The following is a 288,358-nucleotide window of genomic DNA, read 5'->3' as shown; positions in this document are numbered from 1 at the left end:
GTCAGCTGAAGGACCACGGCCAGATAAATAAGAAAAGGGCAAAGCTTGACCTTGAAAGACGTTGAGGCCTTGTCCAAAGAAGGGTAATGAAGCTGTAAAGGGTCTGGAGCACAAGTCTTATGAGAAATGGCTGAAGGAACTGGGATTTTTCAGTCTGGAGAAGAGGAAGTTCAGGGCGGACCTTGACAGTCTCTACAACTGCATGAATGCTGTCATAACAAGGTGGAGGTCAGCTCCTTCTTCCAGGTAACAGTCATAGGAGGAAAGATAATGTCCCAAAATTGTGCCAGAGTGGTTCAGGTTGGATATTAGGAAAAAAATATTGTCTGAAAGATTAGTAATGCATTGGAATAGGCTGCCCAGGATGGCAGTGGAATCACTGTACCTTGGAGGTATTCAAGAACCCTGTAGATGTTGCAATGAGGAATGGGTCTAGTGGGCATCATGCTAATGGGACTAGATGATCTTATAGGTTTTTTCCAGCCTTAATGATTCTATGATTCTATGACCTACCACTCTCATGGTATGAAGTAATTATCAGGCCTGAGGCACACTTATTTATCTCGGTATCAAACAATAAATATTGTACTGCATAGGCAAAACTGTCTGTATCCTGTCACTTTCTTTCCACAGGCTGTCATAATCAGGGCATATCAAGCAGAGCACACATGTGCTTCGATGACCAATGGTATCCACAGGCTACGTAAATATTCAGCATGTCCTCCTTCTCATGCATGTTCTGTTCAGTTTCAGTAGGAGGACCAAAGTGAAAAAGCTCCTTCAGTGTGTTTTGTACTCTGAGGAAAAACAAAAAAAATTGCTGTGCTTTAGGGCCCATGAAAAAAAGAAGACAAATATTGGAACTTTATCATTTTAGGTAGAAGGGGAGAGTGCACAGATGCTGAGGCTACACTGTAAAAATCTGACCACCTCAGAAATTTCCCCAGTGTGCCAGATTAAAGGAATGGAATGACTGTCAACTCAACTTCTGTCACCGCACCATGGAGGTGGCACTTCTCACACAACCACTGTGACATGCAGCACTGAGGCTGACATCCCAACACAAGCTACAACACAGGCACTGTTCCCTCACCTGAGGAATGTCTGACATCAGCACTGCTGAATCAAATCCCAAATATGTCTAGAGTTTATGAGACAGTCAGGGCTTTGTCACACCAAGAGTTACTTCAGTGCTACACCTGAAACTAGCCTGTTTGTAGAAGTTATTCCTCCAAACAATTGCAGAACTGTGACAGTCAATAGGGAACGGGGGTCCATTTTCATTTGATAAAATCAGTAACGTTTTAGTTGACACCTCTTTTAAGATGAGTTTTACTTATGGCCCATATAGTCTGAATCACCTCATAATTTATAAAATTTTTAACCGTGAAGTGAATAGATATCGACTGTTTTCTATATATTTCAAGACCTCTCAGGTTATATTCATAATTTTTTTAATCAGTGTTTCTTATTGCTCTTGGTTGCATCACTGTGAGAGGAAGATACTTCCTTCCTTTTCACAACTGCGCTTTAAATATTTGACCTTTAGTTAGTGCACCTGTACTTGTCCCTTTATTTTGCCCTTCTGAAATCCCAGTAACTCAGGAATGAGCACAACTGCTTAGAATGCCTGCTGACATAAACTAATGTTGATTTCAGAGTAACTATGATTTCTTATACTGATGAATCTGAAGGCCTCATTTTTCATTAGTGGTCAAAATCTAATAGAAACTGGGGGGAAAAAAACGCTAATTTCACTGAAAATTGCACTGAAAGTGAAACCTCACAGGGAAATTCAATGTGTTGCACGATATCTACAAATGTGTATGGTTTCTGATTTAATCACACGTTAAGTCTTGTCTGATCTGCTGACCGACATCACTTCCAGATTCTTCTCTCTATTAAATTAGATCTGTACTCTTAAATAGGAAGAATGCTGGAAATACGCTCCCTCTGTTATTAAAAGATGCACAAGTAGAAAACCAGCCTCACGGCCTCTCTTGGCAAATACTCACTGTCTTCTTGTTGAAATTAGAGATTACATAGGATTCCAGTCAAAATCACCATGGGAACCTCTCATTATTTGTGTCTGTGGCAATTTTGGGGAGGGGGCATAGCCCTCAATGCATGCCTGAGTATTACAAAATCTTAAGCACTGTAAAATTCTTTTTTATTAGGTTAGAATATAAAGGTCAAATCTGAGTTTAAATTAAATGATAAATTTCATCTTCATTATAACTTTCTGGAACTGCATGAAAAAGAATAAATGTAGGAGGAAGACTTTTAAGGGAAAGAAATCTAACTGAAGCATAGCAAAGTACTTTCGCCGTATAAGAGCGATTGGATTTCATTGTATAGAAGTTATGGATTATATTTTATTATACCGTTTAACTTATTAGACTCCTTTTCTGACAAGATGATGAAAATTCGTGACATCCAAAACTATGAAATACAATCTAGTATTTATATATTGAGTATATTTTGTTAAATTAATATAAACAACAAATGATAATATTCCAAGCTGTTATGAAGACACTATATTTAATGTAAATACATTTTTTCTGCCAAATTGTTTCTTATAAATGTATCATTTATCACACATATGGAGGCAATTTAACTTTACAAACTTTAACAGCCAAAAAAATGTTCCACAGTTGTAGCAAAGCTGCTGGAGTGGAAAAGTCAGTCTGAAGCACGAGATATTTTATTTTTAACACAGAATCTGGGCCTGTTTCTCTTCTATCTTGTGACTTAGTCATTTATATGCATTTTAAATGTATGTAAAATATTAACAAATTGAGAGAATTATTTCCAGTTCACCACACTGGACTGGCTGCGCTATGCACATGTGATACTTTGTACAGGTGAAGCTGGTATAGCTACAAATTGTTGCCTTCCAACATGTATTGTTTCCTAAACCCACCACTTTTATATAGACTGATTAGGTATTACATTTGCTTACTCTCTTAAGATACCTTTTTCTTTACTGTATGTTTTATACATGTGCTGGTGGAAGCATTTAGAAATTGTGTGAAGAAATGCCTTTACAGTTTTCGCATACTGGATATGCACAGACTACATGTGAAAACTAGCTGCTGACTGTATTTCATGCTCGCATTGCTCAACATTATCTATTTGTATCTATATGTCTATCCATTTATTAAGAGTTTGTTTTTGGTTGGAGAAATGTAACAGGCTGTTCATTATATAAAATATTTCGATATTCCCACTACTGAATACAATAATTACAGTGAAAATTTGAAGGTTTTCAAAATATGTCAGAAATTTCTTTCCAAGTCATTTGCCTGTCAGATAATAGCTGAGTGCAGCCTATCCTGGTCCTCCCTTTTGATTACTGCTAGTAGTACACACGTTGTCAGAGATTTTGATCTGCAGAGAAGAGAGTCCTTGTGTACTGCCACATAAGCATGGTTTTCAGCAGGATGGAATATTCTGATTCCTGAAAACACATTGAATTTAGGACTTGCACAAAAGGTCAATCCTCCTGCAAAAGAAAAGAGCCTGGTCTTGGTGGGGACCTTTGAGTGCCATCCTGGCAGTAAAACAAAGTAGCACAATGTGCACTTTTACTTGCTTCTTAACATCACTGGGTAGTTGGTTGGTTGTCTGGTTCCCCACTTTCTTTTTCCCATGATTTCATTTTTTTTTTTTTTTCTTTAATTCATTTCACTGAAATAGCTACTTTTAAATTAGTCACATCACTTCAGTTTTATTTTTTCATTCTGCAGACTAAAATGAGCAGCTGCTGCACTATGTACCTAAACATGTTCTTCTCATGACTTAGTTTCTCCATGTTTACAACACTTCGTTTCCCAGTGAGGTGGGTGATGTTCTATGCCTGGCAGTGTTCAAGAGGCAACTGGACAATGCACTCTCTAATGTGTTTTAACTTATGTTTAACTTCTGGTTAGCCCTCATAAGGTCAGTAAGTTGGACTTCATGATCTTTGTAGGTCCCTTCCAACCGAAATGTTCTACTCTGTTGACCAAAAATGGTCTTGACCATTTATACTTCATCTGCATCCCGTGTCAGTCATGATCCACAGTCTCGGAGAATCAGATTCTGCCTACATTTAATAAATAAATACATAAAATAAAATAAAAGGGGCTCCCTCAGAACACTATTAGAGTAGAATATTTATTCTATAAACAGATGAGATTTGAGCATAGGAAGGATGGTTTTATGGCTTAAAATTTTTGATGGGCTCTAATAGCTGATAGTATGAAATGACTGAAGTGCTTGTCTGTTGGCTATTAGATACAATCAGGCCTTTAGAGTGTCCAGCTGTGCATATAAATGGGGCTTTAATTTTGTTATTGATGAGGCTGGGGCGAGAGCAATGTGTCTACACTAAAAGAGGGATTCTGAATGTGTTTCTGAGTTTCTCTGCAGTTAGAGTAGCAGCATTTAATGAGATCAGAGATTTGTGCCTGGCTTTGACCGTGAACTGAAAACCACAGGCATTCATTCTGCTACGGCACATACAGATACAGAGTTCAGAAGCCATCTGCACTGGGGGAGGTAAAAAACAGATATCTAAGCCAGAGCTGCAGAACTGGATAACAACAGAGAAAAACTACTCAGCTATTTAGAACTACTGCTTATGCATTGCTCAGACATAGCTTATTATTCACGCCTCTTAACCAGGTGCAGAACAAAGTCCTTAAAGTACTTAAATCTAAGTTATACTTTCTGTACTTGTACTTCTTGGGCCATGCATGCTATCTGTGGTTTTCTCTCCTTCTGCAAGCAGGTAGGTTGCTGCAGGTCCTGGAGTCAGGACCATCTGGCCTAAATCTCCTCATGCCAGGTGCTTACACAGGCCAGTGACAAGGATCACAATGTGCCCAAGTTGATTGCTCAAACAAGAAAGAACTGTGGTCTGCTGAATGCAACATCCAAAGCTAAGTGAAAGAGCTGGCACCAAGATTTTATGGCAACATCCGTGATTCTAAATTAATTTTTACACTTTAATAAGTGATTATTGAGCATAAGATTAAGGACTGTGGATGGTTGTGCCCCTTCTGGATTTGACTGACCATAACCATTCTTCAAAGGATTTGGCTTTGCATCTCCTCTGGGTTCTATCTGATGCTCTTGCATCCCAGAGATAAAGGGTTTTTATTTATATTCCCAATATAGTGGAAGCAGGGCAGCTCCAGACCCAGCCATTAGGGTTTGGTGCCCTGACTCCTCTATAGTTTTAACCATGTTGCTTTTAGAGATGTGAGTTAAGCTGAGCTGGGAACCATACTCAGCATTTAAACTCTGCACTAAAGCCACGCTATCTCACTATCTACTCTTTCAGATTTCCTGAGTAATCTGGAATGTATTATATCTATATATAATTTTTTACAAATTTCTTCTAAAACATTTTGATGTAGTTATGATTACCACAGAATTACAAAGCTGTTGGAGAAGCTGCTATTGGTCCCTGTCCTTAGGGAGTCCTGCAGGCCACTCTGCTCATAGACCTTTGTACTTTTTGTGAATGTTCAAAGGCGTACACCAACTGAGTCTGGGAGACAACATCTAACCCAGTTGCTGATATAAAACTTCCATGTAGCTGAGACTGGGAGGATATGGTAGAGTCTATTTGTTTTAAGTCTTGATGTTGCATTTTTCTCACGGGATGATGATGAAGTTGTCTATATCTAATGGGAGTGATATTCTAGGATCCCATGAAACTGGTGAGGTACTATTTCTGTATTCATCCTCACAGATAAAGATATCAACCCTGCTGGATTCCGAACACAAACAGTATGTCTGGGACACTGTTCTGGCAGGTGGCTGCCAACCACGTGCTCAAACACTTAACTCTGCAGGCAGTTGCTAATGAAAGCAGTAGCAGTAGCTTCTGGTACTAAATGCATTCTGAGTCCTACATTTTAGAAAACTGTGAAATAAGGTGTTATTTCTCCACACTGGCTCTATTCTATTTCTTCATCCCCACATGTGCATAATTCAGTCGCAGAGAAGATACAAGCAACTGTTACTCATAATGTAGTAGACCATCCTGAACATGAGGGTTTCTCTGTGCTTGCAGAGGTTTTGAACCAGGAAGGAGGCATTTCTTACTTTTTCTTTCTTTTTTCTTTCTCTTCAGAGGAATAGGGAAAGATTAAAACTGGGTAAGGAAGCAGCTGGCATGAAGATTCCCTCCATGGAAGATAGAAGAGCCAGGAACAAACTGCCCACCAGCGACTGAGCACTAGTGAGAAGAGCTTTTTGGCAAGAAGCCTTTGCAGAAGGAAATTGAAATTAAAAAGCTTTTTGGTCTGTCTCATTTGAAGTAGAACTTTCCTGTTCAACTCATGCAGATGCAAAAGTGTCTACAGTGCTCAGAGAATGGAATCAAATCATTTTTAGTACCATCAGATAATGGAAGATACTGTACATTTTATGATTTCTGAAGTCTTACTGACTACTGATTAATCAGACTAAGATTCTAAAATTGATAACTACTACTAATTTAGACTGCTTGTTTCTTTCAGAGAGTAATCTTTGCCCCTGCAGTCTTTTGCATGGTCTTGCAAGCATAGAGAGTCTTCCTGTATGTTTGCCTACCTCTCTGCAGCCTTTTGCTTATTTCTGCTGAACTTTATTTGGACTTGAGGAGGAAAATCAGTTCCTCTCTTGTATTTTCCTGTATCCTATGTCATTATCAGAAAACCCTAAAGATGTGGAATGGATTTGGTTGGGCGGAACTTAAAGCCCATCCAATTCCAACCCCCTGCCATGGGCAGTGCCACCCACTCAGGCTACCCAGGGCCCCATCCAACCTGGCCTTGAGTGCCTCCAGGGCTGGGGCACCCACAGCTTCTCTGGGCAGCCTGTGCCAGTGCCTCACACCCCTCTGGGAGCAGGGAGCAGGATATTTTCCTAACAACTAATCTAAGTTTTCCCCTTTTATTTTAAAGCCATTCCCACTTATCCTATCACTGTCAGGCCAAAAAAAGTAAGTCCCCCTCCTGTTTGTAAGCTCCCTCAGAGTATTTGAAGGCCTAAATAAGGTCTCCCTAGAGCCTTCTCCAAGCTGAACAAATCCAGCTCCCTCAACCTTTTCTTCACAGTAGACGTGCTCCAGACCTCTGAACACATTTGTGGTCTTCTTCTGGGCCCACCCCAACAGCTCCACATCTTTCTTGTGCTGGAAACACCAGGTCTGGATGCAGTACTCCAGATGCGGCCTCAGAAGGGCCGAGTAAGGGGGGAATCAATCAAAGAATCATAGAATTACCCAGGTTGGAAAAGACCTTGAAGATCATCAAGTCCAACCGCAGCCTAACCATAGTACCCTAACTAACAACCCTTCTGCTAAATCATATCCCTGAGCACCACATCCAAATGGCTCTTAAACACATCCAGGAATGGTGATTCAACCACCTCCCTGGGGAGCCTAATAATCCCCTTCTTCTCCCTGATAGCCGTTCCCAAGATGCATCCCAAGATACAGTTGGGTCTTTAAATAACCAGTCCCTGTAGCTACAGTGTTTTGTTTTCATTGTCATCATCATGCCATATTTTGCTTCAAACTTCCCTGAAAATGAATTCTGGCACTAATAACCTAGAAACATTTTAGCAAGAACTGAATATTCTCTGCATTTTAACTAAGGCCATCAGAAATACTGCCAATATTGAATGGAATAATGAAGAAAGAGCTGATTTTAGACAAACAACTGTTATTTTCAGTGTCTTAATTTTGGAAACAATTATCCCAGATGTCTAAATATGAGCTCTTTTGTCAGAACATTGAAGGCAAGTATCAGATCCTGCTATGGCATCATTTATGTTTCTGGCAAGAATCTGTAGAGTTTTTTCCTCAGCTGTTGGTCAGAAGAACATAATCGAAGGTGCTTCCATTTGCAAAAAGTATGCAACTAAGTGAATTTTACTGCTATCTGTTTTTTCCTCTTTGCAGAGACTGTGCAAGACTAAATACAGAAGTCATAAAGAATAAAAAGGGCAGCTGGGGAAATTAAACATAAGAATGTGAATTCCCTGTCATGTACTGAGCTCCTGATGTCAGGAAAGCTGTACAGGAATGCTGCCTTAAGACGTGGTTCCCAGGAAACTGTGCATCGTGCATTTTACTTATTTTAATTTCACCTCTAAATATGTGTATAGATGCAGAAGCATTGATTCTTCTGATAAAACAGCTCCAGCACTGTTTTTAACACTTAATTCAAAGCGTGGACAAATTTCCTCATCAGTGAGAATGAGATTCAGATGAAATAAAGCAGTGAAAGGCCTACATCCTCAGAAGCCATGGGCCGTTTGAAGTGCCTTTGGGTTTTTAACTTTTCCTAAGGGAGAAAATGGGTTCTTTCAAAATGACCTGCTTTCCAAAGGTATCTAAAACAAGTCAAACAGCATTTCAAATCACTGCTCATTTTGAGTGTGAGCTGAATTAGAAGCCATGCTGACAAAGCAGTGAACACCAACAGACAGGGATCTATCAATTACACCAACTTCTCACAGTAATATTAATATGAAGAAGATGAATTCTCAGATAAACTTTGCTGAAATCTTTCAGTGTCCATAAACTATTTTTTTCTGCAAATATATTTAAGCTAACGCTATACCAGATACAAGTTTTTATAGAAAGGAGCATCTACAGATATTTGACAATAATTGATAGAGTTCCAGTATTCATAGCAGGAATTTAACATTGACTACAAAATTAATCATGGGTTGTAAGATCTTGCAAAATCTCTCTCTGGTTCTTGCACCAAAGTAAGTTTTTAAACTCTTAAGCATCACTTTTTTTTTTTACTATGAATTTCTCAGCTTGAGCTAATTGAAATCTAGCAAAGTGACCTAAGGCCTTGAGAAGGAAAGAGTAATGACTGTGCAAGAGAAAGGCAGAGAAAACATTCTGCTGAGAGAGAAGGCTCTTACCATACCTACCTCCTGCCTGAAAGGAGTCTGTGGCAAGGTGGGGATCAGCCTTTTCTCCCAGGTAACAGCTATGGGGTAAGAGAGAATGGCCTTAAGTTGAACCAGTGGAGGTTCAGGTTGGACAGTAGGAAGAATTTCTTAGAAAGAGCAGTGAAGCACCGGCAGAGGCTGCCCAAGGTAGTGGTGGAGTCACCACCCATAGAGATGTTCACCAACCACATAGATGTGGCACTGAGAGATGTGGTTAGCGATCAGTGTTCATGCTAGGTGCAAGGTTGGACTAGATGATCTTAGAAGTCTTCCAACCTTGATGATTCCATAATTCTTATGTAATCACACTGCAGGAGAGCACTGACAGGAGCTTGATACTGCTATTGCACAAATTTAGGTCTTTGGTGATTTTTCAGGTCAAACAGAATATACATCTGCTTCAGGCAGAACTGGAAAGCCATTAACTGGTGAGATCTGGAGATTACTTTTCAGATCTTGGGACCCAGTTCCTCTCAAATGTGGTTTTATTAAATACTACTGCTGTGGTGCTATGAAGTAGATAGCATTCATCTAGGTAACTGCATTTTCATTGTAAAAGTAATGACAGTGATGATATTATAGCTAATTTGAATCAGTAATTATCTTTATCTGCTGACAACTTTCAGAGCTACAATAGAAATTTAATTTCAGTGTTGGGGCTTTGAGGCACAGGATAAATTATTTTACTGAAGGAAGAAGTGTGCAACAGCCCTTCACAAAATCAGCTCCTTGAGATGTTTCACACACACTGGATTCATCTCAGCTCCCCACATTTGCAGTAGACTAAGGCACCAAACTTTGGAAATGTGTAACAGTAATCTGCTTTCCTGAGCTATAATTTCACATTATTTGCCTGCAAGAGAAAAAGTGAAGAAAGTCCTAGCTCTGTGACCTTAGCACTATGCATTCCTCAGCCCTGCTGTGTAAAGCTGATTTTCAAATAGCTGTGTCTGCATTTTCCTATATGAAATATTCAGACCTAGTGGATCTAGATGTGTGAAGCATCTCTTCAAAATATGCCACATTACAGCCTATACTGAGTAGTATATGTTACAATTTTTCATTCAAATAACAGATTTCAGCCTCAAAATTATGAAGGGTTTCTATAAACAGAATGGGGTTTTCTATTTGTGTGAAACAGCCCCATTTTTATCAGAGGAAGATTCATTAAGAGCAATAAGGGAACACTAACAACCTTTATTTTTCACTTCCTATCTTTTCTAACCCGTAATGATGGCTCTTTGCTACGGGAAGACGTAACTGCACAGCACATCTTATTCATTTTGAAGCTGTGCTCAGCCTTTCCATACTGAAGCTGAGCACAGCTATGGACCAGCTGCCCATAAAGTACTAAAAGCTTCCTGTTAGCATTCATCAGTTACACCTGGGCTCTGAAAGGGTATCAGACCTCACCAGAACTTTTCTGATTCACCCTATTTCAATTCTAGAATGTGCTAAGTAACTGTATCATAATCATAGGATTGGGCATGTAGCACCAATAGGCAGCTGCTTTAGTTCGTCAGCACTTCTACTTCACAAACAGTTGGAGATCAAATATTGTTGTCAAGTGATCTTTTTCACAAACAATGCTCACAGTTTTTTTTAATGTGAAAGATGCTTAAAATTGACTTTAATGTGTACTTAACATGATATTTCCTCTTTTCTTTTTGCCTGGAGTAGGGGAATGAGAATAATACAAAGCAATCCTTTGTTGGAAAATGATAGCTTACCATTACATGACTTACAGTACTATAATTGCAAAGATTGCAGCACTGGACATGAGCAAGAATTACTTCACGCAGCTGGGAATTCTCTGTGTTTTGTTCAGCTGGGAGTCCAGAGCAGAATGAGCTATAAAATACGTTTTTAACAGTTCTGAACAAAGTAAGAACATTAAAATTTTGTTGCTAAGGATTAAATGAGATCCGAGGATTTAAAATTTCACATGCAAGTATTTTGTTTGTCCACTTCGGGTGTTATTCAAAACACAGGCTTGGCAGGCTTAGGGATGGTGAAGGTCCTACTCTGGAAGTTGGACATTTGTGCAGGCGTGCGTGTTAAAACTTGGCATTGAAATGGTAGCCTCAGCTGTGCCTTTATCTTGCCTAATAAAAGACAGGTGCAACTGAGTAGTATTCTATTTTTCTTCATCTCCATCACTAAGAATGATGAGTGTTTAAACAAGAGTTTGGAAATAGTCCCTTACAAGCAGAAGAGGGGAAAAATTTCTTCTTACAAGGAGCAGTGAGGCCTTGCAACAGGCTGCCCAGGGGCATGGTGTTCCATCCCTGGAGCTGTTCAAGAAGTATGTAGATGTGGCACTGAAGAACATGGTTCTTGGAGATGATGGGGATGAGCTTGATGGTTGGACTAGATGACCTTAAAGGTCTTCTCCAATCTTAATGATCCTATGTAATTAAAGGACAGGCAGCTCAGCAGAGGAGCCAGGCAGGTACTTCAGCCCTCTCTGTCTGTGCCCTGTATACATGTATAGCAGCACGGGGAGAGCGCACACTTAGGGCTCACAGCCATTCAAAATTGAAGAGTTAATGCCAAAACTTTGCAGCTATACATTTGTGCCCCACTGTGCTGCCTCTAAAGGTGAATGAAAATAATAATATTAATAATAATAAATAAAAATAGATCAAGACTACAACGACTTCAGTATATTTGAACATCGCATCACAACATTTACCCAGCAAAACTTTTGGCAAGAATGTCCCAGCAGAAGAATCCATTTCAGCTCAGCCTTTTCCCAGTACTCCTGCAGTCCCTCCAGATTCACTCCAGGTAGCTTTGTCATGAGCATGATGCTATGCATGAGCTGGCCATGGGGTTAATCCTCAGGGCATACTTCAAAACTCAGTAACACAGAAAGAGCTTGGTGGATCCCTGAGATATGGCTGCTAAATCCTGACATTCTGCACAAATGTTTTACTCCCACTGTTCTCATCTAGAATTCCCTCTCCTCCTGCATTTAATTATTTAAGATGCTTGTTTCTTCTAGAGATTTTACATGCCATTGTAAAACTTGACAGGGAATCGAGCTTCCACATTTAATTGCTTTAAAGGAGGAAGAACTAGAAACACACACAGAAAAAAATCCTTTAACTTTACACAGCTTCAGCTATGGCAGTACATGAGCACACTCTGTTGGATTGTTCTGAAAATGACTGTGCACACAAGATGGTCACATTGTTTAAAAGACTTGAAATATCTGTTCATGGGGAAACTCAAGTGGTCTTCATCAGACAAGTATAAACTAGAATCTGAATACTGCAGGATGCCAGGTTCTGGAAAAAAAAAAAAAAGTACAAGATTCAGAAATGACACAGGTATTACTATTTGCAACAAAGACATCCAAAAAAACCCAGACAGCAATCTTGGTTGTAGCCAAACATCATATTGCTGTGAATGTCAGAGAATTATAAGAGAAGTACCACATTGCTCCAATTTTGAAGTCTCTGCTGGTTTCCACATAATGACAAATGATTTTCACGATGTGTACTCTAAGATGAAGGATAAAAAAGTTTGCTATAACAAACATTTCCTTTGTCCTGAGGACCAAGAACTGTTAAAACGTGTATATAACAGAGGCAGACAATTAAACTAATTCATCCTAATGTCTACTTGATCCTCCCCAATATATGGAAATTAGAACATGGGATATTCAGATACAGAAGGACAGATAATGAAATCCCAGTAGGTCATGTGGTGATTTTACAGGAGTGATGCTCCAAAGGTAATGCCTCATTTTTAATTATATTGGCCAGTGACATCATTGGCAGATGTTGGTGATATGGCAGTAGAAGTTGAACCTTCCTACCAATACTGCACTACATTTTATTGCTGTGTGGCAGATGGCAGCAAAGGGACAGTCTGACAGAAAGGTGTCTGGCGTGGAAGTACATATGAAACAAAGGTGTGCCACTGAATTCCTCCGTGCAGAAAAAATTGTACCCACTGACACTTATCATAGCAGGGGGGGTTGAAACTAGATGGTCACTATGGTCGCTTTCAACCCAGGCCATACTGTGTTTCTGTGACGTGATTCATCAGCAATTGCTGAACATTTATGGAGACCAAATAGTAAGGTGGTGGGTAGTGAGTTTCACCAGTTGTGACAGTGACATGAAGGACAAGCCATGTTCTGAACAGCCATACAGATTGTTACAAGAGCAGTATGCAGGCTCTTGTTCATTGCTATCAAAAATACATAGCTCACAGTGATGACTGTTGAAAAATAGTGTTTTGTAGCTGAGAATCTATCAAACGGTGTTATTGTGCTTTTTTGTATCTGTTGTAGTTTCCATGGTAATAAGTAAGTTGATTGTTGGACTACATGATCTTAGTGGTCTTTTCCAACCTCGGTGATTCTATGATTCTATAAAAAGACAAGGCATTACTTACTGAGTAATCTACATGCAAGTAGTCAAAGTGAGTTCAACCACAACCCACAGGTATCTTGTGAATACTTTTAATGTGTCTAAAGACTGTTTCTCTGAAGTCATTCGGCTTTCTCTGAATTTATACCATTGCAAATGCAAATGTTTTGCTGAATAAAGGTAGGATTTAAGTTCTTAATGACTGAACACATAAAGGCACTGATAGTACAAAAGAGGCCCAGCAATACCCAGAGTGAACTTTAATTAGACATGATATTGCAATACACTGCCTCATGTAATATTCTTGCAGAGCCTTTGATAGTAATGATTTTACTTGAATTAAGAGTAATCCAGTTTAGGAAATATTTCCAGCATGCACTTTTCTTAAGCACTTTAGGCTCAGTAACTATAATAGTAACCACTAATAAATTTCTGAACATGTTTTTCTTTTTGTTTTTAAATTATATTTCAATCAGGATTATTTAATTTGTTTAAGATGAAACTCAATGTATCTCATTAAATTTGAATACCATACTGCATATGACCTTGCCAGCAAGGACTGTAACAAATGTGACCCAGCACAGCTCTGCTACAAGATAGCTATGCTAATTTGCATCTCTGCTGAGATTTCTTATTAACATTTTCTGTATTAGTAATTAGTTCATACATTTTTGTGGACCTGGAGTGTGAGAATCAGTTCCTGTGGGTATGGGCAAAAATAAGACCAGAGTATTCTCCAGCTATGACCTGATCTTAACACAGTGAATAAGAATAAATGTCTATTGGTGGTTTGGTTCAAACTTCATTTATTCTCTTATGCTTTATTTGAGCTCTTAAAAAGTATTTTCTTTTACAGGGTTGTCTGGTACACTCCATCATCAAGGATGATGACATCAAGTTCGTTCATCATCAAGTTCAGATGACATGCAGATGAGATAAACAGAGCAGAGCACGCTGCCCTCTATCGAAGTGAGCTCTAGGGAATGTATATATATATGTACGCATGCGTAACAGGAGATAGTGATACCCAGGGATCTTGTAGGTGCATGCTCATACTCCAGTGAGGGCACTGAGGAAGAAGTAATTAATCTAAACTCCTTTGTTTCCCATGAAAGGTAAAAATTCAACTCAGATTCTCAAGGAGGAGCACAGAAATCAGACTGAAAAGCACATTCTCATCTTGTAATGCCATAGGTATGGATGTCAACATGCTTCTTGGCAAAGATAGCACACAGCAAAGAGACACCCCTCCTCACTTCCAAGGCTCAGGCATAACTGCCTTGGCAGAAAACTGCTCTCAGATTAAAAAGCTGAAAACAGTGTGAGCGACACAAAGAAGACAAAGTGCAAGATAGTTTTGTAACCAGTGTCTGTACTGAGATGCACTTATTATGTAGAAGACAGAGAAGATAAAAGTGGTCTGTAACTTGTTTTGGTTTAGTCCAGAGGAGGTTACTTGTATGCTGGCAGATGGTTAGTGGAATTCATTACTGTGGCTACCACTGCACATGAAAGAGTTATTGCAGTAATTTTATTTATACATTATAAATCAGTACTGAATGTATACCCACTGAATTATCCTCCAACCCACACAAACTCCCAACTCTTTTACTGTCCTCTCAAAAAAATCAGACTAAAGCCTCTGTGAAGTGCATCCTGATAGAGACTGACAGCCCCAGTTCAACAGACAGGGATTTTAACAAGGTGGGAAATGAGCTGTGTTCAGGCCTTCCTGCTTTTACCGAGAATGAGTCTCTTGTTACACAGAAGGGCTTTTAAAGTCTTGTTACAGGGTTACTCCCTTTTAAAACGCTTCCAGTCTGCCTCCTTGTGAAGCTGTCAGAATCAAGGCAAAGGAATATGATGCTGTTGTTCTCCCCTCCTTCAACTTAAAACCATTTCCCCTTGTCCTGCCCTCATCTACCCTTTCAAACAGTTGACTCCCCTCCTGTTTGTAGGTATGCTTTAGGTACTGAAAGGCTGCAATGAGGTCACCCTGCAGCCTTCTCTTCTCCAGGCTGAACAAAACCAATTCCCTCAATCTGTCTCCATAGGAGAGATGCTCCAGCCCTCTGATCATCTTTGTGGCCCTCCTCTTGATCCTCTCCACCATCTCCTTGTCTTTCTTGTATTGAGGGCCCCAGACCTGGACGCACTACTCCAGATGGGGCCTCACAAAGGCAGAGTGGATAAGGCCAATCACCTCCCTGTCCCTTCTGGCCAGCCCTCTTCTGATGGAGCCCATTTGCTTTCCGAGCTGCAAGAGCACACTGCTGGCTCATGTTCAGTTTTTCATCTACCAGGACCCACAGGTCCTTCTCTGCAGGGCTGCTCTCAAAGACTGCTCCTTTCAGTCTGTAAAATGTATTTTAAAATGTGTTTTAAATTGTATTAACCTTCATAAGATATAAATCCATTCAAAAATGTTGAGACAGTTTTATCTTCCCTGATTAAGCAGTTGTCTGCAGCAGCAACCCCACAGTTCGTCATTTGTCTTCCTTTCTGCAATGATGGTGAATGTCTCAGCCAGTACTGACAGACAGCAGTAATTTCAATTCCAATTGGCATTAGGGGAATTAAAGTTTCTGTTATATTCAGTCATTTTTAAATGATACCTACTTCATTATGAGCAGATTCTCTTCCTCCAATCATTACAAAGTAATTATAATTATGAACATTGCTTGCTTCAGATCCACTGCCACAAGCTCATCTTCAAATCATGTGTGCTACATACGCACTAAGGAGGAAATCTGACTAATCTCTATTTCTAACAAAAGCTGATTAATTCTTACTGCTGACAAAGCTGGTGAGAAGCATGATTTTCACACTAAGATAAAATAAAATGATCATAAATACCTAAGAAGAAGGATTAAAGCTAAAACTAATCTGTCTTGGATAAAGAAACATCAGTAATCTCATCTCTTTCCTCGGAGACAGGAAATCTGAAAAGAATATATATATATATATATATATATAAAACAAAAATAAAGATATTTGCCTATTCCCAACCTTGATAAATTATCAGCTGCAATAAGACTTTCAAAAGTCCAGATTTAATTTTCATTTCAACTCATCTGATGGGACAATGATAGAAGCATGCTGCTTTTATAGATAGAACATGGAATCTTTGTGAACAAGTTCTGGAAACAAATCCCCATCTAAGGCACTTTATGTTACTTTGTTACCTAAACTTTGTATTTACTGGTGTAGTGCCTTGAAACTGGGCTTATATAATATTTTATTCAGTTTATGTTTAGACACATTTCTGTGAGATTCTGGTTTGAGTGTACAGCATTCGTAGAAGTTGTTATAGGAAAAAAGGAAGGCATTGAGAGACTTCTAATGCATTTATGGATGAAGATTTAGTGCCTTCCCTTTTGCTTCTTATATTCACAGAGTTTTCAAATACTTCTTTCAAGAGGCTTTGCACAGTTTTCTTCAATCTTCTTTAAAAATCAAGCCCCTTTGAAAAAGCCTTGTGTAGAACACCTACGAAGTAGATCATAAAATTGTGTTTTGTGGCAGAAAACATGGCCTAAATAACCAACTCCTTAATGAAGCCATTCCTGTATTTTACTAAGGTGAGATGTCACTGCTATGCCCACACATTAGGTTTCTGCATCTGGAGTCAAAGGAGAATTGAACCCCAGTCACACATTTTATCAAGAAAGGAGCTGTTGCTTCGATGAAAACAAGACTATTATCATTGCCCAAAGCATTAACTTACATTTACAGGCCATGGAGTAAATGCATGAATAAATGACTTTCTAATCAGTACGTCTGTGAAACTGCCACTAAATGAGGAGCCTGCATACCACATACAATTAGCAGGATGTGCATTTGCAGACAAAATGAAGCATCAGGGGATTGAACATTTTCAATCTAATAATGCATGCACAGATATTTGGAGTTTAAGAATTTATGCTTCTTTTCAGCAATGTCTGAAAAGTTACATTGATACACAACATGAAGGTATTGCTTTAAATCAAATACATCTCTCAGCCTTTGATACTGAACATCCTCTACGTACTCTGATACCGAGACACATACAATTCAGACACCATGGGCCAATTTATTGCACTTTCACTCAGTGCCTGTATCCAGGGTCATTTATGTTCCCTCTGTTAAGAAAAGTCAGAATAAGTAGTGTCCTACAGAGAAAGAACTTTATTATGATCTACGAACATCAGTTATCTCATGACCCTCCCTTTTTTTGCTATAGATAGAGATGCAAGTTAGCTTTAAAATAAATCTTTCTGTAAAGACCATTCTTCTACAGTTTATATCTTGATTTTTTTGATTCATCGGATGATTTTTTTGGGAGTCAGATGGCATTTACTTTCCTAAAGACAAACCAAAGTCTAAATCTATAACATTTAGTATTATTTCCTAGCTTCTCCGGAGCTCAGAAATGCCTCCAATTCTGCAGTTCTGAAGGTATCAGTATTATATGTCTGGACATGCCTAGGACTGCCTCAGTCTTAAAGGGAAATAATTGTCCACATAACTAAAGATAATTTATGAGTTCTGCTTCAGTTCTGAAAGAAAGTAGAATTGTATATTCATACTTAAAGAGAAAGTTCTTAATATGTAACCCAAGAATGGATATGTCTTCTTTGTCCTCACAGGAAAGAAAGCAAATGAAAATGATTTTCATATTCCTCAAAGTCCCTAATTTCTGGAACTACTCCTAGTCTGAATGGTCTAAACTGTCTAACTGATGACCTGAGCCCAGAGTCCAAGCATGCAGATAGTTCTGTGGGGCTGAGGAGGGCTGTGTCAGTGCTCGAGCTGCAGACTGTGCAATCTTCCCTCCTCCATGGCTTTGGCCATAGGTGCTCATGACCATCTCTGGAACAGTGTAGTGTGACTTTGGGTCCAAGCACTGGGAAAGAGCTGGGAGGAACTTCATTCAGACTCCGTGTTCCCGTTTTTTGTGTTCCAAGGGATATGACCTTTAGAACACTTCTGCCCTGCCTGCGTATTGGTTCAGGCCCCTCACCTTCCCTTGCAGAGCTAGACCCATTCGTTCAATTTCCTGACAAGCTCTAAGGGGAATTCAGGTCTACCTCCTCACTATAGAAAATACTTAAAAAAAAAAAAAAAAAAACACCTCAGAATTCACACAAAATTACAACTCAGTTGTATTTTTTAAACTGTTAAGTTACAAACTAATACCAGCATAACACATAAATTAATCATGAGAATATTCAGTACCAATTTCCAGGTCTATTACTGCCAACAACTTAAACCAGAATAAAAGTAATTACCATCTAGATTTCATTTAGTCTTGTTTAGAGGCACTGACCTCCAGGATGTTATCACATCTCAAGTGTTTCTGTTACAAAACAGGAACTATGTGGGCATGTACAAATGCTAATGAGTTCAAACATGAAAAGGTGATAATTAAATCTGATCTCCACTTTCTTTTTATATCCTTCCTAAGACATAAAAAGAACAAAGGCACAGAGCTCTCGATATGCGTTAATGAAGTGTAATAGTGTATGTCAGATAATTTGTAAATTTAGATTCCAGAGTTGTTCTTGTCCCTTTTAATCTTTGTTTATTTGTTTTGAACACCATCACACCTTGTTCTATAATGCTCTTTTGCTTTCATTAAACAAAGAAGTCGCTGAAACTGAAGTTGTGTTATTGTACAGATGGATATAAGAATTCATGTATTTGCTACATTCTGTGAAATCATAGTTTGGGACCTTAAACCAAAATATTCAGAATAACTTGTAAAGCATAAGGCTAAGACTCCAAAAATAGTGGAATAAGTAGAGGACTTTTTGTGATGTTACCAAGAAATTAATTTGAAAAACTTCACCAAAATTAACTTTCTACAGATCCTGCAATCTTTGTATAGTTCTAAAGTGCCAATTTATTTTGGTCTAAAATGCTTTGAACATCTCTAATTTCTATGAAGGTAACTCTAGACATTACTTAATAACTTTCTTTCACCTGTTGCGAAGATGCTTTGAGTGAATATATCTCCTTTTCTACTTGAATTCAGTAAAGTTCTCAGGGAACACAGTTTCCCTAAATAGCTATGGAATCACATCTCTTTTGATCTTCAGAAAGGATGTGTTGAGAACATATGAGATTTATCAGGTAAGTCTGCAAGGCTATTTAATTATTTACTAAAATGAAGTAAAATTTCAGTGAATAAGACTTCTAGCCGTCTTGTTTCTACTTCATGTTATCATGAAATAAGGGGATAGGAGTGAATGACAATTACTAGATTAGAATTAAAGTGCATTTTAACTGTGATTATAGGGAGCCAAATGTGGTAAACCCTAAACACTGACACAGTTGTCAATAAACAGTCACAAAGGAACAAGGCCAATTTTCTGCTGTCCAAAACAAAGAAGGAATTGGATTTCTGATTTGATTATGTTAAAGAACTGGAATTTATGGACAGAATTAACCTATGGGGAAGAGAACTGGTGAAGATCTAGCAGTTCAATAATTTAAGGAACCTAGGAGATGGAGTTGATATTCAGATGAGAAATAACTTTTAAAATCAGTGGCAAAATTACATTTCTGAGTGTAACATAATGAAACAAAACCTGAAATCCAAGTTTAATATAATAGAACTGATTACCAATAAAATATGGCGAAATTAGACACTGATTTTGAAACTCATTCAGCTCATTTCTGTTCTTAACTAACTGCTTGCTTGCAAACAATTTTACCCTTTTCCACCATTTCCCCTTAGAATGCAAATATCTGCAATTCAAGTAAAAATGCCTTTTTAACAACTGACTAAATACATAGGCATAATTTTCCAACAATCAGTTGCAAATAGTCCAAAACATAGCCTTATAACACATAACCTGGTGACATGCTTCAGTTCCACAATATTTCCCTCAGCATAGTGATCTTGAGCACAGAGAATTATGATTTCGGGTGAAGTTCTTCATCAAGAGTGGTGAGGTGCTGGCGCAAGCTGCCCAGAGAGGTTGTGGATGCCCCGTCCCTGGAAGTGTTCAGGACCAGGTTGAATGGAGCCCTGGGCAACATGATCTAGTACCTGATCTGGAGGTTTGTGGTCCTGCCTATGGAAGAGGCTTTGGAACTTGATGATCCTTAGGGTCCCTTCCAACCCAACCCATTATTTGATTCTGTGATTCTATGTAAACCAATAAAACTGTTCATTCATTTTGACATAGGTTTGGTCTATTTTATTGTGTTGACTACCAAAGAAAGTATTCTGGAGCTATAGGATGGTGCTTAATCTACCTATCTGAGGGATCTAATTGTAATAATTAGTGTTAGGGAGGCTGTCCTTACACCTTAAAGGTAGATGCTTCCAGAGGTACTTAGTAACACCTAAACTTAGATGCACAAAGCTAGATGCTGTGACTATCTACCTGAACTCCGAAAGGCCAAGCAAAAAAGAAGACTAATTTTTGCTTATTTTTTAGCATCTATTTTGCTTAAACAGGACACTGATTTATAAACATGACCAGCAGAGGGAAGTATCTCTGTGTTGTTGAAGTGTCTTTTGAATAAGTAAAAGATGGTCTGTGTTCACACTCTAAAAGAAGGTGCTGCACCACTGAAATTGAATTAAGTTCTGGAAACAAACTGAAAGAGCTTTCATATGGTTTGCCTATGCTCTGTAGCGGGGCAGGAGACAGAGCAGTTTGTATATTATTTTAGGTTTGCATGTGCACTCTTTAAAATGCCATGGAATTGTCTTTGTGGTTTGAGTTTGGAAGGGCAAAGCAGTGCTTCTTTTTCTCTCTCTACCAGCACTGCTATGAGGAACAGCTTGAAGACAGTGATCCAATTAAGAAGGCCTTCCAGTTATGCAGGGTTATAAAGATATCAATTCTCCATGATAGATTTTCAGTCATGAACTTGAGATGCAGACAGCTCCTTGACAGGCCAGTAGGAGTCTACAAAACTGTGCTGATGACAGGTGGTGGTGGATGCAAATGACAGCCTGTTCTCAGCTTTCCAGGGAGATCAGAGCAATGGCAAATTTCAGCAACTGAGATAAGAGAGGGTGTTGAAGTTCTATTGCAGATAGGAGGAACTCCTCATGCTGTAAATTTGTCATGCTGTCATTTGTAGGACCTTAAAAACAAAAAACAACAAAACAAAACAAAACAAAACAAAGCAAAAAAAAAACATTGATTTCATTTACTGTTTTTCTCTACCTCATCTTCTAACTCACTGCTTTTGCACCTCCAAACAGAAGTGGAGGTTATTGGGGTTTGTCCGGAGCATTATCACTGACTTGACAAATGTTTTTCTATCCTAGTGGCTCTTTTGAAACCATGATCAGGCTGCCAACAGTAACAACAACACTATCAAAATAAAAGCAGAAAACTAACCAGAAGCCACCAAACAAACAATCAGTCAACTGAAACACTATTAACTACAACTCAATTTTCATTTGAAATAGCTAGTCAGAAGTGTACCATTTATTGAATGGCCAAACTTTATTCCTGCTGAAAATTAGCAAGTATCCTGCTGTCAAGACTCAACTATGCCTACTCTGACTTAATTCTGGCACTGCATGTGATTTCAGGCTGGGAAACATTTGAATGGCTGAAGATTACAGAGGAATACTCTTTGTCTCCATATGTACAGCACTAGTCTATGCCTGTAAGTCATCTGCCAAAGGCAGGCACTAATCAACAAAAGTAAGTGGTGGAGAATTATGGTATGTACCTACACCTTGACTGATCATAAGCTAATTATTTCTCTACTCTTGAAGATATAACAAAGGGCAGTACTATAAACTTTCATTTTTCACATTTGCCTCCCATTGCCAATCTCTTCAGAATCAAAATGTTTACTTCCACAAAAGAATTCCTTTTAAATAAAAGATTTTCCTATTCATTACATGGAGGGTGCACTGGTGACCTTTCCTTATCACCATGTAATTGCACCATTATCTTTCTCTGTGAGACACATACTTCCTTGCATCAAAGTGTAAGAAAGGAATGGAGCCTTACTTTGCATTTAGCTTGGAGGGAAATGATATTTAGCAATCTTGTCCTTACATGAACAATTAACTAATAGTTCTTCGGATACAGTCAAGTTATAAACTATGTTTCTGGAGCCCTAGTAATTCAAAAGGAACCAGCAGCAAAGTGAGGCTTAAATTGTCACTCATCAAATAGATAATGACACTTCAGCAAGACTCTGTCATTTGATCCCTGGTCCCTGTATTAGTTCTATTAAGTACTACTTTGGCCAAGTGTTGGATTTAGCAAACACTGTGTAATTTAAGTCTTCCAAGCTGATTGTACAGGAATGCACACCAACTAATCAGTGCTGAGAGCATGAGAAGAAAAAAGACTTGACCGAGTGTTGGATTTCAGTCACCTATTACTATCGCTAACATAGTCTTTGTTCTGTAACTGAAGAGTATTTACACAGACTGTATCTGAAAACTGGGATGTGATGGCTTATCACTGTTAGATCTAACTGTTCTGTTTCTTTTGATCAAATATGTGCTTTTGAATCTTCGGAGTTGGTTTGCAGCAGTTTCAAATGCTTTGTGACACTTCTGATTTATGGAGACGTTTACTAGGTCACAAGGGAGGTCATGTCTCAGGGAAAAAGACCATCAGAGACGATGATATCCAAAGACTGGAGAATAATAGACAAAAGCTTTTAAAGTGGTCCTATCTGTCTCAGAGAGAAGTCAAGGCATCTTCCTGGGAGTGTCACCTTGTTTGTGATTCTGGAAAAAAATCTCTTTGGAAAGATTTACCTAAGGTGGCATAACCAAACCAGGCCCACAGCAAAATTAGTGCCTCTGTCTGCACAGAGTATTGTACTGAACAGATATAATTCAAGATATAAGAAAAATATAAAATCATAGAATTGCTCAGGTTGGAAAAGACCTTGAAGATCATCAAGTACAACCACAACCTAACAATAGTACCCAACCTCTAACATCTCTTCACTAAAAGCGTATGAAGACCATGTAAGAATATAATAAGTAGCAAAGATTTCTTAGCGTCCGGCTCTTATTGTCTGGAACAAAATTATACTACAAGAACAAATAAAATCTGTACACCGAATGATCTGTCCCTGCTGTGTGCCCGTAAAGCACTTCCTTTGTCACAGACAATGATTTTTCTGATTGTAACAGAGACTGAACAGCCTGGGGCACTCCTGCACTTAAGAATTCTCTTTCCTAGGAAAAAAAAGTTGTCACCTTTGAGTAGTTTAATTATTTTTTCCCCATAAAATTGAGTCATGTAAATTAATATAGCATAAATTCATCCAATATCTGTAACAGAAAATAATTTGCAAATGAAAAAAATTATTTTAAAGCTTCCTTAAAGCCTTTACATCTGATGTGAATCTTCTGCTCATGTATATATGCAATATCTCTTCTAGTTTCTAGAAATAATACCTTCAGTAAAGTGATGTACCGAATGTGGACAGCAGCTTTTATTCTTTTAGCCCGTGCCAAACACATAGGTCATATCCCAGCTGGTTGCTGCAGAGATGAACAATGGAAATTTTCTTCATGACAAGCTCCAAGACAGAGTGCAGCTGGTGTGTGTGGTCATCAGAATGCATAACTTCACACAAATCACCTTATCAGAACAGAAGGCAGAGAAACAGCTTTCATATGAAACAAATCTCATGCTAGGAAAATGACGATTGATATTGAAGACACTTTATCAGTCTCCCTGCTGGGAGGCTTGCTGTGTAATAGCAAGACAGCTCACCAGTGCTATCATTAAATACACCCCCACAGCAATTGTTCCTCACAATTTCAAGTGCTATTTCTGTGCCTGAGATCATCCTTCATTGCATGTTGGTGAGATCTACCTTGGAGAAGCACATTTCTGCCAAAGAGGCATGTCAATTTTGTTTGGAATTGAAAGTAGTGAGGGTGGAGAAGTCAGGAGGCAAAGTTGGTCCGTACCCTGAGCCCAGTGCTGTGCAGGATGTGGATTTCCATCATGAATGGAGACCAGACTAATCCAGCATCACCATGGTAAAGTGTTTGGTTCCAGCATCACCTCCCCTACTGCAGCAGCTGGAGACTAACACAAGTAGTATAACATTATGTTTTCTGCATTCTACACATTCTGGGCAGAAAATGTTGAACAGAAGAATTCAAGTTGTAATTCAGATCTGTTCTGCATTCTGGGAATCAGTCCAGGGATGCAAGCTTTGAAGTCTGTACTTTCACAGCATATAAATAGGAGAAAAAAATTCTCTCATGATAAATTTGAGTTTGTTAATCCAGATTTTTTCCAAGATGTCCACTCATGTTATACATAGCTGTTCATCTCTGATGTTAACTTTGTGCTTTGTTTTTGGTACAAGCCTCTTCTTGTGGCTGTAATAAACATTTTCCATGTAACCTACTTTCACATATACTTGTATCAGAAGGTGATGTGGGGATTTGCAGACCTGGATTTAGTTCTACCTTTGCAAACAGCACACTGGAGATGAGATCACAGGTGTTGGCTAAGCCACTGGAAATGGATATCACGATTTTCTGTCTCAGTCATGCTAGGATGCTTGAGTTGGTGACAGGCATTTCCAGCTAGCAGTATGGAGGAAGTTCATCTTTAATTACACTTCATGCTATTACTGCAGCATGTAGCACTCTGCTTTCTGGAATTTCATTGTACACACAATCATTGCTACCAGTCTTCAGTGCTTTCTAAGCCTAGATCTTACGAATGAAGCCCCATAACTTTGGAGATGTTGGACTACATTAGTCCTTCATATGTCTGATGATGGAAAACACGATGTTGCTGCATGAAGCTGCCCTGTCCTAGGCTGTATAAAGCTGTTGACTCCTTTGTGTTAACACTCATGACAGTGCTGCTGGATGTGGGGAGCTGGATCATAGTGCTAATCCTGCAAGAAAAGTCACTAGGAGAGGAAAGAAAGTTGACCTGGCTGTGCAGCCACTTACTGCTGCCATTGGGGTGGAAAGGGGCACAATCACAAAGCAGAAGAGGGGAGGAAAGAACCCTTTCACTTCCTTTTTAGTCTGTGATTCACTTACATTGGTCATGAGCCTGTGCCCTGAGCCTCAACACATGTCTAACACCCAGCTCTAAAATGAGTTAGCAAGGAGTATTTTGTCTTCAAATCAGAATAGCATAATAGTATGTATTGAATTGCTACTAAAAGCCACTTAACAGCTTTCAGTGCTTTCCTTTTCATCTAAATTCACAAAAATGTTCTTTTTTTCTTTTCTTTTTTTTTTTTTTGAAAGATAGAATTACATAAAGATGGACATGTTGAAGATTTCATTGTAAAAGGAACAAAACTGTAAAATAATTGCTTTACAGAACTTTATTGAAGTGTCACTTAAAGTAAATTAATTTCTTGCCAAGGTGCCAAGATTGTTCTTTGGTTTCAGCCTACATTTATTTCAAGATATACATTTCATTACCATAGATGTATGCCTTTGTTGCAATTAATCACACTTTGCATATACAATATTGTCCAAGCCAATTACTGTTTTGGAGGTATTGTCAAAATGAGTTACTCTTTGATTACTGACTTTTCCAGATGAATTATTCAGTTACCACATTATATTGACAATAATGTTCATTATGGTTAGTGAGATCTTTTATCACTCCCGCTGCCGTCACACACTGCCATAATATCTTACTGCAACCCATCCTATCTTTGGGCAAAGACTGTTACAAGACAAAGACAACAGTTGCAAGGTTTTCCAATTCTGTGGAATCCATTTTTCATATGTTTGAATTTCTTCTTTTGTCAAAGTATACACCACATTTTAAAAGTTACGCTTTCTTCAAGAAGAGTGTAACTTCTGAGACACCATCACACGTGTCTCAGGTTGCAGAGAAACAAGGGGTGGAATGTTTCCATTATGAATGAAAGATTTGTTGACTAAATTAGGCCTTGGCATGAATGTTTATATCTTTTGTAATGCCAGATTTCAGATGTAATGTAAAGCCCATTTAACCTCTGAATAAAGCCAGTAATAAAATTTCATTCCTCTATAATCAATATATGTTTCTTTTGTTCTTACTTTTCATGTGATGTTTGGGAGCACTGTAGACTGGAATATGAGAACAAGCTTAGGGTGTTAATGTGACTTGCTCATCTGGCGTGTATAGGTAATAATTTTTCTTCAGATGGTATCCTCCCTGGTTATGTTACCAATAACAAAACATGGTTATGTTACCAATAACCACTTTCAGGGTGTTGTTTCCTCACTAGACTTTCACCACAAGTAGCATTTTTAAGTTTCAAGGTATCATAGTACTGGGACATTGCTTGAACTTTCTCAGCCATTTGCAAAGCAATAATTTTTAGAGATGTACCAAATCATACCGTAATCCTCGCTTTGTGATAAAATAGTAATTTATCCTTTCTAATAGGCATGAGTAACTTGATGCAGAGATATTTAGGTACCTAAACCCACACTGATATTATTTGAGTTCAGGTGTATATGTACAGTACGTTATCAAAATAATCAGCTGACCCAAATGGCTTCTCAGTATGCAGTTCATGAGTACCAGAACTTGCTACCATGGGCATCAGAATCAGAACTGTCGTCTATCTGTCCAGTGTGGAGGACAACCAGTGGACTTCATGTCTACTCGCCACTCATAGAAAAGATGTCACTCTCATGCAATTATCAAAGTCTGTGCTGATATTTCCTTTGCGCACTTGCTTTCAAATGTTCTCAGCTAGAAGGGGGAGGTTTAAGTTGCATATTAGGAAAGACTTCTTTACAGAAAGTGTTGTTAAGCACTGGAATAGGCTCCCCAGCGAGGTGGTTGAGTCACCATCCCTGGCTGTTTTTAAAAACCGTTTGGATGTGGTGCTCAGGGACATGGCTTAGCAGAGGGTTGTTAGAGTTAGGGTAATATGGTCAGATTGTGGTTGGATTTGATGATTTTGAAGGTCTTTTCCAACCTGAGTGGTTAGAAAACCATAGGAAAACCTATGTTTTAATGATTCTAGTTTGTTTGCAAACACTGTTCAGCAGGAAGTGCTATTTCTGACAGCATTCAAACATGACAGACAAATCTGAGAGTTAATGCAGCAGAAAAAGGACTAATGTGTTGTGTTTTTACCTTAAAAAAATACTTGAAAAATACAAGGTAAACTGCAGTTTGGTATGCTGCACTGGAGAGAGAGCAGTTAACCAATGTCAAGATATGTCCTACAGTTACGACTTGAAAAATAAACTGGAATTATACCCTAAAAGATGTAAATTTTCCAAAAGTCATTTGGCACTGCTTTCTTCCTCTCAAACAAGCTAGAAACCAACTCATGGAGGGATATCATGGAGGACTGGATAAGTAATTAAGTTAAACTGGCATAATTTTATAATTACAAATCATGTCCAACACTTAAGGAAAAATCTTTCAGGTAGTAAATACTTTTACAGTACTCCCACAGTGTTTGCAGAAATAGTATTTTATAACATTCTTGTTATTCCTTCTAATGCCACTTTCTAATGAACACCATACACAAAGTCTGGGTGAATTTAAAGCCAGCACATGGGTTCTCCAGAGACACTTTCTGAAGGAAGGAAAAAACATCTACTGTGGGACTGGAGTGAAAAAGTAAAAGCCTGTTACAGTTTTATAGTGCCAATTCTCAGGACAAAGGCTGTGGACGTGTTACTGTGGCTGAGGAGGTGTACTTGCTTCTAAAAGGCAAGTAAAAGAGGAAATGAATTGCAAGATTTAACATTTCTAAATTATAGTTGATCTAATCCATGTGGTATAGGAATAAAGTTCTCTATCAAGAACAGAAGACTAATACACAGCCTTGAGAAAATACCAAGGCAGAAGCAATGGACAACAGACACCCAGTGGGTGTAGGACTTTGTTCTGACTTACCACATATTCTCTTCTTTATCTTAATGTCACATTCACAATGGTGCAGCACAGGGAGGAGCTGTCTGCTTCGCTCCCGCCAGAAGCACAGCAAGAAGCAGAGCACCAGGATCAGGAGATCAGTGATGGTTTAAGTTAGCATAGAACATGATTTGTTAGTGCAAAAATTTATTATTATTATTATTATAAATTAGCATTTTTTCTTAACACAAAGCAACAGGAAAAACATTTCAAATGTATGCATGTTACATACTAAATTTATTCAAATGGCAGGGCTGTCATGAGCTGCCACTGCAGTATGGATGTTCTCTACCTTCAGAATATGGTTAAAGGTGACTACCTCTCTGTTACAGTTGATTAAATGCAATGGTTTTTATCTTCCTATCTGCTTAAATGTTATCTTCAGAAAAAAGTCCATGAAGAGAAATTCTCCTTTGCCATTAGAGCATGGATATCTCTTGCACATGCATGCTCTTGTCTTCAAGAACAACCACAGATTTTTTTTCATACAAATACATTTCCATGTTTAGGTAAGTCAAGTTTAAAGGCTTCGTAAAATATCTTATGTGAGCTGATCAGATTTGAAGTCAGGAGAGTTGTCTGTGTTTGCTATGTGAAAATGACACTTCCAATCCTGGGGAAAATACATGACAAAAAAACAAGCAGTAGTAAGAAACCTACTAGTGCTTTTTATGTGTGACATAGAAATTTGGTAAGGATCTGCGTATCAGTTTGACAGTTTCTGTATGTGGCTGATGGGGGTCTACACTTAATATTTACTAAAGCCAGAAGGTGGCATCAAAGGCTGTAAAAAGCTGAAGTAGGGAGGCCTGAAAGGCCTCAGGGTAGGAGCTCAGTGTAGAAAACTTTTATTTTAGTTAACAGATTAAAAAGTGTAAATGTGAAGAGTCACCACTCCTTTATTAGTTAGGATCCAGTGTCAAGCAGTGTTAAGCAAACTGGAAATGTGTCCAGAGATAGAATCTAAAGTATCATGTCTCACTCAAAAATGATTCAATGAGTGAATCATAATAAATCACAGAATTGTAGGGGTTGGAAGGGACCTCCAGAAATCCCTGCCAAAGCAGGTTCCCTACACCAGGTCACACAGGTAGGCATTCAGGCAGGTCTTGAATGTCTCCAGAGAAGGAGAGAAGGAGAAGGAGACTCCACAACCTCCCTGGGCAGCCTGTTCCAGTGCTCCGTTACCCTCACCATAAAGAAGTTTTTGCACATATTTGTGCGGAACTTCCTATGTGTAGAGAAAACAGTATGTAAAAATGTTTACTAGAATTCATACAACATTCAGGGTTTAATTTTTTTCTGAAAGTAATGCTCTGCAAAGTAGAAGAAAAAAAAAAATATTACTTTCTTAAAGAATACAAAAGATACAGAAGTTTGCATTTTTAGCAATGTGGTATTCAGGAAACAAGCCTCAAGAGTCCAGGATTTTGTGATCTTAAGTACAGGGTTTCTTAGGGCAGTGTATTTTATCTGCTCTGCCTCATGTGAGTCCTTGTAAAGAGCTGAAATGCATGGATTAGACAGCTGCAGCCTTTTGGGAGGAAGTCAGGGAAGCCATCTGCATTCCACTGACCAGCAGGCATATGGGTAGAGCTCGTCCAGGCAAGTATGCATTTATCTCACATTAGGCACCAAGCTTGCATGTAAGTTATTAAGTATATCATCAGATAATAATATATGGTGAAGCATTCTTTTTGCTTTCAGTGCAAGCATGAAATGATGAGGTAGTGAAATGTAATATTGGTGGTGAAGTCATTCTTTGGAAACCTTTCAAGATAAAATGAAGGAGTGCTTTTGTCAATTTTAGTGTTAAATGTTTGATTTTTGTGATATGGTCTAAGAGAAATACTCAGCACGGAATTTTAGAAAGAGGTCTCTTGGATTATCAGCTTTTTCCAGCTGTACCATAGTATCCTGAAATCTCTTGTCAAGAAAAGCACAACCCAATAACTTTACTGGATAGTTTTTGAATTTTCCTTAGATTTCACAAACACTGTAAAGAACCAGTCTTTTCCTCACTTACACTTATGGCAGAGTATCTAAAAGAGTATTTTTCCTTTGCATACATGAGATTGTGTCTCAGAGATTAGAGCTGCCCAGGGAGGAGGTGGAGTCAGTGAATCTGGAAGTGTTCAAGGAACATTTGGACATTGTGTTGAGGAACATGGTTTAGCGAGAACTATTAGTGATAGGCGGATGACTGGACAGGATGGTCTTGTAGGTCCTTTCCAATCTTGGTGATTCTGTGATTCTGTAACCTATACTACATTTTGAGCCATCCTTCGCAGTTAACAAGGACTCGTATCCTACAGAACCATTTATCCTAACAAGATAAGCATCTGAGATTAGTAAGATAACACTTTGTAGCTGCTCTATCTCTTTGTTAACTTTTGGATCATTGGTTTAGACTAAGAACTTCACCTCTAGACAAATTTAAATCTGAATAACACCTGTAAATAATTGTGGGTTGCTGCTGTTGCTGTTTTGTTTTGCTTTTATAAGGAATTTACATATAAAATCTATTTATTTCTAACATAAAGAACAAAAGCAAAACCGTGTGCCCCGGTGGCGCAGTGGTAGGAATGCCACGTTGCAACACCGGAGGCCCAGGTTCGAATCCCCCTGTGGAGCAAGTAGTAGAAGTGCCGCTCTGCTACACAGGAGGCTCGAATCCCGGGGGTTGGACTCAATGATCTCTAAGGTCCCTTCCAACCCACATGAGACCGTGATACTGTGATACTGTGTGAATTTTGGGGCCTCCAAATTCCTGACACTCTAGAAAGCACTCTCATCACTTAAACAATTTCTCAGAAAGATAGAATTACTCTTTTTGAGATTTATTAACCAACATACATAGGTGACCTTAACAGCAAAACTGAAACAAGCAGGAACTGCAGTTATGTACTGCAACTTTGTATTTCTGGAAAATGTGCAAAATAAATAAATAAATGAATGAATGAATGAATAAATAAATTGAAATTCTTGAAAGCAAACCAAGAGCTGTGGGAAATAAGGGAATAGAGGGGTAAATCAGCAGTTCAAGGGAAGAAAATAAGTGAAAGGATAACAAATGAATATTATTCTCAGCCTGAATATTATATATGAGATCATATCAGATGCAGAAATAGGTCTACGTTTTATTTTCAGTGGTTATGCTTTGAAACAACTACTTTTGACAATACGGGAACCTTTTGTTAGATGGTTCACTTTAGTCCAATATTTGCAATTTTGATCATTTTATCTTCAAAGTGAAATGATGACACCCAGTAACAAAATGATTTGGGTCATCAAGAGCTGTGGATGGAGGATAAAGTTTGGAACACCGCTCACACATCATGCTACTTGTTAAGGGGGAACAAATGAGATGAGGTTTAAGGTATGAATTGTAGTTTACAACAAAGCTGTTGACATATGTCCGCTTGCTTCTTTGAAACTCCTTACCCTCAAATGTGCTGAGATGAAGCTTCTTGGCATCTGTGAAGCACTCTGGCATTTCTCCGGTTTCTACATTAATAGGGTCTAATTCTGTTTAACTGAATTAAATGAAAAGTAGCTGCTTCAAGGTAGATGCAGGGCAGTAACAACATCGGTATAGTTGTAAAAATCAAATGTCTTATCTTTGGACAACCCTTTAAAGAAAATAAACCAACAAATAGAAGAACATCAGTTTAAGTTTTTCATTGCATGGACATACTCCTTGGATTAGGTGTGATCATGCCCATGAAAGTGCGTTTGAGAAAGGTCATTTATCTGCTTGTTACCTGTATGTCAGCTTCCTTGGAGTAAACATGTAAAATACAATTACTGACTGATGAGGCACATGTAAGGAATTGTGGCAAAGATATGTTTCCGTTTGTAACACTGGAAGACTTAGGAAAGACACTTTTAAGCAGACCTTCATAATTGTTAGAAAAATGTAAGTTGGTGTCCTTTCTTTTTTTCCCTGGTATTTTACTATAACAAACATTCCTTTGGTTAAAGAATGTCATTCATGTATAACCTCAGTGACTGCATTCCTTGGCTATCTAATGTTCAATAATTACTGTAAGTACACAGAAGAGGAAACTGCAGATATTTGCACACTCTGAGATTGCTTATCTGGAGTTAAAGTCAGGTCAAAACATACATATTTTCCATGGGATATTTTTCCCTGGCCTGAAGGAAGAAGTGAGGCACCTCATTTCACATGGGTTCCCAGATGGGTTTTGTGATTGAAACAACATTGTGTTTTCAAGCTGATTAACAAAATCCAACACATTTTAAGAGAAAGATTTCATAGCCATATCAGAGCTTACATGAGTATCCTCTTTGTTCATTACATACAAATTCACAGGAGCCTTTGCTTTGGAAATAAGGGCATCCTTCTACCCGATCATGTGCCAAGGGTGTTTTGGAGAGCTGGAAAAAGCAAAGGAAATGTTGGTTGTTTATTTTACCTCTGGCTTAACTGAGGGCAGTGTGCAGCTTTGTATGATCCCATCTGTGGTACCTTGATTACCCAGATGAGAGACCTGAACAAAACATGTTGTCATTGGTGCAGTGAGACTGTTTGCTTAGGGTTTCTCCATGGTTTTGTGTTTGTACGCAGTCTTGAAGCTGGATCACATTCAGTTGCAGCATATTTACATGGTCAAATAAATAAATAAAAGCTGTAAATTTTTTTTGCAGTTAAGATTATTGTATAAAAATAATTGCTTCTCTAACTTCTTGCAATCTGATTTTTAGAATGCTGAGATAAATAATAAATAATCTAGGCAAATCTTATAACACCAAGAATTACATGTACTTTTTTGTTATAAATTTGTGTATAACATGGGGAATTAAAAAAAAAATCTAACGTTATGGTACCATTAAAAATCAATTATGAGAAGTTCTGAACTGACATACTGATGTACTTAATGTATATTAAATTGCACATGAATGATTTGAATTTCTTTTCAGCACCTTCCTTCTCCAGGCATCCCAGCAAATATCAGCTGCTGTTGTGCTTTGCAGGCATTAACTTGTTCTGGTTTTGCACAAAAATCTTGGGCTAAGAAGCCCACTCATCACCCTAAAGAAACATAAATCTTTTTCATGGCCACAGAATTTTCCACAGTAGGCCTCCCCACTGATTAAATATCTGGGAAACTGGGACATACAACACTATGCTTCTTCCTATCTCTGTGCATGGCACAAGCGCAGTGCAATGGAGACAGATTGGGCATGTGGTTTCTTAGATGGCTAAGTGTTTGTTACCCGATGAAAGAAAGCATCTGAATTTGAGCCTATTACTTTATTCTATTGTTCCACCAGAATTAAAAACTGCAGATTTAAGTAGCCAAAAGTTTAATTAATGCTTTCACTCTGTGGGAAATCCTAAGAACTCATGACAACAAGAATATAAGTTTTTCATTCTCCTTATGAAACATTTAATATGAAATACTGTTTTAAAATCTGTACTAAGAAAGAAGGCAGCAGAAATCAAAGAAAGAAATAGTGAGAACCTCTGAAATAAATAAGAGAAATAGTAGAGCTGATAAATTTCCTTATTTCAATGAAATATCATGTTCAGTATTTAAAAGCACCATTGTTCAGTGTAAGTTAATTTAATGTGTTCTGCATAATTTTTGCATTACTACTAAACAAATTCTACTTAGATTCCAGGTGATATAAGAAGGTTGTCATCTATTTTGTTTACCTAGTGCATCCTCAAAGAAACTAAGTCTCATACATAAAGCACAGCACAGTGAAGCAGTGATAATGGTTCTTCTTGCAGAAACTTGTGAATAAAACTGGTACCAACTTTATGGGTAGAAAGTGTTTCATTTTGCCCATGATTGGGGTCAAACTGTTTTTCTCCTTCTCAGAGTGCAGTAAGTAGGTCAGATGTAATCTCAGTTGGAGGGTCTACTTCCATTTTATATGACTATTCTATTCATTTCTATTTCTGTGTTATCTTCCACCATCACAGATAGCCAGTCACATCAGTAAGCCTGAATGAGCCTTTAAGTCAGCGGAAAAAAACATTCCATATCATGGCAGATGCCATGGTCTGCCATAGATGCCAGTTCTGATGTATATTCTTTGCTCTCTGTGACCTAATGTTTGGGACAGGTTTCAGTTAGCTAGAGCAGAATAGACCAGAATAAAGAAAAATTAAACAGATAATTAAACATCACTGGGCTTTTTCCTTCATTTTCTTAATTAGAAATATTATACTTGTATTTACATGAACTATTGCCCATTTCTGCTACTTTTTTTATATTACTATGTAATGCTACTTGATGATTGTACTGTTTAAGAGCCTTTGTTTCTACAATTCAGAATCCAATTTAAAATGCAATGATTACTTAATTGCGTATGTGGAAAGAAAACCTTGACAGTGTGAGAGAATACCTTAAAGCTGTAATAACAAGTGAGCAGATGATACAAATTCAGAATGTTTAATACAAAGCTGTTGAGTATTAAATGTGTCTCCCAGTTGATTGCTCCTGTGCTCGATGCTGCCAGTACTGGAATCAATTGCTCTTATGATGGTAACTGGTTGCACAACCAGTACAAAATGGTTGAAGCGAGAATCTAATTTGGTGTTATAGAAGCCCCTAGAGAAATATCAGCTCCATTATAACAAAGAAGTATAAATCTGTCTTTGTATCTACCATATATTTGTGATTTAGGCGTCTTAAGGCATTTTTCTGTGCTGGCTTCTAGAAACTGTGCTAAAAGAAAAAAGAAAAAAGTTTGCAGAGGGAAATTCTTGGGGAGCAAATGGATCATGGCATACAGTGGGGAAACGGCTGTTTGAGGTTTAATTTTTTTTTTCCTTAGAATACATATATTCATGATCTAGTCCAAGAGAGAAAGTTTCTTTATCTAATGGGCCCTGACTACTCTGAATGGAAAGTTGTCCATTCTTGCTGGAAGTTATTTGTATGCCTTGGTTATTTGTCTACATTCTGGTAAAAGAGCTCCCTTTTGGATAAAGAAACATGTGGCATTTTACACTGTTTATGTGGCTTGCCTGGTCTCTTCAGAGAATGGAACATGTGAGAAAAAGGTTATCATGACAGGGACCAAACATATGGGTCTGTCAGGCAGACCTACGTGAAAAGAGGGAAGACGGAAGGGAGAGCAGAGGTTATGTAGGTAAAGAATACAGCCACATGAGATCTCTACTTTTCAGGTTATTTGAGCAAAAACAGTTAATCTTTCCTCCAAACCCTGCCCGTGGAAGTTTGTCATACGAAATGATTGTTATAACTCTCTTCATATATCTTAATCAGTGAGGTCATAAGCCTCCACAGTCCATAGTCCTACAGTCAAATCAAGGGGTTTTCCATGAATTCCTAGGAAGCTGTATTTTCCTTTCTGTTTCTGCCTCTATTTCAGTATTCTACTGGGCCTGCATGGGAGGAGGTGGGAGAGGGCAGGGGCAGGCCTCAGATACTGAAATTCTGCTTTCAAAGCTTTTCAGAAGTCTAATGAACTGACATGTGAACTATGTTATGTTTGATTTAGGAGAATGCAACATGCAAAACATGAGAAACAGAGGTGAGCTTGAAGCACGCCCAGACATTCTTCAGATTTCTTTCTTTCAACCCACATGCTAAATTAATGAAAATCTACAATCGCACAAATGTCAACTTGGACATTACTTAAAGAAGTTCAGGGAGCTCTGTTTAAAACACGTATTCTGAGAGTGGTTGTATGGAAAGCAGAAAAGCCAGTTTTCTAAGATGTAATCTTAACATGTGTGAACAAAGGAAAACTGTGTGAATGTTTTTTTGTTGTTGTTGCGCTCTCTGGGTAGGTTCCTGAATAGGAATATTTCTTGACACATCCCCAACCCCTTTTTTCCCCCCTTGAAGATTTCTTTGAGGAAAAAGTATGCAAAAAACTGACAGCAAACAAAGGAATCACAGTCTAATTTGATACATATCCTCTCATTTACTGCTTTCACTTTAAACATGCTCCTTGCTTGGAGAAGAGTACTTTTTCATGAGAGATTTATCAGAAGACACAGACTCAATACATGAATTTTGTGATTAAAAGAACTGATGCATTTTGTTTGTGATTGGCTTGCAATTCGGTAGCATAGGTATTTTATAGAACAGGGCTGATTATTTCATTCAGGTTCCTTCTCTCTGTAATGCAATGCAAAGCTTTCTCAATTGCAAACTGTAACTGAGTTGTCAGATGATAATAAAAACATGCAGGTCTATTGGAAGTGTGGAGGAAAAGCCTTTCTCTTCTCAATTGATATGCTCTGAAGTGCAGTTGTAGAAGTCACTCAGGTCTGAACATTCATGCGTGCACACTGAGCTCCAGATCCACAATTAATTCCCATTTTCACCTCCCCCACAGCCTGGGCTGACTGCTGTTTGGGCAGCTCAACATAAGTGCCTTGATACGCTCAGTGCCCTGGGCTGAAGCCACAACTGCTCTGCCAATTGCTTGACTTCCACTGAAACCCTGCCAAAAACTTCGGAGATAGAGGAGAGGAGCTCGGTGCTGGAGCCACCAAGTGTGAGATATTGCTCAGCCCCATGCTCAAAGGCTCCCATCAGCTGACAGCCTCCTGCTCTTCAAAAATGGCAGCCCAAATGCAGGTCCAAAAAGGAGAACCACAAACACAGAGTGGAGCTGATTGAAAGAGCCTTAATGAGTGAGACATGCCTAATTCTGATCAAACCTTCTTTCATATCGCCTCAAAATCATAGAGTCACAGAATCATAGAATAATCAGGGATGGAAAAGACATCCAAGATCACCTTTTCCAAGCATCAACCCATCACCACCATGCCCACTAAGCAAGTTCTTCAGCACTGTATCTACACATTTATTGAAAATAAGAAAATAAGTGATTTTCTCTTTACTTTCTCTAAATTGTTGGCACTTTGTAAAATGAGTTTCCATGCCCAAAGTGTCCAATTTTGTTTGACCCAGAACAGCACTGGGTACATGTCAGAAAGATGGAATTCAGAATCTGAATCACCTGTTCTGACTACTCAGATCTTATGTAGAAGCTCACAAACATATTGAAATTCATCAGTAAAAACCATGAAGTGTTAAAGCAATTATGGCAAACATTTAAATCACTATAGAACATAAAGTCAACATTTATTTTATCCCTTAGCAATTTGAAGTAGTTTCCATTAACTCTGAATCATAAATTTCTTTCCATCTAAACACATTTTCATTTCTGTAACAGTAAAGCTTTTTTTCAGAAGCAAATCCTGGAGCGCAGCAGAAGTGAGTTGTTTGCAGAGAATCTCCATTTCTACTCTGAACTGAGGAAAGTGTAAGAGATATGCTTTAAGAGCTCAGAGTTATATGCCCAGAGTAAAGGCTGAAACTAATATAGAAGAACACATACCCTTACCCTGTTAAATTTCTCTTCAAGCAATCCATAGAAATATCACTTAGAATAAACCACATACAAACCCGTAGCTTTGGGGAAGATTGAGTTCATGCTAATTACAGACCACACTGACTGTCCTCATTTCCATTCTAAAGAGAGACTTATTAACAAAGCAATCAGATTTCAATAAACACAAGAGAGATCCATTTTATGTTTTGTGTCCTTGTTTTTTGGCTGAGGGTCCTGTGGGGCAGTAAAATAAAGCTGATGCAAGATAACACTCCTTCAAACTAACATTCTCATTCAGTCCCTTCTTAGAAACTTATCTGAGTTTCTAAGACAACAAATAGATTAGTTTGCTGTGGGTCACGCTTACAAACTGCGAAGATCATCCACAGCTGTTTGAAGTTAATGTTTTGGTTTTTTTTCCACTGGATATTCACTCAGGCCATGTTACAGATGTCATGGAGTGTCCATGAGGAAAAGTTATTTGAGACAAGGGGAATTTGGCTGGCCTTGCTGTTTCTCATTCTCAAAAGCAAGGACACAAACCTGTCACCATGCAAAATGTGTCCCTCGCTAGTAGCAGAGAGATGAATTATGTCTACTGATTATTAGGAAACATAGGCATGGCTTAGCCTAGGTAAGTGGTCTTCAAGAAGACTAGTTAGTTGAATGGAATCCTAACCCCTAAACTTGTGGAAAATAGGATGCTTGAGAATAGATCTAACTAAGAAAACAACAGTAACAACAGCCTAGTATCTCCAGCCTGATTTCCACTGTCAGCTGTCAACCCCCTCTGCTCATCGAAGCCCAGCTTCTTATGTTTCTGTCCCCTACAATCAGCAAAGCCAGAGTCCGACAGAAATGCCTCTGGCATGGGTTGGGCTGGTATGCAGGACAGCTGCAGCACTGCCCAACTCCAGGCTCGAGTAAGGCATGTGATGCAGAAAAAAATATTTCCATGCATTATGGTGTATAAAGTGTATATGTATAAAGTGGTGAAGCTTTCCTATTTTCTGATGCCTTCCATAAAATAATGTGCCAGATTTACAACATTGCTGTACTCTCCTATTTGTAGTCATTTAAGCTATGACTGTACATAGGTATAGGTGAACTACAAGAGAAGAAATAACTCCTGGTTTATATTTGTGTTCATCTGTAAATACTGTATCAAAGATTTTATGGGGAAAAATAAACAATATGACATTTCTGAGAGCAAAGAACTGTCTAAGATGTTAAGCACTGGCAGCCATGCAGAACTGGCTAGCAGGTGAATGGTAGGAATTTGTGTTATGCTTGTTCTCAAAATCAGTATAAGGACTGTTAAAAAAGACATCCCTTTTCCCAGAACAGGCTTAGTGCTAAGCTAAATTCTAGCATTGCAGGGAAGGGGATAGGTCTCCAGATTTACCAGGATTCCTTCTGCCCTTCCTGTAATTTGCTATTTCCACTTCTTCCTTAATAGTAGGAATAAAAAGTTCTATGGAAATGGCTTTTGTTCTATGTGTGAGACAGGGACCCTCACCCCAACTGTTCTCTCTTGGTTCTTCCAAAATTGTAAGTATGACTCAACCTGTCCTACCCTGGGTATTAAAAAAAAACAAACTGGGAAACACTACTTGGTGTTGAATTTCAGTGAGATATACTTCAGAGGTGAATGAATGCCATCTTGCTTCTGTGTGAAAAGTACTCTTGCCAGGAAACAGCCTTCTGTTCCCAGGTTTCCATTTAGATTTTTCAGGGGCAATGTGCGTAAATGCTACTGCCCTTTACTAGGCAACTTGCTGCAAGCTGGTAGGAACAGGAAAACTTCAGTTGTAACTTATGTTTTTCTTAAACTCTTTTAAACTGGGTGAAGGACTGGAACAGAAGGAAAAGCAGCTCCCTATTGATGATGATAACGATAAACCATTATGGCTGATGAGCTCAGTGTGGAACTGGAGCGAAAGGACCTGGCTGCTCATCAGACTGAAGGTGCAAGGCATTAAAGGGGATTAAGCCAGCACAGTCTCTGCCAGCCTAATCCACTTGGCACCGATGAGCTGTAGGGAGGCCTGTATGCTTTGTGCTTATGGCATTTATAAGGAGGCTTAAAAGAAAAGAACTAGCCAGTTTTGTTGCTATGGAGGCTTTTGTGGTAATTGACTTTTGTTATCCCTTCCATTCCTTTTTTCTTTTTTGTCACCATTGATTAGAAACTGTGCTCCACTTCAGTTTAATGGTCACAAAACATAGGAAGCTTTTATTCCATAGTGAAGAATCAGAGGGCCTTGTGAAGATGCTGAGTATCAGAGGGCTGTTTGTGACACTGCCTTCACTCCAGTTCTAATTCTGTTAGGGCAGGTCCAGTTTGTGTAGGCAAAGGAAATCAGGACTGGAGCTCTGTAAGCTTTTTCAGTATCCAAAAAGCAGCACATTATGAACTGAAAAGTTGCAGGGGTGGTATGCATCCTACAAGGAGGGAGCAGTGAGAGAGGAATGTGTCTTCCACAGTTAATTCATTCCTGATGAAGATGACTTATGTTCTGAATGTTTAGATGGTTCCTGATCCCAGTCATATGTCTCATGCTGGAGCCAAAAATGAAAGCCTGCCTGTGTTTAAAAGGAAAAATAAAACATTATTCTGTATAACCTACGCATGGAGGCAGAGTGTTCTCAGAAAAGGCCATTGGAGTAGCTGAACTTCAGGTGTGCTTACTTACCTAGGGAAGAAACTGTGCACCATTGGCTATTAAGGAAGTGTGGAGAATTTACAATGAAGTCATCTATCAGGATACATCCAGCAGTGTTTCCAGAGAGAAACTTATCTTTTCATCTACAATCAGCAGTGAAAAATATTTAACGTTCCATCTGTTGAATAGTAACTGTAAACAAACTGATTTATTTTTTTAACACCTAATACTAGGTTACTGACTTCTTCACTACGTAAACTAAAAGGGTTCATACTCTTAAATAATTTCAGGAAATATATAGTGTGTGTTGTTAACTTAATCAGGCTGTTGCAAAGAATTGAACCCACAGCATCAGTAGGGACAGGACTGGAGTAACGCATTACTTCCAGAGAGGTAACTTTAAGGGATTAATGTCACAAGAGCACTGACGATCTTTCCTCTTCCCACTTTAACTTTTGATGTTTTCTATCTGAACAGTTTTCTGATTAAGTTTTTAAAGGGTGTAATACAAAACCAGCACATTACATCTTTTGAACAATACGTCTGTTAAAATAAAGCAATAAAGCACTGGCTATATTTATAGGTTAAACCATAGGCGAATTATAAAGACAATGGAAAAAAAAAAAGAAAAAAAAAGAGAGAGAGAGAAAACTAGAAGCAGTGTTTTTAGAAGCAAATCCATTTAAAAGGCTTTCATTTTTCTTAGCTTTTGGTGTAGCCACTGTGAATGTCAAGATAAGAGATCATTAGACCTACATCAACATGTGGCATAAGGGCTGCTCTTCTGTAGCACATCAAGCATGCAATAACCTGACCGAAATTCCCACAGAGGTTAAACAATAGCCTCCTGTTTGTAGCTGCCTCCGGTTCATTTAGTAGAAAATGTATAACCCAAGTTTTATCAGATTCAGCTATAAAGACGAGGTGCTCAATATTTCCTGTGCAAAGTGGAGTTCTTTGATCCATTATCCTGCTAATTACCAATGGGGTTGACCTCTTCCTGGATTTAACTGCTCTTGTCCATTTTCTTCTAGCTCCCTGTATTTGCTTAATTAGACACAACTATGAATGCTCCCACAGTTCAAGCCATCTGAAGCACTTTGGCTTGTTTGTGTGGATCCTTCACCCTCTGAGCGGAGAGTCAGACTCACTCAAGGACAGAATTCAAAGGCTAGTGAAGTGAAGGGGAGAATATAAGTCAAATGACCAGGCCCTAGAATGTAAACAAAACCCAGTATGAGTCCATGGAGTGTGACTGGAGCCAGGCCAATTTGTACCCACAGGAAATTTGGCCCAAAAGTTTACTTTCTAATTTTCAATTCATTCTAGCATCTTTTGTGTAATGGAAGTAAGAAAGACAGAATCTGTTCCTGTACCAGCAGCACATGTGTGACATGCTAAGGAAGAAACACACAGCTTTTTCTGTATAATTTCCAACATAGTTCCATGTATTCCTTGAATTTGCATGTGCATAGCATTTTTCTACCCTACTTTTAAAAACCATGATAGAAACCCTCTTCACCTTTAGCAATATATTTCTGTGCTGTCTTGTGCTACCATTTAGTTTTTTTCCCCACTAATGTCTTTGTCTCCATACTTGCAGTGTAAGCCCATTAGCTGTTATCTTCCCATTGGATATGAAGAATTATTCCTTATTTTTTTTATATATATCCTGTAATATGTTTGACAGTGCTTATCGTGTATTCCTGTGTTCCTCTTTCCCTAGACTAAACAAACATCTCAAAATCATCCTTGTTTCTACCTATCCTGGCAGTGTAGAGGATGAATTTGTAGGACCTTGGGGAAGCTGGGACAGACCAAATCAATTAGGGGAATGTGGAGGCTTTCTCATCAATGGGAAACAGAAAGAGCTGCTCCTCAATTTTGAATCTGTCTGATAAAACCTACAGATGATCTGTCCTAGCTGCAGACCAATAGCTCATCTTTCCTGGTTCTCTCCTAGATCTGCTTAGACACACCGAAGAGGAACATCTTTGAGAATAAGGCACAAGATACATGTTATGGAAGACCTCCCTTCATTAAAGATTACGTTATGTTTTTGTTATTAGGCTTTATTGGTGTTGACAAAATAAAGTGTATTTAATCTGCTTTCAGCTCTGTGTGTGAATTTAGAATATTCTAGAGAAGATCTTTTCTCCAAGCTTGAGATATATCAAAGGCTGAGGGTTAAAAATTGAGTGCCTGAGCATGTTCAAAGTACTCCTCTGGTTCACTTGGTGTACAGTACCTCAAAGTGCAAGCACAGAAAAGTTCATAGTTGGCCTCAGTCAGAATTTGTAGTGATTTTTTTTCCCCTCTGACTAAGGTGCAGAGATTATTTCAAATGCGTTATTCAGTTCATTCTTGTTTTAGGGAATCCTTCTGTTTTGTCACAGCACGTGCTAGCTCTTTCTTTAGAAAATGACACCTCCCATTGTGAGTTTTCCAAAGTGTGAAAAATTTGCTGGAGAATAAAATTATGTGTAAGGTTTCACTGTGTGCCTGACAGACATGTTAAGACATGGAATTCAAGAGATGACTCACTTCCAGTAGCAGCATCTAAAATGCACGTCTCTTTTCATTGATTGACCCCAGAGCTTATAAGACATTCCTTTAGATCTGTCTTGTTCATCTTTTTGTAATTTTCACGTCAGGAATGGAGTACATGTCATCACCCATGTGTTACCAGTAGACAGTCAAATACCAGGCAAATTCCAAAACGGCAGCATAAAGCCATACAGTGCATATGTAGGCATAGCCTCTGCATTTTCCTGTCTGCAGAAGCCTTCCTGTCTTGGGGGATTTGGCATATCAGACATTGCCAACCCTCAGATTTCAGAGAACGTATTTTGTGCTTATCAGCAAACTTAATTAAAGTATGCCATGGCTCATGGAACAGCTACAGATGTCTTACTGTGGCTTAGTAGGTCACAGGCACCCAATGAAATTACTGATCCAGGCAGTGCTTTCCTGTACTAGCCATGAGTTGATGAAAACTAGGTGCCTTTACTTCTTCTGGGGAAAAAATAAATTAAGTAGCTATTTTGCACTTTCAAAGCTCAGTTCACTGAAGTGAGTCATTAATGTTTCAACTGTCTTCAGGAGCAGGATAAATCCTTCTTTTTAATGGATAAAGAAACTAATACTGAGAGTTGAAAGAGCGTGTAACTTGATCCAGGGTACTGCGAGAAACAGTGGCACCACTAAACTGCAGTTAAGGCTTCTGATAGTGTATCTTACACCTGATCAGCAGGCAGCAGAGATTGCCTTCCGTCCCGCCTCTGTGTTGCTCTTCTTTGCAGGAAACAACCATTGGCGTCTACAATGTGCCTCTTCTCTGCTGGCACTGTGGACAGCCTATGAGTAAAGATACCATTTACTTTCTGCATCACCTGACAAGCACACTTGTTTAAATGCCTTCTGAGCCACTCTTCCATGTAGCACCTAGATAGCTTGCACAATATGTACCTGTGCTCTTGCATCAAAACTTGGGGAGGCCCATGCAGCTTCATTTCTGTAATCATCTGTAATATGATGATGAGGTCTGGCATAGTTAGCAGGCAGCCATGCTGTTCTTTATCAGGGGCAATCAGATAATTTTCACCTGGTCATTCAAGTAATGTGCATCCTTCTGGATTAAATTTCTCACTAGCTTTAGTTGAAGATGCTTAACATTTCTATCATTCAAATAGAGGCTGTGCTAATATACTAGAAAACATCTGAATTTCTAGTTTCTCATCAATAAGAATTTACTGCTACAGAATTTCATAGAGAATGATAACAGTAATGACATTTGGGACCGACATCCCTGACGGTACTGTCGGTGTCCCTTCTTTTCATTTACTCTGAACTGTAAGTCTCAAAATAGCACATTGCAAAAAGCACTCATCAGCTTCTCTGTTTAGCTGAGAGCATCTGGGCAGCTGCCTCACTTTTTATTTCCCAGATAACATCTTCAAATCTTCTGTAGAGTTCAGTGGGTGTGCAATGTGAAAACATATCCATGGTATGACTTGGCATGCAGATGAAGGTTTTAAATATAGATCTAGCTGTTATTGCCCTGTGCAAGTAACTGCCTTGGAACTAACTATATTCAGGTACTTTAAAGTTCTGTATTTAGAAAATCTCATTGCTTTATCAAAGGTATAGAAGCAGAAAATAGTGATGGTGTTGGAATGTGCTTGCAGGTCTCCACTGAGGAAGAAGTGCAATGGGCAGCTGTCATAATGCTACTCTGGTAGTTGAGAATATAGAATATAGTCAGTGTTCAGGAGGTAACTTCTTTACCACTTTTTTTCTCCCCAGAAAATATAATGTGAAACTTTAATATTGCAAAAGCTACTACAAGCAATATCCTAATAAAAACAAAAATTGTTTGTTTTTTTTTCCTTCTTACTGGGGAACCTATTTGAAATGCTTGGAAAATATTAACTTTCTAGTTAGTATTCATTTATGCATTTATTTTCCCTAAGCAAGCAAACAAAATGGAGAACATGGAACTCAGTTAAGAAAGAGAAGTCAAAACACACAAAAATAGGGAAGAAAAAGAGGTGTGAATTTAATACCTGTAGGTACCTGACAAGAGAAGTAAAATGAGGTGAGTGTAAAAAGGTTATCCATGTACGTATGAACAGTAAGGTGGCTAGAACAAAAGGAACTCTAATAGCACTGCCTTGATCTTTGTATTTTTAGTTTTCTTTCTGCAGCGGAAAGGGTGAAATTATCAGTAAGACAGGTATGTATGTTTATGTCATCTGAGTAAAGCAACCCCAGACTTCCTTTCTTAGAGCTTTCCTTGTTCCTGGGACAACAAAGTATTAAAACTGATAGATTCTACTTCATCTACATATTATGAATTGCATTCACTTATGAATTTTAACATATGAAGGCTGGTGTTTCAGCTATTGGAATTATTCTACATGATGAATCACATTATCTACATTTGTAAGATCAAGGTGTTTAATGACAGCACTGAGATTAATGAGAAATTACATGAATGACTTACGTTTGCAGTCAGGAAATTCTTTTGTGAAAACCGCAAAAGATTAATAAAAGAAACAGCTGAGAATGATGAGGACAACACTCACACACACAGAGATCAAAACTATAATGCCAGCTTTTTATTTTTTATAATGTTTTCAGAGTATATGCCTGTTTTTTCCTCCATCTGGCTGCTTACTTTCCTCTGTTCAGCAAACACTTCAGATAGTTAGACTTCACATTTCTCCAAAATGCAATGGCTTACTCCAAAATGCAAATGCTCCCCACTTACTTTTATAACACAGTTCGTAAAGCCAGAACTGGAGAAAAATGAGATATTCTGAAGAAGATGGATGCTACAGTTAACACAAATAGTTCATGCAAAATAGAAACTGCAGAGAAGGTAGGTGTTTTAAATTTATTTACTGAATTAGAATCTTCTGTTTCACTCGAGGGCTTCCATGAGTAATATGGGCTGGGTTTTTTTCATTATTATTACTTATTCATTTGGTTTTTAATTTTGCAGTAAAGTGATTGGACCTTACCAGTTTTGATGTCTAATAACTGTACGTTACAGAGGTAAGAAATAAAAGTGATAATGCAATGCTAAAGTCTACTCCATATAAAAAGGAAAAACTTTCTTCCCTAAAGACTTTCTGCAGGACTGCTGAGCTACAGTGTTCTTTTGTTACTGACATCCCTCCTTCAGTTCAGACTTGTCTTAGATGTTACTAGAAAAAGAGCAGACATTTCAGTATGATGCCAAATAGACTCAGTAGCACATGTAGAAAATACTACGGTGAGGTAGCTGCATCTGATCCTCTGTCCCTTTAAGGATTTGTAAGCTGCAAATGCCACACTAAAATAGGAAGAGTTGAAAACTGTATTTAATCTGACAGTGTCAGTCACAGTAGTTATCAAAATAAAATTGCTAACTTTCATATTTTGCGTCTTATTTTAGTAAAGGATCTTGCAGAACAAGCTGAAAAAGTGGCAGTACCAGAGCAATATTTTACTTGGTAAGTTTGGGCTTATTACTTTTACCTGTTTTTTGGAATGTTTACCAAAGATCGATAAAAGGACCAGTGGCCCCACTGCACTGATTGAAGAAAAATTTGCCTAAGGCATTGCTCTGGCTTGAGAGACATTCCTGTTCAGATGAGGTGGACTCCATTATCAGTACTATGTCTCCACTTTGGCTGAGTATGACTAGAAATGCGAACAGAGCTGCCTTTACTGTACAGAGCTCAGATTATTGAACCTATCGTTCTTTTTTGTCTCAGGCGCTGCTCACCAAGTTTATAATAGAGGAAAGAAAAATACCCACTGTGGGTGTCTATTCCACAGAGGGAGGTAAGGTATTTAATGTTGCCTATGTATTAATTTAAAAATGGTTAAACATGGGTTGTATTTTTCGCTTAAACATAGATGCAACCTATGCAAAGATAGGAACATCCATCTTTCTCTGCAATTGTTTGCATAACCATAAAGCCCTCCCTGATTTAACAATGTCTTGTGAGAAAGATAAAGCCCTGGGACACAATGCCTGTGTAGGACAGTGTCTTAAAGACAGCGTGTATGGGATCCATCCAAGTGATTGTGGTAATCTGTATCTTAGACATTTAAGTTCCTGAAGTAGTGAGGGAAGATCTAACTACTGATATAATGTGCATCTACACAAATGCAGGCATCCACTTTAAGAGGATATAAATCCCATCTTCAGTTTCATTTACTGGCTTCTTTTCCTTTGACCACCTAAGAAACTGGTTTGGATGTCACTATTTGCACTGCAAAGATCCACATTTGAAAAACATGTGTTACTGCCTTTAATGTGTTAAAGCACTTACTTTTGCTACTAACACAATAAGGAAGAAAATTTGTTATACCGTAAAAAAACAAAACAAAACAAAAAAAAAAAAAAAAACAACAACCACACTTGTTACTGACAATCAATTAACTGTCTGTAGATTTGCAAGTAATTTAAGAATTTGTTGGCAATGCCAGGGAAAAGCTTTTGGGAACAGATGATAATTTCATTTTGAGATTGGAATGAGGCCACAAAAGTAGTCACTAAAAATAATTCATACCTTTATTGAAAGGTAAAGAATCGATCCCTCAAAGTGCTAATTACCAGCTCTGAGGCTCAACACTTCCTACTGTCTCTTTACTGAGGATGGTTCATGCTGAATCTTTCCCAGAAGAGATTTAACCTAATTGCTTCAAGAACCCATTTAGTCAGACAGAAATTGTCAAGCTACACACAGACCAATTATAGAGTTTAAATGTTGAACTACTAAATCAAATTTGCTTCAATAATTTGGAAATTTTTAATAGGAGTAATATCCTTCTGCCCAGGAAGTTTGTCCTCCCAGTTTATGAGTTTTTTAAATATTTAATCAGAAATCAACAGCATATTGTACTATACTAAACACTGCATTTGAGATCAGAGACAAGAAAGTTTACTTGAGTCTGCAGTTCTGCTTGGTAGGATTTGTACCATATATTTATGGTTAGTACATTTACAAAGGTACAAAAAAGTTCCCCCTCACACACAGATATGCATAACATATTACATTATTATTATTTATTACATTATTATTATTATATTATTACATTAATCTTACAATGTTTTAATTCTGCTCTTTTCAGAACTGTACAACTTGATGCCAAAGCATGTTAAAAATGAGCTATTAGTAAACCAGGCATCAAGAAAGAGAAAAAAGATGAGAATTTTTTTTACTATCACTTTGAGAAAGTAACAGTGGGGAATCTGACCACTGTATCAAAGTATTGAAATACACCCACTAAAGAGCATGGTGGTAAACTTTTTATGTGGATTAAGCTAAGGATACTTCTGAGGAAAATAGGAAGGAAGGAAGGAAGGAAGGAAGGAAGGAAGGAAGGAAGGAAGGAAGGAAGGAAGGAAGGAAGGAAGGAAGGAAGGAAGGGAAGGGAAGGGAAGGGAAGGGAAGGGAAGGGAAGGGAAGGGAAGGGAAGGGAAGGGAAGGGAAGGGAAGGGAAGGGAAGGGAAGGGAAGGGAAGGGAAGGGAAGGGAAGGGAAGGGAAGGGAAGGGAAGGGAAGGGAAGGGAAGGGAAGGGAAGGGAAGGGAAGGGAAGGGAAGGGAAGGGAAGGGAAGGGAAGGGAAGGGAAGGGAAGGGAAGGGAAGGGAAGGGAAGGGAAGGGAAGGGAAGGGAAGGGAAGGGAAGGGAAGGGAAGGGAAGGGAAGGGAAGGGAAGGGAAGGGAAGGGAAGGGAAGGGAAGGGAAGGGAAGGGAAGGGAAGGGAAGGGAAGGGAAGGGAAGGGAAGGGAAGGGAAGGGAAGGGAAGGGAAGGGAAGGGAAGGGAAGGGAAGGGAAGGGAAGGGAAGGGAAGGGAAGGGAAGGGAAGGGAAGGGAAGGGAAGGGAAGGGAAGGGAAGGGAAGGGAAGGGAAGGGAAGGGAAGGGAAGGGAAGGGAAGGGAAGGGAAGGGAAGGGAAGGGAAGGGAAGGGAAGGGAAGGGAGGAAAGAATGAGCAAATGAAAAGAGCTGAAACAGAGATCACACGTGCTGTATAAATTTTATGTATTTATTTCCTCATTATGCTGGCTGAACTGTGGTCAGCCTGTATGCACGGATGTTCTGATGGAGTAAGAGACGACTTATAAATGACCTATGGGCTTGTCTCAGATGTTTGTTCCCCAGTTGTACTTCCCCTTTGAGTACTTGGGCAGGTAGCAAAATCAGTAGAGGTTTCTTCCTCTCACCTACAAAAGCAAACTTCATCTTGGCATTTTCTTACTTGCGAATATTTGACTTTGCAGATTTATTTGCCTATTAATCTAGCAAGAGAAGGAGTAGAGAGAGAAGGGAGGGAATGCTAATGGAAAATCTTGTGGCATTTTAAAAACGAAAACCGACCTTTTCAAGGAAATCCATTATGCAGCATTATAGTGTCTCAGACAGCTCATCACCAGAGTTTAATTCTTTGCATCCTTTTGAATTAGTAGTGCATTTGTCAACTTCTGCATAAATCAAGAGGGAAAAAGAAACATATTTTCCCGCAGTATCTAAAGCTAACAATAGAGGAGCCCTAGGAATCCTGAATCCATTTCACTATTTCACTGTTTGCTATAGATCCTTCTAACCACATCCACATTTTATTCTTCTTTCCACTTTGTCCAGACAGGGTGGAAATTGTTACTATTTCCACATTATTATTTTATTCTGGTCACTTTCAGGTCACTACAGTTGTTCTCATCTCAGTCCTCAACACTATCTGTATTAATCACCTTGCTAAGCCATTTCATCTAAAAGCTAAAGAGAGAATGCCATAAGGCTCCTCACCAGCAGAGAATAACCTTCAGAGCAAGCCTGGCTCACTTTTTTGGTCTTTAAAAAAACAGGTTCACTTGCCCCTTGCAACCTTGGCACATTCAGAACAATGGGGTTTCAACGCTTCTTCAGGTAATCATCAGAAAAATTATATATCATCTTCTCTTGGAAGCCTGAGGGCATTTTCCAGTTCAGCCTCACCTAGGATCTCCATCCCTGCACCCTCTGCCCACTGCTTTAGAAGCTCCTCCAAGGATCAGGCCTGGATCCCCATCATCTTGCCCGAGCCATATTGTAACCGTATAGGCCAGTTCCTAGTCCTGCCTCATCTTGCACCCATACTGCAGGTAGACTGTCTCCTGGATGGAGACTTCATGCATGTGTTGTAGCTTGTCTGTTGTAGCTCTGTGTCTGGCCCTACTACTCTGGATTCTAGCTGGTCTCCCTCAATGGGATTTGGCCCTGGTTCATCACATGCCATGTAGGGGGCTGTTGGAGTGTTTCCAGCTCTGTCTGCTGCACTAAGCCCCAGAGGACTGTACCATGAGAGCAACACAACCCCTATATCAAGTATGCATATAAAGAGTTTTAGTGTCAAAAGCTACACAGGCCTCCTTAAAGATAAAGATATGATTCTATTTTGTCCTTTTGAGTCACCTGAATGACAGGGCCTCTCCTTCAGAGCATGAATAGGATGTAATTACTTAATGACAGCTTCACATCTCCCCCTAAAACCTGTTTGCAAGAGGCTTCTTTCCCTCCCTCCAAAATACACAGCTCGGGACAAATAACACAATTTCTGTTAAAGTTGTTGTTTTATTTTCTACTAAAATATTTCAATTTTCTTCTAATGGGAGGAACTTTAAATCAGGTGTTAATACCATAGCAGCTTGGAACAAGATGGATGAAGTTTTATTTTATTTACACTAAACTCAATTTATAGTTATCATTAAAATATGCACATTTTTATTAGCTAGACATAGAATGTCACAAAGCACATTTCCTATATGGCATCAGGATTTGCTTTACCTGCACATAAATTCAAGAAAGAGACTTTTTATTTCTCAGTGAACAATATCCACAGTTACCTTGTTAGTGCAGTTACAGAGTAAATGGCTTTCCAAATGTTAGTCATCTCTTTTATTTCCATTAAAACAAAAAGGTTTGGAAGCCTAGAAAGTCTCTATTGCTCACACGACACATTATTTAACATAAGTAGTAACTTACAGTTTCTTCTGCCACATAACAGATTTCTAAATAATACAATTCCCAGAATGTGTTATTTTATGAAGAAAAAGTGAATGAGTCACCATTCACATGAGTATCAAAAAGAGTGATGTTCCTTATGCTTGATGTGCATATAGCACATCTGATTTCTTTTAAGAAAATTGGACTAGTTCCTTACATGAGCCATGTCAGAATTAATCTCAAAGAGTACTAAGGAAGTCAGGACTTGTTCTAGATTTATAACTTCATAAGTGAGATGCCACATTTAGGACAAGTAATTCCTCAAGGAGCTAACTACAGTTATTTCTTTCATCTCATTTTGCCAAGAATATTACATACTACTATGACATTGATTAATGATCCTAATGTTGGATTCCATTAATGAAACATTTTAATCAGTATAATTAGCAATGAGCTCAGGTGCAGCAGTTTCTGTTTTCTCTGATAGAATATGCCATATATTTTGAGGAGAGGAAGCATCAAGATAGTCAAAGGTTTACCAACATACCTATAATGTTGTTGCTGGTAGACCCAAGAAAAAAGGACTAATCTGAGGTAGAATATGACACACAACACAAACACAGGTCCTTGACTTGGCACTATGGTTTGTATTAATCCTCCTTAATTTAAGAGACCTTAAATTAAGGTAGGCACCTAAATTAAGTGAATAAACTCAATTTGTGTCTCTCCATACACAAATAACAAAAGAAGGTATTTCAAAAGCCCAAATCAATGCAGTTAAGATCTAAACTGTTTTGTGTAACACAATTGTTCCACTCATTCCCAAAAGGCTCTGACTTCCTGCACAGACACAGAGAAAAAAACATTGCAACAGTGATGACAGGCACCTGTCTTAGGTTACCTGCAGAAATTTGTCTGAAAATAACCTGAATTCATTTTTATCAAAGTTCAACATTCTGAAAACCTAGATTTTAAGTCTAGGTTAGATTCACAGGCTTATGTACAGACAATAGAGAAGAAAGGGCACTTCTGAGAGCAATTAATTCCTAGGATGATTCTTTTAAACAGGTAGGATGAACTGCCCTATGGAAGTACCAGTTCTCTCACATTAAGCAGAAAGAGTTGAGGATCATAGAATTATAGAAAGAATTACCTTGGAAAGGATCTTAAAACTCATCTGGTCTTCTGTGGGCAAGGTTGCCACCCACTAGATGAGGCTGCTCAGGATTCCATCCAACCTGACCTTGAACACCTCCAGGGATGGGGCACCCACAGCTTCTCTACAGAGGTTATGCCTATGCCTTACTACCCTCTGAGTAAATAATTTCTTCCTAACATCCAACCAAAATCTCCCCTTTTTTAGTTTAGAGGTGATCCAGCCCTTTGATCATCTTTGTGGCCTCCTCTTCACCCTCTCCAAAAGCTCCACATCCCTTCTGTACAGAGGGTTCCAGACCCAGACGCAGTAGTCCAGATGGGGCTTCATGAGATCAGAATAGAGGGGAACATTCACTTCCCTCTCCCTGCTGTCCAGATCTCCTGCAATGCAGCTCAATTGCAAAGTTTCAATGGAATAAATCCAAACCAGGTCATGCTAGTTAGAGTCCTCATTCTGCTTGCTCAGAATATGGTGAGTTGGCTCTCTGTGTTCCTCTGTGGTGCTGATTTGCATTGAGACTTCTTAATTTGAGGGACTTAATCTAGGCACCTAAATCAAGAGAATGGACTTAATTTGTGTATTTCCATGAGCAATTAAAAGAGGCAGGCATTTCCAAAACCAGATCAATGCACAGACAAAATTTCCTACACGTTAAGCGACATACATGTAAATTGAACTGCTTCAGGGTTAACATTTCTGAATAAAAATAATAATAATTATTAATTTTATTACAAGCCATCTAATAGAGAAAAGTTACAACATTAAAAGACTTGGAAAGCTACAAATGGTAAATATATAATTGTCTAAAAAACAAGCTTCTTAAGTGCTAAGCTATATTTCCTGAGATTATTCAATATGGTATTTTAAATACAATAAAAAGGCCTGCCATGGCTCTATGACTAGAATCAGTTGGCCCTCAGAAGGTTCTGCTCACTCCCAAATTAGGAACTATGAAAGCTGTCTCACTGCTGATATTGTCAGTGAATGTTTGAGTCTGTGCATATGAAAACTTCAGCATATTTAGGGCTGGCTGCAAGCCAGCATGTGTATGTACATGAGAAAGAACAGAGCTGTAAAGGCACCACAAGGTTATCAGACCTTCTACTTGCTCTTGTGCCTATAAATAGACTGTAACGTTGAGTTACTGTATAATCCCAACTACTACACAGTATTTGAAGGAGAAATTCAGGAGTAATCGTGTAGGCAGGAACGGCCAAACCATTTTGTCAAATTGGTTTGAAGCACTAGAACTCAATCTTTAGAATTATTAATGCTCATTCTGTCATGTAACATAAAAAGAAAAGTCTGCTGGCTTTCTCTGGCTTGTGAATACAAAAGAAAATGTAAGCACTCAGTCTTAGTGATCAGCTACAATAGCTGAAGTCACCCTTGGATCAAAAACTAATTACAACAACGACAAATACAAACTCAGGAACTTTTCATTGTAACTGATATTTCTAAGCCCTCTGCTGGCAGGAATCTTTCTAGAATAGACATTTTCAACTAGACACAAGAACGTGTGGAAGAAACAAAGAGCATAAACAATCACCTAAGATTCAATTAAAAATCTCACACTGTCTGTGCTGCAACTCCTTTTCCAGGAACAGGTCTCTTTCTAGTCTACATAATTTTTTATTATTTCCCTTAGCTACTTTCCCATTTTTTCCACTCCCAGCCCCTTTCATTTTAAAGACACCATAAATTGTTAGCATCTGAGGTGCCCAGCCCTGACTTCTATCCGATCTAAACATAGATCTTTCAGATCTATGTTTAGCAGTCCTTGTTTTGCAGCCTTCAGAGCTCCCATACTTCTTCACAGAGTGCACATCAGTGGGTTTTTCAAAGGACCGTGACCCAGACAAATCTGAATTAGTTATTTCAACTCTTTCCAGCTGTTTCCAAATAAAGTCATTTCTGCCATTACCAAACCCTACATCCTACTGAAATTGTGTCTTGAATATTTCTTTATTTTTCTCATCCTCATCAGGCTCAAGCGGGCTTATCTAAAATGTACAGTGTGAGTTACCTGTTATATCCCTGAGACAGTTCCCTGTACAAGAAGTTCCTTTGTGCTCTTTCTTTCAGAGGTGTTTGACTCCATCAATCTGGCTTGAGGTGGGCTGAGCCCAGAAATGTTTGTCTTGCTCACTTCCTCACTTCATTCAGTTGGTAATGCTTGCAGCTCCTACCTGGCTGGACTTGGTGTGTGGCAGAGCAGCTAAAGCCAACAGTGGTGTGAGTGAAGGATAAAAACAAGGATAATACCATGAGAGCAACATGTGCTTTTTACAATATGAAGAGAAGAATTCTGGCGCTTAAACATGCCCAGTGGCATTTTTATTTAAGTTTTTATGTATTCTGTCTTGCCTCTGCTACTCTAGAAGGCTTCAGGTGCTTTTTGGTTGGTCTCATGTCATGTTTACTAGCCCAGTGGGATGTCTGATACCATATGGCACCTACAGTAGTGCAAGATGCTTATTCTTATGCACTTGATTCCCTCTCATAGTCTCTAATCAATAAGTCTTGGGGAGATGGGATATGGAGTGCAAATATGAAGTGCTAATTAACAGATTTTTTACTGCTGTTACTTTATTTATCTTTAAAGTAGACAAGACTTTATACTGATATTTCCTGACTATACTACCAGCATGACAAGTGCAGCCAGTGTCTAACAAATGGACAGATCAACCCCTGAGAGATGAGTGAGGGTGGTCTGATCAGCCTCAGAGATCATCATTCACTCTGTCTGACTGCTTGTTAAGGCAGAAGTTTATTGCTCAAAGTAAAAGTAGATCAAACTGAGAGACTGAGGGATGTTTATATGTGTGTGCCCTTGGGTGAAAGGAAAACGAAGAAAGAAGTTTAATAATTTATATTCTGAGCTCTACAGTTTACTAATCATGCTAGCTCCAGCTTATGAAATTATTCTAGCAACAGTATGTTCTTTTGCTCAAAATCAATGCAAGAGGAGGAGCTGACCAGCAAACTGGAGTTCACAATCAAATATTCTATTTAGGCCACCAGTAATTTTCTGGGAAAACTCTTTGCTTCTGCTGTGGAGACAAGAGGATCAGCTTTAGCAATCCTGTTTTCAGAAAGCACTGAAATAGTAAGTTTTGCAACATGAGCAAACACACATTGGGACCAACAGGCAACTGTGCAGAAAATAAATAAGTAAATAAATAAAGCCTTTTAGGCTTATATTGGGCATGTTTCAAATGTTCTTCAGGAATTCAGACAGTACAGCCCTGGAATTACTCCAGGACAGTCTATATGACCCCTCCAGCCAAAAAGCAGGATGTCATTGCTTAGCTGGCACATAATGTAAGAGTTTAGCAAGGATTGCTATGATATGCATCTAAGAGCTTTAAACAGCACTTCTGGAATACAGCTCAAACCACATATTTGCACTGAAGCTCAGCAAGATTAGGAAACCTTTGTTTACTCTTCGGTCACTAGTGTTTTTTCAATGAGAAACACAAACACAATAAAATGTATTCAGAATTTAAAGGGGAAAAAATGAAAACCTACCTGAAAAGGAATCTAATTTCATGTGAATTGGGGTCCTCTATATTTACTGCTTATAAAGTCAAATTTCATGTGAAACAGACTTTATTCATTATGTGCTTTGATTCTGTGAATCTTTCAATCATATATTTTACATATATTTTTTGTATATTATATTGTATCCACTATTTCTTTTTGCCTTGGACTTGTTTTTGTTTCGTGTTTTTTTTGTTTTGTTTTGTTTTGTTTTAATGTAAAGAAATATTTTTTTAAAGTTTATGATATAAATACATGTTTTAGCATAGACAGACTGCTTCACCAATACTCCTGTGCCATTTCAAATGAATCTGTTCCCTTCAAAGACTTTAGCTGACATTTTAGTCTTTAGACAGTATCATGAAAGATCTTCTGGTGTTTACCTTGTCCTTCCTTACATACACTATGTGTGCTGGTTGCTTAGAGGCATAATAAGAGGTTTTGATCTGCGCTGTCTCTATTTATGATTGACTACCAGAGATTGCATGACCCCCCTCCCCAGTAATCTCCTTTTTTGAATTAGACAAATATGTATTTAGTCTAGGTTGAGTTAATTCCACCCTAGGGCAGAGAGATGTAGTGCCTGACCACCTGACATCCTTTTTGGTCTTAATTTTTTCCTAGTTCTGTGGTTATTTCCTGATAAGAAGGCTGAAGGGCTCTCCAAAAGATTAGGCACTGAAAAAAAGATGAGAATGAAAGTCTGAACCTGTAAATATATCTAGAAGCTTCAACATCTATGGAAACTATGTTAAAACATATGCAATAAGCTCAGACCGTAAACTGTGCAGATAGATAGACAGCATTTCCTACATTGGCTCAGACCTCTGAGTAGTAAAACTGAAGTTTAAGGTGTATTTTATGATCTACAAAGCTGAGATATGTTTGGTAGCAAGCTACATGAATGATTGTATTTCTATAGAATACTATTAAAGGAGGTACAACCCACTGTGTTTCCTTTTCTGTTGATAAAGAAACAGGAAAGGTTTACTGAAGGACTGATAACCAGATTTGACAGCATTATATAAATAAATATTTATTTATTATAATTATGTATGCATAATTATTTATGCATACTTCAGTCTTCTGCACGTGCTTGAAAGGGTTTTTCCTGAACTCCTTTCACATCCTCTGTTGCCCGTCACGTGAAGAGGTCTGCAGAAAAGGATTTAAGCTTCAGTGCTCTGTAAATAAAATCCTACAGTATAAAGAATGAAATTACTCTAATATGAAAATCTCACCACTGCAGGCATTGATGTCAATTTTCTGCACGGTATTTAAATTATTGTAATTCACTAAGTCAGAAATCATGTGTCAAGTATTCAGAGAAGTTATAATGCAATTTTATTGTACATTTAAAAATACGCTTAAGTAACTTAAGAGTGTCTAAGGCTGCCTCATGCTGAGATCTTTGAGAAATAATTGGTGAGCAATTTATTGTTAAATATTAATGTGAAATTGACGTCTACTTGGTATTTGTCCTCTTTTTCAAAGTATATCCTTAGGACTCAGATTTGATCTTATCTATAGGAGTGCAAAGCAGACATTTCCTTCACAATCACTGGTATCAGAGTGGATCTTATAATAAATTTGACATTACAGTGAGATAAGAAATGTATGCTTTGGGTGGGGTTAATCTGACTTGCCTACAGGTGACTACAGTGAAGGTATCTATCTTCCTAAGTTCTGACTGTAATTATGAAGAACATTCAAAATTAATTAGGACAGTTTTACATTTAACTTAAGGGTTAAATTAAGTGAATTCTAGGAACATATATTGCCCTAACTCTAAAAAGAACAGAAAGTGACTCTCACATGCAGACAAATATGTTCATTTGGATGAATTTTGTTCCTTAACTCACATATTGGGCCACCTAAATAAAGGAGATGATAGAATAGATAAAGAAATAAACAAATCTGAAACAGCAGAAGAGGCCACTCCTGATCTCATTAACAGAGGGGTTAGGGCATGATGGCACATTATGGTTAGATAATATGTGTTTAAGGAGCACAGTTCCTAAGTTTGGATTTGGGAACTGATCAAACAAGAACAGATTGCTTTAGTATGAATAACACGTCATATATGACCAATGTCACAGTATGATAATTTGACCATATACACTGAAGTCTTTCCCCTTTTTCAAATGGAAGCTGTATCACCCTAGATCATGTGTAAGCAGGTTAAAATCACATACTCTTTTTTTTGTTTGTTTTGAAGAATCATATCTGGTTGAAAGTTACCCAGAATTAGAGACCAACCTAAATCTTCTACAGTTCTTTTCTGAATTGCTATCTTTACATATCCAGGCTCTTCCTAAGTCTTTTCCAATAATAGTGAAATAATGGTTGGATCATTGGTTTTATTGCATCTTCCCCCATGGAAAGCGTTTGCAAGTTTGTCTTGCTCAGTTGCTCTTTCTAATGGTCCAAGCCCTGTGCAAAGTAAGCAGATACAGCCTGATGGCAACACTCTCTGGGCATCATGATGATGGTTCATTTGTATCAACCATTCATACCTCACCTTTGAGCTAAGTATTTCAAATAATGCTGCCAATTTTACTTCTCTAAACATACTATTGGAAATACCACAAACAATGCAAATACTAAGGTTATCTCACAAAAAATACTTATTTAGATATCAAAGGGAATTGGCAAGATATCTCTAGAGGCTGTTGTGTAGTCCCCGAGCTTGAATTACTTGCTTATCTACAGATTTACATGCTATAGGAAGAGTAATCTTTATGGCAGGTCAGATACTGGTGGCCTCTGCCCCCTCCATCAATATTTGGTAAGTGTATGTTTGCTAATTGAGCTGATAATAGCAAATAGCTTATTTGCTCCTTAAAGAAAAGAAGTTTTATAGCTCCCTTCTTTTAAAAGTGGGGAAGGTAGCTGTATACATTGTATATTGTGCCATTAAGTAGATCCAGAAACAGACATTCACTACACTTGTGTCTGCAAAAATATTCCCTCTAAAATGAGCTATAACCAAAAATATGAATTATTACTTGTTAATGGTTGGGTCTTTCAGTGATAAATACCTCCTGCATTATTGATAAGGTAAAACCAGTTTGATCCAATTGTAGTTGATGCTCCAGAATAGCTTCTATTTGTCAGTGTGTGCTGATATTAACTGAGTCATTTGAATGTGACTAAAGGCCTGGAGAAATGGTTTGAAACAAATTTACAGAAGTGACTGGAGCTCAACTTGCAAGGTTACAAATACCTAACTGTAATAAGTACACAAGTGAAACAGATACCTGCACATTAACAAAATCTCATCTGTAATATTTTAAGCAGCCTGTGCTCTTATCTTGGCAAAACTCCTTGAACACAATATGAACTTTGTTTGAATTGAAGTTAAGGTTAAGACTTCTCTGAATTCATCCCAGAACTGCAGAATAGTTGAGGCTGGAAGAGACCTCTGGAAGCCATCTGGACCAACACCCTTTTCAAGCAGGGATAATCAGAGCAAGTTTCTCCGGACCATGCCCAGGTAACTTGGACTCAGTGCTTAACTCCTAGACTTGCAAAATTTAGCGTGACAAATGCCACTCCAGGCTATCCACGATTTTAAACACTAGTAATATGAGTAAAATTAACATTGACTGATTTAGGGAAGCCTCTATGAATACAGGAAACGTAATAAGTAGCTGACATCACTAACTCGATATGAAATTGGGAGGGGCTGGGGGGAAAGGGGAATATGATAGTTCTTGTCTTCTTTACAGTCTTAAGACTTAGCCCTTGTTCACTTTCCAGCCTATTGCTGTCTAACAAAAAGGCCAGTAGTTTATAGTCACAGAAAAACGTTTGTGTATTTGGCAGCCATGCTGTTTGAATTATAGTACGAAGGAACTGCCTGTGTGGGATGGCTTTGTTATGACAACTGAAGCTACAAAGATTAGGTAAAATTTCTCTCATAAAGCAGAGAGAGAAGATTACACTGAAGGGCGCTGTAAGTGCTTACACAACAGTTTCTTCAGTCTTTGATATGCAATTTTAATAGTTATCCAAGGTCAACACAGAGACAGTGGGATCATCCTTCAAAAGCATTTGTTTCATTTTATGACACATACCACAGTGCCGTGAATCATTAAAGGCATTCAATTTGGGGATACCTGACAGCTTGTTTGACTGAAGTTCTGAACTTAGTTTAACAATCTTTGTCAAGGAACATGGCTGTATACAATATAAAATATATAGAATGTCATGTTTATATTACTAGTTTGTGCTATATATATATATATATATATATATATATATACATATATATATATATATATATATAGTTGACATAAAATAGTTTTGTTAATAGACAAAAATCAAAATCTTGTCTCAGATAGATTCAAATAATTATAAATATTTTTACTGAAAATAACTGTCAGCTGCAGAATTACTGCACTATTACCAATAATTCAACATACAGATGAACTATTCCTTCCATGACACCAGCAGCTGTCCAAAACACATGAAAAAGATAATATACATCTGGGTATTGTAGGAATTGTATTGAGAAGAATATGCTCATGACGTTAAAATTTCTAAACAACTGAGATCACTCCTCTAGAAAAAAATGGATGGGCTCTCTAAACAAGCTACTTTAAGGCCACGTGAGTCCTTAGTGTGGTACAATCTCTGCCCATCATTCAGCTAAACATGAAACGTTTGAAGAAAATCATTAACTCCTATAACTCATGCTGGAAGAAGACCACCCTGAATGACTTTTCAGGATACATAGCTTCATTCTGGAAGACTCATAATTAGTTCTGCCAAGAAAATTAGCACTTAATTCTCTCACACCTTCTATTCAGCTGAGAACATGGTTAAATTAGATAAATAATCTTAATTCTGGCACCGGTGGAATAATCACAGCTCTCTCAGTAATGATATTTTCTATGGGCTACAGCAACAAAATGCCCATATCGCAAATGACAAAGTACACAAAAGACGCAATGCAAAACAGCTTTACTGTGAAGCCAATACTCATCCTTTCTGAAAGTATAAGGAGAAAGATAAATACACCTCTGTTGCAGTCATTTATAATAGATGTGTTTATAGATGAAACAAAGAAAACCTCCGTTCACAAAAGAAGTCTCTTTTGCAATGATTTGCTGATTAAAAAATGTAGAAAGACAATAAGACATCAGAAGGTTTCTGCAATGGCAGCATTTTCTTTCATTAAGACTTTTATTTTGATTTTTAGTGCTATACCTAAATCACGATGCTGCATGCATCCTTGCAAGACAATATGCTTTTCTAGGACAAGAGCTGTTAAATTACTTCGCTTGGATATGATTTCATACCCACTAAGAAGCTTCAATTCTTTTTCAGAGAATGTGGTATCAGGAATGTTTCCCTACCTGTTACGCAAAGAAAATCTATGAGCACTTGACTGTATTGCAATTTCAGTGATCTGTAATTTTAATATGACAGTATAAATTCAGCCTGATAAATAGCAGAGACAAAATATCTGTCTGGAAGAAAAATAGGAAGGTTAGAAGGAAAACAGAAAAACAAACAAACAAACAAAAACCAACACAAAAAAAGCACTCCAATTATATGTATGAGCATAGAAGATTAGATTGTGTTGACCTTCACCAGGTCAGGGTGCTCTGAGAGCAAGATATCTTACAGGTAATGCCTTATTGACAAATTGATTTCAGTCATAATTAGAAGTGGCATATATATAGCATAACACATACCCAGACCACTATGCACCTATTCCAGTGTATCCACTGAAATGAACTTGGCATTGGTCAATTTCTGCCATTTCCAACTTTTCACCAACTTCATCCACTGGAAATTTGAGAAAGGACTCAAAAAGTCTAAATAATTTTTTGAAAACAGCTGTGTTTCTTATTGTATCTTTGTCGTTGCCTTAATTGCACATCAATGATATGCGTATGAATGCACATTTAAAAGTAACATTATCGATTCTGTAGTCTAAGTACAGAAAGAAAGGCTTCAAAGAGTCCAAACACAAGACATAAACCATAGGTAGGGAACCTTGGTGGAACTACTTATTTACTCTAGCAAATTACCAAGTCTTTTAGTATTACTAATAGGAGATCAAGAAGTTGTATTTTGGCTTTGAAACAAAAAGAGTAAGATTGATCAAAAGGCAGAGAGGAAGGAATTTCAAGGAAAACATGCTACTTGTGAGGAAAGCTATCATGAGAAAGAGACTGAAGAAGGTTGGCTTGAAAAGTAGACTTTCAAAGACCCGAGGCTAAAGAAAAATACTGCTGAAGACATGGAGGGTGGGCAGAATGCCAGTGCTAAGCAGGTGAAAACAATTACTGAGGCAGTGGAGAAATATCATCAGGTACCAAATCAAATGTCCACAAAGAGCTTCAGAAACACAGAAGGAAATTTTTGAGTGGGTTTTGAAGTGTCTATAGGCCGGTACATACCTGAATATGTAATGACCAGCAGTGCTGTGCTTATAAAGAGTGATGGTGAGGAAGAAATGTCAGGAAGAAGAGAGAAGATTCTGAAGTCAACAATCCGCCCCTTGAAATATGTAGCAGGAATGAAACAAGACTGAACGTAATGGCTGCATATACCCAGGAAGAAGACTAGATACAACAAAAGTAGCCATGTGTATCACAATTTCTTATTGAAATAAGAGAAGAAAATTGAGCACAGAAGCAACTGAAATGTAGGTGCTTAAGTTCAGCTATAACAGGACACTGAGATATTCCTCATCTGGCTGACATAATATTTTCAAATTGTTACTTTTCTATAGCAGTCTGATTTATTTTTGTCTTTGTACACTAAATCGCCTTTCAAACTGTGGGTGATGAAAATGTTATTTGTGCCACAGTACGTACAGTAAGCTCATTATACCTAGCTTTTACATACAAAGCAAGAAAATATAAGTTTGTGGGATTTCTCTGAGGCAAGGAATGAGACCCTAGGATGAGAGGTGGGCTTTTGGAATTGAACTGTAGCAAAATTACTTATACCATATGCAAACATCCAAATGCTCCCATCAACCTAATCTTCTGTTTCTATGTTCTATTCTCACTCTCCTAATTTCCCTGGCAAGAGAGTTAATGTACGTTGGTGAGAGATAGTAAATCTTTTTATACTTACAGGTTATGAAACACTGATCCTAGTTACTTGGAAAGCATTTAAAAATGGCCATTTGGATGCCAAATTCAGTCCCATTCCCTAGTATCTACTCATCAAAATGATTTTATTTTAAAAACATATCTAGAATCAATTTTATAAATAAGCATAAAACTCTTGTGCAAAGTGCAGGGATAACAAAAATCAGACTTGGCTACAGTTAAGATGTTAAGATTACATGGTATCAACAGAGGGCAGACTTTGATAACTAAAACTTATGTAGACTATAGACTATAACTAAAACTTATTTTAAGTAAACTTATTTCATGTTGGAACTATTTGGTTGTCAGTTTCAATTAAGGATTATAAATTTATGATCCACCATCAAAACCAGAAAGGATTCAATTTAATAATAGATTTGCACTCATTTTATAACAAGCAAGTTTCTGAAACATAAAGGACTCACTGAATCATCCTCCTGAATCTCAATAGGTAAATTATTTATTAATCACTACTTAAATGAATACTCCATTAAATGAGCATTCCTTCTTCGTATTACAACTTTCTGTACCTGTTTATTCTCATAAATATAGTGTAGTATTCAAATAGATCTGCATACGTTTTGAAAGGATGCCAGCTCGCTTTTCTTTTTCATGAAAATTTAGCATGAAAGTATTTTAAGAAATCAATGGACTTGTTATTGGACCCAATCTTGGTCTATAACACTGATTCAGTGACAACTGGTAGGAAACTGCTCTGGAGTTGCACCCAAATTTAGCCAAGATCTATTCACTTTAATTATGATTTGAAAACAAGCATTGGCATTTGTTTGCAACTCAAACTGTGCATGTGTATTCATATGTGTGTATATTGATTTAGGGAATGGAAAAGGGCAAAAGAATCACAGTGTTTAAACCTGGAATGGAATAAACATGGTGTACACTTATTTTTGAATTATTATTTAATATATTAATGTTGCTTCCAAATTCTACAGAACCACTTTCTATCCATTTACAGAATTAAAGAATCATGTAATAGTTTGGATTGGAAAGGACCTCAAGGATCATCAAGTTCAGTACTGCAGATAGGGTTGCAAACTGCTAGACCAAGTACTAGATCAGGTTGCCCAGGGCCCCATCCAACCTGATATTAGACAACTCCAGCGATGGGGCATCCACAGTCTCTCTGTGGAACCTCTTCCAGCACCTCACCACCCTTTCAGTGAAAAACTTCCCCATTATCCCGTTATCTGATCTAAATCTTCCCTCCTTTAGTTTAAAACTAAAGGGGGATAAGTTTAAGTCTCCCTTGTCTTATCACCACCTATCCATGTAAAAAAGTTGATTTCCTTCACTTTTACAACTTCCCTTTAAGTACTGGAAAGCTGTAACAAGGTTCCCCTGCAGCATTCTTTTCTCCAGACTGAACAAGCCCAGCTCCTTTAGCCTGCCTTCACAGGAGAGGTCTTCCAGCCCTCTGATCATGTTCATGATCAGCCTCTGTGGCCTGCCTCTTCTGATCAGTATCAGAACCCTTTCTTGTTTTCAACATCCCTCACCAAGTTCACTTCCACCTGTGCCTTGGCTTTCCTAATCCCATCTCTGCATACCCAGACAGCATCCCTGTATTCTTCCCCAGGTGATGTGTCCTTGTTTCCGCAGCTGGTACAATCCCTCAGTCTTACCAGCAGGTCCTTGCTAAGCCGTGCCAACTTCCTGCCTCCCCTGCCCACTTTCTTATTCTGAGGGATGGAGAGCTCTTGTGCATCTTTTAAGAGTAGCCAGCTTTGCTCCATTCCTTTGTCTCTAAGGACAGCTTCCCAGATATCATCTAACAATTTATTAAACTGCCTAAAGTTTGCTCTCCTAAAGTTCAGTATCCTGACCCTGCTCTTTGCCAGGCCCACAGTCCTAGAGATCACAAATTCAACCAGGGTACAGTTGCTACAACCCAGGCTGCCTCCAATCTTGACTTTAACAACCTCCTTTGCATTGGTGAGCACAAGGTCCAGCAACACTTCCACTCTGGTCAGTCCATCCAATACCTGAACAAGAAAGTTTTCATCAATGGACTCCAAGAGTCTCCTGGATTGCTCCTCAGTTTTCCCAGCAGGCATCCAAGTGGTTGAAATCTTCTACTTGAATGGCAGTAGATCCCAACCACTGGTGCCCTTTATTTACCCTGATCTTAACCCACAGTCTCTTAGCCTGTTCTTGAGTTTCTCAGAGGGAGCTCCTTGCAAACACTCCTTGAGGACGCGCTTTTAACGGCAGACACCAGAGGTCAGAAATGCTGCGCAGCCTTTATTCAACTACAGCCATGAGCAGCCACATCGAGCAATGAAATCGGATACGAACTGATGTGTTTTGCCCGGCGATATTTATCCGTTTTCTTTCTGGCGAGCAGAGGGGCGGTGCGGACGGGCACCTCATTCTGCTCCGCGGGGCTGCCGTTACCACACGCAGATGTGGGGGAAGCCCAACCCGAGAGCCTGTGTTTAAACAAGCAGCACCGTCCTCTCCCTAACAGGAGGAGCCTGGACTGCCCACAAAGCTCTCCCCGTTCCAGGTGACCCCCTCCTGCCGCTTCCCGCTCCCGCACGGCCCCTTCCCGCAGCAACAACCTGTTTAGCGGGGGGTGAGGAAGGAGGGACCGAACCCGTCGTGGCCCGTGAGATTGACAACCGGCTCCGTTCAATCGCGATAGACGGGCTCTCCCCCCACGGGTGTCTATTGGCCGCGTGGAGGCAGGAGGCGGTTCTCCGGCAGCTGGCGGAGCTCCCTTTGGAGCGCGGCGGGCTGTCCGCATAGAGCGGCGTGTGCGCGGGGTGAGCGCGGTACTGAGTCTATATCGGCGGCAGGAGTGCGGACGCCTCTGCCCTCTTCCACCAGGGGCCATGCAGGCTTTTCTTGCCGTGCCGCGGCGGCTGCCGGCTGGTTTGCTGCTGCTGCTGGCCGGCTGCGTGTGCCTGGGGCTGCCGGCTGGAGCCGCCTCCTCCTTACCGTGGGCACCGGAGGCGGCGGCCCCCCCCGTGGTGGTGGCCAACCGCGGGCTGCGGGTGCCTCTGGGCCGCTCCGCCTGGCTGGACCCCACGCGAGACCTGGTGCTGCAGGTGCAGCCGGGCGACCGGTGCCACCTCACCGTGCTGGACGAGGACCCGCTATGGCAGCGGCCGGGCCGACTGAGCCCCAGGCGCTTCCCCTGCGACTTCGGTCCCCGCGAGGTTCGCTACTCGCACCTGGGCGGCCGCAGCCCCGCGAGGGACCGCGTTCGCCTGCAGCTGCGCTACGACTCGCCCAGCCGAGCCCTGGTGCTGCCGCTGGTGCTGGAGGTGGAGGTGCTCTTCACTCAGCTGGAGATCGTCACCCGCAACCTGCCCCTCGTCGTGGAGCGCCTGCGGGGCACCAGCAGCCCGCTGGATTCCCGCAGCCTGGAGTTCGCCTTCGAACCGAGCCGACAGCGCTGCCGGGTGGGCCTGCTGCCCTCGCTGACCGGCTTGCCCCGCTACGGAGAGATCCTCAACTACCCCACGGCCGTGGCGATGCCGGCGGGAGGGAGCGTGGAGGCGGTGGGGGGCGGCCCGGTGCCCGCCTCCATGTGGGACTGCGAGGAGTTCCTGCGCCTCGGGCTGCGATATCGGCACACGGCGGCCGGCAGCTCCCCAAACCGAGACCTGGTGCCGCTGGTGGCCGAGCTGTGGGAGGCGGCGGGAGGCGGGGCGATGCTCAAGCGCGAGTATTTCCAGGTGCTGGTGCGGATTCGAGGAGGGATGGAGAATGTCGCTCCCAAACCCAGTTTCATGGCCATGCTGATGATGGAGGTGGACCAGTTTGTCCTCACAGCCCTCACGCCTGACATGCTGGCGGCTGAGGATACTGAGTCACCCCCAGACCTGCTGCTGTTCAACATCACCTCGCCCTTCGGCCCGGGCCAGGGGTACATGGTCAGCACGGATGACCGGAGTTTGCCCATCTCTTCCTTCAGCCAGCGCGATGTGAGGGAGCTGCGCATTGCCTACCAGCCCCCCATGGAGGACTCTGATCAGGAACGTCTCTTTGAGCTAGAGCTGGAGGTGCTGGACCCTGAGGGTGCTGCATCAGAGCCCTTTGCCTTTGTGATTGTGGTGAAGCCCATGAATACCCTTGCGCCTGTGGTGACCCGCAACACTGGTCTTGTACTCTATGAGGGGCAGTCTCGGCCTCTTTCAGACCCTGGTCCCAGCCCTAACCTGGTGATCAGTGATGAGGATGACCTTGAGCAGGTGCGGGTGAGTGTTGTGGCAGGACTGAGACATGGCCACCTCACTCTACTGGAGGACACCCCAGCATCTGCCGCTCCTCGTAAACACTTCACTGTGGCTGAGCTGGCAGCAGGCCGGGTCATTTACCAGCATGATGGCAGTGAGTCTCCACTCAGTGACAACTTGGTGCTGAGGCTGGAAGATGGTGGCTCCCGACACCATGTTGAGTTCCTTTTCCCAATTACCCTGGTTCCCACTGATGACCAGCCACCCCTACTCAATGCTAACACAGGGCTGGCTATAGCTGAGGGTGAAACAGTACCCATCACCTCTCGTGCTCTTAGTGCTACTGACATTGACTCACAGGATGCCATCCTGCTCTTTACAGTGGAGTCTGGCCCCAGTGCTGGCCAACTTCTCCTCCGGCAAGCCCAGCCACCTCCTGGCTGGGAAGAGGAGGAAGATGAGGGTTTTTCCTGGAGGAGGGTGTCAGGCGTAGTAGGGAGCTCACTAATCTATGAGAAGCCAGTGAGAGAGTGGCTGCAGCAGGACATTGTGGAAGGGCGTCTCTATTACCACCACTTTGGGCCGCACAGCCCTGGCCCTGGGGTTGTGTTGGACCAGTTTGTCTTTAGGGTCCAAGATGACAATGACCCACCCAACCGCTCTGGACCGCAGACCTTTGTGATCCGGGTGCATCCTGTAGACAGATTAGCCCCGGAGCTGCACAGCAGCAGCAGCCTGCACTTAATAGTTGCAGAACAGCAGGTGACTCCCCTGCGGAGGAAGCACTTGTGTTACACAGACCAGGATTCAGGGGACCGTGAGCTCCGCTACACAGTAACCCAGCCCCCCACTGACACTGACTCTAACCACTCTCCAGAAGAGCATGGAGCCCGCCTTGGATCCCTTGTGCTGACTGAAGATCACTCTGTGGAGGTTACTCACTTCACCCAAGCCCAGATCAATCATCACAAGATCTCCTACCGCCCCCCACAGGAAGAGCTGGGAGTGGCTCCTCATCTAATTCAGTTTCACTACCAAGTGGAAGATGCAGCTGGCAATGCAGCTGAGGGGACTTTCACCATCTACCTGCAACCGGTGGATAACCAGCCTCCTGAAATCACTAATACTGGCTTTACTTTGCCTGAGGGAGGCAGCCATGTCCTTAGCCCAGCTGAGCTGGATGCCAGTGACACAGACACAGAGCTTACTCATCTTCGGTTTATCCTGACCCAGGCTCCTCGTTATGGCCAGCTGCAGCTTTCTGGATACAGTTTGATCTTGGGAGGTGCCTTTGGCTTGGAGGATATCAGACAAGGAAGGGTGGTGTATGTACACAGTGGAGCTGAGACCAGCAGTGATACTTGCAGGCTTGATGTGAGTGATGGGGTTCACATTGTGCCCATCACATTAAAAATGAATGTGCACCCAGTTGATGATGAGGTTCCTACCCTGCGGTTGGCTCCAGGCACTGTTGGTTCTTACCTGGATGTATTGGAGAACGGTGCTGCTGAAATCACTGCTAATGTAATTCAGGGTACAGATGAGGATACAGATGACTTGATGTTGACTTTCATTGTAGAGGATCCACCTCAGCATGGGAATATCCTGGTCCAAGGGGTGCCTGCAGAAAGATTTTCCCAGAGAGATGTGTTGGATGGTGCTGTGGTGTATGCTCATACTAGTGGTGAAATAGGCCTTCTGCCCAAAGAAGATACCTTCAACCTTACCTTGTCTGACCTATCTGAGGAGTGGAACGTCAGGGGCAATGTTGTTCAAGGAGTGTCAGTCTTGGTGACTATTCTCCCTGTTGACAATAAAGCCCCAGAGATTTTAGTGGGGGAGCAGTTCAGAGTAATGGAAGGTGGCAAACGTGTTATTACTCCTGCTCATCTGAGGGCTGAAGATGTGGATACTCCTAGTGATGATATTCTTTGCACCATTGTTTCCCAATCCACATCTGGGTATGTAGAGAACATCTCTCCAGCCCCAGGATCTGAAAAATCCAGAGCAGGTATAGCTATTAGTGCTTTTACCTTGAAAGACCTCCGTCAAGGGCACATTTTTTATGTCCAGAGTATACATAAGGGTGTAGAACCTGTTGAAGACAGATTTGCATTCCGCTGTTCTGATGGTATTAACTTTTCCCAAAGACGTGTTTTCCCTATTATCATTATGCCAACAAATGATGAAGAGCCTGAAATCTTTGTGCGAGAGTTTGTTGTGATGGAAGGCATGAGCCTGGTTATTGATACCCCTATCCTCAATGCAGTTGATGGGGATGTCCCTGCCGATGAGTTAACATTTACAATCACCAGGCTTCCCAGGCATGGCCACATTGTGAACCAGATGGTCAATGGAACTGTCCTAGCGGAGAGCTTCACCTTGGATCAGATAACAGAGAGCTCCAACATACTCTATGAGCATGATGACTCTGAGACAAGGGAGGACAGTTTTGAGGTGAAACTCTCAGATGGTAAACATACTACCATAAAAACAATATTCATTATGGTTATTCCTGTAGATGATGAGACACCTAGAATGGCCATCAATGATGGTTTGGAGATTGAAGTAGGGGAAACTAGGACTATTCATAACAGAATATTGAAAGCTACTGACCTAGATTCTGAAGACAAAACCTTGACATACATTGTAAGATATGGGCCAGGACAAGGTCTCCTACAGAGATTAAAACCTTCAGGTGGAGTTGAGAATATCACTCTGGGGATGAACTTCACTCAAGATGAAGTGGATAGAAATTTAATTCGATACGTGCACTTTGGCCGAGAAGGTGTTCGTGATCTTATCAAATTTGATGTGACGGATGGAATAAACCCTCTCATTGACCGCTACTTTTATGTGACAATAGGTAGTATTGATATAGTCTTCCCAGATGTAATCAGCAAAGGAGTTTCTTTGAAGGAAGGAGGGAGGGTAACTCTTACAACTGATTTGCTTAGCACCAGTGACTTAAATAGTCCAGATGAGAATCTAGTTTTCACTATTACCAGAGCACCCGTCCGTGGTCATCTTGAATGCACAGATCAGCCTGGGGTGCCCATCTCCACTTTTACTCAGCTCCTATTAGCAGGCAATAAAATCTATTACATTCACACTTCAGAAGATGAGGTGAAAATGGACAGCTTTGAGTTTGAAGTGACTGATGGTTATAACCCTGTGTTTCGCACTTTCAGAATTTCTATCAGTGATGTGGACAATAAGAAACCTATTGTCACAATCCATAACCTGGTGGTGAGTGAAAATGAATACAAACTAATAACCCCGTTTGAACTGACTGTAGAAGACAGAGATACACCTGATCCATTACTAAAATTCATCATCACTCAAATACCGGTTCACGGTCAGATCATGTTCAATCACTCCAAACCAGTCACCACCTTCACTAAACAAGATCTCAATGAGAATCTGATCAGCTACAAACACGATGGTACAGAATCAGTTGAGGACAGCTTCTCTTTCACTGTTACAGATGGCACTCACACTGATTTCTATGTCTTCCCTAATACTGTGTTTGAAACGAGGAGACCTCAGACTATGAAGATTCGCATAATGGCGGTGGACAACAGCGTACCTCAAATTGTAACCAACAAAGGTGCTCAGACTCTCCGTATTCTGGCCACTGGCCATGTAGGGTTTCTGATTACTAACAAAGTGCTCAAAGTGGAAGACAGGGACAGTTTACATACTGCTCTGAAGATCAGAATCACTGAGGGTCCTCGCCATGGATTCCTGATCCACCTGGGGAAGGGCAACCATAGCATCAGCCAGTTCACTCAAGGTATTACAGTGCTCTCTGTGTTTTTTAGTTCACCGGAGATCTTTTTTTTCATGTTGAACTGTGTAATAATTAATGTGATAATCTTTTTGACAGCAATTTATTTGTAATGGCTTTATTCTTTTTTTAGTTCTACTTACTGTTTATTGTGTCTGTGATAGCTTTAAACAGGAAAGGGTGTTTACTGGATAAACACTGAATAAAGGATCATCTTTGCTTTGGAGAGCTTACAGTCCAAATAACGTGGAATAAGTCTAATTATATCTAGTTGACTTATTCAATGCCATACATTTGGATAACAGAATTGGTTGCGTGTGGCTCCAGATCTGTAGAGGCCAAGTGCCTTCTTTGAGAATCTTATTTAGAAAATGCTACGGGAGTGGCCTGGCTGTTATTAACTAATGGTCATGTCATGGCTAGGGTGTAAGTTGCTGTACTGTTTGAGTGCATTTAACTGTAAGAACAAAATAATTTCCCAGACATAGGAAGATAATGAGTGCATTTGTTGTCTTAATTACACAAACCTTAGCCACAAAGTGTTTGTGGTAAGTTAAAAGGTAATATAAATGTTTTAAAATTATGTCAGTGGTACTTAATTTTTACATAGAACTAAAATGCCGGGTGGTATAAATAGGATGAAAACTGCATATGCCAAATGTACTGTAATAAAGCCTTACCACAAGGCTATGAAATAACTTTCTTCAATTGAAAGGGAGCATTAACTATTCTCTGGAGAATAATCCATGTTACTTTGTGATGAATTAATGAAATGAGGCTTTTTGGAGCCTCCTGCAGCTGTTGTGTGTTTAGAGTGTATAACTGCATGCGGTCATCTGAGCTAAAGGGGCCCAGGCAGCCTGGACTGCGTAGGTAGTAAGGCCAGAGATGAGTCCTTGTAGCTGACAGCGTTTCATTTGACACAGCTCATACTGATGCGTATCCCTGGTTACTGGATTGGCTTTAAGTGGCACTCTTGTCAGATGTACCAAATATACTGCAGACAGGCCTGATGAACTTCTGAATGGCTGATGTGCCTTAAGTTTTACAGTGTTAGTGCAGAGTAGAAGGTAAGGAGGGACTAAACGTATTGAAGCTTTGGGAACAGCTGCAGCTCATACAAGTAAGGCTGTGGTAATGCAGTAGTAGACCTACTGTCAGAGTAGGTGAGAAACAGAAGACAGTAAGAGTGGGGAGTTAAACAGATTGTCACTTTTTCTAATGGGCTTTCTCTTACAGTGAAGAATAAAATTCCTGAGTGTTCCCTAAAAACATTAGGAAGTCCATCCTAATGTTATACCATCTCTTAGTTTTCATGGAATCATAGGCTCAGAGAGTGGCTTGGGTTGAAAGGAACCTTAAAAATCATCTATTTCCAAACTCCCTGTTGTGGGTAGGGACACCTCTCATAAAACCAAGTTGTTCAAAGCCCTGTACAGCCTGGCCTTGAACGCTTCCAGGGCTGGGGTATATCTTTGTGTAAATACACAGACTGTCCAGTTTTCATGTGGTAACACTGATGAAACAAGTTTGTTTTTTTCTGTGCAAGCAGCTTGAGAAGTCCAGTTTTTAAGATCCTCTGTAATCAGAAGAGGGACCAGAGGGTATCTTTGGTAAATGGCTTTCTGCTTTATGCTTGAGAATGCATTGCAGTGATGGCTTTTTCAAGAGCAGTGTGGAGCTTTGTAATACATCAGATACTTCTGCTGCCACTGCAGTAGATAGTCTTCAGCACATGAATGTCATAGCTTTAAATGGGATTGCTAAAAACAGGTGTTAGTGTACTGAAGAACTAACTTCTGGATAACAGGCCTCCAACTTCTGCAAATAGTTGGTGCTTTTTATTCATTTATATTGTATTACTCAAATAATCTGAATGAGAGAGTCAAATGACAGTAACAAATTAAAATACTCTTAAAATAAATTAAGCAGTTCCAAAATTTATTTTATTATTATCTATTACTTCAAGTTATATCTGAAAGCAGTGGTTTCAATTCATTATTACTTCTTTGTTGCTTTATATTTACAATGTAGTGATGAAGAGCAAACTTACAGAATACTTGTTACATGATAACTTATAGTTTCTAGTGTTGTCCTAGAATAAAATGTCTACAAAGAATAATCTGTGTGCATAATTGCTCAGAATTCATCTCTGCAAGTTAGGGCTGGAATCTGTTCATAGCAGATATTCATTAAGATTCGATAATTGATTTAAAAGAGGGGAAAAATCTGTTAACGAATTGCCAACTCTTTCACATTTAAAGAAGTTTAGAGGTATATGGCTAGTTGTTAGCTGATGTTTGGATGATGTTTCAAATGCACACCATATGATGAAGTCTTCAGTGCTGTTTTGAGAGTCTCAGTCCCACATAGGTAGGCTTCTAGTGGCCAGCCTATGAGAATTATATTGTGAAGTACATTTATTTCTTAAAATAATAGATATTAATATATGTAACCTTTATTAACTTCATCAATTCTGCAGGATTTTAAATAGGAAGTTAACGTCCTGATCTAGTGTAGATAATTTCATTTTAATATATGTATATATATGCATATATGTGTGTGTATATATATATATATGTGTGTGTGTGTGTATATATATATTTTGTCTAAGAGAAAGCTGCTGGGTTTCTAGTGAAGGAAGAATTCCAATACTGTATGAACGTTTATTAGGTACTGCAGTTACATAATAATAAATTAGGCTTACAACTAAGTCAGCTTTAATATAGCTAACATAACCTAATCAATTATAGAAGAAATGTGTAAAATTGCTCAACTGACTAAACGTGTATGAAAACGTTAATGAAAAGAAAGCCGGCCATTCCTTTGCAATTCTTTTCACAAAAATGAGGTTTTTTTGGATGACAAGTGGCTTTTTTGATGAGGTAGTCCTGCAAACATTGGCTCAAGTGCTTATCTTTATGTATGTTGGAACCATTGATTTTGATAAGGTTACTCACATGTACAGAGCTAAGTACCTGTGTAAGTGTTTGCAGGATGAAAGATTTATTTGCTGCACTGACATAAAAAGGTATTTGTTTGCATCCTCTTTACAGCCCTGTGAATTTCTGATCTTTAACTTTCTTTCAAACATTTATAGAAGAGATTCTTTAGTGACATATACCTGCTGATAGACTTCTTAAATTGTTTGCCTTAGAAGATGTCTGGCTACTTTTGGAACTGAGGATGTTGAGGAGCTCTAATAAAAGTGCTTTTGGCTTGTTTTGACCAATTCACATGCCATAGCATCGGAATGGAACTTGGATGCTACTTGAGACTTATTTTAATGCAGTTAATTTTGAAAACTTGCTCTTATAATTGGATAAAATAGAAATGACTGCACTGTTTGATGTAGTATCAGACTGACCAACAGAAGTCTTTTTAATAGTTTTATGTGTTGCATGTGTCTTGTTACTTCTCAAGGAAGCCAGAGCACACTATATTAATAAATATTTGGTTACTTCTTGTGTACTTTTAAAACTGAAATTGATTATTAAAAATTCAGTGTTGATGTTTTGTGTTGCTGAAGTTTTGTCTGCTTGTCTGTCTACTTAAGTTATGTTGGGTTCTTAAAACAGTTAATCATTGTGTGTTTAAGCACTATTTGTGACAGAACATTTATATAGGTTTTATGCCATATCACTTGAAAACAGGTTGGTATGAAGGATGTTGAAATTGAAGAGGGCATTTTTAGGGAAATAAAGAGGTTAAGTTCTCTGTGCTACAGAGATATCCTACTCTGGGGTTAGGCTGCATGTCAAAAGTAATCCAGTTCTAGAAGCAGAGGTGAGTTGTGTGGACTAAAATTTAACACAGAAAATACCATAGGTTTTGTTCCTTTTTCAGTCACAGGTTTCCCAATGCCTCCGAAGTTATTTAGAGCAGAATGCTTTTTATCTCCTTTCAAGCATCTGTATGGTAGATATCTGCATTTGAAGCAATTTCCTAATTATCAGGCATGACTGAAATAGAAACAAAACCTAGGGTATTTTCTTCCATGAAGCAGGCTACGGAACTTCTTAGGTTGAGGAATGGTGATGGAATGTGTATCTATCTGGACTTCTGCAAAAATGAACCACAAATAAACTTTCTGATTGTCGTCCTTACATACTTAAATTTCCTTTTGATTCTTGTTCTAATACATCTTGAATGAAAGAGAGGACTGGGGATAAGGAAATATAGTGAGAGCAAATGAATCCTATCTGTAAAGCTTCAATTCTGTTTAATGCTGAAGGTTCTTATCTCTACTGGAGAACTTTGACTTCTTTCTACTGAAACTAGGATATTCAATACAAGTCATATTTTTCTGTTTTCAAAACAAAACACAAGTTTCCTGTCTGTAGTATTTAAAGTGCTTTTTTTTTCCTGATTCTTTCCAGCTGATATTGATGATATGAAGATATGCTATGTTTTACGAGCGGGTGACAATGCCACCAGTGATATTTTTCACTTCATAGTTGAAGACAGTGGTGAGTACTTGTAAAATGTGTGATTTTGTTGTTCTGGAAAGAGATGGAATGTAACTATATTTGGGGAGTTTAAGAACATGGAACGTAATTGAGGGAAGTTCATTTTTTTCTCTTGAAATGTGTTTTTTTGTTTTTATTTTCCCATGTTGTGTGAAATATTGATGGTGACTATAAAGAGAGGATTGGAAGAAATCATAATCGTGTCTAATGGAAAAAGTCCGCTCACTAACGGGAGTGATGTTATCTAAGTCTACTCAGATATTTGGGCTTTATTTAGTTTTTCCTTTGTATTCCCTGTCCACGATCTTCACACATAAATTGCCATAAAACTTTTATGTTGAGAGACCTCGCGGATTTTGATTCAGCACTATGTTTACATATCTCTTTAAAGGTTCCAGCTTTCATCTACTCATAATGGAGGATTGTCTCTAATGTATGTGTTGTTTTGTGTTCTGCTTCTACTTCCTTAACATAACAGAATTCTTAGTGGCTTTGTCAAAGATCTTCATCAGGTGATGAATTCTAATGACTTATAGAGTCATTAGACTCTCATAGAGCTGTGGAAGATGCAAAAGGAAAGACTGAGAGCACTTTGAGAATACTGGCATGCTTTAATTTTGGGAAACAAATATATAGGGTGTTTGTTTGCTTGTTTTAAAGACAAAAGGAAAAAGAAATGGCTTGAGGAGTGAAGTAAACGCATTACCATGCTATTTTTTTCCTTACAATGTTGGTATGGTAGATACTTCTAAATGAAGAAATTCCTGTGCATAGTAACAGTTGGCTAGATTATGTTCCTTTAATACCTTTATTTAATATGTGATACATAGTTCTATGAATAATTAGCAAAGAATATTATTAGCTGATTTCATAATATACTTCTTAGAAAACATACTTCACACCAGATTTAGCACATGTATTCATATGCTCTTTCAGTGGACTGTCTGATTAACATCCATTCTTAAATTTGAGTTGATCCTTGGGAATCCAACATTCTTTTCATGGTATTTTAACATTTTCTCTTGGCAAATATGTGTTTAAAGCGAATTGCACTTAGTATGTTCTAGCTCTAGACAATAGTTTTTCTCTTATTGGACATAAAGTTTTCCACTTGCAACTTATAACAGACTTTCAATTGTAACTATTTTATTTATTTATTTATTTTAGAATCTGTAACAGAGGTGAAATATCTAATAATTTTTCTATCTGTATTTCTGCTATCTTCGGAAAGACACCAAAGGAGGTGTTTTGCAGCTCAGATATATTGTGGCAAATTTTCAGTGCTATCAAGATTATTGATAGTGTTTGATTTTAAGATAGATCAAAGAAACTATGCATGAGATCTGAGTGAAAGACTGAGCACAGACTACCAATATATGCAGTTTAAAAGGCATGCTTCAGATTTCTATCTTCTGTATCAGCAATTTTGCAGTAGTAACAACTTTGTGATGGCCACCATGCAGCACCTGACACTGTGAACAAAATAAGTAAGACTTTACTCAAACTGAATCGTGCCAAGTTCTGTAAGTTATCTTGTGTCCCAGGTATTTTATGTCTTCCAATCCCTTTGTGCCTTAGCAGCAGGAAGCTAGAATGCCAATCCCTGCTTTCTTCAAATAGTTTGAGTTATAAACTTGATTTTACTACAGACCTCTAGCACCTGTAAAATACTGTTTTATGTGTCTTGGAGTATTTATTCATAGTCTGTGAACTGGAAATAAGACAAAAACAGCATGTCTTTTTCTAGTTCCACCACCTGATAGCTGATCCACCCCACACAATGCACAAGAGGACGAAAGGAAAAACTTGTCAATTGCCTTTAAGTGACAGTCTGACTGAAACTCTGTTACCTCTGTTACCTCACGTAATTGCTTGGAGGAATGGCAAGTAGATGGAGTCATCAGACTTCTCCACTTTGAACTGTGTTGTGAATCTGGAATTTTGTTCATCTTTTTAAATATGACCAGCAACAGCAGAATAGGTGAGTAAGGAAGGGGACAAGAACAAAGTCTTTGCTCTCCTCAGTCAAGCTGAGGAACAAATCACTACTTAGGATTTAAAAACATGAGATGTGGTGCTAGGGGAAACTTGTCTACCTATGGGCTAAAAGACAAAACTGCAGTTCAGACAAATGGAGAATAGCACAGGAATTACGACTATTAAATGGCAACTATTCAAGCAAAAACAGGCTCAAAATGAAGAGAAAGGAAGGTAAAAGAAGAATAAAGTAGAGAAGGCCCTTAGGACTGTTGTTTACAAGCAAAGAGCCTTGTGTTATTCAAACCGAAGTCAGAGGTTTTGTCAGAAAGTACTTGTTGAGGTTTTAAGCTCTGTGAGATTCTTATCATGCATCAGTTACCTACATATGTATGGCTGTAGTTCCTTCTGGCCTTAAGCGACTTGCTTCATAAGGGTAATTAAAAAGTGAAATAAATTGAACGCAGTACAGCACGTATCAGCACTAATATTTTCTAAAGATAGAAGATCTAATTCTTCATGTTTGGGGGTTTAGCCTCTTTCCATTTCTGTTCTACTTAGCACAAGAAGATAGACAATTTCAAACAAGGTGAAATTAGTTGAAGGGGTTTAAGACAATTTTTGGCCAGATTCTACTGATGCTGTGGAATAAAACAGATGTATTCTCAAGCTGGCACTAAAATTGTAGCTCAGACCCAAGAACCCAGACTTTGACATTCTTGATATGGTATTGTCAGCGGCAGATGTTCCTTTGCCCAAAGGCAGCTAGCTAGCAGTGAATATTGAGACTGGAGTAACAGTACTAGTGCAGCATGAATGGTAGCTGCTGAGCAGTACTTCTCTGTAAATGACTATCAACAGCATTGTAGTCCCCATTTTCTTCTTAAAACAAGAGAAAATCCTTCCTAAAAGGAAGTTGTTGGTGTAGGTGTGGTGTGTAAGGTGTAGGTGTTGTAGATAACTCTGAATTATTCTAGTGCAGACCACATGAGGTCCATTCTTCAGTTAATGGACTTCTATTCTATGGACATCTATTCTAAATAGTGATCCACACCAAAATATTTTTAAAATTCTAACAGAATATTATATATTAATATATATATTATCCTTCTCTATATTATATATGTAATATATAGAATATTTTTTAAATTGTATTTTTAAAATTCCCTACAATTCTGTGCTTCTGTGAAATATATGACCTGCACTTTCTTAGCTAGTGCTCTCATCACAGTAGTCCGACTTAATTGTTCCACTTCCTACCCTGTCTGTTTTCAGAAGGTTGAGACATTGTGAAATAGGACTGCAGCACCCAGGGGAGGAAGTCTTGTTATAAGCTTCAGTATCTTTTGTTGCAAGAGGCTGGTGCTGTACTAACAATATTTTGCATTACAGAGTCAGTTACTTAAAAATTTCTTGCTTTGATGAAAGAATTGAGATGGCTCTGATTTCAGACCACAGCATTTAAAAACAGCACAACCGTACAAGGGGAAAACTCATTTTCAATTCAGCCTTAATTTGAACTGTAATCTGACCCTCCCTTACCTAACTCCCTTTTCTCAATGATCAGCAGAGTCCTCCAAGCTGTTTCTTTAGGACTGCTAAGTGGCATCTTGCAGTACAGTGCCTCAAGGGTAGACTGGTTTCAAAGGGGAGGTAATGAAAGAGTTTCTTGCCTGGTTTAGGAATGTGAGGATCACTTAGGAAGGAAAGAAACAGGATTTTATTATTTTTTTCCAGGCTCTCTTGAGTGGCTTTTCTGTCTTTGAGCCAAAGCATTGCAAAGCCAAGACTCATTGAAATTGGTGGTTTACACCATTAACTAAATCACATTTAAACTTTTAATTGTAGATCCCCAAATGCCTTAACACAGAACTGCATTTTCTTGTACTAACATTTGGTTAAACCTCTGTTTAAGCAAGAATCTTTCAAAAACAATTCCCTTAAGTTAGTCCTTAAATCACCTTCTGGGAAATCTTCATGTGCTTTTCTCATTAACTGTTACACTGTTAATTAAAGAAGTATTGCTCTACTGCTTAGAGAAAGCTTCCATTTTTTGATTAAAAAATAGACATAAATTCATCTGTTATCCTTTGTGTCACTAAGTAAAAAGGTCATATTTTAAGGAATTTCACCATTTTGGAACGCATTATTTATATGAGAGAAAAAAAAATGATGCTCCTGAGGATGATTATAGAAATTAAACAGTTGTCAGTGGGCTTTTTTTTTTTTCAAAGCTACAATGCCAATGTACTTTCCAGGATCCTCTATAATAACAGTGTTCAAACTCTATAGACCCAATATATGACAGCTCTGAAAGAAGCAGACTGGTAAAATAACACTGGGAATTACTTGCTGCATCCTTGCTTGACCTCACATGGGACATTTGGGCACATTCATCTTGGCAGGAAATATCAACTGCATTTATCTTTGGCTTAAAAATGGGGACATGTTATGTTGGCGGTACGTTCAATCATTTGCCAAGTACTGTATTGGGTTCTGATCTGCTGCCAGATTTACTACTGCTGCTGTTTTGATACTTGAGGTTGGTGCCCAGACAGTTTTTCATGTCACACTTGTTACTGTAAGTTTTAGCTAGGGGTTTAAATAACAGCTTGACACTACAATATTAAAAAAGCAGCAACAGCAAACAAACATAAAAAGAAGTCCTCACCTTTTATAAATAAAAGATTAATTCACTGAGATTATTATAACTTTGGCTACAGAGCAAAACCAGTATTTAAATGGGTCAGTTAAAATATATAGAAGTAGCGATGTGATAATTGCATTGAAAATGTAGAAATGCAGCTGAAATAATTTGCTTCTTTGTTTTTTGTGAGGGTTGCTGTTGGTTTAGATTGGAGTTTTGAACAGGCAGGTTGTTTTTGTTCCAGTTCTCTTTGAGTCAGGGCTAATAGTCTTGTCTTCCATGTAGAATGAATATCCCAGCTGCAGGATTGTTTGGGTAGAAGGGAAATCTCTCCACACCACCACCTGTCAATAGGCATTCTTAATAATTCTCAGCTGAGATCTCTTTCTGAATAATTGTACTTTTAATGAACGAAATATTTGCAAGAAAATTGATGTGCTTTGCTCTTGGAACTAAATCCTGCTTCTTGAATAATGCCATTGAGTTAATACGGCCTGCTCAGGTGAGAGGCAGGGAAGGTGAAGCTTAAGATTAGTCTTATAAGTACTTAGCAGGCTTTTCACCCAAGAACAATCCATAATTTAGCTTTTATATTATTATGATATATAATAAGGCTCTGCTACCTACAAAAGCGGCACAGCAATGAGCAGTAAAATTAGGTCAAAATGTGAGAATTAAATGGATTAAGGATACACATTAGGCTTTAGTGAAAGAAATGAGAACTCTCACGAATAACAGTGATTGCTAGTGACATGAGAACCTGCTGAAAGACACTAATTCCTAAAGTTAGCTATAATGAGCCTGTGAAATAATACTGGTGTTGGCTGCAAATATTTTTGATTGGGACAGATTGAAGAGGTCTGGAGAATAATTTTATTTTCCTTTATTTTTTGCTTTTAATTAAAGTTAATACATACAATTTCACAAAAAGATTTTATTTTTCCATTAGAAATTTAGTATGTATTATTGGGATCCTAATTAAAAAGTAACATAAAATCCTCTATTTTTCATTAAGTTTTGATATTAGCTGATCATGGAGATGTGAGGATGGAGGAGCGCTGTGGTGTGGTTATGGTGACAGTACCATGATGACATTTGGAGGTGGATTGTCAGAGGGGCTACAGGAGATGTAGTGCCCTGGCACTGGACCTAGTACAGACCCCAAGGGATACCACTAGCTACAGGCTTCTAACTAGATTCAGTGCCCCTGATCACAACACTCTGAGCCCTGCCATTCAGCCAGATCTTATTTCTACTCTTTTCAGCATTGTGTGGAGACAGGACAAGGAGAAACGGCCAGAAACTGGAGCATTGAAAGTTCTGCACAAATGTGCACAAGAACTTCTTTACGGTGAGGGTGACAGAGCACTGGAACAGGCTGCCCAGGGGGGTTGTGGAATCTCCTTCTCTGGAGATATTCAAGACCCACCTGGACACCTACCTGTGTGACGTGGTGTAGGGAAGCTCCTTTGGCAGGGGGGTTGGACTCAGTCTCTGGAGGTTCCTTCCAACTCCTATGATTCTGTGATTCTTGCTATTGTAAGAAACATTTTACATCAATATTTTTGGTAGATTTTATTGCCTGCTCAGTACGTTAAATCAACAGCTTATTTGTGTTACATTATATAATTAACATAGTCTGCCAAATCTCCACCATGTGCTTGCAGGTATTGGAAATCTGCTGAAACTGAAACTTCTACTGATTTCTTAATCATTGAATTGGATTAAAAGCCTTCTTCAGCAAAAGGGATCCAATCCATGTATGTAGCTTTTCTGCTACTGTACAGGTGGGATGAAGAACAATGAGTTCAGATGTGCTAATTTAGTATTGCCCCAATGGCATGACATAGCTAATTTAAGACAGTGAACTTTCTTCAGAGTTTTTCTATGAAGTTAGAAGAATCTTCTCACTCTTTAGAAGCACAGTAATGTTGGAGATATCTCTTCTGACCTGGTCTTGCAAAATAGAACATATAAAAGACTGCACAGGTTATGGGTCTGTAAGGAATCAGTTACAAGAATTTGTGTGTTCTTTTTGCCTTGCCAAATCTGAAAATATATGGAATGCTCTTACTAACTGACCTTTTTATGAAAAAAAAAGGAAGACATTCATTGTATTTCATTGACTTAAACTATTTGAATGCTGTTCATATTTACCCTGCAGTTATATTACTTGCTCTAATTGCCACTGACAAATTTAAACTCCAGCAGTAATAAAAGCAGAGGGAAAATCTTTCTAGAGTAAATTAATGAGTTAATTTAACTTGTGTTGGTTTTTGTTTGGGTTTGGCCTAGATAAGATTTTCTTAATGGAGTATATTGTGGCTTATTTATTTTTTTTCCTTGAGTCTTCTTTTGTTAATCTTTCTTCTAAAGATTTAACTAATTAGTTTTTGATTTTAAGAGTAGAAAGAATTTCATTTAGCAGCAGGTCCTTCAGAAGATCTTTAAAACATAGAAAAAAATTTCCCCTCTTTCTGAAAAAGGATTTCAGCTTGTTTAAGTTCAAGTCATTAGTAAAACATTAATGCATTCAACTTGATACAGTATTTCCCTGAATGTTTGCCAGGATTCCAATCTCAGTTACTTTTACCTGAAGTACTGGCATAGCACTTCTGTCACTGCTACATAACGTGCATTTTCCTCAAGACTTTAGGAATGCTCTTACCACACACCTTGCTGCCTCTATACAGCTTTGTTGTTAGGGTGGAACATAATAATTAGAGAGGGAATTGTTAAGGATAACTTTGAAGAAACATTTGAAACCTGATTCAAAACCTACTGCCTCCAGTGCGACTCTTTGTGCCTGGAGGTTTGTGGTTTGATCCTGCATTAGTAAGTCAGTAAAACTTTCTTTTTCTTCTTACAACTGTGATCTTTAATAGCAGGTTATAGAAGATGAGATTCTCATAACTAATAGCAGGCTACAACTCTATGGCCCTCAACTATTTTGTGCCTGAATTTTTTTTTTATTTCTGGGATAGACCATAACCTACTGGATTTCTTATTCCAGTATCCCAACCTTAGGCAGTGCTTTTGAGCTCAAGAGCCTTAGACACAGTAATTAGTTATAAATAAATAAATAAATCACTGGCATACTCTCTGTATTAAGAATTGCCTGGACTTTGCTGAATTCCTTTGCTGTCTACACTGTGTAATCTCAGTATTGGCATTTAGGTTGACATTTTGCAGAAGGGGACACATGCCTTCAGAGAACTGAGAATTTTGTAGATGGAGGTATAAGATTCCAATGAAGAGAAAACTAATAATTAGCTGGTCTCAGACTTCTTCAGGGATAGATGATGCAATATCTTACACTTCATATCAAAATGACAGAGCTTTTCCATTGAGCACATTCAGTGGGATTGTGTTCTGGATTCATGCTGATATTGTGTGGATCTGTAGTGGCCCTGCACTTGGCTTTGATGAACCTCACGAGGTTCTCCTGGGCCCACTGTTCAAGCCTGTTTAAATCTCTCTGGATGGCTTCAGAGTGTGATTAGATTTAGATGTGGCACAAGAGCAATTGCTTTGAATCCAGTTTCCTCCATGTAATCTTTTCATATAATCTTAAAACTGGTCTCAATTCAATCATGTGATTAGCTTTCAGCACTGACAAGATTTGTAGGTTTGTTGGTAAAGGGGACATTTTTCAACCAAACTGACTGTTCTGGGCTCTAAACTAAACATACAAAAGGACATGAAGATGCTAGTGTCCTGCTTTCATTTCATAAATCACTGCTTACTATATTCATTGCTGGTACTAGAGACCTCCACTCAGTTTTCTCTGTTTTCTGAGGGAGCTTAAATTGGAATTTCATACATGACTGCTTTAGCCTTTAGGCAATAGGAAATGCAAGGTGAATTTAATTGAAGCTGTGTCATTTTATGTGAAATGGTTAAGTGTTCACCATTGAGCTCAGCTCAAGTTTCTTTTCCAAGCTCAATCAAACCAGGTTCTTTTGGGCTGGTGCTCAGCTCCCCTCAGTTGTTTGCTCCATCCAACACAGTGGAAACATCTTTTCCATTTGCTGTTAATCTTTTCTCATGTGAAAGCCAAGCTTGCTGTTTTCTTCGTCTCATATGATTTCCGCTTAGGCCCGTGTGTGGAGAATTGTGTAGTTGTTTTCACTTCTCTGCCCTCTATCTTGATCCAGTCAGACTGTTTTTTTTTAGCTGTGTGTCATTTTAGGATACCCAGTTTTGTGCTTATTTTCAGACAAGCTGCTTCAGGTCGATAGAAAGATCATAAAAGAGCTACATTCAAATAAGTAGCACAGTGCTCATGAATCTGTCCTAAGTCATATGATCTTAACGTGTGGATTTCACAACTAAAACACAACTAACTCAGAGTTTGCTTTTATGATTTATCTTTTCACTGTTGATCTGTTTTGATTTCTTTGTAGTCTTCCCTTGATTTCCACAACCAGAAGAGAATAAACCTATGTTTTCTGTGAATTTCACTTACATTTTTAGTGTGAACGTGTGCAAGATGTTAGCTCATTGGGAGAAATCTTCATTTCAAGCTAGGATGTACTTTTGGAAATACATCTGTATCTTTATTTGACCACCCAAATGTTTGCTTGTTTATTGTCTCATTGATAGATGACATATTATTTTGGTCAAAAATAGCTTCTGTGCAGTTATTTCCTCCAGTAATTCTATTGTGTTGTTGTTTTTTGTTTGTTTGTTTGTTTTTTGCATGGAATTGATGCATAGTGATGCAAAACTATGTGGTAAAACATCTATAAATACTTATAAACACTTAGCACAGTCTCAAGCAGAGAGGCAAACTATTCTGATGTTATTAAGGAAAAGTACCTTAGTAGAAAACAGGCAAAAATATGTGAAGCTACGTGCAACACTAAATTGCTGGATGTGATTGTATGTTAATACAGAATGCAGTTTAAATGATGATCAATGTTTTTGGCTTTGAAATCTGTGAATCAGAAATTTACAGAAAATGTCAACTATTAGTAATTTTGTATGCAACTAGAGTCAGCAGCAAAGCTCACTTGGAGCTCGGTGAGGATAAGTTAGATAGAGAATGTATTACTTATATGACATTCCTATTGGTGCCATTCTTCCAAATCACGTATTTAAGAAATGATCCTTACTCCTCCTCTGTTCATCTTCAACATCATTAAGATAATTAAGAAGTGCTGTCATTACACCATAGAAGAACTTTTAAGGCACGTAATTGATGAGTTTAGAGCATGAAGGAGATTAAGTGAAAGCTGAATTGTGCAGCCCTTAAAATCCGTGGGCTGTTATGTTTATTCATGTAGTCTCTATAAACATTATTTATTTAGTATTACAACATACAGTCTTCTCCCTCTCCCACCCACACACATTCTTGCGAAGTGTATCTTGTTAATCTCAATGTTATCCTAACATTTTCCACCCCAAGGAAGTTTTTACCTATATATATATATATATATATATATATATATATGTATATATATAAGTAATTTGCACTTATAGATTTTGAGTTTATTTTTAAGCTTGTTTTTTAAGCTGCCATGTTAATTTTAAAACAAAACATTTTGCATTTAATAGTTAAAAACTTTCGTTTGCTGGGTTTTATTTATGATGGTTGAAACCACATTGTGTCAACTTTATCAAAACAGTATTATAGATGAATGTAGATGTAATACTTTTTAGAATAGCACTGTTTATTATGTTCTGCTCAGCAAGATCAGGGTTATTTTGTATAATTAGGTGAAATATTGCCGTACTTACATAAATGAAAGTAGAACAAGTCTACCCAGCTTTTGTTTTTAACTTCATTTACAAAGGGATTCCCCATCTACAAAGTGATGGAATTTATCCAGTGAGTGACCTGCATGATGAGAGCATGGCTTCACTTAAATAGATCAGAATAAGATTTCCCCTTAATCACACTGCTGGCTTCTGTATGGACATGCTGACACGTGGCACCAAGAATGATGACTCTCTGCTGGTATTTAATTGGTGAAACACCCCCATGCACAATTACTTTACCTTTGCTTAACTGTGCTGACTTGAACTGATGGCCTGTAACCTAAATGTTTTATAGTTAACCAACACTCCTTTGAACCCGCTAGTCAAGTTACTATAGAAAGTATACATTTTGATGGTATGCTTTTCTGCTTTACTCCTGTTGTTTTTTGTTGGTTTTTTTTCCCCTCTCATATTAGGCTGAGGTTGCTTTGGTAAGTAGCATGGTTCACTGTTATGTCTTGAACTTTGAATTCTTGACATGCCTGAACTGGCTTTCTACCTGAAGAAAAGCAAGCGCTCCCCTTTCTGGGCTTAGCTTTGTATAAACAGATCTTTACCCTGACCTTTGCTTACAGATATTGTTATCCAGCCATCTAACTACACCTGAAAACAGTGTTCTGTTTCAAGACTGCAGTCAGTTTTAAGATATGTATAAGATGTACTTTTCTCCAACATAGGAAAACTAGTTTTAGTGAAAAAAAAATATATATTTGGTGAGGAGTAAGATGACCAGGGGTTATTTTCACAGAAATACAGAATACTTTTCAGATCAACTTCCAGCTCTCATTGCTCGCAGAACTATAGCTCTAAGGCCCAACCTACCTCTCCACTGCAGTACCGATAAGAGATCATCAAGAAGCTGGTAAACACAAACCTGGAGTTAAGAGTAAAATGAAATACTTGGAGTGAGTGGTTAATGCAAAGTGATGTGCGTGGGTAAATTCAGGCTTTTTTTGCTTGAAGAAACTCTGTGGACTTTTGAAATCCTTCAAGCACTTATTGTGCAACTTAGTAGTCCTTGTATTATTCTCATTAAGATAAAAAATCAGTTCTTTTCCCCTCCATAAATGCAGTCTTTCTGAGAAATCTCCTTCCGGCATTGTTGTTCAACACCATTCTGAAATACAGTGCTGCATATTAAATGACACTGAATAGGATACACAGAAAGAACAAAGCCATGATTAATCGTATATGCTAAAACATTTATTTTACTTCAAACTAGCTAAATATGCTACAGGAATACCAGAAGCCACAGTATGAATTCTGGCATTCATTACTCCAAGGAAAATCTCTCAAGATGTTCTTGATATATGTTCTAAATAACAAGCATTTCTAAAACCCATATTACTGTCACTTCATTGCTAATGTTTGGATGTTAAATAGATCAAGTTAGCACAGGTCCACTAGCATGTACTTATACACACATATCTTAATTTTGCTTTGTAGACTTGTTTTTAATAGGACTTGGCCGAGTTTGGAAGGGATTTATAGTGTGTTTCTAAGCAACTTTGCAGGTATTGTTTTGTTCTGTTTAGTTTTCTTTATGAAAGGTCTTTATATTTAAAGATACGGTATATTTTAGTAGGATATCCATTTATTACATCATAACTAAAAATGATTCTCCTCAATGCATCATCAAATCTTGCTTTCAAATTCAATAAGTATATCAAAAGAATGGAATTCATTTGTTTTAACACAGATGTCCAAAATATATGCATCTAAATCTCATTGTGATTTCAAGATCCTTTTTTAGTTCATCGCCTCCAGTGGCGCAGTGGTAGGAATGCTGCTTGCAACACTGGAGGCCCGAGTTCGAATCCCCCCTGTGGCGCAAGTGGTAGAAGTGCCGCTCTGCTACACAGGAGGCTCGAATCCTGGGGGTTGGACTCGATGATCTCTAAAGTCCCTTCCAACCCACACGAGACTGTGAGACTGTGTGATAAAGCAGGAGTTATTAATATCAGTCTAAGAGAATATCTGATAGATTCGTTGAATTTCAGTCCTGTGATGTTCATGTTGTCATTTCTAATAATTTACTGGAATAAAACTTAGACATCTAAAGATGAAAAAGGCAGTCAATTTTATTAGTAGGTGCATATTGTTAAAGTTTTATTTTGAAACAATTTCTGAAGTATCATCTGAATTTGGATAAAACTATGATATAAAGAGAAGCTACTTAAATGTGTTTAACTATGGAGTATATATAGTTGGATCCATCTGTTTTTAAATATTGGAAGCACTTGCTCAACCTAATATAAGTTGTGATCTCCTCAGTACTTCTCCTTTATAAGATATTTGTGTGTGCATTTTAAACAAGTATCTGGTTACATTCATATCAACGTTACCTTATTCTTTTCAAGAATATCCTAGCTAACATGACAGTATTTGTTTTCTTACCTACTAATAAATTAATTGTAATTTCTAATCTGATTTAGGATCAGTCAGTGCGCTTGGCCATGGGTATAGTGACAAACTAACACACAGTGAGAAACTCTGGAGTGTCAAAAGAACATACATAGAAGACAAAGATGAAAAGGAAGCCTCATGATTTAGGTGATTTTTACTCAGATTAAATTAAGGAAATGTCACACTATTAAAAATTAACCCATTACAAGAGAACTACTGAAGACAACATGGGAGAAGCAAGTCATGTGAATTGCACTGTTGATTTAAAACTATTATAAAACCTGATCTAGTGGGAGGTGTCCCTGCCTTTGGCAGGAGGTTGGAACTAGATGATCTTGAAGATTCCTTCCTACTCAGACCATTCCCTAACTAACCTGACTGCTGAGAAGTCAGTACTGAGAATAGTTTTTTAAAAAGGTGGTGGTATTTAAAAAAAACAACACTGAGACTGTTATCTTTTTCTTCACTGTAACTCTGACAAGCTACTTTTGTTTTCAGTGGCTATTCCTTGTATCCAAACAGTTGAGAAAGACTAGAGAGATAATTGTTGGTGGAGTGAAATACCAAGAAGTGATGATTCAGATAAAATAAAATGCTTAGAGACCCAAGTACAGTTTTTATCTACTCTACACAATCCTTTAATACACCAAGTGATTAGGGAAAATAGGGAGTTGAGCACTGAGGATTATAAAATACTGCACACATCTTTTAAAATATTAAGCCACATTTTTCTAAGTACTGGTGTTTGTACAGAGTGCCCTAATAATATATGCTCATGCACATGTATGTAGAAGAAGTGCAATTAAGCAAATAACTCTGAAGTCAAGTAAACAAAGACTTTTAAATTTGGTAATTCCAGGCTGTTGGTACAAATAAATAATACAATTAGAAAAGAATCCAGTACTTTCTCAGCCTTTTTCTAACTCTAAGTAGAGAAAGGATGGCTCTGAGGTGAAGTTCTTAAAATGTGTTTTATTCCTAATCCTTCACACTTTTTTAACGTGTGTTCAAGCCATAGATTCATAGCATAATGACTAAATGTCATCCCTTGCATTAGCTGTTTACTTATTAGGTTGAATGTGACACCCATGCATTTAATAGATCACTGAAACAGGATCTTCTTTTGAGACCTGAAAATATGCAGGAAATGCTGAAGAAAGGTCATCAGGTATTGATTCAGTGTTTGATTAGGTAAAGGCTTGTGAAAAACTAGGAACAGGATTGTTCAGAACTTGATTATTTTGTGTTTGTTGCTTCTTTTAGAAGGAAGGAACAGAATAGTGCACATTCTCTGTTTTAAGAGGAAAGTCTTCTGAATTCCTGAATGCTTACATTGTCTCATGGAGGCATTCAGGGCCAGGCTGGATGTGGCTCTGGGCAGCCTGCTGTAGTAGTTGGCAACCTTGCACATGGCAGGAGGTTGAAACTAGGTGAACTTTGAGGTCGTTTTCAACCCAGGCCATTCTGATTGAAACATGCTTTGATAAGAGCATGTAAGTAACTACTGGTAGGATCCTCAACTGTTGTACAATCAGTGACATTCCAGCTCTGGGGATGCAGTCAGAAGTCCATCCTCTTTGGCTTGAGCCCAGGAAAGGGTTTCAAGAGAAGCTGGGGAGATCGGTCTGCTAAGCAACGCAATTTAGCTTAACTACCAGCACTAGGCTTTGAAAGTAGCCCAAGTGAGCTGAGGGTCATTGCCAGTCTTAGAGACAGAGCTTAAGCGAATCAAAAGGAATACATGTTACCTAGATTTATGAAAATATATTTTTGAAATAAGTGAATTCAATGAGCAAGGAAAGCAGTTGTTTTCATATGACATCCTTTTCTATTAGTGACTATATTACTGTCATTGGCACTACTACAAAAAATCTAGAGATGTTGCTGGAATAAAATAAGAAACTGCAGCATGTTCGTTCAGACATGCAGTGTCTGTAAAGGTGCCAGCTTATTCTGACATTTTACTATCCCTTTTGCATAAGAAACAAGATGTTGCCTCTGGAGATTGCTTTCTGAAGACATCTCTGTTTAGAGACGGTTCATGCAGGTGCATGTCTGATTTCCTGTTTATATTTGTGCCTAGTGGTGCAGTTTTTTAAATCTAATACTGCACAGTAAATTCCTGAACTTTACATTGTCATACACAGCAGTGATGAGGTATATCTAATTTCCCAGGTAATGTGGCAATTAACAGCCTTATAGCTTGATGATTTTGATAAATGCAGTATATTAGAATACATTACACCAATGTTGCAGTCAGTCAAGTTATTTTTACATGGAAAATGTAAGCTTTCTCTACCTCTAGATAAGGTGATATGGTAAGATGACTTTTAAAGCTATTTTGAACATTCCTGATGACTTTGAGTCATTACGGACTCTGTATGTAAATGTTACCAGGCTAACTGTAAGGCACAGTAATAAATATAAAGTCATTCTGGGCTAAGGATGTTTAACACTGTAGCCATAGCAGTGTGAAATTTAGCTTGGTAAGCAAATGTAGTTTGGAGTTGTAGAAATGTCTGTTCATGCTGAGTTCTTCGTTGACACTGCCACATTTTTAAGTAGACTAAAGCTAGGTTCCACGTATCTGTATGTGCTGCAATTACTTATTTGGATTGCAGTGCACTGTACCAATGCATCATACCAATACTTGGAAACTGTTGATGGATAGGGTTGCTCTCTCTTTTCTCATTCTGTTGAATGAAAAGAGGTGGATAAAACACCATTCTTCTGAGAGCTCCAAGAGACTGATTGAGACATGAGTAATGCAGAGGAACCCTTGCAAAGGCAAGGATCTGGACGCTATTTGGTTAGATTCACCTCTTCTCTGGTTAAAAGCTGATGCTTTTGCCTTTAATCAAATTATCTAAGCTTGCTGACACTCCTTGTCACAATTTTGCCCCCAAGTGCTTCTTGTAGACAGTGGGAGGATTCCTGGAGTAATGACCACATTTAAAAAAGAAAAAACACATTTTGACTGTCATGTACTGAAGAAACAGGTGTGGTGGCTTAATACGTTATTAATTCCCTCTCTGCCAGAGGTAGCTGCCTTTTTACAGAGTCAGCAGACTGGAATGTATATGTTAGTTCTGGAACAGTTTATGCTAAGATGCTTAACGTGTAAAATGTGAATGGGGTTATAAATGCAAGGGAATGTCCTCCACTTCACTAACTCTGCTTGAGGGCTGCCAGTAATGTAGGGAGGAGCTGGTCAGCTGTGAGGAGGGCAGAGCCTTAAAGCTGCTACCACAAGATCTGCTGGAGCTTGCCTGTCAGACAGTTGTGCCTTAAGATTTGTATCAGAGAGTACAGTATGGTGCAATGCATTAATAACCTTTATTTACTGCTCATTTCAAGTATACGTTAGTGTGTCTAGCACGTCCAAGTTAGTACCTGCTGCCTAGAAAGTAATCCTGATTGCACGTATTTAAAAGACCAAATTGACAGCCTAATTGTCATTGAATCCACCATGCTCTTAATTGCCCTATTTCTGCATTTTTCATTGCAATTATGGGAGTTTGCATGTTGGTACAATACACATCATGAATAACATGTTATGAAAAACAATCCTGTGATTTAATAGAAATACACAGAGAAACTCACTTTTTTTTAACCTGATTTAAAAAATACATGGTGGTGAAAAACTAAAATGAGTTCGGGTTCACTCACAAATGTATTGTTATCAAGTCCACAGAATCTTTGGATTGTGTGGGCTTGATGTAGATGCAGTCAGACTTTCTTACTTTAAATAAATATTGCTTTAAAAGCTAATAGTGTGAACATTACAGTGCTAGAAGTTCTTCCTATTACAGAAATATGTGTATTAGATCTCTAGTATTATATTAAAAAGAATACTGATGTACATTTATATTTTACATACTATTGTTAAGCAATCATGGAACGCTTAGTTGAGTGAGAGTAAAGTTTTAAGAACCATGATTGCAGGTAAAATGATGAAGTGGAAATCCAATACCAGGTATCAGGCAACATAAAATAAGAAAGTAGTGAGAGAGATTTGGAGAAAAAGACATAAATGTGGATACAATTGTACATGAGAAAAATCTTTTAATTTTGGAGAATTGTAGAAAGGGAGCAAACAGAAATAAGAATATTAATAGAGAAATAAAGAAAGACTGAGAGGAATGCATCATGCATCCAGAGGCCACTTGGAAAAAAAAAAAAAAATGGGTTTTAAGACTGTTGTGAAATTAATTGAAGTAATTGAAAGAATTACCCCTGGAGCAACGTGAAATTGCAGCGCTTTCTGTGGCCCTGCGGGAAAACGGGTAATGATTTAGGAAGTCTACAAAATTACAGTAATCAAATTGGGAAGTGAATCCAATGTGAGGATTTCTAAATAACTTGCCTTTTTATGCTGTTCTTTCTTTTCCAACTGGAGCCTTGAGATATATATGTATGTATCTCCACAGTAACTTAAATTGTGTGCTGCAACAGGCATTCTCTTTACCTTAAAAGAAGGACTTAGCTTGAACTACTGGGACGAAAAGTCATTCTTTATGATTTCTTTTTTTATATACTTCTTCTGTTTATGCTTATACAATTTGAGATATTTCTGAGCTCAGGCAGAAATATGTTCCTGACTGTTTCACTTTAAAAGGAAAACTCTTTCTGTGTTGTCTTGGAATCAGACCCATCTGTGTATCTGAGAATATTCTTTGCCTCCTACTTATTCATTAGAAATATATCTGATGTTAAGAAACCAGGAGGCCCTAAGTCCTTTCCATTATGTGGTTGCTTGGTGTATCAAGTAGTCACAGAATTACAGAATTGTAGGGGTTGGAAGGGACCTCTAGAGATCATCGAGTCCAACCCCCCTGCCAAAGCAGGTTCCCTACACCACATTGCACAGGTAGGTGTCCAGGAGGGTCTTGAATATCTCCAGAGAAGGAGTCCTTCACGAGATGAAATTAACAACCTTGCTGAACTGATCTGCTTTCCTCCAGTATTATTCTACACCACAAACATTTCTGCATATCTTAGTGGTACATGATCCTATGAAGACAAAGTAAGTTTTAGCAAGATTTGGGTACACATGCAGGAAATGGAGATGTTGCATGAAACAGTGACTGCAGGAGCCCTAGATGTAGAGCTGAGATTCTAATGTAGATTACAGTATTGATATTCTGCCCAGTCTCATATTGCCTCCATTCTTGACTGTTCCTGCTCAGTCATATACCTTTAAGGTTTGTATGTGTATAGATGAATGGCTGCTTAACCATGTGGCTCCCTGGACTATCCTTTTGTTTGTGCACAACCGAGTGATTACAGTATTAGACATCCCTGCAGCAAAAATTAGTAGTGCATGAAGAAGTAGGTCTAACTGGAGATTTTCTGCCACAAATTGAAGTTTACATTAGTTTGTAAAAGCCATGGCTGAGCATATTGTTATCATTAAAATGTAGGTGTTCTGTACAGAGTTGGTGGATTGAAACGGTGTTTGTGCTTTTTTAATGCTTTGTTGTTTTGCATATGCTATAAGGCCTAAAGATTTGATTGTGCGCTTACAAGGGTACTGCTGATTTCTGTAGCTATTATGAAAGGTTGGGAAAATACTGTCATCATCAATTAGGGTATTCCCAAGCAAGCAAGAAAAATAAAAAATAAATGTGTGCTTCTGCATCTCTTCATGGCAGGAGGAACAAAAGCTGCTGTGATGGTGATGGATGATGATGACACCTGACTATTTAGGTGATGACACCTGACCATTTAGGTGTTACTACTTTTATAGGATTAGAAGAAGCAGTGATAATTCACAGAAACTTACAGTAAAATCCTCTTGTTTCTTTTCTTACATCACATCTATATGAAAAATAAATATCAAGAAAACAAGGAGGGGAAAAAAAATCCCCAAAAGTTTTGCTAGCAAAGGAAATATTGAAATTGAAAGTACTACTCAGAATTTACACAGTGAAGATGTAAGAACGAAAATGTAGAAGTAAAACCTGGGAATAGTTCATCCCAAAGCAAAGCAGGTGGAGCTCTTCACTGTCCATGACAGATATAACAGACTTTCATTTTCATGCTGCTTTTGTTCTGTTACTGAAGCAGTCACTTCTGCTGGGTTCGTCACCTTTATGCTCATGAAGTGCATCTGACACTTTGATGCATAACCTCCTAACTGCGGAGCTGGAACTCTTGGAACCATTCTCCTAATCTCTGTACTGCAGGTGCATGCAAAGTTTCACCAAAAACACCCCTGAGTCATTCAGATGCTTCTGAAAATATTATCTGGTAAGAGAATTTCAGAGAGGAATTCAAGATTAATTATATAAGCAAACTCACAGTTATTTGTGGGCTGAACTAATTGCTTCCACCCTTTGCTGAAACTTGACCTGATGCCCTAGAGACTTGCTTGCCTATCTACATATCATCCTCCCCAGCATGTCTCATAATTCCCTTGTTGTTATTTTTCCATTTTCTGGTTTTCCCAGGCCCCGTAACCTTAACCCTGAATGATACAGAGTTAAGTGTAATTCTGTGTTGTTAGAGCTGCACTTTAAAATATACAAGAGAGAATACAATCCTAAGTGCATCCAGTTCTGTGTCTTCAAACTTCACACCATCAGATTTTTCTCCTGGTGGTGAGAAGTGTCAGCAGACTGGTCTTCTTGGACAGGAGTGAAAGAAGTTACTTAGATGCTTAGCATGTCCTTTGTAGGATAGGATTTTTTCTGTAACCTGATTAAGGAGGTATTTGATTTTTCTTCTTTTTTTAATAGAAAACTGATCTCACTTAAAAAAATTGGAGTAAAAAATACCTTATCCTGCAAATTTCTTTTCAAGTCCCTGAAATGTAGTCACCATTACACAAATAAAAATAGTTTGTCGTAACCCTCTTTTCTCATTTCCCTCTGTCTTCACAAGATCTTTATCTACTGTGCTGTAGGAGAAAATAAGGGATTGGAGTAAGGCACTAGACCAGGATGAGATTGAAATCTCTGTTCAGTCTTTCAGTCACGTCTCAGCTGGCTGCTAATTTTGAGTATACCCTATAGACTTGCTGTCTCCATTCACAATGGTAGAAAAAAGTCTCAATCTCCTCATCATCTTTTTAAATGCTACTGCATCTTTAAACTGTCTTTTGAGTAGGAGATTTATTTCATTGAAATTAAAAATCAGATGTGTTTTAGATACCTATTTTGAGATCCTAACTTTCACACTGTTGACTAAAGATGGAGCTTTAAGGAAATGAAGTAAAATGCTTATGCCACAGGTTTCTGTCTTTGTTCTCACCCTTAGTGGGACATTCTAGTATATCCCAGAATAAAATTACTTGGATTTTAGAATAAAATATAAAATAAGTACATCAGAAGTAGACACAAGAATAAAAGTTGAACTTTGCTTTTCACACACGGGATTACAGAATAGCCCAGTTTGGAAGGGACCTCAAGGATCATGAAGCTCCAACCCCCCACCACAGGCAGGGCCACCAACCTCTCCATTTTATACTAGACCAGGCTGCCCAGGGCCCTATCCAACCTGGCCTTGAACACCTCTAGGGATGGGGCATCCACAGCCTCTCTGGGCAGCCTGTGCCAGCACCTCACCATTCTCATAGTAAAGAACTTCTCCCTGATATCCAACCTAAATCTTCCCTTCTTCAACTTAAAACCATTTCCCCTTGTCCTACTGTTATCTACCCTTTCAAAGAGTTGACTCTCCACCTGTTTATAGGCTTCCTTTAAGTACTGAAAGGCTTTTCTTGTAATTCTTAGGTGACTGACAATAAAGTAATCAAATGGGGGGGGCAAAAAAAGCTCTAATGGAATGATTAACATTTGAGACAATATTCTTCAGCACTCAGGCTGCTATGCTTTACATTCTGATTAGACTATGGACCACATCTTCTGTGTTTATAGGAAAATTACAGTAACTTTAGGATTTATTCATTTTTTATTTTGTTATTTTAATTGAAAATTGCTGGTACTGATGCAGGCTGTAGGAAGTAAAATAAATGAGAACTGATCTGAGGGGCTGCAGTTTGGAAAGCAACCCCTATTTATCTAGCAAGAGAAATAGAGGTGGCTGGGCCAAACAGATGAACCTTACAGAAAGGCTCAGAGATAACCGAAATGGTGCAAGCTCTGTGCAGCAGACCAGTAGATCAGGGCTTCACTGAATGCAGAGGGGAGTACATGTGGCACTGGGCCAGGGAAATCTCACCTTTGTACTCTCACACAGGACTGCCTTGAGGAGCTGTGTTGGGAATACGTGCTTGATTTGCTCAGTGGAACTCTTAAGGGCCATGATTAACACATTTGTGCTGTTTATTACCGGCAGGCCTTTCAGAGGAATTCTCATTCTGTTTGGTATTGAGGAGTGGTTTGGGGAACAGGTATAGGGTTAATAACTGGCAGAGCTCTGAGGTATGCCAAGCACCCATGGTACATGCTTACAGCCTAATACACTGCTTCCCGGTGAGCCACATCAAGTCACTTGATGGGACGTGCTGTATCCCATGGTAAATGGTGGGCTGTAACTCTGAGATCTTACTGGTGAGTATACATTTTAGAAGGGCTCTGTTATTATGGCTCACTCATGGGTTGTATCCTCATGACTACGTAGCATATCAACCTCTTGTTCTTAGATAACAAGACAAATTCAGTCCGTGATTGCAGCTCACCTCTGGGACATGGTGCTGTGAAGCAGAAAGAGTTAGGATACAGCACTGCAGGTGTTCAAGGTACAAGCACAGCCATGGGAATCATGGAATGGGATTGATGTGTATGTGTTTTTTGCTCACTTGGCAAGGCTCACAAGAAGTTGATGCCTTCCCAAATACCTAGGAAGCTCCCAAGGATCTCATAAAGTGAGGCTGGTCTATAAGAGATTGTATTATTTTTGCACACTGATTAATACTTTAATATTATCTCTTTTTCTCCCTATAACTTGTTTTATATGGTGTGTATGTCTGTGGCCACTGGAAAAGGGAATACAAAACCCACAGCACTAAACTGATCTGTGTACAGTCTAGTATGGGATGTTTACTGTCTTTGGAACAGACTTTAGGCAAACAGATAAAAAAGTAGATAATTACCTCTTTTTTAAAAACCTGAGCATTGCCACCTTTATTTCCCAGCATCAGAAATGTATAGTTAATCTTCTAAAGCACAGAAATTACATGAAACCTTTTGTACTTTGCAATAAACATTATACTTAACAATCCTCTTAGGAGCTAGATTAACACTTCTGTTTCCTAGATGCTGTCAATAATATAATCATCAAAATATCTGTTAGTAATCTGACAGATGTTTGTGATTACCACCATTTCACGTGTTCATTGTGATGAACGTAAATTAAACATACAGCCAGCAGTAATTTTAATTCTCTCTTTTCTTTTTCCGCCTGTCCTTTCTGGCATGAAGTACATAAACCTTGAAAGATAATTTTTAACCTAGAAGTTACCCATTCATTAGCAACGTTGAAGGAAAGCAGGATACATTAAGTAGTTATTTCCTGGCCTCAGAGAGGGCTGCCTGTGTGCTTTCAGATCTGTGTCCAATAATTGGTTCTACCTAGGGGGGAAAACAAAGAAGGAAACCACACCAACTGACTGAATGACCACTGAAGGGTGCTTCCAGAGCAATGTTTGGCTTCTGGCAATGCTCCTGTTCATATGACAGCTTGAGATAGCTTTTGTGTTACTCAGGAACGTCTCCTACCTTCAGCCTTTAAAAGGTCGTTGTTGAAAAGCAACAATATTACTGAATCTTAAAAGTCAGTGCTTATGTTGTAGTCTAAAAATGTTAAAGGACTATCAGTGGATGAAACTGTATGTGTGGGAGAGTCAGTTTTCTGAACTTTTTTTTACCTGTAGGTACACCAGCAGTACCTTTCACCTTTAGTTAAAGAAAAATTACTTAAATACTTTTCCTGCAAGTTAAGACTCTTGGGTTGCCTTTAGTTTGGGTCTTGCCTGTGTACAAAATCAGCTAGATCAGCAGGTTATTGCTTTTACCTTGAGCTGGCTGCCTTGGCAGGGGAGTGCATTCCAGCTCCATTTACTGCAGCTCATCAGCTACTAACATAATGCCTTTGTCCTTCTACAGCTTCTTTGTTTTTGACCATTTGCACTTAGCCTAAACTGACTTGAATGGAGTGAACTCAATTATAATGCGAATGGTATGTGAAAGGAGAAAATAACCTTGCAAGTGTAAGGAGTGAAGTTTTTGGAAGGTTTAATATGTGCCTTTCAAAATAAATATTTGACAGATAGTTTTAATGGTGTTATTATGTTGCTTCCCTGAAATTTATAAACTCCATAATAAGAGTATTTGATAAATTATAACCGTTTTGGCTGTTGTTTGTTTCTGGTTGTTTGTGGTTTTTTTTTCTCTTATGTAAATTATTTGTATTTTACTCATCATTTGGCTTGATTAGCACAACTACATTTGGACTCTTTTCACTTCCTCACTCTCCTTGCTGCTATTATTTCTGAATTCCTTCAGCTATAGTGAAAATACAAGGATAAGCATCTTTGGTTAATGCTTCAGACAGTGAACTTCAGAAAAAAAGTACTGAGAATTTTTATTCCATCTCTTCTGTAGTGCATTGTGCCTGCTGAACTGACAGTACAGGAATGAAGAACAGCTGAAACTATGCCCCAGTGCACTCTTTGGGGTGGTCAGCTGGCCAGGGCAGACCAATCCATCTACGTACTTGTACAGAAGAGACAGAACTGAGCCAGGGCTTGTGCCCTAACTAATGAGGTTAATAAGGCCAAGTGCAGGGTGCTGGAAATAATAACCTGTGTGATTGCAGGTATTTGTACAAAGTGGGGAAAGATCTTCTTGATAGCAGCCCTGTGCAGAAGGACTTGGGGATCCTGATGGATGAGAAGCTGAACATGAGCCATCAGTGTGTGCCTGCATCCTGGAAGGCCAGCTGTGTTCTGGGCTGCATTAAAAAAGGGGTGTTGAGCAGGGAGAGGGAGTTGATTGTCCCCCTCTACTCAGCTCATGGAGCACTTGAGGCAGGTCCAGAGGAGGCCACTGAGATGATCAGAGGGCTGGAGCACCTCTCCTATGAGGAAAGGTTGAGGGAACTGGGCTTGTTTCGCTTGGAGAAGAGAAGGGTCTGCAGAGACCTCATTGTAGCCTTCCAATACTTGAAGGGAGCATATAAACAGGACAGGGAACAGCTGTTCACAAGAGTGAATAGTCAGAGGACAAGGGGGAATGCTCTTAAACTGAGACAGGGGAAGTGTAGGTTAGAAATTAGGAGGAAGTTTTTCACACAGAGGGTGGTGACACACTACAACAGGTTGCCCAAGGAGGTTGCGGATGCTCCATCCATGGAAGCATTCAAGGCCAGGCTGATGTGGCTCTGGGCAGCCTGGTCTGGTTGTTGGTGACCCTGCACATAGCAGGGAGGTTGAAACAACATGATTGTTGTGGTCCTTTTCAACCCAGGTTATTCTGTGATTCTACAAATCTGTGTTGGACTGATCTTCACTAGAAGTGGTTTATTGCCTTTCTAGTTAGCCAGCAGATGTCATCACAAGCCTGAGCCTCCTCTACCAGGAACTTTATGGCACCCTTCCCTAATCCCTCACATCCTTGCCAAGTCATGACTGGCAGGAGCTGTACTGAGGGATTTGAGCTAGTTTTTTCTGCCTGGCAGCACAAGGAGGCTAACAAAGTAGTTCAAAGTGTAAGTCATGGGAAGTGCCACTTGCTGAGGCATTTTTACCTTGAAGAACTGGTCCTTGGGATCTGTGATAATATGATGCAATAACGATGCCTGTGCAAATTAGGAAACAGCATCCAGAATTAATTTAATTCTGTCCTTGGTAATAAGAAGTTTATTGCAGATCTTATCAGTGACAGAAAATACTTTCCTGCATTTTTAACTTTAAAAACATGTTCTCCATCCTTATAAAACAAGAAGGAAAAAATACCAGTTTTTAAAATGAACCACCTTTATGAACACAACTCATAATAGCTCAGGTAGGGTAGAACTGTGAGGTAGAATTCTCACATCTAGCTGCCACTTCAGAACAATTCAGTTTTTCCATAGATCCTGCCTGCCATTCTCCATGGAATGTCTGGTTTCCTTAGCCATCTTAAATTGCACTAGATGCCAGTGTTTAAGCATCCAAATCCCACCAATATGATTCTATCCTCTTTCAGATTCTGCAAGCATGCTGAAGCAACTAGCATATATGTGACCTGTTCCATGTTGTGCATCTCAGTTAACACTGAGCCCCTCTGTGACAATCACTGCAGAAACAGCTGTGATGGTTTAAGATAATATTGTCCTTCAGCTGTTCATTACTAAACCTCTACTAAAGGCTGAAATCTCATAGGAGAGAGAGCAGAACTTTGTCTTTCTGTACTTCTGCATAAGGCCATCCGAGTTACCTTAACTTGCTGATGAAAGGGGTTTAAACTAACCTGTTTTATTTGCACTGGTGTGAATGAGAGGTACTCACGTGATCTATTCATTCAAATTGCTATAGATGACAGCATCCAGCAGAGGAGCAGAAATAAGCAGCTAAGATATATTAGCTTCTAATGCCTTCTCACTCATTTACCCTGCCTAGCTGCAGCCTAAAACTAAAGCTAACAGTTTCAGTAGATGCGGTAATACAGCCAATCTCCTTTGTTATGCTCACTCCAATATTTTACAGCACAGCCCCCATCTAAGACTAAGCAGACACCAAAACCTCTGGCTTTCCATTTGCTCATCTCAGCATTCCCAGCTGCCCCTGTATGAGAAATACAAGTATACTGAAGTGTTACTTTAGTGCCCTGAAGCTAAAAGCATAGAGGCAACATTACATATTCTGCAGTTTGCATCACAGCCTTCCAAACAGAAATTGTATTGATTTCCACCAGAGAACTCAGGAACACATTCCAATGTTTTACATATGTCTGCACCTGCTGTGGAAGTTCCACCTGTCTCAAGTAATTTGGGAACTGCCAATAGCATCTAAATTATTTTCCTTTAGATTGTATAGCCTTTTGCTTACTGACATAGTCCATGATAAGTCTTATGCAAGGCAGGGCCCATGGAGAGCTGCCAGATAGATTTTGGCTCAAGAGAGAAAACCCTTCCCGTAGTTTCCTGGCACAACTGTTTGTCTGGCCAGCTTTGCCAGCATAGGGAAGGCAGGCAAGAGCTGCAGAATGAGTGTTGATCTTTTATCTGTGTTCATTTTGTACTCCTCTGCTCTGTATTGCCAATTATTTTCTTTGTAAGAGGGCAAATACTGAAAAGACATCCACTCCACAGCAATGAGATGACTACTTGTGTACTACTGTTGTGGTCCGAGGGAACCTGAAAATGGGCTGTGACCAATGTCTCACTAATTGAGGAAGGAAAGTATCCTGATTAACAGGGAAATATAACTGTGAAGGGGAAGTTATAGATACAAAGAGCACTGCCTGTATAAAGTGCTACCGTAGCACACAAACTTCCAGGTTACATGCAGTAGTATTTTTATATCGTGCTCTTTCTTCCAAACCTTTAGACTGCTTGATATTAAGCCACAGCTAATAATTGTCTCTCTTGTATAAAAAAAAGAAATATTTTGTGTCATAATATCTCCTTCCCCCCCCCTCACCCCCCCCCCCCCCCCTTTTTTTATTTCCCCCAGGATTTAATTTGTATTTTTATTACTAGTGACCAATACTGACATCATAACTGAAGTTTTGCAAAGCTGCCTGAAGTGCCAAGGAAAAGTATTTTCTAAAGACTTTAGAATTTGGTCCTACCTGTATACATATCACCAGCAAATCTCTTTAAAGTGTAGCTTATTGCTATTGAAGCTGTCAGTTTGAGAAATGTGATAAGATTACAAGGTCAATCGTGACAAATGCTTTGCTAAATGAAAACACATGTGATACAATAAGGCATCCAGTGTAAAGTTTTATTGTTGTTTGTTCAGTGTGTAAAACTGCTTCATGACTGTTTTGCAAGGCACACAGTATTTGCACAATGTATTTAGATTTCACTCACCAACCAAATCAAGTCTCCCTTACTTTATGCCTGCAGTTGGATAAGGAGTACACAGATGGTGCTTCTGATAAAAAAATGCAACTGTCAGCACAAGACAAGCTAGGATGGAGAATGGAGAATGCATTTTAGGATCAGCTTCCTGGCCAAGGATTTATGCTATAATCTACTATGTAATAGGGCTGGGTGTTTTGAAGCTTTACATATTACGTGAATTTGAAAACCCATCAAGAGCATTAGAAGGATTTACATCTGAGCACATGTTCAGTCTGGTACTTAGCTGACTTGAAATGAGAATGGAAGAACTGCTAAGTCTCCAGATATATATATTCTGGACTAGGATACAGATCTTGACAACCGTGGATGCCTAACAGCAAGCACATGCAGAAATTTGCAGGACTTCACGTTTAAGGCCAGGTTATCGATAGCTCACTGTAATGTCAGTGTTGTTTTACAATCAGATTTCTTATTGTTGAGAATCAAAGTTAACATTTACATAGTTTTTTGTTGTTCAGTTTAGGAAGCTGGTTGATGAAAAAACTGTCAACTTCGTTTACTTAAGATATGAGCTTATGGAGGTGGCAAAGAAAATGTGTTCCTGATAAAGCACAGAGAAGTGCAGTGGGACAGGGAAGCATGTTGGAACTTGAGCGATAGTGAGGCTATTCTTCTCTATGTTGGTTCATACACTTCCCCCACCCTGTGCCTATAGTATCCAATCACCTTTCAGTGGTACATGAACAAACATGATTAGCTTTTGTCACAAAATGTTCTTTCTTTCATCCTTCCCTTGGGGCAGAATTGTATGTGCAGTGTAGCCTAGTTTGTTTTGGTGGTTTTATTTTGTTTTTTAAATATATGTTATGCATTTGTTGAAGACAAATCAAAGGTGTATGCTCTGACTGAAACTGGAAGATTTGTGATGGTTCTTTGTTCCTGTAAAAGTTAATTTCACAGACTCAGAGCAGCTCCCTAGCGAATGTTTCTTGCACAGGCAGGCTTTGCCTTCAGGAGGAAAAACCCTCTGTTGTGCCTGAGGAGTGCTGCACAGCTAGTTGAACTGAAGCTTTAAGCAGTGTTTCAAGTATTTTTGATCCAGAATAGCGAGGAGCCTCTCTGAGGAATTTTTTTTGTTTGTTTGTCTGTTTGAATTTAAGGCAAATTTTGACGGGATTTCCTAAACAGTGGCTAACAAATAGGCTGCCTGTACCCAGGAAATTCTGTGTTGGTCAGATGAATGGGAGGTTTTGCTATCATATGGCATTCCATCTGGACTAAAGTCTGCATGGTAAGGATGGATCACATACGTCATTGTGACCATGGGAGAAGTGCTAAAAATAAGCATAACAGTTTCTTTAATACTCGTTGATAAAAGCCTTACTCATTGTCATAATGTGTGCCCCGGTGGCGCAGTGGTAGGAATGCCGCTTTGCAACACTGGGGCACGGGTTCGAATCCCCCCTGTGGCGCAAGTGGTAGAAGTGCCGCTCTGCTACACAGATGCTTGAATCCCGGGGGTTGGACTCGATGATCTCTAAGGTCCCTTCCAACCTGCACGAGACTATGATACTATGATGATGATAATCCTTCCTTTCAGCTTCAAACATTAAATGAGCTAAGGTGTTTCTGGAGAAACCTATTCTTGATACTTTAATTCAACCAACCACTATCCAAGCCTTCAGCATTTCAGCTATCATAATAAAAACCAAACATAGTCTGGGCTCACGTTCATTTTTTAAAGCTTGTATTTTAGACGTAATGAAGTGTAGATTCGGTTCTGGCCATACAGAAAACCTGATTTAAAGTTTGCATGGCTTCTGTGGTTAAAGCACCTTGCTCATAGCTGTTCACCACAACATGAACTTCCTAGCACTTTCTTTTGAGATGCCATCTAAGTGTTGTCTCTTCCATCCTCTTAGCATAGCAATCTATCAGTTGAGTTTAAAATGCAGGTATAAGGCAGATAGGTTTTATTACATACTAGATAGGTGTATCTCTGCTGACAATGATGAGAAGCTGGGTTAACATAGAGATTTTAACTCTGACATAAGTGAGATTCCCACTGAATATTTCATAGACAAAAGTTAACTTGCTATTTTTCATCGTGGAGAGCTTAATTTTCTGAGTTGACTGCTGTTGTTTGCCAAGGCTAATATCCATAAAATTAAAAAGAATGAAATTAGGTGATTTCTCATTTATTGAGCATGCAAAATTAAAAAGAATGAAATTAGATGATTTTCTACTCATTGAGCATGCAAGCTCAATGCTCAGATATATGATTTAGCGGAGGGTTGTTAGAGTTAGGGTACTGTGGTTAGGCTGTGGTTGGACTTGATGATCTTTGAGGTCTTTTCCAACCTGACTAGTTCTGTGATTCTATGATTCTATGATATGATCATTATGATGGACCCACTGACAAAATATGTACAGCTTTAAGGTGTTACTTCTTTATAATTTGATCACGTTAAGGCTTTCTGAGGAGTCCTTGATTTCAAGTCCAACTGGTTAATTACATTTCTTGATTCCCAGGTCAACGCACTTTCCATTTTAAGCAATTTGAATTTTCAGCAGATTTAAGTTCATAAGTTTGCAGTACTTGGAGTACCCAGCTCCATGACTGCTTATGTACTTGAAATGCCAAAACCTATTGCAGTACACTGGCTTGCAGCAATGCAAACAAGGTCACTAAGTGTGGTCTTGTAATCTTGACTAATCTCTATTTTCAAGAACAATCTTTAAAAAAGTTTGGGAAAATCTGTGAGAAATTCATTTTTGGGGGTTTTTGGTGGATGTCACTTCTTTCTCCTGGGGTTTGAAAAGATTCTAGGGCTCTGCATATCAACACATTTACGTGAACTACCAATTATATTATCTGTGATGAAAGTCCTTAACTTCTCCTGACCTTGTGATCATTACTTCATGGTCCGAAATGCACAGGTCTGACAGCAGCTATGTCAGCAGGCTCTCCTTGGCATGGACTTGTCCAATGAGTTTCAGATTAATATATTGCCGGACTGGAGAAGAGTTTGAATATTTCTTTCTGAGGTAATGTGAAGAGCCGTCATGTTACTGGAAAGGGGCTTTCTCCTTAATTCCAGTGAAGATAAAGGGACTGTAAACAATCATTCCTGATATTGTTGTTCTTTATAGTGTAATTTAGGATCTTAGAGCATCTTGTGTGATTCTTGACCACAAACACAGTTAAAAAAGATTTTTTTAATTATAGTTTTTTAATCCAGGAGCACTTTTACAATAGCACATTGTCCTTTGCATTGGGATGATGCTTAGTATCATTTTGAATTTGAACGTGATGGGAATAAGATTAATTTCAAGAAGAACTCTGATTAAAGAACACAAGTTTCATACTAACTACTAGACTCGTTTAGGAGTGCTTCATGGTGCTCTGCTATTGTGACACAGAATGCAGTATAAAAAGCTAAAATGTTTCAAAATTGCTTTATCATCTGGGAAATATTAAATATTTTAACATAATTGTACATTAAATACCATTGATATCTGAGCTATGAAAATCAGATTTCTCTCTGAACATTACCTATGTTGTTTACAGTGAATACATTGACGTCTCAGTTACAACAGCTTGTAATGGGACTGTGATATGGAAATATTAAATTAGCTACCTATAGTGTATCTAATGAATAAGAAGATACAAGCCATTTAAATGTGAGGAAATAGTTTACTTCTCATTCACTCAGTGGTTTGGCTGTAGTCGTGTGGAAAAAGCTGTCTTCATGTAATTGTTCTGTAGTTATTAGGGGTTGTATAATCCAAGGTTGATTGATCTTCTTGAACTCTGGATATCTAAAAACTAAATATTCACTAAAGTAAATGTCTAAGGAAAGACAGACAAGATTATTTTTCTCTGGAGTACCATTACTAGAAAATACTCTAATGAAGTAGAGAGGGAAAAAACAAAAAGCTTTTTGGAGTGACTGGCCTTACTAACTAACTATATTTTGTGCTAAATCTGTGGGGAGGTTAATATAAGACAGAAAACATTTCAGAGAATTTCTGATACTTAAAAGTACAAATTAGTTAATTTCAGTATGTATGGAAGGAACCCAAAAAGCACTCTGACCAGTTTCATAAAATCAATCTGTAATTAGTGAATAGACAAAAGGATAAATATCTTACAAAAATCTTGCAACTAAAACAGCTATTAAGATTTTATTACATTCTCTGATCTTAGTGTTAATTACTTTTTTTTTTAATAGTGAGGGCATTGAAAATTAATTCAATATGTTGTGCATGTATAAATCTGCTTCAGTTTTTATTGCTCTTGTTTTCATTCACATACCTATGTATCTGGGCTGATTGCTATCACCTTTTGCATGCAGGTTGTGCAGGTTTTAAAGATGGATTTTATGTGCTTATAATGTTGCTGGATAAGCAGAGAGACTTACTTTACTGTAGACTCCAATTAATGTAAAAACAGTGAAATTGATTCAGGTCTGAATTTTCTACCTTATTTCCTGCAAGAGATTAAGCACTGTCACGTTGTATTAAAACTTCACTACATTCAAAGTGAACTTGAATGAACATGAAATGCTGAGATAGTTTAATGGTGCCAGAGGTTAATGTATACTTTAATTTGTGAGTGTGTGTTACTTCCATGTAATGTAACATGACCAAGAGAAATGAAAAAGAACACCTTGATCATATTCATCTTATGGAGAGAAAGCATTTTCTTCACTGCTTTCGCACTGAGGTCTGTCACACAGTCATACAGATCTATTTATTCTCTAATGCATAAGTAAACAGTGAAAGGATTTTTCACCTAGTATCTGTTGCTGGCTGCATCATTCACAGCTTAGCTAAATGAATAGTGTTAATAAGTGTGCTAGGCTGAAAAAGTCATTTGTGCTATTGATTGCAGGATAAGTCTGTATGTAAGGGCTATTTACCTGAAGCATTGCAGAAGGCAGCAGCTAATACCCAGGTCTTGATTTTTGGATTAGCTTCATATTCTTTATCTTGCCTTCTTTTGGCACCTGAAGGTGCTGAATGGTTTAGTGAATAGTAAAGCATTCAAGAAGTAACTCCCTTCACGCATTTAACAAGCTACTGAAGCCTGAAAAAAACACAAATGTTTCATTTGCTAATATTTATCTAGATTTTGGTTCTTAGCATATTGTTTCAAGTGATACAGTATTAATCAAAGAGGAAGTCCTTTTGTTTTGGTCTTCTACAGAACAAACAAGCCATGCTTGTTTTGTTTTGTGTTTTAATCATACACTCACTTTAGATGTATTCTAGTGGATGCTGTACACAGTACATGCTTGTGTGTTGTGGATGTGGGTTATGTATGTAAAGAATGAATTTAAGGGAATTAATTTTTAAAAGGTTATGGGTTTTTTTTCCCTGTTAAGGCAACAAATAGCGCATTCTAAGTGGCTGGCTGGTAGGCATGACAGTTAAATGCAAGATAATGCCTAATAGATTAGAAAAAGCATCCAACTGCAGCATTTCAGGCAGCTCTGCCCTTCAGTCACATCAGTGTCTTGACAAGTGGGCCAGATAGAAAGGTTCCTTAACAAAAAGCTTGGGTAGATGCAGACCTTTGTTTTACACAGGAAGCATTGTAAGGCTGGAATCTTTAGGACCACTTCAAATGACTGTCACAACTCCTGGCTTGTATTAAGAGCATTTTAGTGTTGTTAAAAGTTATGCAGTCAGTGTCAGCACGTGTGCCTTGGTGACACCCTACTTAAGGTGTAATGCTAGGGGATGAGTGCATAGAATCATTAAGGTTGGAAAAGATCACTACGATCATATAGTCAAATGGTAAAGTTAGTGTCGATAATGTGGAAACACCACTCTTTGGTGTAATGACCAGATTTACACTCTTAAAATTGACCAGCAAGAGATGAGTGCCAAGGGAATTCAGGATCTAAAGCCATCTTTGCTGCCACACGCATCAGTTCTGCTCTCTCTCCATCCCTGTTACTTGCCACTGTGCTGCTGCCTCCCTAGTGCTGGTACAAGCATAGTTACCCCTGTGCTGTGAACTCTTGTTCAGAGAAATCACTGAAATTAAATCAGATCTATTTATTTTTCATTTAGTTCTTCCACACAGTTCATTATATGACCACACAAGTGCTTGCTTCAGCTGTAGGGAGGGAACGCCAAAGGCTGGCACTGAGAACCCACAGAGGAACATGGAGTTCCTGATACCTTTGACAGTGCTTTGTCTATGCTTGCTGAATGCATAGTTGAACCTGTTGATCTTAAATGTAGTGTCAGTCAGTTTAAGTCTCATTATAACACCTAAATATATGCTGCCTCCTTCACTTCCCTGCTCTCAGGCTGCCTGTTTGACGAAGGCAAACATCTACATAGTCATCTCAAAGGTAGAGCTCCAAGAGGTAGGACTTGCGAATCTCTGTACAGATGAAGTCAGCTGCCGTGTAAAACAAGATTTTAAGGTTTAAATGCAGTGTGTGGGATTTTGTGCTAAAATGAGGACAACCAAACATAGATGTCTAAATTCAGGTTTATGAATGTGTGTCTATGCATAAGCACTGAGCGCAGTTTGGAGTGTTCTAGGCAACCTGCCTGACCTCTGTCCAACCCTGCAGAAAAAACAGATCTCCAAGCAATGCTCTGTTATATTTCCAGCCCTGTGCAGATGTCCTGGATCTCAAATGGCCCTGAATACCTATCTTTAGGCAACAGAATCCTAATCTAGTGACTAGACCATCGCTGACTATAATGGATGCTTAGAATAACTATCTTTGGATACAGATGTCCGCAATGTCCAAAGTTAGGTGAAATGAATCCTGGCAAATGCTTTTCAAAAACATGACTGTAATTCAATGCAGTAATGTCTCCCAACATAAAATGTCCGGCAGAGACAGTGGAAGAAAGTTTCCATCTGCTACTGGCAAGAACAGAAAAGGAGTGGCAGTTACTGAAACCAACAGGCCTGCAGCCTGGGTCATTTGTAACAGGGCAACAATTTGTTACAGCTATAAGCTACACATTATCAACTGGCAAAGCTCTCTGCAGTGAGTCTTGTCATCCCAGTAGAGTTCCATGAATACAAAGTCAGGGGAGAGAAAGGACAAATCTATTCCAGAGGTTTTAAACACTTCAGGTCTGTGTTTTACAGACACTGCAGGTCTCTGGAATAACAATTTCTGTACTAATAGGTTCCACTCTATCTGCCTCTCCTGTGGGGACTGACCTGGACTGCAGCAGACTCCCACAACACACCAATAGAAGAAAACCTCTGGAATAGATGTGTAAAAGAAAAAAAAAAGAAAAAAAAAAAAAAAAAAAAAGATGTTGCTGTGGCTGTGGCACTGTGCTCAGATGTATTTACATTTCTGTTGCAGAGATGAAGGGCATCTTAGTGGTGAGCATATGGTATAGAAACCTGTGCTGTTTTTTGGTGGCAGAACAACACAAAAATATTGGCTAGGTCTTCATCTTTATGAACAGTCACCATTCCATTTCCTCCAGCTGAGCTGTGATGATTTACACAGAATTGGATTGATTTTAAATATGGAGTGAATGCAGTGTACTCAGCGAACTGTTTAACTAAGCATTCAGACTTATGACTTCCTACCCAAGTCTGTAAGGACTTACATATGTATATATAATTCTTTTTGAAGATACACACATATATACATGTAACAAACATATTACATATATCTATATATAGATAATCATTCTACAATTTTATACATAAAGCATTTCAATTTTCTTTTTATAAATCTGACAACATAGAAAGCTGGCCTAAGTTCATCAGGTGAGATGCATCTGGCACGTTAAAATAAAGGATACATTGCTGTTGGGAAGAAATCTTGGAGATGTTTTCTCAAAGTGATGTTGATGCTCAAAAAATGGCACATTGCTGGGCTCCCCACTTCAAGAAAGACAAGGAACTTCAAGAGAAGTGCAGAGGAGAGTCACAAAGGTGACTGGCTGTCTGGAGCAGTTCTGTTATGAGGAAAGGCTGTGAGACCTGAGACTGCTTAGCTTAGAGAAGACTGGGAGGGGATCTTACCAGTGCTCATAAATATCTAATGGGTGGGAGTCAAGTTGTTGAGGCCAGGTTTGTTTGATGCCCAAAAACACAATAAGGGGCAGTTGGCACAAACTAGAACACAGGAAGTTCTGTACAAATGTGAAGAAGAACTTCTTTATTTGGAAGATGACAGAGCACTGGAACAAGGCCAGAGAGCACAGGGAGAACAGTTGTGGAGTCTCCTCTGGAGATACTCAAAAGCTGTCTGGACACCTACCTGTGTGACCTACTTTAGGGAGCTTGCTATGGCAGGAGATTAGACTCAATGTTCTCCACAGGTCCCTTCCAACCCCTTCAATTCTGTGATTTTTCATCTCCCGTTAATATTCTGGCAAAAGTTAAGGAATATAAATATTATGCTTACTACAGTGAGAATATTTATAACTTGTTGGAAATATCTTTGTAAGTCTTCTGAGTACTGTAAGCTGTTTGCTTGAACAGATCATTTAGATTTCTTTGGGATATAACGTTTTCACATACTGTTCTCTGTTTGACTTCAGTACTCTTTCTGAGTCTAAACGTAAAATGGTTTGTATTGAGTTGCATAAAATTTTCCTAAGCATTTCTAAGATCAAAAATTGCAGCAAAAGGAAGAACAGTCAAAATAATTCCCTGACGGTATGTCTTCTGCTGCCTCTTACCGCTTTCATGTTCTTATGGTATTAAATGAAGAGAGAATTTAAATATCTTTGTGCAGCTCTTAGAAGATCCATTAAGAATCCATTCCACTAAATACATCCTGGTAGAATTGTGGTTTTATTTTGAAAGTTGACAAGTAGGACCATCAGTGAAGTGAAATTATCTTCAGTGTGACTTCAAACTGTGTCATCCTGGGAAATATAGAAAAAACATAGATTTAAGGTTTTGGTTAGCTCTTAAACATATAATGATTTCACAGGGGGTGGAAGGGACCTCTAGAGATTATCGAGTCCAACCCCCCTGCCAAAGCAGGTTTCCTACACCACGTTGCACAGGTAGGTGTCCAGTCAGGTCCTGAATATCTCTAGAGAAGGAGACTCCACCACCTCCCTGGGCAGCCTGTTCCAGTGCTCCGTCACCCTCACCGTAAAGAAATTCTTCTGCACATTTGTGTGGAACTTCCTATTCTATAGTTTCATCCCATTACTCCTAGTTCTGTCCCCACACACTACTGAAAAGAGACCAACCTCGCCACTATGGCTCCCACACCTCAGGTATTTATAAACCTGGATCAAATCCCCTCTCAGCCTTCTTTTCTCAAGGCTAAACAGACCCAGTTCTCTAAGTCTCTCCTCATAGGGGAGATGCTCCAGGCCCTTCACCATCTTTATGGCCCTCTGCTGGACTCTTTCCAAGAGATCCCTGTCTTTTTTGTACTGGGGAGCCCAGAACTGGACACAGAATTTCCCCTTGATGAAATGAAATAGACCTTCCTGCTTTTGAGATTCTAAATATTAAATAGCTGCCCAGTTGGAAAATAATTCAGAACTCCTGAAAAATTCCTGATATGTCAAATTAGTGTTATTAAAGAAATTTCTTAATCATTTTATCCTTGATTCTTTTTTATGCAGTATACTGTATGAATCTCATTGTTGAGATTCACTCAATATAAAAATTGAGATTCACTCAATTTTTGAGTGGCTGTGTTCTGACTTCACTTAAGAAAAAGGTCAACCACAATCCAAATGGAGCTCGCAGCCTGCATTCCTGCAGGGAGGTTTTCTGCCCTGCTCTCCAATTATTTTAAATAGTTGCTGTTCTTCTACTTATCAATAAGTGTTCCTGACAATCTGAACTGTAAGGAAAACTGATGGTAGAATTTGTCTCACACTAATTCCTGGCACAGATTCTTCATTCTTGTCTGTAGGTTTTGAATAGAAACCTTCAAAATAAACAGAAGAATTACTCTGTACTGTATCTTCATGTAAGCTGTTGCAGTATTTTCCACAAGAAGTGAGGGCGTGCAATGACTGACTAGTGAGAAAATGGTTTCTATAACCATTTTCCCATTTCCTACAAATGAGAAGGAAAGACATGCACACTGCACTGTGGAAAAACACTGAGAGAACTGAAATAAAAATCTGTTCTCCTCATTTATTACTCCTTGACAAAAATAAAGCTTTTCTGTGTAAAGAACAACACAGTCCTTCACTGAGATACTCAGAACATCTTAATGGGCTTAATGGGCTGGTTCAGAAATCAGCAGGACTGCCTAGGCCGAGCATAGCATCAAACTGATAAAGCCTTGATTTTCAGGGGGGTGAGCTCTATGGAATTGCAGTTTATGCCATATAGATGTAGGAGCACAGTTGGATTTAATTTATGGGGCTCTGACAGGATTCATGTATCACAGAATAGAAGGGATTGGAAAGGATCTCTGTGGCTCTTCTCTGAACTCTCTAGCTTTTTAATACACCCCAGGGTACTGTTGGTCTTCTGGCCACAGGGGTATTCTACTGGCTCATGGGCAACCTGCTGTCCACCAGGACGCTAGGCCATTCTCCAAAGAGCTCCTTTACAGCAGATCCACCCCTAAGCTATACTGGTGCATGCAGTTATTCCTCCACGTGTGTAGGACTCTACACTTGCCCCTGTTGAATCTCATAAGGTTTTTCTCCACCCAACTCTTCAGTCTGTCCATGTTCTGTGTTGTATGCCCATATTCATGGGTCTAGGCACCTTTAAGATATCTTGCTTGTTGTAGCTTGAAATATCAGCCAGTAAAAGAACAAGGAGACGACAAATAAAGGACTCTGTAATGTAAGCATACAGTGAAATTTAGAATATAGAAAATGTGTCTGCATAGAACAAGTAGCTTTTGAGACAGTACTTCACCTTTACCTTCTGTGTTCTTTAATAATAAGGACTTTTATCAAACTTAACCTGAAAGTTGCTCATTAACTAGCAAGTAAAAAGAAAGTGCTTTTCCATGCTCATGTTAGACTGTGTTATGTTCACTTTGCTTCAAAAAAACTGCTCAGTAAGTGAACAGAGCAAGAACACTGCAGCAAGGAATCTGTAACATATGTGAATTTAATAGCAGAAGACTAGATTTATGTCCAAAGGATTAGAAATACGGTTAGTCAAAGAGTTTTCAAGGTCAGAATGTGTTCTCTGGGAATTCTTCAGTCAAGATGCTTAAAAGTGAGTTATTCTGACACCAGACTTCAGTGGCTGCTTTTAGGCACTGCTTTTTGAATGGGTGTTTATAGGGCTTTACCATAGGAATTGAGCAAGAAGTTTCTGCTTTATAGTGGAAATTAATGTGTTTGTGACCAAGAACAGCAAAAAGACTGTCACAGTATGGAACAGGAGACAGGGATCTTGGAGATCCCTTTCCTTTTTAGGGCAAAGTTTAGGCTGGATATTAGGAAGAACTTCTTTACAGAAAGGGTAGTTAGGTACTGGAATAGGCTCCCCAGGGAGGTGTTTAAATCGTTATCCCTGGATGTGTTTAAGAGCCGTTTGGATGTGGTGCACAGGGATATGATTTAGTGTATGGTTTTTAGAGTTAGGGTACTGGTTAGGCTGCGATTGGACTTGATGATCTTCAAGGTCTTTTCCAACCTGGGTAAATCTATGATTCTATGATTAGATTCCCCACAGACATAAACAGTGGAATAGAGATCCCAGTTCCTTGCTGGGGTGAAACTAAACAGAGAATACAGGGTGAGTTTGGACTAGAGAAACTGAAAAACAAAGTAAGATGTAATGAGGTTACTTTACTACTGTATCCCTTTCTCTTTAGATATATATAAAAGACCTAAAGAATAACTGGAATAATTAAAGGATAATTGGATTAACAAGAATAGGTGTGGCTACTCCTGTCAATAACTTAATGTGATTATTAGCTGATATAACTGCCTTAACTAGCTCAGAGCGGAGCAAAGGATGAAATAGTATTTTAAAAATAATGGCCAGGTTTTATGTAATGAGATTTTATGTGTTTTATTAACTGGATTTTACGAAGTTCATATTATTTTTCTGTCTTTGAAAAGGCAGGAGGCTGAGGCCAACAAATGATAACCTGGTAGGTACTTATTTGGAAAGATTAGAGAAAGCATCTAATCTACTGTGCATCGGGATGAAGCTGACTGGTAGGCTATTTTGCTTCTTTGAAAGGGTTAATGCAATTTTCCTATCAGGCAGCAAGTTGAGGATCTGATTTAGGAAGGGTGTAGGTATTTGTATGACCTAAGTTATGTGTGCAAATATTATAATGGTTGAAACATTATTGCTTATAACTTTTCAGATTTATGTCTAAACGCTACCATGCTTCCCTTTAGTATGTGTCCATCTATGTGAATTAGGTTGTTTTGCGCAGGGGATCAACAGCGATTTTCTTTCAGCCTGACCAACAAGTCAGTCAGCTGTCATAGACAATCTCACATGTTTACGTTTTTGGAAGTGTCAAAGAGAGGCCCAACAATCAGTGTCATTTTATACACTGTATAATTATCTATGTGAAAATGAATATTTCTTCCATCTTCTCATATTAAATCGATTGACAACCATGCATGTTCAGACCTATAGCACAGAACAAGAAATTCACTCTATATAATTTATGCATCTCTTATGCACTCTCATGAATCAATCCTCCTAAGTCTTTTATTTTTTTCTTTAGTCAAGGAAAGAAGGGAGAGAAGTATCCTTGCCGACTATTCTAGGAAGGGCCCACCTTCCTCAGTGATGAGACTTTCACAGGTAGCTCAAGGGCAATTACTATTAGAAGGATTTCAGTAGCCCTCTGTAATCATCTGTCAGGAGGGTTGCCCAGAATTAATCAATTTAGGATATGCTGTAATATTTGTCATCATCTCTGCCCTGTCTCTGCTTCATCCATGGTTCTTTACACCCCTACCCTTACTGGGCCTTCCCTGGCACAGTGGGCCTCCACACACTTGTGGGTCTCAGTCCACTCCAAGCTGCTGTGTATTGCATGTGGTAGGGGTCTTACTAGCTCACAAGGTCACCATCATATTTCTTGAGGCAAAGAAGATTAATTTTTTTAATTTCCACGTGATCATTTAGGAATAACAAGTTTAATACCAGCCGAAAGGAGGAGGTAGCTCTGATATATCAGCGTATTATTAATCGCTGCCTCCTCAGTTTTGGTGGCTGATGCATGAAGGGTATCCAGTGACATGTCAAGAGTGCCCAGCAGCACTCAACCCAGGGAACTGCTCTTTTTTATGCATCAGTAATGCCATCACCACAGCAGTGACATATGGAAGGCTGAGGTCATATGCCGACAGGAAAGCATGTTGCAGATCCCCTTCAAGGCGGGGTGGAAAACATCGTCTTTAAATCTGAGAAATGTCTGTTGGCACATTAAAATCATTGTGGTCACACCTCTCTGCACTTCTGTACAAAATCTAAGTCAAAAAATGTAAACTTCAGCCCACAGATACCTGTGCCTTTTGCTGCCTGTGTGCAATAGCCAGCATCATCAGTGGGAGATGGAGTTGGAATTGACAAAAACATCTCCTCCCTTGCCATTGGGAAAAAACTCAAGGATTTTAATGTCTGAATATACGTGGGAGAATGGTCATGGAAGTCTTGATCAAGGATTTCCAAAAGACTGAGTGATGCCAAATAAACTTCAACTTGGCACATCAAAAAACACACCTCGGTATTTGAAGGTCAATACATAATTTTCTCAAATAAGCTCTTTAAAGAAATTTTTAAGTAAATATGCTTTTTCACTTATCAAGGCTTTGATGTATTCTGCTACTATATTAAGAAAGAGAATAATATCTAAATCTGTCATCTCCTTTCAAGTTGAATAAAAGGAAAACAGTGTATAAGTTGTTTGTTAAAATTTGTATGTTAAACCATAAAATTATTTTAGTACCAGCATAAATGAAATGCTAAGGCTGTACTTTTCTACTGATTATTTTCATTTAATTTAACTGTCTTATTCATGCTTATGCAGAAAGAAGGAGAAAGAGAGAGATAGGGAGAACATGTTGGAATGAATATGCTATTGAGACTGACTTCTTTTAATTTGACAGTCAATTCCGTCTCCATCCCTCTGGTGTGTTTCAGTTGAGCCCTGCCCACTCTTTTGCTGTACTCACAGTGGTCATACTGTTCTGGAGTTTCGATTCTGTCCTTCAGTTCTGAAGTACTTCCTTTCCTGTATTTGATGTTTGAACATATTTCTTACATCTTGTCTTGAATTTTTTAAAGAATTTTTTTTTTCCCTTTTTTTTTTTTTTCCCACCTTATGGTAAACACTGACTGCAGTATTAGAACCATAGAAATTTGATCTAAAATACATAGGTTGTTCTGAAAGTAATGCCTCCAATTTATTTCTATGGAAACTACAACAAATGCAATGAACACAATAACACTATTTGATAGAGAAAATTATCAGCTACAAAACAGTGTTTTTAAATGTAGTGACCGCTATTAGCTATGCATTTTCATCAGTTATGAGAAAGGGCCTACATGCTGTGCTTGTAAAAATCTGTACTAGTGAGAGTCACCGTCACCACTGCTGAAACACACCACCCACTGCCTTACTGTGCTCAGATCCACTGTTTGGACTCCATAAACCTTCAGCAAGTGTTGATGAATGTCAATGGGTGCCATTTTTTCTGCATGGAGGAATTCAGGAACACACCTCTGCTTCATACACGTGTCCATGTCAGACACCATTTTGTCAGACCACCCCTCTGCTGTCATCTGTCACATGGCAACAAAATGTAATGGGATATTGGTGGGAAGGTTCAACCTCTACTGCTATACCACTAGCATCTAACTCTTATGTTGTGGGCCAACACAACAAAATAAGAGGAATTACTTTTGGAGCAGACCTCTTAATATTGAAATATAACCTAATTGTTGCCATCAGAATTTGCAGTCTGTGTTCTATGATTCTTCTTAAGTGACACTGAAAAACTCATCATGATATAAGCAGAAATTACTAATGTAAACACATTTCCCTGCACAGCAGAACCAATACCTTTGAACATTTCTTTACAAGACATGTTTTAAGGCAGATTTACAGGGCTTTTTCTGTCTTTGTCTCTATCAGTGGTTGGTTTTTATTTTGCATATTTTCAGCTTTTCGCTCTGTCCTTCCAAGGAGGACAGAATCACCTGCCAAAAGTTATAGGGTTGGCACAGCTTTAAAAGGATCAAACATACCACAGAGGAGTTTCTCTGGTCAAATAATATTAAAAGTTAAGTATTCGAGATTAACAGGTGCAATGACTCTGAAATGAATTAAAAGTAAATGTTAAATGAACCCACCTGACATTTGTTCTCCTCCAGTCAGTCGGGCATTTTATTTGTTGCCCTGCCAGAACAGAAGAGAAACCAAAATTCAAGTCAGTTCAATCACCTTGACCTGGAATTAAAGGAATACTTTTCTTATAGGTCAGTTACAGAAGAAAAATCAACTGAAGAAATGGGAAAGCTGTTCCATTTTATTTAGGGTGGGTTTTACGAATGACAGCTACCACTTTAATCCCTCTCACATACGTTTTCTTCTTAAGATTTGAGATTTATGAGACTAGAATGTCACCTGAAATGGAGAGGAATTATCTGCAAAGGCAGCATTCAGTGGAGTTAAAAATCTCAGCTACTCCAAGAGACATTAGTCTCTTGCTAATGCTAATTAGTTTGACACAAATGCCAATTTCAAATTCATCATGACAAATTAAGGGCCTCAGTTTCAGATGGCACCCTGACACCTATCTATTTTCAGCAGAGTAATGACGTTGCAAGCAATGAAGTATTAAGCACATTTGAAGTAGTTTGCAATAGTGGGGTCTAAGTAAAAATGTGATTTAAAAGAAGGGAAACTGAATCTTTTCCCTTAAATATGGAAATCTCTTAAAATAATACATTATTTTATAATATTTTGATTTTAGGTATATTTTTCTTGGCTTCTCTTCTAAGAAACGTCTTTCATTTGTGATGTTGCGGCACTCCTTGCTGTATAGTATCATTGGTACTACTGGTTAGTTTCAAGTCTGACAATGAAGATACCCCATGACTCAAAAATTTAATACTTGATCTTTAATGGCAGTAGTTTTCCTATGAACCAATACGTGTGCAACACTGCTTTAAAGGTACAAACCAGAAGTCCGATATTGGACACTCTGTAAGCAAGCTCAGCCTGTTATTCTGTGACACAATGAAATAAGCCCTGCTTTACTTCATCTGGAGCTTGATTTTTGGGAGAAGTTGTCTGGCGCCACAAAAGGAATTAGTGAGCAGAGATGTGAAGACTATTAAGTTTATTTTAAGAATGCGTTGCCAGAGATCTAATAAATTTACTTATTGCTGCAGGCCATGCACGCATGAAATCTTATTAATCCAGGTGGTGTGGTGTGGTTTTCTTTTCCTTCAGAGGGAGGTGCAGGGTGGGGATCCTGAGGAAGAAAAAAGGTATTCTGCTTTAGGTAATGCAGGCATTGTTTAATGATAGGCATGACAGCTTGAGTGGTGTGTTTGGGTTTTCTCTGTTTCTACTTACAAGGAAGTTTATTTGTGAAGTTTTTTCTGACTATACAGAATGCTGACTAGCTTTATGGTGACACAGGAGTAACTATTAAATAAGAGAATAATTCTTCTAAACCAAATTTATTTTATTGGGGTTATTTTTAGATATTCTAGAGGTGACTTAGAAAGTGTTTGAGTTTGCAGGTTTACCACATCACAGTTTGGGAATCATGGTATATTTGAGCTTTCTCAGAACTCTTGTTTGTGCACCCAAGAAAATCACATCAAAATTGTATCAATGGATTTAGGTATCTTAAAGTTACCCATCTACACTGGTTATTTAAATAATCTCTCTTTACTTTCAATGGAGCGGTCCAGATCTTTCCAAAGGGTGATCTAGCTGATTGCAGAAGATGTACCTGCAGTTCCTTACAGTGCAGTTCTTTCCATTCCTTGTGCCTACATAGCTAGCTTAATTAAACATATCTTTTAAATTATAGAAATATGAATCCTACCCATAAGTGACATGTCTCTTGTCTTCACCTTTTCTAAAGCAGAAGCCAGATTATGTTTCTGTGTTGATACCTGAGCAAAACATTCTGTGTTTTGTCAGTAGTGGTTCTTCACTGGATCTGTGGATATGTGCTTTGTTCAATCTTGCCACAATCTTTTATGGTTGCTTTGAACTTTTTAGGGTCTTCCACTTCCATTAAGGACAATGATTCGATGCCTTTAAACATTTCAAATAGTAACATTTCATTTGTACCTGAGTTCATGAATTTACATACTCACAACTGTAACTGTATAAACAGGAAGCATTCAGCATCTTGCAGAGATGTTTACAGCACAGAATCCCAAACTAGCAGAGGGGGACCCTTTGGATTCCTTTGAAGTCAATTACAAAGGTAACCACTTAACATCTCAGGAGGCTTTTGACCAAAAGTGGTACTCCAGCATTTCTCCTTGATGTTTCAGACTCGCCTTCTCTTTATCTGCTTTGCTTTTTCCATCTTCAAAAGCTTCAGCCTCTCAGTACAACCAGCAGAGTGAAGATATCCTGGCTCTTGATGAACTAATGTATATAGAGCTGATTTAAACTGAAATTAATTTAAAACAATGAAGTGCAGTGGCTGAAGATACGTTTTTTTTCTTCCCCATAGTTTTCCTAAATGAAAATCTCATTGATCTCCTGCAAAAGAACTCTGATAGCCTTATACTGAGAATTCCTCAGATTAACCTGTCATGAATCTCCATCCTTTTAAATGTCCTTAGTCATGCTCAGCTGGATTTCACTAGGAACAAAATTTAATGTGAAGTAGCTAGTCTACACATTTGGGTCTTTTCTCGTACTCCCCTTTTCTTTTTCTGACAAAGCTGTTGTATAGAATTCTTCAAATACTTTTTTCTGCTACTTGACTTCAAGCATTTGCTTAGTCTGAGCCATGGCAAATACAACCAATCTAATTTCTTTCTTGGGGGCAGACATAAAACAGGAGGAAAAAAGAGTTACAGAGGCTACTGAAAGATGGAAACTGTCTGCAGTTCACTGGATACCAGCAATTACACTCCAGGCAAGCCAAGTCCATAAGGCTGGGAAGTGTGTGTTTTCTCATGAGAAGTCAGAGAAAGCATTGTTTTAGTCCCTAATCACTCAGGGCTAGTTTGAGGGGTTGGCTTTGGTTGTTCTGCAAATATATTCAGTTTCTGTGCCAGACGGAGTGCAGAAAGGTGCAGAGTTCAGCTGATTTTGTTAGTGATTGGAGTCTGCTGTGGTACATTTGAGAAAGGCTTATGAAGCATTTAAACAAGTTAGTTGGTAATTGAAAGGTTAACTTACATACCATTGCAGTCAATTCAAAACATTCTAATGGCATATTTTGTGTGCTGGGTTTCCTTATTATTTCACTTCTGCAAATGTATTTTCTGTATGAAAATACAGCACTCCTGGATATGCAATTTCTGACGACCCTTCATAGCAGAAGGAAAAGTGTGCTGCCCCAATGGATTAAATGAAGAAAAATTATTAGCTATTTGTAAGTGGCCTTTCTGAAATTTATCAGACGAAAGGTTCATTTGAGACCTTTGCAGTTGTAACATAGAGCTGTGATGTATTTGGAACTACAACAATGCGGCAGATCAGAGCTGTTGAAGCAATGTGTCTTGATCTGAGCGTATAATGTCTTCTCTATATTTTTTTTTCTACGTTATATTGTAATCAGGGGAAGAATCACCTAAGATTAGATGTTCTTTCTGTAGTCTGGCAAAAAGCACGTTCATACAAACCATGAATCATGTATAGCAAATAGTGTGAGGAAGAAAAAAACTTGCTAATGTTGGAGACAGAGCTTCAGGAACAAATGGGGAGTCATGATGCTGGAGACAAAGAGCAGGAGTTGGAAAGAGCTGCAAGGAGAGGAAGGAAACAGTTTCTTAAAATGCCTTGCTGTTGTTCTAGTTATGTCATATAATGATTCCTGAACTATAGGAAGGCTGTTAATATTTCACTACTGCCCTGGTTCTCTTTTATTAACCTCCAAGTCTGGTCAGGAAAATAGATAAGAAGGAAAAGGAGGAAAGACCAGGATATAAATTTTTTAAAGGTACTCTCCTTTCTTAGTACTTTCTTTACCATTCAGATCAAGATAATGACTGTTTTATACTTTAATTTCTATGTATTCTAACTGATTTTCTTCATCTTGTCTTTTTTTTTTTTTTTTTTTTTTTTTCTTCCTGTTCTCTTTTGTTCTTGTGATTGATGCATGTTCTTTGCCTTGGAAGAATTTATAGAAGGTTTTGTTTTGTTTTTCCATTAAACGATCTCTGGTAATGACTAAAGAGTGTAGCTGTGTTGTACCCTAAAGATCTACATGTACAAGTCAGCTGTGTTTGCTCAGACTCATATCTTGTGGGCACAATGAGTCTGTGTGGCTACACTTATACATGTCAGGCACTCTTTAACTGATTCACTAATGCCTGATTACACTGTGCATACAATGCAGAGAAGCCAATATCTATATCAAAATCCATCAATTTCTTTTTAAGTCAATACTTGAAACCCTTGGTGTAGCTGTATGCTTCTGTTGATGAGTTATGGTGCTGGGGAAACTCCAAGGGGAGCAAAGCCACAGTCAGGCATTCATCATTTAATGCCCTTTTAGGTCACCAGTGCTGAAAAGATGGGATTTAATGTCAGAGAGATTTCTTGTACCATTTTGACAGAGTCCAGTAGTCAGTGGAGAAAACTGGAGCTGAGTCTTTCCTTCTCTCAGCTCTTTGCATCATGATAGAAAGTTCTGACAATTGAATCTATTTCTTATAGAGGTTTTATGTCTTTATAAAGATACCTGCAGGTATCTTTATATACCAGCACAGGTAGAAGGTTGGACTAGATGATCTTATAGGTCCTTTCCAACCTTGTGATTCTATGATTCTGTGTGATTCTATGAAGGATAAATACTTAAGTGTGGATATTCATTTTAATCATTTTCCCTTGAAACTATTGTGCTAACCAAGCCTACTTCCCCCCTTTTCTTTTATACATGTTGTGGAATTGAAACTGAATTTTCCAGGTGACTTGATCTTTCTAGAAATATCCAGCTTGATGACCCTTGCAAAAGTAATTTATTGCTGCTTTCTGACAACTTACCAATCTGCCAACCCATAAAGACCTGTTATAGGCTACATCTTTCTTTGACGCATCATTTTTCAGGCACACCTTTCCAGAGGGAGGTATTCTTCAGTTATTCCTGAAGTCACCAGGTAGCCCATCTTTCCCCAGACACTTATCTTGCAAAGGTTTGACTGTGTCTCAACTCTTCTTATCTCCATTCCTGTGCATGTCTGCCTGCACCATGTCCTTTCTATCTATGTATTACTATTTACTGATTTATCACGTTGCACTCTGGCAAAATTTGAGAAATAGGCTTTCATGCATCTCTCTAGCAATATCCCACAACCGCATCTCATTGACAACAAGTAAAGTTACTTTGGATTTACCTCATTGTAATTTGGCACTCCTTCCTTTTGTTTAGTTTTAAAAGTACTCAGTTAATGGCTTCTCTCTCCAAGATTCTGATGTGTTTGTATTACAGGCACTTGTCTGGAAGAGGAATAAAACCCAAACTGTCACTGATGCATAGTACCATAATTATGTGCCTCGCGGTTAAATGTTTGACTAAACCCAAGGAAAGGGAGGAGGAGGGGGGGGGAACAAAAAAACAGCCTAAAAAGAATGCAAAATTCATTTGCCTATAGAAATATTATTGTTATATGTAGGACAGATAATTTAACAGTGAACCAAATAAAGATAGCATGCACATTTTGTAATTCCTGAAAGCTGTATGGTCTTAGATTATCTTTACAGATCATCTGTTTGGCTGGTACTTGGCTCTACCATACTGTAGAAAAGGCCCAATTTTCATCTAGTTTAGACATAGTTCAGTTCTTCTTACCCAACATTGGATGACTGAAATAAAGATGTCTACAACCCACCTGATCACCACAGGCATCTTTTACAGCTGACAAAAAATGTAGGCATTTCTACAAATTTTGAGACACTGTTATTCTAAAATAGATGTCTGAAATAATAGAGGCCTTAAAAGGTCTCTTTCCTGGCTTTGAAAGCTTAGTATTACTAGTCAAAATGTGGGTAAATTGTTAGGTAATATAAATCCTATTTAAGACAATAAAGATGAAACAAAGGAACCTGTCCACAAGTTCACTGTAGGTTGTAGCCTGTGCCCACAGACATTTGAACTATTCATTCTCTGGACTGTAGAACAGTGATGCCAGCAGCGATGCTGCAGACCCTGGAAGAAGCTTTGCCTTCAGCTGTGAATTCACAGTGACTGACATGCATTGCTATGAAGAAATGAACTTATACAACAGTGTGTTCTTTCTTTTTCCTCCATAGTAATACCTATATGTACTGTTTCATTTCTTTTATATATTAGACCTTTTATACCTCTGTCAAGTTGTTTAGTCTGGCCAGTGTTCAGAGGTGTCACACACAGCTCTTCTCACAAACCACAGTATCTTGCATTTATCCCAAGAAACTGATGGGAACATGCTTTCTGGCACTGTAGTTACTGGATTTATAGTGGTGCTCATTACAGTTTTTGTTATGTGCATTTTTAGCCTTCCCATTGTAGAAGCTGAGATGAAAGAAACAGAAAGAAACAGCAGGAAAGCATGATCCTTTGGTGGCCATTTGCCTATTTTCATTTACAGAGTACTGTTAACTTTATGTTAGAGAGATTACACAACTTTGGTAGTGGGTTTTTTGCGGGTTTTTGGTTTATTTTTTTCCTGGTAGACAGGTTGATAACAAAATACAGAGGCTTATCTGAAGTAGAGTGGAAGTAAACGTAAGGTTTCTTGTTCAAGGGAACAGACTGGAAAAAACTAGAGTGGGAAAATCAGTCTCTGGCACTACCTCCAGTAATTAAACCATGAGTGAACTGAAATACTTAGATACATTTCTCTGCTATCCGGAGGAAGTTATTTTATTCCCTAGCTTTAGCACAGAAGGGTTTAAAAAGATTTCTTGGCATGTTTCTAACTGTCATTACCTGAGCTAATCTTGTTCTGTAGCAGCACCTTGTGGGAAGGAGATCAGACTACAGCCTCACACCAGCCAGCATTCCCAGAAGACAGTTGCTGAGTGAGCATTTATCTTCAGTGAGCAACCCAGGCTGTTTTATTCCTGCAGTGGAAATTAAAGGATTCCCCTGAGTAGTAACAAACACCTCCAATAGAATGAAATATGGAACTTCATTTGTTCTGCTTCTTATCTGTGACACCCAGAATCCCTACACTGACAAGAAATGCCTTTTTACTGTGGGAAATCAGTGAACAGGTGGAGATAAACCATACATGACCAAGTAAAGCTATGCTATATTTTATCAGAAATGTGTAATTTGCTGTATTCCATCTGTTGTTCAAATACTTGTTTTACAGACAGTGAAATGATTCCTAGTTTCTTTGTAGCTCTTATATTTCCGACTGAAAAGAAGTGTTGCACTTTTAACTGGGCCTTAAAGTACCATCTGTTTACAGTTGCTTCTGGATTGCTTCTTTACACTATGATAAACTTCTAGTTTTATTTCTTTTATTTAACTTCTAGCTTTCATTTCACAAGTGCGCATAAACCATCCATGTCTGGTGAGACCTCAGGGAAGTTGCTGTGCAACTACAACAGTACAGATCTTGGAAGAACTGTCTAGGATCGATTTTCTTTGTTACTGTGTTGCACTAAAGCAGTGCTTGTGTAACAGCTGTTGAGAATGTCTTTTGGTCTGTTGAAAGCTTAACTCTCAAAACACATTTCAGCAGATTAATGAGTTTGGAGCACTCATGGTACCATGAGATGGGTCATTACAAGAGAGTTAAAGAGGTTGCCAGTAAGCATTTGGGTCTCTTGAAAGCTCTGTAGGTGACACAGGCAATTGTGCTTGTATGGTTAATCCAGTAATTAGAAGCTTGTAAACTTAGGAGTGCATCAGCACAGCTATAAATTGTGGCATTTATCAGGGATACTTAATATTATTGAAACCGTTTCCTAGCAAGAAGTGAGAGCTCTTCCTAAAATCACACAGGAAAACCAAAATCATTAGATTTGTTGAACTAAGTATTAAATTTTGAAACAGGCAGTATGAGTAAAAGCAATCAGACTGCAGGCATCATCTCCAATCTCTCAAGATTTTAAGGACTTTCCAGCACTTCTGGTACTCTTATCAAGGAAGTTCCACATGACATCTTTTGTAGTGAGTCATTTGGAAATGTGTGTAATCATCTTCAACTTTTGGAATTTCTGAAGAAAGGATCCCAAATACAATTTGATGAATTCTTGTTCTTTTTCCTTTCAAAAAGAAGAAAATCAGCATACCTCAGAATGAGTGGGACTGGTTTGTACACATCTAAAATCAACTCTAGTGTACATGCATCAAATTTGTCATGATTATTTAACTGTTATTTTTTGGTGTTAAGCTTTTGCTACGCTGGAATTTTAATATACAGCTAAGATGGTTTCTTACTCAGGATACAGGTTACAATAACCTAAGAAGGGTTATTTACAAAGAAAATGAGTATTTATATATATATATTTTTTATTTTGCAGGAGGCAATAAGCTGAAGAATCAACATTTTCGTCTAAACTGGGCATGGATTTCCTTAGAAAAGGAATATTATTTAGTAAATGAAGATTCCAAGTATCTTGATGTCATTCTGAAACGGAGAGGTTACCTTGGAGAAACTTCTTTTATAAGTAAGATCTATTTTAGTCTGAACATTTGCTTCTATATATCAATGGCCACATAATTCAGAAAAGTCATCAATACATTTATGTCCTTTTAGAATTGATACTAAGCAGAATATAATAGAAATAATATATTGTTTTATCAAAACAACTGTCTTTTGTTGAGCAAGTTGTATGATTTCTTTATTTACATGATGACATTTTCACATGGTTGTTTGTTTTAGTTTCATGGGGGGGGGTGGGGGGGAAGTGTTTTTGCACCCTTCTGCAATTAATTTTCAATTGAACAGCTCAATCCTTCTTTTGATCTGAAACATTAAAACTTCTGTTGGCTTCAATATCAGAAGAGGACCATACAAGCAGAACTGGTTAATCAGCATGAAACTGAAATTCATCACAGCATATCATTCTGAGTAGTTCTCTGGAATACTACTTCTCCAGAAATAACTTTGCTGTTTGAGTTGTTTTTGAAAATATTACCCATGTCCAGGTCGCTTTTGAGTATCTACTGAGAGGGCAACTCCACAACCTCTTTAGGCAGCCTGCACCATTGCACAGAATCACAAAGTGATTGCCCTGTAAGGAAGTCTAAGGCAGAGTTTCTCCTGACTTACCTCCAGCTAGTGGAAAACAGCAGGCACTGATGACAGCCACTTCCTTTTGGGGTTGAAATTACTGATACCAACTAGGTATTTCTCAGTCAGTGTCATCTGCTCTTTGCTCACAAGATGTCAGAAGAAGTGAGGATAGAAGAGTATTTACCTCTCCTGTTACTAGACATTTTTATTGGAAGTACAAATGGCATATATCCAAATTAAAAAAAGATATATTGGATACATTACATTAAAGCACCTGGGCAGACTCCAGAACAGGCAAATATGTAGAAGGTGAGAATTTTAATTTAAATACATATGTATATATACTTTCTATTAAAAATAGTTTGTAAAAGAAGCACAGAAGAAATATCTGAGAACTTGAAAAGATTTTTCAGTGAATAATCTTCATCCTTTTTGTGTGCGTGTGTCAGAAGTGTCAGAAGAATTCAGAAATAGTTAATGAAATTATTTCCTTTTAAAGAAATTGTTAATGGGATGAAATCCTTTATAAGAAATATATTGCCATTTTTACTGTCCAAGCAGGATACTTAAAAATACTGTAACAATAGAAAGCAACATTTAGAAGTCTAAAGGTGCAAATACATATGTAGTCATAATTTCCAAAGCACTTTTGTGTCTAAAGAAATCTCAATAGTTTCATGGCCTGCAGAGTCTCCCACAAATAGATAGCAAGGCCGATATTTTCACACAGACTTACAAAAAAGTTGAGATGTTGAGGTCTGCTTCTTGTCCAGAACTATTCTAAAAGGACTGAATGTCCTTTTGTGCCACCTTTCATGCACCAATGTATGTTGTTAATATATACAGCAATAAGTATGCCATACATAAACAGCAATTTTAGCAGTACCACACAAGTTAACTAGTACAGCTAGTACAGTACAGAAAATACAGTTGTATCAATAAGAAAGACAACAATAAACATGTATCATTTTCCAGGCCACTGTGGGATTCAAGCAGTAGGCTCATTATCTTCAGCCAATGTTGGCAGTCAACTGAGGCTGATACAGGCGTTGTTAAAAGCTGTTTGCAGTGTCTGGGGAGTGAAAAGGTGGGGAAAAAAAGGAATGCATTATCACATTTCTTTTAGAGAAGGTAAAAGAATAAGAGATGAGTAAAATGGAAAGTTAAGTACATGTTGTTTAAATTAACTACTGTTACTGGCTAACAGCTTGACTTCTGGCCTTTTAAATAAAGAAGTTGTACACAGTTTTCTACCTGTGGATTCAAGTGGAATTTCTGAACTGAGATGACTCAAAATCAAGCAAAAGATCTGACAAGCACTTTGAACAATAAACCTCTACTTGGCTCCCTTCATCCTGCAGGACAGAATTACAGAGCTTAAAGAACACAAAAGATAACAGTAAAGATGCTTACCAGCTTTTCTGGCCTGTAGGCCAAAGGGTCTTAAGGAATATAAATGTTACATCAACTACTGGCACAAGTGGACAAGTTTTGTAGGGAAAAATGATATGTTTGAACACATAAAGCAATTCGATTTGAAGAAATAGACAGAGAAGGGTAAAGTTTTAAATGTTTTCTAAGAACCTGAGGAAAAACTTTAAGATTTGAATGGTACTGTAGAGTTGGAACAGTGGCCAAGTACATGAGCTAGAGATAGTTCTAAAGGCTGAGGGCCTGTCAGACAACCTTAAAGTGGGAGAGAAATCAATGAAAAGCCATTTCTAAGTGCTGTGGATCTGGAGGCTGTCTTGGTGGTGATAGCTGTCCTGAATTTTATCCTGTGACTTTACTATTTCAACTTGACCTGAATTGAAAAGCTTGAGTTTAATGACTGCTGTAACACCAAAAAAAGAAGATAATGATTTTTAAAAGTGCTTACTATAGTGAAAATGACCACAGTGGCTCATATTTTACATCTTCTGTCATCATTGTCCCCCTATTTTACCCTTTTGTGTCTGTTTTCTTCAGCATTCCACATGAAGGTTGGACTTTCCAGGTGTGTTTTTATATTTTTTTTAGAGAAACAAATATCTGGGGGGGATGATTAGGCAACGTGTTATTTAGATATTCTGTAACAGAAGAGAAGAAGGTTAAGGTCTAAAAGGAAAATGTATTGGTCTGTTTTGGACATCCATTGGTGAATTACTGAGAAATGGAGACTTGATAGTGTGCTCAGAGTATTTAGGTTTTCTAGTACTTAGTGTTGGATTGGCTAATTCTGTATAAGCTTCCCTTCATAATATTAACTGAGGTACTTTCACTTCTGTGTGTGACATAAGTACATTTATTGAGCAACAACATGAATTGTCTTGAGCAGCTCTGCTACTCTAGTTGTGAAAATAAGTGTATTTTTCATATTTTTAAAGATGATATAAAGAGGGAAAAATACAAGGGATGTTTTTAATGACTTGAGTTTTTGTTTTTGGCAGGTATTAGCACCAGAGATGGTACTGCCAAGAAAGATAAAGACTTCAGAGGGAAAGCCCAGAAGCAGGTGCAGTTTAATCCTGGCCAAACCTCAGCTACATGGCGAGTACGGATCTTGAGTGATGGTGAACATGAACGTTCTGAGTCCTTTCAAATTGTTCTATCTGAGCCAGTCATGGCAGTTCTGGAATTTCCCTCTGTATCCACAGTGGAGATTATTGATCCAGGAGATGGTAAGAACATCTTACTGACATAATGCTCATATTGCCAATTTGAAAAATGGAAGGCAAATGCTAGGAGTAGCAGTAGATTGCAAAGCTTACCTTCCCTTATAATATTTCTGGAGACAAATATGGGCATCCAGTAGGGGATTGTCCTGTATCACTTTAAGTGTATAATGAAGATGAAATCAAAGGAGTGTCATCAGCAGCTTCAGTTATTCTTGAAGTCACCTTGTGACCCACCTTTCCCCAGACCCTTAGCTTTAGTTCTTTACAAAGATTTGACTGTCTCTTAACTCCTTTTATCTCCAGTCCTGTGCATACATTATGTGCTATCTCCATTCCTGTAATATGTTATAATGAGCTTTTTATTGCATTTTGTTTACTTTTTAGGTATCATAGATTTTCCAGCCTGTTTTCTTAAATCTTTAGCTGTTTCTCTTTTTATTACAATAAAATATCATACTATTAACATTGATATTTTTTGCACTTACAAATATGCCAGAATGCTTCTAGCTATTTTATTTCTGAAGCCAAATATCTACATGAATAAATATGTCTGTCCTCTGCAGAATCAACTGTCTTTATTCCTCAGTCTACGTATACTATTGAAGAAGATGTTGGTGAGTTGTTTATTCCGGTCAGAAGAAGTGGAGATGTGAGCCAGGAACTGATGGTTATCTGTTACACACAACAAGGTAACAGAATCTACAACATATAACAAACAAAACCCCAAAAATGGAAAAGAAAGTGAAAAAAATTGGTCCATCTGTTGAATAAGGAAATTGTTAGGGAGTTTTTCATCTTCAGATTCAACTAGAAATGTATTCTATTCATCTTTACAATTTGTCTTAGAGTCTTAATGAATTTAGCTGAAATGTAATTATGTTCTAATCTTCTGCCTCTTGTTAGGAGGGTAAAAGGATCTATTTTTACCTTTTCTCAAGATCTTTAGCTGAGGTCCCTAATATTTGAAAGTGGTGAGAACTGAAAGCACTGCTGTAGTCCATAATAGCCCTTGCTTCTGTCCTGAAAAAAAGAGTATAAAATAATATTGTTCAGCTGATGACCTTCTCTTTCTTCTACCTACCAACCTCTTATTAATTAAACCAACAGAGTGTAGGACTTCATTTGTTTACATTAAATTGTATCTGGTTATAATTAATTTCTGGTACACTGATATCATTTTTATAACATAATTAGTACACTGATTACACTAAATGAGTAAAGGGGTTAATTTCTAGCCCTTACACATTCACATTTAAGTCTTTGTCTTACGATAGATGAACAGTACTCATGGTAGTATTCCTTCTGCCTGGAAAACTGAAAATGAATATGAGGGTTAATATGCCTATGGTAATAGTAGTTTGTCCAGGGACCTCAAAAATACAGCCTACTTATAGATTTCTGCCCATCCGATCACCTAAAATTAAACAGAAATTAAAATGCAATGAAAATAAAGTTCAGCCTCTGTGAGGGGATCATAATAACCAGGGTATGTGTACTGACTTTTTTCCTTCTATGCCACAGGAACAGCAACCGGTACTGCCCCAACCTCTGTACTTTCTTACTCTGACTACATATCCAGGCCTGAGGATCACAACAGCGTTCTGCGTTTTGACAAAGATGAACGAGAAAAAACATGTCGAGTAGTGATCATAGATGATTCCTTGTATGAAGAGGCTGAGACCTTTGACGTTTTGCTGAGCATGCCCATGGGTGGAAGAATTGGTACAGAATTTGCAAGCACTCGAATTACCATTGTACCTGACAAGGATGATGGTAAGACATAATGTGATAAAGTTAAATTCCCAGTGCAGGACAGAAACTATAAGTAGATTTCCAGTCATATCAGCATGTAGAAGTTGGATTTTCACACTTTTTCCACAGTTAAAAATATGCTTCAATTAGGAGATCTGGAAAAAGTGTCAGAGACTTAGGGTGGTTTTTTTAATATTTTGAATTGGTATTTTATGGTTTGAGAAGATCGCATGTACAAACTGAGAAAAAAATGTCCTTTTCTCTTTGTCGTAGTAACAGGTGTGGTCCAAAATATCACACAGCATGAGCACCTCTATATGTGCAATTCTGAGGCTGCATCCACCAACTCATCAGGCTCACTGATGATTATGCTCTAACGGGCAAGATTAGTAATGAACTAGAAGCCACACACCAGTTGCAGTATTCTTCCTCTTAATACCCTTAATTTATATTCTGCCTAGAATCTCTATGTATACATTGTATGTCTTTCTAAAAAAGTAAATAATCAAAAGACAATTGTGCTGCTTTTGAAATCCCCTCAGGAAAGAAGTGCAAACAGGGTAATGTCCTTTGTTGTTTGAGTGGTCAGTAGTCTTAATGTGTTTCTTTGAAAGAGACATTCATTGTGAATTAGAGGTCTGTGACTGAGGAGGAACAGAAACAGCACTCTACTGATTCATGAGCTGCTGTGGAAAACCTGTGTAAATATTGTTACAGCCTTAAGTCTCTCCTTGCATGTCCCCAGCTTTGGTGTGGCAGCTCTCTAGGAGTAGCAAAAAAGCTCCCTGCAACAATTGCCCGTGTCATTTGTGCATGCAGTTTGAACAGTACAATCTCAACTGTAAATCCTGTGAAAGGAATACCGGGGAGATGTTTTAGCCATGTATCATCAAATGTGAAGATGTCATATTTTCTGAAGCCTGATGTGAGGGATTACCAGGTATATATTGTACTCTCTGAAAGCATGATGCCAAATCATAGAATCATCACAGAATTGCTCAGGCAGGAAGTTAATACCCTTCTAATTGCATCATAAATACTCAGCCTATCTGAACCTTCTCATATGTAATCCTGTAACAAAGGAGACTTTGTTTTCTCTGTGGTCCATGTAAGTAATCAAATGACATGAACACAAGTTGGAAGTAATACTTCATGTAAAGTAACAGATCACTTATCAAATACAGTCTGAAATAGAAATTTCATGTTTATCTTATTTCACTGTTGTAACAAATAGTTTTCTTCTATAGATTTCTATATGGCAATTTGATTTTTCTTTTGTTAATAATTTTAGTGATTGCATTAGGATCACAACTTGTAGATAGCAGATACTAAAATAATGGAAGAATAGCTAATATCTCTAGTAGTTCATTAATTAGCTAATTATCCAGCCTTGAAGTATGTAGAACATGTGCAAGTGTAATTATATATTAAGAAAGGTGACATTGCTGCTGTTGAGTCTTTTTTTTTTTTTTTTTTTTTGTTGTTGGAAGAGGCTTTTCCTCATAGGCTTTTAAGATGGAGACAAAGAAAATTATGTTAAAAGATTAAGTTAATGGAATACGCAACGTAGTCAGTTGTCCATGGAAATCTTGTGTTGCTACAATTTAAAAAAGTAAAAACCAAAAAGCAGTTCTTTAGGAGTCAGAGATTTTAGTAACCATGAAACACTGAGAAAAAAAACATTGAAGGGAAGGATCTATGTAAGTCAGCCACTTCTGGGTGGGCAGAAACATCATATGATGTTAGCCATCTATACCCTCCCTTCAAAATTTAATATCCTATTCATAGAATTAGAGAATCACAAGGTTGGAAAGGACCTACAAGATAATCTACTTTAAACGTCCTCGCATTACTGTAGCTACAGCAGACCACTAAACCATATCTTGTAGCTCCTCATCCAGATGCTTCTTGAACACTGCCAGGGATGGCGACTCCACCACCTCCCTGGGCAGCCATTCTAGTGCCTGAACACTCTCTGAGAGAAAAAGTTCCTTCTTATGTCTAGTCTAAACCTCTTCTGGTACAACTTGCAACCATTTCCTTGAGTCCTGTTTGTTGCTTGGATAAAGAGACCAAACCTTGAAAAATTCCCAAGGGAATCCATTACAGAATCACAGAACTGTAGGGATCTCCCAGACAGAGTCCAGCACAGGGCCACAAAGATTCCTCAATCCCTGCAGCAAAACTTGTAGACAAAAACTTTCCTATTCAAATGTTTTGATTGCCGGCTCACTGATTTGGACTCTCCCTTACTTTTTTTCTGTATTGCATGAAAATTTTAAGCTTGTGATGAGGAGGGGTTTGTCCTCTTCTCCTAAGCAACAAACAGGACCCAATGAAATAGCCACAAGTTGTACCCATGGGTTTAATGCTTCTGGCACTTCAGTGCAGCTTTTACTTCCTTTTGTCCTCTCATTAAGTAAAATCTGTGTGAAGCCTCCTCCTTCCTTAGTCTGTGGCAAATGGCCAAATTGGCAGCAAACCAGGAGAAATAGCGTAAGTCAGCCAATTTATGACACATTATACTCCCAGTTTTCTTTACATATAGTTTCTTATTATCAGCTAAAAGGTGTTCAATTTATAATGACAGCCTTAAAAGTTTTGGAAAGTCTTTGTTTGTTGTCTATCACAGAAATAAATAAATCTTATGTCTCACAGCAGGACATCTTAAAGAGGGAACTAGCCACATTTATGATACATTTCAAGCATCATCTATTGCTGGCAGTTTATTATATGTGTATGTATGCATTCATGCATTCATTATACATATATGAACTACAGATGCTGAATTACTTTAATCTTCACTTAGCTCCTTAACAAGTTGGTATACTGTCTAACCTCAGAACCTAGGCTCCTGTGATAGGTAGGGATAATAACATAGGATCTCCAGGCAGTAGTTCGTCGCATAAATTTCTTGTGGCTCCTTTAGGACAGAGGACTCAGCTGCTGGAGCAGCATATCTTTAAGCCCATACCACTGCAGGTTCTTTAACAATTAGCTTAAACATGTATTATTATAATTTATGTGAAAAATGTTATTTCTTTCTAAGATAAATCATAAGGTTATTTAGGTGGATGATATTACAAGATACTATAAAGTATTCACGGAATGAGTTAATGCAATTTTGTGGTTTCTTGATATGAGTGTAGGTGTGTGAACATGCTTTGAGAGAACAAAATTCAAAATATTCTTATCGTAAAACTTCTGGTTTTGCAAATATATTTACTAAACTCAGACCCATTCTACACACTGCTTTTTCTAAAGCTCCAAAAGTGAACTAAATATTAAAATATGAAAAACATACTTAGAAATGGCCACATATTATAGCTCAATGTAACATAAGTCCAAATATGCTGCTCAGCTTCTCCTTCCATTTTTGATTGTATGAATTCTCATTTGATATCTCATGTACAAATCACAGAATGTGAACTACTTCATGCTTGGCCAACTTGTGATGTACCTTGTGTGTGGTATGTCTAAATACTGCTGCCAAGCCTCCTCATTTATCTTCCTATCTGTTGCAATATTTTCTTCCGAATTTGTTAGTAATATCATTTGCTATGCCTCTTAAAAAAATAATCCAATTCATTTTACAAATAGAACATTTTGAAGAATCTGAATTGTTTTCATGCTTTGTGAGAGGTTCAGACAGTTGAAAAACTCCTTGTTAACATCAGATTGTTACTGTAGTCAATACCGTCACATTCCAGATATCAGCATTTGTAGATGATATCCTGATGGTATGTGCAATTATTTATCTCCTTCTGAGAATGTGTATATATGTGTATATATATCACTGAAAATATTAATCACTGAAAATCGTGTTATCATTAAGCCTATCCTTAATTTTTGTGCCAGCGACCCAAAACTGATTGTAACACCTTGCATACATTCTCTTCTGCTATGTTTCTGTAAAGTAGTTTGTAAGGATATCATTTTAAGAACAAAAACTTCCTTAAAAACAAATATTTTCATTGTTTCATTGATTTTCTGATATGTGTTCATTTCTGATATATTTATTATATTCTGATGTGTGTTTGGATATATATTCTATACATGTTTCAGATAAATGTTGAAGTACAGACCTATTTCTAACACATGAGAAGCATGTTTGTTTTCCTGTTAGATTACTGCCTTCTGCTGTAGTTGATATACATTCCTGACTGTATAAATACAAAGGCAAGACAAAGATTTCACTTTTGTGCCAAGAAAACAGGAACTAAAGCACCTACCCTTTCTTTCTGATCATTGTAACTTCATGCCAGTGAAATCATGGGTCTGAACAAAAACCTCTTTTTGAAAGTCCTCTTATTTCTGAAAGAGGAACCATTAAATTTGCAGTAGTCTCTCTCCAGAGTGATTACTGGATTAAAGGTCTGCTGTAAGTGAGCCCACAGTCATTGAGCAGAGTGTTTTACAGCCATGACCTGAGCAAGACAATGGTTCCCCTGTTAGTAGCTTGGCTTTGCTATTCCTCTGGGGAGCTACTAACAAAGTTTACAGGAAATGAGCTTACAAAACACTTGTAAGGATCTGTTTCCTAGGATGAGTAACCATACAGAATGTGTCATTCATTGAAAATACATGCCTCAAAAAGTGTGAAAGACATGCTCAGGAATACAAGGCTAGCTAATTTTGCATTTAGGCATTTTTATTTTTGACTGTGACTGCATGAACAAATAGTGTATGAGGATTCTTGTTCAGCTAAAACAAACATTAGGGTAACATTAAAATAAACAAAAATGTTTTTGTCTTCGAAATTTTGAAGTAGATGATCTAAGCTCCATACATCATCAATGAATAGAAGGGAGTGCTTCAAAATTTCAGATTTAATCACTGTGGTGGGTAATCCATTCCACTTTTCCTCCTTGTTATGCTGGCAGACCTTTTGGAATTGCCTGACTTTGTCTTTGAAAACTGAGAGCAAGCAGGCTCTCACTTAAGTGCTTAAAATGAGATGGAGTTGAAGCCAGATCAATTCCAGAACTACCCGGACATCAGTATACAATCAAGAGGATTACAAGAATGAGATTAAGCTTGGAAAAACATGCTAATCTTTGAAAATACTTGTTTAAGAAAACACAGATATTAGGCATAGATATTTTTTCTTTTTTCTTTTTTTTTTTTTTCTATTAGTATATTCATCACTATTTGATCTTAGTAGCTTTTCTGTATTTTTAAATCTCTAGAAGATGAATTAGTATTTGTCCATCTTGAGAATTTTAGAAGATCCATGTAGGTCTGAAATAGCCCTGTAAGTAGAAAACTATAATAAAAAATAATAATGATATAAGGCAGAATGTGGTGGGTTTCAGCAGTGACAACAGAAAGGTGAAAGACAAGCCACATTCTGGGTGGCCATTCACCGCTGTCACACCACAAAATTAAGAGCGTCTCAGTCAGCTCATCTGTGTGAATCAGATAATGATGGTCACTATGTTGAAAAATAGTGCTTTATAGCAGATAATTTTCTCTATCAAATAGAATTATTGTGCTTTTTGTGTCTGTTGTAGTTTCCATGGAAATAAATAAGAGGCATTACTTTCAGAATGACCTACATAGAAGAATTTCCAAAAACCATATTGTATTCAACTGAGTATTCAAATTATTTCAGATGAAAGCTTCTCAGTCCCAAATATAAATGCAACCACTGACAACCTAATCTCTGTAGGCAAATAACTTAATATTGATGTATGTGTCTGTCTTTGAATATATACACACAGTTAAATACACATCATGGTGAATAAAAATTTTGAAGTGGACCTGAAAGACTTTTCTGCCAAAGCCAGACATTTGCTCAGTTTGTCTTTCATCCTGCAAAGGCTGATGACCTTGATAATGCTGAAGCTAGTCTGTGAGTCTGCGCTGTCATTCAGTAAATACATAAGGTTCCATCAATTTGTTGCAACCTATGTCTAGTTTACCCAGAAGAGAGGCAGCTGCATTTGTTTTCACTGATGTGAAATATTAAGGGATTTGTTTGGTTGGTTTTTAATCATTTATTTTTTTAGTTGTGAAATACAGGGGAAAAATAAAAATCTTGAGAGAAGAAGATTCTTTTCTCCAAAACTTCTGATTTAACTATTATGCACAATTCCAGAAGACTTAAGAACTGCTGCCTTCTCAGATGAAGGTTTATCTTATTGATAACTGAGTAATGGCTTTATATCATTTATTGTTAGTTTCAATTAAAATTCTATCCTACGCTGTTTGGTTTTCTATAAAAAGAAATAAGCAGTTTTTAACAAAGGAACTCTTTACTATATGCTATACAGTCAGTCAGATTGTCCTCAAGCATTTTGTAAGATCTTCGATTATTTTTTTCCTCTGATTATCCTACAGGTGTCTCCAAAACCTTCCTCAGAAAATACGTTCACAATATTTTGTTTTAATGAGCTTAGCTGTAGTCAGAAGCAGGTTCCTCAATTAGAAGATGCTGATTCTATAGTGGAAATCATAAATACTTCAGTATATTATAATAGTGAAAATTGACTGAGTCACAGAAATGTTAGGCCTAATTTCCCCTTATCATTAAAAACGCTTTGAGTCTACTCCTTTGGGCAACCTGTACTTTTGCTCCTTAGGACCGTAGATTTTCCAGTCACTTGCTTTGAATTTCTCTTTTATGTTGATGAAAGGGAAGAATTCATAATGCCACTGTGTCATGGTTAGACTGCTATGATATTTGTTAACTCAAATTTAGTAGGCCTTATGTTATATGGCATTTACCAGCATGTTTGCGGTATCGTAACATTAATGTTTATAACAAATTGCTACTAAACAACATAAAACACTGGGGAAAGTAGGTGTAATTTCTGCTGTGCAATGGGAAGAGGAAAACTGAGGCAGTAGTTGTGTGCTTACTTCTGTATTTTTGAATAGGAATGTAAGGATAGCAAAGGGGAGTTACATGTAGGATGTAGCTGGTCTATGTTTTCATTCCTGTTTACTTTCTAAAATTGTTATGGGTAGAAAAGTTGAAGAAGGGAGGAAAAAGTGAAGATAAAAAATATGTTAAGTGGGATAAAGCTTAATCTCCTTTGCTTTTTGCTCTTCTTTCTTATAAACTCTGTGACTTAAACAGTAAGATAAAAGACTATTCACATTCCAGACTACATGAAGTAAGATTGATTTTGTTTTAAATGTTAGATACGAGCAAACTAAAAATTAAGTATCTGCCCCTTTGGTTAGATGGAAAACATTTGCAAAGTAGTTCCAGTTATATATCTTGTTCCAGTCTAGTTTCGACTACAGAAATCTGTGAGAACATTCTTATTAATCTTTCATTATCTGTATTCACCTTTGTCTGTTTGCACCAAAGTGAAAAATGCAAGGAATTTTCTGGCTTGTGCACAGGACTCAGCTCAAGCAAGTTTAATGAGATAACATATTTGTTTTTGCATCTACCAACACACAAAATTGGAAACTTAGGAGACAAGGAAGAAAGAACAGTGCTGGTGTAACAATTGCTGTCCCAAAAATGGCCAAATACTTGAAATTAAGCTAAAAATTCCTAAGAAAAAGTCTTAAGCTTAAAACAAATACTTTATTTCAATTATTTAATAGAGTGAAGATATTTCCATTGTCTAACATGGATCTTAGGCTCTCTCATTACCTTCAGCATAAGGTATATACTGACGGGTATGATTACTCTTTCACCAGAACCAGCATTCTACTTTGGAAATGATGAATACTGTGTTGATGAGAGTGCCGGCTATGTTGAGGTACGTGTTTGGAGGACAGGAACTGATCTGTCTAAAGCTGCCTCTGTTACAGTGAGGTCTCGCAAATCTGAATCAAGAACCGCAGAAGGTAAGTTACTGTTTTAGTCTTGTTTCATAATACATCTCAACAACAAATGCTACTACATTTGGTCTTACAAATAAGATGAAATGTACATATCTTAGCAAATCTTTCTTTCTTCTAGAGCAAAATAAACACTTACAGAATTTGCTCTCAAACTAACTGGAATAGGAGCAACTTTAAGGTCCAGAACTGAGAGAAACCCTTTAAATATTTGTATAAAACATTGTCCCACAAAGGCAGTTGATTATTGTCTCAACATCAGACACAGGCTTATAAACCCTGCTAGCATGCACAATTTCCGCCCTTACTCTTTCTGTAGACAATGAGAAAGTACCTAGAATCCCATTTTGTAGGAGGATTGCTACAGCTGTGTGGTCCAGTGGTGCTTTGGTAGAATCTTCATTTGCAGAATCAAATTTGAGTGTACGTTAGTATTTTTTCAAACTGATATTTGAGACAGCCAAATACAGACTTCATAAAAAGAACAGTTATCTTCCATAGTTTCTTATCCTTAGCATAACTGGACAGTAGAGTTCATCTTTTCAACTAATTTCTAGTCAGATAAAACTGTGTAAAACTTGATGCTTAATTGAGTCATGTGGGGAATCTGAGCACTCACCATATTATTTCTCATGAAGAATGAAATTTGTAGTCTAAACAGAATATATGATTGCTTCATACCCTAGTGCCTCAGTTGAGAGGCCTAGGTCTGGGTACAGCAACAAGGACTCTATGTCCATCTGATGACCACAGAATAATAGAATCATAGAATTACTCAGGTTGGAAAAAACCTCAAAGATCATCAAGTCCAAACACAGCCTAACCATAGTACCCTAACTCTAACAACCCTCTGCTAAATCATATCTCTGAGCACCACATCCAAACAGCTCTTAAGCACATCCAGGGACGGTGACTCAACCACCTCCCTGGGGAGCCTATTCCAGTGTTTAACTATCCTTTCTGTATAGAAGTGTTTCCTAATGTCTGACCTAAATTTACCTTGGTGCAACTTGAGGCCATTTTCGCTCATCCTGTTGCCAGATGTTGCCAGATAGAAAAGACCTGCCCCACTCTCACCTTTCACATACTGGAAGAGAGCAATAAGGTCTCCTCTGACAACATTTGACAAAATAAATTGAAATTCCTTTTAAAGGAAGAATAGATTTAACTAAAATTATCTGTTTAGTGTTATATATGTTGGATATTTTTTATTTTTAATTACATGTAATACTATCTATTTATTTATTTTAATCCCTTCTCCACTGGTAGCTGGAGTAGACTATGTAGGTATCAGTCGTAATTTGGATTTTGCCCCTGGAGTCAGTATGCAGACATTTCGTGTGGTAATTCTGGATGACCTTGGACAACCAGTGTTAGAAGGAACTGAGAAGTTTGAGCTTGTGCTAAGAATGCCTATGAATGCTGCCCTTGGAGAACCCAGCAAAGCTACCATCTTCATCAATGACTCAGTCTCTGATTGTGAGTTAATCTCTTTCACATTTTTACAAGAGGTAGATGACTGCAATACACGGACAGCACATGTCCTTTTGGATCATACCAAGCCAGTGAACCTACATCTTTCAGCTGCAGACACTTTGTTATGTCAGTTGCTGTGTAGCTGCATATGTTATATACCTAATGTGATGTAACACAACAAAATTTGAATTAGGGGAGCAAAGATCTGAATTTCTGCAATAATACTTTACACATGCTTTTTATATTTCTGTACAGTGCCTAAGATGCAATTTAAAGAACCTGTATATGTAGTCAATGAAAACGACGGACAGATTTCTGCCATGATATACAGGAGTGGAGATATCCAATACACATCAACTGTGCGATGTTATACAAGGCAAGGTTCAGCTCAGGTAATGATGGACTTTGAAGAACGTCCTAATACTGATAGTTCCATCATCACATTCCTTCCTGGTAAGCTCTTGATCCTATTTTAGAAGTCTTTAGTCTACTACGTTTTGTTTTGTTTTGTTTAATTTTAGTTTTAAATTTCTTCTTGTAAACTAATACCAAAAAGACTGCTCTGCTCCAGGAAATTTTTAAGGAGATCTGAAACCAATGGGAATTTTAAAGACATTAGAATAGAATAATGTACATGAAGATGCACACAATTGAGGAGTATCTTAAAATAAGCTTCCAGTTCTTGAAATCCAAGAACTCTAGAATAAAATAACCTTTAGTATTCCTGACAGTTTCTGTAGTTTCTGTTTTACAGTTTTATTGTGCAAGTATTTGATTCTGAAATACACATTGTGGGTGAATTCACTGAAAAGAAATATAAAGATAAAACAAAAGGAAAAATACATGTAAAGTGGGTATACAAACATAAACTTGTCTAAGAGAAATCCCAAAACAGAAGATTCCATTAAAACAGTTGTAACAAGTACTCATCCTGCATTCACTGTTATTGCTCACTAAATTGTATGTTACCAAGATAGTGTCTTGGCCAGAAGTATCCTGTTCCTTCAGTCTGAAGAAAAGTGTTGTCAAAGAGCAGAGAGCACCTAAGATCTGCATGATATTACCTTCAGAATGATTGCAGGTGAGACTGAGAAGCCTTGCCCTCTTGTGCTTATGGATGACACTTTTCATGAAGAAGATGAAGAATTACGTCTGGTTCTTGGCTCTCCAAGAAGTGATTCATCCTTCGGTGCCTCTATTGGTGAACAAAATGAGACCCTGATAAAGATTCGAGATGATGCAGACAGTAAGAAATTATTTTTTTATTATTATTAGCTTTTGCAAGCTAATGTGCACAAGTGTGCTCTAAATGTATTTTTCCTATAATTACAGAGGCTATTATTAAATTTGGTGAGACCAAATTTAGTGTGAGTGAACCAAAGGACACAAGACAAGCAGCAGTTGTAAAAATCCCAGTGATTCGTCTGGGGGACACATCCAAGGTCTCTGTTGTGAGAGTTCATACAAAGGATGGATCTGCTATTTCTGGAGAGGACTATCACCCTATATCAGAAGGTAAAGTTAGTCAGATGTTTATCACATCCTATGATCTGTGGGATTATTGTTATGCATTATAATTAATTATTATTAACATTGTAGTATAATATTTGAACAACTTAATAATTTCATTAATAGAATACTCTGTACAACCACACCCATTCATAGCTTTTGCTGTTTGGATTCAATATGGACATAATCCAATGTGGTACACAAAAATCAAATTCAGCTGAAATTCCAGGCATCTGTAAAGACATTTACAAAATAATTTTGGCTCTTTTGAAGATATCTATAGCTTGAATAATTGGGAAAAATGTTTGAGTGTCATCATTTGTTGTATTACCATTACTCTGCACAGCATTTAATCATAGATTGTGAAGTTGTTTCTCAAGCAACTCAATAAGTTAATGGTTTATTGCTCTATCTAGGAATTAATATACTTTTCTATTTTTTTGTTCTACTTTCATAATATTTAAAATTTCTTTCTATATCTCTGCAATTCACTGCCCACTGCTCCTTTCTAGTGATGAATGAGGAGAGAAGCTGTGAAACGGAATGAGAAATTTCATAGCTGATAAGCTTCTTTCTATTAGTAGCCCACCCACATGGTTTGTTGAACAACTAATAGCACCATGTATTTTCTGTCTTCTATAGTTAATGATAATACATGATATTAATCTGTGTCTTAACACTCAGCTTTCCATTCTGGAGTGTTTTCATGGTTTGGGAAAAACTATTTTGGTGTCCAGGTCAGCTGCAAGATGGGACTTATTTCTGAACATCAGCAACAACACTGCAACATCTTCAAATTCCACTGAAGGCGAGGCGTTTCTCACTAGTGATATTTGAATAGAAAAATGTTAACAATTAAAAAATTATCACACTGGATGTTACTAACTCCAGCCACTTTGTATCCTGTATTTCAGTCTTGCTCATTCCTCCTGAAAGCCACAGGAATTTTTCACGTCAGCTAACAATGATGCAGAAAGTGCTACTTTATGACTTCCAGTTTTGCTTCACTGGTCTCTCCCTTTCAATCCTTATCATCTATGCCTTATTTCTGCTTTCATCCTCTGCTGTTTATTGTGTTTGTCCCTTTAGAGTAGGGTTGTGTTTCAGTATACTAATTAGAATGTCACTTTCTGTGAGGCTTTTATTTTCCTCTAGTCTTCAATTTCTGTTGGTAATTTCTGTGCCATCAGTACTTCAATACTTAGATCCTTCAAATAAAAAAGCTTGTAGAAATCATGGAATCACAGAATGTTTTATGTTAGAAGGGTTCTCTGCAGCCATCTGGCCCAGTCCCTGACCCATCAGGGACACCCAGAGCAGGGTGTCCAGGGCCACGTCCAGGTGGCTCTGGAAGATCCCCAAGGAGGAGACCCCACAGCCTCTGGGCAGCCTGTGCCAGTGCTCCATCACTGCACAGTACAGAAGGGCTCCTGTGAAGAACCTCCTGTGCCCCATTTTGTGCCCATGACCTCCAGTCCTGGCACTGGGCACTGCTGAAATGAGCCTGACTCGTTGCATCTTCCCTTCAGGTATTTATAAACACGGGCTCAATATGAGCCACCAGTGTGCCCTTGCAATCATGAAGGCAAACCACATTTTGTGATGCATTAAACACACCATAGCCATCTAGTAAAAATAATTGAGTCTCCCACTATATTTTGAATTAGTGCATCCTCACCTTGAATATTGTGTGCAATTCTGGACTCCACAATATGAAAAGGATGTTAAGATATCAGATCCAGAAGTATATCCTATGAGGTAAGGCTGAGGATTCTTGGGTGAAGAGGAGGCCAAGAGGTGACCTCATTTCTCTCTGCATCTTTCTAAGAAAGGGAAGCAGAAGGAGGTGCTGAGCTCTGCTCCCTAGTAACTCCTGGCAAGACGTGTGGGAATGGTAAAAAGCTGTGCCATGGGAGGATCAGACTGAGCATTAGGAAACTTTTCTTTACTGTGAAGGTGGTCAAACATTGGGACAGGCTTCCTACTAGGGTGTTTGGTGACCCACACCTGTCAGTATTCAAGAGGAATTTGTATAATGTCCTCATTAATATGCTTTAACTTTTATTTAAACCTGCAGTGGTCAGGCAGTTGGACATGATGATCTCTAACAAAGCTGTTATTCTATTCTATTCTATTCTATTCTATTCTATTCTATTCTATTCTATTCTATTCTATTCCATTCCGTTCTGTTCTGTTCTACACTGATAAGCTTCTCTCAAGCCTATGGAAAGATCACTTCTCTTGAAATGCACGTACTTCTTCTGTCTTGTTGTGTTTTTAGAAATTGAATTTAAGGAGGGTGAAACACAGCACTTTGTGGAAATTGAAGTTCTCTTTGATGGAGTTAGGGAGATGAGAGAAGCCTTCACTGTTCACCTGAAACCTGATGAGAACATGGTTGCTGAAATACAGGTAACAAAACAATTCCAAGACCTCAACAGCAAAATCTCTAAAAAGATCTTCTTACTTTTTGATTTCACAGCTTTATTCTTCTCTAGAAGTTTGTGCAAGCCATCTTTGCTTGTATTCTTAAAGGACAAATGCAATCCCATCTGACACTGTAGCACATACACCAAACAGTTTGTTGCCATGTTCATGCGGTTCTAGAAACAAGGACAGTCCATGTAAAACAAATTTTCAAGACACATTTCCAGATGCATCCTTTTCTGAATCATCACTAAAGATCTTGGAAACACTGGATGGTAATAAAATGTATACCCTATACTGTAATAAGAACAGCCAGGTGAAATAGATGTTCTGCTGTCAAAGCTATGTTCATTTTTATTTAGCGTTATATTATGCATACTTTAAATATAAATGGTATTTTGTTTTGATTCTGCATATTGTCCAGGGTCTGCTATCTGCAGTGTTCAGAAAATGGAATAATAATAATAACTTTCAGTTTGATAGTCTGCAATATACTTTCCAGTGCCTCAAATTTTTTTCAGTAGCTCATACAGCTGAGGTCTTACAGCTTACCCTGAGAAAGTGTTTCAAAATCTATATATATTCTCAATCAAGGTCTAGCTTGAATTTCTTCATTTGTTTAAAACTTCACAGAGAACTTTTTTACCTTTTTCGTTATCAGACAGCCAAGGCCATTGTTTACATTGAAGAAATGAACAGCATGGCAGATGTCACCTTTCCTTCTGTCCCTCAAGTTGCATCTCTTTTGATATATGATGATACTTCTAGAGCCAAAGACAGAACCAGTCCTGTAGCTGGCTATCCTGTCATCTGTATTACAGTGAGTATCTCTGTGGAAAGATGGAACAACACCAGTATATGGATTTTGTTCAAAGGAGCAGTAGAATTATAGACAATCAATCATTGTTAATCATATTGTTGTGAGTCACACATGAATTTAAGCTAGGACAGTCCTAAGTGCTAATATAATTTATCTGGATAGCAAATGAATTTTCAGGAGAACAATAAACACTTGGTCATCACTAAAAACAAGTTTGATACTAAGAACAATTTTGTTCAATGTCTGTGATTATATCAACTTACTATTTTCTACATTTCATTGTGTTAAAATCACTGGAGATAACCAGTGACTCATTGTTTTTAATGAGTGTCACAGAATGACAAATGACTGCTGTGTTTTGGAGTTTTCTTTTGCGTTGAGGAAGTCCTTCTGCATCTTCAGTTTCTCACACCATTCATTACACAAAGGTCATGAGCTGAATGGTTTTCCTAAGAACAAAACCAAAAGAAATCTTGAAATTTGCAGAATTAGGTCAGAGTATGATATCCAAGTTAAAGTAGCAGGTAGAAGTGTAGTTTGAGCTTCCTTAGCTGTGTTTTAACCCCTCAACTATAATTTAAAATTCAAGTTTTAATTTCATTTAAGCGTAGTTATATCTTCCTTTTAATCCATCCTAATGGCAATAAAAGCATCACAGCCAAAACAAGTTAATTGTTCCTCACTGGAATTATCTGTTCTGCTGAGTTTGCGACTATTGAAAAATTAAATTTCCTTTGCCATAAAGCAAATAAATAGTTACACATCTGCCTTATTCTGCAGGCTTGCAATCCTAAATATGAAGACTTCGATAAGACTGGTTCAATATGTGCTAGTGAAAACATCAATAATACTCTGACACAATATCGATGGCTTGTGAGTGCACCCACTGGTCCTGACGGCGTTACTAGCCCCATGAAGGAGGTTGACTTTGATACCTTCTTCACTTCATCCAAGATGATCACACTTGACTCCATTTACTTTCAAGCTGGCTCTCGTGTCCAGTGTGCAGCTCGTGCTGTCAATTCAGATGGGAATGAGGGTCTTGAACTTATGAGCCCAATTGTAACTATAAGCACATCAGAAGGTAAGTTATCACCTATTACAAAATTCCTTCAAAATCAAATGACATTATAAGGCATTTTCACACTTATTTTTTATAATTTATTATAAAAAATTATTTATTATATTCACACATAATTTCTTTTACTGTATAATCTGTCGAATGAGTAATTTCCAGCCATCAAGCTGAATTACAAATTATTGTATTTTTTGCATGATCTCTGCTGTTTTTGCTGCTGCGTCAAGTCTTCTGTTTTTTGTGAGATCTTACAGTAGATAATTATGTGATTGTTCGTTTGCAGTATCATTTTAATTTCCTTGACCTTTCCATCTAAATATTTTAGTTAAAACCCTTTGTTTCCTGCAAAGTGAGAGCTTTAGGCAGCTTAATAAATGAAATTTCTACTTTAACTATTTTCTTTATTTCACATTGTGACTGCAGGCTAAAGTAACTTCTGATTGCACTGTCAGGAATCTTAAAAAGGACTAAAAAGGACTTTGTCTGAGGGTATTGTCTACAAGATGCAGTGTAGTACTTTTTAAAGACAGACAACCTTCTGTTGGATGAGCTAGTTTGGTTATATAAAACAGTCTGATTATGTTAGACTTATATTGAATTACTTGAATTACACTTGACAAATTAGCAGGGCTAATTAGCCCAGGACCAGCACTGAATTGGCACGAATATATTATTTCCAGTACCTTAACTGTCTTGAGATGTGGAAGTCATCAGTTATGATAATCATATACAACACAGATAGTGGATAGCTGTTATATGCTATCTAAGCAACCTGCAAAAATCCTATTTGCAGCTTCAGAAGCGTTTGACCTCCAGTGAATAGACCAAATTCTCAAAGGTCAGTCAGATTGTGGAGTTAATAAATAAATAAATAAATAGATCTAGCCTCTTTAGCACATCTTACTTGCATTGGAGAAAGAATAAATTATTGTTTTGCAGAAGAGAAATCTTGTGTCCTCAAGCCTGCTGTTTCCAGCTTAGAGCTATTGAGCAAAATGAAGTCCACAAGAACCAATAAATGATCCAGGAGGTGAGCCCTGCCTCCTTTTTTTTGTTGTTGTTTTTGGGTGTTTTTTTTTGTAACCCCTCATAAATGGGCAAATAACAAAATGTGCTAAAGGGAATGTTCAGATTATCCACTTCTGATGGTTTCTTTCTCAGTGGACCCACTCTGTGACTAGGATGCAAGCATTTCTGTGCTGAACAATGTTACTGGAGGTTGCACTTATCTCAGACCATACAAATGAAAACCTAACCTGCTAATTCTAGAACAGGCTGAAATAAGCCTGGAATGGGCTGACAAAGTAACTTACAGATTCTTCAGCCTTGGAAAAACATAGAATCAACAGAAAAAGGCCCTGATCTGATTATAAAACTGGCTCCATTTTGAGCATGGTGTTCCTGAAGAACATTTCCAACTAAAATTAGTTATGACACTATTCTCTAATGGGACAAGTGGCTTATAGAGTCCTATTAAGTCATATATAGGTCCACACCCCAATCCAGTGCCGAAAGCAGCTGAATACTGATAAGTATCCTCCATAAAACTCTGTATGTGTTTAAGGGGAAGGGAATTAAGGCATCTGAGGTCATCTGTAAGGAAGTAGGGTACCTGACGCTTATTTTGCAAGTTGGAATATTCAACTGAAAATGTATAGGCGCAGTCATCACCAGGTTCTGGAAATGTGATTCAATTGATAAAGTTATGATTTCTACGTGACTGTTCTTTTGCATAGATCCCCATTCAAACCTCTGATAAATGTTCTCTATAGCATTTACTTGGCATTTCAAAAAATCCTCCTTGTTTTGGCAGCATATCCAATGGGAAAAGAAGCGTGTCTAAAATTAATGCAAAGAAAAGCGTAGATTATTTCTTCTGGACATAGAGTAAAGTTACTTTGTCTTTTTTCCATTAGGTCTTTGTCAGCCTCGTGTGTCAGGAGTAGTTGGAGCAGAACCATTCTCTGCCAAGCTGCGCTATACAGGACCAGAAGATCCAGCTTATGCCAATCTCATTAAACTGACAGTCACGATGCCACATATCGATGGTATGACAAAAGCAGCTGTGGAGTCTAGAAAAGTTGTACAACTTGCTGTTGTATGAGCTATTTTATCAGTCATGTTATTTAAAACAGTCAAAATGATAGTGTCTTTTAACACGTGGAACCAGAGAAGAATGCCATGAATGTACAAATGCGCTTTGCAGTAAGATGCATAAGATACTGTACAGCTTCACAGTCTTTGATGTGAAGACTGTTCTCTGGTTAATTGCACAGTTGACATAAATTGGGTTAGACCTACACTTAATAAAATTCCTCTGAGTGAATAGTTACAACAAGGAATAATTAATATTTATTTAAAAACATGTGAAGCAATTTAATTGCTACATGCTTCTGAAGACTTAACAAAAATTCCAATTGAAAAATATGTTGCAGATTTAGAAATAGCTAGCATTTCATAGTAAAAAGACATGCACAATGTATCATCATTCTCTGAACTCTAAAGTATGTTCATTACTGTAAGTTCCAAGTACAGAAGCACATCACAATATACTTGGTGTTTGAAAATTTTTTGCTAAGTTAAGCAACTCAGAGCACTGAAATTTAGTGACAGAGATATAATTATTTTAATTTTTTAGGCATGCTGCCTGTTATTTCTACAAGGGAGCTCTCCAATTTTGAGCTGACACTTAGCCCCGATGGAACCAGAGTTGGAAACCATAAATGCTCCAACCTGCTGGATTACACAGAAGTGAAGACCCACCATGGTTTCTTGACTGATGCTACCAAAAATTCAGATGTGATTGGAGAGACCATTCCCTACCAATACAGCCCAGCAATCAGAGGTCTCAATACCTTACGATTCTACCGAAATCTGAATCTGGAAGCCTGTTTATGGGAGTTTGTTAGCTACTATGACATGTCCGAGCTCCTCACAGATTGTGGAGGCACCATTGGGACAGATGGGCAGGTACCAAACTACAACTTGATTTTTTTGCTTTATTCTTTAATTGAAAACTTCCTGTGAAATGTATATCTAAGGACAATAGCATATCTATCTACCCATTACCAGTTTAAAATGTATTCTTTTATTATTATTATTTAACAGAAGACAGACTTCCACTAAGGACAGTATATTTATTAAAGCTATCCCTGTGTCGGTTAAACACTAACAGGCTATACATGAAATCCCTGTCCAACTGAAATTGAGTGGCTTAATTTGTATTAAATTTGCTGTAACTTTAGCTCATTGAAATACTTGAGGACCAACATATCCAGTTTTTAGTAAGCCACTTTAGTCTTTTCTTAGAATGAGATCCTTCTAGAGGATTACTGTTAGCACATGGGTAGTGCTGGACTGTTAGTCATTGTGTATCTTAAAATAAACTTAAAAAGAGCTATGAAGTCTTTCTGCACAGTGGACTGCACTCTATTACCAGCTGCTTGGCACTGCTGATCCTTTGCTCTCAGTATAACAAGACCCAGCAGTGCAGACAGTATAGTGTTCTCACATTACCCAGCAGAAAATGCCGTGGTGGTGAAGCAAAGGGAAGCTGTTAGTGTGGCTGAAGAACAGAGATATGAAAGTGGTTTGGAGATTATAAACAAGGAAACTGGAGAGATCTCCAAATGTCCTTTGGAAAGTGGTTTCTAGAAATCCAGAATAGAACCCTAGAATCACAAGGTTGGAAAGGACCTACAAGATCATCTAGTTTAAACGTCCTCCCATTACCGTAGCTACAGCAAACCACTAAACCATATCTCGTAGCTCTTCATCCATATGCCTCTTCAACACTGCCAGGGACGGCAACTCTACCACCTCCCTGGGCAGCCATTCCAGTGCCTGATCACTCTCTGAGAGAAAAAGTTCCTTCTTATGTCTAGTCTAAACCTCTTCTAGTACAACTCGAGGCCATTACCCATAGTGTGGGAGCAAAAAGAATGCAGCATTTCTTCTGGTGCAATGACAGCAAAGTTAATCCTTAGGTCTTCCTTGTGCAATTACTACACAAGCCTGTCTGATATCACTCAGGATCTGGAAAACAAAAGCTGTAACCAAGAAGATCAATATTTATGACACAGACTTGTCCCTTTAGGGATAATCCAGAAGGGCTGGAAATGCAGTACCTTGTTTTAGAGAAGTCCATGCTCAGCGCACAGCTGTGTGGTAAGCCAGCTTGCTTTCCTGGCTCACTAGCATTACCTTTGAGCCACTGAGAAAAGGATGAGGTTTCTGTGTGAAATGGCCAGAGCTGTTCTGCTTTTTAACAGGTGTTCATCTTACCTAGGAACCATCTGCTTATCCACCCTCTGAATACCTATATGCACAAATTTTTCATCATCTGAGTGCTCTGTTGTTTCTCCTGGTTCCTTGTCTGTTGCAGAGACCAGTTCAAGGTATTTGCCTTGATGCTGGAAGCTCACTGTTGGTGCATCTGCTTGGAGTTGCCCCTCCACAAAGAGCAGATCCTCCTACAGGTACATTCCACTGTAGCCATGAACCTGTCAGAGGGAAGGGGAAGGCATGATAGTGTGGGATGTAAGCCTTTCACATTCTCATGAGATAAAAATGACAGCCATCTTCTCTGTTCCTAGAATAATATCACTGCTTCACCTCATCATTCCTTTTACTATCTCTTTATGCCCTAGAACACATACAACATGCAAGCATATATTCTTATTTCCCAAACTGCACTGTCATAAGTACAAAAAGCTGCCAAGCAGATGTCAGACGATCCTGTCATCTGTTTCTCCCATAGTGAAAAGGAAGATCTGATTTGAATCCTCTTTCTATTTAATACTCCAGTATCCTATAGAGAAAAGGCTGAGCAGTTGGTTTAGACAAATGTCTAAGTAAGTCCTATATGCACATATGGGTGTAAACAGAGCAAAAAATAACAGTCCTTCCTGCATTTTAAAGAACTTGTGTATTTCTTTGTGGAGGACATGCATAAATGATAATTGGGCTTAGGAAGAGAGCCACACTTTAAGCTTCAGAGGTGTTATGTATTTCACATAAGATCTCCCATTTAAAAATAGAGAGGGATGAACATGAACTTCAGAGCCATGAAACTGCAGCTGAAGTCAGCCCTTAGCGTTCTGTAGGGTGTGGCTAAAAGGCTACAGTGGTGAGTGAAATATCAAGCTGAATTACTTCTAGCGGGAAAGCATTTCCCCGCAGCCGGTACGCGCTTCACTGCCCTCCCTGTTCCCCCCCACCTCCATTTAATTCTTCTCCAAGTTCAGTCTTTATCTTCACATGACCCCCCCCAGCTGAGAGGGGAGGCAGTCAGTGCCCTATCTCTGTGGTTGTCACCATTGTTATCTTTTTCTCCTTCGGTGAGCAATTAATAATCCTTCTCTGTGAGAAGGAAGCTGGCAGCTATGGTTTTCACCATGTGTTTTTTTAGCACACAAAGGAAGCTTAATTTCCATTCTATATACTTAACTGATAAAGAAATATTAAATTCTCTTACCATATCCTGCTACCACTATAAGTTTGCTAGCTTGAATTTCCCATCTGGTAGATCTTTAAACTCAAAATTCTGCCTCTCAGTTCTAGTTCTCCAACACTACTATACGATCAAAGGTAGCACTTGTGATTCAGACAGAGATATTCCATAAAAGCAGCTGACAATATCTTGTGCAATGTGGAACCTTGTTTATGTGAGCTCCTCTAATGGGAGGGGAAGAAGATGAACTTCAGGAAGCAAAGTGTGAGGTAGGAGACCTGCAGCTGGTGTCGTTCTTCTGGCAGCACTCCTGGTGTTTGCCACAGGCTGCAGCTGTCTTTGCCAGTTCCCATGAACTCATGAACTGTCATAATACATACAGGGAAGGTTTTAGTTTTCTTTCTTTTCTTTTTCTTTTTTGTCCTTGAGGCCTTCTCCTTGTGACCCATTCTCTTTTGCAATTACTCTGTGCATGAGCAAACCCTGTGTGAGGTAGATGCAGCCCTTCTTTCAGAATATAGCTTGACGCTTTGTTCCTGGGGTCTGCCCATATTCACCATATCTGAAAAATCAAGCATCTGGGTATCTATTATGGATTTAAATTTGCAGCTTAAGGAATGCATATTTATAAATAAAGTCCTGTATCCTGTAAATTGAACTTATTCGTTCAAATTATAGCTGTGTGCTGGTCGAAGTAAAGGTCATTCATCTTTTGAACGCCTTGCCTTCATAGTCTGAAATTCAAGGTCTGTGTCTGGATATATTGAGGATGTAAAAACATGGAGCTCTACTATGTAAGTTGTTTTTATGTATCTTCAGGTAATTATTAGAGATTAGACCTTACTTCATGAGGGTGCTGTGAGAGTAAAGCACTAAAGATTCTAGAGCAATGCCAGATTTCCTTGAAAGGAAATTAAAAAATGAAACAGTGAAAACCAAGCAACTATCCTGTAAGGAAGTATATGTTGAAGGACTGGCCTACTTTTATTTGATAGAGTGCAAACTATCATTTGATCTCATTTCCTGCCATTACAATTATTTGCTGTAAGCAGGCAGTTTGGCATCCAAAGGCTTCTGTGTGTTTCAGGCCAAGTACTTATGTGTGGATTTTGCTTTCACTTGTTCTCAACCACTGCCAGACTTGGCATAAGAACACAAGGAAATTACCATTCAGATTTTATTAGCAACTAGTTAAGCAAGTCTTTGACTGAAAGAAGGTGAAAAACATACACTAAAGTATTGGAACATGCAGATTAATGCCTTGAAGCTGCTGTAATTGAATACAGCTGAAGACTTTGTTTTGCTTTCTGACAAAAACCAGTTTGTTCTGACTTAAATTGAAAATGTTTCTCTTCCAATATGGTCATTTCACATTTATTCTGCATATGGCACTGAGATGCTTGGAAATCCCATATGAACATGAATGTTAAAATCACTAATATAATGCCTCAGTTTATATGAGGCAGCTTGCAGAGTATTACATGGAAACAGTGCAATAAAGGTTCCATCTTCAAAGATTTTAGCTTTACAGAAATCATTTGTAAGGCCAACTTTTCTGCAGTTCTCACTAGAAGCTGTAAAATGCAGATGGACAAAAGTACCTATATTCAGATTTTTATATTCATGTCAGCCACCACAATCAATTTAAGAAAACCTGCAGTTTGACACTTGACACAGAAGCCAACAAGCCATCAATTTTTTTGCTTGTTTTTTCCTCCAGCTGTAAAGCCTATCTATTGCAAAAAGAAATATATATATATATATTCCAAAGTTAATGCACCAGCTGTGTAACAAAGACAGAAGTTAATACATTTCAAGGAGCTGGCACTTCGATGCTGTATTGCATTCTCCTTTCCATTCAGGCTTTTTTACACAAAGCTGCTTTGCGTCTCACCTGTGACCTACCCGGCTGTTTGTCTTCTTGGGGCCAAATCTGAGCTTTGCCATATATTTATTGTGTAAACAGTGAGTTGACAACATTGTTAAGCTTGTGTGACTCAAATTTGCAGACATAGCAAATAAATGCAATAGTAAGTCAGGATTAGGATAAACAGTAGGATAAATATACAGTTCTCATGAAAAGTTTGGTTCATACAGACAACCAATATAAAATATGAAACTGTTATTTCTAATTTATAGTTTTGATCTTGCCAGTACTGGCAGCACATGCCCATGATCACAGATGCACACACACACACACTTACAGCTACTGATCATATCCCAAAGCTATAACATTGTTTTCCAGTGCAAAGTTCTGCTCTTTGGAATGAAAGCCAAATAAATAAAATCCAGTGTAATGCAGGACAGAGTCCCTGCCCCATAATCTTAACTGAAAATGTTTTTGTTGTGAATATTCTCACTTGCTACATGACAGATGCTCAAATTAATTGTGGTTTTTTTTTTACTTAATGAAGTTTGACAGTTTGCATCAGAAAGGGGAACAAAAGCAGAACACCTATAGAAATTCTTAAATGGGAATTGTCTTTGACAATTTATCTTGCAAAGAACATGTATGAATCTATACATCTTACATCAATATTCAGGATAAATTATGTTCTTCTCCCGCACTAAGACATTTTTAGATGAGCTGCTTGAATGATCTACGAGCTATCCGAATGACTTTTGTCAGACAGTGATCATAAGAGCCTGTTCCCTTCTTGGAACAATTTTTGTCCTCTGTCTTCTCAGACACTGTCACAAGATGAGAAACAGTTTTCCCAATTCAGCTGAGATGTAGCTGTAATTTGGATTTCTGTCCTAGTATCACAAGGCTGGCTGAAAGTCACATCCACTTATTATTGTATGAAACTGATGTTGGTGAATAAAAGTTTGCCAATACAACATCTACAATCTTCTGTTCACAAAATGTGTAGATACAGTGCACCTGTTCTGTCTCTCCACAGCAGTTAAGCTGATCCTGCACTTACACAGCTCTGAGTTACCATTTCGGTTTCATCAGTGTCACACTGAGATAAAATATGAACAGCTGGCTACTCTCAATGGGCTTTGCTGGAAAATAAAGACAACCCAATGGAAAGAATGTTTTCTCATATTAAGAGAGTTAGAGAAGTGGAGCTTCTCCATCTGCATGACACATTTCATCATTTCATTTGTTGGGGGGTTCCTCTTACTCTGACAATTTTCTTCTGCAGTTAATTTCCCCCTTTTTAATTTTATTTTTACCCAAAAGGTCCTCTGTATTTTAGATAGATGGGCTTGAGATTTGTCCATTCTGCCCACTGAAGAGTAATTTTCCCCTTCCAGCATTTTCCTTTTTAATAAGAACTGAGATGGCTTTGTAAGCTGTTCGCATAAAAAAAAAAGTATTTATTCAGTAGTTTTGGCTACCAGTATTAGAGGTTTTCTTCCACACCTACTATCCAGTGAGTGCCTCAGGAGGGATTTGAGTGCATAAAAACTAAATGAGCTTGTTTAGAAAAAAAACTTCGTCCTCTCCCTATTTGCAGCAAATCACATGTGAAGACAGTCATGCTGATGGAAGCACAGTTTCATAGGCAGGTGAATAAATTCCCAGATTGGAGCAAGCAACCCTACTGCCCAAACATATATAGGTTTTACTAGAAGAGAAGAGTCTGCTAACTTCTAGGGTGAATTCTTTGGTTTCAGGTTTTTCTGCAAAGCAGCAGCAAGATATGGCAAAGGAGCAGCATTTCAGGGTGACTTTCCCTACGGCTAGATTTCCCACCAGTACAAAAGAGAGCTGTGCTCACTAACGCCATGCTTACACTGAATGGAGGCAAGACAAGCCTAAAATGTGGCTTACAAACCCTATTAATGGATTTCTCTATGTACAATGTGCATGAACAGTGAACGGTACCTAACACTGGATAACCAAGAACAGCTTTGAAAGAAGCCTTTTTTCACTTGTGGCATAAGACTGAACTAGAAGAGCTTTGTGGATCACTGTCCAGGTCACTGCTGTCAGCAGCTTTAACTCAATATAATGTAGTTCCAACCTAGTAAACTTGATCTAAAAATTAATAGGATTTCATGGCCTCGCTATTCTTTCTTGTGAGGGTTAGAAATCCTTCTAATTTCTAGGCTGTATTTGTCATGGCCATCTTATACCCATTTGTTCTCATGTCAGCACCATCTTTCATCATCCTCAGTAGCCCTTCTCTGCTGTTCATCTCCTGATGTGTATAGGTGGAATTCTTATTTCCTCATAGTTTATGCTGAGCTAAGCTAAACAACCCAGCTGTTCTAGTTGCTTTTCATAAAATAGCTTTTCCATTCCTGTGATTATTTTGATTTCTTTTCTACAGTCTACAATGCAAATTAGGCTTTTTCAAGCATGGATGATCAAAGCTGTTCCAGATAAGCTCTCACTAGTGCTCTGAATAATGGCATGCATGCTTCTAATTTCCACTCCATTCCTCAGTTTATCTTAGGCACATATCACATGGAGAGGGTAGGAAGGTCATAGTTATGATGTGATCAACTCACATACCATTTTTTTTTCTCCTCTATTCTTTCTAACCAGTGTCTTTCATTTCAGCCAGAAATCCCTCTCACTAGTTTATATTACCTTATGCTTTATAGTATAAAATTTCAGCTCAGTTCTATTTAGTCCTCAAGGTCATTAAATACTCTGTGTGATAGTCCAGTCCTCCTCACTAAGCGTTATATATACATCTTTTCAAGAGGACAGCAATGCATTAACTCTTCTCGCTTCCCATAAGCAAACTGAATTTTAGATATTTTGCTTTGATGTCCAATTTTTATTGTACAACATGTAGATGTGGGGCAAAAACACAGAGTAAAGGTAACCTAGTTTTGCTGGAGGTCTTTTCAGTAGTGATGCATTTGCTATGTGAGTAAACGTATTTAGTTAGCTCTCTATACCATTCCAGGAAATGGCAAATATTCAGAGTTAGTCCTGAATTAAAGGCATACTAAGCTATGTTGTAGATTTGCATTATAGCTGTATCTTTCTTAATAAAAGTGAGCGTTCGGTGTTGTTATTTGGAATAATTTAACAAATCCATGCCTGAAATAGTTGCTTGAATGTCCATGACAGTATCCCAAAGGTAACATTGCTGCTGTTTGTATAAATTAAATAGGACTGAAGGGTAAAATTGCTGTCCAATTTCAATTTATCATACATACATATGCAGAATAAAACTATTTTTCTGTTTCAGGTAGAACATCTTGATTGCATTTATATCTAAGAAAGAATAATTAATATAAAATCATCTATATGTGTACTGGCTCATGTTATCTGCCAGGCTGCTTTACTGCATGGTACTGTGTGTGTTTCCAGACTCTCTAGTGCCTGCACACATCTTATGAAATGATGCTAACATTATAAGTGGAAGGTGTTTAAGTAACATAGTGTGTAGATCAAGGAGTGTCATGCATAAAATTAAGCTGTTGCAACTATGAATATTTGCCATAATGAACACTTTTACTATTTCAGAGTATTTAGTCAGTTGAAGCAGTAAATTTGGCCTTTTATGCCATTACTAAAAGCTTTGTCCAGCATTTGGAAAAGTAAAGCAGCTGTAAAGGTAGTGGATGTTCAGTCTCTTGACATGCCTCTGGGGAATCTCAGGAACATTCTGGTTTTTACACAGCTTATAAAGTTCTTTGAATGCTTTCTTTAATAGTGAAAAGCACTCTTCAAAGGCCTATAAAGTAACCACTCTGGGGAAACGTTCAGATGCACAAATGCCAGCTAGGCACACAGTATCTGCTGGAAATAAATTTCAACACCACTTATGCTATTGAAATTTTTCCCCTTGGGAGATGATCTCACTGTCTTTCCTTCTTTGCAAGACAATCTGTCATGATCTAAAAGGATCTGTATTGCAAAATTTTAATTAGAGAGATGTGAAGTAAGACACTGCAGAAATGTATTTGTAAATCACATAAGAGCTGTGTTAAGATGTAACAGTTTAATGACACTGTTTTTGCCTTTTTATCAAAATGTATTGAGAGAATTTATAATTCTCTGATAATAATGCTACTGTTTTGTACAATATGTACATAGAGAATCTACTTTTAAATCTGTGTCAAACTGCATATCCTTTTCAGTTCTTTGTGAGTGACAGTATGATTTGTGCAATTGCATGCAGTATACTAGCCAGTATCTGCACAAAGGAGGAAATAATTCCAGAGCTCAGTGAGTACAGCCTTAACAAGGCAGCCTTGCAGTGACCCTTGAGCAAGTTCGGGATCTGCCAGTAGATCTTAGCAGGATTCTAACGCAAGATTATAAGCAAAAGAGTTACTTTTGGGAAAGGACAGAGCAAATGCAGAAGGATACTTTAAAATGTGCTAAAGTCTTCATGTTATTCACATACTTAAAAAGCCCAAACAATACTGGTGAGTCCAAATTTAGAGGTTTGTGTATCAGAATTCATACTCAATTTGAAATGCAAATATAACTTGAGATGCACTGTAAAGTAATTCAGAGGCAATTTTTATTTCAAGTTCTGTTTTCTTTTTCTTGCATTAGAATTGCCTGTGCAGCGCCATCCTTCCTTACCTCTAACCTCAAGAAATCATTTTTCTTTTCACAGGTTCTCAACCTAGTGCAATCGTATGTCACACTGAGGGTCCCCTTGTATGTCTCCTATGTTTTCCACTCTCCGGTGGGTGTAGGAGGTTGGCAGCACTTTGACCTGCAGTCTGAGCTCCGGCTGACTTTTGTGTATGACACTGCCATCCTGTGGAAGGACGGCATCGGGAGCCCACCAGAAGCAGAGCTCCAAGGTGAGGCTCCGGTTTCTTTAAGTCAAAATCATCCTTTTACAGAGAGTGTAATTTGCACTTTAGTATTAGATGCAAGCTGTCTGTTTTTGCCCAGTGCTTGAAATTCCTTGCTGAGTTGCTTATGAAAACTATGTTAAGTTGATAACAATTATTTTCCTGCAAGGAAAGACAACTGCCTCTTCGTGTTTCAAGTACACAAAGTTAACACATAGACTTCTACTCAGAGGCTCAACATTTGCCATGTCTTTGTATTCAGCTATAACCTGTCCTGTACATTAGACTAGTAAATTGTAAAAGTTAAATGTTCTTTATATGTGATAGATACTGCTGATAGATATTTGTGACCGTGATTAGGCAGCAGGTCAAACTTTATCATTAAGATATTTTATCTCTGCAAAAAGTGAATTTATCTGAAAAAACATTCAAATATCTGCCAAAGATTAAAATGCATAGTTGCGCATATATACTGCTTTGTTCTTCATATGCAGATTTACTTAGCAGTGCCCAGAATTAAGCTTCAGATGTTCAGTGTCAACCTGGGGTGGGATACAGGCACCAGCTATAATTACATATGTATACTCACACAATTTCAGCAATCCAGTGTGAAGCTGAAACCTTTCTTTTTTCTTTTTTTTTTTTTCTTTTTTTTCCAAACTGTGTCTAAACTGCAGATGTAATCACTATGCAATTTCTGTCCTCATAGTAAGAGCAGGCAGTGAGGAATGGCAGGGGCAATCTGCAGTTCATGAAGAATGAAGCACATGCCAGGCCCTGTCTAAAGAACAAACCACATGCCACAAATCATATGATGTATTTGTCACCACTTAAAAGCCAGATCTAATCCTTGGTTTCAGCAACGATGTGATCTGTCAGTGCTACCATTTTCATGCCTTTGGTGCTTTACATTTTTATTTGTATGTCTCAAAAGCTGATGGTCAGAGCTATGGAGGTAATGAACATTGGCAGCTCCTTTTGAATGCAGAAGCATAAAACACAATGAACACAGGAGTAGTGGAGGGCAGACACCCAATGTATTCCCGTCTGATTGGGCACCTATTGAGAGTTATTATTCCGATGTATAAATTAATGTATTTGGTACAAGTGATTTGTTCACGTTGGTGAACACGTTAGGTTTCAGGCGCGTTATGGAGGGGCATTCCAATTTTCTTCTTGCCACTAGCAAACAGGACAGTGTTACACCACAGGCTCTCTGTAAGGGAGCACTGTAGGAATGCCCGAACTCTGAAGCTTTGCAGAATACTGGAGGAAATTCAAACAACAGAAATAAACCACTTCTGACATATAAACAAGACCTTGTATCCTGAGATTAGGGAACATTATGTTCATGTTTTGGGATGAATTTGTTCAAGAAATCGCCAGCAATACAAACCCTGTCAGAACCCACTTGCCCTGACTTTGTTATTCCTGAATACAGATGCTGCCTATTCTGTGTATTTTTCTCAGTCTACTAGAATGTCAGTGTGGGTTCATAATAACACATTTAAGACTATGAATTTGAAGGGAAGTTCCCTGTGTGTTTTGAAAAACATTGTGAAACCCTAGTTCTAGTCCCACTATGTAAATTCTTGCTGTAAAAAGACTCTTAAATGAACCTAAAAGATACTAGTAGGTCCCCTCCTTGACAGCTGATGAAACAAGAGGTAATAAAAAAAGTGGAGCTGCTGTTCTGTAGAAGCGTGATTTATTTGTCATCTGCAATTGGAATGGTATTTATGGATTGGCTTCTGCTGACAGGTTCCCTGTACCCAACCAGCATGCGTATTAGTGAAGAGGGACGCCTGGTTGTCAACTTCAAGACTGAAGCACGGTTTCATGGTCTGTTTGTCATGTCCCATCCTGGTAAGTTTAATCTGCAGTTTAGCTGTACTGTAAAAATACAGAGACACCCCTCCCAAATTTCATATTTTTCATTCTTCTTAGCCTTGCTACTGACACCTGATGTTTTTATGTGCTCTGCCTCTCCAGCTAATGATTTATGCTCTTCAGGGCTTTTTATTTGTCATTGATGTGTATTCAGAATTTCAAACTAATGAAATAGTTCCACTTGATGAAAAGGCTGATTTATGATAGGTGAAGATATAGGCCTATCTGTCCACTAGAGATCCATAAAAACATGTTTTTGATCCAAAAGCTAAAGTGGACTATCTGTCTCTATTTAGAGACTAAGAATTAAAGTTTCTTTTCTAATTTGCAGCCTTTTGATGTTAATTAGACTTTTTTTCAAAGAATAAGAAAAGCTTTAGCAGGAGTTTCGTATCACTCTGTTAATAAAACATTCTCACTGCCATTCAGTTAAGTCATTACTGAGGACCTGATCCTGCAACTTAATCTGTTTAAACCCTTCTGCCTTTATTCAGAATAATCACAGGTATAAGACGTTTTCTACAGATATAAGTCTGAACATGAATGTTGGCAATGGAAAAGATTATCCAAGTAAATTAAATCTGCTGAACAATGATGGGAAGGGGAAAAAAGGAGAAAAAAAAAAAAACCAAAACATTTTAAGAAATCTGTTTTAGTTTTAGTTAGTTTTTTAACCTATAACACTCCTTCATAGTGATTCTGCTTTTTCTCAGCAGAAAGTTCAAGGTTTTGTGTGTTGGGCAGAGCTGAAAGAGTTACTCTGCTAAGATAAATTATTTTTTGTTCCCTGGGCTGACATTCCAAGTTAAAAACAGGAGGGATTATAGATCTTTGCCATTCCACTCTCACTGTTTTGCCTTTCAGTTAGATTTAATCTTCATACAGTTCTGGTTGTGTAGCCCAAAAACAACTGCTTAACTGACATTTGAACAAGAATGAAGGGGGCCCAGCTATGTGGACTGTGATTCATTTTGTAAGTTTCAGCTAATAAAGCCCACTGCCCTGTAAAAGTACTAACATTGGCCATGGCATTATGATTTATGAATTACTGGGAATGTTTATCAGGCTCTGAGAGTCTGCACTGAAACACTAAAGGTGACAAATCTGTCTGTTGGCATATTTCTAGCTTCATCTCTGACTTCCATGGTTATGTCAGTTGATCACCCGAGCCTGACATTCAGCCTCAGCCTCATCCGAAGCGAGCCCACGTACAACCAGCCAGTGCAGCAGTGGAGCTTTGTTTCAGATTTTGCGGTAAAACCTCAGCCTTTGTCTGTTCCCTCTTACCACAGCCTGTATGTTATGGTGCTGGTGTAACACCCTTTCTTCTCTCTCTCTCCACAAAGGTTCGAGACTATTCTGGGACCTATACAGTAAAGCTGATAGCTTGTACAACTGCTCCACATCAGGAGTACAGCCTACCGGTGATCTGCAATCCTAGAGAGCCGATCACATTTGATCTGGATATTCGATTCCAGCAGGTAGCACCCCAATGATATTTTCTTCATGTTTCCTTTTCATTTTAATTCTCAGATTGCCTTTGTAATTATAGTACGAGAAATTTAATTTACTAGCTTACAACAAACCAGTCCCAAAATTGGAGTGACAGAACATGCTTTTTTCTTCTATTTAGTTTTACCCAATGTGGAAAGGTTAATGTAGGAGCACAAGTGATTTTTTTTGTCCTTGACACATAGACAATCTTTATTTCTTTTTCTGTGATAGTCAGAAGGGTGTTCATTCACCCTGATTTGTGTGATGGTTACTATTTCTGGTATTGGAAGTGGGACCTTCAGAGTAAGATTGATCCAGTCCTAAGGCAGGACTTCCTCCAATAACTGCAGAGGAGATGTAAATAGCAAACACTGTTAAAATACTCAGCTTTAAGACTTATTTGTGATACTGAGAAAAATCTCAGCCACAGCAAAATGGATCACTAGTCATAAGGGCTAGCATGATCTTTGGAAAAGTGAGGATGAAGTTTTATTACTTTTATTATTTGGAGCCAATACAACCAAGACTGGCACAATGTGGCTGTGGTTTCATGCTCATTAGTAGTATAGATGTATGCTATTAGATCATCTTACAGTGTAAATGCAGTGTGGATCAGCCAGAGATACACAATCAGTTTCCTGTTGAATTAGCCAGAGTATGCAAAAGAATGTATGCAGCCTTTATGCTTTCATTTGGTGTTATGCCAGCTATGGGAGAACAGATGATTCCTGATACAGCATTAAGTTCTGGTGAAACAGAGAGGTGATATTTGATCTGACATAAAACCTGCCTTCTCAGAATTAACCCAGGAAAATGTTCTGGAAAAAAAATGAATGGCTGGAGTTGGGAGGGGAGGATTTTTACTAGTTCAGCACTCTGGCTTTCATCTGGCATTTCTAATCTGATTCTAGGAACTCCAAAGATTTCACAGCAGTGCTGGACCACATCTTGTGTCCAGCCCTCACACAAGCAAGAAAGATGGTGATTATTTGAGGAAAATTTAAAACAGTAACAAAAAATTGTTGCAGAATTGGTAAAGTAGAATAGGGATATTCTTTTTATCTTACCTGGAAGAAGCCTAAGGAGCAAATTTCTCAAGTTGTGAGAATGATTTTGTGAAAATAAAATGGCTGCTATAGGGTTTCTTATATCAGATAAAGCTTTAATAGTGTAGTGTATGCGAGTTTCAGGTACATAGCTTAAAATTAGGGATAAGGTACACAACTGTAACAGTGTCATAATCGCTAAGTAATGTTGCTGGTTAGCCCCAGTCACCAGCAATTTTCAAATCAAAGCCAACTCATTGTTTTGAGATACAGTGAAAAGAATTCAGGAAATGTTGTGGTCCATTGTTGTTTCCTTTGATCATAGATGGAAAGAATATATGGTCTTAAAGTGGGATCCAACAAGACTTTCAGGCATTCTGCACAAATGAATAAACATTAGTGTCCATGTTTTTGAAATAAGAAACAGGAGACAGAGAAGTGAGCATGAAAGTTCACACTACAATGCTAGTTCTTAGACTAAGAATATTGTGATACCTTGCATAGGCCTGCTGAAGTCATTGAGTGCCAGTTTCAAACTGGATCAGATTTGACTGTGAATCAAATTCTGATATAGAACAACAAAAATTGTTTCTCTCAGTTATTGCTCTACTGTCCCAGCCGCTGTATTGAATTATCTTATTGGTATTTTTAGTATGAGACTTTTTATCCTCTTGGAATTATTTTGTTTGTATTTCCTTCACTTAAGTTTTCTTTGTTTAGGAGTGAGGGCCCATTTTAAGATGTAAAAATCAAGTAGAAATGATATTTTTGTGTTCTCTCTGTGAAGATTTCACTTCAGTATTTCCATCTTCACCATCGTTTTTCCTCTTTCTGTGGCCCTAGAAGAGGGAAGCAGGTAGCCTGAAACACTACTGAGCATTTGTATTACCACTACTTCATTCTAGGATGTCCTGCACATGACAGCATCCAAACTGCAATCTTTGCTATATTCCAGTCTCTACAGCATTTCCTTTCTTTAAATGCTCATGACTACCTCTTGACAAAACTACTCCCTTAGTACTTGCCACCCTGAGATGAACCTGTCTCAGGAGCAATCTGCTTCTTGAGGTACCAGGTATCCCATGGAGGTGGATTTGTATATATATAGTGCCAAACCCTCCACAGGCAAAGTTCATGAGTATGACAAATAGGCAGATTGAACTGTTTTTTTCATTCAGCAGACCCTCACAGATTATGTTTTTAAGTGCTCTTTTGTTTAAAATTCCTTAGTTGGACAGCAGAAGTGATTACATTTAAATTACTGTCATAAATTTCTGCTGTAAATCAGCCACTGGCAGCACTGAGTCTTACATGTAAAACTGAAATAAAAATAGTCACTTCAAACACAATGAATAAGAGATGTATTCTCAGCTATATGCATAGTATTTATCCAGGCCATCGCTCTTGCCATTGTAAACTCTGTGGCTGAAGTCAGTGCCTTCAGTTTAGCACATGCCTTTTGTTTCCAGTTCAGTAGACACTTACTTTACCAAGGAAGAGTTTGATGAGGACATGCTCAATTCTCTTTCAGATCCAGAATTGAAAACTGGTTGACTCAGGTAGATATTTGAAGCTGTGGGATCACAAACCAGTAGCTTGAATCCAAGTATTTGGAAGGAAGCATCCCAAAGAGATTGGAAATGATTTTTTAATTACTATAATTTCTGTGACAAGGTTATGGGGATAGGGTTCCTCTCCATGAAGTTTATAAAAATGTTCTAGCTGTTCATTCTTCTTGATAAATCCTGTTGCTCTGACAGTTTTGGCATCCTTTAGGATCTGGGATTTGAAGAAGTAGTATGCATATATTGTGGCAGCAGTTTTTAGTGGTGGTGTTATATCTCATTCCATCAACACCTTTGTCTATGGGCCAGCAAGAATGTTTTCATTTGTATCTTCTTTCCTTCTCTTTCACACACACACACACACACACACATATATATATATATATATATATATATATATAATATATTTTTTTTGAATGCATAAAATGTATCTTTGAGTTCTGGGTTCTCCTCAGAACTTTTGTTATATTCTTTCTTTTTTCTTATGGCCGATATAGGATTTAGCAGAGGGTTTTTAGGGTACTATGGGTAGGCTGTGGTTGGTCTTGATGATCTTCAAGGTCTTTTCCAACCTGGGTAATTCTATGATTTTATGATAGGGGTTGTCTTCTAACTTATGTTGGTATGAAGTACACGGCCCAGTGAGAACCTGCTGCTAATAATAATGTTTTATTGTACTTTTATTACATAAACAAGGAAAAAATCATAGATAACTATGTCAAATATATGAAGTTAAATATTAGCATAAAAGATACTCAGATGTTTTAATTCCTTTTCACATATATTGTCTGAGATATATATACAGATCTCCTGCATCACTTAGTCTTGCAAATGGATGCCAGAGAATAAGAAACAGAGGTGGGACTTCAGTGTAAGGGTAAAAATGGGATAGAGAAAAAAAGCTGAGTCAAAAGGAGACAAGATAATGAGGAAAATGTTTTCCTCACATTACCACACATATAAGTTTCTCTGGGCTCCTTATTGTCTGGTATTTGAAAAAATGTGGTGGGAAGAAACTAGCCCAGAGTCTCATCAATCACAGAAGCAGATAAGCTAGAGGCTGTGTGTGTGTAAAACATATAGCGATATATTTCTAGTGCAAATAAATATGTATAGTTAAGCTGTATTATTGCATGTAGGTATGCGGAGCTGATGAATAGCACATAGGGGAGAAGATCAGTGTTTTGAAAGTGATTAAAGAATGCTTGTTGAAGCACTGATGTGTTTTAGGTCAGTGACCCAGTGGCTGCTGAATTCAGCTTGAATACACAGATGTTCCTTCTCTCCAAAAAGACACTCTGGCTATCGGATGGATCAATGGGTTTTGGACAAGAAAGTGATGTTGCTTTCTCAGAAGGTAAAACTATGCACTCATCATAGACCTTTAATATGTGGTTCACACTTTCAGGATTCTGTCTCAGTCAAAACAAACTAGGAATAAGGATTTAGCTCTCTTTGCATGTGTTCTTTTGCAATTTGCCTTTGCTACTGGCACTTTACATCTGAGCTGTTGAGCTGATGTTACTGATGCCATTTCTCAAATGCTGTGCACTTTGTAAACAGTTCTTGAGTTAAGAACTGAATATAGCCCATAATTCAAAGCAGCTTCTGAACTGGTTCTAATTATAGCAACTGTAAGTGGCTTCCTAGTGCTATTATAATGGTTCAGAGTGTGTGGAAGAGTGCAGTTTGATCACAGCCTTTGGCAGCACCCTCTGGTGAAGGCTGGGTGGCAAGGTGTCTCAAGTAAATTCTTGATGTAACTGTAGGCAGACTGAGAGTCTTCAGCTTGGACTTTTGAGGTGAGCAGAAACTGCACCAAGCTTCTTAACTAGACTTATTTGTTTAGCTTCAGTATTGTGTTAACTGTTCCAGTGTAACAGAATGTGAACTGTGTGCATTCTTTTACAGGTGATGTCATTTATGGTCGAGTGATGGTGGATCCAGTGCAAAATCTGGGTGATTCCTTCTACTGTAGCATTGAGAAGGTTTTCCTGTGTACAGGAGCTGATGGATATGTACCCAAGTATAATCCATCCAACACCGAATATGGATGTCTTGCTGATTCTCCATCTCTTCTGTACAGATTTAAGATTGTGGTAAGATTTCTAGTTCTGGGAGGATACACTTTTATTGAGATAATAATTTTTGCACTTTTTTTTTTTTTTTTTTTTTAATCTGAAACCAACCTGGGAGTAACAAATCTGTATTTTACAAATGTGGTGTTGTTTGTTTTTTTTTTGCCTCCGTGACCTTGTAGGATAAAGCTCAACCAGAGACACAAGCCACAAGCTTTGGAGATGTGCTTTTTAATGCAAAACTTGCAATAGATGATCCTGAAGCAATTTCTTTGGTTAAACAACCAGGCTCTGATGGATTTAAAGTGGACTCAACTCCTCTGTTTCAGGTATGATTTCTATAGCTTAGTACTAAGACACAGAACCAAGGAGAAACACTTGTACAAGAAATGTTTTTAAGTCATGTTGAAGCCAACTGAAAGATTTATTGTGATTTCAGTACAATTAAACAGTGTTATAAGTGCTTACAAATTTCAAGATGTAAAATCTGGAATACTTCTAAGATGATTCCTATAGGGACAATATTGATTTTCTTCTGTTTCATTCCATAATCTAAGGAGAAATTATATCAATGATTGTTATGCATTCCAAGAACTTAAGTTTCTTCTTACACAGCATTGTTTTATTCCTTCCTATCTCTCTTGTCTAAGACACAGAATAAAATAATTGTAAACGTTTATAGAGAACTTCATCAAAATCTAATTGATACAACATTTTCTCTGCAAATCATCTTCACAAGCTTGCATCTAAGGATGGGAAGGCCTTTAAATTGAAGTCTAAAGGTTTAACCCATCAGCTGTTTACTTTAATTCTTTAGATCTGTATGACTCAGCCAGCTGTTTCCTCTTTAGAATTTACCTCCTTAGTATTTGCCAAATGATATGCCAAACTGAAAAGTACAAATTAGAAAAAGTAGTTAATCCTACTCCTGGCCATTCAGTGTTAAGTCCCATCATAAACAATGGAGTATTTAAGAGAACAGCCTACTTAATATAAAAAATGGTTTCATAACCTGACCCTACTGAACTGATACCTTGGTTTTGATTTAAAGAATCTACTCCCAGCAATGCAGTAATTTTTTTGCGTTCATTCTGTCAAAAGAATGAGAATATGAAGAAACAACATAATGATTTTGTCCATTTATAGCACTGTCCAGATTGTGCATGTATGTTTAAAAGCAAAAAATGGTGTTTTTCTAGGTGTCTTTGGGCAGGGAGTGGTATGTCCATACAATCTACACTGTACGATCAAAGGAGAACGCTAACCGCGGAATTGGCAAAAGAAGCGTGGAGCAGCAGTACCACTCACTCTTTAGTGGAAATAGCCCAGTAGCATCCACACAGAGACGTCATAAGAGAGGAGTTGTGGGGGCTCCGGAACTTGCAAAAGACATTGGAGTGGAAAACAACCGAGGGACAAACATACAGCACATAGCACTGGATCGCACCAGCAAGAAACAGATCCCTCAAAGGGAGGTTGTGGTCAATGGTGTTCTCCCCAGAGAACTGAACAGCCAGAGCTCAGGGGTCAGCATAGTCACAATCATTGGTGGAGCTGCTGCCATTTTCCTTGCCATCTGCTTAATTACAATCATCATTTTGCTGCTGAAGCGGAGACTTAATTCTGAGAAGAAGGAAGCCACTAAGAAGTCAGGCAGCAATGAACCAATGATGCTTCCCGATAACTACACCAGTGACAGCTCCGAGGTTTGATTCAAAGACCACAGGATTCAATCCAAAGTCTCCAGGGTGCGTCAAAACAAAATTGAACTGCACTTTTATCACAGCAGATCATGATGACTCGTGAAGAGTAAAAAGTTCACGTGCTTCTAGATTTACTTGAATTTTTTTATCCTGAACTTTTGCTGCCTTTATCAACAGTAGAAGAATCCATACTGAATCTCCCACTTTGCACAAAAGGTTATTGTGACGCCCATATATCATGCACTAATCTTTAGCAGGAGTTCAAGGAACTGCATTGTAAGGGAGAACATTTTGTTTTGTTTTGTTTTTTTGTATTTGCTGACATTTCAACAAAAGTAGTAGAAACTATCCAGAGGTGCTATAGATCCTGTCTGTAATAAGAGAGGAAATCTGTTTCTTTAGAAATACTGAATACTTGAGAGGTGGAATACTTACACTCTTCAGTTAAATTTTGTACTGTTTCTCACAAAGAACTCAGTGTCTGCAGTTGGGCTGAAAGATGATAAAGTGCCTTAGGCATGAATCCTATGTCCTGTAAGACTTTGACTTCATTTAAGCTATACCAGTAATTAGGTTTGGGTTTTTTTCCTTATTTTTAACTCAACTTTTTCAAAAGACAGCTAGATTAGATGGCATAACATTGTAATCAGTTGCATGTCACAAAAGGCAATCTGTACTCTTTTCTGCAAGCTCTTATTCAGCTATTTAATCAGAATTTTTTCCCTATTTTTTTCCTTATTTATATTGATATAAAGCCAAAGAATACAACAAATCCAGAAAGAATTTTGTTTTTGACAGGAACCAGACACATGTCTTCTTAAGTTTATAACGGATCGTGGATGTGTTATAAGGTAAATTGTTTTTCTAAGTGTATATCCACTGCTGGGAAATGCAAGCATTAGTATTTCAGTACCTAGTGTTAGATTCAAAATGCAGAGGACAAAGTTCTGATTGAACTGAGCCTAGGAATCGTGATACTGAATCCAGCATGTGATTGTCAGTTGCCATGGTCGAATGGCAACAAAGTGAGGAAAAAAATACCACATGATTGAATCACGTAGTATTTATTAGTGTATCATTATAGCATATTTTGACAAACATGCTAGGTCATTGCTGGGCTATTTTTTTTTTTTAACAAATGACTACTTCTGAAAGAGAGATTCTGATTTTCTCTCAGCTTTCTCAATGTAGACAATCTGGCAGCATAACGTCTCACTGAAGTTTGGATCAACAGTGTCCCATCACATTTTTTTTTTATCCAGACAGGACCTGTTCTGCCCTAACAATATCCTGCCAAATGCTTGGCCATGGATTCTGTATAATCCTGAAGACTGTCCCATTTGTCACACTAGCATTTCATGTAAATAAATCTTTTCAAGTCAGTGGAGTTCAACTATATAAACTGAACAGAATCTGAAGCAGGCTCTTGAGATTGGTGCTGAAAAACCTGTTCCCTTCCACAGCCTCTAGTGGTGGAAACTGGCAACCCCCAAACTATCCTCAAGCTGCAAATCATCTGGCATTTGGGGGACTGTGCTGTAGAGATCTGAGTTACCAGGATCCAGCCTGAAAGCAGCCTGGCTTCTTCTAGCACAGAGTGTTGCCTCTGAACAAAAATATGCCCCTAAGGCTTTGTATTCTATCTGTGGTGGGCTGTAAACACAGGGAGACCCAACTTAGCGATTCTGCATAGTCGTCCATAAGGCTGAGAAATGTTGAGGTCTGCTCTCCTTGGAATGTCTGTGCTATGATTTGTGGTACGGTGTGAATATTCCAACAGAGGGACTCGCACTGTTATCTCTGGATTTATATTGTTGTGACTTCACTCATTTCGTAAGGCTTCGTCAGTTTTTCACCCAGCAGATCAGGTCAGAATCTGTACCGTCTTTTCTTGGGTTTTCTGAAGACTGTTGTTCAGACTACTTAATTGAAAGATGTTTTCAGCAACCTGAGGGTCAAAGCTCCATTATTAAAGTCATGCAGTCATCTTTTATTTTAATTAACCTGAGTTCTAGCCTGAAATAATTATCCACAAGACGTGCCCAGTGCATTAGACCTTTTCCCTGGTCACCTGACATTAATTTACTCTTGTAATGAAGTTCCTGGTTTTGTGATCCACGTATTATGTGTGCAAGATTGATCAAAGACTTAAGCCACAGATGTGTTTTATGTTTAAAGTTCAGAACTAAGTTACAATTGTAATCTAGGATCAAATTTGCCCTTGTGCCCATAGGTGAAATAACTGATTACAAGAAAGGCAGAATTTGTCTCCTAGAAACCTGCGTATTCAGACTGTGATCCTACAGTGAAATGGGACATGTGTAAATAATAGAACATTTTAATAATTATAAAATGCCCGTTTTGTGTAAGCAGAGAAGATCTTTTAAAATATATGTGTGATAAATACAGAATGAGGGTGTTTATCAGTAGAGCAGTTTTTCTGCTTTCCAGTTTTAACAGACTGAAATATCATTGAAGCTGCTTGCAAGAAAAATCTCTTTTTAAAATAATTATTATTTCTTTTTATGAAACCACATTAAAAAATGATGTGTTCTAAAAGCCAGATATTGAGGCTGGTAGACAATTGGATCACTGCTTTGAATAACATCTGATTACAGCTCTGTGGAAGGTTCTGATTGATGGGGATTATCCAGCAGACATTATTCTAAAAAAGCATTCAACAAACCTGTTGGTAACAAAATAAAACACAAAGCTCACACTGAAAAGCTGGACAAGAATTAGCGAGATTCATGAGTCAAGTATCAAAGTCCTCTGCCTGGGAAAAAATATCCCAGTGTTCCCAGTAAGACCTGCCAGGTTTGTTCCATCCCCAGGAAATTGAATTTCTTACAATTCAGTGAACTCTAAATATGACTGTAGCAGCATGCTTTGTTATTATGGCTTCAAGGTTTGGAATTTCAGCAAGAGGTTTTGGAGGCTTATTAACATTTTTCCTTCTGCTTAACAAGTGACCTTGTTTATACTAACCCGAATAAGTGCCTCGTCCCCAGTTATATGCACAAGTATATTAATATTTATCTATCCATGCAATAAACTGAATATTTTATATATATATTTAATCTATTTCCATATTAGTTATTCAGTCTTCTTTTCCCTGAAGATACGTATTCCACTAGCAGTAATGCCATTTGTTAAACCCTTTATGCAGTAACTGCTGTGTTTAAATTTGTTATCAAGCTGTCAGAAATCCTTCCATGCATATTTATTTGGAGCAATTTCTTATGTATGTCTGTGGCTGTGATATTTGGTATTTCTATCAGGAAAAAAAAAATAAAAATAAAACTACTTCTGTTTTGTTACTAATCTAAAATCTGTGTATAAGTACCACACATTGGAGAGTGGTCAGTAACGCATTGTTATGAAGAGTGAATTTGTTACATCAACTGAAGGCTATAAGCTTATTGCTGCATTTACAGTAAGTGTTCCTGCAGTGATTGCCTTTTGGTCTCAAGGTGCTCAGCAAAGGGGCTGCTTTGTAATCATTGGAGTTGCGCTCATGACTCACAGAGGGATTACTTCTTTCAGCTGCAGAACATCAAAAATGTCCATATCTGTAGATAGCAGCGGTGGGTCTGTAAGTCCTTTGTAGGCTTGGTTGTCATGTTCCTGTGCTCCTCCGTGTCCCCTTCACTACCTATACTATTTTCTTATCATTTATCTCAGGAAATGACCCATTCAGAATTTACCTGCTACTACTGTTGCATTGGTAACTATCTGCTGACTTTCCATAAAAATGAAGAGAACAGCTGGAAGGTTCTGAAACTGTGTCTTGCTTCACTTAATGGCCAGTGCCCAAGCATGCACTGAATTCCTGCTACCCCCTCCTACCTCCTGCTTCTTGCATTTTATCGATACAAGTATTCCTGAGAGTAAATTTCCACATAACGCGTGAAACTGCAGCTGGACCAGTTGAACTTCTCCAGTTAATGCAGTGGAACTGATTGTCTCCAGTGTGTTTTGAGCATTATTTCTAGCAAAAGCTCTAATTCAGTTACCATAGAGGTTACTTGCAATTGACAATATGAAATACAAGAAAAAATATATATAGGTATTTTTGGGGGGATAAGAGGACACGAAAGCTTTCATTTGACATAGCATCAATACTAGGTGTCTATCAGGTGAGTTACCTGCACCTCACATCTGCCTACATGTCCAGCTGAGGGCTGCTTAAAATGATTTTATGAGTCAACAACTCTTCCTGGTGCACATCCTGTGAAGGCATATGATCTAGACATAAATATGTAAGGCACTGAGGGAGAGGAAGGTTGGGGCAGAGCTAAAAGGTGAGCTGGTGATTTTATTTATATTTCCAATGGAACCACCGAGGGAGGTGGAGGAGATATTCTGGTGGAGATATTCTCCTTCTCTGGAGATATACAAGACCTGCCTGGATGCCTACCTGTGTGACATGGTTTAAGGAACCTGCTTTGGCAGCGGGTTGGACTCGGTGGTCTCTAGAGGTCTCTTCCAACCCCTACAAGTCTGTGAACCAAAACAATCCTGGTAAGACCGAAATATAAATTACAGATTCTGTAAAGCTGGATCTCCTGGGGATGCAGCTGAGCTTTTCTTCCACTTCTTGGAAAAGACTTGGATTTCAACATGGAAAGTTTGTTCTGTCGCCCACAGGGACTGTTCAAGTCCAGGAAAATAATGCTAGAATAGCAACTGGCTAATAGTTCACAACACCACATGCCTCTGTGTCTGGGGACAAAACAGTGGTGAAATGTCAGGAGGCTATAGAGGAGGGTGGATAGTGACAGGACAAGGGGCAATGGTTTTAAACTGAGACAGGGGAGGTTTAGGTTGGATATTAGGAGGGAGTTTTTCACTCAGAGGGTGGTGACACACTGGAAGAGGTTGCCCAAGGAGGTTGTGGATGCCCCATCCCTGCAGGCATTCAAGGCCAGGCTGGATGTGGCTCTGGGCAGCCTGGTCTGGTGGTTGGCGACCCTGCACACAGCAGAGGGTTGGAACTGGATGATCATTGTGGTCCTTTTCAACCCAGGCCATTCTATGATTCTATGATTTATAGGAGACATTTTCTTGCCACCTCATAGCATGACACAGCAGTGCCACAGAGTACCTCCACAGTGGCACACTTTGCAGTCTTGCCAGTATCCTGAAATGCTCTCTAAATTTGGCTTAGACCTCATTTGCCCTGATCAGCAGGAATGGCCTGTTCTATTAGGAGGACAGGAAAGATTTGTATCCACCCTCAAAGTGCATCTGTTGAAGAGAAACATTCAACACCAACCACCGACTCACTATGATGCACGGAGATGTGCTCAGTCATGTCATGCCTTAAAAGGCATCAGACCACGTTCACATCACATAAATGCCCCTCAGATGCCAACGTAGGTAAACTTTAATAACCAGGTCAGAAAAAAAAGAAACAACTCCATTGAAGCTGTGTATCATGAGGCACAAACAACAAAAGCGATCAAATAGAAGCTGTGCCCAGAGGGATCACCAACATTGGCTCTCAACAATATTTTCTGTGGTAACAACTGTTTTTTACCAGACTGGCTTCTCCAAAAACATGTGTTTCAGAAGCAGGAATCTCTTCTTGCTTTCCTGTAGCCGTGATAAACATGGGTAACTCAATAGCCATTTTCATTTAATGCCAGGTTTTTTTCTGTACTGCAGCTGCACCCATTTATGACCATCTCAGCTGTGGTGGATTCCCACCCTGCACTGCCATGTGGGGCCATCAACCACAGCTTCTGTCTGAGTGCTCAGTGCATGGCAGCTTAGCTTTTTCCTGTCCCATTTGCCTCTCAGAATGAGGTTTAGGGACAGGTATTTTTCCTCCAGGATATTTCAGCTTCCTCAGGAAAGGCATTTGACATCCGTAATAACTCGATGAATGCTAAGGGTGATGCCGATAATTCAAACCAGCAACTTGCAGCTTTTAGGCACTGCCCATAGTTCCCATCTGGAGCTGTCAGCTGTGGTAATGCGTGTTATCCACATCTCCTCATGAAGTGGCTGAGAACCCAATCCTCCAGCAAAAGGATTGCTTTCAAAACATGACTGCAATAACATACGCGTCAAGAGCGTTTTTTACTACTACATAAATTGTATGTGGGTTTTATTATGTTTTATATATATGCAAATTTATGTATAGGTGTAATAGTGTATTTCATATAATACGTAATATATATTGGCATACAGGTGTATAGCACAGAATTTATTTCTGTGGTTGTATTTTTACATTATGTGCTATGTATTATTTAATTTGTATGTGGTTTTTCAAGACAATATCACAAGGGTGAAGTGCTACAAGCTGGGAAGCAGAATTCCAGGAAGGAGTCCCAGCAGTTAGAGTCAAAGCCAAAAGCTGAGACTGCTCAGGGTTAGGAAGGCTGATTTGATTTGTTCTGCTGGAAGCAAAAAACAGGCAAACTGGGGGCCTTCAGGGCTGCCCTCCAGGTGGTTGCTCTGGTGGTCACAGCTCTGGGGAGCAGCAATCACCATCTCTGCCTCCAGCTTGAGCCTCTCAGTCACGGTCTGATGCAGGATACCAGGGAGCACTGCCCTTCTGCCAGACTGCCTTAGGCTTGAGAACATGCAGTAAATGGCAAGTAAATGAATCGGGGCAAAGAGAAGTTAAATAACCAAAGTGCTCAGAACGCCCACATTTCAGTGTCTCTTCTCTCCATTTTATGCCAATAGCAGTGTCAGGCTGGACAACGCTCCCCAGGGCAAAGTTCCCCTAGAGCTGTTCTGCTGGGCTGCTGCTCTCCTGGCTCCCCTCCCACCACTGCTGTGAGCAATGTAGTTGCTTGTTGGCCTGGAATGGAGGAGAAATGCTGTCTCAGTGAGCATGTGCCCACTGGGGCCAGGGGATGCTGCCAGCATCAGGGCCACGTGAGCCTTTCTCCAGGTCCCCAGACATGTTAAGAGTCTCTTTCATTTGGTGAAGGCATGAATTAAACATCTAGTTGGGGAAAGAGGGAACCTAGCTGCTAAACGAAGAGCTGCCTTCAGAGGTGACTGTGGCGCCCTGCCACAGTCCAGGGATCCCCAACAGGACAACAGAGGAGCGGTTTTATTCCCAAGAGCCCATCAGCTGTCACTCCTCTGTGCAAGTGGCACTCTGGCTGGACAAGGTCCTTTTGGTCCATGAGCCCTCAGCATCCATCAGCCCTCAGACCTAACTTCAGCCCTGCTCCTAGAGAGACCAAATAGGCTCAAGGTGTGGGAAGCATCCTGCCTGGTGAGTCACCAATTTCTGCTGGTGGGTTTTTCTTGCTGCTGTCACATGTTTTGGGTGAAACTGTTGGTTAATGCAGATTTGAGGGGGAAGAAAAGAAATAAACATGTGCTTTTAGGAGGAAATTTTTCACTCAGAGGGTGGTGACGCACTGGAACAGGTTGCCCAAGGAGGCTGTGGATGCCCCATCCCTGGAGGCATTCAAGGCCAGGCTGGATGTGGCTCTGGGCAGCCTGGTCTGGTGGTTGGCGACCCTGCACATAGCAGGGGGTTGAAACTGGATGATCACTGTTGTCCTTTTCAATCTAGGCTGGGAATCATAGAATCTATGATTCTGTGAGTCTATGATTCCAAGAGGGTACCTGTGAGTTAAAAGGTACCTGCTTGTGGGAGCAGCTTCACAAAGGTGGGCTGACTTTTTAGAAAGATCTGCATTTGAGAACAAACAGTTCTGTCATCATCTCTGGTTTATTTCTTTGTTTATCTACTTCTTAATTTTCTGGCAAAGAGTAATTAGTTTTTCCATTTGCTGTTATCACTTCTCAAATGACTGATCTCAAAAGGAAAGCTCTCAGGGGCCTTGTTTGTCATTTTGAATCAGATCTTGGTAAACTGACCAAACAAACAAAAAAAAAGTAGGAAAGAAAAAAGGGGAAAAAAAGAAAAAGAAAAGAAAAAAGGGAGAAAAAAATAAACCCAGCACCAACCACACACAGCTGCATTTTACAGCCTCCATAAAAAGTTTAGGAATGGGAAATGAAATGCATCACGACTGAGCAGGTTTTTATTCAGTCTATTAAAATCAACCCTTACGGCATCGATGTGTTAAAAACAAGAAAAAAGGCCTTCTGTGCTAACAAAACTGTTAACATCGGAGACGTAAGAAATCTGATGTAGGCTGGGCTTAGCTGATTCCTTCTGTTTTCCTCTGCTTTAGTTTATTCCTCTTTCTCCTCCCCATTAGTTCCTTTCTGTATTTATTCCATGGCATTTTTTGCTGCCCGATAATGCAGAAAATGTGCCATCTTCTGTTCTTTTCAGCAATTACACAGTCCCAGAAAAAACATCCTCCAGGGATCTCCTTCAAATGAGCCCACAAGTGTGCAGAGGTACATGCAGGCCCATGCATGTGAATGTAAACCTACGTATGTGCATCTCCTAAACCCCTCTGAGCTACCAGCTTCCCTTTGTTCACAGCTTTAGTTACCTGACAGGACAACAAATATGCTCACCATGGGGTTCCCAAGGGAAACAGAAAGTAGGGCAGCTCGGCCACTGCTGCTGAGGGCAGGAGAGGAGGAGGGAGATGGTGCTTGGTCAGATCTCCCTTCGTGACTGCACTGGATGGAGAGCCACACCTCTATTTTGCCTTCTAATCCTCACTTTTACCCACACACCCATGTCTGTGCCCTTCCTCTTAGAGCTGCTCTCAGTCAGTCTCCCTCCACTCCTCTCTCTGACACAGTGTTAGCGGGACACTCAGCAAACCTGCTAAGAGCAGTGTGATCAGTTATCTACATGCAGCCTTGGGCCTAAGACCTTACCTTCATGTTTCAAGACTTTTAACTGGAGATAATTCTTCATTAGGCAATGTATGGAAGGGCAAGGGAAAATACATGGCCTTGTAATGGTGTTTGTGGGCTTCCCTTGCAAACAGACCAGAGGTGGTCAGGGGGCCTCTCCCAGAGACACCATGAGCTGCAGTGAAGTGGGGGAATGCCACAAACTTCACCTGCATGAGGAGTGTTTTGCTGAGGTAATAACTGCATTATTCTGCAGCTTATACACATGATCTTACTTCCATGTGGTCCTGCACTGTCCTATCTAGAGTATCCAGCCTGTCTGACTCCTTAGTGAGGCTGCTTTCAGTTGCAGATTGGATTATTTATTCTTTAAAAGCGCCTTAAATACAATTAAACCAGCCATTATTTCTACCATATCCCTGACAAGAAGGCAGGAAGGCCAGCAGCAGACTGCAAAGAGGAATAAGTAATGAGAGTAAGATAAATATCCTCAGTGGGTGTATTTTTCCTCTGTGTTCTTTTAACCCCAGTGATATGTGTTATGACAGAGGAGCCAAAGATCTTTTCTGCCTTTTCCCATGTGCCAGAAAAGTGCTAGAATTTTGGCCTTACATCACAGTACCTTAAGGCACTTTTAGGTCTGCTAGAGGCGTAGCAAACCTTCTGCCTTCCATGAAATATGGAGAGCTTTAGGATGATTTAAAGCAATGTTTCCCCCCTCCCTTCTCATCATAAGTGGAATGCAGCTGGAGCAGGGAGTAGGAGCCCCACGTTTTTGAGGCATCTGTGTTCTCAGATAAGCTTCTGACCCACAGGGAGTGGAAAGAGGGGAGGGAGTTGTAGTAAATCAGAACATCCATAAGACATGGAGTCGGGTCAGGCTTCTGACTTCAGTCACCACTTCAGAAAGGACACAGGTGAGACAAGCAGCAAGCCCTAGTCTTGGCAATAAGCTGTAGTGGCCAGCAAAAAGCTTTTCATTGTACCTTTCAGTCTTTCCATCTGCAGTACTGCAGCCAGGCCTGGGGTCCCCAGTACATGAAAGATGTAGAACTCTTGGAACAGGTCCAGAGGAGGGCCACTAAGGTGATCAGAGGGCTGGAGCACCTCTCCTATGGAGAAAGGTTGAGGGCTTGTTTAGCCTGGAAAAGAGAAGGCTCTGCAGAGACCTCATTGTTGGCTTCCAATACTGGAAGGGAGCATATAAACAGGAGGGGGAATGGCTGTCTACAAGGGTAGATAGTGATGGGACAAGGGGGAATGGTTTTAAACTGAGGCAGGGAGGTTTAGGTTAGATATTAGGAGGAAAATTTTCACTCAGAGGGTGGTGATGCACTAGAACAGGTTGCCCAAGGAGGCTGTGGATGCCCCATCCCTGGAGGCATTCAAGGCCAGGCTGGATGTGGCTCTGGGCAGCCTGGTCTGGTGGTTGGCGACACATAGCAAGGGGGTTGAAACGAGATGATCCTTGTGGTCCTTTTCAACCCAGGCCATTCTATGATTCTATGATCTCACCACTGGATGGCACCAGGGCTCTATTTTTTTCAAACTGTTCCAAATCTCTCTCAAAGCTGCTTCATGCAGCAGCAGCAGTACATGGATACTGGGAGATCTATCAGATTCTTCTTGCAGGATTATCTGTCTTAGAGCATGTTTACATCCTGTCTGTGACCAGGTCAGAGGCACTGATGCTGCCACAGTGAGTCAACACTTTCTGTTATCACACTGAAAACACTGAGGCAGATGTTTATAATGTGTGAGTAAATGCTGTTAGGGTTTTTATCCATGGAAAACAAAGCTGGGCATTCTGCCTAAATGTACATCTGCAGTGTGCTTGAAGAAGCCATCAGACTTTCCTGAAGACTCCAGAGAAAGAGGGGGAATTTTAATTTAGTGTTGTAATGTAAAAATCTGTTAAGTTCTTTTAAGAAAGACAGAGGAGTTCATACTGGATTATCTTTAAGGTCCCTTCCAACTCAAGGCATTCTATGATTTTTCTGTAAGTACAATGTGTATCTTACATGATTTGGGCAGGGTATGTCTATCCTAACTGTTGACAGGAGGGCTTTGGTGTTAATCCAACCAGTCACCCTCTGAAGACATCAACATTTGATGAGGGGATTGAGTGCACCCTCAGTAAGTTTGCAGATGACACCGAGTTGGGAGGGAGTGTTGATCTGCCTGAGGGGAGAAGGGCACTACAGAGGGACCTGGATAGACTGGATTGAAAGGCCAAGGTTAACGGCATGAGTTTCAATAGGACCAAGTATCAAGTCATGCATTTTGGTCACAACAGCCCCAGGCAACCGTGCAGGCTTGGGCAGCAGTGGCTGGAAAGTTGCCTGATGGAAAAAGACCTTGGTGTGCTGATGGACAGTCAGCTGAATATGAGCCAGCAGTGTGCACAGGTGGCCAGGAAGGCCAATGGCATCCTTGCTTCTGTCAAGACTAGGGAAGTCATCCTGCCCCCGTACTTGGCATTGGTGAGGCCTCACCTCGAGTACTGTGTTCAGTTTTGGGCACCTCAGTACAAAAAGGACATGGAGGACTTTGGGCCAAAGAATAAACCTACTGCAAGTAATCACAACACTGTGAAAACCTACAAGGTTCAGACAAAGTCACTGAAAGGAGAGCAAGTCCATCTCCCCAGGTGAATGCTGGCTAGTCTCTTCTTGTATATCTCAATCCCAGGCTGTTGTACTGAACTTTGGGTCAGCTGGAGAATCAATAGCGTTCCCAATGAGTAAATATGAGAGGACTTTGCCTTAAGAGAAAAGGCAGGCACAAAAGCTATTTCAGGGTGGCTTTCATGTGTTCTCTCTTACAAGCATGTATAAGGCTTTCAATAGGAGATTTTAATTTATCACTCTCTGTTATGTATATGCATGTAGTAACTACAAACTGCAGTCCCAGGCAAAATGAAGAATCTATGGCACAAGAGAAGCAGTAAAATGATCATTTTATACAAACTCCAAGAAGTACAAATTAAGCAAAAATAATTGTAAGACTAGTTGTATAAATAATTGTGAGACTGTATGTACTTGCTCTTGTGTTAGAGAGTGATAAAATCCCTATTTAATTAATCAGCTTATAGGAGTGAATGACTTCAGTATAATAGTCATACCTCACAAGGAGGACAAAAGCATGCAAAACCAATTAAAAAAGTGAAATCAAAAGGAAGAGCTTTTGCAAAGTCCCCTTTAAAAAGCAATCCATGAAAATGTCTCAGTGAGAGTTCATAATGCAGCAAAGCATAACTGCAGCCACCAAAGCAAAGAGCTATTTGTATAGCTGTATAAACAGACCTCACTCCCCTGACAAACAAGCCAGCCCAGACAATGAAATCTCTGACAGAGACAAGAACCAGGGTGAGATTTTGCTGTGAATTCACAGTCCCTTTGACTTCAGAGGTGGCACATCACTGCTGGCCATGTTACAGGCTTCTGCATGTGATGTCACTTTACCTAGGAGATATCCTTGTGTTTTTCCCAACGAAAAGCCACCCAGCTTGAAGTTGTTGATTTGTTATTATTATTATTATCTCATTTTGTTATTTGTCTGGAACAAAAATAATGATTCATTCATTATGGCCTCAAGTTGCGCCAGGGCAAGTTTAGGTTGGATATTAGGAAGAACTTCTTTACAGAAAGGGTAGTTAAGTACTGGAATAGGCTCCCCAGGGAGGTGGTTGAATCGCCATCCCTGGATGTGTTTAAGAGCCGTTTGGATGTGGTGCTCAGGGATATGATTTAGTGTAGGGTTGTTAGAGTTAGGGTACTGGTTAGGCTGCGGTTGGACTTGATGATCTTCAAGGTCTTTTCCAACCTGGGTAATTCTGTGATTCTATGAGTCTATGATTCACGTTCATTTTGTTCCTGCTTTTGTGACTGAGGTTTTTCAGTGCTTACATTAGTTCTGACCACATGTGGCAGCAATGTTAAATGTTTCTAGGAGGGAGCCATATCCCATCCTGCTTATCTTCTGCTGCTTTTAATTAACTTCTCCCATTATCTTCTCTTCATTTATGTAATGGTGAGAAGTGTTTATTTTGCCAGCCATTTCTTAGCAAACTTCTTCCATAAAAAGACCAAGAGCCCTGTTCCCAAGAGAATTTTTCCACAAAACTTGTATTTTTCCTAAGCAGAGATACTCCTTGGGGTAGAAATCTCTGCCCTTCTTCACCAGTTTGCTGGAGTCTTGTATGACAGAGCTCCCAGAGGAAATTGTGTGATTTTGGCTTGGAACTGAATCAGATTTATCAATGCATCACTACAGTGGAAATGAGAGGGTGGGGCAAGGTGAGGGTCCCTTCACCCTCACAGGACTGTGGCCTGTGAGTCCCCTTAAAAATAAAGGTGTGCTGCCTTAAGGCATCTACTGCTAAAAATTAAAGATACCAGCTTAAATGTGGAATGCTAAAGGGCAGTTTAACTTCAGAACTCGTGGGCAGCCATGTGATCATTTCTGGGATTTCAGCTGCCTGCAGATCAGATGGGCATTTTTCCATTTTTCTGAGTCAACAAAATTGTGTTTGGGAAACAACAATTTCCAGGCTTGCAAGAATGGGAAATGGAGAAAGTTTCAGTTTCAGTCTTTCATCTTTTATCCAAACAGGATCCTGCACAAGCAGTTCTGTTTCAGGCATTTTTTTTCTTCAGTTTTTGAGTATTCCGTAACCTAAGACATAATATGTCATTTGTGCTGTGTGCAAGTGCCTTCAGCCAATGAGCCATTTTACGTGTTTATGTTGAGTCTAATTACCCTTTGAAAAAACTCTCAGTCTTGACTACAGAGGAAAATTGGGCTGACTAGCTTAGTGACATCCGTTTTAATCCCATTTAAGTTAAAGGAGTTGAACTGCCATCATGAACTACAGATGGCACTAAGATGTACACATATACTACAGTTCCTTTTGTGCTGTCTAAACCAGAAGGACAAACCCTCTATTCTTTGTTGGACTACAGAAATACCAGGAGTTAAGTAATAATGTAGAGAAGGAATTTGTTGCATTTGTCTTCATTTAATATTGACTTACAACCATTTCTTTAGCCTTGTTTAATTTTTGGTTTGACTTCGTAGCATTCATGAAAACTTTTCATTCTTCGTGATGTTTAGTTACTGTAAGGTGTACGTACTGAAGGTGGGAAGAGAATGAATGAATAATCAAACATAAAACTGTGGATTAGTCTGGAATGTCTCTCCCCAGGCTATTAATTTGTGCACTATTAACATGTCCATCATTATTGGTTGTACAGTTTTGGAAGTTATTAATAAATAACCAAGATGGGTAATATACTTAGCTGCAATATGCCACTGGCCAATACTTTCACTTTGCAAACCAAGGGTAGATCGACAGTGGGTTTTTCGTATTTCTGTTTTGCAGATGCTGTAGTTTTAACATGGAAAGTCTGGTATTTTTGACGAGCTTTTTTTTGCTGCTAGCCAGTACACAGCAAGAACCTTCGTAAGTAAATATTATTATTTTATTAACTTTTCACTCATAACGAATCCTTTGGAAAAGAAAGTAGGAAGTGCTTATGGTCTTGAAAGAGAAGGGCAACACTGAGCTCTGCTCTGTGTGACAGTGACAGGGCCTGAGGGAATGGCATGGACCTGCATCAGGGGAGGGGCAGCTGGAGGTGAGGGAAAGGGTCTGCACCAGAGGGAGGTGGGCATGGATCAACAGGGAGGAGTTCAAGTAACATTGGAACAATGTTCTCAGAAATATTGTCTGCTTTTTGGGTGGTGCTCTGTGGAGCCAGGGGTCCTTGTGGGCCTCTTCCAACTCGTGATTCTACATGAAGTTACGTGAATTCATAATGTCAGATATATCTTGACATATTGCAGTTGTTTTTTCTCTCCTATCTGTAGGGGTTGATCTTTTGAAGAATCTAATTTATATGACACAGAATTTGGGGATCAATCAGAGAGTATCTGCCTTCTTTAACATATACTCTAACTAGCAAGGGTGGTAAGATGGCTGACTTCCACAGGGCCCTTATAACCTTGACTATTTTTGTGATAGTGGAACTGACAAGTCTGTTCTTTTCTTTAACATTCATGTTGGCTAAACATTATGCTATGCAAAAAAAAAAAAAAGCCTACGTATTGGTCAATCTATTCCTATGTGATTTTAGATTCCTCATCACTGCACCAAATGTGGTTCATTTGGGTGCACAGGAGACAGTAACCATTCAAGTTCATGGAGCAAAGAGCCCAGTTCATGTTACTGCATATTTCAAAGATGAGGTGAAAAATCGGCTTTTATCAGATAGAATCAGCTTCAACCTTAACCAGGGGAACAACTACCAAGAGATAAAAAAAATAATGGTAAGTCTGCCATTATAATGATATAAATGCTTATCCTGGGTACAAATCATAATCTGTGTTAAAAATGGATTGGAACAGAGATAACATTGATTGCTAGAGTGAAATGAGAAAACATCTGCATCAGTAGTGGCAACACTTTTAATCCAATAAGCTAATAAAGTGATGGCTTGTACTCTTCCGTGCCTAATCATCAAGCCTAGGGTACTGTCACATGGTGATGAAAGATCTTTTCATCAGTGTTGATCAGTGATGAAATTAATTTTTTAAACTTTTTTTTTTCCCCCATTCTTCTATAAATCTGTGTCATTCGGGGGGTTAAGTCTTTTTGATTGATTTTTTTTTTTTTTCATTTGAGGGGTTTGTTTTCCCTCCTGGAAGTGCAGCAGTGTAATCCTTCAACTGTTTTCATGGCCTTATCATTTCCTTGGCCATCATATGAAAAGGGGGAATACTTGAAAAATGTGCAGTCTCTCAATCCAAAGAATGTAACGTTTCCACAGATGTTTAAGTTGATTTATTCTGCTTTACATCATTTGCTTCACACACAATTCTTTGACAGAATTTTAACACTTAGTTCAGTAGCACTGATTGGCTCCATTTGGTTGGAAGCAAGACACAGCAATACTCAGTTTTGTTTTGTTTACTTGCAAAGCCATGGGTGCCCAACCTGTTGACTTGCCTAGGCCACAGTGAGTGAAATTGTCTTGATCTATGTGTAATACACTTTATGTATAAGTACATCTGTATTTTAGACATTATCTTCAAACATTTAACTTATGTTACTTCCACACAGAAGAAAGAAGAAGTGTATGTTAAATACATAATTCAGTGAACTTACAGATTCTGAGGAAAAATGAGTAAATGTGGTATAATGTGTGTCTTCTGTAAATCTGCCTTTAACATGCTTGGATTAGCAGACAGACACAAGTTTATTCAGGTGATTACTACTTGTATATTCCCCCACATAGCAGAAACATTAATCAAATACATCCTGCAGAACTAATGAAAAACACATCCCAAATTATTCTATCCTTCTTCTGAGCTTCCTGAGAAGTTGAAAATTACAAAATTTGTCAGCACCACAGGAGTATTATGGATGTTTCTTTGACAGTGAACATGTTAACTTGCTAAATTATTTTATAATATAAGCCCAAGCTTAATAATTGAATAAGAAAAATTACATGTCTTCTTGATAACACATGCCTTCACAGGCACACACATGTAGGTGGGTTGAAATATTATTATCAGCAGTCACTGCTTTTTACTTTCCAAGTGGCACAAGTGTGTGCACCACATAATACATGCAGGTTTCAATTCAACCAACCGTGTGTGGTGGAGGTAAGAGGCAGAGACTGCACTGAGCCCTCCCATCCACAGCATTACGCTGTCACCTACACAGTCTGTGCTCAAGTTATGTGCAATTAACTCTTGAGAAATATCATTAATAATCACATAATATAAAAAGTTTACAATCTTGTGGAACTGCAATAATAGCTGCCCATGGTTCCATGTGGGCTGTGGGCCGTGGGCTAGACATGCCTGTCTAAAGCTAAAAGCTGAGGTGTCAAATCAACTTCATCTTGAGCAGGATGTTTAGAAATGTATTAAACTGCATGAGCTAAAATTCTGACCTCATGTACAAGATTTAAGCAAAGAAACATATCCAAAATCTGGGGCCTCCAGAACAGGAAGGACATGGAGCTCTAGGAACAGGTCCAGAGGAGGGCCACTGAGACGATCAGAGGGCTGGAGCAACTCCTATGGAGAAAGGCTGAGGGCTTGTTTAGCTTGGAGAGGAGAAGGCTCCAGGGAGACCTCATTGTGGCCTTCCAGTACTTGAAGGGAGTGTATATACAGAAGGAGGAATGGCTGAGTATAAGGGTGCATAGTGACAGGACAAGAGGGAATGGTTTTAAACTAAGACAGGGGAGGTTTAGGTTAGATATTAGGAGGAAGTTTTTCATACAGAGGGTGGTGACACACTGAAACATGTTGCCCAAGGATGTTGTGGATGCCCCATCCCTGGAGGCATTCAAGGCCAGGCTGGATGTGGCTCTGGGCAGCCTGGTCTGGTGGTTGGTGACCCTGCGCATGGCAGGGGGCTTGAAACTGGGTGATCATTGTGGTCCTTTTCAACCCAGGCCATTCTGTGATTCTATGGTATGAAAATGATATGGTAGCTAGAATTAAACATGCATGTAGACTGAAGAAAGGTCATTGGGCTTTTGTTATTGCCATTTGACAGAAAAGGGAGGAATAGATATTAGTTCTACTTACAAAGAAATACTCGGTAAGAAAGACAAAGTTGAGTAACTTCTGTTGAATTATGCTTCAGCTGGTTTTGGCCAACCGCTGTGTAACTCCAAGATCACCAGTTTCATGTCTGTTTCTTTCATTATTTTCAGGTCAAGCCAGGAAATCTGCAGCAGGATACATTCAAGAAGAGTAAAAATCCACATATTCTGCTTGTCAGTGAAAGCAGGGAGCTTCATAAGGAGACTGTTCAAAAAATCCGCATTCTCCTGTCGTCCAAGAAGGGCTACATTTTCATTCAGACGGACAAGCCTATATATACACCAAATTCTAAAGGTTAACATACAAATGCTTCACTTCAGATGCTGAATATAGGTGTTACACATGGGCATGATTTAGAAAAGTAATAATGTCTTAATCCTCTCTAATGTATTTCCTTGTCTTTTAACCACAGCTATCTCTGTACATGCAAGCCAGCCCAGATTTAACATTTGTGTCCTGCTGCCAGGGCTTTTGTGGGGTCTGCACTGCATATCAGAGCAAACACATGGAAATGAGAGAGGAGTCAGAAAGTCTTTCTCTTCTTACAATGAGAGCCCCTCCCAAAACTGGTTAACAGTTCGAGTTGGTGATCTTTAACAACCTAAATTTCTATGACTATAGTAATTACTATAAAGAAAAGCCAGAAAATAAGTATGTGAACACCTTTTCTTCTTCCTTTAACCAGTAAGATACAGGATATTCATTCTGGACAATGCTATGAGGCCATCAGAAGACACAGTTACAGTTGCTGTGCTTGTGAGTATACAAATACTTTTATTGGGTGCTTCTTCAGCACAGGCATTATGAAAAGTCTTCCACAAATAGTACAAGAGTAAAACCATGGCTATAGCTCCACTCTTTTCCTCATCGCTCTTCGCATATTGTGAGATATAATTCATTGTTGGTGCATGGAGAGAGAGAAAAGGCATGAAAATTAAGGTCAGAAAATAGCGTATGTCTTCCTTAGGATCAGTACATGAATGTGAGTTTCTTTTTTAATATCTGGCTTATGTTTGCTTGTTTTCACTCTCTCAACAGAATACAAAAGGGATGGTGGTTATGAAGTCAGAACGGAAAATAAAAGCAGTCTTCAGTGACAATTTTGAAATACCTGATGTTGCTGAGTATGTTACTATGCCCTGTGCATTAACACAGTTCAGAAGTCCTAATGCCTCCTTGTTAGTTTTTGTTTAGGCCCTTCATCTTCCTTTTGGTATTACTGCAGTGTGTTTAGAAACCTTTATTTTGCTAAGAAACAATTGAGCAAATGCTTAACTATCTGCCTCAGTCATATGAAGAAAGGTTGGAGAGAACTGTGCTTATCTAGTTTGGGAAAGAGAAGGCTCCAGGGAGACCTCATTGTGGCCTTCCAGTACTTGAAGGGAGTGTATAAACAGGAAGGAGAATGGCTGTTTACAAGGGTGGATAGTAATAGAACAAGGGGGATGGTTTTAAACTGAGGCAGGGGAGGCTTAGGTTACATATTAGGAGGAAGTTTTTCACACAGATGGTGGTGACACACTGGAACAGGTTGCCCAAGGAGGTTGTGGATGCCCCATCCCTGTAGACATTCAAGGCCAGGCTGGATGTGGCTCTGGGCAGCCTGGTCTGGTGGTTGGCGACCCTGCACATAGCAGGGGGTTGAAACTGGATGATCCTTGTTGTCCTTTTCAACCCAGGCCATTCAATGATTCTATGATACAATATGATATGACTACATCCAGGAGAGAACTTCTGTAAGGGTTTAATTTATAAAGTGATTTGAAATGGACTTGAGCTTTTACTTATCATTTAGTGTGGTTTTTAATGTCATTTTGACATCACAGTGAAGATGAGGTAGGTAATATACCTTGAAAAGCCTGTTTCCTTAGGTTTGTCAGAGGCAATGCATGTTACATGCTGTTTGCAAATGTACTATCTTACAGTTTCTCATAGAAGTCTGTTGGAGTGTTACCTAGAAAACTGGGAAGTACTTTTCTAGCTCATACGAGAAATGAGAAATCTGTTGACAAATAGATTTTTAGATTGAATCATAAAAAGGACAAAACTAGCAATAACTGAAATACTTTAGCATCACAACATATCTGAGAAATCTTAATTAATTATTTTCTACTGAATCTGAACTTTAGGCCTGGAAGTTGGAAAATCAAAGCCTGGTTTCAGCAGTATGAAATGTCCAATGCTTCAGCTGAATTTGAAGTTAAAAAATATGGTAAGAGAATACTTAAATGGGATTATACAGAAAACATCATCACTACCAATTTAAAGATATACTGCGGTGATTAAATCTGGCTGTAACAAGATACTAAGGATTCAATTCACAGCATTTCTTTTTCTCATTGCTATGTCTTTTGTACATGCAGAACTTCCATCTTTTGAAGTCAAACTGATCCCACTTCAGCCATACTACTCCATCTGGAGTGAAGACTTCGTATTTGATATCGAGGCCAAGTGAGTGTGTTCAAATTGAGGTCATTTTAGAAGGCAGATAGGTAGATAATGAACTTCGCAACCAGGTTCTGAATTTATTTGAATTTAATTTTGTCCTCTTGTACTCTCTGTTTCTGCTTTATTGCTAAATCTTGGTGTTGGTGTGAAGTGCTACATGGGTCCAAGAGGTGGTGATCAAAATGAAACAGGATTTTCTGAATACTTGACAATTTTAGCAGATGGATGACAGTTTAGAGTTCTCTGTGTTGCTAAGAAAGAATCCCCGGAGTACCCTGTGAAAGCAAACAGGTTTCAGTATCAGTCTCCTTTTGCTTGGCTGAGCAAACTCAGCACCTCTGATCTTGGCAGCATGGAATCATCTTGGTTGGAAAAGGCCTTCAGCATCACCAAGTCCGGCAACCTACCAACTCCCATCACTAAACCAGCTTCATTAGTACCACATCCATATCTCTTAAATACCTCCAGGGATGGAGACTCCACTGCTTCCCAGGGGCAGCCTGTTTCAATGCAAGACCACACTGTCCATGAAGAAATTAATCTTAATATTCTATCTAAGCTTTTCCTGATTTACCTGGCAAAAATCCAACACCCTCCTTACTGCAATTTCCTTTCATCTGGCTCTGCATCATCTTCTCTGAACAACTACTGTTCCTTCAGCCACTCCTCATAACACTTGTTTTCTAGTCCTCTCACCAGCTTCACTGCTATTCACTTGCTCATCTTTATTTCTTTTATACTCTTTATTCTTGTTATTCTCTTTGTTAGTTTTATTCATGATTTGTTGATAATATCAGTGATACCAGATAACTCGAATTTTCTTTATGTGTTACTGAAGCATTCAGTTTTGAGTTTATGAGTTCTTTGTATATACTTCACTATTCATTAATGTTGTAATTATTTAAGAGGCAAAATAACTCAGTACTGTTCTTTTGTTTATTGAAAAGGTCCTAATGATGTTAATAAGGCTTGCTTGACTTTAATCAAAATCCACGTATCAAATCCCTTTTATTCAAGCTTGCTGCTCTGAACTGGCCATGCATGTAATTAACAAAAGATTATTTGATATATTGACTGTTGTTTCCCTTAGTTGCTAGTTGTGACATTTTAAGCAGTTTTCATAAGAATTCCTAGTCAGTCTTCTGAAAAATTTTAGTTTCACTGGTACAGATGAAGGCAGTTGATCAGGTCAATTTGAAAGTGTCACTGTTTAAACAAAAAATAAGCCATTGTAGAACTGAAAAGAAGGATTTCCACAGCAAGAGACAATACTGTGGGGGGTTAGAGTAGGTGATCTCTAGGGGTTTCTCCAGCACAAACAGTTCCATGATTCTATGATGTGAGTGTTGATTGGTTTCATGTGGCACACTGCTGCAGCTCTGCAGAAGGATGCCAAGGATCCTGTATCTGCCAAGATCTCCTTGAGTAAGGAGCCTGCTATGTGCAACAACATACCCTGTTATCTCTCCCCATCATCTGAATGAGAGCTCAGGCATGTTCTGGCCTAATAGCTGGAAGTATTTCACTCACAAAAGGCATTTATGCTATATTGCCTGAATGCATATGAGAGATATGAGGTGGAGGGTGTTTACTCTGCCTAATGCAGATATGGAATCCTCAGCAGATGAGACCTGAGCCTCAAGGTCCTTGGAGGTACTCATGCTTCAGATAGTTCCCTGATACTGCTCAGTTCAGCACAAAGGAATTAGTAGTTCATCCATATCATATACACTGGAAGCCTCCCTTGATCCCTGAGAAGTGGGCTAGTTGTGTCAGGTACCTGTGCCAATAACATTCTCTTTAGTTTGTAAACAATACAGAAACCTACTCAAGTATAAATTTTGTCAGGTGATGACTCCTCTGCATGGGATTCTGACAAGGTGATTTACTACATGCATCCATCTAGTGAAGTCACTGTTTCTTACATGGGCTTGAAGCAGTCTTCATGTTTTCATGAAGTTCCAATAGTTTGGAATTGTTTTTCATTTTCAAGGTATCAGTTACAGTCAGTATGTTTACAAGTATGTCTATTATATTTTAGCATAAAATTATTAATTTTATTTGTGCTTGCTTTTTGTCAGTGTAATGATACATCTCCTCACTTTTCTTCCTTCAAAAGGCACTCTTATGGAAAAGGGATTGAAGGGATTGCATATGTACGATTTGGCATAATTGATGAAACTGAGAACAAAGTCTTTCTTCCAGGCCTGGAACAACAGCTGTCAGTAAGTACTACTAAAGTTCAATGGAATTATTCAGCTTTATCCCAAGTGAGCTGAGTATTGTCAGAAATCATTGAAATATACATCCCTGTAGTACTATAGTCATGAAAAGAACATATTTTTTAAATTCTAATGGAAAAAAATCAGCAAAGGCAGAGACTTTTTTTGCTTCTCTTATAGATTCAAAATGGAAAAGGAAGAATTACTTTAACTACACCACTTCTGGAAGAGAAATTAAAAAAGAGCATTTCCACTCTGGAAGGGTTTCATTTATATGTTGCCGTTACTACTGTAGAGACTGCAAGTGAGTAGATTATGCCTTTGCTAATACATTTTGTAATATTTACATTGAACTTTCTCTAGGATGATAATTCACGTAAGCAACTTTGTCCCATATTAAGCAGCCCTGTGAAGATATCTAACACTTCCTAGGCCATATTAAGTGGCATCAGATGCCTGTATATAGGTAACTGAATTGCTGTTCCCCTTATGACCTTGTCTGAGTGTTTGCCTCAGGAGTACTCTTTACATGCAGAGTTATGAGCTGAACATGGTGCTCTACCTTAATTTGATCCCCAACTAGATGGGCTGTCAGTGGAAAGATGAAACACTTACCACAGCCATAGTGTGATGCAGAGTCCTTATGATTCATGCTAGTTCTCATTAAGCCTTGTCGCATTTTTCATGCCGAGTTACAGTAAGTTATCTTAACAGTTATCCTGTTTTAACATTGATTGTTGACTATTTCAGCTGTTCCACTATAAAACTTCTATTGAAAATGCAATGCCTAGGAGACCATCTATCCCACACACCAGCTGGCTAGGAACTGACATCAAATCCTTACATATCTCTTCTATGGCCTACATAATGTAGACCCAAAATGGTGGCAGGGCTAATTTAAATTCATGTATTCTATGTTGAAGACTTAAAAGGTAAACTAGGCCAGAATGTAGTACAGTACCAGCACATAGGCCAGAATATAGTACAGTACCAGCTGTAGAGAACTTTACTGGCACATTTCCACCTTGTAGTGTTTAAAGCAGAAAATAAGAACTAAGGAAGTTATGTCTCTAAACACGCTTCATTTTAATCAAGCCAAGCTTTTAGAAGTAGTTGGAGGAAATGTAACCGAGCACTTCATGTCTCTCAGTTTCCAAGCTCTCAAGAGCACACAGTTGCTGGTGCCAAAAGGTTGGAGCACTGGACACAGAGATCTGCCATTGGGCTGGCCCATCAGTAGTTGTGTTCCCAGTCCTCCTGTACCCAACTCCCCTTCTCAGTACTGAAGCTCTTTAGGGAGGAATCATGTTACAGTTTTCTTTATATCCAGTGATTAAAGTGCAGTGAACATGGAAAACCATAGATGCTATAGTAATAGGTAAATAAGTAGTTATTACTCTCATGGCAATGGGTACTCTTTGATACCAACAGGTGGAGAGATGAGGGAAGAAGAACTCAGCAATGTAAAGTTTGTGAAATCTCCTTATGTTGTTGATCTGTCTAACACCAAGAAGTACTTTGTGCCTGGAGCCTCCTTCTCTGTTGTGGTATGCAGTATTTAGCCACCTCTGCCTCCATAGAAATAGATTTATATTTGTTTGTAAAACTCTTATCCAATGGGAATTTTGTAGAAGAGACCTTCAGTAAGAGGCCCAACATGGAGCTTCTGTTGGTGTTTCTGGTTTGTCTTGAGCTTGAGCAAGGAAATCAAAGCCAGAAGATGCTGCTTCTGTTTTGGGAGTCATTTGTGCACTGTTGTATTACAAGGTTTTATAAAACCTGTAGCAGTCTATTCCTCACTTCGATATGGAAAGGTTAAAAGAATCACGTTGTATCAGTTTAATCCTGTATCAAATTAAAAATATGAAAACCAAAATACAAAGTATTGACTTTTTTTTTCATTTCATTTAAGTTAGTGAGTTTTAAAAACTGAAATCTTCAGGTTTTCCTTCAAATTTCTTCTACAGGCTGTCAAGGTTAGAAATTTACCTAAAAAAAGGTGAAGAAGAATATCTCTGAGATCTGATGCAGGACAGAGATCTGGGGCAGTTGTTAATAATTATTTGCTGATTTTAATCTTAGCTGTAGTCCAGACTGAGTCAACTGCTATAGTTTTCTCTCAGAGATGAAATCTATAAATGTTTCTGTGTACAGTTTTACATTTCTTTTTAATTTATAAAACTACTTGCTTCTTCTCTGTGGGCATTTTTTAAACCAAAAGTGTCTTTAAAGTGACAAAGATTTTTTTTTTCCAATAGGCCTCTGTCGCTTTGGTTGATGGCTCTCCTGCTGCCTCTCTGCCTGTCACTGCTACTGTGTCCATACCTGGAAAGTCCTCCATGAAGAAGACTGCACTTTCTAATAATGATGGCCTCATCCCCCTCACATTTGACATCCCTGCAGATGCCCAGTCTCTTCAAATAATGGTAAGGAAAACCCAGACACTCGTGTTTAAAAGCATACTGTTAAGAAGATCACTTAAGAAAACTGCAGATGTCTGCAGAGCTGTTCTGTTTTCATTATCACAGAGAATGGAAGGTTAATTCTTGTACCATATTCACAATTTTGTCAAGGTTGTATTAGATATCAGACAGACCAGGGTCCTGAGGGATATCTAGCTGAAATGAATGACAGACTCTTGTACATCAGAGCTTTGAGAGTGTGTATGGATGGTGACCCTTTTTTGTATGGTTCCAACTTGCCTTTTCATGATATGGAAATGTGAATGGGTCCGTAGGGAGTATTAGCCTGAGAAGTGATAGCAAATGATGAAAAGAGGGCATAGAAAAATATCAGGTGCAATACAGACTGGATGCTCAGAGGGTTTGACTATGTGCACATTATAAAAACAGAAAAGAAAAAAAAAAGCTATTGAATTACCACTGTGTGATTTTAAGCTATTTATTCTGATTCAGAAAAGGCCATTCCTGAAAAATATCAATCACTAGTACAGCAAGAGACAAAATAAGGTCAGTAATGAAAAACATTGGTCTTTTGATCCTATGTCCTACTAACATGATCTCCATGGGGTCTCGTCTCATTTCTCAGCATTTTCAGAATAACATGGCAAGATGTGAATTGAGTGGTACTGCGCATGTCTCTTGAGGGACATTTAACTCATTCTGTCCTTTCCTCCCCTGACAGGTAAAGGCTGAAGAGGGAAAAGAAAGATTAGAATCACCTGAAACCAGTATCAGAGCTGAAAGATACCAATCTTCTACCCGCAACTATCTTAGCATCAGCATCCCACATACTGTCGTGGCACCTGGGGATACTTTACAAGTCACCTTAAATGCCATTCGTCAGTCTGGCAGTGGAAAGATTGACTACTTCTATTATATGGTAAACAGAATAGTGGCATATCAGTAATATCTTCTAGAAACTATACTCTCCAGAACATCTAACACAGGCAAAGTGATCAGCATCCCAGTACACCAAACCTACTAAGAGAGGTTGAGGGAAGTTGGCTTGTGCTGTTTGGGGAAGAGGCTGATTGAGTTACTACCTCAAATCATTTGAAGTGTGATTGCTGGCATAACAAACTTTCCTGGTGGTGCCACATAATGTTACCAGGGACAAAGTTTATGCATTGTAGCTTGAAAGAAGTTTACCTCACTGTGAGCAGATCATTTATATAAATTAAGTTTCTACCCCTAGAAACAGAAAACCCAGTTGTGTTCTAGGGGACCTTGAATATCTCTGAAAATGTCTTTTGAGGATATCTATTGCGTATTACATGAATAGTACATGATTCTGAAATTACCACGGATTCATGTTATTTGCAGTTGATGTCAGTTAACAAGCAGGCAACAGTTATATCCAAAAAAAGATGAAGGGACACTGAAGGCATTGACCATTATGGTCCTAAATAACTTCTTGAAACTGGAACAAAAGGTCAGTTCTGTAGATGGAAAAGCCAGGAAACAATAATGCTCAGCCAGGACCAGGCTTACAAAATATTTGTTCTGCTTAAAGAGACAAATGAATTCACAGATACATTCCAGGAGCAAATCTGTTGCATGTGAAATGTGTTTAATTTCCTTTCTTCTCCTCATAATTTCCCTTGGCAGCTTAAATTTCCCAGGCTGATAAACACCGCAGCAAATGTTTCCATTTATTTTTAATAGGACCCGTATATATTGGAATAATTGTATCCCAAGGAGTTAAATTTGAGGTTAGAGAGATTGTTTTAATCACAGGGCTGAGCACAGTGTTGACATTGCTGCTGATGATCTCTTGGAAGAAGTAGAGCTGTGCACGCAGGGGCATTGCCAGAGCTCAGCAATGAGACTCTTTCTCAAACTTTGGTCCTTAAATGAAGACTGTGAGGATTTCAGACAAGGTTATAACATAGCTTTGCTTCTTTCTCAGGCCCACTCCTTGTGCATTTAGGAAAGCTGAGTGTGTTTTATTTGCTGACTACTCATGAAAATAGGAAGCAAATAGTTAAATAGTGCAAGATATGCAAAAATAATTTAAGGGCCAGTCTATGATACTTTACACTGAATAATATTTGGGTGGTGAAACCTCCCATTCCAATCCCTCCACATCATTTGAAATACTCACTACAGTTGGTAGATTAAATACAGCTGATATCCTCGTGAGGGTGATGACCTGTTATTGCAGAACACAGAAGTGAAACTGCCATGTCTGAGCAGTTTTCAAGTTTCAAGTTTTCAAGTTTCCAAGTGGAGGGAGGTAGACTTACATTCAGATTTGGGGCACAGGACCAGTGCAGCAGACTTCTCTCCTAGATGCTCTTTTCTGGTCTCCTCCAGGGTACTGTTGGGGAATTAAAACTGTTAGGTGCCATTACAGAATAAAGTTCAAACAGATATGGTCTCAGAAAATTATATATATGCAGATACATAGTATAATATACATAATATACACAATGCGTCTAATAGATATAACAGATAATGCATATAGATGATAAAATTACACAATGTACTGTGTGTCGTGTGTTCATTACTCTTGATCTCTCTTATGTTTGTTTCTATAGGTTTTAGCAAAGGGACAAGCTGAGCTGTTGGGAAGGGTGTCTTCCTCAAACAAAGTCATAAACCTCAAAATCACTGAGAAGATGGTGCCTGCTTTTCGCTTCTTAGCTTACTACTTCATTGCCAACCAGGGCCATCAAGAGATTGTTGCTGATTCTGTATGGGTAGATGTTATGGATGTCTGTGAAGGAAAGGTAAATTCAGAGCAAGTAGCTTCTAGTTTTGTATTATTACAAAATAATAACAAATATAAAATTTTATCAGCAGAGAGTGCAGATCTGGGGTTGAAATATGAGAGGTATGGTGGACATTTTGTTCCTTATTTTAAAAGGGAATCATCACAATTCTTGCTAAAAGGTGCAGCTAGTAGAGATTCCCAGGAATGAAGTCACAAAAAGTCCTTTTCTATAGGACAGGTTATACCCTGAAGAGATGAAAAGAGCCCAGAGAGACTGCAGATGCCCCATCTTGAGGCATTCAAGATCAGGCCAGATGTGGCTCTGGGCAGCCTAGTCTAGTGGTTGGTGACCTTGTCCATAGCAGGAGGGCTGTAACTGGGTGATCTTTGAGGTTCTTTTGAACCCGGGCCATTTTATGACTCTATGAACATTTTTCACAATAGCATGATACACAATTACTGAAGTGTCAGCCATTCAAAATAACTTTTGTTTCCACTGGAAAATAACAAAAAAGGGACAAAGCCCCTACGCATACTTTTTATTCACATTGGTGCTTATATCCCATAGTAAGATAACATCCAGATACATCTTTAAACTTTCCTCTTAGTGCCCTTGTGAGGGTTATCTGCCAACAGGTAGAATTCGAAGCAGAAACACCGCCAAACAGAATATCCCCCAGCCTCATGCTGCGGACAGACACAGGTGACAGTACTGTCTGCCCAAAGAGTGTCTGCGTTTTATTAACAAATGTGACATTTTCGTTTCAATATTTTCTGTTTAGATTAAAGTGAGAACAGAACATGAGATATACGAACCAACCAACAACATCAAATTACAGATTGAAACGGACCATGTGGGAACTGTTGCCTTAGCTGCGGTTGATAAAGCTGTGTTTATTCTGAACAAGAAAAATAAACTCACATCCAAAAAGGTAAGATAACTTTAGGAAGAATATGTCACGCTTGCTAGCCAGGAAATTTTTTTCCATTACTGATGAGAGGATGAAAATGAGATTAATAGCTATTAAATGCTTAATCCAAACGTTGCTAAACATGAAAATGTTTTTGCTCCTGCAACTTAAGATACATTCAAATGAGAAGTTTGGGAATTCCCAGGTTACAGCAGATAATTTTGTAAATTAAAAAATAAAAAAAGAGCATTAATTGAAATTATTCTACAACCAAAACATCCCTCAGCTTTAGTCTCAGTTTCCAAGTATAGTTTACACTAAGTTTCTGCAAGTTAAAGGCAATGAGAATTTTATTATAATAGTAATAATAAAATTGCAAGTATGTACAATCCATCTATGGTATTTTATTTGGCAGGTATTTAAGGCAATGAATTCATACGATCTTGGATGTTCTGCAGGCGGTGGTGCAGATAGTGCTCAAGTTTTTACTGATGTTGGTCTTGCCTTTTTATCAGACACAATTAAATCCAATGTTCGGGAAGGTAAGTGAAACCTGTCCTTTACCTTAGATGTTTGTACAAATCAATCTACACTTGGTTGATTGCTTAAAAATTAGAAACATTTTATGATGCTGTTGTAAGAGCTGATGTCCCTGTGGATTTTTATTTTCCTGCTCTTCTGCTCGGTGCCGGCAGCTTAGGCAGCCCAAATGTTGGCTGCTGGTCACTTAGAGCAGGGCAACAATTGGCCAGGACTGAAAGAAATGGGTCTTCTGTAAATGAGATGTGTCCTAGTATAGGTCTTACATGATTGACATGAATTGTCTGACTGTTATTGTCATCTCAAAACTGAACTCTCCTATTCTGCCTTCCCAGGGTATACCTGCCTCCAGGCTACCAGAAGGGAGAAGAGATCTTTGGATTTCCGGAAGAAAATGTTAGGAATTGGTATGTCCACTCACTTGGGTGACATGAGAGGACTAGTAGGGATAGATGATATCAAGGTGATATTTCCTTTCAAGAAGTCACCAGAACTTTTGATAACAGTGACTTTCTTCAAGAACAAGGATATAGCCATGAATGTTCATACCATGATATCTAATTCCAGTGTGCCACATTCTCAATCCAAAGAAAAGGTTATACTGGAACATTTAAGATGTAATAGGTTCTATGCTTTGCTCCTCTGTGGACTGATGGAGCACAGGTCTCTTTTTATAGGTAGACTGTTTCAGTGTTAATTAATCTTTACTGCAAATAACAACAGGAATGAACACAGTGAACACCTTTATGCCTCCTGCTGCTTCTACACCTCTAATTCTGGCCCTTAATTATGTTGCAGCTAGCAAATATCAAGATGCTGATCTACGCAAATGCTGTCAAGATGGAATGAAAATAAATCCCATGAGGTTCTCTTGTTCAAAAAGGTTAATGAGAGTAACTGGCTCTCCCAAATGCAAAGAAGCTTTCAAGACCTGTTGTGAAAGTGCCATAGCCCTCAGGAAGGAGGAGGCAGCGAAGACGAGAACTGCAGTGAGCTTGGCGCGAAGTAAAAAATGATATGCTACTGTCTAAAGAAAGCTATCCTTCACAGAGGGGCAAAGGAAAGCTAAGGGTTGTTTAATCACTCATGGCTTTTTCATTAGTGGTGCTATCACTGTAACTCCCAAGTAACTCTAAAAAGCTGTTTTCAGCCAGGGACAGTTTTGTTTCTGTCCTTCTCCCTTTCTTCTCCCCAGTCTCTCTCTTTCTGATCAAACAGAACGTCACCAAAAAATCCCCTTCACATTGAAAATGATCATATTTAGAGTCTTTGCCACTCATTACTTAAGGGGAATTTTTTTCTTGTTTGGCACCATACAATTGTTGGACATGGAATGAAAAAATTGACTTTTCTCAATGACAAAAATCTTTGGTCATTGCTTCTCTCTCTATCTCTCTCTCTTTCCCTCTATTTTAATGCATACAATGAAATCCACATGAACTGTTTAGACTGCTTTTGTCAAAGTGCTGCCTTCTCTTTGACAAAAGCTCTGCAAGGCATTTTATGGTCAGCAACAGAAGTCCTCAGAAGAGAAATCTCACTTTTGTTTTATAGATTTTGATCAGGAAGAAGAAATATTTGAGGAAATGACTCTCAATTTGCGCAGTTATTTTCCTGAAAGCTGGTGGTGGCAATTCAAAGAAGTGAAAAATCCTGGAAACCATAGGTAATGTAATTATCTAACTAAATGAATGCATCCAAGTTTGAACAAAAATATATATGTATAAAGAACAGCTTTATATATTTTCTAGTGCTGAGGATTTCAGAATAATTCCAAGTATTTTGTCTCCAGAACAGAGTGAATATTTTTTACCTTATAATACTCAAAATACTCAAATAACAACATTTACTCATCATACATCCATTCTAACACATTTTATTTTGTGTTTCTTAGTGTAACCAACATTGCTCCAGACTCTATAACTACCTGGGAAGTTCAGGCGATAAGCATATCTCCCCAAAAAGGTGAAAAATATTGTTATTATGTTGGGTTGGTTTTGTGAGGATGAATAGAGAATGTGTGTTTCTTATGTCAGAGATGCAACATCAGTTTGACAGAGTGAGATAACCTGTACTGGAAAACAACCAAGTGTTTGTACCATGATATTTAGTTTCTTTTGTGCTATATTAAAGCTTAACTGGAGGTTAGAGGTAAATACATATTTTTGAAAACAAGGTGAAGGGGACTATGAAGGGTGGTCTGAACAATCAAAACAGCCTTCTTTTCTTTCAAATCTCAAAACAGTCTCATTTGTCTTTCCTGTGGCTACAAAGGCACAAGAAATGTAGTGACAATAATACTACTTTATATCTTAATATTTCTGGGAGTGAGCACTGACCAACTGCACCCAGGGGATGGTCGTGGTGCTTATTTATAAAAGTCTGGGAAATATCATTATGTTTTAAACATGGCCTCTGCAGGAAAGCTGTGCCACATTTAAATTACAAAATCTGCAAATATTTTTTCCAAATTTTGCCTATCAAAAGCCATGGCTGTTATTCCAGACACATAATTTTTGTCAGCTGATCTTAGGTTTGTAATAACTCTGTTTTCTCCTTATCCCAGGATTTTGCATAGCTGAGCCCCACACCTTTGATGTTTTCAAAGACTTTTTTGTGTCCTTGAGATTACCATACTCAGTTAAACGACATGAACAACTGGAAATAAAAGCAGTGATTTACAACTATCTGCCCAATGATCTCCAGGTAATATTAACACAGGCTCTCTGGGTAACCCATGCCAGTGTTGATACTTCTTGATGAAATAGTTTTCCCATTTTACAGGTGTAGCATTATGGTGATTTCGCACTGAAGGCCAAGTAAACTTTACCACATCACTCCCTCACTCTTCCTCAAAGGAAAGGAGTAAGAAAATGTGATAGAAAGGGGATCCAGAATTACAGCAAGGATGAGGAGATTATTTGCCATCATGTACAGAATCAACTCAGTGTATTATTAATATAATAAAAATTAATATATTATAATAAATTTAATATAATTTTTTGCCCATTGCTAACAAGCTAGAGCAATGGGAGCGAAGAGCAAATTATACCTTCTCTACTATACACCCTCTTCTATCTTCTTTCTCCAAGTGACACAGAGGAATGGGGGTTGCAGTCAGTCCAAAACACTTTATCTCTGCTGCTCCTTCATGGTCACTCTGCCGCTGTGTCAGGGTGTCTCTCCCTCCCATAGGATACCATCCTTCCTAAACTGATCCCTTCCTTAAATAAACTCTCCCAGAGCATAGCTATCATGGCTCATGGGTCAGTTTTGAAAGTGGCAGTCCCTTTTGGATCTGGCTCTGATCTGACATAAGGCAGTGATGAACTATGCTCACAGAGGCCACCCCACAGCCACCCTGCTACTTAAACCTTACTATATAAGCCAATACATGCAAAGGAAATTCAGGAGAGCTAAATGAAAAATCCTTTTTGTCTTTCAGAATACATGTATTGCTCTTTCCTTTTTAAACAAAAGTCTCCTTTTAGACCTGTTTCTCACTTCCCATTATCAGTTCAGCACTGGTGGAGCTGGACTGTTTTCCTTTGCAGTGATGCCTTAGCACTGATGGTGGACATTGCCTTGTTCCCATAGGTCACAGTGAAAATGGATGCAGTGAAGGGGCTGTGCACTGCAGAAGCAACAGGGAAGGCAGTGCAGCTGAAACTGGAGGCTAAGGGGAACTCAGCAACACCAGCCTATTTCTCAGTTGTTCCTCTGATTGTGGGAGAAATTCCAATTACCATTTCTGCCTTGGACTCAAATACTGGGCATAGTGATAGTATTAGAAAGAACCTCAAGGTCGTGGTAAGTATAACTAGTTGACAGTGTGCATTTCATTAGTATGTTTTTCTCCATATCAACATCTTTCAGTGCACATCTCTTAATCTTTAAATTTCACCTGCTTCATCAATATGCATAAAACACCCTTTTCTCTCATGAAGTCAAGATTGAATATATTCATCCAGTGTTTTGAGAAGGAAGTAGCCTTTCCTAAACATGAAGTTAGGCTTATTATTTTATATCTAATTAATGGATCTCTAAGAGTAACGATTACAAAGGTAAAACAAACACTTGCAAACAAAGATATTGTGTTGATTAGTTAGCCTTTCTTTTTAAAAATGGTGAAGAGAAATACCATTTTAGACAAAAATGGCTTTTGAAATGTCAACAATGACCTGCACAGACTCACTAGGGCATCCAAATAGCCCACTGAGAGAGATGAAACTTTGCACCATTAATGTCAACATTTCAGACTTGTAGATAAAGATGATGAATGGGATGATGCAAATGTACTGTTGTTACAGACCATAACTTTTCTAGAGACTGACAGTCTCAGACTTCAATGTTACACCAAAGTGTTAAAATTGTCTGTGGAAAATAGCTTTATAAAAGACAGGCTTTTGAAACAGGGACGTGTGGAAATCAGAAGGGAGAAACCTTTGAGTTTTACCAGCATTAGGAACTCAGAAATTGGTGGGTTTCATAGGAAACAGGCTTATGAAAGTGAGTCCACTTGTGAATTTACCTGCACAGCTCACAAAGCTGAGAACAAACTTTGAAGTTTCATTTTTTCCAGGTTTCAGTTAAAATAATTTCTTCTAAGGAAGTGTGTCAGTTATAATAAAATTCAGTAAAAAAAAGATTAGATTTTCAACTGGGACACTTTAATTCTGGTTTCAAGCTTCATTTTTGCCTGGAAATAAATTTCACTCCAAAATAACCTATTTCTGCCATCTGCTGGTCTGAGACAGATGTGAAGATCATGGATTTCATGCAATTTAATTTCAGATGTGAAATTGCAAAAGTTTTTACATTTCTTTCTTCATTTTTACAGGCTGAAGGTGTTTTACAAAGAGAAGAACAGACAATTTGCATTAACAGCAACTGTAAGTTATACTTAAGGGTTAGACATAGATGAAATCTTGAGTAGGCATAGGGATTGTGAAGCCTGCTGTTAATACAGTGAAATACTTCTTAAGTTTAAAAAATACTTCATCCAAAACACAGCAGAAAGACTCGGGAAAAACTAATTTTTGTATAGATGTTCATAACTGATTTGTGTTACGCTTGTGTTTAATGGTAGCATTATTATTAAGTAGGTTTCTACTTTATTAATGCGTATAAGAAAAAGAACAAAGAATTGAAATTAAAAGCAAAAACAATTATTGACTAAAAATTAAATTTAAAGATTATAAATACCTTTTTTCATACACTTCCATTTAACATTTCTAACAGCATTTCTGTTGTAATTTTCATCAACTGTGAGACATTTAATGAAAAGTATGTTCTAAAATTGCACTATAATTTTATGCTTAAAGAGTTTGGATGTTGAACTTTATTTATTTACAGTGAGATCCCATACATTGGACCTCAGCAGACCATCTGATATGATACCAGGCTCTGAGAGTCACATGTTTGTTAGCCTGAAAGGTAAATATTTTCCATCAATACTTTTTCTGGAGGTGAGAATAGACATGCCCCTTTTGCTGTTAATTTCTGAGCACCAAACCTCCATTCATTCCTAGATTTTCTGCCATAATCCAAATGCATGGGTCTTGCATGCCCAGGTTGTAAAAGCAAGGAGCCGCAAGATTCATCCAGCAGCTTACCTCTTTCTGATTGCCCCTTCTCATTTGTATTGGATAGATTAGTTCTGTCTCACTGTGCCCAGACCAAGGGCACTAAGGTCAAAGAACAGAAGAGCTGCCCATCAGCAGTAATCCCACAATGCATGTAGCCCTGTAGAAATTTGCTTTATTGTTTGGGAATAAGTATACCATACTCTAATTCATAAGTTCTAGAAATATCTGTTTTTCTAAAGAGAAGATATGTATAACCTTTCATTAATTTAATCAGATAATCTTTACACACTTATGCTCATGCATACAGAATTTAAAAACATGCAGTAGCAAACACTCATCAAAGTTAAAAGCAAGTTATCCCAGAAACTGTACAATAATGCATCCTTGATGCAAAGGCTATTTGCTTGCATTTCAAATCCCTGTTCTAAAATGCTGAGATGCCTAAAATCATCAAAGGAGAAAATGGTAAATGTAAAGGTAAAGCACGCCAAACATGTTTGACATTATTAAAGCGTGATTATTTTCCCACCCTCCACCTTCCATGTGAGAGGATCAGTTTTGATTTGACAAGACCTTTCCAGTGTGAACCTGAGTCACCAGACTTTGCTCCTCTCTTTGCCTCCTCACTTTCAACAGCCTCAGGACTCTTTATTCCATGTTACCTTACTGTCCCAGCATTCTTCCTCCACCTTCTCCAGGACCTGGCAACTCACCCTTGCACTTCTTCACCCTTATTAAGTCACAAATAGGTGAAAATGGCTTAACAGTGAGAAGTATCAAGCAACTGTACAATCAAGGCATGCTGGAGTTTCAACATGTTGTTAATATCAACTTTATTAATGTTACAGCAGTAAGTCTGAAATGCTATATGTCTTACGGATTATGTCTTTCACAATAGGAAATCCTATGGGTGATTCTGTTGAAAACTGTCTTAGTCTCAATGGAACTGAGAAACTTATTCGAGTGCCCACAGGCTGTGCAGAGCAAACAATGGTGAAAATGGCTCCCACAGTCTATGCTATTGAGTATATGGATGCCAGTGAGCAGTGGAAGAACTTTAATCCTGAACGAAAGGATGAAGCCATTAAGTTGATTGAAAAAGGTACACAAAAAAAAGGGGGAAAAAAAACAACAAAACAACACAGAGACCAACAAAACTGGCTTTGTTATCTCCTCACATTGTGCACTAACTATTGCAACTTGCTGAAGGAGTGAGCATTGTCTTGATACAGTCAAGCAGAAATGCCATTGTCAGCCTGCAGACGTATGTGAGAAACAGAATTGGTGAGGAGGATTTAGGTGGTTAACTGCTTGTGTCTGACATTGCAGAGTATTGACATTCACAGCCCATCCTCTCCCTTGCCTAATTTAGAAGCAGAAAGTGAAATTTAAGTTGGTCGATGTCAACTCAGAACTAATAGACAGCAAAGGGCAGTTGTAGAGTGTGAATCATTTCAAACTAATGCAGATGTGATATAGATATGATACCGATGTTGTCAAGATAATAGCAGCCAAGATCAGAAACCAGAACTCATGATTTTTATAACATAATCTGACATGGGTAGATAATATGTTGTATATTTTTTGTTTGCACACTGTGAGGTCAACAGCTTGACTTAACGGGGATTAAGTTTCCCAACATTCACCATGGAGAAAATGCCTTGTTAACTATGTGTGTGTCGATGCATACCTACAGTTTTCAGGTTGTACTCATGGCTCTATTAAATCAAACAGGACAAAGTACCTTGAAAGCCTTGCCTTTTTTTACCTTGTCAAAGGTCTACTGACCCAGACATTTCATACTTGATGAACACCCCCATGTACCCTATCCACTAATCAATGGTGAACACGTCCATGTTAATAAACATGGTATATGAAAATTATCAAGAAATATGTATATCTTCTAAGCAGTTCTGTGCTGTCTTGTTCATACAGGTTATACAAGACTGCTTGAATTTCAGAAGGATGATGGTTCCTATGGAGCCTTTAAATCAACACCCAGTAGTGTTTGGTAAATGTATTTTTCATAACCAGCTTTGGTTCTTTTATTTTTCCTCCTAAAATGCCACTATTACTGTTTGATGCAAGATTTTTATTTTTTTTTTATTTTGGGGGGTTGGGGGGAGGAGAGCAAGGGAGGAGGGAATGATTTTCAGAATTTAGTGAGCATAGTATTGCCCACATACTTCTGTCATAGAAAGCCACCCTTCTAAGACTGTTCATCTTTAGCCCTTTATGAAAGAGTTATACAGAGCCCGTGGTTATGTTGCATTTGCCACAGAGTGTTCATATTGTCACTGCAATTCTAATGTTGCACAAGAAATCTCCAGTTCCAGTGAGCACACTGTGTTCAAAATTATTCTATGTGGAGACTGAGTATGCTTGACTTCCATTTAATATATTCTTCAATAAATATATGTCAACACAAGTCTTAAATATTTTCTTTTGTGCAGGTTAACGGCATTCATTGTTAAAGTACTCACAAGGTGCAAAGAATACATCAGTGTGGAAGACAGTCACATACTCAACTCGATTTTCTACTTGCTTAGTCAACAGCAGGCAGATGGTTCATTCTATGACCATCATCCAGTACTGGACAGAGAAATGCAGGTGAGTCATTAGTAATAAGAAGAATCAGCTCCACCTTTAAGGCAGGTAAGGAAAAGGAATATACTGACTTGCTGAATACAAAGAATTTATTATTATTATTATTATTTAAAGAAATCTTTAACATAAGAAGTACAAAATCTTTAATATAAAATGAATCTGCTAATAGATCCCTCAAGAGAAACATGGCTGGTATGTCACCACCTTTATCTTTTGATCCCATCTTGAGTGATTTTGCAGTTTACCTGTACTTCAAGAGGAATTAGAGAATCATCTCTGAGATCTTTGTGCTTGGTAAAAATTCATGCTTTTTATTTGCATAGTAGATTGAATACTAATTTATATTTTGTAGAATCATAGAATCACAAAATATTTAAGGTTGGAAAAGACCACTAATATCATCTAGTCCAACCATCAACCTACCACCATGCTCACTAAGCAATGTGTCTCACTGTGAGATCTACATGTTTCTGGGAAACCTCCAAGGACAGTGACTGCACCACCACCCTGGGCAGCCTGTTTCAATACTTTACCACTCTTTCTGAGATGAAATTTTTCCTAATATCCAACCTCAAAGGGGTCTACAGAGTTCTTCTAGTCCAAATCCACCAGGCCTCATTAGATCAGGTTGCTTAAGGACATGTCTTGCTGAGTCCTGAGCACCTCCAAAGATGGAGACCCCACAGCCTCACTGGGTGTTTCAGTATTTAAACACTGCTTTGAAAAAGAAGAATTATAATATTTAATAAGAATTTTCAAGAACGCATGTTAGCCTATACATCTTCTGTAAGTATCCAGAAACACAAAATTGTTACTCTCTTGCATGTAGGGCATAAAAATGCCTCTTTCAAAACCATTGAAAATGCAGTTTATTTGCATGGGCCTTATGAGGGAAAACAACAATTTTGTTAATACTTTTTAAAAACACTTGTGTAGCTGTTACCCTCAAAGCCGGTATAAAAACAGCTGAGAAACTGGCCAACGAGCTTTTAACCTGTGTCTATATTGAGATACTTATCTTGTTTGATATTTACTTCAGAAACTGCTCATAATTGTGCAGAGACTTAAAATCTCTCTATGCAGACAATCTTCTCTAAGCATTTGAGGCTGAGTGAAAGAGGTGGGTCATAATAATCCAATTGTCAAAGAAGGGCATGAGCAAAAGAATGAGAAAGAACAGGAATGAACGTGCACATCTTCGTGGAGCAAGAAAGCTGGAGAAGACACTGTGTTTAGCTAATCAATAAGTAAAACAATAAATGATCTGGTAATGTTTCATATACCCTTTGTAAGAAAAAAGCTCAGGGTTTTAAAGAGCTCTTGTGGTTATAAGCAGTAGGTGAGAAAGCAAAACAGTTTTAGGGAAGTGAAGGCAGGACTGCTCCAATCAAAAACTGGACATTTTAAAAAAGTGAGTTAATTAAATATTTTTTAGCAGATAAAGGATGTGGGGTTCCCAGTCTCTTAATGTTGCCTAATTAAAGTTACCATAGAAGAAAGATATGCTTTTGCTAGTCGAGAGTTATTGAACAAAGTTAAAGAAATTACATGTTTCGTTGTTTAATGATTTCACAGGAGGGTCCTTATCTTTGTGGAAAGTAATTTCCTAAGTTTAATTATAAGCAAGTATATGTGGTTTTACATTTTCATGTTTCATCTTCCAGGGTGGCATTGGGTCAGCAGGAGAAAATTTGGCATTGACAGCCTTTGTAACTATAGCATTGCAGCAGACTCTACAGGTTTACAAAGAATCACCTGATGTGGTAAGATGCCCGACTTTTTATCTTTAAGCTTAAACACTATCGCACAGTGGCATGTTCACCCCACTGCCTTAAAGTACTATGGATGAGATGGTAATATTCTGTTTACCAAGTCTGTGATGGATAAGAAAAGATGCAACAAGCTAATGTACAGCAAGGTATTTTGAACTACACAACCCATCACTGATGTCTTTAATCACAAAACAACAGTTATTAAAAATGTGTAAAAAATAACTACACAGGAGTATTCTGAGTACTTACACCAGCAGAAGCAGTAGGTGTGGATGATATTTTCAGATGAATCAATTCTGTTTTCGCAGGTACAAGCTGTTAGAAGATCAGTGGTTTACATGAATAATGAACTTCCTAGAAATACTGACTGCTATTCTACAGTTGTTGCTGCTTATGCTTTGACGCTTGTTCAGCCCGATAGTTCTCAGTCCCTGAGTGCAAGAGAACAATTGAGGAGCTGTTCTGTTTTTGATGCAGGTACTAGTAACTATTCTTAAAAACTCAACTTGTAATTATAGTGCTTTGAGCACTCTGATATGCTAATAAAGCAAATTCTGATAGATGGAGGGCATTTAATTTTTATAAAAGTGTGATCATATATGTGCAGCGTAATTAATTAAATTAGACAATTATATTTGAATACTAAAATTCTATGTAATTTGTGTAATTGGTATCAATATAAATTAACAGTTTAGCACTGGGAATTTCACAATGTGGTCCTCTCTGTTACTGGAGATGGAACAAAGTCCTGGGATATAGAGATCTATATTTTCTTCTTCTCTTACTGCTTCCAAAAGTTTCACACCCCTAAATTGCTTCCAAAAAGAAAAAGAAAAAAAAAAAACAAAGAAGAATGGAAGGAAGGAAGGAAGGAAGGAAGGAAGGAAGGAAGGAAGGAAGGAAGGAAGGAAGGAAGGAAGGAAGGAAGGAAGGAAGGAAGGAAGGAAGGAAGGAAGGAAGGAAGGAAGGAAGGAAGGAAGGAAGGAAGGAAGGAAGGAAGGAAGGAAGGAAGGAAGGAAGGAAGGAAGGAAGGAAGGAAGGAAGGAAGGAAGGAAGGAAGGAAGGAAGGAAGGAAGGAAGGAAGGAAGGAAGGAAGGAAGGAAGGAAGGAAGGAAGGAAGGAAGGAAGGAAGGAAGGAAGGAAGGAAGGAAGGAAGGAAGGAAGGAAGGAAGGAAGGAAGGAAGGAAGGAAGGAAGGAAGGAAGGAAGGAAGGAAGGAAGGAAGGAAGGAAGGAAGGAAGGAAGGAAGGAAGGAAGGAAGGAAGGAAGGAAGGAAGGAAGGAAGGAAGGAAGGAAGGAAGGAAGGAAGGAAGGAAGGAAGGAAGGAAGGAAGGAAGGAAGGAAGGAAGGAGAGGAGGGAGGGAGGGAGGGAGGGAGGGAGGGAGGGAGGGAGGGAGGGAGGGAGGGAGGGAGGGAGGGAGGGAGGGAGGGAGGGAGGGAGGGAGGGAGGGAGGGAGGGAGGGAGGGAGGGGGGAAGAAAGGAGAAAAAAAAAAAAAAAGTACAAGTGGTTGAAAAATAAGTAATTATTAATGGACCATGGGAACAAGCAGCTCCATGTGGAAGCAGTACAGAATGGATTTGTGAGTAAAAGGGAAGATGTCACTCCCAGCCTGCCCACATTCAGAGCTTCTCACTAGTACATTGTTCCAGCTCTGCATGGATGTTACCTCTTCCCTATTGGAGCATGGCTGGGGTCTGAGTTGAGTCAGTGCATGACAACGAACACCTATGAAGTTACTCATAATTGGACAAATCAATCATTTTTTGATAGTTGTAGTTTAAGTGCAGGGCCATACAGGGATAATTAATACTATTATCTCTGGGGTACCACCAGACACAATGCTACCATTCCATCACGTGGACATCACTGTACAACAGGATCATAAGATTATGATGATTTCATAAGTCAAAATTATAGTGACATGTTTTTCCTTTCCCATCCTCTACTTCCACATTGATTTGTTGCTTTCATGACAACACCTGTGTTTTGTGGTTCCTTGGTATTATGACATGCAATATCTATTGTGTAAAACAGCAGCCATTTTTGGCTAACTGAGTTATTCTTGCAGCAAAGCAGCAGCGCTACTGGGGAAATGGCAACAATGCAATCTCAGTGGAAACCACTGCCTATGCTTTGCTTCAAACACTGCTCTTGGAAGATATGGAGTATGCAACACCTATTGCTACATGGCTGACAGAAAGAAAGAATTTTGGTGGAGGATTTTGCTCTACACAGGTACCTAACCATCAACCTTCATGGGTAGAAAGGGGTAGAAAGAAAATGATAGTTCTATAAGGGCTTTATCATTCAAGAGTGAAAGCATCGTAGCATTTAATCTCAGATCTCTTCAGTTCATGAAGCACCAAAAAATCTGTCCCTTAATAGCCTTATGAGCCTGTAGGAAGATTTATGACAGACAGAGGTCAGGCCTGCAGTGTTTTTTAATGACAAAGGAAGAAGTTGAGAAATAAAATGAACAGTACATGCAGGTGAGAACAGATACGGAACTTCAAAACAGCATAATAGCTGGAACTGAAGAATAGTCTTAGATAACTGATCAACCAGATGTACTGTAGAATTAATCCAGTATAATTTTGGGGCATTTTTTTTTTTGTTTGTTATTGTTGTTCTGTTTTGTTTTTTTCATTTTTGTCTCAACTAGGACACGGTGGTGGCCCTGGAAGCAATGTCAGCATACAGCATAAAGACACTGAGTACTGTTCCCACCAACCTGACTGTAAGAATAGGAACACCTGGAAGGAGAGGGGACTACACTATTACTTTGACTGATACTAATGAAGGGATTCAGAAGATGCTAGAGGTACACAGTTATTCTTTGTTCAATATTTTTTGCTCAAAAATGAGAAGCATTGGACTGCTTGGTATAGCTTTTCTCACGTTAAGCAATCATTTATTTTTCAATACTTTAATATGTAAAAAAGCAACAAAATAATCTTTTTAAAGAAAAAAAAATAAATCAGCATCTGCCTAGAAGCATAATTTATAGGTCCTTCCACCCCCCGTCAAGAACTTTGGTGATGAGAACATCCTCCATCAGTAGAGAGAAACCAGGACAACATTCAAAGTCTTTCTAAGGAGTGAGAAAGAAGAGAGCAGGGGAATATTCTGATATTCACTGTTTTGGGACCTAAAGGAATGTCATATTCTGGCTATAGAGGGAATAATGAACTCAGGAAAAATTTGCCTTCTGGGCCACAGAATGGCAGAACAAGATGTTCCAGCCCAGCACACTGAAAATCCCATTAGATGTGGGGTCTCATAACCCCCTTCCATTACTGTAGATTTCCCATATCTTCTGAGGAGAAAGACAAAGAGACTGTTTTGATCACAGGAAAGCAATAGAACAAATGCTGAGCACACACTAAATCTTTACTATTTTGCTTTTGCTTGCAGTTCGATCTTGGGAGAAAACTTGAAGTGTCTGTAGAAGGCAGAGGAAATGGGACAATGAGTGTAAGCCATAAACTGGAAATTCAGATTCCAGATGGACTTCTTTCATTTCCTTTTTGAACACTGAGGGAAACTACCTCCCATGTCTTCATTCTTTCCATTCCTACCACCAAGTCTCTAAAATTAATGGCAAGCAAACTGCCCTGAAATAATACCTATTTTTTAACATCATGGAATCCATAGAGCTGAAGAAGTGTTGGGAGTTTGAAAGATCCTTTTGTGGTGGGGATGGAGAATTGTATCAGAGAACTCAGGCAATTTGAGGTTTGCAGAGGGACTTCTCCTTCTTTACCCATGGCAGTTCTCTAAGACTAATCAGCATCTCTGAGAGACTTGTGTTTCCCTCTGCACTCCAAGTCTCATCGACATTTGCTAAAGCCCTGGAAGAGAAAATCACATGACATTTAAATGATATTTTTATAAGTTTGACATCTGTGCTTTTGTCTTAGATACTGAAAATGTACTGGTCACCTGAGCTGAAAAACAATCCATGTACTGACCTGATTTTGACAGTGGAAGTGGAAGGGAGGATTAAGTATTCTGGTAAGTGAAAAGTGTTGAAACTCACAGGTAACATGTTTGGATAATAATTATTCAATGCCTTTCCAGCCATGGAGAGTGGGAATAAATGAGTGAAGCAAGGAAAGAGAGAGGTCTCTGAAACCTGCACAGCTATTGTTGCATTCAATTTATTAATATTTTAAATAGTTTAATAACTCTTGCAATGACTGTGGCAGCAGAGAGTACCTAAGTGTTGCATTGCTAATATTGTTAACTCCTCAATGTAACCTGGAGGAGATGGAGATAAACTCCTGTCATTGTGTTCTTGGCTCCCATGCAGGGAGCTCAGTTATTCCACTAACAGACCTATTGAGCAGCCTTAGAGTACACTTTGTGGGGTAGATTTGCTTTAGATATTTTCATATAGTCAAGACTAAGTTTTCATTTCTCTGAAGCATGGGTTCTCTGCCTATGTTTGCATTTGCCTGCATTTTTCTTTACTTTGGTTTGAATAGGAATTTTTTTGTGGCAAGGATTGTACTTTATATGTTAATAGATGGCAGAAACACCATTCTTAGCTAGATCTGCTGACCCTTACTAAAATTACTGCTCAAATTTTAACTCTGAATTGATTAGAAACACTGAGATGGTGTAACACAAACTTTAACAAAATCCCGTAGAGGTAATGTGGCTGTCCATTTTATCTATCACTATTAAAAAATAAAATAATAATAATAAAATAAAGAAAGAAATGAAATTGCAAGAACTTCATTCAAATTTCTAAATGGTTGATTGTGTCTATCACTTCCAGACACTGTATACTCAGAGGAAAATTATGATGATGAAGATTATCTTAATACAGCCTCCAGTGATTCTGAGACCTTGTCTAGAATAGACTGGTTTGATATCCGCAGCAGAAGGAAAAGGGATGTGATCTTGCCCAGTAACACAGAATCTCTGCAGTACAGAATCTGTGTCAGGTAGGTCTGAACTCAGCATCCAAGCTGGTAACCTTCTGTAGTTACACATAAATGGAGAGAATCTGCATCCTTATTTCCACAGCAGGACAGTCAGTTTCCTAGCAATGTACATTTAGATGGTTTACACAGACTTCAAACGCCCATTTCAGGATCTGATCCAACAAACTCACTGGTGATGTTTGGCTCTCTGGGGATATTCAAAGTATCCTGGCTGTCTAATCATTTGAAAGAAGTCTTTTACATGCAAGCCAGGCTATTTTCAGTGGTGTCCAGGGAGAGGTACAATGAAAACCTAGATGACAAGGTCAGATGAGGCACCTGTGTTTTGGATGACCATCAGACTAGCATTTGTAGCTAATTTTACTTCATGACATTTACTGTGGTAGGAAGCTAATAAGCATATTAAAATCCACATAAGAAACCTAAATGGAGCAGAATGTTGGTGGGGTTTGTTTTTGGTTTTGTTTTGAGCCAGGAGAGCTAACCTCTCCAAACAAAGCTTGGAGAACAAGCTGAACAAAGTTCAGTGCAGATGTTCACTGCTGATAGTGAACCTTTATAAAGGTCCACAGGTTCCAATCCACCAAAGATGTCCCTGGTTGATCTCTCTCTGCTGAGTGGCTTGGAGCCTGACACTAATGATCTTGAACAGGTGAGAAACACACTTTTTTGTGGCATTCTTTGGTAACATTTCTATGCAAATCTTTGTAAGTCTTTCCTAGGTATATAGAATAATTAAAGGATAGGCATATTTTCATTATCTGGCTTTGAAAAAAATTATTCATTGAATATATGCAAGAAATGAAAAGCTGCCAGTGAACTGAGCATGGCCTGTAGTTCCTTGTAGTAGAAGTTAGCACAAGGCTTTTTAGAGCGCTTACACATTCTCCTGTCTTTACACATATTGGCGTCCCTGCTGGCATTGCTGTCTTGTGACAAAGCAAAACAGTGTGTTCTTTGATTACAGAAGATAAAAACATCTGTGCATGCTGCCTACAGAGTACAGTGGCAGAGACATGTAGTATGGCACTCTGTGAAGGTAGCCACAGAGTTTTTGCTCTAGAGCCTGCTGGTCTAGTGGATGTTTGCCCAGGTTTGTGGTCACAGGCACTGTTTCCTTTAAGGAGGAAGAAAGAAAGCAGGATAATACAAATGTCTCAGCAAAGCAAACCAGGATATAGAGGATGATAGCAGTGGTGTTACTGTCCTACATTGTTGTTTTGATTTTGTTGTCTTTCTGTAGTTGGTAACGTCTTCAGATCAATATATTCAGCACTTTGAGTACAAGGAAGGGAAAGTTTTGCTGTACTTTGGAGAGGTAAGCAAGCCCGGTGGTTTTATGATCTACTGTTTCAGTTAATATACCAAGTCTTCCTTTTAAACCTACTATTGTTTTTCACACTCCATTGCTTTTCTGTGATTTTCATCATTTATTAGTACTGAAAGTTCAGTTCAAAGAGGGAAGGGGAGGTAAAGGCAGGAGATGTGCACGTTCATCTTCAGCTCTTCTGTGTGATGGAGGTTGTGCCTCACAAGTGAAGTTCAGTGGCAGCTGCAGCTCCTCACAGGGAGTGGAGGGGCAGCAACAGCGATAGGGCCCATGGGAATGGAATGAAGCTGCATCAGGGGAGGGGTGGGGCAGGTTAGTCCAGGAGTTGAACTCAATGATCCTTGAGGGTCCCCTCCAAACAGGAGATCTTCTATGATTCTGTGGTGCACAGAATCATAGAATTTCTCAGTTAAAACATAAAAGGCATCTTCTAATTGAATATGGAATTATCAGGATTAACTCATCCGTGCCATCAGAAGCACACTAGCCAGGCTGGTACAGGCACAAATGAATAAGGAATTAACTGGGGAAAGTTAGCCTACACATCACAACTATTGTTCCTTTCTTGTCCAGATCACAACTGGACCAGAGCCTGACTGTATAATATTTGGGGCGAAGCAAATTAATCCAATGGGCTTGGTTCAGCCAGCAAATGCCATCCTGTATGATTTTTACAGTCCAGGTAAGGGCATATAAAAGTGATACGTAACTGGTCAGAAAGAAAAACCCTTAATAACAAACTGTAGTTTATTAAAAGGTGTTTTTAATGTAGTGTGAAACCACGTGAATTTGTTGAGTATTAAAATGACCTGTTTGCAATTATTTGTATTGGTATCCCAGTTTAAGATCACCATTTGACAGAATTTTGATAACAATATTTGAAAATTAGGTCAGACTTCTACTTTGCTTGAAGCTGAGGAGTCCCTGACAGCTTACAGCAACTAGAGCTTCATCCATACTGACTTTTCTATTTATTGTCTAAGGGTACATAAACCATTGGTGATCCTGTCTCCTCCCTCTGAAACACGCTGTGGTAATTGTTGCCCCACTGCTAAACTATAAAATTAAGATGGAGGTCTTTCAGACAAAACAAAAGATAAGGGGGGAAGAATACAACTTAAGGCCCTTCCATCTGAGCACTGTAAGTCAGATCATTTTGTTTCATTTCCACAGACAGAAAGTGCAGTGTCTTCTACAGTGCTCCCCAGCACAGCGCCATGCTTGCCAAGGTGTGCCACGCCGATGTTTGCCAATGTGCAGAAGGTAAAGAACATCTAGATATACCAGCTGAAAAGAACCATTCCTGGGAGAATTCTTATACTCAGAAAAGACCTATGCATTTATTCTATGCATTTACCCTAATGCATAAGTTAGAACACAAAATATCCACTCGTGTGTGACTAAAAACTTTTGTTTTGAAGATATCCAGGATTATCTTGATAGTTGCATGTGATACCTATAAACATATGCCTATGTTAAAAAATAATAATAATAATTTCCACACTTCTAATGAAGTTGTCAGCTCTTTTGTTTTCTGTTATAATGTTGAGTGGATGAATAATTTTAGACTGCATCTATCCAAGTATCCACAACTATAGAGACAGATAAGTCATTTATTTTCTTCTTTCTAGGTCCTTGCCCAAGACAAAAATCAACTTTCAGTAAAAACTTGAATGAAAACTCACGTTTTAATTTTGTGTGCTACAAACCCATTACAGACTATGGTAAGACATGAAAGATAATTGTCAATGTATTTTAAAAGCAGTTATTTTCAAAAAGTAAGGATAAATTTGGAGCATTATGTGCCTAGACCTCTCCTGAAATGAGAGGAGTTCCTTTATCTGGTCTGGAGACTGAGGAGATGAAATACTAAAGCTGTCATCTAGGGTTGAAGGGGAAAAATAAAGACTTCTGAAAGCTGTAGTTGGATGCTGAAGAAGGAAGAATGTATAACATTGTACTGCAGGGTTCAGAAAAGACCAGTGGTGTGAGTACCACTGACCCCATGATCCATAATTTTAGGGGATTTATGATACAAAGTGCAGTGTTCATAGCATGACAAAGCTTAGCAGCTCCCTTCCACAGAGCTAGGAGAACAGTTTCTCTTTGTTTAATTTGCCTATCTGACTTCTTTTGTGGATGGAAATTGGACGAGCTACTGAAGGAAAACTGATTTAGCAGCTTTGCTGAAGAAAAAGCAAGAACTCAGTCATACACAGTAGCTTATTCCAAAAGATATATAGCCAAATAAAATACAAATTTAGAGGTTATTGATTAGTACCAGACTTGCTGAAAATATAGTAGGTACACAGGATAACTGTCCTGTTGTCTTTTATATTACCATGAATTGTGAAAAGATGGCATACTGGCCTCTGCACTGACATGGGATAAAAGCACAGCTGTTTTTCTGTTTCTGGATGTAACTTCATGTTTCTGTGTACCCTCACACATTTGCTGTCTGTTGTAGTCTATGAAGTGGAGCTCCTCAACAGTACACAGAAGAATGTTTTTGATTATTATGAGGTCAAAATTCAAAGAATCCTTAAATTCAGTAAGTATCAACATGTTTAGTTCCTTTTTTCTGCCTGAAGGAAAAAAACTGATTAAACAGTAGCCAACATGAGCCATTCAGGTGCCTTGTCTCACTGTCAGAAGTACAGTGGGATATGTTAGGCCTGAAAGAAGACTTGATACAGCTACATCACTCTTAGGTTCAGCTCAGCTGTAGGTTGCTTTGGTTCACACTCTGAGGCAATCCCAGAGCACACACATCCCTTCCTTTCAGATTAAACTAATCCAGAAGACACATTACGGCTGCATTTAATCCATGGCTCCAAACTGGGGCTAGTCTAAAGCAAACCCTTCAAAACTTGTACTTTGTGTTTATTAGGTCCTCTGTATATCATTTTAATAACTGTGATAACAAGAAACCTTTTTATTTCTTTTGTTGCAGTGCAAAGATTTGCACAGTTCTCAGACAGTGTCCTTTTCCAGGCCTGCCATTCCAGCTGTGCCCACATGAATGTTACTTTATCAGTAGCATCAGGAACACTGACACTTTTCAAATAATTTCTGAAAAGGCTGTCAGATGATGTCTCAGACTTCAGTCACCAAGCTATCATGTGGTTTTCAGTTTTGAGTTTGACAGCCAGAGACTGTAAACTGTAAAGGTTTCAAAACTTCCCTTCCTTAAGGAGAATAATTACCTTATTCTCTTGATCTTTGCCTACGGGGCAAGTGATGTCAGCCAGCGCTTTAGGGCACACTACCTGTGATCTGTGCCAAATGTCCACTTTGTCAGAAGATCAGGTCCCTACTCCATGCATCCAGAGATATGCCAGTGATAATCAGGTCTTTCCATATGCGGGGAAATCATAATACACTTCACGATCAAAATACTGTCTTTGGGAGATTATAACACCAGGGAGTATTATATATATATATATATATATTATATATATTATATTATATAAAACTGAGGGAAAGTTTCATTAATGCCTCCAGGAAACCCACAGGTTCTGAAGAACTTAAAGCTATGGGCCTCACTTCATTTGTTCTTGCAGCTCATGGGCAAGCCTGGAAAGATTTTGCTTCTTGGTTCTTGAAAGAGATAGGTATCTTTTGAATCTGTTTTGCCAATGACGGTGGCGCAGTGGTAGGAATGCTGCTTGCAACACCGGAGGCCCACGTTCGAATCCCCCTGTGGCGCAAGTGGTAGAAGTGCTGCTCTGCTACACAGGAGGCTCGAATCCCGGGGGTTGGACTCGATGATCTCTAAGGTCCCTTCCAACCCGCACTAGACTGTGATACTGTGATACTGTGAATCTAAAGTTGAACAGAAAAGGTGACTTCTCTCATTCCCACCTCCTTCTTTAAAATGTTTCTTTGTTTGTACTATATGAAACAGGCTACAAGCATCAGATTTTTTCAGTAGGGTTGGTAAAGTCTGGAAAGAGGAACTAAGCCATGATAGTGAAGAAAAAGCAAGGTGCAGTGGCATCCAAATCAACTATATATAGAGAGGGAGATACATTTATATATATCAAAATAATATATATCATCACTTACATATATGTAAATCTTTCTCTCTCTCTCTATATATATATGGAGATAGAAAATTGCATAATTATATAACAACTGTTACATTAATGGCTGATGATCCCTAGAGTGTGAAATCTGCCAGGACATTTGTGAAGCATTTGAAGTGAGAACATCATGAACCTGAGGCAAAATTTGGTAATTTTCTCAAATAATTCTGATTCATCTTAACACTCCGTTACATTCTTTGAACTAAGTAAAAATTTACTATACCATGTAGCACAGGAAAAGCAGTCTTGGATTATATGAGATAATCTACAGTGTTGCATGTTTCTTTGGAAATATTCAAATGTGAAACTGTATACAGAACTGAAGACCAACTTTTATCTGGTCTGTATCTGCCATACTAAAATTAATTCAGGCTTCAACTAGGAAACGGATATGGTTCTTAGTGCTACGTTTCACAGTTTAGCACTCTGTTTCAAATTCTCTGAAATCTTATCAGTGTTAAAATATTCCAAACCAGGTTTTTATTCTGTTCCTAGGATTTCATACTGAATATTAAACTTTTTGTAATTGTAATACAATGCTTCAGACAGCAGAGGCTGCACAAGTTTCTGTTAGCTGTTAGGAAGCCTGTGGTGTCTTACCTGAGACCTAATCTGGTTTGAGGCTGATTTTGTCACCCCAGTTTTGCACCACAGTTTGCAGTATTGTTAGAAAGAATGTAAGAAAATAACATACTGATGTAATCTGCATATATTTTGTTTTCCAAATGGACTTTGTGAACTGGTGTCTAGCAAAAAAACATATATATATATATATAAATATATATATATATATTATATAAATATATATATATAATGTATACTCATATTCTGCATTAACTTGCTAAATAAGTATCTTTCCATATCTTGTGCCATTTCAGTAATGGGCACTGCAGCTTTTAAATGAATGAGCATCTGAGCCAGAATTTAGACCACAATCTTCTAAGATACTTTGATGTGGAGATTAAAAAGCACAAAGAAGCTCTTTCCACAACTGTTAAGGAGGCTAAGACAACCAGAAAAGGAAAAACTGACTTACCAAGAAATGTTAAGGGAAATATGTCCCACCACAGTGTTTATTCCCAAATGAAATAATAGTATAATTTAGCAGTATTATAAAAGACTGAAAAGATTTGTGTCCCATAGGCTATTGTTTTGCTCTTCATTGGGAAAGTTTATGGGTTTTTCTCTTCTCATACCACAGCTTCTGATGAAAGCATTGAAATAGGAGCGCATCGACAGTTCCTGAAGCGCTCCTCCTGCACGCTAGACATGGTAGCTGGCAAACGGTACCTTCTCATGGGGAAAGATGGGCAAACTGTTGACTGCAACAACAAGTAAGTGCAATAGTTCCTGAGCCACAGAGGCTGCTAGCACAGATCATGAATAAAGCTGAACTGGAACAGGCAGCCCAGGGAGGTGGTGGAGTCTCCTTCTTTGGAGATATTCAAGACCCGCCTGGACGCCTACCTCTGTGACGTGGTGTAGGGAGCCTGCTTTGGCAGGGGGGTTGGACTAGATGATCTCTAAAGGTCCCTTCCAACCCACCCCTACAATTCTGTGATTCTGTGTGATTCTGTGACACTCAAAAGTGCTAGAATGCTTCCAGAAAGCAAAGGGAGGACCAGATTTCTACAGGACTGATTCCGCTGGCTTTACTAAAATGCTGAGTATCAGCCTAAAGTCAAAAAGGCACCTGTGGGAAACAGCTGAGCCATTCAAACTATCTGTGTACAGCCTGATTCCCACATTTCTAAGAATCAAAATCTGGCCCTTCTTCCACTGGGTTTGTGCTTTCCTGTTTCTCTCTGTCAACGCTGACAACTCACTGCCTTTACTTTACTCAGGATGCAGTACTTCCTTGACTCGCAAACCTGGGTGGAGAAAATTCCAGAAGACAGGGAGTGCCGCACCACCCGTAACCGGCAAGCCTGTGCTCACCTGCAGGGCTTCCTGAACAAGTCTGACAACATCTGCCTCTTCTGAAAGGTTGCTTTGCTCCGCGCATCCCACCTGTGTTACTGCAACTCAGCTCCTTCCTGATTTTTTCTTGCAAATCCTGTACATCAGAGATGCACCAGAGACACCACAGAGCTGCTTTTGTTGCTGCCTGTTTTTCTTTTAGTGGTGTACTTCCTGAATGGGATATCTTCTTGTAGATCTACATACGGGGGCAACATGATAAAAATTGCAGCTATTCTACTGTTTATTGAGTTTACTGCACCCTATGCTGGTGAAGAGCATAAACTTTTGCTCCCTGACCCATTACTCAATGGTGTAATTATACTGGAGGGGATCAAATGAAAAAGGGTTTTTTTAATAGAACATGTTTCTCTCAGAGCTGGTTGATTCCCTCAGTCATTGTCAATGGACCATGAGATTTGCATGGGTCAGAAAGAAGGCTTAGTATTTATGGGCTTACCAAGTACAGCTTGCTGCTAAAATAAAAGATACTAGCACTCATGCTTCAGCACATAATTTCTGTGAGAGTTCATATGGGGAAACAAATGAACCCACTTGTACTCACAGTAGGATTCCCATACACAGTTTTTAAACTGGAACTGACTCAGCATCAAGGATATACAACTGGTCTGGATGTACCTGACCCCAGAGTCCTGTGTGGGCTGTTAGTACTAGTAGCTCACTGAGGGCACAGAGCTGTTTTTGATCAGGTCACCATCCTCAGATGCTCATACCACTGTCTTTCTGCCAGAAGTTATAGAGTACAAAAATTTGCCACCTGGACTACTTGTGTTATTCTGCAGCCAAAACAAGATGGGCCTGAATCAACAGTATAATTAGTAGGCCCATGCTGATCACATGAATTTGGAGCTAAATGACACTACTGTATAGAAGGAGCAACAATGAGCCTTGTGTGTTTGAGATTCTACACAGCAGCAGCATCCACCAGAGCATCTGCACTGCAAGAGCCTTCAAATTCATATACAGCTAACCTGTTATGTGCCAGTCATGTGAACAGCTCAGCTGTTTTTGAAGGCCATAAACAGCATTACTGCTGGCTAAATGCAGGAGTGCCCCCCCACTCAGCTTCAGGGCATTGCATGGATGGAGGGTGGGGAAGGCCCTTTATATCACCACTTCATGACATCTGGAAGGTAGGATAAGAAACCTCTTGTGGATGAAAATTAGATGCTTAAATTAACACAGAACAATTTGTTTTGCAGAGGTTTGCATCAGATTTCAGATATAAGAAATGTGATTGTAATACATGGACATATATTCTCATCCCTTTATTAAAGAGCTTATAGAAATATCAGTGATGTGGCAAAATCCAGATGAGGTCAGTAAAGCTACTGCTAATTTCCATTTATCTAAGGTCGGAGATGTTCACTGTCAGACTACATGAGGCCCTGGGCAACCTGGTCTGGTACTTGATCTAGCGGATGGCAATCCTACATGTGGCAGAGAGGTTAGAACTAGATGATCTTTGAGGTCCCTTCCAACCCACGCCATTCTACAATTCTGTGATAAAGAATAAGCTGTTCCACTGACATATCAATTATCCAGTAATTCTGTTGATAATTAAGTAATACTAGGCATACTAAGCTTATGCCCAAATCCTTTCTTCTGTTTCATGGGACTTCAATTATGCACCTCTATCTGGCCCTTCTGCTTCATGGAGTAGATTTGTGAGCTCATCAGGAGCTCACAGGTTCTTGCTTAGCAGAAAAATCACTTGCTACACTCAAGCACATGCAGCATGCAGTGAAAGCATCAATAAATTTTCTTATTAGATCTAACAAGCATTTTACATTATTTTCTTCCTTCTCATCTCAAGAAAAGTCTAACATAAAACTGCTCAGTGCCTGAATTTTGCAACTTTCTTTGTTCAAATGCAGAATGTGTGGTTCTTAAACTATGTTTTATTTTTATTTTACTCTACTTTGGTAATCTGGAACCCTTTGTTTCATGGGAAACCCTTTAAATGTTTCAGCCCAAGCAGCTAGTGTAAATCAACCTCTATCCCCCTCTATTTTTATGCCCCAAACCATCGAGCAAATTAATAGGCAGAGGGAAGACAATAGTGGAATTATTCTCTGCTGCCAAACTTGTCAGCGTTTGCAGGTAGCGCAGCTGAAGACCTGCTGGAGACTCAGACAGCACCATGGAGGCCTGCTTGAGGGCTTTAGAAGCGTTCATCTCTCCCTCTGCTGCCACAACCTGTGATGTAAAAGAAATAGAAATGGCATTGCAACACAGGCAGTAGTGGGGAAATCCGCCTTCACAATGAGGAAGAAACAGAAGCACTTGAGTGCCCATAAGAAAGATAAAGGACATTGCAGACTGGGGGGTAAGTATAGCCATGGATCTCACCTTAGCTCTTGCTTCTCGTGTTGCCTCTGCTTCAGCTGCCATCACCCTCTGCATGGCCACAGGAATCCTGACATCTTTGATCTCCACACGAGCCACTTTGATTCCCCACTGCTCCGTGGCACTGTCAAGGATGGCCTTGGAGACAAACACAATACCCAGCAAAAGAACACAGGGGGAGCAGGAAGAGCTCTGTGGGATTTACCATGCCACATCAACAGAAGGAAAGGCAGACTACAGGAAGATGGAACCCTACCAAGGTGCTGGCACACAGTGGTGTGAGCACAGCAGGTACCCCAGCCTTATGAAACTCTTGCTGATCTATGATGTGAGATGCTAGTTGATGGTTGAAGTTTTTCCCTATGTAAGGCTTTTGTAGGGGATTGTCTCTGCCCTCCCCTAAGCGACTCTCCTTTTAGGTAGGCGCTTTTCTCATTTACAAACTGATACTTTAAGAGACTTTAAGAATAGCATTATGTTGACAGTGTACAAACACATTAGTGGCAAATGATACATCACAGTCCTGCAGCATTCAAGATCTACGTTGGCCATCATGACAGGAGGTACAAGAACTCCATTGAGGGTCTGCTTAGGGTGGAGTTTCCCACAAAAAGCAGTCTTCTTTCATACTGCTTGCAGCCAACTTTGGGCAAAGATTGCATGAACCGATTTATTCAACTCATTGCATAATTTCATCATCTTCATTGCTATTTGATAGGAAATAACTCTTCTACAACAACCTAGGGAAATACCTTTCCAGTAATTCTTACTTAGAACAATGAGAAGTTTAAATGAAAGGGCCATATAGGAAGTTTTTTCACTATTAAAGAAAACAAATGAGATTATTTCTGATTTGCTGCTCCCTGGAACTAACTACCATGCTTACCAGTGAACCCAAGATCTACCTGGATACTGTGTGCAATCTCTTCTCGACCAGCCAGGAGCTGAGCCAAGGTCTGCGTGCCCAGTACATTTCTCAGGGTTGTCTGTGCCAAGAGGAAAGTGGCTGAATGCACATTGTTGACATTGGCAACAGCACTGACTGCACTGTGGATCCTGTAGTACACCACCCCATCCACCTGAGTAGTAACAGCATCTTTTGTGAGAATCTGTGTTGGAGAAACATACAGAATTAGAGAAGTATCCAATAAGGCAAAGCCTGACAAGGAATGAGAGTCATAGTCATTCTATTTATTTAGTGAAGAACAGACTCTGATAATTCATGGAAACTAAGAATTCCTTTTGATTTCTTTGGCATTTCCCCCCAGTAAGTAAATCTCATCACCTGCATGAATTTCATCTGCAATGATAAATAATAGTTATCCTGTACCTTCCTTGTAGAAAGGGCCTGAACTGATTTTATACACTGCATGGAGTTTGTTCAAGTAGTACTACTTTCTCCAAACAATGTATTTGTGAGAATCACCAAAAATTAAAGCTGAAGAGAAAAGCAAAGTGCAAAAGTAGTGAGAAGAAATTCTGAAAGGTATTTCAGTATTCAGTAAAGAAATTGTGTCATACTGTGCCATTGCAAGGGGATGTAAAGTGCGTGCACTTCAGCCTGGAGAAAAGAGGGCTGTAGAGTGACCTCATTGCAACCTTTCAGTACTGAAGGGGAGCCTATAAACAGGAGGGGAGTCAACTCTTTGAAAGAGTACATAATGGCAGGACAAGGGAAAATGGTTTTAAGTTGAAAGAGGGAAGATTTAGGTTGGATGTTAGGGGGAAGTTCTTTACAGAGAAAGAGCTGAGGTGTTGGAACAGGCTGCCCAGTGAGGTTGTGGATGCCCCATCCCTGGAGGTGTTCAAGGTCAGGTTGGATGGGGCCATGGGCAGTCTGGTCTCATAAAATGTGGAGGTTGGTGACCCTGCCTGTGGCAAGGGGCTTGGAGCTTGATTATCCTTGAGGTCCCTTCCAACCCAGGCCATTCTATGATTCTGCACCTCAGCAGGCAGCTGGTTACAGCAGATCACTGATGACTTTCTATGGCTGCTCCCCTTCTCAGAGTGCTTGCCTGCAATTAAGTGCTCCACTGAAGCTCTGCTAACATTTGCAGAGGCCTTGCCAAAAGCTGCTAAATCTCATACAGCACAAGTACGTAACCATCATCCTTCCTGCTTTCTGTTTTTGGGGAGCCACCACATGCACCCCTGCAATGTCGCTTCTCCTGTCTCAGCTGTCTCTTATTCAAAGCCCTAATCCCATCTTCTTAATTCTTTAACTAGCTCATCAGCAAGGGGAGTTTTCTAGATGGCTGCTGGAAAATAGTTACCTCTTGTGGAGGAATGTTACACGTAACAGTTCTAAGGTCAACCTTGATAAATGTATCTGTACATGGAAGTATGAGGATCAAACCTGAAATAAAGAAATAATTAGATGAAATATTTGCTTCTGAGAGCCATCTTAGCCTAGTGCCTGTATGAAGCAAGCAGATGGAAACATTTAAACCTCCCATAAACCTCACTAGTGCCTGCAGTGTAAGCTCAACCTTCAGTCATCCAATCTACTGAACAGCAAAGCCACAACAGCTCTTCAACCAGAAGACCTTCAACTAGAAGCCCTTTGCCTTTCTGTTCTGTTCTCTGACGTGGGGATGACATTACTGTCTATTCAGAAAAGCAAAAGTTCTGTAGGCAAAGGACCTGGAGCAGAAAACTTCCTCATTCCCTGTATGCTTTGAAAAAGGATTTCACGGACCTCTGCAATTTTCCTTGGGATTACAGTGCATTCTAATAGAGTAAAACTACATGTATTCACCTGGTCCCTTGGCTTTCTTAGACAGTATACGTCCCAGCCGAAATACAACAGCACGTTCATATTCTCTGACAACCTAGGAAAACATCTTAAAGTTAGAATTTTACAACTAATTCTATTCATGCTCTCTGGCATTAAATATTAAAAATGCATTTTCTCACATCATTGCTGGAAAAACTCAGATTTTGGCCCTGTGAATAAGTCATAAAATAGATCAAATAGTCAAGAAATGCTGCTGATTTAATGAGGCTGACCACAGCTCTTTCAACACCAGTGCTACAAGCAGAGGAGCTGTAGGCAGAGTATACTATCAGAATGTCTACATAACTACTTCAGAACTAACCATGGTATGGTGCTAAGGGCAATCGCTCTGCTAATTCAGACCTAAAAAATTCTTTAAATTAGTCATAATTTAATGTCTTGAAGGGACTGTAGGCTCAGGTTGTGTGGTCAGTCTGTGTGTGGGCTTACTCCTTTGTCCATCAGTATCTGTTATTTGTTGTTTCTGGCAGTGTCAAGTATGAGCTCTTCAAAACAGTTTGTAGATTTATTCTCTCAGGGTTGTTGTAGAGCAGGGAAGCTTAACTGACTATGGAAGTTGATATGATAAGAAGTCAAATGAGAAGCTTTTGTTTATATAGAAAGTCAGTGGAAATACATGAATCTCTTGGTCTCAGACCACAACCGCACTGCAAAGCCTTCTTATTTCCAGAAAGTGAATGGGGAACATTTGAACAGATAGAAAACAGTAACAACAATAATAATGGAGCATTCTTTGGGTGCCCCAGATCCCAGTAGCTTACCTTGATACATGCCCAGACGGAAATAGGAAAGGTTATGAACACCAACAGGAAAGATATGGAAACCAGGATCCATCCGCAGACACCAATTCCTTCCCGCCTGTCGGCTATAAAACAATAAGGAAGAGAAGCAAAATGAATGCAAATCCTGAAAAGAGTTATCAGAGGAATGCAGACCTAACCCACTGCAATCACTATGGAATGCAAGGTCTACAAAGAGCAAGTCCTTCTCCCTCTCAGCACTCACTGAAAGCCAAACACACAACCAAAGATCCAGCCATATACATATTTCTCCTCCATGAAAGGTTAAAAGGTTCAGAAAGAAAATTTTATAGCAGGAAAGAAATAGGAGGAGTGAAAGGCATTGCTAAAGCTGGGGACTTGCAGAAATAGATCAGGTATGGATATGAATCACTGAGAAAGTGTGTTACACCTGGGGTAGGAGATCCAGTTTGTACAATGAAGATATGAAAAAATGAGGGGAACTCCTCCATCTTTAGATGGAGGTTTTGAGGAATACTGATGGACCAGTCCATCCACTGGAAGACAAGCTTCAGGATTAGTGGTTGTCTTAAGTGCACACCCAGGAACTGTGGGTAGCTCTCACTGCACTTAGCTCTTCTCATCTCAATTAAATTAGTTTAGTGCCTGAAGGGAAGGTGGTGGTGAGTTGCTGTTCATGTGCTAGAAGTCAAGGAGGCTCTTTGTAGGTGTAAGTGGACCAAGGAGCTGCTGCTCTTCAGTGAGATCAGAAACTGGAGCTGCAGAGACACTTGCAGCAGAGGCAGAGGGTGAGGAATGGATGCCATGAAACCTGCTGTGAGGGCAGAGCACTGCAGTGCGAACCACATCCTGCTGAATGCAGTTATGTCTTGGACCAGGAGAGCCGCAAGGGAAACAGAAGATGCGGGGATACCAGCTGGGCTTGTCCAAAGGGCTGCCAGGTTTGAGGCTCACATGAGGCTGTTTCCTTTCTGACTTGTGCTGCTCTTAAAAACAAATCCACTCCCATGCTGATGCAAATATGCAACGCGTTTTTTGATGTTACTTCAGTGGTGTAAAGTAACACTGGAAATTTCTGATGTTAAGTAAACTTAACGAACAGACAGAAATGGATAAATAGGAAGACAAACATACATATACTTGCTGAAAAAAACTTGCCACCACATTGAGACAGTGTGAGGTTACCCTTCCCAATTGATAATAATGTATATTCCCTGGTTTCTTAATGAGGTTATCATCAGCCATTCTATAGTCACTGTTAGGAATGATTTGAGGAGTTCCCATGAGTAAATTACCACTCAGACCCTATGGTCATGGGCTTAAAAACAGGACTGTTGAGATTTCATGTGAAAAGCTTTAACCCTTTCACTACCACAGTGCTCCTCACATTACACCAAGAATATGTCAGGCTAAAGCAGGTACACGAAGTGCCCAGTTCACTGTCTTCTGATCAGTGGAAAGAGATCTATGAATGTTGTGGATTGGGTTTCATTCATCATCATCATCTTAATCAAAGTTTACAGAAATTTATTACAAAGGGATGTTCTGTTCACCAGCAGACATTCTGCCCTGTCCCTATTTCACTTAAATGATTAGCATGCAGAAAGGTGCCTGGAAATCTTTTTCTCCAGTGCCAAGCTTTGCCACAAACCCCCCTCACTCAAAAGCTTATTTTGGATGGTAGCATCATCCACCATCACCCACATGAAACCACTGTGAGGATGAATGGGAATGATACACACCTGATAGGACTGACACAATCCAGAGAGTGGGGACTATCTGGGAACAAATGTATTTGAAGGTCAGTATTCAAACAGTTGAGAAGTGATAGGTCATAATATCACTCATCATAACTATGGGTAAAAAGCACCCACCCATCCAAAACTTGACAAAGTATGACTGACTCCTCCAAGAGACCTGTCCTGGTGATGCCGTACCAGCTAAAAGCACAGATTCCAATGAGAAAAGCAGGATATAAAGATACACTTGCTTACTACACAATAGAGACCTAGTCTCCAAACACCATCACAAATGTACTCTGTTTATTCCGACATTTCAAACCATTTAACCACACGATTAATAGGAGTTTCTACAAAAACACATTAGTGGAGAATAAATCCAGTAACCCAACATGCCAGTGACTTAATTTTGCTGCACCTGTGCATTGATTACAATAGCCATGAGTGGCATAAACCTCCTTTGCATCTGCAGTCCTTAAAGGTGCCTCTGCCTTCTGTAACCATTAGGAATGCTCTTTCAACAAGCACCCAAACCAGCCTTGCTGTCCCATTTGTCCCATTGCACCACCCATTCTTATGCCCACACACAATGGAAACAGCACACATTGCCCCAAACAACTTCGGTTTGGTAACATTTCCTTTGCTTGAAGAGAACACTAGATGCTCCTCACACAAGCCCAACCACATTAAGTTCCCTTTTGGGGCTGAAAATCCCAACCATTCCTCATTTACTCACATTTTCCCCTTTCCACCTCATCCCTGCATTTACCAAAAGCTGGAAGTTTTAGTCCTCGGGGTTATTTTCCTAGAAGGTAAATGCTGACGCGCAGTGGCTGCAGTAGGAGGTAATTTGCCTCATCACTTACAATGGCAGATAATGGATTTTCATCTCCAGCCCATAGGGAGATTTACAACAAATGCCTGGTTACATGTTTTCTTCTTGTTTGGCTTTCATAGCGAAAAACAAAACCACACATAAAAAGATGATGCTTACCAATTAGATGTTCTGCATTGCTTTTCTTGGGTGCCTCTCCTGTGGGATCCATCTCATTCCAAGGGAAGTTCTGATCCCCTCACAGCCAGGACAGCAACATACCTTGACACAGCAGAGCACTCATGCGATACACTAAAGAGGGAAGCTCAGGGAGAGAAGGAGAAATCCCCACCTGTATCAGAGTCCTCTGAGAGCCAGTTACCCTGGTGAGGAGGGCATGTTTACAAAAACAAAGACTTGTGGGTCACCGTTGCCTCCGATGTAATTCCATTGTTTTCTGTGACAGCTTTTGGCTGGGGAAATACATGGCTCAGCTGATTTTACACCATACAGTATCCAAACTAGAAATTATTTCAGTGAATCGCTGAAATATTTATCAACGCAGATCAAAAACAAAACAAAACGAGAAGAAATCTAGTGTGTATGCATTGAGTACTGCTCTTCTGCTTTGCTTTTTAGTAGGCAAAGTGCCCATGCTGTGTGGAATATATCTTCAGACATTTCTTGATACTTTACATCACAGTAGGTAGGTTCCTTCCAACTCAAACAATTCTGTGATGCTGTAGTAATTGTAGTACAGCATTCTAGGCTAAGCCATGTTGGAAGACTGCAGCAGCAGAGAGCAGCCTTCTCAAAACTGTTACCTGTGAAGAAAACAAGACATATTTTTTTCATATGTTGTGTATGACTTTGACATATTGCTGCATTAATTCTATGGTTGTTTGTTGTGGGCATCCATCACATCAAGCATCTTGGAAAATCTGGTTCCAGCTTCATTTCACACCAGCTTTTGTCTCCGTCAGTCACCACATCGGTCCCAGATGGGTTATTCAACACTGATTGCTCCCCAGAGAATTCTCTTTCAGCTTCACAAAGACTTCAACCTACCCTTGCTGCATGGATGTTTTAAGTTACAGTGGAAACAATAAGCACAGCTTGCAAAACTGCGATTCGCATGTTTATCTTATTATTCTCCCCAGTGACACAATATCTATATGAAGTCATTTGTTGCACTTCCCCCATGATTTGGCCTCTCGGCTGTAAGATGAAACCTGTTCATAGAATCACAGAATGGTTTGGGTTGGAAGGGACCTTTAAGATCATCCAGTTCCAACCCCTGCTATAGGCAGGGATACCTCCCTCCAGACCAGGTTGCTCAAAGCCACATCCAGCCTGGCCTTGTACATCTTCAGGGAGGGAGCATCTACATCACTGAGTAACCTGTACCAGTGTCTCAAGTCCAAAGCCACTCTTGCACAGCTTACTGACTTGGACACAGCCTTCTCAACCTACTCCTTTCCTGTATCTGAATTCTGGCCCCCCCGCCCCACCCCCACCCAGAACAAGCAATAGCTTATTAGCTTTGAGCTTCTCATTCCTCTGCCTTAGAATATAGAGGAGACTACCAGTAACATCTTGCTACTAGTGGGAACACCACCATATTGCTCCTCCTCATTTTGTATAAAATGTTATCAGCTTTCTAGAACAGAAGATCACAGAATCACACAACTGTAGGGGTTGGAAGGGACCTCTAGAGATCATCGAGGCCAACCCCCTGCAAAGCAGGCTCCCTACAGCAGAAGATGGTGAGATGACAGGAAGGTGTTGACATCGGTTGCTACTTTGCGAGACCGTGAGTAAGACAGAATCATTCAAACGGGTTCCCTCCATCTCAACCAAGAGCAGCAGACAATTGTCACAAAAGTAAGAACGCTCATATCGTGGTGAGTTACATTCCAGGCCCAGACAAGCTCACATCACTTCACTGCAAGTCAGAGGAAGAAGATGACAGAACAATTACTCCGTTTCTCTCATATTTAGTACAGCTGCAATAAAGTACTTCAACCAGTGAAACTTGTATTTGCAAACACTGTCCCAACAGATTCTCTTTGTTGTTCCAAATAAAGATTTTATTTCAAATAACATTTCACTGCACCTAACTTGGTAGTCTCTCAGCATAGCTGAAATACAGCAGTAACCAGCAACTGAACAAACAAACCATAAGCCTTGAGTCCAGCCTTGAGTCACACAGCAACAGTCCTTCCCATAGACAATCTCAGTGTATGATCTGGCATCAGGAGCAGACTTCTCCCTGGCTCTATAAACATGGTGCTCAAGTAAGTATGAAAGAGCTCAGGACGAATCAACCCCTTCAGAAATTCCATGGTTGGGTCACAGGAGTTGGCTTCAAGCTGCAATGCAGAACACTGACTTTATTCCTGAGGAGAAAAATTAATAAAAAACATCAGGAGAGACTTCTTAATGAAATGAAACTTACCTTAATCCTAACCATTGAAAAGTTCTATTTACAATGTCTTATTCAACATGATTCAGTAAAAAAAGAGAGCCCATTCTAGAGAGGAACTGTTTATAGCTTAATTCTTCTTAACTAATTTGTGTACTTGTCTGAGACTGATGATAAGCTTCTATCTGACACGACACCAGCTGTGCATGGAAGACTCTTCCCTTGGTAGAGGACATTTCCCAGTAGGTAGGCTCTACTTAAGAAGTACAGTGTTTCAGGAGAAAAACCTTTCAAATAGTAGAGATTTCACTAGTTCTCACCTGATTTAATTTGGAGCTTCGTGTTCCCTTAGGTACCCTTGAGATGTTTCAAGTTCAAATTGGAAAAAACTCACCACAAACACATAATCCACAACCACTCAAGACATGCTTCCAAAAACTAACACAGGAACTACTTCCATTTTGATAAAACTGTACATAATGGCTGATGTTTGACACCTGATTTTGACTACGAGGTGAACTAAGTTGGCTTAAGTTTTTTATTTGATTGCTTGGTTGTTAGGGAAAGCAGGGCTGAAACCAGCGATCAAACTTAGCACCTCAGTAAGGTTACAGAATGATTACTGATTCTGAACTATGCGTATATTCACATCTGCAGGATGACAGAAAATTACTTCTTGACAGGATACCTACATTTGTATTTTCTCCTTTTCTAACTGGTCTACAAATCATGCAGACCTACCCCAACACTAACCAAGTATCTAGGGCACTACTTACATTTTCTATCTACACGACACTTCATAGAGTACTTCTACTATCACTCTTCAGGAAATCTATTTTATAATTCTATAGATAATTCAGCAGCAAAAGTAGGATTGAACGTTAGGAAGTGTCTTAGTAAAAACCAGTTTATTCATCTACATTTTGAGCAAATAGGTAAATAGTCAGCAAAGCCTTTTTGCCATGACTGTAAACTTTTTATTTAAAAAAATTGCGTTAAAAACCAGTACAGGAATTTCCATTAATGTTCTAAAAAAAGTTTGTTCACATCTTAAAAGAAAATACATTAGCAACATCTCCCAGCAGAATTCATCTTTAAAAAAGTAAAACTTTAGGTGCAGAGCTTTTCTACTGCACCATGTCCTCTATGTTTTAATTTAACCACAGGATTGAATATCATTCACCTCCATTGACGCGACTGAGAGTTTACCTTAAATAGATGATATTCAATGATGTGTTACACATTGCCACAGGTACTAACATTACTAGAGGAGTGCACAACTGAATTTCACTAACAGAGCAAGACCTTTCTATATACTGCATCATAAGCCTTCCTAACCAATATAGTTAATTTAGCTATATGCCTTTAAAGTCAGGTACGTTTTCCAAGGAAAAATACTAAAAATCCCATGGTCCAAATTCTGCTCCCACTTATATTCACAGGATAACTCGTAAGCACCATGAAACTGTGATTTACAGTGAACAAAATAAAACCAGTGGGCCTGTAAATATAAGGGAAAGAAGAACTTGACACATGTCTGTAAACATTCACAAAAGTCTGCAGTCAAAAGTGCCGGATAGGCAACCTATCCGCAGTACAATTATTTCATCCACAGAGAGGTGTGAGGGCAGGGAAAATGTTATGGAGCACTATTGATGGACTTTGGAAAGATGTATTTCCAGCTAGCGAGAACATACTCCGATAAGACATAATCCACTCCTATCCAAATACAGTATCACTTCCTAGTTTTCTCCTGATTTTGACAGTGCACAATTCAGCAGCAAGCCCATGACAATAATTCAAAGTGTAGAAATACTCCCAAGCCCTCCTGATCTAGTCTCTCCTTACCATACTATTGATGCTAACAGGAGATCCTCAGCCATACTGATAGAAGGTCTGAAGAACCATAAATGGATCTTGATCTATGCACACACAGAGGTGTGCATCTCAAGACTGTCTACAGCTTTAATTATCTAATTTCATTCTAGGTCTTATTCTATAGTAACCACATATACCATACAAAACGTAACAGAAGAATAGGTGCTTATACACACAATTAAATATACTTTTCTCCCCATTTGATTTGTAAGCCAATTGCTCTATTTACACAAATATCTGTTTGAATGCTCCTGATCCTGTAAGAAACTAAACATTCCGATTTATAAACAAAAAGAGTGTCAGGGATGCTCAGCAATTTGCAGGAACAGACCCTGAATCAATAAAATGCAATCACAAATTAAGTTTGATGTCTGATACAATTGCCTGGAATCATTTTATCCTCACAGATCCCCCTCCTTCCCCAGTTCAGATCATGCTCCCACTCAAGCAGAGCGCTCTCACTAAAAGTGGAGTCAGCCTTCAAAGTGAATAGGACCAGGCTCTGTCAAGCAACCACTGAAGTCTTTAAAAATGTCTGGTATTTATTGCCATCCACTCTGGGGCAGACTTGTCTGCAATGAAAATGGTGTTCCTGGTGTTGATGGATAGTTAGCAAAACCTTCAGGCTGAGCTGTATAGTTCTCCAGAGCAGAAGCAGAATGTGCCTTCAAGGAAGAGAAGAAGTTAGGAAACAGTACAGATAAAAACAAACAAACAAAAACCTAAATCAAGCAAAATTTCAGCCACAATACCAATCCCACTCAAGCCAAAACAGCAATTACTTAAAGTATCATTTGAAGTATGCAAAGAATGAAGATGAGCAATGCTGCTGTATGCATGTGTTAAACTGCAGTGCAATTATTGCCCAGAGAGTGAGAAAGCAGCTGGATTAACAGGAAAAATGAAAAAGCATTATTGGCATTTATTTTCCAACGTTGGAAGCCACGGCTGATTTGGAAGGCATAGCTTAATCAGGAGCTGTAGCATTTCACTGACTTTAAGCCTTCTACATCTACACTGCTCGAGTATCTAAAAGTTCATTTCAGTGACTGGAACTTGTAAACGAGAAAAACATTGCTCCAAAGCAACCTCTGTATGTAGATTTCCACAGAATAATTCTTTGAGATACAAAAACACAGTTGAGATTAAGTAATTTACTTGTTTTGATACATTTCCCGTGTTATTTAAGAGGTATCTGACAGTGTTTTGCACATTAGACATACGCTCCATCTCAAAAATTCATCTGTCACAGAATATAGAAATCAGTAACTCAAGACACTTTACTGCCTGTACTTTGGATGGAAGAACAAAAGCCCTGCCAGAATTCTTAATCTGTACCTAAGTCCTTTTTAACAAAAGACAAAATAAACATCTCAATTATCAAATACAAACTCTGATGATAGCTTCAGTTAGCCTCTGCATGTTGATGACTACAACAAGCTGTTTCACAAAGGGGAGAGAAGATGAAGCTACACATTACCTAAGGCCACCTCAGGTTTATATTATAGGGAACTATTAAGACAAAGGAACAGCAACGAAGTCTATAGAATTTGCTGGAGAACACAGAGACATACATAAATACAGCAGTTTTCCACAAAAATCTTTCAGTATTAGAATGTCAAACTGGAACTGAGCACAGATTTTGCAGCTACATGATCAGCTCACTAGGTTTAAAACATAGCCTACAAAAATTTTACGTGTTTGCCTTTTCTTTTATCTTCTTATCTATTATTTAGGTTGGATATTAGGAAGAACTTCTATACAGAAAGGGTAGTTATGTACTGGAATAGGCTGCCCCAGGAGGTGGTTGAATCGCCATCCCTGGTTGTGTTTAAGAGCCGTTTGGATATGGTGCTCAGGGATATGATTTAGTGTAGGGTTTTTAGAGTTCGGGTTCTGGTTAGGCTGCGGTTGGACTTGATGATCTTCAAGGTCTTTTCCAACCTGGGTAATTCTATGATTCTTTCACTCCTCATTCTGCATAGTTTTCAAAAAGGGTTTCACTACATCCATGACTTCCAGAAGCACTGTACATTGATTATCACCCCAGACCTTCACTAAGAAATTCATCTGATTTGTTCCTTACCATTATCCTTGTAATCAGTTCTCAAGTGGGTTACAGGAAGCAGAACTGTATTAACAAATGGGCACCTTACCTGTAGCAATGCTGACTGTGCAGCCGCACTGTGCTGCAATTCCTGTAAGGAAGACTGTGCGGCACTTTGGGGAAAGCCAGGGATACCAGGGAGAGATAAAAGACCAGGAAAAACTGCATTTCCTGGTGTCTGCAGTCCAGAAGTCAAGCTGAAAGAAATCAAGATGTGGTTGTTATTAGGAACAATCACATCATATGTTTGTTAACCTATCTTTCGCTCTATATAAACTTGTATCTATACAAATGAGAAAAGCATCTCTTTTTCTAAGCTTCACAAAGGCCAGAATTTGCAAACAGAAGCCTGATCTCTACCTACCTAGAAATTATTCATGGACATACAAACCAAGACTATCTGGAACATAATGTACCTAAGAGGGAACTCAGAAGCTTCTATACCTTGGTTATGCCTACTCTACACACACAAAAACTTTATAGATAAAAGTTAATGTTTAACATTTCCTTAAAACACAGGAACATCTAGGAATGTAGTCTGCTGTTATATGAATGCATCAATGGATGCCAGTGTGGAATCCATTTGTGTACAAGCCAGGAGTTGCCATGTATTCTCATGGGGGAAATGAGATCACTCAGCACCTCACTGGATTAGCCTGTGGTAATTGGGACTACTGAGGACAATCTATTTAGTAAATACCATTTAGTTTCCCAAGACAGGTGGCAATCTGTCCTGTGCAACATGGTGTAGGGAACCTGCTTTGGCAGGGGGGTTGGACTCAATGATCTCTAGAGGTCCCTTCCAACCCCTACAATTTTGTGATTCTGTGATCTACTAGTGAACTAAGTTTACAACTTAAATGTAATTACTAACTAGGTCTGAAAATCACGTCTACGTATAAAGTAAAATCAACGTTTTGCTCAAGAGAAAAAGAAACGGTACTGAGCTCCTTCAGAAACAAAAACATACCCAGCCTGTGCAACAAGTGCAGAGTTGAAGTTTGAGCTAAAGGCCGAGGCAAACCCTGGCAGGACCGGAGCCGGAGATGGGGCTGTGGCAGCTGCCGGCAACGGTGCAACTGCTGCTACTGCAGAGGATGCCTGGAGGCCAGGGAAAGAAGGGAGAGCAGGAGTGACAGAGGGTGTGTTAGAGACAGGAAAACCAGGGAAGGATGGGTTTGATGATCCCAGAGGTCCCTGGGCAACAGAAAAAAGGGAAGGGACGGCACTGGACAAGTTAAGCGAAAAGGGTGGAGCAGAGACTGTTGCTGAGGCGGCAAGTCCTGAGAGTACGGCGGCTGTGGAATTCACATGAGGGGCAGACACAGCTGAAGCAGTAGTAGCCGGAGTAGCTAACAAAGACCCTGGGAGAGTGACAGGTGGCGTGAGTGCTGGATTACCAGTAAAAGCAAAGTTACTGGTTAGAGATGTGAAAGGAGGAAGTCCATTAAATACAGGGGCAATGGGAGCGGTGGAGCCATGTGGGGCGAGGGAAATGGAAGCCAGAGAACTGGGGTTGTTTAAAGGAGCGCTCAAAGAGGAGAGACCTGAGAGTGCTGGATTCAGGGAGCTGGGTAAACTGACTGGCACTGACGTCGCTGAGGTGTATGCACGCCCAAGCGCTGAGAGCCCTACAGTGCCATGAGAAGGGCCAGCTGAGTGAGATGGACCTTTGAAGGCTGAGAGGGTAGGACTCATGGGTTCTGTTTTGATCAGAACTTGTGGGATACTTGTAGCAACTGGGGTTGATGAGAGTTGCTGGTCAGGATTAGTAGGGCTTGTGCCATGCAAGAGGGAGGCTGATGAGCCACAGTTGACTGGCATAACTGACGGTGAAGTGGTTAAAGGTGACTGTGCAGGCAATGCTGGAGGAGTGGAACTAGAGTTGGTCACAGATGGGGATGGAAGACCTGGAAAAATGGCCAGTCCGGGTGTGGAAGAACGCTGTGAGGTGGGGGTGGCTGATGGAGTATAGCATTTGACAGAGGAAGTGGGAGGGTCAGAGCTTTGATTAGCAAGAGCAGATAAAGAAGCAAGTTCACTTGTCATAGCAGAAGGTAAAGCAGATGAATTGATTAATGAAGTGTCATTTGATGTCAGAAATCCCTTTAAAACAGACAAAATAGGGTTAGGCAAGCTAAGTGAACCTGGAATGGTGGTGGCAGGAGAATTAGCAATTGTTGAGGGAACAGGACTAGAAATTCCTTGGACACTGGGTGGCAAGGACAGAGGGAGCCCAGCAAAAACTGATGACAATGGAGTGGGATTACTAGCTGAAGCAACTGAAGAGGCTGCAGAAAAAGGGAGACCAGCAAATGGTGTAGTAGCAGATGCAAAAGCTTCACTAGGTGCAGGTGTAGCACACGGTGTGGAAGAGCCTTGTGGAGCTGGCATAGCAGAGGGTATAGAAGCCAGCCCAGAGAAAACTGCAGGGATGGGAGTAGAGGTTGCACTGTGTACAGATGTGACAGGAACACCAGGTAATGAAAGGGATTTGATGACCGTAGGGGTTGGGGTAGATGGCTGAGATGTATGGGTGGAGGAGGAGACCTGTCCCGGGAAAACGGGAAGGACAGGGGTAGACATGTTCATCCCAGAGATGAGCGGAGTTGCAGGTGCTAATGGATGGCTTATTGCCTTGACAGGTGATGGGGTAGGGACTGGAGTAGCAGCAGGTGTTGAAGGATTAGAACCATGAGGAGTAAAGAGCTGATTCGTTTGTGCAGAAAAAGCTGGAAAGAAACAAAACTGGTAAGAATACTTGAAACTGTCAGAAATGTTTGAAATCAACACAAACACATTTTATACAGCATTTCAAAAAATGAAACACAGGCAATAGTTAACATACAATGTCTGTATATAAACAATCCACACTAGAAACTACAAAAAACAAAACAAAAAGGTACATACAAACACATCACACAAGTTGTACGTTATGTAGGCTACTACTTTTCTTTAAAACACTTTGTGACATCTACCAACTCTTCATAATCTCATGCAAGACAGTTTAGATATTCAAGTATAATCTGTAAGAAAAGTTACGTGACACAGGTAAACACCTGTATCTATTGGCATTGGATCACCTGGGCTCCTCTGCATTCACTCTCACTGAAGGTCAGAATTTCCTTCAGAATCAGTTAATTCAATGTATCATGATTTCAGAGAAGTTTAGTCAACATCTGAAGAAAGCTGATTTCAGGTGCTGGTATTTTTCTTTCTTTCAAAATCAGGTCATTCTCTTCACTGTGTTTCCTTCATACTTTGATTCTAAGAAGGTACACTTTTAAATTAATGTATCACACTACAGTATTAAACTAACAATGTCACTTGACCTTATCAACAAATATTGTTAGAAGCTGGAAGTCGGGCATCTATAACTGAGGCAACCACCTGACATTAGGAATATTAATTTTTATCAACCCTATAAAGCAAGTCAAAGAGACATAAGTCAAACTGGAGGAAAACAAGGAAGCACACTGTCAGGATTTGGGCAAAAACTGAGTGTTATGAAGGCTGGCACATCAAGGGCCTTGGTATCTCTACATCTAGTACCCTGTGGAATACAGATGTAATTAATCATTCTTCTCAGAACAACCCTTCTACTTTTAATTTACTTTAAGAATGGTCAGTTCGACTGGAAGCAAATCACTGATGCAATCATCCAAACTCATCTCCCATAGGCCCAAAATAGGTTGGATTTCTCTCTCACCCAAATTCTATGCATACACTAAACCAAAAATGGAATCTTTAAAATCCTGGATCTAACTTCATGTGATAGACTCCTGTTTTATGCATTTGAAACTCTAACGTGAGAAAGGTTACAAACAAGCCATTTCTAAAATAGCCTTTTTCAAAAACCTAAACCCAGACTGCTCTATTCTGGATTCTGTATTTTCCTTTATCCTGTTTCCAAGCTGAATACTCTCCTAATGATCAGTTTTTAACCCAGCAAAGATAATCACCAGAGAAACGCAGCTGCAACAGAACTCAGAGCTGTTACTGATTTTCTCCAGCTAAGCGACTATTTGACTCCTTAAAACGTATTGATTTAACTGTATAAACTACCTTGTAAAAATACACACAAACTTAAAGGGTATAGATGTATAAAGCGATTCTTTGAAATAGCATCCTTTCTGCTCTACCATCCCCGAGCACAGAGGAGAAAAGACAAAATGTATGTATTGTTTTTTTTTTCTCCAGAAGTTTTTCCAGGAGCTAAACTTATCACAATCATGTTATCTGTTTGGGTATTTCTTAATGTGCCTGACTCAATACATAATAGATTCTCAGTTTGTATTTGTCAAAGCTATCAATGTATTATCAAAGCTCTTGTACTAGTAGCTCATCATGGGATTTATTTGTACTGTTAGTATTACTATCACCTCAGTTACCAAACCTCAGTACACCAAGTACCACACATATACAGACCAACACATGCACAACTCTCTTCTGCAAAAATAACTGAAATTTATAGCACAAGACAAAACTGCAGGTAGACATACCTGAATTTAACAGTTAAGATATTCTAGATATGGATTTCAACAAACTAGGAACAGAAAATATGTCTATTTTGCATTCCTACTCTCCCATTGCAACTAATATATGAAATTAAAATGTGAATGGATTTTGACTTTCAAAGAGAGGTCCAAGGTTTCAACAACTGCAAAAAATACTAATGAAGTGTTTCAGTACGGCACACTGCAAAGCATATTTTGATTTAACGTTTCATATGAACTCTTAAATGTATATATAGATGCTCAAAAAAATAAAACTAATGAGTTAACAAAAAAGACTGGATTATAATATTTCAACAACTGTAAGTGCCAAATGCCTGAAATGAATTTTTATAGGTTCTCAAGGGATTATCTTTCAGCTGCAATTAAATACTTGGATGCTTATGTAAATCATACTAAACAAATACATGATTTACACTTTCTGAACAATTAACAGAGTTACAATCAACATGATAAACCCCCTGCGGATCTGAATTTACCTTGATTTTGGGAAGGCTTTGCCTGGTTGGAAAGGTCTTCATTTTCTAAACAGAGAACAACAGCTGATTATTGTAAAGCAAACAGAACTCCAGCAATGAATAATCCAGTCACAACAAAGAAGGACGAGAAAATATCTTCAACACTTTTAAACCTATACGCGCTTTACCTGATACCCCTTGATTAGTAGTGTATGTTGAAGGAGCTGGTAAGCCTGGAGCTATGACATTAGCCATTGGAACTAAGCCAGCATTGTTGTAAGCACCTAAAAGAAGAAATGCAGTAAAAATCTTAGTTGCCAGAAGAAATTACATCTGAATGACCCAATGTCTTTCCTTAAAAAGAATATTATCAAGATCTTAAGACATCTCTTCACTAAAATGTCAAAGCCATTAATCGTTTGGGTTTTTGACATTATCTGCCTGAGCGACACACATTATGATGCAAGTTTTAGGAAGAGAAGATCCGTAATTATTTTTATGGCAGAACGTAGCAGAAATTGGATTTTGAATTTTTCATCTTGAAACAGCCTGGAAAAGACAGGTTTCAACTGCTTTAATTTCCACATCACTTGAAGAACTTAATGGGAGGAAAAAGTCACTGTCTGCAGCATCATTTGTTTTTTTTTCCTATTCCTAACTTAAAGGCTGATGCAGCTCCCTCCTTTACCATGAAAAGCCTTAACAAACAAAAGAGCCAAACGTATCGACGATCATGACCAGCCCTCCACTGCCAGTGAGCAAATCTAGAGAATTATGTCCCATCCCTGTGCACACCAAATTCTCAATCCATCACTCTTCAGTGTCTCCTTAAATGTAAAAAGATTTAAGTGGGACAGCAAATGATTTTTATATAAAATACTTACTGTACCAAACATGACAAAAATACTTTTTTCCCCCTTCTTTATTCTTTAGAACTGCTCTTGGGTCAGAGCAATCCAAACTATTATTGTGTACCTGTGGTATGCATTTCTGATGAACAGCATCAGAATTTAAAGCACAGGAATATACATATAATCCACAGTGGTCCCAGATGACTGCTTTAAGAATAAACAAATACAAATATGCTTCATAGGAAAAGGCTCCGCTTAATACTCAAAAAGCAGCAATTTGACACATAAAATATCCATTCTCATTTCATATTTTCTTGTGGTTCTTCTTGCAGGCTAATTCATGGTCCAAAATCAGAGAAGTAATTAACAATCGTTGTCTCTCAGAGGAAGTAGATGCTACACCAAAACATATGAGAGGCAGAAAATAAAACATCATTCCAATCTTTCTCAACATTGCTGGAATCAGATTCAATTGTTATACATCAACAACTTGACTAGGAGTAATCAGATCAAACACAATATGGCAGGTGCAATTGCTATATATCCCTTCTGAGACTGAAATCTTCATGCCTAAACTTTTATTTTAGGAAACAGTGTTCCACTGTGATGAGGAGACAATAAAATGCTTTTGCTGAGGTCAACCAAGGAAGAGGTCCCTGCTATTCAGCAAATTCCTACATATTTCCATGCAGTGTAGGGCTGAACTTGACCATATCTTAAGTTTGACGTGACAGCAACAAGTCAACAGACTTATTAAGCCAAAGTTCAAACCTTGGTAAAAGACTAAAATGAATACACGACCTCAATTGTATCTAACATACACAGTGTCTCCCACCAATGAACTATACTCTTCTCAGAACAGGACACTAAAGTTTTCTCTTAGCATGGATGTTGGAAAAATAAGTCAGTACATATTCATCTTTTTAGCAACTCTGTGTTCATGACAGAAGAGGCAGAAACCAGTACCCAGAACATGCCCAGGGAGCACAAGCCAATTTCAGATCTGATTGTGGTCAAAGAAACTGACACTTGACTTATTAATTAAAAGGCAAATGGATGGAACAACAGTATCAAGATAAAAACACAGAAGCCTTACTTGGTGCAATAGTTGCATGTGGCCGACATGGTGGGATGGGGTATGGAACAGGCTTGTGTGGATTGTAGGTTGATGGAGCCTACATAAACAAAAACATACAAGAAGAAGAAGAAGAAGAATAGCGAAAGCATTACCTAATTTTTCTCAGAAAGCTAACATTCAGAACTGCTATACTTTCACAGTGAAAATATTTATGATATCAGATTTCTCTGTAATATCCATGCTGACTGATTATATATTTCATTCTTAGGAGAATGAGACAAACATCACTAGTATAACTTTACATTTTATCATAGGATGGCTTGGATTGGAAGGAATCTGAAAGACCATTGAGTTCCAACTCCCCCACCAAGGGCAGGGACACCTTCCACTGGACCTAACTGCCCAAAGTCCAATCTAGCCTGACACAGACAATAGACATTTCCAGAGATGGGCCATCCACAGTTTTTCTGGGCAACCTGTTCCAGTGCCTTACCACCGTCACAGTAAACTATTTCATCCTAATATCTAATCAAAATCTCTCCTCTTTTAGTTTATAGTCATTATCCTCATCCTATTGCTACACTCTCTGATGGAGAGTCCTTTTCTAGTTTTCTTGTAAGGCCCCTTCAGGAACTGGAATACCTACTGAGCACAAGTGCGAAAGAGAACTCCTTCCTGCCTTGTAGATTTCATACTCTGCAGTCTTGAACTGGTTTCTCATTTTAAAGATTTAGCATACTTAAAACTAACAAATACTTCTGAGGTTACATTACACTTTAAAATAATACCACTTAGTGGGAAACATCTCATAATACAAGTGGAAATAAAACACTAGTGCAGCAATTCTAGATAGCATCAGGTTCATTGAAAGTTCATCACACGTTTAAAAAGTTTGAAATATAGATTGACTATATTGTTAAGAAACATGAATTTCCTCAATCACTTCCATAATTCACTTCTCTATGATGCAAGCATTTTTTATGTTCATGGAGGAAAACCCCAGAGACTGTAACATAAAATTGCATTTATTTGTATCTAAAAATTCCATAGTTAATGATGGAGTACTAAAACTGCTTTTAGCTTTCTCTTCTGCTACTGTAATTTAAACTTTGCTTTGAATGAGCACACACACTGTATCCACTAGAGACTCCTATTCCCCAAAGATATAATCTACAGCTTGATTCTGTTCACATTATATACAAAATTCTAGAACTCATTATCTTTATTCTTCACTCTGCTTTGTTTAAATTGCTGCTCTTCAGTCTTCTTGAAACATAACAACATTTCATATAAAAGCTGTATTAAATCTGCAGTTGGTTAGACTTTTGTTCTTAGAAGTTTCATTTACTTACTCATTTACTTACTCATTTATCACACTTACTGGTTTGGATGGGCCAAGTATACGGGCTGCTATTCCTTTTCCTTCACTAGTACATTCTTCTGTATCCTTTTTGATGGGGGTTCCCTGAAACAAAAGAAAATCAACTATTAGGGATTACTTTAGAAGTAAATCTTGCTACAGAATTTCTGGCATATCTGACTTATGTCTAAACTACATTTGAGTCTCCAAATATTTTAAAAGCAACGCATGTTTTGGGGAAAAACAAATGATGTTATAGACTTGTTAAATGCTAAACAAGAGCATTCTAATGGCTGCGTACATTACACTAGGCTTTTGTAGAGAGATGCATATCAAACAGTCCATCTGAATTCTGATCTTTGGGCATGATAACTTACACTTCCACTCCTTAAAGTGCCCACAGGAAATACTAAATACGACTGCACAAAAACTACTCTAAGATTACCAGTAGTACCATAGTGATCATATTAAGCCATCTTATGTACCAGCGAGGTTCCTTACACCTCTCCTGATTCTGCCAAACATTGCTGTAGTTTATATGAACAGTATCTTATTTTTGCAGTAATCTTTTCACAAATCAACATAGGAAGAATAAGCAAATAAAAATAATTACAGTTCACCATGGAAGTGAAATGGATGATATAATTAAAATCACTGCTTTTAACTCCACTCTTCTTTACATGTATATGAATCCTAGTTTGGTTACACTATAATGAATCCTAAATTAAGAATGGCACGAAAAGCAAATGCTTACTGGAAAAATTCCGTTTATACGGCTTGGTTTGCCCTTGGGATAAGGATTGCCAGGAATCATGCCACAGGATGATATCATTGCATGAGGTGCCTTACAACCCGTTTTTGAAGCCTGCAAAATAATCAAGAGAGGTCATTATTTGCCATCAAATTCAATGCTTTAAAGAAATGCATTAATATTTCATGACATTTAGACTGCATAAATCGATCTACGGGGAACAACTCAAAGCTTTGTCTCTGTCTTTCAGATCTTCTTGCCAAATAGCCCTTGTGAAGTTCTGCCAAAGTCCCATTTGCTTTCAGTAACTCTACTCAACCCATCTCAGCTTGTACTGAACTTAGGGTTAAGCACTTGGTGTTCTCTAAAACAAACCCAGATTGTTTCCTCAAGTACTGGTTATGTTTCTCTCCCTCTTTCTCCACATTATCCTAGGGCCTGACATAAACTTCCCTTTTCTTGCACATACACTACATAGTTCTTATCTTTCTTTGACTGTTTCTTTCATCCTTTTTTCTACCAGAAGTTCCCAGCAGTCCTCAAAGGAAATCTTGACCCCGCACTGACCATAAAGACAGAAACAATACTACATTTGACTGAATGAAAGAAACAGAGTATCTTGACTACCTGCTCAAGAATTCTTCTGCACCTTTTCTTCTCTGACATATTAATTCTGAACAGATCTTCAATGAGGCGGTAATTCTGAGCATCAACAATGTTGCTACAAATAAAGACGTTGACAAATGATTACTGTCATTCTGTACACTTACTGGAAATAACGCGCTACTGAAAAATGATCAACAATTATTTAGCCAATATCCAACAGTTCATTAATAAAGACATTAAAAGTTCAGATTGTGACATTACTACTATTACAAAAGAAAAAAACTTAGGTTTAAGTATAGACTTTATCCCTGTAAGTGAAACATGATATCAAAATCAATATGGAACAGTGGACAATGGCTAGACTTTATGGTAAAAACAACTAAGCTGACAAAATGGATTCTGAATCACAGCATTTCATTAGAAAGTTTTAATTGCCACTAACACACAATTCCCAGAACAGCAAGAAACCACCAGCTACTGAATTTGCCACTGCTGCTTACTAGGCTGATAGGTAAACAAATTTTCATCTTGTTTACTCCAGAAAAAAAATAAGCTGAAATTCCTGGCAACTCAACCCATGTTCTGCAGTGCTAAAGAAACTCCTCAAATACCTCCAGAAAGTACCTTTCTTTTCTCTTGATCCTCTTTCAAAAATGAAGACAGACACACCACAGAGATCAACAAAATCTGCACATACAGGAAGGCCAATGCCTGGTTCCACTTGCCTTGTTCAAAACCCTGACCACAACAGTGATGTCAAGTACTATGCTCCTGCCAAGATACTGGAAATACAATTTAGCCACTTAAAGGACAGCTAATCAAATGAGGAAAACATTAGAATAGACACCATTAGCAGAATGTTGAATAAAGCCATGAAAAATACCTGAAAGGCCGTATTAAAATGTGAATGATCACGCCAGTGCAGCAACAAAAGAGCCTATGAGCATCAATCACATTTCAAGAAGAAAAATGGGTTAGTTTATTACACCACTGAACTTCTTTTAGGCTACCCTATTTTGCTTTGCTCTCAAAGAAATCCGGAGAACTCATACAGCTTCTCACACCTCAACTCTAAAAGTAAGATCATGCCCATATAATCAATCTTCATTGTTTTACAGATGTTTGTATCATAAATTTATATCACTCAAAATCACAGAAACATAGAACTACTCAGGTTGGAAAAGACCTCAAAGATCATCAAGTCCAACCACAGCCTAACCATAGTACCCTAACTCTAACAACCCTCTGCTAAATCATATCTCTGAGTACCACATCCAAACAGCTCTTAAACACATCCAGGGACGGTGACTCAACCACCTCCCTGGGGAGCCTATTCCAGTGTATAACTACCCTTTCTGTAAAGAAGTGTTTCCTAACATCCAACCTAAACTTATCTTGGCTCAACTTGAGGCCATTTCCCATCATCCTGTCACCTGCCACCAGTGAGAAGAGACCTGCCCTGCTCTCACTGTAAGCACCTTTGAGATACTGGAAGACAGCAGTAAGGCCTTTTCCCCAAACTAAACAGCCCCAGCTCCCTCAGCCTCTCCTCGTAGGGCAGATATTCCAAGCCCTTCACAAGCCTCATTGCCCTTCTCTGGACCTGTTCCAGCACCTCCATGTCCTTTTTGTACTGAGGTGCCCAAAACAGAACACAGTACTCAAGGTGAGGCCTCACCAATGCCGAGTACAGGGGCAGGATGACTTCCCTAGTCCTGATAGAAGCCAGGATGACATTGGCCTTCCTGGCCACCTGGGCACACTGCTGGTACATAATCAGCTGACTCTCCATCAGCACACCAAGGTCCCTTTCCATCAGGCAGCTTTCCAGCCACACCTCCCCAAGCCTGTAGGGTTGTCTGGAGCCTGTAGAGTTGCCTACAATGTTCAAACTAACTCTAAGCTACTAAGTTCATACACAAGGCAGACAACAATGCAAAAGACAATAAAACAGAACATTTCATATAAAGAATCCCCTAAACCAGGCAGAGGAGCTCTAATATAAACAACTGTAAAAGGTTGATCTATAAATATACTGGATAAGAAGCAGTTTTCCAGCAGGCAGAAGCAGCATACAGAAGACTCAGGTGAACTACAGATTTGAGCATTTCTTCTTTTGAAGTCCCACCAACAGCAGATATGTGCTTCACCTTAACTTCTTCTAGAAATACATTAAGCTTTACATATTCAAACATTAGTAAAAAGAGCAAATACAACTTAAGGACATACAACATGAGTGATACTTACGAAGCCAAGATTTCAAGGGCGATGAGTTTATCTTTACTGAATGTGAAACAGTTGAGAATATTAACCATTTTTGATGCTGGGACTGCCACTATTTTCTGACAAGCAAGCAAAAAAGAAAAGAGCATATATAAAATAACACAATTATTTTAAATTGAGAATTTAATAACAGTAATGCATTGTGTACTTCAGTAATTGATTAATATTCTTTCCCTCTCGTTGAGAAGGAGATTGTTTGTGCATTCACACTATGAGTCCACAGAAAGAGAGGTGAAGAGGATACACATACAATTAAAGGGTAGCTGCAAATGCACACATCACACATTTAAGATGAGATTAAATGAGAGAAAATATTTCTCCTTATTACACAAGAACTTACATGTTGCAAAGCCTTTATTGCCTTGAGCTGTGGTTCAGCCCAGGAGAAGTATCTCAGTAACTCAACAACCTGCATCAGAAAGAACATCGATTAATCTTTTGTGTATATTCAATAACAGTGCTAAGAGCATCACTATGTTCTTTACATTCAGAGTACAGTGTTGTACAGCTAAATATACAAGTCTGTCTGTGATGTTAGGTTACCTCAGTGTCCATCAATACCTAACGCCCTTTTCACATCCAAACAGGCTCCTAACTATTCCTATATTACAAAGGGAAGAGTTTCTATTAAAGTGTTTAAAATAGACATATATTCCTCACTATGTATTTTTATATATGCACAATTCCCACAGTATGTAGGAAGCAGAAAACCAAACAGAAAAGTGCAAACAGGACCAAAAACCATAGAATCATTTAAGTTAGAAGGGACCTTTAAAGGTCATCCAGTCCAACTCCCCTGCAGTGACCAGGAACATCCACAGGTAGATCAGGTGCTCAGAGCCTCATCCAGCCTGACACTGAATGTCTCTACCATACCTCTGGGCAACCCATGCCAATGCTTCACCACCCCTACTGTAAAGCACTTGTTCCAGTCTAAATCTCTCCTCTTTTAGTTTGAAACCATTTCCCCTAGTCCTGTCACAGCACAGCCTGTTAAAGAGTCTGTCCCCTTCCTTCTTACAGCCCCCCTTTAGATACTGAAGGGCTGCTCTCAGCTTTCCCCAGAGCCTTCTCTTCTCCAGGCTGCACAGTCCCAGCTCTTTCAGCCTGTCCTCATAGGAGGGGAGATCCATCCCTTGGAGGACAGCAGTTCTATACTTAAAAATTTAGAAAACCAATGCAAAATTATGCCACATTCCATGATTATTTTCCCCAATTTCCCTCATGCAAGAGGAGCTAAAACATAATGGGTCTGATAACACCAAAGAATGAATAGACAAAACCAACAGCTCCCATTAAGTCTGTAACCGTGTTGACTTTACCTGTTCACTGGAGAAGTATCCATGAACATATTCAATAGCTTTTAATTTGTATTCAGTCAATACAGCCTACAAGATACATAAAAAGAAAAAAGACACATAAGTAGCCCCCCAAAAATTAGAATAACAGCACAGTCATGTGAGACAAACCTACTAATCTAAAAAATACATCCGACCTTGCAAAATGACATTTGTATCATTAACTGCAACATTTCTAAGTGACACTATTCTCCTTAACTAAGGGAACAATGAAAAGCAGAGAGAGGTCATTGAAATTTTCTCTTTAAAAGATACTTTTTTTTGTTGTTTATTTCATTTCACGTTGTTTTGGTTTGAAGCTGTATGGAAAAAAATGCAGCATTCATTCTTATTTTTGCCACTAAGGTTTACTTCAACATTACGTTAAAGATAATGTAGATTGTTATTCATACAATCTCTCTGTACACTCCCTATAAAATAATGAGCTGAGTATCTTAAGTGAATTTATGTAGAGTGGGACACAAGGCTGCAACATACAGAATGAAGCTCATTTTCTCATTTCTCATAGTCCTAAGACATAGTCCTCCCACACAGACAGAAGTGAAGGTCTTTGTCACTGCAGTCTGCCTGTAGGAGCACAGGTGCACAGAACCCACTTGCATTCTGTTCAAGGCAAACTCCCATATTTCTTTATGAGGCTGAGACTATCAGAAATGGTGAACTCAGAGGGGAAATGTACTTCTCTCTTCATTCTGCCTTTGTTTTCTTTCCCTTCCTTCTTTTCTCATATTTGTATGTGTGTAGGGCAGGGGGGACAATCACACAAAACTGGTATGTTATACAGCAAATAAACTGACAATCAATAACTACATGATAAGAAAACAAATAAAAAAGCATTACCCTGTTTCACTGTGTGTAAGATATTTTATTCCTTGTAGTTAGGCATAAATATGCATGGGGAAAGATGGCACTTAAGCTTCACATTAAGAGGTTTAAATAATTTGTTCCTGCTAATTGTAGGAGTGAAAACGGAAGGTAAAACACAATTGACTCGTGAGTCACGTAATAAAGAAGGTTCTTCCACATGAAGTTTCAACAAAGCAACAAAGAAACAGCTGAAGGTTACAGTGAAGCAGCACTGAAGCATTAATACAGCACAGCACTGATCCTTAGATGAGCAGGAAATCCAGTTTACAGGAATACAGGCAGATAGCATCAGGATGCTTGACATCCTATGCCAAAAACCCTTTTGTCTGCAGTATTTAGTAATCACAGAATATATCCTGGAGGGCTGCAATGCAGATGTAACACTTGAAACATTGCTCCTTTCTGCCATCAATTGTCAGAAACTAAGTCTTTCCCATCCAAGCTGTGCCCTGATTTTGTCCCCATATTTCCCATGACAATCCTTAGGTTAAGAGGCAAATCTACATCCTGGAATTATCGTGTCATATCCTTAGCTGGTTATACAGCATATGTATATACACATATATGCCCAATATCCAACCTGCATTATGAAGAGAAGTTTACGGGAGTGACCTTGTATAAAAAAAGACCACAGGTGCCACTGGGGCTTTGATGCAAAAGGAGTTTGTACCCCAGTATCACCCAAAAGAATAACTCCAACCATGGCCACTGCTGCATCTCAAGCAGGAGCTGCATTCTCTAGTACCATAACACACTAAGCAAACGATCCCTTTTAGACAGCCCCTCATAAGGACAACACCTCATGAATACCCTTCCTTTCCACACTACATCAGCTTTAGCATGACATCTATCAGCTCCCTGATGTTTCCTCACCTCTGCTTAAGATGAAACTAGTTACCAACTATTTACCCAGGCTTGAACTTCCCACACAAGGCAGGACCCACACTTCCATTCATCTCTCAGCGATTCTAAAGGATTCTTCTGCTTTTCTTCCTATCTCTATTTCCATTTCCATTAGTAAGGAACTGCCCCAGCCACCCATCTTCAGCTTCCCTTTGAAAAGCAGAGCTATGTGCAGAAGGAAACCTTAGCATCTGCCAGGGTACATGAGGGCAGGTCTGTATCTCTGTCTTTCACACCAAGCAAGTCTTTTGCCCAACACTGGATGATCCAACATGCTGGATTATGGTTTTCCAAGCTGAGCTATAATTTAGTCTTTATTTAAGCCTCAAATGATGATTACAGTACGTGAATTAACACGGAATATTCCTCGAGAGAAGCATTCTACCACCGGGTGGTTAAATTAACATGCAAAACGAGAAGTTACCTTTCTAATTTCATCCAGCACGGTTTCAAATGATTTCTTATCCATCTTTATTAGCTCACTCAGTGTAGGTACTTGAACAGAAGGAAAAACAACCGCAAAAAAAAAAAATAATAATAATAAAGAGAAAAATACAAAAATATAGATCAAAGCCTTCGACGGGTCTTTATGCAGATAAAAACATGCAAGTTTAAAACAAAAGGTTAAAATAAGCAGCTTAAGACGATGCTGTCGGCTCTCAGTACTGCCTGAAGACAAAGGCAGCGCTCCGGGCGCTGCTCGCTGCTCCACCACAACCCGCACCCGGTCTCTCCACAGCCCGGGGCCGCTCGCAGCGCTGCGGGAGGAGGTGAACAGAGCAGGGACGGGCAGGGAGGAGGCCGAGGTAGCGAGAGGAGGACGGCACAAGGGCCGCTCCCCTCAACACGCGGCTCCGAGGCCCGCGTCCTCCTGCACAGCGCTGCCAGCCGCCATGGCCGCACCGGCTGCGCTTCAGCAGCTGAGGGGGCTGAACGCGGCCGGGCGCTTTAAAGCGAGACTCGGTGGGGGCAGGAGAAAGGAACCGGGCGAGGCAAAGCCAAAAGAAACTGCACAGCCCGCACTGCCCGCTCCGCAAATCCTGCCCATGCGCCGGGCGCACGGCTAGAACGTCACAGAGCAGGCTGAAGGCCCACGTCCCATCTTGGTGGGCAACGACAGCGCCTGAATAAAATGGGGGAGCTGAGAGGCAGGCTTGAAGCTTTTCCACACTCTGAGTGTCTCTTCAGAACGCTGAGCCCTTCCACATGGCTTTAATTTGCGTTTTCTTCGCCCCACAGCCGCTCTGCTGGGAGCAGGCGGTGTTTAGGGCAGCGCAGTGTCCCGACCCCTCAGGCCTGGGCGGGGCGGGCACGAGGCCGCCATGGCAACGCGGCCCGCCCTGCCTTTATGGGGCGGAATCGGGCGGTGGGGCCGCGGCTGGTGATGGCGGCTGCGCTGCTGGCCGCGCTCGGCCTCTTCTGGGGCTCGCAGGTGGGAAGGGGTTGTGGGTTTGGCTGCTTTTCTTCAGCCAGATGTGGGGAGAGGAAGCTCTAGTCCTTGGAGGTGTTCAAGACCAGGTTGGACGGGGCCCTGGGCAACCTGATCTAGTAAAGGTGTATGTTTGGCGGCCCTGCCAGGCAGGGGGGTTGGAACTACATGATCCTTGAGGTCCCTTCCAACCCGGGTCATTCTGTGATTCTGTGAAGCTCTCTCTTTTTTTCTACTTTATTTTCTTTTTTCTTCCTCCCTTGCCTGCCTTCTGTTTGCTCCTTTCCCTCTTTAGGGTTGTTAGATAACAGTTTCTATTCATGACTTTGTAGCTGTTATGAGGTAAATGCGTTTCTCTGTCAGGCGATTCCAAATGAACTGAGTAATTACTAACTGCGAAGAGACAGACCTTGCGCTCTTTGCTGTCAGCCTTCCTCCCTGCTCTGCTCCTCTAGGTGTTTCCTTTATGATATTCCGTTCTTGTGCTGTTCCCAACCCTGTCTGCTCAGGGTACCCCTGTTGTAGCCAAGACATTCACAGAAGAGGTGAAAGATGTTGGTCCCCAGCAACCACCTCTTTGCTTCTTCAAGGCTCTGGCCTGACCCTTCTGTGTCCATGCTCTATCCTGTACTCACACTCTGTTCCCACTCTTCACCTGCAAAAGTGTAGCCAAGAAGCAGCAGTCTTTGTTATGTTTCAAAGCATATACGTTGCATTGAGCTGTGCAGTTCTTACAGTCTTAAGCTTCCTCATTTCTAAGACATTTTCCTGCTTCTTGTGCACTTTTTTTTTCCCTCTTTGCTTCTTTTTACTTTCCAGTTACAGAGCTCCCCAACCCAAATGGCTTTGTTACCTCATTTGCAGATCATCAGAGCCGTAGCTGCAGACCTGCTTCTGTTTATCTCTCTAACCTGGATAATTCGAGTTGGATATTAGAAAAAACTTCTTCTCAGAAAAAGCATTTTAGCATTGGAACAGGCTGCCCAAGGAGGTGGTGGAGTCTCCTTCTCTGGAGATATTCAAGACCCGCCTGGACGCCTACCTGTGTGATGAGGTGTAGGGAGCCTGCTTTGGCAGGGGGGTTGGACTCGATGATCTTTAGAGGTCCCTTCCAACCCCTACAACTCTGTGACTCTGTGGATGTGGCACTGAGGGATGTGGTCAGTGGGTGTGCTGGGGATGTTGGACTGGATGACATTAGAGGTCTAACTGCTAACTGAGACGTATTTTTTGTATTTTCAGATGTTAAAAGCATTTGATTACTTCTCTTCTTGGAAGGCAGATGGGCAGCCACAGATGTACAAGTTGGACATAAGCTGGCCTAAAATTCCAGAGTACTTCAGTGGCCAAACATTTTGTGTTGCTGTTGATTCTCTTCATGGTTTGGTCTATGTGGGACAAGTAAGTGAGAATGCTACACTTCATATTAACCTAGTGCATTTTTGCCTTAAAAAATTCTGCTGTACATTAAAAATTATGATGTTGTATGCATATGGTAAATTTATTATTTTGTTATTCATTTGTATGTCTGTAGATATACTTATGATATATTCATTTTACATGTATATAAACAGTTATAATTATGCATATCTGCAAATATAAATATGCATGTATAATTTGTAGGTAGTATAAAATGGTATGTTCTTTTGTTTGTCGAATATTTTATGTATTTATATAAATATGAGGCTGAAACATGTACTTAGTTTGAAAAAATAAGTATGAAACGTTTCCAGTACGAACACACAATCTAACTTAACTGACAGTAGCTTCTTTTCTAACTGCAGTGTAGAATGCAGTTCTGGTGTAGGTGACCAGTCCCCTTATACTTCTAGCCTCTGTCCCATGAAATCAAAACCACATGGTTACAGTAATTGGAATTCTGTTTCATGGGTTATCCTGTGCTATGTATTTGTATCTTTAGATTCATGGCTAAAATGGTCTCTTTGTAGAAACTGATGGGATTTAATTATGGAACATAGTGTGAGTAGCTCATTACCGTGAATTTAACCAGTACAGTTAGGTTTTTTGTGCCTGTATTATGCTTTCATTTTACTTGTGTATTTTTCATGAACATCTTAAAAGCACAACTCCAAAGGCAGGTGCTTGGCTGCTCCAAAAATTGATCTCTGTGTGATTTAAGTTGAAAGTCTAGAATGATTGGCAGGTTTTACATGCTACATTTAGATCCTTCTCTCTTTCCTCTTCTAGATGGAAAAAAAAAAAACTACCAGACAAGTGACCTTCGTGACTCATGAAACACAGCAAAAAATTACATAGAGGAATTTTCAAAAGCATCATTACTTGGTTAATATGTTTTATTAATAGATTTTTGTTGCCTTTTCAGAGGGGAGATGATATACCAAAGGTGCTTGTATTCTCAGTGGAAGGCTATTTTCTTTATTCCTGGAATGATACAGTTGAAATGCCTCATGGTATCTTTGTATTAAACACCGCAACAGATAGTTCAGTATGGATCACAGATGTTGGATCAGGTAAGCACAGTGGCGATGTGGGAAGTTTTAAGCAGGGAAGAAAATACAAGTCATGTATAAATTACTTTAGACAGTGTATTTTTTTAAATAAGGCTTTCAGATAACTCTGAAACAGGTTTGTGTTTTTCTTGCCTTGAACAAACGATTCAAGTGCTGCATAAAATGCTCTGAAGGTTCACGAGTAATGCTGTGTGTGTGTTTGTATCTTCTAACTTTAGCAAGCACTTATGTTTGGCAGAGGAGATGAATTAGAGGTAAAAATACTCTGTGGCTGTGAAGCTTGTCTTTACTAATGATTGGTGACCATAATGTGATGGATGAGTACTGCTGTAGCCTGTGGATTCACTTAACCCATAGTCATATTCTCACTGTCGAATTTTACTTGTTTTGATCTCACTTGCAAATATCAGCTTTTCTTTCTAATCCTTGTGATCAGTTGTAATGCTTCTAATATTGTTTGTTATGATATTTTTGCTCTTCTTTTATTATTTTTAATATCTTTCTTCAGGGAAATATGGGCACACTGTGAAACAGTACAGCCCTTCTGGTAAACTTCTGCAGGTGTTGGGCACACCAGGTAATGCTGGTTCAAGTTTGAATCCCCTACAGTTTGATCAGCCAGCAGAGGTCTTTGTAGAGGAGAATGGAGAGATGTATGTTGTGGATGGAGATGGAGGGATGAATAACAGATTGCTCAAACTTTCCCAAGGTAAGGAAAAATAATCTTCCTCAGCAGGTGGCAATTAAAACTTGGATTTCAAATAACAACTTGCGAATAGTATTAAGTGGGGGCTAGACTGAGTTGCTGCTTAGTATTAGCAACAGGACGTGGGGAAATGGCCTCAAGTTGTGCCAGGGCAAGTTTAGGTTGGATATTAGGAAGAACTTCTTTACAGAAGGGGTAGTTAAGTCCTTGAATAGGCTCCCCAGGGAGGTGGTTGAATCGCCATCCCTGGTTGTGTTTAAGAGCCGTTTGGATGTGGTGCTCAGGGATATGATTTAGCAGAGGGTTTTTAGAGTTAGTGTACTATGGTTAGGCTGCAGTTGGACTTGATGATCTTCAAGGTCTTTTCCAACCTGGGTAATTCTATGATTCTATGAGTCTCCAATTAGTTGGAAGACTCCCTTTAGTAGAAACTAATCTCCTAATTATTGATGACAAGAAGCTGAGAGAGTTAATTTGTTCAGACTTCAGGGACAAAGGCTAAGGTAGGTACTTATCCCTGTCTGCAGAGTACTGATGGGAGGGTATAGAGAAGGAGCTGCACATTTCTTGGATGTTCTCTGTGAAGAATGAGAAACAAATAACAGAAATTGCAAAAGAAAGGAATTCCAGTTTGATCTTGGGAGAGAAAGATTCATGATTGTGGTGATCAGTCAGTAGTTTGTCCAGAGAGCCTCTGCAGTCTCAACCTGTGGAGATACTCAGAATTTGATATCACCAACATGATCTAACTCCAGGTTTTGATTTGTTATCAGGACAAGTTTTACTTTTAGAGACAGGTTGAGCCCGATGGTATCTAGAGATGCTTTTATTCTGTGATTCGAATCAACTTCCTCATATTCTCCAGCAGATGATCAGTGTTGATTAGGTCAGTGAGTCAGGAGTCTGTGCCTGTCTGCAGCTGGGGAAAAACTGAGGTGTTACAGTTTGTCCTTTGCACAACACCATCCACTTCATAAGACAGTCAGGTGATATTTAACATGCAAAATAGACTCAAAACCACCAAGTAATAAATATAGAACATGAATTTAGTAAACAAAGAAGTATGATAATCACTGAGCTTTTTATTTATTTTTAATACAGCACTTAACAGAGCCTTGACTGTGGCTCTTTGTGCACTAGTGGCTGCATTTCTGTAACCATGATGCTGAAACCATTAATTACAATCTAGTAATCATTGCAGTAGTTGCAGTATTTCTTAGTTTTACATATCAGGAATGCTGTGTTTTGTATTCTGGGTTTAGAAATATCATCTTTTACAAATGACTAAAAATAACTTTGTTTGGGAATGACTTTAAGCTGAAGTTATTCTATTTATTTATTTACTTATTGCTTTTATTTTTTTGTGGTGCCTTCTGTTCAGATCATAAAGAGATATGGCTGAGTGGAGAAAATGGAACCGGTGTTGGCCAGTTCAAGATCCCACACAGTGTGACATTGGACCCTTTTGGACGGGTAAAGAATAAAAGGAGAATTGTTTTACGTGTAATTGTCTCTGATGCCAGATGAATCGGAGCAGTGCAAGAAATTGTATTTGTTTTCCTTGACCTGTGGTGCTTTACAGTTTTCAGTGTGATAGCAGTCATAAGCCAAAGTTTTATACTGACGATTCTACTGAGGTAAATATCTTCAGGGTTGGTTCAAGGGTCCTGACCAGTTACTGTCTGTTGTTGCATGGATGTTGGCAATGTTCCTTATGCAGTTTCTAACAGGTTGCCATTGTGGGAGCATAGGAGAATTTTGTTCTGTAATAGATAACTTCCTGAGCACTTAAATTTCTTCAGGAGACTTCAGTTTCATATTTGGAAATTCCAGATAATCTTAAGAGAATGGTAAGACTCTGGCTAGGTTGTGAGCATCTGTTCTTTTCTACATACACCTCAAGGCATTCGAGATTCTACTTCTTCCTGATGTTAATCATAATCTTGTTTTTCCCTTGCTATTCTTAATAATTTAAGGGAAAATAAGATCAATTGGCTACATCTTCTGCCAGTTCTGTAGATGCTGTTTGAACCAGAGTATGAAGTGATTATGAAAATAACTTGTCTTCCAAAACTGGGAGGATAGAAGGGAGAAGAGCAAACATACAGCAACTTTGTGTTGAAGGGGAACATGAGTATGTGTGGTCAAAGACAGCAATTATGGTGGGCTGAGATCTTGTTGCCAAAGTAGTGTTGGTCATCAACTTATGAATTGACAATGATTTCTAATCTAAGAAATCTGAGAATGCTGTAGCAATGTTTCATTTAAAAATAGTGATGAAGGATCCCAGGTAAATTTGGTTTTTTTCCCTCCTTTTTGGGTCATATCCCAGAAAAGTGATGAAGCTTATTTATCTGACAGACAAGTTGTCAACAGTTAAATGCTCATGATAATAGAACATGTGAGGCTTTCAGTGCAGCTGACTATTGGTATTGCTACCTTACAGTGTTTGTGAACTCAGTTAGCACAGGCTGAACAGAGATAAGCTCCACAAAACCGATGAGGCAAAATGTGCTGAGAATGTCATAGTCCTGAAATTGCTCAATATTTGTAGTAGTGTTAACCATAGTAGTATCTGCAGATGCAGTCATTATGTGTCTGGATAATGATACTATTGCTGAAAAACAAGTGTTTAGCAAGAGACAGACCAGTGTTTCTAGAATTTAATAGGTGTACATATATCCTCACTGGAGGTATGACTATATTACCACTAAGTATACTCATGTCACAGCTACAGAAGTGAAGAGAGGGCCTTGATTTCTTTGCTAAAGTACTTTAAAAATGATTGCTGTATGTGGAGAGTTAGTTTGGAAGTCACACCTACTTACTCAGCTTTGAATGTGAAAGTATATTCTTCCTAGGTGTACTTCTTTTTTTACTTCAGGATACTTTGCTTATGCAAGAAACTGATGTGTTTAACTGGTTCTATTTGTAAACAATCATGATTTTTGTTTTTAACAGGTCTGGGTTGCAGACAGAGATAATAGAAGAATCCAGGTTTTTGATAAAGTGACAGGGGAATGGCTGGGGGCTTGGAGCAGCTGCTTTTCGGAAGATGGACCATATTCTGTCAGGTATTGTCTAACAGTTCTATTAAAACCGTGCAATTACATAAATAAAAGGTATACTCTGCTGAATAATAATGTTGACAGTTAGTGCCTGATAACAAGTAGTTAACCAGTTTAACTAATAGGAAGCTGGGCCTGATTGCATGAAAAGATGTGCTCAGTTATATCCTGGTATGATAGAATTCTGGTAATAGGCCATGTGGATTAAAGTGCAAAAATGGGAAATTCATTTTGAAGTTCTTCTATTTTCTTTTCTGTTGCAGCTTTTACAGGAGGAAATATGACTGTTTATGAGGGTGGGTAGTGATAGGACAAGGGGGAATGGTTATAACTGAGACAGAGGAGGTTTAAGTTAGATATTAGGAGGAAGTTTTTCACCCAGAGGATGGAGATGCACTGGAACAGTTTGCCCAAGGAGGTTGTGGGTGCCCCATTGTGTGAAAGACCATCTTGAATTAATTTTCTGTAGTAATTTAGTCTGTCTTGGGGAGCAGCAATACATAAAGAGAGGCTTACAAGTTAATTCTTTTACTGGTCTGTTGTAGCATTCAAAAACTTCATTATTTAAGTGGAGGTTTTATTTGTTTTAAAGCACGTGGTTGTGTTAATGCGAGATGTCACAGGGTGCATCATTCTCTCTTTCACAGATTCACTGGCAATTACAAGTATCTGATTGTAGCTCACCTGAATATCAACCGTTTGTCGATCTTGGCAGCACCACCAGTTGGCGAAATTGGGGACTGTGCTATAGTCAGCACAATCCAGCTGGCAGATGAAACCAAGCCACACCTTGTAGATGTAGACGTGAAGAGTGGAGCAATCTATATTGCAGAAATTGGAGCCCAGCAAGTGCAAAGATTTGTACCCTTAAGTTGATTGTTTCCCACAACTACTGCAGCAGAAGCTGTGTGACATGTAAGACCTATGATCACATTTCCTTGAGTTTTCTGTAGCTTGTGTTTCCATAGGCAAGCACAGAACACTGTGCTCAGAACTCTAGGGAGAAGAATGTTTTTGCTGCAGTTCTGGAGAAGTACTTGGTTTTGAGCTGTTAATTATTTGAGTAATGCAATGATGGCTTTTCCTTTTGTTTCTGGAAAGAGGAAGATGAGTGTCTTTATTTTATAAAATTTTGTGAATGCTGAAAAATGTATTAATCAGTGCCTAAAGCTTCATGTTGGGGCTCATGTACTTGGCTTGTGTGTACATCGTTAAATGAAGGCCAGAACTGATCTGAGGGAAGTATATGAATGATTGATTTTCTGCTATCAAATACCTCTATAACATTTCTTCAGGTTTTTTTGTTTGTTTGTTTTGCTTTTTGGTTGTTTTTTGTCTTTGTGCTGAAACTGCCCCAGCTCTGAATACAGAGATGCGTTATGGTGTTGAATAAGATGCTGCTGGATGCTTGTGTCTCTGCTGACACTGACGTCTGCCTTGAGCAGCTGATGATATCTGCTGTGAAATCAAAGTTTTCACTTTCAGCTGAGCCAGTCAAGCCTGTAATAGGCTACAGTTAAAATGGCATCAGGCATGTCAAACTAAATTAAAAGTATGTGCACGGCAGCCAAATACTAATTCTTAACTATGTCTGTTCTAAATATAATTTGATTTATTATCAGGATGAGTTTTCTGTTTGATGAGATTTCACAGTGAAACATATTGGAGTTCAACTCATTTAAGTTGTTCGTGGTGAAGAAATCAGAATCTGTTAGGAAACTCTTAAACAGCATTAGGGGCCTGGGAGACATGATTCTCAGCCGATGTTATTGGAGCTCAGTCAGTTAGCAGTTGTTTTGATTTGGGATGTTTTTCTTCACCATTTTATATTCTGCACTTAGACTTTCACTGCCCCAAAGAAACAACTCCTCTAATGCCTAGATTTTCTTCCCTTTGAAGGACTTCTTAACAGATGTCTCCAGACTCAGTTCTGAAGAAAAACTGTGATCGTCTTACTTTTCTGAGTAAGAACACCAGTATAGTACATCTCTTTTCATTCCCAGTCCAGAGTGATTCCATTTTCTTTACACATTGCTATGTAAGTTTATGTTAGTCCACTTTACAGCACAGAGGGGAATGGGTACAAGAAGGGAATTGGGAAAAAGGCTTTGGCAGCCTTAGAGTGAGTCACTAAGTACCTCCCTAAGCCATGGTCCCACATTCCATGTTTATCTACTAGGTTTTCAAAACATTTGGGAGGATTTATCCTGTTTCCACACAGTAGAATATGTGGAACTAATTTAATGCTAATCTAATAAAGGTGATTCTTTTTTCTACTTCCTTGGGAAAGAATAAGGGATATGTATTAATTCTGAAGGTATCCATGTTGGTGAATGTCACTTAAAGCAAATGCATCTTAATTTGGCAGGTTTCAATCTAAGATCCCGACATTTCTGGGTCAGCAGATGGGAAAATTGTCCAGAAAAGCCAGATTTGTATGTTTTCTTTGCGAAGCAATTCAGCTGAGAAGCCTGATGACTTGATTTCAGCACTATTTGAGATTAATGCACTACTTGGGCATCTCTGCCCATGGCAGGGGTTTGGAACAAGATGCTCTTTAAGGCCCCTTCCAACCCAAGCCATTCTGTGATATAAATGCTTTGCAGTTGGCTGGATCAGCAATAATAAAGGCAGATCTAACCTGTCTGCCCTCGTGCCAGCCCTGGAGCTAGGACTTCAGCAAATACGATCCATCATTTGCATGGTATTGAGTTTCAGCATTGCTTATTAGCTGAAGAAGTAGCAGCTCTTCCTCTCAACCTCAGCAGATAGATTCACATGGCTTTGAAGTGTGTTGTGTGGATTTTCTAACTAGGTCACCATTAGCTCAGGGATCTCTGCTCTTTGTGCAATTGAACTATTTTTTGCTTACAGAAGGTGAAATTATCTTTAAAGATATTAATATAATTAACTACATTTGAGCATATCTTGATGCTGTAAGGGGTCCAAGCACACTGATTCTTCCTCATCCCATCTCAACCTTATTTATATTCCATTTGAAGCAAAACTACAAGGTTTCTGGGAGCACTCTTCTGCATTCTGTGGAGGAGTCGTGCACTTCTGGATGTTGACAAACAAGTTAATTATGCACATTTCAGTTTGCTGTGTAGATGTTTTTATGTGGGCTTTTGCAGCACCTAGCAATGGGGAGGTTTCATCCCATTTTGTCTGAATTGACTGAGATGGGCCACGGTGCCAAAATAAACCTTACCTTTGGGGATTGGGTGTGTGTGATAAGAAGGGATGTAAATTGCATGAGATTCTCAGACTCCTTTTTCATTTTTGTGTCCGTGGCCAAACTACAAAAATGATATATGCACTTTCTTATTCTGTGAGGGTCTTCTTATGTATCATCTTGAAACTGATCTCTGAAAAATTGCATAATAGGATAATTGGTAAAATAAACAGTGAATTTACCACGCTGGAAGTTTTGGGCTCTTTATTTCTTTATTAACGTCAGTACATTTCATTGCAGTGGAACTTCGCTAAATACGAGATTCTCAGGACTTGAATGCTGATATCAGAAATAATTACAATCCTTATTAAAATGGAATCTAAAATTTCCTGTTGTCTTTATGCAGGAAGGCCAGCTTTTTCATGCTTGTGAGTTGGAATGATACAAAGATGGTAATAGATATTTAAAAGATTATTTATGAGGAAAAACTCACCAATATAGATGCATTGGCTGGGAAATGCTGAGGCAATCTCCACCAGGGAGCAGTCTCCAAGGGATGCTGCGTTAGTGGTGATCAGCCCTTACATGAGGTCTAGAGGAGGTGGAGTCAAGCTCCACCCCTTCCGGGTGCACAGCTGAATTACCCTCACCTATGCTGACCTGACACTTGCCTCAGCTGATTAATCAGAGGTTCAGGCTGTGATTATCAATTTCCCATACACATGCTCTAACTCATGTACTTAAAAAACAAAAAGCACACAAATGTCTTCCAGATATGTTCGAGTAATTAGCAAAACAGGGTGGCGACTTATACAAGCGCAAAGCATTGAAAAAAATGGATACTCTTTTTATTCTAACAGGGAAATAAAATTAACAAAATACTTCATAATGTTCATTATTGATAATTAAAAATATTAATAATTAATATTCTAATTAAATTCAGTGGTGACGCACTGGAATAGGTTGCCCAAGGAGGCTGTGAATGCCCATCCCTGGAGGCATTCAAGGCCAGGCTGGATGTGGCTCTGGGCAGCCTGGTCTGGTGGTTGGTGACCCTGCACATAGCAGGGGGTTGAAACTGGATGATCATTGTGGTCCTTTTCAACCCAGGCCATTCTATGATAATACCAGGAGCAATGGAGCAAACTATTCAGGTTCAGAAGAACAAGAGGGACGGAAATACTTGCACAAGAAGGAAAATACCATACTAGTGTTATCTAGGCAAGGAAGAAAACATAACTGCTAGAACCCAGGAAAATCTAGTTTTAGTTGAAAGGTGGCAGTTTTTAAGTGTGAGGAAAATATCAGCGTAGTATCAAAATGAAGGAAATGAGAATAAACTGTCTCTTGATGGTTGGAACCTTGGGAACTTTTGTTTGTTTGATTTTAAGCTTCCCTACTGTTAGGGTAAGTGCCTGAGTTGTTAACAGGATGACATTGCCAGAAGCTAAGATTAAGTAGACTGATACTTGTCTCTTGTATGACTCTAAGTTGTGTTAATACTGTTAATCATAATTGTTTCTCAGCGATGCTAACCAGACTTTTTTTTCTTTCCTGTTCCAACCATCAACTGATTTAACCTTATCTGTCTGGTCAAAACAAAAGAAGCCTGGATCACGTTTGTACCACACATGATCAGTTCAGTGAGGCTAAACTATCTCAATAAGAGCTGGAAGGGAAGGTTTGTAGGGAAGTATGTGGGTCTCCTTATTACTCAAAGTTCACTGCCTGAGAGTGGTTATTAACCTTTCTGAAGCATTAAGCAGTTCTCTAAATCGACACGTCCTTTCTCCACGATTTGTAAGGTGGGAAGCCCTCACAAGAGTTCTCTGAGCGAGATGTTTCCTATGACTGAAGTTGCTTAAATGAAACGTAAGAGGGCACCAGATCCCTGCTGATGTTTGCCATATGCAGAGTAACCCCATCCCAGTGAATGTAAACAGCTGATAAATTCTAAACATTTGGAGTAAGTCAACAAACATAATGAATTATGGAAGATTTCCTTTCTCTTTTCAAAAGAATGCTTTAAACATAAGCAGATAATTGTATTAGTCATTCTGGCTTATTAATACTGGATTTATGTCCATCTTATATTTATTTCCATTATTTTTCCTAGAAAAAGAGAGTGTCCAGAGACTACATTGTATGGTGAATTGATTATCCCTTACTCCTGATGCACTGCTTCAGAAACATAATAATTTATAATAGTATAACTGTAGCAGCATAATTATACTGAGAGCAATGCCAGTATATTTCCCTGCAGAGATGACCCCAAGTGAGATTAGAGCTAAGCTTTCTAGAGCTGATTCACCAATTTCATTCTGCCCCTCCTTTCTCAGTCTTTGTCTAAAACCCTGCTATGATTTGGTATTATTATTTTATTCTACATTTTTGTGTTTGCATCTGCAAGAACTGTGTTTCCCATTGGTTAGCATCACGTTACAACACTGACTTGCTATGAGATTAATGTTTCCAAATGCGTGAACTTTTCAGGGTTTATAGAGCAACAAAGTCCTGTTCTTAATGTGAAATTTGAAGATAGGAGCATATTAATTTATGATTTGTTACTGCATTAGAGCCAATGTGACACTGATACATATGAGATATGAATCAAATTGATAGGCTTTGTCATAAGGGCATGTTCAGAGGCTGAGGAATCTGGAGATGGTCATGTAACTGGATGTGCAAAACAGGTGAAGAAACTTTGCCAGTTACATCAGGAATGAGCCTACTTAATTCTGAGTTATAATGTGATATCTTTCAAACAAGAACTAAGAAATCTAACTCTTTAACTCTTACTACACTACTGTCAGCTGTCAGGTGGTTAAGATGACTAGGTAGACACAGTGTAGAGAACCCTGCATTAGGAATAACACAGAATATACACAATGTTTTTATCTGATATTGCTGTTAAAGACATTAGAAAAACCTGCATTCAGTACCATTGTTAGACAGTCTTTATCAGAGGATATAGCTGAAACTGAAGTATTAATAAATTGCTTTTTAAAACGATCTGATACCTTGTTAGCAGGTGTTCATTTCATTAAGGCCTCAATGTCTTTCTTGTAGTGAGGAGCCCAAAACTGAACACAATACTCGAGATGCGGCCTCACCAGAGCTGAGTACAGGGGGATGATTACCTCTCTGCTCTTGCTAGCCACACTATTTCTAATACAGGCCAGGATGCCACTGTCAGCTCCTGTTCAGCCAAGCATCAACCAACACCCCCAGGTCCCTTTCCTCTTCACAGTCATCCAGCCACTCTGCACCAAGCCTATAGCACTGCATGGGGTTATTGTGGCCAAAGTGCAGGACCTGGCACTTGGCCCTGTTGAACCTCATCCCATTAACCTCTGCCTAGAGATCCAGCTTATCCAGATCCCTCTGAAGGGCCTCCCTACCCTCCAGCAGATCCACACTACCTCCCCAAAGGATGATCTTGCTAATAGAATCTGCCTGAATTTTCAAAAGGCGTTCAGCTGTGTTTCACACCGTGTCCATAAAGAAACTGTGTGAAATAGGAAAGAAGCAATAATAATGCATAAATAAAAGATTCAAAAAGAAGCATATTGAAAACTACTTCTGCACTGCTCAATATATTGGTAAATGTTTTGGAAACAGACTTGAGAATTTGGGGACAGAACTTACTGACACAATCAAGCCATTCAAGCTAGTTAAAACAAAAGCTGTGAAGAGCTTCAGGAGTATATAATGAGATTGAATTGATGAGGCAATAAAATTCCACATGAAATATAACATTGATAAGCATGAAATCTGGTACCATTAGTAAATAATAATTTTAAAAGTCTAACTTTCTATATTCTATGACAGATTTGATATACATATTGCCTATACATATTGCCATCTAGGATATGTTGCCAGGCTTACAAAGAAAGGTTCAATGGAAACACTTCCTCAGCAGAAGTCAGAAAACAAAGAGAATGATGGAAGTTACATGGAAATTAGCAGACAATCAAGCATAAAGCACTGTAAAGTAATGATGTGAATTCCTGGTGCACGCTCATTTGGAATACTGCGGATATTTGTGGCTCTTTCAGAGCCTTCTCTTACAAAGGAGTCTCTTAGAGGTCCTCGACTGTACAGTTGGACTAAATGATCTTAGTAGTCTTTTCCAACCTTAATGATTCTATGATATCATCATCTGAGGGGGAAGTTATTCAGCACTGCATGAATTTCACAGTAGAAACAAGCCATTAATTAAGGACACCTGGAAGTCAGGAGGAGGAGGAGGGAGAAGGGATTCCATTTGCTGTGTTCTACACTAGCTTTGTAATAAGCCATGTAAGGCTTCCAGTATCTTACTTGATGCCCAGACCCATTTCAGAACTCTGGGGAATTTGAGAGTGGGAGATTATACTGTACCTGAGGGTTGCTGTGAAGTGCCTCCAGGCTGTTGCCTTGACAGGTCTTTGTGATGGATGATGCTACAAGACAGAACTAGGAGAAAGAAAATTTGGATCACCCTGAAGACAGATAACGAGCTGGAAGAATTAAAAATCTTTGGAATAACTTTTAAAATGCCATCTTCAAATTAGCTTAAAATTGATGGCCTATATTCTTGAGGAGATGCCTGGCCCAGCAGACAGCTTTTGATTTTCACCCTGCCCAATGCCACTGTTGCAAATTCTCTTCTTTCTCAAGGACAACTGAGTCAGGAAGAAACACAGATAACAGACAATATTTGTTAAACACCTCTTTCTATTTAAGCCACTGTTTATAGCTGCTGTGTTTTGTAGCAGATCACCATTTCACACTGCCTTCACCTACGCCCTCCCAGCATTCTCACATACACTGTGGGTCAGGAACTCCATTTAGGACTCCCATCCCAGCTTTCTTAGGTGCCAAGGCTCAAACCAGTGCACCAGGTGCTCTGGAGTGGTGATCAGAAAGTCCCATAGGACTCTTCTGTTTCATGCAGTGCCTATGTAACCCTTTAGTCTTTGTGCACACTCCGAAGCAGAACCAGCCACCAGGCTCTGTGAGGGACACTGCCAGCTTTGAAACCCCTGCAGTCCTGTGGAGCAGTCATGTAAGGCCTGGGGTATCACACCTGCTTCTCCCTACTTCTCTCCTGCTTTGCATCAAAACTGAGGACCCTTCAGTCTCTCTGAGCACCATGCTCATCCTCCATCAGAGGAAGCAATCATGCTGCTATTGTAAAAACCACTATGGTCTGCAGACACAACCATGGCAACATTTGCAAGGAAAAATAATATCCTTCAGTAGCTCAGTTGTGGCTGTTGAAAATGGTAGACAAGTTTTGTGTGTAAAAATCCATATGTAATTTATTTTTACAAGCCACCCAATAGCAGCAGTGGTCTCCTGCTGTGTTTGCACTATGTGCGTATATGTATCTATATATATTAAAAAAGAGACTTTGCCCAGGAGGCTATTGCCAAAGAAACAGGCTTGTGTAAATGAAAGCAATACAACATTCATTAAGAGAAGGGAGCCAGTCTGAAACTTCCATGCTCCCAGAATGAGGTCCTTCAGATCCTTCAGCTCAGGTGTTTCAAGAAGTGCTACTGCACCCAACTCATTGAGTTAATTCCTGTGTTTATATATATACACACACACACACATACACACACACAAATATATAATATTATATATATAATTATTTAATAAATGTTATGGCATTCTCACTTCTCACTGCTCTGCTTGTGTGAAATTCCATCTGGGAGAAGAAGGAACTAATATCCTCTTGACCTAAAATCTTTATCAGCAAAGAAACATTTGCAGCTTGATCTAAAAAAATCTCTAAGCTCATTAATTATTTCAAAAAGAAAGAAGAAAAAAAAAAGTGCTTGGCATTATAAAACAGATGAGATGAAAGTCTGTGCCTTGCCAAGAGAGCTTGACATAAGCATATTACAGATAACAGAAACAGTGGGAAAATTAAGAGATAGGAAACTCTAAGCGCTTTCTAAAAAGTTCTATTATGAGCATACTTGTTAGCACATGGAGGGATTTATTTTCCACTGTAATGTGGTTAGAGGTGAAGCCAAGTAAACAAAGCATTCAACGCTGAAGTAGAAAACAATGGCATTTAATGGCAGTATGCATCTGTGAGACAGGCTGGAACCACAGCCGCCTTCTTAGACAAAGCTTTCCACAAGCCTTTTCCAATTAAATGTGATTAACAATGTGGGTATCTGAAGAGCTGGGCAGATATTTGCCCTGGGACAACAGTTTTAAGCCAGAGGTGCAGATCAGGCTCCAGTCAAGAGTGGATTTACAGATATTTCAACACCGCAGTGGGACAAGGGCCCCAGTCTCCTGGGTGAGAGCGAATGGCAGAGTTGGACGCATCCCCTGAAGCGTAACAATTAAATGGCTGAGCAATCAGAATGCAAATGCTGCTGCTCTTCTAAATTCAGCGTGGAAGTTATTAGGCTTTTGTACAGATAACCAAACACAGGGGGAGGGATGAAGGGTAAAACTGAAGCAGCACTGGCAGCACAGTGGTGCAAATGGCACAGGGTATCTTCATTCAGGTGACTGGATGAGACCATTTTAACTGTGTGGCTTATTTAGTTGACTGGCTTTTGTTTTTCAGTGGGTGAAAGTAAGCCTGGAGCCTTGTGTTCAACCTTTATGTTGTGTTTGCCCTCTGGCTCTACAAAGGAAGGGAATTAAGGGAATTGGTCTAGTGGTTGGCGACCCTGCACATAGCAAGGGGGTTGAATCTAAATGGTCCTAAATGACCCTATGGTCCTTTTCAACACAGGCCATTCCATGATTCTATGATTCTATGATTAAAGCAGAGGGAAATCTGCCTGCTGTTCTGCATGAGGCCCTCTCAGTTTTTATGAATCTCCTGGTGCCCAACGTAGGCAGCACCCCAGGGCTTCCCTGATGGAAAGTAGCTGTGATGAGCAAGCTGGTGATAGGTTGATAGTTGGGCTAGATGATCTTAGTGGTCTTTTCCAACCTTAATGGTTCTACAGATCTCTAAAAGGTAGGGTGCCAGCAGTGCTCCCCTCAGCCTTAAAGTGGGCATCTTATATAGGGACAGTGGCAGTACCCAACCCTCACTGTCTTGTTTCTCTTCAGCAAGGCCACTGAAAAAAACCCAGGTGGGTATATGAAAATGCGAGCTGCAGGATAAGTAAAGTCAATTGTGTCATCAGGATGAAAGATTTCAACATTTGCCTTTATTTGACACTGATTTTTGTTTGTTTGTTCATTTGTTCTTTGGTTTTAACCTCTGAAGTTGAACCATCTAGGGTGAAATAACCCATGCGATGGATTTGCTTTAGCTTCAGCTGAAATCTGTGACTTCTAAGATTGCCTTCCACTTATTTAAAAGAACTACAAAACCCGGAGAAGCTCTAATGCTCTCTTACTAAATAAGGCTTTAAATTCAGCAGAGGGCATGTCCCCTGCATGAGATAATTTCCACTTGTTATTCCTGTGGAAAATATGCAGATGTTTGGCTGTTCAGTGAGCCTAGAGAGGGCCGAGGAAGGGGCAGCTGGAGGAGGAGCATCCAGCAGAGGACACTGAATGAGACAGGAGCCCCTGGGGAGAAAATAAATTGGGTGATGATGTTATTAAAGATTGCAGGCACGATGCACGTGGGGAAAGGACAGATTTAGGGTAACACAGATAACATTAGTCCTGACACTTCCTAGGTTTTTTCCTCCTTACGTTAGCAGACCTAATAAGGTTTTTAATGTGAATGTGCATATAAAATAATGTTTTTTTGGCAGTGTCCCTTTAGCCTAGTAATCCTGTTCATAACTCATCATACCTTAACACACAATATTTCTCAAAGGAAATGTGCAAAGTGAACTTTAAGACATAACTGAAGAGGGCATAGAATTCTAAGATGACTTTTGGTGTTATAGCAAAAGGAGATAGATAGTCTGTGCCAGCAGAGGAGGACTTCTTCAGATCTGCAGTTTTCCTTACAGCTCTGTCTGATTGATTGTGTTCACAGTGTAAGTGTGTAAGAGAAGTGGAGAGAACAGTTCAGTGGAATTCTCACAAACCAAGAATAAAAGCATCCTTCCTGGATTGTCAGTTACACATTTTTGTTACTTCTGCAATCAGCTCTTCCTTTTGTTCCTTCTTTGGCTTCAATTTTCTCCCCCCTCTGCCCTGCCTGCATGCAAACACACGTGCAGATACACAGGACTGAGTCCTCTCTCACAGACAGCTTTCCTGAAAGATGCTTCTTGTTTGCAAATAAAGATAGGAATTTCAGTTACAAAAGGAAGCATTGAGCAAGTGATTCCCAGTAGTGAGCTTTCTTCTCTATATTTCCTCTAATCACTCAGCTCTTTCTATTGCTCATATAGTTCTGATGAGTTTTTATGTGCTTCAAATGTTTCTCCAGAGTATTTTTCCAGATTCTGGTGAGCAGAGTTGTTCCATAGTTGGTCTTTTCTCCTCCCTACAATCTTATTACTTTATCAGTTAAGATTTTATGAGTAGTCCTATCTTGCGAAAATTTGCAAATCCAATCCCTTTTAATTTAAAGGGGAATGATTTGATATTAGTGTCTGTTGGGTTCAGTTAAAATAAATCAAAACACACTCTGCGTAGCTGAAATTGTCTTGAAAGCAGAAAGACAGTTGCACTGTAAATCTGTGGGGGTGGAGGTGATGAATTATGCTGTGAAGGAAAATGAAAACCAGATGGCACTTGCCAAACATCAACACAGTACAATTATGCACAGTGGAGGCATAACCATGTAGCACGTACACAAACCTGTTATCTACATCTTCGCCAGACTGATGAGAGGAGCAGAGCTCCAGTCCTGCTGAAGATTAGAGGGAATTAGGGCTAGAGGGAATGGCCTCAAGTTGCACCAGGGGAGATTCACGTTGGATGTTAGGGAAAATTTCTTGTCTGAAAGGGTGGTCAGGTGCTGGCATGGGCTGCCCAGGGAGGTAGTGGAGTGCCCATCCCTGAAGGGATTCAAGAAACATTAAGATGGTGTACTAAGGGGAAATATTGGTGGTAGGTGGATGGCTGGACTGGATGATACTGGAGACCTTCTCCAACCCTAGTGATTCTATGATTCTAAGTGCCTTGTGACACTGGAGGAGCATCTTTGGGCTGAAGGAGGCCAGGAAGGAAATGAGACAGTGAATGGGCACTTTGCTGGGAGCTCCCTGGCACCGCTGACTTTCCTCATTTAAGAATCCAGCCTCAGCATTGGAGGAATCCAGAACCGACACATGAGACAAAACTGATGGGCAAGATTAAAATTCTGACTGCACTGCAGTCAGTAAGAAAATAGTCACTGAGAGCTACAGCACCAGCAGGACTTCCCCCTGTGCCAGCACACCACACTTTCGTTGATGACATGACCTCACTCACAGGGACTGCAGCAATCACAGGCAGGCACAACCCAGCGCTGCAGGGCAAGCATCAGAGCTGGGCTGGTGCTGCTGACCCTGTGTTCAGTTTGCAAGCTGGGGATGCGAGCTTTAACTGAGCAGAAGCTTGTGTGTAGTGAATTATTGCATATGAACTGTTGTTGCTCAAATTTCCTTTGCAACTTTAAAGTAGATTTTCCAATCACCAGATGAGTCATCCCCCTAATCCTCTTTATTTTGCCAACAGACAAGTGAAAAGACCCAGCTGATACAGAGCTTGGCATATTGCCATTTTATGATTCAATTTGCTATCATAATTGTTTGTTGTTCTGCTTTGTTTCTGCAAAATTGATGGATTATAATAATAATTTTGCATGTTGTGTTTCTTTCTCAGTTCTTGGATCTGGAAAGGCATTTGGACCAGGTTTTTTCGCAAGTGAACCACAGTGGGGGCATGCCATTTTTGTTTACAGATATCTAGGATAATCTTTATTATCAACATATGCTGTTAGCAACATTAAAGAAGAAAATGAATTCCCAAGGAAGACTTTCTGGGCAGTTTCCCATCAGCTGAAAGGCCATGGCACTGCAAAGTTAAAACCTAATCATCTCCACATGACATTTCCTGCTGGGTTTGTTCCAGCTAAATTATCTTGTGAGATGGTCATATGAGTGCTTTGTGACTGAATGAAGTAATCTGTAGAAGGCAGTTCCCCTCTGGCAGGAATTTGCTGTCCCACAGTTGTGATGTGGTAACCAACAGCATACCTGGTGCAAAAGAAAGTACTTCAGAAAGAGAAAGGCCAGCCCATTGTGCCCATACACATTTGTAGGGATTCTGCCACAGAATCATAGAATTACCCAGGTTGGAAAATACCTTGAAGTGATCTTCAACCACAGCCCAACCATAGTAGCCTAAATCTAACAACCCTCTGCTAAATCATATCCCTGAGTACCACATCCAAACAGCTCTTAAACACATCCAGGGATGGCGATTCAACCACCTCCCTGGGAATCCTATTCCAGTACTTAACTACCCTTTCTGTAAAGAAGTTCTTCCTAATATCCAACCTAAACTTGCCCTGAAGCAAGTTCTGTGCATTCACACTGCAAAACTGACCTTTGCTTCAGCTTGGTTTGCAACACAGGAAACACTTCCATGGTGAGAACTTCCAGGCCAGCCATCTCATCTCCTGCATGCCTGACATACCCCAGTGCTTGCTCTGGAGCTCCAAGCAACATGAACCCATGAGGGGGTGTTTTATTCATGCGTATGTGTGGCACGAGGCCATCTGCCCATACAGCAGGGGTCAGAGTTTTCTGTGGTAGGGTAGAGCTTATCCATGGTGCCTCTTGGGAGCAGTTGCTGGAAAAAGATCTCTCCCTCAGTAGCATGCATGAACTTTGTCTTGAAAAGCACTTAGTGGAGCAGCCAGCCAGCAAGCAAACAAACTTTCAGCAGAAAAGAGTCAGGGTCCAGTGCTCAGGCTCACTCTCACCTCACATAGTTAGGAGTGCAGGCACAATGAGGCTCATCACCTTATTTTAGCCAAAATAGTCTCGCTTGATGGGTAGAAAGGGAGTGACACAAATTATATCTAACACTGCACACACTCAGGCTCTGCCAGGAAGCAGACATTCCCATCAGATACTTTTAGTTTAATCCAGAAAAAAAAAAAAGGGGGGGGGGGGTTGAAGGAACACTTGGCAGGGAAGGAATCTTCTGTCTCTCAAGTCAAAGTAACTCCTGGGATGTCTCACAGGGAACACAGCACATTCTTCACCTCCTGCTCGAGGTCCCATCCAAAATTATGGTTTCATCTTATACAAAACAGCCTGATTTTTTTTGGCACAATACTTGAAAATGAATACTGCAGCTCAATCATACAAATTCCTCTCTTTTTAATAGGATTATCTGCCTGGCTAATAAATAAATTGCCTTTCAAATGAAAGCTGTCCCAGCTCTGTTCTCCCACTGGTTCCCAGCCTAGCTAAGAGGTGAGGAAACTCTGGAGAAGCTCTGCTCTTGCTGACAGTGATCAATGCCACTGAGTGACATGCAACGAAAATACCATTATTTATTTACTGACATCATTAATCCTGTTGCATCGCTGCTTCCTCTCTCTTCCTATGGGTTTAAAACAAATGTTACAACTTCGTTTTTTCCTAAGTACATTTGCAACCTTATTTTTTGCTGTTGTCGCTGCTTCTTGTTTTCCTGCCCTGGGAGTAGTTCTCCTTCATCCTCCTGCTTTATCTGTCTCAAGGTTAGTTCCTGTAGTATCTTTTCCCAAGGCATGGGTTAAAGGACTGAAAAAATGTGCACAACAGTGAATGAAGGGGGGATGGCTGCATGTCCGAGCAGGGTGGTAAAATGCTGACTTAACCAGCACCATTTTCAACAGCCAAAGCACCTGCTCAGCTACCTTGCTGGTCATGATCTCTACAGATCATTACGTACTTGTACATACACAAGCTCCTCTGAACAACTATACAGTTTTATTTAGCTGTGAGACAACCAGTGGCACTTCTGATCACAGACAGTATTTCACTTCTGGCAGTCTTGTGCGGTGTCGATATGGCACTGCAGCACTCACTTGGTTTGTTTGTTCTCTGTACAGAGATTGATGCTAAACTTCCCCCTGCAAATCCAACAAGATCTTTGTGGTTTAAGATAATTGCATGGCTTAGCATAGCCATAAAACTGCAGTTGATTTTGGCACTCAGAACCTGTCTTTGATGTGCCTCAGGTTCATCTCTTGAAATTGAGTGCCAGTTCCTTCAATAACCCATCATATATTTATTTATTTAAACATAAAATAATCAAGATAGGTTCTGAAGGCTCTAGGGGGCTGCCATAATAAATTATGCAAAAAACCAACTAAATGAAACTTCAGCAGTTCACTCAGCCAGCTATCTATCCCTGCTGTCACCTGGAAAGTATGTTTCTATCACTTCTGAAAAGCCTCTCACATAAATGTCTTTTGCTGTCTGCTTGGAAAGTTAGCAAATTTTATGTCTGCAAGTGGAAAAAAAGAACAATTTCCAGAGCCATCACACTGAGCAATTTGCAGAGCCATTCCCTATGCTTTTCCCATTTTCTAGGTCCCAGAGCTTTGGAAGAGAAAATGTTTCTTTGTGTATGAGGCCCAAATCATAGATAACGTTACTGTGCACACAGATACCGAGAGTGTGGGAGGAAAGAACATGTTTCATCCCAATTAATGATTGCTGAGCATAAGTAAAACTGTAAGATAAAACTACAGATGTATTCTGTCTGCTTTCCCAGGCAAATGATCATGAACTTCAAGCAGACTCCTAGGCGCTGAACACAGCTCCTGAGACACCAGTACTGTATACTTGCAAACATTCTGCCTGGATTTCAGCTTATATTCTGCTTGAGACATGTAACAAGCATCCAATTCTGAGCTAACCACCATATGAATCTCAGTGTCAATATCTGTGCCCAAGAGGGAAGGCTGTATATGCCTAGAGACAGATCAGGAAAACTGACTAGAAATGATGCTAGCAGAGGAAGAAGCTATAAATAAGGCAGGCTTAAAACACAGTGAAATTACTGTAACTAAGACTTCCTCTGTAGCAATTTCAGACTCTTTCTTAGTCTCCCTAAAGCCCACTTCCCTGGGATCTCCTGAATAGCTCCAGGAATCTTACTTCTTTCTCCACTTGCTAGTGGAGAACTAGCCAACTGGCACACAGCAGCATACACATATTATAGCATAGTATTATTCACCAAAGCACACGGCCAGATTGTCTGTCTACTGGCACTGCTCTTTGGCCTGTAATTAATGTTCTGCTTAGGAACTGTCTGGGTTAAAGCATGGTCAGGGTAGATTTGGGTTAAAACTACTCTGAGTTCTCCTTTGCAATCAGTACAATACAGATAGTTTCACACAGCGCTTTCTGCAATCAATGGAAAACAACAGGCCATGCCCCACTGAGGATGCTGCCCCCAGCAAAGCTCCTGACAAGGGCCCCAAGCTTTAAGGCTCAATCTAAGCTTGTTGCCCACCTGCGTCTTTGGTCACCACGGAGCCCATACCTTGGGATGGCAAATATCAGTTCAAGCACTAGTTGGAAATAAAGTACCTTTCTGAAACCTGGTTCCTAAACTCTTAATATAGAAGGGTAAAAATAATGAGTCTGAATGGACACTAGACTTCAGCTAGATCCCAAAGTCCTATTTTTCTGGATATGACCTTTAGATCTCGCAGTGTTAAGCAGAGCCAAGTACACTTTCCATAATAAGGATTTATATGCTTTTTAAAAATCCTTCTCTGCAGGCTTCAGCCAAGGCCATGCACTAAATGGGAAAACTGCAGGGTTCTGCCCTTTGGTGTTCCTGTGAATAAACAGCTCCACAGACTGTTAAACACTCTGAGCCCAGTGCTGCTTATTTTTTCACAGTGAAAGCTCACATGTCTACATACTGTATGTTTCAGTAAATTTAGGCTTAAGATGCTTTTCTTCTCAGAGGACAGCAACTCCCATCTTTCCCACAGGTGAATGCAATTTAGATAAGTTAGTAGGTAAAGCAGACACAGCAGCTGTAGGTCTAATTAAACATTTGCCTAACTACCAAAAGAGACAGTGATATATCTTCATAGCATCTGGCAGTTTAACCATTTGCTAGTCATCCTATAATTAGCATGCTAGTGAATTTAATAAAAGAATGTCCTAATGTACTGGCAGATGGTCCTTCTGATAAGGGGAATGGCAATTCCCATCATGTTTGCTTCAAGGGTAGCAGCACAGTCAGAAAGATCCCTCATCAAGCACAACGCTGATGAAGTAAGAGGATGTGTTCACTGTGCTCTGAAAGCAATAGCTTTGAATGTTGCTGTATGAAATAATCCTGATTTACTTATGTCTCTTGAAAAGCACATTTCTCTCATGGTGTTACCTTTATCTTGTCCAAGTTCCCTGGAAGCTTGCAGCTTGACCAGTTACTGAGGTGACACCAATATGGTGAGCAGTAAAATGGCGATTTATTGAAGCTAACACACACATATATACCCTATGCCTTTCGTGTACACCCACTGGAAACGTATACATCATATATCTTGATGGCATGGGGATGGACCTATCTCGTCACAGCTCGAAAAGTGCACATCATGGTATAAAGACAATAGTATTCTTGTGTTTGCAGAAGAGCTTTGAACAAGTCAGTGTTAGCACCCTCAGGTCCTATAGGACAAAAGGAGGTGAAGGACATAAAAGCAGTGCTAAAAGAGGTCTGTTCCCCAGAGAGACCTGGGAGTCAACCCCTGAACGTATTTGAGGAACTTCTGACTAGTTCAAACACTACACAAGCCACGCTTTGCTGTGGCTCCATTCATTAGAGAAATTAACTTTGACTATGGCAAGACCTCTAAAATGAAGAATATCCATGGAGGAGAAAATTAGAGACAGAGGAGTTGTTGTTGAGAAATGAAGATGATCATTATGTAGCCAGTGGAGAATTTCAATAAACTTCAGTATCACTCTGGAATTTAAAATAGAATTTAGTAGTGAAATTCAGACCATAGAAATTGTGTTATAAAAAAATGTCTTTCAACTAAGAACCTCTGGGAGAAGACATGGTGTATGACCAATAAATCTCAATGATTCTTTCACTTTGAAGCTGGATGCAACCTGGTAAGCTGAGACTTTTTCATGACAGGTATCGATCAAATTCCAGCTAAGCTCCAACTAACATTTCAAACATTAAAACCTACCAGCTAGTTTTTATTCAGTCTGTCTCTGTACAGTCTTAAATACACCTTAAATAATAAAACAGCTTAAATAATAAAATTCTGATAGATCCATCCATCTACACTGTCAAAAAGTCAGTGTAAGAACTCATTATAGCAGGCTGTTACCTTAACAGCATGAGCAACACATTTCTTACTAATATCCTGAATCCTGCTCTATTGAGAAAAAACTGCTCTTAGCATGAGGCTCTTTTGAAATGCACCCAGACTGATGGATATCTCTAGCTGATTTATAGACTCCTGCAGTGATCCTGACCAAAAGACTGTTGTATATAAATATCAGTGATCCACATAACAGTGAACCTGAGCAGGCCTGTGCCGTGCTGTGGGATGAACTCAGCCAGAAGGTGGTAACAGGAGCCTGCAAGCAGCTCCCACTCAGAACTGGCGATCATACCACCTGCATGGCCTTGCCTTTATCTGAAAGTGCTGGGAGTTCTCATGAGAACATCTGCTCTGTTGGGCTGAAGAAATAAAGAATAGAGTTGTTTACGTCTAAGAAATCCTATAAGAACTCAAACGAGCAGAATTGGGTAACTCTTCCTGCCGGCATGTCTGTACAGCACGTTATACATGGATGGGAGGCCTGCTCAACACCGCACAGCTCGGAGCTCCTAGCATCCAAAGGGACGTAAGATGAACAATATTATTCTCTTTCTTTATGCTGTTAGCTCTGATAAGTACTACTCTAAGCTATACTTTACTGCCTTGCTTCTAGGATTGTAAATGGTGTGGTGTAAGGCCCCGCTGTGAATGCCTTTCTGGAGAAATGATGATGTGGGTGGGGAGGTTCTTGGCAGAGCCTGCACTCGGTGCTGGGGGCCGACAGAAGGTGTTGAGTTGAGGTGGCTTCTGTGGAGGCTTGGGAAAGAGAGGTGTTGTCTGAGCACCTCACCCAAGCTGAATTATGGACTTGTGGTGGGGGGGAGTGCAGCCAGAAAATGGAGTGGCGGAGGCGCTCAGGCTCTGGTGTAATGGAGGTCTCAGGGGCTGGGGGGGTGTGGAACAAGGAGAGGAGACAGGGAGTAAGTGTGGGTGCAATGCCTTTCTTCACTCGCATACCCTCTGCAAGCCAAACTGGTGACGGGATGGTCACTCTCCCACATGGTTCTGGCTGGGGCAGGCAAGGGGGAATGGTGTCCGCATGCTCCCCTCTGCTTCTGACGCAGCGGAGCTGGCAAAATAAACAAGGAGTTATGGCTTTGTAGGACACCAGGGCAGAGGTGACTCTGATTCATGGAAATCCACACCACTGTCTGAAGTGAACTGATTCTTAGCTGCTGAACTGAATGAACTGACAAAACTTAACGCATTTGGGAGTGCAGAAGGAAGGGGCCGTGGGGGGGGTTGGGGGGGGGGGGGGGGGGGGGGAGGCAGAACATGGAAGAACTGACTGGAGAAGTCTGTTAGTCAGGAAAGCTGATGTTTGGACTAGACATCAGTTCACTGAGAGGGTGACCGAGCACTGGGACAGGCTCCCCAGAGCAGAGGTCATGGCACCAAAGCGGTTGGTGTTAGAGAAGTGTTTGGACAGCACTTTTAGATATGCAGTTTAAATGTTAAATTGCCCTACATGGATTAAGAAGCTGGTCTCAACAATCCCTCTGTGTTGTGGTTTGATCCAGAAGGCTCATAGCCCTTTGTTCTATCCCCCTTCCCCCCCTCCCCCCCCCTCCTCCCCCAAATAGGACAGGGAAGAGAAACAGGAAAAAAAAGACAAAAACATCAACAACAAAAAGTCATGGGTAGAGATAAAGACAATTGAATAGGACAGTTGCAACCCCTGTCTTAGTTTAAAACCATCCCCCCTTGTCCTATCACTATCCACCCTTGTAAACAGCCATTAACCCTCCTGTTTAAACGCTCCCTTCAAGTACTAAGAGACCCCAATGAGATCTCCCCAGAGCCTTCTCTTCTCCAAGCTAAACAAGCCCAGTTCCCTCAACCATTTCTCACAGGAGAGGTGCTCCAGCCGTCTGATCATCTTAATGGCCCTTTTCTGGACCCGCTCCAAGAGCTCCATATCTTTCCTGTTTTGGGGGCCCCAGGTCTGGACACAGTACTCCAGATGGGGCCTCGCAACTGCTGACGGGGATAATCATCTCCCTCTCCCACCTCTGCTGGCCACCTCTTTTTATTGCAGCCCAGCGCACAGTTGGCCATGTGTGCTGTGAGCACCCTCTGCTGGCTCATATCCAGCTTCCTACCCACCAGGAGCCCCAGGTCCCGCTCTGCAGGGCCACTCTCAAGAGCATCTTCTCCCAGTTTGTTTAAATACCTGGGGTTGCCCTGACCCTGCACTTGGCCTTATTAAACCTCATTAGTTTTACACAGGCTCACTTCTCCAGCCTGTTCAGGTCCCTCTGGATGGCTTCTCTTCCTTTCAATGTACTGACAGCACCACTCAGCTTGCTATCATCAGCAAACTTGCTGAGGGTGCACTTGATGCCACTGTCTGTGTCACTGATGAAGATGTTGAAGAGCACTGGTCCCGAGACTGACCCCTGAGGGACACTGCTCATGACCAGCCTCCACCCTGACACAGAACCCTTAATCACAACCCTTTGTCTGCATCCAGTTCAACAAGACAATTCTTCTCAGCATCCCCCATTACCAGAACGCCCCCCTCACTTAGTATGGGGCCCGCATTCTTCCTAGCCTTCCTTTTGCTGTTAATGTACTTAAAAAAGACTTTTTAAATTATCCTTTATCTCCCTAGCTAGATTCAACTCCAGGTGGGTTTTAGCCATCCTCGTCACGTCCCTGACTACATTCTTATATTCTTCCCAAGTGGTCAGACCCTTTTTCCACATATCATGGACCTTCTTCTTTCCTCAGAGCTTGTGCATGAGCTCCTTGCTCAGCCATGCAGGTCTACTGCCATCTTTTCCCAATTTCTTAGTCACAGGGATGCACCGATCCTGAGCTTGAAAGAAGAGCTGTTTAAATGCTAACCAACTCTCACAGGCCCCCTTACCTTCTAACACCCTGGCCCACGGGATAGCCCCAAGTAGGTCCCAGAAAAGATCAAAGTTTGCTCTCCTAAAGTCCAGGCTAGCAGTCCTACTTTTTGCTTTGCTTCCTCCACTCAGGATCTCAAACTCCACCATTTCATGATCACTACAACCCAAGCTACTCCTGACTTTTACTTCCTTAACAAGTCCTTCCTTGCTGGTGAGAATAAGGTCCAGTAACACCCTACCCCGCATCGGTTCATTGACCACCTGCATCAGAAAGTTGTCTTCAATGCACTGCAAGAATTGTCTGGATTGTGCATGCCCATAATCTCCTGGATCTCCCCACCCCTCTCCATGCCTTTTAACTCCATTGTCTGCACCCAGCAAGCTCTGATTTAAGTCTTGAACTGCCGCCTCAGACCCAGCGGCCCTCGTTTTGTCCCCTTCCCCCATCCTACCTAGTTTAAACTCCTGTCATTAAGTCCTGACAGTTCCTCAACTAGAACCCTCTTACCCCTTTGAGACAGGCCGCTTCCGTCTGCAGCTGTCATGCCAGGTGCTGAATAAATTGCCCCATGATCAAAAAAACCAAGACTCCTATGTCTGCACCAACTCTTCAACCATTTGTTTAAGAGGTGGGTTTTTAGGCCCAACTCAGTATCCCTCCCTGCCACTGAAGGTACAGATGCAATAATCACTTGCACACCTGTTCCTTCAATTACCCGCCCAAGTCCCCTGAAATCATCTTTGATAGCTTTGAGGCTTTTTTTACTAACTTCTTTACTGCCAGCCTGAACTATCAGCAGGGGATAGTAGTCAGAAGGGCAGATCAGACTGGAAGGTCTCCCAGCAATGTCCCTGACCCGTGCCCTGCGGAGGGTGCACACCTCCCTGCGGGTAGGGTCAGGCCGGCATATAGGGCCTTCCATTCCTCGCAGAAGGGAGTCACCTATGACGACTACCCTTCTATCCTTCCATGTGGAAGAAGTTTTGAGGCGCGGGTGTGTCCGCTTCCCCCGAGGCACCCTCACAGGTGGGGCTGCTTCCACATCAGCAGTGCTTCCACATCCCTGTCCCTCGGGTTCCAGGGCCCCAAACCTATTTTGCAGAGGCACCTGGGGAGCCGAGCATGGTTGTGGGGGGGATGCCCACTTCGCAGACCCGCCAGTACCTGTTTCCACCCATCCTTTACTCTCAGACTACTTTGGTCTGATTGGCAACTGCAGGATAGAGGCTCTGCTGACAGTCCCACACACCCTACCTCTACATTTGTATTGGTAGGGGTAAGGAAGGACTGAGGGCTCAGTGCAGCAGGAGCACAGTCCATCTGCACACTCCTTTCTATCACCTGTTCGCAAGGGGGCAACATGCTTCTTGGGGAGCCTCAGCTGTGCCTGGATCCCAGGGCCGATAGGGCCTGGCACCACTCATCAATTTCAGTTTCACAGTCCTTAATGGACCTCAACCTCTCCTGTTCAGATTCTCTGATTGTCCGCAGTCTAACTACTTCCTCCCTTAGCTCCACCACAAGGCTGAGCAGCTCATCTAGCTGCTCACACCGCACACAAGTTGCATCCTTCCCATCCTCTCCTGGCAGCAGCAGGCTGAGGCACTCCTGGCAGCCAGAGACCTGAACTGCCACATCTTGGAGCAGACCCTCTGTCTGGGTAGCCACAGTCTTTGCACGGGAAGCCCGTTTCCTGGTGAGGACCATGTTTGAAGTGTTAGCGTCAGGTCCTGTCAACAGAAGAGCAAGTTACCTGAGAAAAGACAAGAGCACTCACCCGTGCTCACACAAGATGCAGCCTCCACTCCCACTGCTGCCTTATTGAGTGGGTAGCCCAGGCAGCCCTCAAATACTGACTACCTCCTAACTAGTTGCTCAGAACAGCTTTCCACACCTTCTGTGTTCTGTGGCCTCTATTTATCCACACAGCAAATGGGTCAAGGTCAATTACCAGTGAGAAAGAGCAGGCAGTGTCAGCTCCGCCCCTGGTGAGTCAGGAGCCCTCCCACAAGCTACCAGCTGCTAGCCCAGGCACAGCGCTGCTGCTGGCTCCAAAAAACTCTAAAAAAAGAGTTTTTCTGGTCCTTTTTCTTCACTTCAGTTTCCTTCTCCAGGGCAGTTTTACCTGATTGAAGCTGGTCTCTGAAGCAAAATGAAGAGCAGCCAGCTCTCCTCAACATCCTTGTCTTTGAGGGCAGTGCGCCAGGTGATCTCGGCCAGCATTCCATTGAGTAGCTTGAAGTCTGCTCTTCTAAAGTTCAGCATCCTGGTCCTGCTCTTTGCCAGGCCCACATCGCTTGAGATCACAAACTCAACCAGGGCATGATCGCTGGAGCCCAGGCAGCCTCCAATCCTGATGCTTTTGATGATCTCCTCAGCGTTGGTGAGCAGCAGGTCCAGCAACGCTTGACCTCTGGTCGGTCTGTCCAATACCTGAACCAGAAAGCTATCATCAATGGATTCCAAGAGCCTTCTGGAGCTCTTGCAGCTCACCATGTGGTTTTTCCAACAAATGACCGGATGGTTGAAGTCCCCCACCAGGACAAGAGCCTGTGAGCCAGACGCCTCACGCATCTGGAGCAAGAAAGCCTCATCAGCAGCCTCCCCTTGATCAGGTGGTCTGTAGTATACCCCTAATACCAGCTGACCTTTATTAGTCCCATCTCTAATCCTAACCGACATGCTCTCAACCTGTTCTTGACTGTTTCTCATGGGGAGCTCCTCACAGTTTATCCAATCTCTGACATAGAGAGCGACTCCCCCACCCTTCCTACCTCGTCTATCTCTCCTAAATAGTCTATAGCCGTCAATGGCAGTATCCCAATTGTAGGAGTCATCCCACCATGTTTCTGTGATAGCAGCAAAGTCATAACTTTCAGAGTGCATCACAGTTTCCAGTTCCTCCTGCTTGTTACTCAGGCTCCATGCATTAGTATAAAGGCACTTCAGCCGGGCTGTCCGTCTCACCACCTTCATAAGCGATCCAGGATCCACTAGAATAGCAGCATCCCCAGCATCCCCCTGCCCTACTCCCTCCTTTTGCACTCTGCCGTCATTGCCCATGGAGTTTGGTACAATCCTTCGAATGAACCGTTCAACCCCAGTAGCCCTTTTTTTGCCCCCTTCCCCCTTCATTCCTAGTTTAAAGACCTGTCAGTGAGTCCCGCTAATTCTTCAGCTAATACCCTCTTACTCCTCAGGGACAGGCTGCTTGCATCAGCAGCCATCATGCCAGGTGCAGTGTAGATTGCCCCATGGTCAAAAAAACCGAAATTCTTGTGTCTGCACCAGCTCTTAAGCCATCTATTTAAGAGCTGGGTTTTTCGGATCCTCCCTGTACCTTTTCCTGACACCACAGGCATAGAAGAAAAGATCACCTGCACCCCAGCTCCTTCAAGTATTCGCCCCATTCCCCTGAAGTCTTTCTTGATAGACCTCAGGCTTTCCTTGCCAACTTCCTCGCTGCCAGCCTGAATTATTAAAAGTGGATAGTAATCTGAAGGCTGAATCAACCTAGAAATTTTCTTTGAAATATCCCTGATCTGTGCCCCAGGAAGGCAGCACACCTCTCTGCGGGTAGGGTCGGGCCGGCATATAGGGCCTTCTGTTCCTTGCAGGAGGGAGACACCTACGACAATCACCCTTCTGTCCTTACGGGTAGAAGCAGTCTTGAGGCTTCGGGGTGACCACTTCACCTGAGGCAACCTCATGGGTGCACCTGTCTCCACACTCTCACTAGTCCCCCCCCTCAAGTTCCAGGGCCTCAAACCTGTTTCGCAGAGGCACCTGGGGAGCTGGGGATGGTCAGGTTGGGGATGCCCCTTCCGTTGAGCAGGTACCTGTTTCCACTCCTCCTCCCTTCTCAAATTGCTGCTGGGGGGAAGAGAGGACAGGGGGCTCGCTGCAGTGCTGCCAGCTGGCTGGTTCCCCTTTACCACCTGTTTGTGAGGTGGCAGGGGCTGACATGCTCCATTAGGAGCCTCTGCTGTATGCTGAGAACTTGAGGCTGAGAGGGACTGACACCACCAGTCAATTTCCCTCTCACACTCTTTTATAGTCCTCAGCCTCTCCACTTCCTCCTTCAGGTCAACTACGAGGCTGAGCAAGTAGTTCACCTGGTCGCAGTGAACACAATCACTGCCTCCCTCACTGAGCACTGAAAGGGCCAGGCTATGGCACTCAGTACAGCCAGAGACCTGCACAACAGCATCTTGGGTTGGGGGCTCAGTCTGAGTCTCCTCAGACATTTTGGCAGCAGCCTTCCTATCAGGCATGTGCAGGATCTCAGTCTGGGTCTCTGCAATCTTCTTGGTTGCTGCCTCCTTGGTTTCTGAGAGCTTGGGACCCTTGTCTGGGCCTCCTCAGTATTTCTGGCAGCAGCCTTTCGCTGGGGAGCAACCATGTCGATCGGAATGCTTACCAGAACTGAAACAGGAAGTCAAGAGGTGCACGAGCCCTGCCTCCTCCTGTCTTTTTTTTTTGCCCGTTTAAATCTCCCTCCGTAGGCGGGGAACACTCACACTCTGCGTCACTGGCTGTGTCAGCTGCTCCCGTGAGAGCTGCCGGGCTTCTCCTCTGGCCAGCGGTTCCCTGCTTGAAGGAACCGCCTGAGATCCCCCTTGACCATGCGGTCAGTCGCTGCTGATCGTTGCGGAACGGCCACCAGATGGGTCACTAGATCAGAAAAGTAGATCAGGTTGGTCAAACAGGACCTGCCCTTCATGAACCCATGCTGGCTAGGCCTGATCCTCCAGTCATCCCACACATGCTGCATGACCTCCCTCAAGACAATCTGCTCCATAACCTTCCCCAGCACCAAGGTCAGGATAACAGGCCTGTAGTTCCCCAGATCCTCCTTACAGCCTTTCTTGTGAATGGGAGTCACATGGGCAAACCTCAAATGCTGATAGATGATAGAAAGTGGCTCGGCTATCACTGTTGCCTTGTGCAAGGTAACCTAAAGAACTACGTCCATCATTGAGAATGTGCATCTGACGGCCCCATGACCAAGTTACACGCTGATCACACCAATATGGTGAGCTGTAAAATGGCGTTTAATGAACCGTGTGAGACCCTTATATAGGGCTCCAATTTCAGTCTCATACATATACATTACCGAGCAGTGGAAGGCCTATCGCATTACATTGCACCAGCCTCTCAGCCATGCATTTATAAGATGGCTTTTTCTGCTCATCTCAGTGTTTGTCCCTGCCACCAAAGGAATACTGGCAAACACTACTTGTATGCCTGATCCATCAACTAACTTCCCCAGTGTAAAGGTGATAACAGAGGATGGTTTAAAGGTGACTAATATAAAGATATTGACCAAGAAGGTGATAAATAGTCAAAGGTTATTAGTAAAGAAAACTAACCAATGTCGATGCCTGGACCAGATAGCTGAGGCAGTCACCACTGGGGAGCAATCACAGATCACACAGAATCACAGAATGACCCGGGTTGGAAGGGACCTCAAGGATCATGTAGTTCCAAACCCCCTGCCTAGCAGGGCCACCAAACATACACCTTTACTAGATCAGGTTGCCCAGAGCCCTGTCCAATCTGATCTTGAACACTTCCAAGGATGGGGCATCCACAACCTCCCTGGGCAGCCTGTTCCAGGGCCTAACCACTCTCCTAGTAAAGAACTTCCCCCTAACATCCAACCTAAATCTTCCCTCTTTTAACTTAAAACCATTTCCCCGTGTCCTGCTATTGTCAGCCCTTTCGAAGAGTTTACTCCCCTCCTGGGTGTAAGTTCCCTTCAGGTATTGAAAGGCTGCAATGAGGTCACCCTGCAACCTTCTCTTCTCCAGGCTGAACAAACCCAACTCCCTCAGCCTGTCCTCATAGGGGAGGTGCTCCAGCCCCCTGATCATCTTCGTGGCCCTCCTCTGGACCCTTTCCAAAATCTCCATGTCTTTTTTGTACTGAGGGCTCCACACCTGGACACAGTACTCCAGATGGGGCCTCACAAGAGCCAAGTAGAGAGGGACAATCACCTCCCTATCCCTGCTGACCACCCCTCTCCTGATGGAGCCCAGGATCCTATTTGCTTTCCGGGCTGCCAGAGCACACTGCTGGCTCATGTTAAGTTTCTCATCTATCAGGACCCCTAGGTCTTTCTCTGCCGAGCTGCTCTCAAGGACCACTCCTCCCAGCCTGTACAGGTGCCTGGGGTTCTTCCAGCCCAAGTGCAAAACCTTGCACTTTGCCGTGTTGAACCTCATTAGGTTCACCCGAGCCCAGCTTTCCAGCCTGTCAAGGTCCCTCTGAATGGCATCCATTCCCTCCACCGTATCGACTCACCACTCAGCTTGGTGTCATCAGCAAACTTGCTGAGGGTGCACTCAATTCCCTCATCGATATCATTAATAAATATGTTAAAGAGCACCGGTTCCAAGACAAACCCTTGAGGGACACCCCTTGTTACCGGCCTCCACCTGGACATAGAGCCATTGACCACCACCCTCTGTCTGCGGCCTTTCAACCAATTGCTTATCCATTGAGTTGTCCATCCATCAAACCCACTTCCCTCCAATTTGGAGATGAGGATGTGGTGCGGGACGATGTCAAAGGCCTTGCTCAGGTCCAGGTAAATGACATCGGTCGCCTTCCCTTCGTCCACCAATTCCGTCACTCCATCACAGAAGGCCACAAGATTAGTTAAGCATGACCTTCCCCTGGTGAAGCTGTGCTGGCTGTCTCGGATCACGTGCTCATTCTTTATGTGAGCAAACATGTTGTTCAGGAGGATCTGTTCCATAATCTTCCCAGGCACGGAGGTGAGACACACCAGTCTGTAGTTACCCAGGTCCTCCCTGCTCCCCTTCTTGTAAATGGGAGTGACGTGACCCTTCCTCCAATCATCCGGGACCTCACCTGACAGCCACGACTTCTCAAATATGATGGGGAGTGGATCAGCAACCACCTCAGCCAGCTCCTTCAGGACCCTGGGATGCACACCATCTGGCCCCATAGACTTATACTCATTCAGTCTAAAGAGGCACTCTCGGACTTGCTCTACCCTTACAGTGGGGAGGGATTTACCTCCTTGGTCCCCACATAGAGGTATGGGGTTGCAGGGCTTAGGGACATGAAAAAGACTAGAATCCTGGCCACCAGTGAAGACCGAGGTGAAGTACTCATTCAGCACCTCAGCTTTCTCTTCATCTGTTGAAGCCAGTTCTCCTTTTAAATTTACCAAAGTAGGTACACCCGTTTTGGCCTGTCTCTTCTGGGCAATGTACCTGTAGAAGGTTTTCTTATTGTTTTCCACGTCCCTCGCCAAGTTCAGTTCTGCCTGCGCCTTGGCTTTCCTGATCCCACTTCGGCAAGTCCGGGCGGCATCCCTGTATTATTCCCAGGTGACACAGCCTTGTTTCCAGAGCTTGTACACCCCTTTCTTCACCCTCAGTTCTCTTAGGAGGTCCTTGCTGAGCCATGCCAGTCTTCTACCTCTCCTGCCCACTTTCTTAATTAGGGGAATGGAGAACTCTTGCCCTGCCAGGAGGGCATCCTTGAAGAATCACAGAATCACAGAATTGTAGGGGTTGGAAGGGACCTCTAGAGGTCATCGAGTCCAAACCCCCTGCCAAAGCAGGCTCCCTACACCATGTCACACAGGTAGGCGCCCAGGCAGGTCTTAAATATCTCCAGAGAAGGAGAATCCACCACCTCCCTGGGAAGCCTGTTCTAGTGCTCCATCACCCTCACTGTAAAGAAGTTCTTCCGCACATTCGTGTGGAACTTTGTCACGGTTTGAACGAAAAATCCACCTGCGTCCGTGACAGGGGGCCGTGGGCCCCGGAGGGGCCCTAGGCCGAAAGGAAAAAGTTAATTAGGAAAAGAAAACAGCGGCAACGATCTAAGGAGGCACACTTATTTACTAAATACTATATCGAAATACCGGATAACACAATATAATACAATATAATTGAAAATTGAGCTAACGAATCAAGCAAAATAGGAGAGAGAATGAGTCCCATAACCGAGAGGCCTACTGTGAATCTAGGCGAACGGCTGAAGGCTCCCACACACTCCCCTGAACGCCAGAACTCCAAAGACGTCAGTCTAGTCTGCGACAGAGTTAATATAGAGTCCAGGTCCAGTGACCTATCGTGTTGTTCCCTGGGAGATGTAGTCTTCTTCTGTAAGTTGCAGATTCAGTAAAATTATTCATGCTTTATATGATGTTATGATGTGGAATACTGATAGCAAAATTACAAAATTATTAAACCATGACATTCCACCCCTTATTCTACATCATTACATTATGTTTATACATACATACACACTCATATGTATAGTTGTGAATAATCAGTAACCTTATTTTCTCAACAATTTATATTTGTTCCATACAAATCTCTAAGTTGAGAACAAAACTCTATACCTTAACCTACTATTTATTAATTTTGAGAAAATGGCAAAACTGCCAGAAAAAGGAAAACATGTCAGCGGTAGAGGAGAAAGGCAGCGCTAGTAGGGCGTCCCCCACATCAAGGTGCACTCATCCTTTCCCAGCCACCACAGCAGATTTCTTTTTGACTTATACTTCTTTCCATGTGTGCTCTACACATGCATGGCCAGTGCTGGATATAGAGTCCAGATGGAAAACTTGCTTACAGAATGCCTAATTAAGGTATATGGGAAAAAAAAAGTGTTTCCTTAACATTAATCCACTCTATCTTAAGTCTGATATCTAATTGAAAATTCGTCAAATATTTTCTGAGACTCTACCTATATATCTACAAGAAAATCATTGGCTGCACTTCCCCAACATCAAATTCCCTTGTGGTACACATTGAACATTCCCATTTTTGTCCATCACCCACCACGTGCACTCAGGTCCCTGGGCAAAGACAGTACCCCGGAGAGGTTTGCCCTTTCCAGATGCTGGAAGGACCCAAACCGTCTTTCCCAACACGCTCTTTCTGTGTACTACAGGAACCTTATTATTTATAAACCTGGATCAAGTCTCCTCTCAGCCTTCTTTTTTCAAGGCTAAACAGACCCAGTTCCCTAAGTCTCTCCTCATTGGGGAGATGCTCCAGGCCCTTCACCATCTTAGTGGCCCTCCGCTGGACTCTTTCCAAGAGATCCCTGTCTTTTTTGTACTGTGGAGCCCAGAACTGGACACAATATTCCAGATGAGGCCTCACCAGGGCAGAGTAGAGGAGGAGGATCACCTCCTTTGACCTGCTGGACACGCTCTTCTTAATACACCCCAGTATGCCATTGGCTTTTTTGGCTACAAGGCCACACTGCTGGCTCATGGTTAATCTGTCATCCACCAGGACACCCAGGTCCCTCTCAGCAGAGCTCCTCTCCAGCAGGTCTACCCCCAACCTGTACTGGTGCATGCAATTATTTCTGCCCAGGTGGAAGACTCTACACTTGCTTTTGTTAAACCTCATCCGGTTTCTTACTGCCCAGCTCTCCAGCCTGTCCAGGTCTCGCTGAATGGCAGCACAGCCTTCAGGTGTATCAGCCAATCCTCCCAACTTCGTGTCATCAGCAAACTTGCTGAGAGTGGTCACTATCCCCTCATCAAGGTCATCGATGAAGATGTTGAACAAGACTGGAACCAGTACAGACCCCTGGGGAATGCCGCTACTCCTGACTTTTACTTCCTTAACAAGTCCTTCCTTGCTGGTGAGAATAAGGTCCAGTAACACCCTACCCCGCATCGGTTCATTGACCACCTGCATCAGAAAGTTGTCTTCAATGCACTGCAAGAATTGTCTGGATCGTGCATGCCCACAATCTCCTGGATCTCCCCACCCCTCTCCATGCCTTTTAACTCCATTGTCTGCACCCAGCGAGCTCTGCTTTAAGTCTTGAACTGCCGCCTCAGACCCAGCGGCCCTCGTTTTGTCCCCTTCCCCCATCCTACCTAGTTTAAACTCCTGTCATTAAGTCCTGACAGTTCCTCAGCTAGAGCCCTCTTACCCCTTTGAGACAGGCCGCTTCCGTCTGCAGCTGTCATGACAGGAGCCGAATAAATTGCCCCATGATCAAAAAAAACAAGACTCCTATGTCTGCACCAACTCTTCAACCATTTGTTTAAGAGGTGGGTTTTTAGGCCCAACTCAGTATCCCTCCCTGCCACTGGAGGTACAGATGCAATAACCACTTGTACACCTGTTCCTTCAATTACCCGCCCAAGTCCCCTGAAATCATCTTTGATAGCTTTCAGGCTTTTTTTACTAACTTCTTTACTGCCAGCCTGAACTATCAGCAGGGGATAGTAGTCAGAAGGGCAAATCAGACTGGGAAGTCTCCCAGCAATGTCCCTGACCTGTGCCCTGCGGAGGGTGCACACCTCCCTGCGGGTAGGGTCAGGCTGGCATATAGGGCCTTCCATTCCTCGCAGAAGGGAGTCACCTATGACGACTACCCTTCTATCCTTCCATGTGGAAGATGTTTTGAGGCGCGGGTGTGTCCGCTTCCCCCGAGGCACCCTCACAGGTGGGGCTTCTTCCACATCAGCAGTGCTTCCACATCCCTGTCCCTCGGGTTCCAGGGCCCCAAACCTATTTTGCAGAGGCACCAGGGGAGCCGAGCATGGTTGTGGGGGGGATGCCCACTTCGCAGACCCGCCAGTACCTGTTTCCACCCATCCTTTTCTCTCAGACTACTTTGGTCTGACTGGCGAATGTAGGATAGAGGGTCTACCGACAGTCCCACACACCCTACCTCTACATTTGTATTGGTAGGGGTAAGGAAGGACTGAGGGCTCAGTGCAGCAGGAGCACAGTCCATCTGCACACTCCTTTCTATCACCTGTTCGCAAGGCGACCGGGGGCAACACGCTCCTTGGGGAGCCTCAGCTGTGTGCCTGGATCCCGGGGCTGATAGGACCTGGCACCACGCATCAATTTCAATTTCACAGTCCTTAATGGACCTCAACCTCTCCTGTTCAGATTCTCTGATTGT

The 288,358-nt window shown here is 39.6% G+C and overlaps 5 protein-coding genes across 12 annotated transcripts; 3 read left to right on the top strand and 2 right to left on the bottom strand.

The window, feature by feature from the left end:
* Positions 1–62,962: 62,962 nt before the first annotated feature.
* FREM2 (FRAS1 related extracellular matrix 2) lies at positions 62,963–170,889 on the top strand. 2 transcript variants are annotated; one of them, XR_014948724.1, is made up of 25 exons: positions 62,963–70,518; positions 74,892–74,981; positions 125,358–125,504; positions 128,503–128,733; positions 129,294–129,419; positions 130,252–130,503; positions 138,145–138,294; positions 139,558–139,767; positions 140,020–140,217; positions 140,846–141,010; positions 141,097–141,279; positions 143,555–143,685; positions 144,362–144,520; positions 145,301–145,604; positions 146,538–146,628; positions 147,515–147,646; positions 148,237–148,568; positions 157,596–157,788; positions 159,544–159,648; positions 160,799–160,926; positions 161,019–161,153; positions 165,008–165,134; positions 165,689–165,876; positions 166,038–166,184; positions 167,055–167,243. XR_014948724.1 is itself a non-coding variant. In XM_015851908.2 (24 exons), the coding sequence occupies exons 1-24, from the start codon at positions 65,373–65,375 to the stop codon at positions 167,565–167,567; spliced, it is 9,492 nt and encodes a 3,163-aa protein (XP_015707394.2). In that variant the 5' UTR covers positions 62,963–65,372; the 3' UTR covers positions 167,568–170,889. The 2 variants fall into 2 exon arrangements, 1 of the variants encoding a protein (XP_015707394.2); XM_015851908.2 differs by lacking the exon at positions 146,538–146,628 and having other exon boundaries at positions 167,055–170,889.
* Positions 170,890–174,509: 3,620 nt separating this feature from the next.
* Positions 174,510–219,043, top strand: LOC107308202 (complement C4-A-like). The gene is made up of 42 exons (XM_015851903.3): positions 174,510–174,801; positions 181,705–181,785; positions 182,459–182,651; positions 185,057–185,240; positions 185,632–185,702; positions 185,985–186,070; positions 187,076–187,158; positions 187,310–187,397; positions 189,514–189,619; positions 189,797–189,920; positions 191,048–191,163; positions 191,875–192,042; positions 192,761–192,958; positions 194,619–194,810; positions 195,577–195,726; positions 196,121–196,247; positions 196,581–196,652; positions 197,044–197,250; positions 197,800–197,911; positions 198,140–198,210; positions 198,812–198,951; positions 199,843–200,055; positions 201,086–201,137; positions 201,601–201,681; positions 202,732–202,935; positions 203,769–203,844; positions 204,287–204,443; positions 206,105–206,203; positions 206,521–206,689; positions 208,282–208,448; positions 208,876–209,034; positions 209,628–209,687; positions 210,134–210,227; positions 210,997–211,165; positions 211,730–211,817; positions 212,409–212,483; positions 213,069–213,177; positions 213,669–213,758; positions 214,127–214,219; positions 214,963–215,046; positions 217,785–217,917; positions 218,428–219,043. The coding sequence occupies exons 2-42, from the start codon at positions 181,721–181,723 to the stop codon at positions 218,564–218,566; spliced, it is 5,064 nt and encodes a 1,687-aa protein (XP_015707389.2). The 5' UTR covers positions 174,510–174,801; positions 181,705–181,720; the 3' UTR covers positions 218,567–219,043.
* A 773-nt stretch (positions 219,044–219,816) lies between these two features.
* Positions 219,817–227,495, bottom strand: STOML3 (stomatin like 3). Of its 2 annotated transcripts, XM_032442117.2 has the most exons (8): positions 227,376–227,495; positions 227,204–227,305; positions 224,471–224,574; positions 223,671–223,743; positions 223,186–223,268; positions 221,818–222,021; positions 220,916–221,050; positions 219,817–220,762 (listed from the first exon to the last, which is right to left on the bottom strand). In XM_032442117.2, the coding sequence occupies exons 2-8, from the start codon at positions 227,253–227,255 to the stop codon at positions 220,562–220,564; spliced, it is 852 nt and encodes a 283-aa protein (XP_032298008.1). In that variant the 5' UTR covers positions 227,256–227,305; positions 227,376–227,495; the 3' UTR covers positions 219,817–220,561. The 2 variants fall into 2 exon arrangements, with proteins under 2 accessions (XP_032298008.1, XP_015707393.1); XM_015851907.3 differs by having other exon boundaries at positions 227,204–227,392.
* Positions 227,496–229,091: 1,596 nt separating this feature from the next.
* PROSER1 (proline and serine rich 1) lies at positions 229,092–248,994 on the bottom strand. 5 transcript variants are annotated; one of them, XR_014948708.1, is made up of 13 exons: positions 248,887–248,994; positions 246,657–246,722; positions 245,675–245,743; positions 245,299–245,393; positions 243,073–243,166; positions 242,449–242,559; positions 241,716–241,799; positions 240,353–240,431; positions 238,594–238,689; positions 238,427–238,471; positions 234,404–234,534; positions 233,483–233,630; positions 229,092–229,422 (listed from the first exon to the last, which is right to left on the bottom strand). XR_014948708.1 is itself a non-coding variant. In XM_015851904.3 (13 exons), the coding sequence occupies exons 1-13, from the start codon at positions 248,929–248,931 to the stop codon at positions 231,869–231,871; spliced, it is 2,817 nt and encodes a 938-aa protein (XP_015707390.2). In that variant the 5' UTR covers positions 248,932–248,994; the 3' UTR covers positions 229,092–231,868. The 5 variants fall into 5 exon arrangements, 2 of the variants coding, with proteins under 2 accessions (XP_015707390.2, XP_015707391.2); XM_015851904.3 differs by having other exon boundaries at positions 229,092–231,991; positions 234,404–236,165; XM_015851905.3 differs by having other exon boundaries at positions 234,404–236,165.
* Positions 248,995–249,744: 750 nt separating this feature from the next.
* Positions 249,745–259,584, top strand: NHLRC3 (NHL repeat containing 3). 2 transcript variants are annotated; one of them, XM_015851906.3, is made up of 7 exons: positions 249,745–249,894; positions 251,134–251,292; positions 252,236–252,383; positions 252,892–253,092; positions 254,471–254,562; positions 256,051–256,163; positions 256,805–259,584. In XM_015851906.3, exons 1-7 carry the CDS (start codon positions 249,811–249,813, stop codon positions 257,031–257,033), a joined length of 1,026 nt encoding a protein of 341 aa, XP_015707392.2. In that variant the 5' UTR covers positions 249,745–249,810; the 3' UTR covers positions 257,034–259,584. The 2 variants fall into 2 exon arrangements, with proteins under 2 accessions (XP_015707392.2, XP_085410743.1); XM_085554617.1 differs by having other exon boundaries at positions 249,818–249,980.
* The last annotated feature ends 28,774 nt before the right edge of the window (positions 259,585–288,358 follow it).

Source organism: Coturnix japonica, chromosome 1 (genome assembly GCF_054131305.1).
Source record: "Coturnix japonica strain WE chromosome 1, WE-NBRP24, whole genome shotgun sequence".
NCBI lineage: Eukaryota > Metazoa > Chordata > Aves > Galliformes > Phasianidae > Coturnix > Coturnix japonica.
The sequence above is the reverse complement of the archived record's forward strand: the minus strand, read 5'-3'. Positions and strand labels throughout refer to the sequence as shown.

Coding starts and splice junctions, on each gene's coding strand:
- FREM2 (XM_015851908.2), top strand. CDS start 65,373: ATGCAGGCTTTTCTTGCCGTGCCGCGGCGGCTGCCGGCTGGTTTGCTG. Junction 141,280..143,554: donor CTATCACCCTATATCAGAAG/GTAAAGTTAGTC, acceptor TTGTGTTTTTAG/AAATTGAATTTAAGGAGGGT. Junction 145,605..147,514: donor AACTATAAGCACATCAGAAG/GTAAGTTATCAC, acceptor TTTTTCCATTAG/GTCTTTGTCAGCCTCGTGTG.
- LOC107308202 (XM_015851903.3), top strand. CDS start 181,721: ATGGAAAGTCTGGTATTTTTGACGAGCTTTTTTTTGCTGCTAGCCAGT. Junction 196,248..196,580: donor TAAATCCAATGTTCGGGAAG/GTAAGTGAAACC, acceptor CTGCCTTCCCAG/GGTATACCTGCCTCCAGGCT. Junction 201,682..202,731: donor CATGTTTGTTAGCCTGAAAG/GTAAATATTTTC, acceptor CTTTCACAATAG/GAAATCCTATGGGTGATTCT.
- STOML3 (XM_032442117.2), bottom strand. CDS start 227,255: ATGGATCCCACAGGAGAGGCACCCAAGAAAAGCAATGCAGAACATCTA. Junction 221,051..221,817: donor AGATTGCACACAGTATCCAG/GTAGATCTTGGG, acceptor TTTGTCTCCAAG/GCCATCCTTGACAGTGCCAC. Junction 220,763..220,915: donor CACGAGAAGCAAGAGCTAAG/GTGAGATCCATG, acceptor TTTACATCACAG/GTTGTGGCAGCAGAGGGAGA.
- PROSER1 (XM_015851904.3), bottom strand. CDS start 248,931: ATGGATAAGAAATCATTTGAAACCGTGCTGGATGAAATTAGAAAG. Junction 246,723..248,886: donor TGCTGGATGAAATTAGAAAG/GTAACTTCTCGT, acceptor TGTATCTTGTAG/GCTGTATTGACTGAATACAA. Junction 242,560..243,072: donor GCAGAAGAATTCTTGAGCAG/GTAGTCAAGATA, acceptor ATTATTTTGCAG/GCTTCAAAAACGGGTTGTAA.
- NHLRC3 (XM_015851906.3), top strand. CDS start 249,811: ATGGGGCGGAATCGGGCGGTGGGGCCGCGGCTGGTGATGGCGGCTGCG. Junction 251,293..252,235: donor GTTTGGTCTATGTGGGACAA/GTAAGTGAGAAT, acceptor TTGCCTTTTCAG/AGGGGAGATGATATACCAAA. Junction 252,384..252,891: donor GATCACAGATGTTGGATCAG/GTAAGCACAGTG, acceptor ATCTTTCTTCAG/GGAAATATGGGCACACTGTG.